Genomic DNA, 223,303 nt, shown 5'->3' with positions numbered 1-223,303 from the left:
TTAAACTTATAATAATTTTAGAGTAATGTTATACATTGGATTAGTCAATTCTCGTCCAATTGGTTAACCTATAGAGATGTAGGGGGATGATAGCTCAATTGTTTTAAGGTATAAGCAGTCTTGGTTCAAAACCGAACGTGAATAAATATTAATCTAACAACTAACTATTAACATTTATCATTTAAAATATAATTTAGAGAGGGATAAGTCGTCAAAAAAAATCGGGGAAAAATGTTTGGGGGTGGAAAAATTTTCACATTAGAAAATAAAAGAATCCAAGTACACTTGGGAACAATATGGGCCGTGCATTCCTCCATCAAAACCTTAAGGATCTGTTTGGATTAATGAAGCATATCAGAATGAAATAAAGTGGAATGAAACAAAAAGTCTATTCCATTATTTGGATATTATCGTTTGGAGAGCAGACAAAATGAAACCAATTATAAATTGTGTATTCCAATTTAACCCATAAAAAAAACTATTATGCAAATTAAAAACATATCATATTTTATTAAAATAATTAATTTAAGATAAAACTCACTTGGGTTGGCCTGGTGGTATGAGTTTTGATCTAGGTGGGAGTGTACTCCTCCTCAAGATCTCATGTTCGATTTTTCCCAATGCCAATTTGAGTGGACTATAAGTGATGTTTTGGATCATATGATGTTTTGTTCCATCATCATTTTGAAACACTAAACTATTCCATTTCATTCTACTTGATTTCGTCACTTTCCACCAATTATAAGTGAATCCCTCATCCCTCTATCCAACAATGCCCCCCTAAATTAATAAAACTTACAATGTCTTGATTGAAAAACTCTCATGGGATTTGTTGATATATAAATAAATAGTAAATAATTATATTTACGTTGTAAATATATGATAGCTTAGTCTTTAAGCTACTTTACTCATATATACTAAATTTTCCGTTGTGCTATACGGTTTTCATCATATGTCTCAATTTCTTTCTTATTCAACATGGTATCTAGAGTCTATTGAAACAAACCCTTTTGTTGTGCTAAAAATGTCACCCAACCATTTAAGGGACTTTAGGACATTTTAATGTATTTTTAACAGACGCGACTTTATGATGTTGGATATCATATAATTGTAGACTCTTTCTTGCAAGGAGAATCAGGAAGATCAGTTGCACCGATCAAGGCTCGTTTTGTTGCTCTTGTTGGCCATATGACTGATATGATTTTGTCGCTTTTTTTCTTCGTGTACAATTATTTTACTGATGAATGTATAGTTTTGCATCAAAAACAAGATAAGTATTTGTATCGTCTCCACAGGGATTAGTGCGACATCACGGATAGTTCAACGTCAATTATCATTCCAAGTAAAAAGGGGTGTTTGATTGTTTCATTTACAACTATGTTAACTAATTTGCAAAAGTAAAAAGATGAGATAAATAAGGTTTGAAACTTGTTAAGACTAGAGTTCCTTAACCAAGCATCACACATAACCTAATGATCCATACGAATTCTAGCTTTAGAACCAATATTATCACAATCACTTCGGTTATCGTTTAAACATTCGTGTCCAAATCCCTTAAACGATAACAAAGTCGATTGGATCACTCAGTCGACCGTGTCCAGCCTGACTAAATGTCCAAAAGCATTAAGTTCATGATTAATGGTGACTATCAAAGATCTACAAACTTGTCAAGAATGATATAACCTAAGATAGATTGTCATTCTAGCTCTACAATATCCTTCGTGTCCAAAGCGATATCATTATTTCTAAGTTACCGTTTAAACATTCGTGCCCAGATCATTCAAAAGATAACATAATCGATCGTGTCATAAAACGACATAGTTATTTCTAACGTATCTTTTAAGCATTCATGCACAAATCATTTAACAGATAACAAAGTCAATCGGATAACTTAATCGACCGTGTCCAGCCTGATTAAGTATCCTAAAGCATTAACAACAAGAATGACAACTATATTGAATATAAATTGCTAGAACCATATATTGCAAGATCAAAAGATTACATGTTAGCAAGTATCAAGTACCTCTCATCCCAACCAAGGGTATTTAGCTACACATCATCATGGAAGCCTTGCAAGGATGGATTGAAAAGGAAGGATTCATTCTCCTAGTGATGTCTCAACAAAGGAATAAGATCCAACTTCCAAAATCACTCTCACTCTATATTAACTACCTTATTTCTCTCTATGATATTATCTATGAAAGCTTAGAGAAAACTAAGAGAAAACTATATGATATTCCTAAGACTAATATGAACTATATATCTTCAACTCTCTCACTAATGAGCTTCCAATGACCTTATAAAGTCCCTGAGATATTAAGCCCAAAAAATCTAGAAAAATATCTTTAAAGAATAGCAAGTGGGCCACTTGAATTGAGCAAACCGTCCTAACTCGCAACTGCGAGTGAAAGAGCTCGCAATTGCGAGTTCACGCTAATAGCGCCAAAATCGCTAATAGCGAAATGTCTTTAAGGCTCCAGATACGCCAATAGCGTATCTCTCTGGACTCTGGCACTTCATTGATCACGCTAATAGCGTAGAACACGCTATTAGCGCCATTTCTTCAAGCTTGCTGGACAGCTTCTGCCATTTTGCACTTTTTCATGATAAATTGGTCTTTGATCAGTGTCTTGAGGCTAATTCCTGCACAAAAGGATAGAGTAATGATAAGTAAAGCGTAATAAGGCATTTAACGCTTATTTCTCGGCTTTTCCTTCAATTACTTGCAAAGCAAGCAACAAAAAGTGCTTAAAATATAACAAGAGATTAACACTTTTATGACACTTATCACACTCCCCAACTTAACTCTTTGTTTGTCCTCAAACAAAGGATTGAAAATCAAACAAGTTAATGACAAGACACAAGTACAAAAGGCTTTGAAGACTTTCTCAGATGAATGATTTAAAAGTGAATGCGCGGGCAAGTTTAAGTTTCCAACTAATCTACAATTCTACTACTAATATGAGATGAGTCCTAAGTACAAAGTTCATGTCAAATATTTCAAGACAATAATATATTTATTCACGAACCACACCTAACACACTTCTTTGCAAGTAGATAAACAATTAAAATCATATGAATGAGGGTTATGAACACACATCCAACAATCATGCTAACATCCTGATTAAGTTATGTGTCCATCCAAATATCATTTCAAAAAGCACAGAAGCACGGATCAAAAGGTCTTTCTAGGGTTATAACTTGGCCGGGCTACAAGAGAAATGTCATATGTGGGGCAATTGATCAAAAAGCCTATCAAAGAGGAACATTCCTTGTAACAACAATTGAAATTTAAAATTTTCCCTACCAACCATTACAAACCCTTGGTGATTAACAATATAACCAATAACCTTGACAACTTATTCTATTTTTTTTTTGATTTTTTTCTTTCTTTTTCTTCGTTTTTTTCTTTTCTTTTCTTTTCTTTTCTTTTTTCAAATGTACAAACTAAGTATATACACTTCAATGTTGTCAGGTTATTCAAACAATTTCACCAAGATACTTGACATAAGATTTACATCCACCTTCTCTCCCCAACTTGAATCAAAATACACCCTATTTGAATGTTCCTTTACTCTAAGGCAAAAGGGACAATTAAACGATGAAGGTTTAGGGTTCAACAATTAAGATCATACCAGAGTCCTAAAGTGTGTCAAGAATGAACTGGATTTCGAAAACTTCAAGGGCAAATTCATCAAGCATTGTGCTTATGAATTGACAGTTCATAATTGAGGACTCTGATTCATTTGGCTCAAGTGGGTTAGCAAATACTCGTTCTTCTCACAAGGTAGGCTTATTTGTGGTCAAGTATGTTTCGCTCAATAACAAAAATGTGCCTTGATCCTTTCCATGCTTTCATACAATTCAGAACAATTATTGGATTTAACATAACAAAAACAAGTTAGACGGTGATTATTGGTCTCCAGCATATAGTACAATTTGAAGATACCTCACATTTAGGTTAAGTACTAAGTGGTTCACAAATAAACACATTATTGCGGAAAACTAAATGAAATGAAATTTGCATAAAGTACTCGTTTCATATTCGAGTAAAAACCTAAAAAAAAACTGGAAACTTGTACCTTGGCTTTGCGCTTTTGAACACAACTATGAATCATTATCAATCATCTGAGAATTGAAATTAAAGCAAGAGTGATACAAAAGAAACTTCCACAATAAAATGAAGTACTAAATTAACCAAAAGTGCTAACACATAATTTTAACTACAAAAGACAACTATATACAATACTAATATGAATACTAACATCACGATACTAATTAAAAACAATAGTCATCACACACCATTATCCAAAAATTGATTAAAACGGGCCAAACTGCAGCTACTCGCAGTTGCGAGCAGCTTTACTCGCAGTTGCGAGTAAATGGCAGTCAAAATTGGTCAAAGACCAAATTGCTCGCAATTGCGAGCTATTTCACTCGCCATTGCGAGTTGAGACAGTTCAGAATTTTGCTCTCTGTTTGCTTTCTGTTTTGAATGTTTTGATGCATGCTCATGACTTCTAAACTTATTATGCATTAAAAACAGTAAATAAACTCACAAAATTGGGTTGCCTCCCAACAAGCGCTTGTTTAACGTCGTTAGCTCGACGCCTTTTTCGTTAGGGTGGCCAAAATGAGACGGACAAGACATCATCCTTTGTGTTCCTTCGCTTTGGGAGGAATTCCATGAACTTTAAGTACAGATGATGTGGAGTCCATAACCTCCCTATCTTGGTTTTGAACAAGGTACAAATTTTATCAATGACCCGGTCAATTTCAGCCTTGCTCACTTTCTTCCCCTTTTGTTCAAATGTTTCTTCCTTGCTAAGTAACCGTTCCTTTTTCTCTACCAGCTCTATGACTTCTCCACTATCAACAGTTTTGTCCTCTTCAGTAAATGACCTTTCTTGAGGAAGTTCGATTTCATGTGGTGTACCACATTCCTCTACTATTGCATCTTCCTCAAGTTCAACAACACCTTCTCCAACAATCTCTCCGTCATGAGTGGATTGAATGTTGACATGGTTATCCATGATTTTAGCTTGAATCATCTCCAACTGAATTGATAAATTCCTCAATCTTTGGTTGGTATTTTGCATGTTTATCATGGATTGTTGCATGAAGATATTCAAAGTATTTTCCACCTTGGTCATTCGTTCATCTTCAAAAGGATATTGCTGATGCTGTTGATATGGTTCATACTCGGGTGGAGTGTAGAAGTTGCTATAACCATGATCAGCCATGATTTTGTCTAGGTGATGATCCTGAAACGGAAATAACTAACAAGAAACTTTTCTTTGTTTATCAAAGAGGGGTTAGTACAAACAACTATAAAGTAAAGAAAAATATTTACGGATTATGTACGAAAGCTTAAAATGATAAATCAATCGTCCTATCTATGATATCTAAACACCAATCCCCGGCAACGGCGCCATTTTGATGAATGTATAGTTTTGCATCAAAAACAAGATAAGTATTTGTATCGTCTCCACAGGGATTAGTGCGACATCACGGATAGTTCAACGTCAATTATCATTCCAAGTAAAAAGGGGTGTTTGATTGTTTCATTTACAACTATGTTAACTAATTTGCAAAAGTAAAAAGATGAGATAAATAAGGTTTGAAACTTGTTAAGACTAGAGTTCCTTAACCAAGCATCACACATAACCTATTGATCCATACGAATTCTAGCTTTAGAACCAATATTATCACAATCACTTCGGTTATCGTTTAAACATTCGTGTCCAAATCCCTTAAACGATAACAAAGTCGATTGGATCACTCAGTCGACCGTGTCCAGCCTGACTAAATGTCCAAAAGCATTAAGTTCATGATTAATGGTGACTATCAAAGATCTACAAACTTGTCAAGAATGATATAACCTAAGATAGATTGTCATTCTAGCTCTACAATATCCTTCGTGTCCAAAGCGATATCATTATTTCTAAGTTACCGTTTAAACATTCGTGCCCAGATCATTCAAAAGATAACATAATCGATCGTGTCATAAAACGACATAGTTATTTCTAACGTATCTTTTAAGCATTCATGCACAAATCATTTAACAGATAACAAAGTCAATCGGATAACTTAATCGACTGTGTCCAACCTGATTAAGTATCCTAAAGCATTAACAACAAGAATGACAACTATATTGAATATAAATTGCTAGAACCATATATTGCAAGATCAAAAGATTACATGTTAGCAAGTATCAAGTACCTCTCATCCCAACCAAGGGTATTTAGCTACACATCATCATGGAAGCCTTGCAAGGATGGATTGAAAAGGAAGGATTCATTCTCCTAGTGATGTCTCAACAAAGGAATAAGATCCAACTTCCAAAATCACTCTCACTCTATATTAACTACCTTATTTCTCTCTATGATATTATCTATGAAAGCTTAGAGAAAACTAAGAGAAAACTATATGATATTCCTAAGACTAATATGAACTATATATCTTCAACTCTCCCACTAATGAGCTTCCAATGACCTTATAAAGTCCCTGAGATATTAAGCCCAAAAAATCTAGAAAAATATCTTTAAAGAATAGCAAGTGGGCCACTTAAATTGAGCAAACCGTCCTAACTCGCAACTGCGAGTGAAAGAGCTCGCAATTGCGAGTTCACGCTAATAGCGCCAAAATCGCTAATAGCGAAATGTCTTTAAGGCTCCAGATACGCCAATAGCGTATCTCTCTGGACTCTGGCACTTCATTGATCATGCTAATAGCGTAGAACACGCTATTAGCGCCATTTCTTCAAGCTTGCTGGACAACTTCTGCCATTTTGCACTTTTTCATGATAAATTGGTCTTTGATCAGTGTCTTGAGGCTAATTCCTGCACAAAAGGATAGAGTAATGATAAGTAAAGCGTAATAAGGCATTTAACGCTTATTTCTCGGCTTTTCCTTCAATTACTTGCAAAGCAAGCAACAAAAAGTGCTTAAAATATAACAAGAGATTAACACTTTTATGACACTTATCATTTACACAATGATATGTTGTCATATTTATTAGTTGATGCGTCAACACATTTATTGAATGAATCTATAAGTAATTCTACACTTTTTTTTTTGGACCAAAACAAAGTTAACTATTATCATTAATCAACTAATGTTCAATACAAGAAGGACAAGAATCAAAGATACGGTGACTAGCCCAAGAACAGGCCGCCCTAGCTAAAGTATGATCAACCATGTTCGCATGTCTCCTAACAAACTTCACCTCAAAGTTGGAATGTAAAGATAACTGGTAAATAATACTAGAAACAATAGCATAAAATTTTGAATCACCATGGCCCGGAGACGATAGAGCTTGCACTAGAGTAGCGGAGTCAAAATCAAAGACAACCTGATCTCATCTATTCACATCAGCAAAGTGAATGACATCGAGTAAGGCTACTACCTCCCCCTGGTCTAAAACTGTTTTATTTGCTCGCTGCCATTTCGTTTGAGCTCGAATAAATTGTCCACGGGAATCTCTAACACAACACGCAAAAGATGTAAGATGGTTACGATCATGGAACGCGGCATCCACGTTTCACTTCAACCACGTCTCGCTCGGTTTTGCCCAAACTGAGATGTTACCTTGCACTATATTCTGTCTGTGTTGCACAACCGGTGGAGAGGGATGTTTATGAACTTCTTGCCATTGTTGTCATACTTCTATTGCAGTCCTTCCAATGCTTGTTGAAGTATGATGAACATCATTCCAAATGACATCATTACGTGCAGCCCAAATTTGCCAAAGAAGTAAAGCCATCCGACCAGCAATGTCTCGGCTTTCTGAACAACATATGTCAAAAACAAAATTTATCAAACTGCTCTCAGTTCCAACTCGCGTTTGCAGCACAACCGAAAGTCCTGCCCAATACCAACTCTCATGCGCCACAGTACAACCCATAAAAGCATGTCAATCATCCTCAACAGATGTATTACAACAGGGACAGATCACCTCACATTGTACATGCTGAGATTGTAGTCGAAGGCGTGTCGGAACACACCCCCTGCAAATCCTCCATCACAAATTATGTGCTTTATGAGGGGAATTCACCTTTCAGATTCTATGCCACTCGCCTTCAACATGGAACCGATCAGTATGTAACAACTCCATCATAGCCAGTTTATAACTAGTCTTAACAATATACCTCCCGTTACGTTCCATCATCCATGATATTCTATCATTCTGAACTTCCGCAAACAATGGTGTGTCGAGAATAGCTTGCATCATATCATCTGAAAATAAAGATTCAATCTTATCGATGTCCTAAACTCGTTCCTCGTCAGCTATCAAATCAGACACACGCAAACTATGCACAACTTGACTTTGTGGGGATTGAATCCAACTACCGCGGACACCTCGAACTCATGGATCATTCATCACGTTGACCTGTTGTCCATGTCCAATTGTCCACCTAAACCATATAAAAGTAACTGACGTGAATTCCAAATACTCCGCCAAGCAAAGCTCAGGTTATAACCGAGGTTAGCACCCAAAAATGAACACCGGGAAAAGTACCTCGATTTAAAAACTCTAGCAACTAGGGATTCAGGTTTAGAAGTAATTGTACACTTAGAAAGTATATTAATTAAATTCTTTTAGTATTTCAAATGGTGTAAATAATAAACCTAATATGATTAGTTGTTTACTTTGTGGTGAGTTATTGTTGGAACATTGGTGTGATGTTGGAGGAAAAATTGAAAGATTAAACGCCAAGTAATTATACTTTGATCTAATGTTGTGTGAATTGAAAAATAGAGTGTGAGGGTCTCACATAAAATAGAACACGCATTAGTAGTGTTTAAATTGCGGTATTTAATTTTAAATACTTGATAATGATAAAAATAATAGTAATTATTATTTTTACTAGCGAAAAGACTTGCGCTAACGTTTGAAATTATTAACAGTGTTTTTTGTATGGAAAAATTCAGCTCAGAAGAGCTGAAAAGGGTAGTTTTCTTTATATATAGTATAGAAAATATAGATATAGATGACACCAACAGTATAACAAAAAAAATATAATATAAATTCTTTTTTTTAATGACACTGATAACATGCAAAATACACTGTCTAAATAGTTTGTTTTCCATTTATTTTAGAGTCAATTTTTTTATTTTGCACGATTACCGCTAGTACTTTGATGTGTTTCAGGACCATAAGGTGTATAAAGCAGAAGTGAAGAAAAATGAGGAAAAGAAAGAAATTATGTGTCACAAGTCCAACGACCTTTGGCAATTTTTTTGTTCAAGAATTAGACTATAAAAGCACATGAGACACTCATCTGCAAAGGACCCCTAGTTTTTTAGTTTCAATTTTATCTTGTTATTTCTTTAGAACCCTAGCCACCGTACAATTTTGAGCATTTAGAATTCATCATGATTCCAAACCTTTAGCTACCGTACAGTATTTTAATCTTACTTTGATCGATTTATTATTACCCTTGTTTTACTTTCATCGATTTACTACTATTCATATTGAATTGAATTAGTGTTTCATATCATTACTACTATCCAATTTCCATAGTTTCTTTCAAAAAAAAAAAAATTTCCATAGTTTCTTTGCTACTGTGTTGCGATTTCCTACTTGCTACCTATTTCACTTTAGATTTAAGCTTTATATTATATTCCAAAAATTAATTCCATTGCCACGGTTAGTCAAGTTGCTGCTACATGTATCTATTTTTCTCGTTTCTGTACATTGTGCCGTGCCAATTTCTTCAAGTTGCTGGGTAATTAATTTGCTGCGGTTGTTTTTCTTTATTTAAAAGTTGCCATCTCTTAACATGTTCGGTTCCTTTTATCTCTTTGCTTTTAACAACATGTATTCATCAAAATTATATTTAGAGGATAGTTTAATCATGTCTGAGTAGTTTATTTTGAGTCCAAACGAAAGGACCGTCGTACCGATGGAACTCATGTAAATTGCGCGCCCCTTTTATTGTAACGAGAATTTAAATGTTTGTTTTGAAAATTCTGTTTCGTAATTTAAAAAGTCTACTACGAAAGTAGAGACACCGAGATATCGTTTACACATCGAAAGAGCAAAAACGATATCCGACTTGGAAAAATTCAGATTTTTAATTGAAAAGGTTAAAGCGAAAGCACTTCTTTTCTTTTAATTAAGAATTTATTGAATTAAGAAAAGAGAATTTTTAAGCCTGTAATTATACGCTACGAAAGTAGGGAGTTACGCGTCTTAAAATTCTGACAACGTATTGCGAAAGCAAACGGTGCCTCTTGTTCAATATTTTCTACAAAAGTTTTATTTTTCTCGTTACTATTTAATTAGCGCAAAGTTACTCGAGTGTCGTAGGTTGATGGAAACCATCGTTTTGGTCTCTACCCATCATATATTTAATTAAAATCAATATTTATTTTACTCGCAATTCCAAACTATTTTGATTTCGCCTTAGATAAACACAGTAACAGCGAACTTTGGTAATTGTTAAATTGGTCTCTGTGGATACGATACTTTTTATACTAAAACCGACATAGTCGTACACTTGCGGCCCTGTCAGACACCAACAACAATCTTTATTATAGAAAAAAGTTGTTTAACTTGTCAAAAAAAGAAAAAAAGTTGTTTAAGAAAAAAGTTGTACAATTAGAGAGAGTATCTCTCCTTTCTCTCAAACATTTTCCCCCAATCTCTGCCAAGGCTAGGGTTTGTGGGAGATTTCTTGGTGCACAAGCCAACGATATGGATAGAACTTAAGACTGGAATATCTCTTACTCCCTTTTGTCATGAAACGTGTGTGGAATCTGATAGACTTTTAGCAAGTGTACTAAAACTAAATCGAAGTAATAAAATTTATAAGTTCGTATACACATAGACTGTTTCAATTTCTACTCAGCAAAGACGTTAAAATTAAGGATGTGTTAAAATTATGGTTGCCCTAGGCAGTTGGATTAACTGCTAAAAATAATAAATTGCAAGTAAATAAAATGGTTTGATAATTGGATTAAAACAGATTATCAAGCCTTTTGAATCCTCTATTGCTCACTGTGAATAATTTGGCTCTCTTCTCTCTCAAAGAAATTAACCTAGCTTTACGAAGGATTAACTAAGTGGTTTTGATCAATCTCTTGATTCAAAACCCTTTCCTAATTTATAACCTTTTAATCTCTTAAACCGGTTGAATAACTGCGGAAGCATGGTGAGACCGTTAATCCATAAGTCATAACTCTCAATTTCCTATCTCTAGGTTCTTATGTTGAATTAAACATAATTATTATTTCAGGATTAAAAGCTAGGGTTAGTAGTCATTCAATTCCTAAGATCAATTTATATGGTTGAAAGAAGCTAGGGTTAGTAGTCATACAAACAATCATAAGAAAAGCATTAAGCACAAATAATTCTGAATAAAGATTAGGTTTTCATTGATGTTAAAGAGAGTTCTTAACAAATTACACCATCACAGATCACAAAGATTCATCTCATGGCTTAATCAATCTAAGAGTTTAGCTACTCATAACTAAACGATCAAATACATAGAAAATAGTGAACATACATAAATCAGAACCAACTATGAGTTGGGTGAGATCCACTGCGTGTTCTGCGGTTTCCTGGTGTAGTCTATGCTCTGTTTAGGTCTCCAAAATCGCACCCCAAGCTTCTGGTTGCATCTGGCTTTTATAGACAAAGAATTAGGGTTTCAGAAAAGCCCACCATCGTGCCACGTTTCGTGACCATCGTGGCACGATTCCTTCATTAATCTGACATGGCAGCAAATTTACTGAACCATCGTGGCACGTTACATATCCATCGTGCCACGATTTTCCAGTATCTTCAGGTAAATTCCACGCTTCAAACGTGCCACGATTCAGGTCCATCGTGGCACGATCCAGTAGCTAAATTCTTGATTTTTCTCCAATTTGTGCAAAACTTCTCTTTTATAAATCTTGAGTTGATTTAACCATGTATACAAGCATTTGACTCTCAAAACATTACAAAAAGGACACAAATATGACTAAAAAACTAGTGTTGACGTACTGTCATCAGAATCTTCAGCATAATTTGGATGTCAAGATTTAGAGATGGGATTGACATTTCCCTCTTAGGTTTGTGTTGTGTTGGTCAAAATTTGTTTGGCCTGTGTTCAGCTTTAATTTGAATGAAGCACATTGTAGGCGAGGATTAAATTTTGTTCAAAGTATTATGACACCAAAAAAAAATAAAAAATTACAATGTAATAGGAAATTATAAGAAAGAAATTTATTACGTAAATAGGACCAAAAATTAATTGAAATTAGATGATTTAATAAAGGTTATAGTTAGCCGTGAGAATAATATCGACCGTTTGACGGAGTTTATATGGCTTAGTCTATGATAGTCCCATATTTGATCAACATTTTCTTGAATAGATTTTTTTACGAAAAAAACTATTTATGTGAAATATAAAAAAAAAAAAATTAAAAGTATATCTAATTAAAAAGATCATACTTCCTAATTAGCCTTTTATGTGATTAAAAAAAAAGTCATGTCTCTGTATATCTAATTAAAAAGATCATACTTCCTAGATGAAGATATTTACATGTCAATACGTTAAGGGTTTGAAGTGTCCCTGGTCAGCATGTTGAAGGCTAGTCAAGTACCTTTATGGCTTAAAGCAAGCTAGAAGGAAGTGGTATTGAAAGTTATCCTATTTTTTGCTTCTATTAGGTTTTGGACAAGCCTATTTTGAGCCCATTCCACTTATCAAGAGGATTGACTCTTCATTTACTATAGGGTCATGTTAAGCAGTGCCCAAGGAAACTAAAAAAGGAAAATTCAAAGTAAAAATAACACATTTTTAAATGGGTCATCTATTGCGGGACGGAGGGAGTATAAGAAGATAAAACAACAAAGGGTTTTGCTAACGAATGTTTTTAGAACACTCTAAATAAAGAGAGAAATGATAACAACACTCAGGGGAGGACCCACATTAGAGTGAGGGTGTGCACCTGCACACCCTGGATTTTTCTAATTTACCCCTGCTGTGTTGTTTTAAACTGAACTTGCACCCCTGAAATATTGAGTTTGCACCGAGTTTGCACATCACTTGATCTCTCACCTTTTGATTTCTGACGCGGAACAAAACATCTGCTTTAATGTGGAGTTGACCTTATTCATTGTCTTTTAACCAGTGTTTCCTTGTTTAGTTTTAAATCAATTTTTACTAACCTTATTCATTGCCTTTTAACCATTTTTTTCTTCATTTTTTTTATTATCATTAATTGTTTTTCCTAAAGGTTAAAATCCACAACAGCTCTTAAGGATGGAACGTGTGACTTGTCAAACATAATGCTTTAACATTAAGCTGTATTCATTTATTTTATTTTATTTTTGGAAGAAGTTGTATTCATTGTTATGAACAACTTTTTCTATCCTTTCTTAAAAAAAAACCACTTTTTCTATCCTTTTTTCATTTTAGTATTGATTTAGGGTGTGTTTGTTTCAAGTTATATTCGTAGATTTCCGGGAATAAATATGCATGCCTATGTTTGTTACAAGTTTACTAAATTTTATTCCTGGGTATAAAACGTTCCTGTGAATAGAAAATTTTTCCCAAAAAAATGGTGGGAATAAAGTTCCCATGAAGATGGGAATAATTTCATATGTAATTACATATTATAATCCCTATTTTTATGGTTCCCGGGAATATTATGAGGTTAAACAAACATCTTTTTTCTATATACCTTGGAATAAAATTATCATCTTTATGTTCCAAGGAATGTTATTCCTAAAAATAAATTTGGTAAACTTGAAACAAACACACGTTCAACACATATTCAAACAAAAACACACATGCAGATAGTGTGGTAATTCAAATACAAATACATGATTTTATAAAATATTTTCACAACTTTACCCACTAGATAGTCCCTTTAGATGAAGTCCGAACGAATAGTTAGAATTGTTACATTACCAATTGAAGATTATATGTAAATCTTTTGATACATAATACATTGAGTACAATGTAATATTTTGAGTATGTTACTACATGATTATAATTATATTTTTTTTTATTAAAGTGTTGTATTTTGCACCCCCTGACCTAGGGTCCTGGATCCGCCACTGACAATACTCACTTATCAACACTCTCTATCACTTACCTTTAAGAATACTAAATAAAAAGTTTATTCTTTAGACATCTAAACAAGTGTCTTAAGGGCACTTATTAGCATTTCTCAAATTAAATATCGAGAGTCTAGACACTTTATTTTTAAAAAGTTGAATATCTATTTTAAACAATTATTTCAAGGACAAAACTTAAGTGTATTTTCTTAGATACTTTTTGTATGTTTCATAATTTAAAATATACATTTGTTATGATTACTAACGTAGAGGTGCATTCCGTGTCTGTTTATCCGCTCTTTTTATTGCGTTAATAAATATAAATTACAAACAATACTTTTTATGAAATTTAATTTTGATTAAAATTATATGTATCAATATGTTGCATTTTCACATCATAACAATATTAACCACTATTACGACTGTTGCATCTATTCACAATTGAACTATCCAACAATTAGATGTGAATAATGAATTCATCATGGTCTTTAGGGACACCAACGGTATAATTCATCATGGTCTTCAGGGACTATCAAGTTTCTTCATTTTCATGATTTGTTTAAAAGGGTCTTATAATTAGGGACGATTGTAGTATATAATATAAATTTTTATCTTTTTGAATGATATCAATAATAAAGCATTCTTATTTGCAAATTTTATTAAGAATTTAATTGAAAGTAAAAAAGTCACTATAAAACCATGTATTTTCCTTATATATATGGTATAGATGATAAACTCAAAAAAATTATGTATTCAAAAAAATCATAGGTAATTAAGTTAAGAATAGCCAATGTATGGCAGCCATTCTTTGGAGTCTCTGAAAGCATCGAAACATCAAATTGGGGAAGAATGAAAATTAGTTATGTACAAATGTGGTAGATATAGCACATCAACTTATAGATGACTGGAAGTTTGCTAATACTCCTCAAAATGTGCACAATCACCAGCAAGCTCCTTCGATTTTGCACAACAGGAGCACATTGCAGTCGAGTTCCATCTCAGGTGTGGCTTCTGAAGTGCGATGGAAGCGCCCACAACAAGGTAGAGATAAATGCAACATAGATGCTTCTTTTCGCAGAATTTGAATCGTACAAGTATTGACATGTGTGTGCGAGATGATGATGGCGTCTTTGTTCTAGCAAAAACTGTGAGTTTTTCTTCGATTTCACTTGTCTTTGTCGTCAAAGCGCTTGTTTTATGCGCTAGAATGGTTAAGTGACATGTAGATGGATAATGTCGATTTTGTGGTGGATTCCAAAACAAACAATGATGCTTTTCATTCTAACAAGTTCGGTATCTCAAAATTCGGCCATATTATATGAGAGTGCAAATGACTTTTCACTTCCCACTTCACAAACTCTCGGGTGGAGTTCAATAGGCGACAAACAAATTAGGTAGTTCATGCTCTTGCAGGAGAAGCCACGTTATTAGTTGGTCTCGCCATTTATTTTAATATCCCCTGTTGTATTAACAATATCATTATCAATGAAATGTTATAAACACCTTTACTTATATTAAAAAAAAAAAGGTTAAGAATAGCCAAAAAGCACATAATTTTTTTCTTATTGTAATTGACTTACGGTCACAATATGAAAATAATTTATACTATCAATCAATTCTAACAATTGAATTATTAAAAATATTTAACACTAATCCTTTTTGTTTTTAGCGAATTTTCATTGTATCGATGTACTGTATCAATTTGAAAGAATGAATATAATTTATTTTTATAAAAAAAAATAAATAAATCACCCATCCTATACTAGCTGGTATCTCTCAAACAAACTTAAAATAATTTGAATAGGAGTTTTATTATTCATTGTCATTCTATCAAACTCGATGAATTAATTTCTACAATTAGATAGAGTATACTTCGATCATATCAAAAATCAATACTAGTTTGTTTCAGTATAATGGCTAGACTTAAAAGCTCAATTGGTCCCTTAATTTGATTTTATGGTTAATAGATCTTTACCCCCTGTAATATAGGTCATTTCCGGTTTTCCCCCCTGAATTTTTTTTTTGATTTACCCCCCTGTAAAAAAAAATTGTTTTGATTTACCCCCCTAATAGGCCAAACAAAAACCGATTTTATTATATTTTTTCAAGAAATTTTCGTTTTTGTTTGGCCTATTTGGAGGGTAAATCAAAACAATTTTTTTTTTACAGGGGGTAAATCAAAAAAAAAAAATTACAGGGGGAAAAATCGGAAATGACCTATATTACAGGGGGGTAAAGACCTATTAACCCTTGATTTTAAGTATCGGTTTGGTCCCATAAGTAATAAAGGGTATGTTTAGGTCCCTTAACTTTATTTAAAGTATCGGTTTGGTCCTTTCTGTTAATTTAATTCAAAAAAACGTTAAATTTTGGTGCTTAACGTATTTAATTAGTATTAGTTTGGTCCCTAAACTTATTTAATTAATATTCGTTTGGTCCCTAGACTTAACGTTTTTTTTAATTAAATTAACAGAAGGGACAAAACTGATACATTAAATAAAGTTAAGGGACCTAAACGGACCTTTTATTACTTATGAGACCAAACCGATACTTAAAATCAAGTTAAGGGACCAATTGAGTATTTAAGTCTAATAGCTATGCATAGACAGTGTAAAATATTTGAAAATTGCTGTTCACATATTTGATAGGGCTGAAAACACGAGTAAATTACTCAAATGCCCCTCGACAGTTAACTGCCGATTTTTGTCTGAAACGGGATGCAGTTAACTTTCGAGGAAAACCTCGACAGTTAACTGCCGATGTTTTGTTATAAGAACAAAAATGGCATAAGAGTTTCCAAACCTCCATTGTTACGTTTTTGGTTGTGCAAGGTGCGATTTTCAGCCTTTTGAAGCCATTCCAAGCCAATTTCAATCACAAAAACAAGTACGTGTTTTGAATCTTATTGCATTGTTGTTTTGTTGTTGAATTGTTTGTTTTTTTTTGTTAAATTTCGATTATATAGGTTTTATTGATTTTATGATATGTTAGATTTATGTTTAGGTTTTATTGTTTTGACGATTTGTTGTAGAATTGTTAAAATTGTTAGAATTGTTAGGTTTATGTTTTATGATTTTAGGATAGTTTAGGTTAGAATTGTTTAGGTTCAGGTGTAGGTTTTGATGATAGTTTAGGAATTGTTGTAGAATTGTTAGAATTGTTTAGGATTAGGTGTAGGTTTAGGTTTTGATTTTTTGATTTTATGATTTTATCTCACTGTTGTTTTGTTTAAGTTTTGATCGTCAATTTTTTTTTATGTCGACATGTCTCAGAATCAGAACCAGGGTAACGTTCAGGGTGATGAGAAGAAGAAAGAAAAATCGCCTATGACATGGCACAGAATCACATGTGATGGTTCCGTCAAAAAGAAGGATTCGAAGGTGCCGGTGTACAATCAGTCGAGGTTTAGGAGGAGCGGGAGGACATGCTACTTTGGTCCTCAACCAAAAGCAGGTGCCGCAGGGACTGTAGCGGGCAACCCGATTGACTTGTGTGATGATGAAGATGAATGAATGTAATGGTTTGTAATGCCTAGTTGTGTTAGTTCTTTTTTATGATTTTTTTAATATGTCGCGCACATTTTGCTACTTTTTCCTTGACATTGTGGTGCTTTTGAATAAAAATCGCATTTTGAATAATTTTAATTAAAGTCCCGTTTTGTATTTTGAATAATTGTGTATTCCAATAAAAACTAATTAAATCTAACGTGAATTCGAATAATTAAAATTGTGACAGCGTGAATTCGAGTAATTAAAATTGCGAGAGCGTGAATTCAAATAATTAAAATTGCGACAGCGTGAATTTGAATAATTAAAATTGCGACAGCGTAATTCGAATAAAAATTGCGTTGCATTACATCTTGAAATTCTAGCGTACTTGTTTTATTAGGTTCTGTCAGATGTTTAAACGTTTGCGATGTTCTGATTAATGTTTCAACATCATGCGATAAACAGAAAATAAAACAAGAAAATAAAGTGCAGAAAAATAAAGAACACAGGAAGTTTGTTGACCCAGTTCAGCACAACACGCTTACATCTGGGGGCTACTAAGCCAGGAAGGAAATCCACTAGTGTAGTCCTTATTCAATAGCTCTCAGCAAACTCCTCGTTTACACTATATGACCTAGGACCTACCCGTCTAGACTTCAACCTAGGAACTCCTAGATTTGAGATCCCATCTCACTATCCTAATGGTCAGTCACTGCCCCAGTGACCTATCAGACCTCAAACACAAAAGATAGAAGTTACCTTCCAACACAAACAATCAAACCTTGTTTCACAACTTCGGTTTGATGCACAAGAGTATCAATACTCACAAAACTAGTCCTAAACAAGTATCTAAACACGACACTAGCAAGAACACAGTAAAGATCCTAAACCTGCATCACAATCGATACAAGAGTAGAATACATGAAGACTCAAACCCTAAAAATCTAAACTTTTTAGCGTGACGGCTTGAATAAGCAATTAGGTCTTCAAGTCTTCCTTTTATACTGAAGCAGCTTGGGCTAAATAATCATTGGGCTTCAGTAAACTTGCAGATCGGTTCAGCAAACCTGCAAAACAGAATCAGAAATAATTCTAGAAAGTCCTAATATGTCGGAACCTATTAGGAAACATTCCAAATCGTAACAAATATTTTCCTAAAATAAATTATCTATTTTAGTAATATTCCACAGCTGATTCTAATAAGATATGCGCGTTACTTGGTCAGTAAGTAAAGGAAATATGGTTTCCTTAATGGATAAACTTCGCGCGTACAGATAAGGCAGAACCCAGGCACACTGAACCATGCCAGGATGTTGGAACATTGTATCCAACATTTCATAGAGCTGCCTAACCACATGCTGGAACATTGGTTCCAACTTACAGATCAAGGATATTTGTTTTAGCAATAATGTAGCCAATACAAATACCCAACACATCTAAGGTACATTACATTACCTTACATTCGGAAATTTGAATAAAAATTCGAATTAAAATGTAACGCGAATTCGAATAATTAAATCTAAGGTACATTACATTCGGGAATGCACCTTCCAACTACAACAATTGTCTTGCCTCTGAATGAGGCAAATTCAAACTTGCTAAGCAGCAGGACTCCGACATTCGTCCAGAAGTTCTATTGTTCCATTCAAAAGGTTAAATTCTTGCTGGTCTTGGTTTAAAATGATAGTATCCAAGTGCCAACAGAATGAGGTCCAGACCTTGACACCTCAATACCATCATTTAAACGAAGCCAACAAGAATTTAACCTTTTGAATGGAACAAAAGAACTTTCGGGCGAATGCTGGAGTCCTTCCGATTAACAAGTTTGAATTGCTCCATCCAGAGTAAGACAATTGTTGTAGTTGGAATGTGCATTCCAACTACAACAATTGTCTTACCTTTAAATGAGGCAATTTCAAACTTGCCAAACAGCAGAACTCCAACATCCGCCCGGCATTCCCATTGTTCCATTCAAAAGATTAAATTCATGTTAGGCTTTGTTTAAATGACGGTATTCAAGTGTCAAAAGAATAAGGTCCATTCCTTGACACTTCAATACCTTCATTTAAACAAGCCTAACAAAAATTTAATCTTTTGAAAGGAACAATGGGAATGCCGGACGGATGTTGGAGTCCCGCCGTTTGGTAAGTTTGAATTACCCCATTTAAAGGAAGACAATTGTTGAAGTTGGAAGGTGCATTTCCGACCTAATCACGATCTTCTGGCTGAATCAGATTCTTGATGACATCTTCAGTTGATCTCAGCAACATTACCCACATATCGATCCACTGGAACATGCTGTGCTCCCAAAACATGCTCGTCACGTTTTCGTCGTTCTTTAATTCCACCCAAGTGGATGATACTCTCCCCTCGTCGAGTGTTAGACGTTTATACCGAACGTTTTGCACCCTCCTCGTGTCTCTGGGGTTGACTCCTTGGTTGAATTCATCTGGTTCATCCTTGAGACTTCTTAACGTTACACCAAGGCACTGAACCTTCAACCTATGAGGTTCTCCGCCGTTGAATTGTGCATGAACGTCGATCCACTCGGCCATTGTTTCAAATCTACACAATAAGAAATTGAAAACAATCAGTGACTAATTCATTCAAACATTTTATCGAACACTTGAAGTGTAAATTTTACATATACCCTAAAAATCATAAAAATAGCCCTAAAATGTTTTACCCTAAAAAAAAAAATGTAAAATATAACAAAATTATTCAACTTATATCTAATCTTAAAATAAATCATATACTCTTACATGTAAATATACTTAAAAACTAAAATAAAAAAATAAATATAAAACACCAAAATAAAAAATAACCCTAAAATTCTAAATTATAACATAAACATCATGCAAACATTTTAACAATATTAATCAACTAACATCTACTCTAAAAATGAATTATAACATCTAAATCTACTCAAAAACTAAAATAAAATAAATCTACTCAAAAACTAAATAATAAAAACATTTATAACAACTAAAATGTAAGTTAATAGCATTATAGTTACTTACTTGTGATTTTGTTGAATTAATTTGGTTGGATTTGGTTGGGTTTTTTAGAGAGATTTGGAAAAAAAAAATTGTAAGATGAGATGAATAATGGATGAGAGAGCTTCTGTCAGATTTGTAGCAGAAGATCATCGGCAGTTAACTGCAGAGGTTTTCCTCGGTAGTTAACTGCAGCCGGTTTTGAAGAAACTCGGCCGAGGGGTATTTGGGTAAATTACTCGTGTTTATCAGCCTTTGCATATGGGTGAAGAGCAATTTTCAAAATATTTTTACATCGTCGTCCAATTAAAACTCATCATATTGCCATGTAGATAAAAAAAAAATACAAAGTATTTTGTATAAGATGCGAAACGCAACGTTTTGGAAAAGGGTTTTAGATTCCGTTCCAATAGCATCATCAGACACAGTGATAGATAACAGCAGCAAACACCAGATTTCTCTCGTTCCGCTCTCTCCTTCGATCGGTTAATTCGTATGTCTCATTTTTCTCTCAATCCCTAAAATCGATTTCTTTTTCTTTTCTCTTTAATTTGCCCCTTTTTGATTACCCAATTTGGTGTTTGTTTCGTTTAATTTTTATCCATTTTTTATTGTTCTAAATTCTGATTATGGGTTTTCATCAACTCCATGATTTTTAGGCTTATAAAGTTTGTATCTTGATTTGTTTTTGCTAATTAATCAATTGGGTTTTTTTAGGGTTTTTTAATTTGTAAAACTAGTTTTTTTTCTTAATTGTTATTGGGTTATCGATTAAGAGCATTTTTCTTGCTAAGAATCTCTTTGTTTTGGCTGTAAGGGATTTTTTTAATTATTTATATTATTTACGGCATTTCCTTGATTTTGATTATTGATTTAGGCTTTGTTTGGATAAAAAGCTTAATTTGCAGCTTATAGTATAAATGCTTACCATGATAAGTGTTTATGTTATGTATAAGCTATTTCTATGACAAAAGATAAATAAAGTTAAATTATTTTTTGTATAATCTATATGTTTTTTCGCTTTTCATAAGCTATCTTGGAGAGTTTTTGAAAATAAGCTGAAAACAATTTATGAACATGTCATAAGCTGCTTTCATAAGTTCTCCTAGACAGTCTGACAAGTGCTTGTGCCAATAAGTTCAAATAAGCCAATCCAAACAGGCCCTTAGTTTATTACTATCTGTGCTAATGTTCTTCATTCTTTCTATGCTTTTGGTTTTTTTTTATTTTTGATACTGTTAGAATATTATATAAGATAGAGTATCGTATTTTATTATCTAGGATCTGTTTATAATCTAAAGAGTGTCTTGATTTCTCTATTCAGGACTAGTGTTTAGTCTTTTGTATCAAGTCAGGTCATATTATTATCAATAGCATTCAAAGTTCTGATTATTTTCTGTTCTCCTTTCATCCAAAATTCCACATCTTCGACAAATATTATATCAGTACTCTGATTTTCTAGTTTTGTTTTGCTTAGGTTTCAGTAACCATGGCAGATGAAGCACAGATTGATGTGAAGGAAGAGGTTCCTGATGTAAGTTTGCACAATTGATTTTGGTAGTTTTATGCATTGGCTTTCCTATACATGTTTCATGTGACTGGTTATAACTTATAAGGCTTTTTTAAATTATATAATGCGAATTGCTATTTCTGAGCATGACTTTTTAGTGACTTGTATTCTTAGTTGGTGCTTCAAATCTCTTTGATTTGTTGGCGCTTTAGTTTGTTGAAATTGTACTACCTTCTAATGCCTGGATTTGTTAATTGCAGATTGCACCATTTGATCCTACTAAAAAGAAGAAGAAAAAGAAGCCCGCAGTGGTAGATCTTGATGATGATTCAGTAGACAAGTTGGCTGAGAAGACAGAAAATCTGTCGGGTATTGAAATTGAAATAGCATTTGTTTTATTTTATGCTATTAAGTTTTGGTCTTTAATGTTATTTTCTGAGGCATCTGTTATTGTGCCTGTCCTTGAACAATTCTAATTAGCCTTTTAACTGCAGTTTCTGAGGGGTTTGACAGTACTTTAGCTGGTTCGAAAAAGAAGAAGAAGAAGCCTGTAGGTCATTTGAATTATTGTGGTTACGTTAACAAATATTTTTTTCACTCTTGCAATGTCTTAAGCTGTTGAGCTTTTGATGTTGCTATTTCTTTTGTTTGAAACAGTTTCACAATATTTTTATTGTTGATTGTAGGTTGAAATCAGTAGCTTAATTGATGAGAGTGTTGATGCGAAAAATGACGATTTGGATGGTAAGCCAACTCTCAAACACAATTTATATCACGCCTTAATTCTTAAGGGAAATTAATTGGAAGCTGAAGATTTTGTATATTATCTCCTCAGATCACGCTGAAGAGAATGAAGGGGATGCTGTTTCCTTGCAACCTCGTTACCCTTGGGAAGGAAGTGATCGTGATTATCAATACGAGGAGGTATAAAATATTTTGCATGCTTTCTGTTGTGATATGCCTCTCCCTTGAAATGCGGTGTAAAATTATTCTCTAATGCTCATACCCTCACCTAGTTCCATAAATGTTTCTCAACTGAATTATCTTTTTATGCTACTTTTCATATTTGGATAGTGGTTCTTGTGGATCTCAACTTTTATGTCGCCATATTAGTTTTATAGGCTGTGTTTTGGGTGGGGTCTTTGCATATTTTGGAATTTTTAACATGGAACTTATTGTGTGACGATCTACATCTACCTCCTCAAATATGTGTTTATATGGATTCTGCTCTCAAGGGTGTGTTTGTGTGACTTTATAGTGTCAAGTTTATTGAGTCGTTGTTGTATTATTGGTGTGGGTTCTCCAACAATAGCTTCATGATATATTACTAAGTATGTTTACTTTCTCTACTTTTGCTCTTTGTTGGTTGAAATGTTTTGCATTTTCTTCTGTTATCATGGGTAGTATTTGTTTAGTTTTGGTTGTATTTTGTTTCATCTCTCTGCATTCTGATGTTTTTCTGTGCAGCTTTTGGGCAGGGTGTTTAACATTCTACGTGAGAATAATCCAGAACTTGCTGGAGACCGACGGAGAACTGTTATGAGGCCTCCACAAGTGCTTCGTGAGGGCACAAAGAAAACTGTTTTTGTGAATTTTATGGACCTTTGCAAAACGTATGTTGATTTGTTATTTATTATTCAGTTGTTGGCTACATGTATAATACACGTAGGCATGTTTTTATGGACAAAACCTAGACGCATTTTCTTAGGTGATTTTGGTGTTGTTCTTAACTTGAAATATATTCATGATTTCTTTAAATCCCTAATTTTCTCAAATAACCACAAAGTGTATTTTAATTTAAGAACAACATGAAAAGCACATCAGGAAAAACATCTAAGTTTTGTTTATTTTCCTTTCTATATTGCATTAAAATCCTACTTTTGTCTTCCATTATCATTTTGTTTATGTCTTGCTACCTTGTCTTTTAGGATGCATCGGCAGCCAGATCATGTCATGGCTTTCTTGCTTGCGGAACTGGGTACAAGTGGTTCTCTAGATGGACAGCAGAGATTGGTTGTGAAGGGAAGGTTTGCACCAAAGAACTTCGAAGGAATTTTGCGTCGATATATCAGTAAGTATCTCGTGGATCTTGAATTTCTGTATATGAAGTATAAAGCCTTCGAGTAAAAATTGACCTATATATTTTGTTCTTTTTAGATGAATATGTCATTTGCCTTGGATGCAAAAGTCCTGACACAATACTGTCAAAGGAGAACCGTTTGTTCTTTCTCCGGTGTGAAAAGGTGAAATTTCTATGCTCCTATTCCCTCTCTATGTATATCTCTGCAACCTACGGAAATTGTAGAGCGCCGGTGAATTGGTTCCTGAAATTAAGAAATTGATAACCAAGCCTTATCCCATTGAGTGGGGTTGGCTACATGAATCAAACAACGCCATAGTGTTCTATCAAAAAACATGTCTTCTCCAACTCATTAATCTCTAGGTCCTTTTTAATAGTTTCTCTTATAGTCTTTCTAGGTCTTCCTCTAGGTCTCCAACTCATATATCCTGTAGGAAAATGTTTCAAATTAGTTCATGCTTCCTTAAGTTGAATATTTCAAATCCAATTGATCCATGAAAAATTGCTTATGAAAGTTGAATTAGTTCTCATGTTAGCTTAACATGCCGCCCAAAGAGGTAACATGAGTACATAACTTATGAATGACTAAAATGACCGAACAATTTCAATGGTATTTTCCATAATTTGTTTTTAGAGACTGATCTAACATCACCCTACAATTTAAGGAAATAAAGCGGGGCTAAACTCAACAAATATCTTTTACTTTATGATGATGGGATATCTTATAATTGTAGTGTATTGCTTGCAGTGTGGATCAGGAAGATCAGTTGCACCTATCAAGGCTGGTTTTGTTGCTCGTGTTGGCCGTAGGACTGCGGGAGGGACATGATTTTATCATTTTTGTCCTTTCTTTTTTTAATTTACATGTGAAAACTAGGGGTAATGAACCATTTCCCAACTTTTGCTTGACCTACATGTTGTATACCGTACTTCAGCTGAGTTTATTGCAGTACATTTTTGGTTTGTTTTCTATTTACATGTTGATCTTTGAGTCGGTTAAATAAGATAACTGGTTATGCCATTTATTTTTAATCTGAGTTGAATCAGGATATAAAAAATTTTAGGAATTTTTTTACTAAACCCTTGTTGTGTAGACACCTTAGTAAAATAGAAAGTTCAATAAAATGGTAATAGATATACTGTAATGTCAAAGAAAGATATAATGGGTATAGGGCAGCTGTAAAAGAGCAGTGTATAATAGCTATAGTTGTGTATTACCCATACACTGACATCAAATAAATTAAGCTGCATTTTAATACGTCAGAAAAATGGAGGGCTTCTATTAAATGTTGATTTAAAACCAATTTACAGCAACAAATATGTTTATTTTTTATTTTTTTTGAAAGAAAAAAATATGTTTATTAAACTCGTAGCAGAAGTAAAATTGATTTAATGTCTCAATCATATTTTACTGATATTTCCCTTTGTTATGTTACAATAGACAAATATGATCAGAGAAATATGGTTAAAATCATGTACAACTTTTTTACACCAGGTGTATATTGATTAAAATCAAATGAAATATTTGAAAACATTATAAGATTATTTTGGTCCCAAACAATATCTTAAGATTAAACTGAATAAATTCCATAGTATTTTGTGTCAAAAATTCCATAGTATTTGATTCATGGCTCTGTTTTAAGAAAAGACAAGAACTGTTTTGTTTTGTACTGTTGCATCTCCGGTGTATAAAATATTATACTCATTCCATAATGTTTTATATCATTAGGTGCTTATTGATATATGATAGAAATTGTTATAAATAAGTGACATAGTAAAATATTATCGGATAACAATGTAAAACTTTAAACGATTATTAAATAATAATAATATAAGCAAATTTTACAAGTACTTTCTCGTGTTGGAACAACATGTTACCATAGTGTGTCTTGGTGTATCAAGATAGAAAAATATGACTGGACATCTTTATAAAACTATTCTAAATTGTGAGAACATACAAGATAAATTCGTTAATGTTACAAGTTTTTATTTATTTTGTACCACAAATAATAACTTTCCAACGAATAGTCCATAACTTCCTAAGGCAAAGTATTATTATGATAGCCATGAAAATTATATTTATCAGAAAACAAAACCAGAATATTCGGCACCATTTATTTCTCTGTTATTTTTATCAAATTCATCAACCATGCAACGTATATGAACATTATCCTTTATCTAGTTAATCAAATTAAAAAGATTATTTTCTTGTTATTTTTATCAAATTCATCAACCATGCAACGTATATGAACATTATCCTTTATCTAGTTAATCAAATTAAAAAGATTATTTTCTTGTTAATAAAAACCTATCTTCTTTTCTTGTAACTCCTCTTAACAAGGTTATTCTAAACAAAGAAAAGTTAAAACAAGCAAAAGTTAAAACAAGTATAAACAAAATAACATTGGTATCATATTAACAACATCTTGTTTCATTCTTCCTTCAATACTCATTGAAAAATACAAGATTAACCATTTTCCCAACTTTGCAACACATTAGGGAAGGTGGTTAATTTTTTTCTTCTCCTCTTTAATCTCAAACCAAACTTCTACATGCCATCATAAGCAATTTTAATCACAATGTCTTTCAAGAAATCAACAAAAAGATCTCTAACATCCACGATGGATCGTTACGTTCGACAAATGCTGAAACTAATTGAAGAGAATGGAGATTCATTTGCACAAAAAGCCGAAATGTATTACCAAAAGAGACCAGAATTGATTTCTGTTGTCGAAGAGTTTTACCGCGGCTATCGATCTTTAGCTGAACGTTATGAGCATGTAACGGGTGAATTGTGGAAAAACATACCTTCTGATCTTCAATCTCAAGCTTCAAATGTTTCTGATAACGGTTCCGAACCACATTCTTGGCCTCATTCTCCTAGAAAAATGGTACGTAAAATATCGAGTAACCGTGCTGCAGGGTTCGATTTCTTTCTCGGCTCCGGTGGAAATAATTATGGTTATGATTCACCATATCAAAAAGATGGAGATGGATCTTCTATTTTGACAGATTCCGATGATGAATCCGATGATGCTTCATCTATCAATAGTTATTCAGGTTTATTTGGGAATGCAAGTGATCATGGATTGAATAAAAGAGTAATTGAATTGGAAATCGAGTTGCGTGAGGCGAAAGAAAAGATTTCCATGTATGAACAACAAGAACAAGAACATTGTGAGGATTTTGGTGTCAAAATCAATGCATATGAACAAGAACTGAGGAATGTGAATGAAAAGTTGAGGCTTTCAGAAGAGGAAATTAATAAACTTAAGATTGAGGTTGAAAAATATAAGTCTAACGAATCATCGACACATTTTGATGATAGTAATTGTTCTGGACTGAGTCAGGGCCCATCCAAACAGAATCTCGGCGCTATCAGTACTAATGATTTACCATCAGCATTAGAAGAAGATATTAAGATGAAAAATGAAGAAATGGATCTTAAATTCTTTGAAGATGAGCTTAGAATGGCAAAAGAAAGAGTTGATAATTTTGAGATGCAAATTTCTACATTGAAAAATGAGGCAAGTAAGTCACATGAAACTATTCAACAATTGCAGGATCAACTTAACTTGTCTCACAAGGAAACTGCTACATGGAAAACTAAATTCAATTCTGAGACAAAAGATAACACTAAACTTCAAGAAAAAGTTGCAAGGTTGAAAATAAGTGTAGCAGATAGAGAACATGAGATCAAGGATTTAAAATCTGTTTTGTCCGATACAGAACAAAAGAGCTTCTTTGAAAAAGCACGGTTAAAGACGGAAGTATGTAAATTATTGGATCAACAGACTCAAATGGAAGAGACATTCAAAGATGAAATTGAGATATTAAAGGCAGAAATTAAGGACAAAAAGAATAATATAGAAGATCTTAATATGAGTCTTGATGGTTTAATATTAGAGAGTGATAATCTCAATGAAGAATTTGGTTTACTCAAAGAAGAGATGAATTTAAGAGGTAAACAAATTGAAGAGGCACATATACATGTGGTGGAGCTAGAATCAAGAGCTAAGGAACTAGAAGATGAGATTGAGAGGCAAAAGATTGAGATATTAGAAGGAGCTGAAGAGAAACGTGAGGCTATAAGGCAGTTATGTTTCTCAATTGAGCATTATAGAAATGGATATAATGTTCTTAGGAAGGCTTTCATAGATCATAAGAGGTATCCACTTTTGGCATCATAAAGTATCGGCATGGTTGCATTTTGCATGTGATCTTGTACAAAATGTTTTGAAATCCCAACTAGACATCGAACTAGTGAAATCTCCAAGTCATGGTTCTAATGCTTTAAACCACTCGAATCGCTCAGATGATTGAAGTAGACAGTGTTGGTTTATGGTTCATCCGGCTGAATCGGCCGGTTCTATTAGGATACTAGTATAATCTTTCTTACCTCTTTATTTTTTGTTTAACCTAATTTTTGTGTCTGAGAAGTATTTTCTTATGCTTTGGAGTGTAATAATGTAAATAACCAAAGGTCATGAGAATGTAGATCTTAGAAATTATTGACCACTTGGCTTGTTGGCATATGTTGATTCTATGTTTCATCTGAATTTAGTTAGGAAACTCTGAATGATCACCCTTTCTTAAGGAGATGGTCCATAAATTGAAAAAGTTGCTAGGTTTGTGGACTAGAAAATTTTACATATTTGTATTTCCAATCTTTCTGTTGAGTTGAAAGTTGGTTTTTCTGTTGCAAGTGTATGTCAATTTATTATCTTTCATACAATTTTGACATGTTTAATTATAGACTTTTCTATTTTCATAGTTTGATGCTTAAGGGATAATCTTCAAATTTGCTTCTTCAAGATCTCAAGATATCTCAATTATCTCTTAGGATTAGTCCCTGCATGTTGCATGCATTGAACCTGAGAATACTTGGTTCATAAAAAAAAAATGGCAATAAAATTGTACTTAAACCCTACTTAATTAACCACTTATAGCATAAACGCTTATCATATAATTATTTATGTAATAGGCTATTTCTATAACAAAAGATAAAATAAAGTCGGTTGTTTTCATTTAATCTATAAATTATTTTCACAAGTTATCTTAGAAAGCTTGTAAAACTAAGCTAAAACAAATATATCATAAATTATTTTCATAAACTCTCCATACGGTTTAATTAGTGCTTGTGTCAGTGGATATACTCAAATAAGTAAATCCAAACTGACCCCTAATAAAGCAAGAAATTGTTTAACCACAAATAAATTCATATGAATTACAACAAGTTTGAACCAAAATACATCATCAACACATAAACCTTATTCACTCACTTCAAAGTTTTAACCTTGCATATACTAGTTGACTTTTCCACAATAGGTTCTAATCTCTCCAAAGTTTCCAGTAAGAGGCTTTATATTACCCATCTTAATCATGGAAGCTTTAAAATCTCTTGCAAAAGCATCTGAGTCTCTACTATAAAGTTCCACCAACATATCACTTTCACTACCATCTCCCTTAAAGAGTTCTTGATCAGAATGAAAGAGACCTATTTTACTAACCAAATTTTTGTAGTAAGAATTGTCAAATACTTGAGGAGTAAGAAAATCCAATGCTTCAAAATTGTCATCACCACCATGTAAAGGACAATTATCTTGTAAGCATGTTGCAAAGTCAGGGTCTATATTGGTGTCATTGTAAATCCTTTCCCTAAAGGTAGAACACTTAGCCATTCCTATTGTGTGAGCACCAGAAAGTGCTACAAGATCTTTAAGGTTTAGTCCTTGAGACTCAAAGTTAGAAATAAGTTGTGAAAGATTGAAAAGTTGTGAAGGAAGATATGATTCTGCATCTTTCTTTGAAGCATTTCTTGCATCTCTTCTTCCTAATAGAACTTTGTACCAATAGCTTGGACCTCCTAACTATTAAAGAAAAAAAACAATGTTATGTGTACATCAATTTTTATGTCCAACTTGGTATTTTTATAAAAAGAAGTTTATTGTATGAGAAAAACTAGATAAAATTTGGCCCCTGAGAAAAATAAAAATAACTTTTTAATCTTTGAGAAAAAAAAATGGAGACAACTTAGACCCTACATAAACCACCATCATATGGCTTTTTTATCTTGTAAGAACCAATATGTCACTTTTATTTTTTTATAAATTCAGTATCCAATCTAAGAACCGATTAATCCGACTCGACCAATCCTACCACCCACTTACGGGAGGTCCCATTTAAAGACAGAGCATAGCTCCGTATGGACTTAGCCCACCAAAATTAGCATCAGGAGGAATTGAACCTAAGACATTGAGAGAAACACTCCAATATTTCAAGCCAACCACTAGACCAACCTCAAATGGGTTCCAATATGTCACTTTTAATTATTTACGGGGACAAAATTGTCGTATTTTAATTATTGTCAAGATTTAATTGTCTCTTTTGAAACAATGTCATCATAAAACGAACTCAACTTTATGACGGATAGTGGTTCAAATTGAATCTCAACTTTAAGACTCAAATTGAATCTCATAATTTTTTTCAGAGATTAAAATGAGTATTCATTATATGAACTATTGACATGTTTAAAAATTTAATTATAAATTATGTTAATCTAATGATCTATTTAAAAAATTCTAAATAGAGATCTGTATATAAATAACCATAAAGATTTTGAAGGAATAAAAAACCATAAAGATATAACTTAGATAAATGTATGATTCTTCTTACAATGGACACAGCATCACGAGCAACAACTGCTAAGATATCTGCACATGATACCACAGGACCTTTGCAAGCTTTGTCAAGCTCTGCTTTAATTATATCAACCAGCATAAAGCCTTTAAGTGAATCAATATTTCCTTTGGCAGTCTTTTCACCTATGAAGTTAGGGGTGTCATCCAGCAGAACTGATCCATCACACCCCTGTAAATTTAATTTTATTATTATAGCCATAGTCATTTAAGGGAATAATAATAATATATGAACAAATGAAAACTATAGGATATAGAACTAGAAGTGACATATAAAGATCACATGAAATATGCTAAGTTGTTTATTAGAAATTTATTTCTTGGTGCTCAATTAATTATGAATTTAATTTCGATGCACAGTCTTTCCTTCGAAAAAATAATAATTCAATACTCGAAAAAAAAAAAGCGGAAAGAATAACACAGAAGTGTCGGTCTGTCTGAACGCTGGTATATATAAAAAAAAATAAAAAATTGGTGCAATAGCTAGCATGACTATTTTTTAATGCATTCGAAGTGTGGTTTGGATTATATTATTGCAAATACATCTTTGTATATATGTGTAAGTGTTGTTGGGTATAATTAACTTACATTGACAAAACAGTCATGGAAATGCAACCTTAGTAAATGTGCTCCCATGCGTGGTTTAAAATCAAGTTTTTGGCGAACAATTGTGTTAATGATTGACAATGCTTGAGGGCAAACATCGTTGTAAAAATCAGGTGTAAGTTTTGCATTGGAATGAGTTGTAAGAAATGTGGCCATTAAGAGAACAATGAAATAATATTGGATATGATGAAAAGCCATTAGGTTTCTTTTGGCTCAATCTCGACAATAGAAAAGTATTTATTTGTGAATTACTCTATAATAGAATGTGGCAATACTTTTCTTGATTATATGTTGATATTTATATATAATTTGGAAAGAGATTTTTTTTTTAATATAACCATTTAATATTGGTATAAATTATCAACTGTTGTTTAAAAGTGATTAATCGATCTCCATCAAAGAATCTATTAGACATACAAAGTAGGTTGTCTCATGTTTTCCTTTACTCAAGAGTATTTGTTTTCCTTTATTTATAAGCAAAAAGATTATATTACGATAAAACAACTAAAATCTAACTCATAGAGTGCTCAAATTCTATTAGGCTCAATTTCTACGAAAAAGTCTTGTGTGATCACAAGACTTAGACACAACACACAAAAGAAAAAACGGGTAGAAGAAGAAATAATTAAATAATATGTATTTTTATAATAATTAAATAATTTTTTGGTATGCATTCAAATAATTTATGAACATTTCCTTAAATATAAATTTCGTTTCATTTTTTGTCAAGTAGTCTGGTAGTTATAAATTCACCTTTATAAGGTGAATAAGTAAGATGTTTGGGGTTCGAACCCCGACCACTGCATATATTATACATTATCTCTACCATCTGAGTTAAGTTTACGGGAACATAAATTTCATTTTCATGTTGTGATAAAAATAATTTGATGATGAAACATTATGACATGTAGGGTTGTTGTTAAAAATATACCAGTAAAAGAAATTAAAATCCAAATTCATAAACCTTTGCGATACAAGTTTTTTTTTCCTTGCAAGAAATGACTAAATACATATAGCAAAGGTTTATGAAATTTTTTTATGTATAAATTTCGTGTTCATGATAGAATAAAATTATGACAAAAACAGTGTATACAGAGAATCATCATCATAAGAGAAAAATAAACATCACTTTAAAATGGCTTACGTGGTTGTCCATGATGGTAATGGGATGTTCAATTAGTCAACAAACAATCGAAATATTTTTCTACAATTTTGTTCTTTCTTATATACAAAGAGTCGGGTAATAAACCAAATGATGAGAATTGCATATACAATTCACTTGTGTAATACCAATTGGGGAAAATATTTCATTTGAAATAACTTGTGATACACTTTTTACTGAGACATTGGATTTTTGTGGGGTGTGCCACATAATATCTTTCAGAACAAATAGCAATTTTGGCCCCTGAATGTATGACGAGTGGACACAGTAGTTCCTTAATGTATCAAAATTTCAAAATAGTTTTTGATTGTACATTATGTTAGTCAAAATAGTCTCTAACATTAAAATGCTCTGTTAATATTATCAAATCAATCTTCAATTATTTACTTGTAGTCATATCATACTCTATAAGTACTTTCATTTCAATCGTTATATGAAAAGAGTTAATGTCAGCATTGAAGAACTATTTTAACGTCAAAGACTATATTGAAAACAAAGTGCATAATTATAAACTACTTTGGAATTTTAATACTTGAATAACTATCATTTGTTACACATTCAGAGACAAAAATAACTATTTACCTCATCTCATCTTTTACAGTTTGTTTTGCTTCTTACGGATTGGTTGTTGTGATTTGTGATAGATTGGCCAAACAGGACTGAGGAGCAAAAATTAAAAGCGTGGTGGTGGAGGGGTAGTTGCCCCACACTGCAGTGCACAATACCGTCCCTGGCCCCTGCTTCCAAAGAGAATATTTATGCAAAGAGCATAATTGCATTGCCTTTAGGTGGTAGATTTTAAAAAGCAATATGAGTTTGTTGTGGAGGAGGAGGAAGCTGTCAAGGTTGAAAGGGGTTTGCAAGTTGACATTGATAGGTGGGGATGGGATGTGTTGGAAGAAGACAGTTTGCATACAAATTCCAATTACTAATAGATTTGCTTATATGTTGCACAAATAAGGACAGAAAAGAGGGGGAGGGTTATGAATATATAAATTAGGAGGTTATTCAGACAATTGAAAACATACTCGATCAATAGCTTGTCACATAATATGAAGATTCAAAAAGCTATAATATGGCAACAGTGAAACTTGCCCTTTAGCTTACTAGTGTATCTTTTTCTGGATGAAATAATGGATGTTATAAATTTTCTAATGATTGAAAAAACTAGTCATTTGATTGTTAGAAAAAAGATACAATTATGAATGGTTTAAACAAAGGATAAAATTGAATGAAATGAAACAATCGTTACACCAAAACTTGACAACTCTACAAATTTAACTAATAGATTTGACGCGACACAAATTTAATGAAACTTCTGTTTCTATGATTACACGAGATGCATTACCTACATGACGACTCTACAAATGGTGTCTAGGAAGCTACTCGTTCGTTACCAGTGTGCTAGCTACAACGTGAGAAACAGTACACAGACATGCAAACTTAACTCGTCCATCTCCAGTATCTGCCAAACAACAAACCTATAGATGACAGTTAGCAACTGTCATTAATCAAATGTATGGGAGGCATCGAAAACTTCATCAATCATCCCATGCACTATCAGCCGTGCCCTCTCCTTTACTGTTTGAGGCAGCAATCATGAATCTATACTTATCTTCTATGTTAATTGAAGCAGCTCCCGGTCCAAGGTGTTTTGATAAAGCAATGTTTGCCTCTTTGTGTGCAGCTGCTGCTTCTTTCTCCTTCCTTCTGGCAACCTAGAATGCAATAGTAAATAAAGTTAAATGCAAAGCACGCTGTTGATATAATAGTTTGAATTTGACAGTGTTTGGGAGAAATTAAGCACCTAGGACACAAATCTTAACACTTGCTTATAATACTAATCTAGGCCAAGTGCAAGTATAATCTAAATCAGTACAAGTATAATAAAGCTAATTATCCTTTACTAGTTTTCCATTGAAAAGTGGGTTAAAAGTTAAAACTAAAGAATCAGATTCCTGTAAAATTATAATGAAAGCTTATTCCTTATTTTTCACCCCATATTAAGGGTATACCAAATGGACCACAAATATCCCAGAAGAGCAGAAACAGTACCTTCCCAGTAGCAAATGCCACAGCGTTCCCAGATTCAGCATCAGCTATGGCTTTCCTTATATTTGACACAAGGAACTATAAAAGAACCATATTAATGTTTAAACCAAGAGAAAAATCGCAGTTCGGTTTTTTTATCCTTAAAGAAAAGAGGATAACACGTACCATGTCACGATCAGTGTAAAAGGAGGTGGCTATGCCAGTTGATCCTGCACGCCCTGTCCTTCCAATTCGGTGTATATAATCTTCTGTGGTCTATAATTGAGGCAGCCATAACTGAAGCTTCAGGTATTGCATTTATCGAGGAAATTAATTGACAGAAAACTGCTAGGCAAATGAGATGCCAACAAGCAGTAGCAGAATGGCAATCCACTGACTTGTGGAAAATCTCCACACATTTTCAGATAATCTATTCTTTGGGGAATACAGACAAAACTCTATAATCAAGTAGCTTTTGCTTGAAGTAGAATTGCAGATGTACCTTTGGAAGATCAAGATTGATGACGTGTGACACTCCTGTGACATCCAATCCCCGAGATGCAACATCGGTGGCAACCTGCATGATACAATACACTGATTAATATGGATGGAGGATAAAAAATCCCAAAACTTTATTTATTGCAGTTATGCAAAATTGCAGAGAATCCAAACTTTTAGCTAGAAATTCCTGAAGCAAAAAAGAATGGACAACATGAAGTATCAAAATTCATAGGTTCAAATTGTTACACATGCAGACAATGCAGAGCATGGTATGTCAGATGTCCGTAGTGTTATTTGTCTTGTCTGTTGCCAACTGTTAAGAGGGAAATAGTTAGTGGGGTTTGGATGGTTAGAAGAAATAAGGCATGTTGCATATATAAATAAAAGGACGGTTGAGAAAGACGGACATCTAGTCATATGAGAGATATTTGGTGCCTTCGGGCTTTTGGGGAAGGGGGGCAGACCATAGAAGTTCTGCATGTTAGTAGCTGTATTCAGGTGTAATTTCCCTTTTTAATTAGATGTACACGGTTTCTATCAACTAGTATCGGAGCCCAGATCATGGAGCTGTGGGATAAACTGTTTAGAGGACTCAGCAAGAAAGAAGACAGGCATTCTTGAATTGTTGAAGAACTTCCAGGGTCTGCTCCTGCGTAGCCCAAAGGCCCAAATCTCTCTCTGACTACTAGATGCTTCTTTCTCTCAACCCTTCCTCTTATTTACAGACCTCAATCTTTCCTCCTATCCTATCTACAAGCAACATGCCTTATTTCTTGTAACTATCCCAATCCAACAAACTCCATCACTAAAGACATAACATGGTACTTTAACAAGTTAAGTAAATTGATGAACAACATATAGAGAAAATGTTTAGATTGTAAGAAGAACCATTTGAACCGATATATTATATTTACTTATTTTCCCTATTTGATTCAACAAAGGAATTTCATTTAGCGAACAAAGGGAGTACAGCAAGCCAAGGCTGGCTTCACTATATTTTGACAAGTGATGCCTGGCTTAACTGCACTCTTCAAAAATATTTTCGTTATTGCTAAATATCCATCCAATTAGTTGTGATGATTCATGACAAAATATTGCAGAGAACTACAGAACTTTCAAGGGAAGAAAAGAAAAACTGAAGACAGTGATGTACTGATAAAGTCAAGAGTATAGTGCACTGGTAGAGTAGAGGAGATACCAAAATGCTTGTTGAGCTACTCCGAAAATCATGCAAGGCAGCCTCTCTTTCACTCTGACTGCGGCCGCCATGCAGAGAAACTGCAGATAATCCTTGAGCAATTAATGCTTCAGCAACTTCATCACACCTTGTCTACATGCACATAAAAAATTCAAGCATGAAAATATCAATTCTCCGACAGGCTACTCAAATACTTTTTTCATAAAAATTATAAGGTCTTCAACTTCGACCCTGGTGCGTTCAGAACACAAAAATAGCATAATAGGCTGGTATAATATGGATGGAAACAGAGAAACACGAAAAAAGAAAAGGTTATGCGTAACAAGTGTTAAGGAAACCAAAAGTAGTAGTTTTGCATTGGATTCAACAATATTTTATAACTTTTAAAAAATTAAATTCATCATTTTCCAATGCAATATTTCAATTTTTATCCTCTTAAACAATACCCTAAGGGCACTCTTTAGCATTTCCCTAAAAGAAAAGGTAACTCTGATAGAAAACTCTACCAACCAAGGCCTAAACGGTTTCCCTCAAAAATAATACCCTTGGTGTACCTCTCTCTAAAACAGAATACTATCATGATACACTCCCTTATAACTACCTAATGATATGCCATTCTGTCTCTCACCTGCCATCTCAGCACTTCTATTTGTTGTTGTTACGCCTGCTATGGTAAACCTTCCAAACCATGGCCCTGTTTCCCACATTTTGTATCAGCTGGCCTATATCTCGTTCTTTCTATCAGACTCCATATCAAACTACCCACTTTTGATTTCTTGCAAGTAAGCATATATATGACAAGCCTAAAGTAGATATGATACTATACATAGCATGGATACAGAATAAAGCTGACCTTTCTCTCAACAAACACAATTGTCAACGGAAATGGATGACCACACTTTTCAGCCTGTGATGCCTCCTCTACAAGCAAATCTAGAAGTCGATCAATCTACAAGAACATGACAAGATTTTAGAACAGAAACTAAAAGATTGAGAAAGACAAACTAAAAATAGAAAGAAAAAAGAATGAAGAGAAGAATGACACATTTTTTAAAAAACGAAGTGTAAACAATTGTAAATAAACTAAATAATATATCCATTTTCACTCATCATTACTCTCATTTTTCTCCATTATCTCAAAATTTTCTAATCCCATCTTGCTTTCTATCCACATCATTACTTTATGTGCACATGTTGTCACATGTCCAGTATTTAAAAATTTGCATGCAACTACATTCAGCAGAATACCAGTTGCTCTAGAAACAAGGGGAATGAAAACAAGAACTTCAGAAATTTAAAAAACAATATTTCAGAACTGGTGATAGCTGCAAACATTCAAGGAAACTTGAAACTAAATTGATAAATTTTAACCCAGCTCATAACAAAAATATTCAATTTCTGTTAGATTACTCTATGTACCTTCTCATTTTCAGAAACCTTCACAAGAGTTTGTGAAACATTAGTTGTTGGGCTGCTCATTTTTCCCACCTTAACTTGCACGGGGCTAGCTAAGTACTCCTGAAAATTCAAAAGATGACCAATGAACTTAGATAGAATCTTTCAACAACTGATTAAAACGAAAAATCTTGATGAAAAATAATTTTAAAAGGATATATTTTGGGATATCATCTTTTATCATATATGGGCAGAAAAGATATCTAAAAAGAAAGTGATTTCAAATATTAAACTTACATCTACAATTCAAGATGCTATTGTGCTACTATTTTTATGATCGAGCAGCAGAGCTGCTGATTTGTGGAAAGCAAATTATGATGCTGGAATTATTTTGCTATACTCACAAAAAGTCACTTCATATTATTAAAACATGGCTCAAAGGAGAATAATGACTTTGAAAAACTCAGGAGCCAAGCACAAAGGAAAACTGACCTTTGACAACGCTTCAATCTCCACAGGCATAGTTGCACTGAACAGTAGTGTTTGATGCTTCTCGGGAAGACTTCTCATTATCTGAGGATGATATTTGAAAATATATATATATTCTTCAATAATCAAGACTAAAATAAATAAAACTGATGAAAGCTTGAATCTTAGAATGAAAATGAATTTTCTATCAAGACGAGAGGCAAAAATTTATTGCTTGAATTTGCTTTGGGAACAGTAACCATAATTTGCTTATTTACAGAGATATTCACCAGAAATATTCTTAAAAAAATAAGACGCATTTAAGTCATGGGAACCCCTAATATGCACCTTAAAAAATGGGTACAGTGGTGGACCCTTTCACTTTTACCTGCTATAGCAGGTTATTCCACTATTTTCCTTCTGTTTTACATTTAAATATTTGGGAATCTGAGACTGACTCTGTTGATGGAAATGCCTTGCATCAAGCCAAATGGAACTTGTGTGAACTTGGGTGATTTTATGGATTTAATTGACAGCTCCTCTCTGATGAACTAACCTGGTTAACTTTCTGTACTCAAAATCTTAAAGATCACTATTACCTATATCTTAACAAACATAAATGTTGTCATTTTTAACCTGCTTCTCTTTTTACTTTCATTAACAAAACTAGTTAGAGGGCTGCAAATCTACTTTGCCATAACCAAATCGTTAAATAAGTTGCCACTTTAAAATGAGATGGAATGGGATCTGAACATTAGATGAAGTGAAAAGGAAAAGAGTTCAAGAATTTGAACATACGATGTTACACTACAATGAAGAAGTTGCACTATTTATATTAAATTAGGAATATAATTGTCTTCAAAATAAAGGAAAACCCCAACACAATAGAGAATAACTCCAACGCTAACCTCTCTTATCTGCGGTTCAAAACCCATATCAAGCATTCTATCTGCCTCGTCTAGAACAACATAAGAAATTCTAGAGAGGGAAGTGTTGCCTTGTTGTAAGTGGTCAATGAACCTTCCAGGGGTGGCAACTGCTATTTCAACTCCCGCTCTTAGTTCAGACCTCTGCCATAGAGACCAGAAAGAAACATACACATAATCATGTTGCTAGAAAGAAAGCATACACAAAAATCCTTGTATCCAAAACTTTTACTTGGTTGAAATAATATCAGCGTTCAGCATCTGTCTACAAACTAGGCTAGACATATAACACTATCAGCCTATTGGGAGAACTAGCTGTCTTTAAACTAAAAACACAAATTGATCCCATGTCCAAGGCAACAAAGAATTGACATCAAGGATTTACGATAGCTTAAACATATTTAACACACAAAGACTTATATCATGGATGCTCTTTGACCATATTTAACAGAATTTTGTAATGCCAACAAGTCAAAGAATAGACATCATTGTTTTTTGACCAAGCTATCACAAGAAAAAAAAAATATTGTGTTACATTTAATTACCTGCTTTTCGATGTTAGTTCCACCGACAACTATGGCAGTTTTAAATGACTCAAGAGATCTGCTAAAAGCTTGGACCTGCCAAAAGTCAAAACAACATAGATAAAAAGGGATGATTCATAGAAAGAAATGCATTGGTGTGAATCATAGTTTCAGGCATAAAAAGAAAATATGTTAATCACAAAATTAAACAGCAGATAATTCAAATAATATAGCAAGAATTTTGTACCCATTGCAAATTATTTATGTAAGAACTAAGAATCCAAATTCCAAATAGCAAGTGATAGAGAACGGACAAGCTCAGCATCACAAAAGATGGCAACAAATAACTTTGAAGATTTGTATCCGCAAAATAAAATAAAAAAATACTTCTCAGGGAAGAGCTGGGGGGGGGGGGGGGGGGGGGGGGGGGGGGGGGTGATATATATTACCTCTTTTTCTATTTGTTGAGCAAGTTCTCTAGTAGGAGCCAAAACTAATGCCAGGGGACCATCTCCACGCCGGATTGGAGGTTGGGCCAAGCAATGCTAAAACAGAAAGAAAAAAAATTAAATTACAAGGTAAAGGATAATCATTTACAGTTGGTTGTTTTTCACCACACAGTAATTAAAGATATCAAAATGTCCAATGAAGTCTGCATGAACAAAAAGTTCATACCTGTATCATAGGAATTGTGAAAGCTGCAGTCTTCCCACTACCAGTTTCAGCACAACCCAAAAGATCCCTTCCACTGAGAGCAATAGGCATGGCCTGTGCCTGGATAGAAGTTGGCCTGGTGTAATCATGATAAGCAATGTCCTTCATGATACTTGGATGCAAACACTGGTACAAAGAAAATCACAATTTTACACACATTTGCAATAGCAGCGCATGTTTTTTCTGTTACGCTAGTTCTAGCTCATCATTAGCTAGAATAAATATAAATATGATTAAATAATTGGAAAAATAAAATACCATATCATTAAATGATTCTATAGGTGCAGGTGCAGCAGGAGAATCAGACGAAACAGTAACGTCAAGATTTAGCCGATGGCGGACCTCTTCAATCTGGATGTAATAAACAAGCACTACAATTCAGCAACCATATTTTTTCACGTGATCATATAACGAGAGAGAACATGTACCCACTGAAATAACAGGATATCAATACAAGTATATAAAGGTAAAAGCTACCCTAAATCAAGAGAGAGACTATTCAGATGGGCAACGGTGAAGAGCAAGAGCGCCACCCCACCCCAACCCCCACCCCCGATTGGGAGATTGTTGGAACCAATTCAGCAAAATAAATTAGTAGAATTCATGATGTTTAAGAAAAACTGATAACATTCCTTGGTAAACCAGTGTTGGAGCCAATTTCACTTTTCATCCAAAGATAAATGGTAACTATAATCCTTTTTTTTGTCTTTGATTAGAATCCCTACAAAAAACAGTGGTAGGAATTTCCTTCCGGCCAGTGTATCGTAGTTCACTAAAACTCTAGTGTAGTAAGTGTTGTCAATAGTGGATAGCGGAAAATAGCGGATTGTTAAAATTCTACTATACAGTAGTGCTATAGCCGCAATATAACAACATTTTGTACTGGGTAGTGTATCACGACAATATAGCTGCTATATAACAACATTTTGTACTAAGTAGTGTATCACAAAGACAATAGCAGTTTGTCCAAATTCAGCTGCTATAGTAGTATAACGCCACTATAGCTTGCTATTCAACAACAGTTCTAGCCGTCTAAATGGAGTAACAGTCCATTTCCACGACAACCGAAAATCACCGTTAACAGTTTAACCTACTTATTCACTACAATTACAAAACCTACACCCAAAATAACAAACTCCCCAAGAATACAATACCATCCTACACTTCCACATCCAACAAAAAGCACCTTCAACCTCAATTTAGTTAAAATTACACCACTTGTCTAATTTTCATAGCTACACACATTACACTGCCAAATGCCAATAACCACAATGCCGTAATCATATTCTAATTCTAATTAAACCATAACTTCACAATCAACTTCCTAAACTAATATAGCACCGACACGACACTTCTGATCGAAGATGTGTCAAGTGTTTGACACCGACACATTACATTGAATTACGTCATTTTCTCAAATTATCGGTATCCATGTTTTACATAAATAGCAATTCACGTAATCATACTCTAGTGAATATCTGAAACACCACTTCAATTCAAATACAACTTCAATGAAAAAAAAATAAAAAATACACTGCGAATGCATCAAGATTAACACTAAGAACAAAAAACGAAATTAAAATCAGCTAAAAAACGTAAAACCCTAAAAACACGAATTTCAAAATGAAGTGTAACCTGGTCAGGGTTCATGCGAGAAACGCGTTCAGAAGGTTGCCATTTAGGGAAGACAGTATCAGGAACGGCGGCGATAGTCCTCGACGACGGAGGAGCGGCGGAGGTACGGCGAGAGGCATTGAAGAGAGAAGGAGTGTTGGAATGTGAGTTTGAGAATGCGAGGTTGTTGTTGTGATGGTGGTGGTGGTGGTGGTTGTCTAGGGTTCCGGTGGTGGTGGAGACGGTGGTTGAACTCGCCGCGTTTCTCAAGTGTGGAGGAACATACGACATCGTTTTGGTTAATCTAAATTCTCGAGAGGTTTTGTGATGATAACAGAAGATGAATGAATAGAATAAGTAGTGAAAGGTAGTGAGAGTGAAGAGGTCGGGTGGGGGGTGTGTTGATAAATGATAACGATGCTGATAACAATAACAATAACATGATGATGAATAAATCATACCAATTTTATTTTCGTAGCTTTTTTAGGATAAATGATATTAATTGTATACGTATCGTGTCAGTGAACTTAGCTCTAGTTGATATTAATATTGCATATTATATGCAGGAGTCGGAGATTCGAACCTTAGACACTCAACTTCTCCACATTCGAAATGTGTGATCTCTAGCTCCCAAGCTACTTGACAAAAAAAAAAAGTTAACTATGAATCATGCTAACTCGAACATAATTTGAGGTTTGATTAATAATTAACTTGTTGAATTTACTTTCTAAACCGAATGTGAGTTGAAAACAAAATGAAATTTGTTAATTAAATAATTTGAAGTTGAGTCGTGTATAAGTAGTTTTGTTCGATAATATACATGTGGGTATGAACTTGTATTGTGTTTATCCTTTAGTCCAATATTTGCCTTTTACTGTTTATTTAAAATATATTTTCTAAATTATATGCAGTATTTCAATATGGGTGGATAAAATTGCTCATATGTTGAGACCATAGTCGGTTTTAAGATTTTCAAAGCTTCAATCTTTCTATCGTTATGCGGTCAAAAAAGTTTATAATCTTTTGACAACTTGATGACAATTTTAATCATGTTTTGTAGCTTAAGCAAATTCCACTTAAGGTTAATATTTTTATTTGGTGTTTGTTCTTAATAGATTAACAACAAAAATGAATCTGTTTAGGAAAAATATTTTGGATTACAATGATTCTTTGTACACAGCTACTTGTGGCATTGTGAAGGATCAAGACCATTTGTTTTTTTACTTGTGCTTTCTACAGTCAACTTTGATTTTTGATATCGGGTTGGCTAGGTTTTTCTACGACTTTTCATGGTTTGTTAATTGAACATTTTACTCAATTTGAAGATCTTAGGGGTTTTGCAATAAGTCTCATTTGGCTTTTAACATAATTTGGATTTCAATTCTTTTTATTATTTAGAATGATCGCAATAGGAGACATTTTCATATGCATAACGATATTCGTTCATTCAAATTGATAGAATATATCAGATACAATAACATGATCAATATCGCTAAAAACGTTAAGGATGAAACTGCAAACAAACTCGTGTCACCCAAGTTAATAGCATGCAACGGAAAAATGCCTACAAATAATATGATAAAATTTAAATCACCATAATATCCATGTCTCCAGATCTGCAACATTGACTTTCAGATCATTGATTGAATTTGTGATTGCCTGAAGTTAATCTTTCAATAGGAATCAAACGAACACCACATCAAGACGCGAAATCAAACAACGCCGCACAAGACAACGAACAACAAAACGTCGCACTCATACAACGAAATCACAAAAGGAAAAACTTGATATATGTGAAAATCACTTATTTAGATGGAAAGAAATGGAAAAAAGATGCAGAGGAGTGATTTTATGTCAAAAAAATGACCTAAAATCACCCCTCCTTGATGAGTAAAAGAGAAAAACAACTTAGAGAGAAAGTGGAGTTTCTCTCAATAAAAAACTAGGGCCGGCTCCATAAAAATTATATTCCTTAAAAAAAAAAAAAACGAGGTTTCATTCCTTTGCTTATGAATGTCATTCTCAGGACTGGTGAATAAGTGTTGAAGAATTCTATATTTTTCTCTGTCAAAAACTTTTTTCTACAAGGTGAGTCGTTTATTTAACAAGTGAATCATTGGATTTTAGTTTCTTTTTACAAAATTCAAATACAATCGATTGCTTTGCAACCATGAGACAAGTTTACTAAGTGTCATGTTGAGTTAGACTCTTGAGAATCCATTTGACCTCTACTATAAATTATGGATCACATGAAATCCAACAATATTATATATCTTTTGTACTTGTCCCTTTTCCGTCATACGAAAGGTTGGAAAATAATTGAAACTTGGTGAAATAAAAATTAATTCTTATGAATGTTATGTTTTTTTTTTTTTTGACAGAAATGAATGTTATGTTTTTCATCCTAAAAAAAAAAGTTTTTCATGTGAGTGCACAATGTTGTTATATATTTTAAAGACATTTAATAACGATTCGAATTTTAGAAAGGATGAAAAAAGTTTAATAATTGTACTAAAGGAAAAACACAACAATTTGATGTACTTAAGAGACGTTTTCTTACAACTCCATAAACATTAAAATTTATTTAATGCATGTAAGGAGAAGATAAGTTCCGTAAACTATAAAGTGATAAAATCATATTCTATTTCTTACATGCACTTTGGAGAAAATATGGCTAAAACTGTCAAGTTTATATTTTTTCTTATTATTTTTATTTCCGTATTTCTCGTTGGAATGAACCGCCGAGGTAATCCATTTTTGGATGTTTTAAATTTCCTTAATTACTTTCTATATAATATTTTATCTCATTTGAGTAACACTCTTTTATTCTCTTTTTTCATTACAAGAGACCATGAATGTGAACAAGATTTTGATTGTCCGAAATCTACATGTATGTTTTCTTGGAAACCGACGTGTGTAAAGCCATATTTTCTTATGATCAATCAACATAGGTATAACTATTGTGCATGTACGTGAGCAATGTGCCCTCTAAGATTCTGCTGCAAAATTCAATAAGTTTTCATTTAGTTATTGTGTTGGCATGCAATAACAATAATATGAATTTTTTATTTTTATATTTTCACAGACCATGTAATTATGCCTTTGTACTCTAAGATAAGAGTAATGAAACGAAATAAGGAATAAAATAATATTATTTAGATTTTCTTTTTCGCGTACTCTCTTAATTTTGGAGATTTCAGCATATACTTCAATTCACACATATCACATTATCTTTTCAACCTTACCGCCTATCAAAATATCTTTACTAAATAAGTTCAAAAGTAGTTATTATATTACTTCTAAGCCTATAATTTTATTCATAATATTATTACACTTATGAGTTTTTCACATACTTCAATTTATAATTCTCTTACACACTTTAATTGTTCAAATTGACACTATAATATACGCAAAATGACACTTTAATTGTTCAATGTATAAGGCCATTCCCTAAATTTGCAAGCTTGTTTTTATAAGGTCATATAAGAACTTCACCATAAAATTTTAAATTTTTTAAATGAGTGCCAGATTATTTCTTCTTTCAATCTTCCAAGAAGCTATTATTTCTTGTTATAAAGATAGAGTGCATACTTTTTCCCTTTTGAATGCTGAATATTTGGCATTATATAGAGAAGGTAAGACCTTAAAAATTCGAGAACAAACCAAAATCCTTATTTATTAATTTTGTTACGTCTGCAGCAACTTAACCAAATTTTTCCCGCTCATTTGCTTTATTAGGTTTGCAATTATTTAACCTAACAAATTTCATCTAAAAAAATGCATTGCACACCAATTTCATTCCTATCCGTTTGCCTTTTTTTTTTTTTGAAGAAAATAGTTTTTACCATATCAATGATCTTACGGATTAAAGATTATTTATTGGTCTCAATTATAGTCGAGAAAACCCGTGCGACGCATGGGTCAAAAGTCTAGTATATTCTTAACTTTTCTTTCTTTTTGATGCGGATAAGTATGACTTGGATAACAAGCTAGTTTCAATGAGTACTTGATAATAAAAAAATGATGAAGAAAATTAGCAATGAGAGACAATGATGCGGATAAGTATGACTTGGATAACAAGCTAGTTTCAATGAGTACTTGATAATAAAAAAATGATGAAGAAAATTAGCAATGAGAGACAATAAAAAAAAAAAGGAAAATGCAGACACTTAATACATTTTCAACAACGTCATTTTTACGTTATTTCAACAACGTCATAAACCATCCTTTCAAAAAAAAAAAAAAACAACGTCATAAACCATGTTTTTTTTATAAAACTTCTAACTTTTATACCAAAAACGTCTTTTTTTTTTCCAATGAATTACATCTTTTTTCTAATTGCAAATTTCTACGGCACACCCGTAAATTAAAGTGTATCAGTACTCTTGTTTAAAAAATTTATAAATTAACTATCATTTTTTTATGAAAAATAGTTGTTTATTGACATTTATAGTTTATAAAATATCATTTCATAAACCGGTCCAATCTACTCATTGTAATATCATCACCGCGATACCAGGTAAATAAACGACCACAAATAGATAAATCAATCAACAAGCCATCTTCAATAAATTTATTGAACCTGTCTGCATCCGCCTGTCGAAAAACCGCATTTCTACCTCTTCTCTCATTACAGCTACGAACGGAATTAAAATCCCCACAAACGCACAGACAAGAATCATTCTTACTCAACACATAAGTTGTCAGCCTATCCCACAAAATATTTTTGGGCACAGCGTCGCACGGTGCATACACATTTACAATGAAAACATCTTCACCAGTTTGAATAATCGTGCCACTAATTACCAACACATGATCAAAGCTCATTGAAAACCAAACATTAAGTCGGGTAGTGTAACACCCACGACAGACGAGAGCAGGGGAGTGATCGCCGGTGCACAAGGCACGACAATGAGCGGCTCCCGACAGCTTCTAGAGGAACCGAATCACATCGGAATGAGAGGGATCCTGAGGCCGTGTAGGTATGGGACTACATGGTTGAAGGAAGGCTTATAAGAATTGTTTGGTACTACCTATATCAACAAGATGCATTTTGGAGTAGTCTTTGGATGGGTGACCTACCGGGAAGTTTCCCAGGAAGTACCGGGAAGTTTCCCAGTAAGCGTGTGAGTGAGGACAAAACACGCTGAAAAGACTCGTGTTGGTTTGTAGGGTCAGTCGACAATGTTTAAAGCAGTCTGGGATGTTACAGGTAGAATCCCACACTGTTATCAATCCTCCTAAAGCTCCCACCGAAGGTTTAAAAGAAGTAGCTCACCAACGGGGTCTCTCCGATCATGTGCCTCTTTTTTTACATGTTGATGAGTCTAATTGGGGACCTCGTCCTTTGCGGATGCTAAAGTGTTGGTCAGATTATCCAGGATATGCCGAATTTGTTTGTGACAAATGGGGTTCTTTCAGTATTCATGGTTGGGGAAGCTTTGTGTTGAAACAGAAGCTCAAATTGATAAAAGCTTGTTTAAAAGATTGGCATCAAAAGCATTCGCAGAATATGGAAGGTAAGATGTTAGAAGCTAAAAATCGCATTTCTTTTTTGGATTCTAAAGGGGAATCGATTGTGCTTCACGATGAGGAAGTGCAGGAACTGCATGAATTATCAGTCAGTTTGCATTCCATGGCGCGTACTCAAACTAGTATTAATCGGTAGAAGTCTCGGATGAATTGGTTACAAGAGGGGGATGCGAATTCAAAAAAATTTCATGGTATCATGTCTAACCGACGGCGTCGTAATACTGTTAATATGGTGAATGTAGATGAAAGAAACGTCGAAGGGGTCCAAAATATCAGAACAGCGGTCTATGATCATTTTTCTCAACACTTTAAAAATGTAGGGGCAGCTCGGCCTCAAGTAGATGTCCTTGCTTTTCGAAAATTGTCATGGGGTGAAGCAGGTAACTTAATCAAACCTTTCTCTTTAGAAGAAGTGAGGAGGGCAGTGTGGGATTGTGAAAGTTACAAGAGCCCAGGTCCGGATGGCATTACTTTTGGTTTTATAAAAGACTTTTGGGAGTTGATGAAAGATGATTTCATGAGATTTTTAGTGGAATTTCATCACAATGGTAAGCTGTCAAAGGGGGTGAACTCAACCTTTATTGCTTTGATTCCGAAGGTTAGTAGTCCACAACGGCTGCATGATTTTCGGCCTATCTCTTTGGTGGGGTGTATGTATAAGGTATTAGCGAAGGTTCTGGCAAATAGATTACGGGAAGTTATTGATAGTGTGGTGTCAGACTCTCAATCAGCTTTTGTTAAGGGGAAACAAATTTTAGATGGTATCCTTATTGCAAATGAAGTGGTTGATGAAGCAAAACGTACGAATAAGGAACTCCTTATGTTTAAGGTAGATTTTGAGAAAGCCTATGACTCGGTGAACTTAAATTGTCTTGATTCCATGATGGCTACTATGAATTTCCCTACGCTTTGGCGAAAGTGGATGTCAGAATGTGTAGGAACGGCTATGGCTTCCGTTCTTGTCAATGGTAGTTCGACAGAGGAGTTTCCAATCGAGCGGGGTCTTCGTCAATGGGACCTTTTATCCCCTTTTCTATTTCTTTTGGCAGCCGAAGGTTTTAACATTTTGATGAAGGGTATGGTTGAGGCAGATATGTTCACGGGGTACAGTGTTGGCTCTTTGGGTAAGGTTACTCTTACACACCTTCAGTTTGCTGACGACACATTGATTATAGGTGAGAAGAGTTGGCAGAATGCGCGCGGTTTTGCTATTGTTTGAGGAAATTTCGGGTTTGAAGGTGAACTTTAATAAAAGTATGTTAACTGGTATCAACATATCGGATTCGTGGTTGGCCGAGGCGGCTATGGTATTGAATTGTAAAATGGGATCCATCCCTTTTTTATACTTGGGTCTTCCTATTGGGGGGGATTCCAGGAAGTTGAGTTTTTGGAAACCAGTTATTGACCGTATAGTTGCTCGCTTGTCCTTGTGGAATAATAAGTTTCTCTCATTTGGTGGTCGCTTGATATTACTGAAATTTGTCCTGTCGTCTCTCACGGTTTACTTTCTTTCCTTTTTCAAGGCTCCCGCAGGTATAATCTCTTCTATTGAATCTATTTTTAAAAGATTTTTTTGGAGGGGTGGTGAGGATCATAGGAAAATAGCTTGGATAAAGTGGGACTCTGTTTGTGTCCCGAAGGAGGATGGAGGGTTGGGGGTTAGGAGATTATGAGAGTTTAATATGGCGTTGTTGGGGAAATGGTGTTGGAGGATGTTGACTGATAAGGAGGGATTGTGGTACCGTGTTTTGAAGGCCCGTTATGGGGAGGTAGGGGGCCGATTTGTGAAGAAGATTTCCTTCTTAGACTTGGCTGGGTTTTGATGATAACAAACACATATCACAAAAGAAGAAAAACCATGGAGGCTCAAGTTGAAGAATGAAGACAATGAGACTTAGGCTTCATAGTTATATTTTTGTAAGTATGGTCCTTATCTTTGATTTATCATTCTTAACTTTATGGAATAACTTAGAATGCTCAAAAAATAATTACAAACATTTTTTCTAAGTTCTCATGTGAAGCAATGCCTAAAAATCTTTTGAAAATAAATCACACACTCACAATGATTTTCATATAAATGTGATTTTGCATGAAATCTTTTTTTTTTTGAGGAAAATTCATAGTTTATTATGAAAATTGCATGATTACTTTTACCATTAAAAATATGGCTTACGTGAATCAAGTTAATTGTTTTTCATATAGTTGAAAATATTCAGACATGGGCCTTTTCACCTTGTATCAACGGCTATTTGGATAACTTTCTTTATATACTTTTTTCCGTTGATCAAAATTATTTACCTAATTAAATCAACTTGGTGGAACGGCTAGTTCTTGGTTTAAATCTTCCAACAGGTTATTCCTCAATTATTTTGCAAAACGACTAGTTTATTTTAAAATGCATTTCATACTACTTTTATGAATAGGTACAATTTTAAAGATATGTCTATTCATTTGTAACCATTTTTCAACAAATAGTATTGCTTCATAAACATCTTTTTAGCCTCTATAAATTCAATTGAGAATCAAAGCAATTTACACACAACAACTTTCATTATCTCAATTGACATTTTCAATATCACTTGCTTTTAAACTTTCATTCAAATTGTTTGGAAAACTTTGCATACACTTTAACATTTATTAAAAAGTTTTCTGAGCACTAAGTCCATTTGTTAGAGTGATATTGATAAAGATATACAGTCATACATTTGTTATTCTTCAATTACTTTGTTGTAAAGTTTCTTGCCATTGTTGGTGAGAATTATTGTTAAAGATAGTGGGGTGCTATCTTGTGATTGTTGTAAAAGGTTCTTTGATTCGGGAAGATTCAAAGTCCACAAAAAGTGTTTGGTGTTTGTGTTGTAATCAAGAGAGAGAGTTTCTTTCTTGGGTTTATGTTAGAAAGATTGTTAGGGGGTCTTGGGGTGAGATTGCTTGTAACAAAGATTCTAACATAGTGAATTCCTTCGCGGGGTGTGAAGGGAGTGGACTGACCCTAAGATTTAGAGGGGAACCACTATAAATTACTCTTTTATTTTTCCGCATTTATACCTTCATCATTATTTACCGGAAAAATTATCACGAACGCTAAACTCTGAAAAATTAACCAATATTCCTAGAAACCTAATTCACCCCCTCTTAGGTTACACGATTGAGGGAGGGGGAAGACATGATTCTATATGGTAGAGGTCTTTATGTCGAGTCAGAGGGGGAGTAGGTGAGGGAGTGGGAAGTTGGTTTGACAACAATGTCCGCCGGTTAGTGGGTGATGACAAGACAACCTTATTTTGGTTCGATCGTTGGGTCGGGGAAACGCCTTTGCGATTCAAATTTCCTAGGCTTTTTGATCTAGCCTTAAATAAGGATTGGTCAGTGGCGGAGATGAAGCGTTTAGGTTGGGAGATGAAGCGTTTAGGTTGTTAAAGAATAAAAATTGGAAGGGCTTGGAAGTGGAGGCGACGTTTATTAGCATGTGAGGAGGAAAGTGTGAGAGAGTGCTCAGAAGTGTTAAATAACATTGTTTTGCAGGTTGATGTTATTGATTCGTGGAGATGGCTCTTAGATCCCGTGCTTGGTTATACGTTGCGGGATTCCTATCGCTTTCTCACAAATTCAGGTGGATTGGAGTTTGGTTGATGATGTCTGGCATAGGAATATTCCTGTGAAAGTGTCTTTGTTCGTGTGGCGTCTCTTGCGTAACCGGCTGCCTACTAAAGATAATCTATTGCGGCGGAATATTATTCATGCAAATGACTTGGCTTGCGTAAATGGGTGTGGAATAGCCGAAACAGCTACTCATATCTTTCTAGACTGTGAATTGTCGTCTTCCTTGTGGCTTCTTGTCTGGAATTGGATAGGGATCTCGGTGGTTGCTCCGTGTCAGATTCGTGATCATTGCATTCAGGTTTCTTTCATGGCAGGGATGACGCATGGTACTCACTCGTTTTTCAAGGTCATCTGGTTTGCTTGTGTCTGGGTAATTTGGAAGGAGCGTAATAATCGAATTTTCAAAAATATGGTGTCCACTCCTTTGGTTCTTATTGAGAAAGTAAAGCTTCTCTCTTTTTTGTGGTTGAAAGTTAAACACGCATAATTTTGTTATTGTTATCAAGATTGGTGGAGACATCCGCTCCCTTGTATGAGTGTCCACTGATTTTGTCTGTTTTGCTGGTGCTTTTGTTTGACTCTTTGTGTCTGTAAACTTTGTTTGGTGGTCTTCTTTGCACTCCTTGTGCATGAAGCTTCCCCGTTGTTGATTTAATATATTTATAGCATTTTGATTTGTGCAAAAAAAAAAATATAATTTCATAAGAAAAAACATCATTTCATTTTTTATAAAAATCATACTTATTTTTTTTTTACATTTTATTGTAAAAAAATGATCAAAATTCTCTATTATGAGGAATAAAAATTCAGAAAAATTAAATTTTATTGCGTTGACGTTTTTGGTAAATAAGATTTAGTTACTATAATTATAGCTGATAGAAAATTATTTTTTCTACAAAAAATAACTCATTTAACTATTAATTTAAGGATTTGGTGTACTAATACACTCAAATTTTTTAGTGTACCATAGAATTTACCTTTTTTTTTACAACATAGAATTTACCTATATAATATTAAATCTGATATTTTTTACGAATTATCTGTAAATGTGATCATTATGTGCAAATTTTTAGATGCTCTAAAATAATTGCTATTGTCATCTTTATTAATAATAATAAGTCAATCGAATTGCATCGTTTCATTTATTTACATCATATTTTTTCATTTGCTCAAAGTATACTTTACTTAAACTATTTAAATAAGATATCTTTTACAATATTTCACAAATTTGTCAGCTTAATTTTTTCTAGTAGAGATTTTTTTTTTCATTTGTACATTTATACAGATAAGTAAACTAATCAAATTTTTGTAACCAAAAAAACTAATCAAATTTTATGACATCGACACCTTTTAATATGTAAACTAATTACATTGCAACACGTGTCATCTTTATATAAAAAGACAATCAAAATGCGTGGTTTTATTTATTCACATCATTTTTTTTTATTTTGATTAGGGAATAATCCTCATCTTACTTTAATTAGCAAATATTCCTCGATCAATGTTGGTTTTAGAATTTCAAACTGTTATTTTTGCATTTTGAAGGTCTATTTGAAAAACAATTTTCATTTATCAAATTTATTATTGGGTTGTGTTATGACCAGGTTGCTCTATCTAAAACGTTTTGTGACCTGCCTAAAATTGTGCAAAGCATACCATCCACCTCCAGAATAAAACAAGTTCATTGACAACTGTGTTATTAACTATTGCATTGTAGCTAACTGTTCGAGAATTACACCCTCAATTATGGCTATTAAGGCCACTCAAATTTAATACAAAAATCACTCTAATACGGTACTTTGACCACTCTATTATGGTATTGATACCACTCGAATATGGTGTTACTTATTACTCTTACTTTTAACTTCTCCGACTATGGTACTATGACCATTAAAATATGGTGCTACCACTATTCTACCCTCTAACTTCTCCAAGGGAAGAAAAATATCGAAAATAACTATTTTTAAGATCATTCTTAATTCTGAAGGAACATTATTGTTGAAAAGGGATTATAATCTTAAAAATTCTCTTTATTCTGAAGGAACATATATTATCAAATGGGCTATGCTATTAAGACCATTCTCAATTCCAAAGGGACAATTTATCTAAAGCAACTATGATCTTAAGAACACTTTTAATTTCGAAGGGACAAAAAAAAGAGGTGAGGAGAAGAATAGTTCGTTAACACAAGCTGGAGGGAGAAGAGAGAAAGAGTTCTCGACAACTTAATCAATACAAATCCTTGGTGTGATTTATGAACTAAGCAGAGTCCTCTATTTATATAGAGACTTTGTACTTGTATTTAGTTAAAATTGCGACAGCAGTAACTCTAGTGGATACGATATTAAAAAGGAAACTTGCCCACTAACTAGTTTAAAACTCTTATGGATAAGATGAAAAAGAAACAAACCCACAAAATTGGAGGAAACAAACTAATTGGATATGAATGAAGGAAAGATGAGAAAATCGGTTGGATTCTCAATCTTATCACAACTAACTTAATCTAAAATTATGAGAAATGATATCCATGAATAAAAGATAATGATTACTATTATTTTTATCGTTATCATAAATTTAAAAATTAAATTCCACAATTTAAACACTACTAATGTGTGTATTCTATTTTATGTGGGACCCCACACTTTTTTTTTCAATTCACAAAGCACTTAATCAAGGTCGAATTACTTGGTGTTTAATTTTTCAACCTTTCAATTTCATTCCAACTTCACACTAATGTACCAACAATCATCCACTTGAATTTAAAAAATGGTCCCAATTAACAAGAGTTGCTTTTAGCATTGAACTCAATCTTTGACACAGAACCCGCACACAATCTTTTTCTGAGGTGTATTCTAAAAGAGTGTGCTTTTATGCCCCTGCACATTTATCCCAGTTTGATGAACGCTCTAGGTATTTTGCATCAAAATTCCATAGGAACCGGCCTTAGTTCCATATTTGTATAAGTGCCATCAAGAGTAGTCATGTAGCTATGTACTCCACTCCACATATAAGTTATATTTCATTAAGAGTTTATATTATTTCATCCTTATGTTGAGACATGAATCATCCTTGCCTACTTTTATCATAGCATGTTCTTTAACTCTATGACTTGCTATTACCCGTTGAACCTATCTATTGGAATCTCCAGTCATTTAGGTCGGGTTACCATCACTCGTGATCTCTAGCATTAGTCATATCCTCTTTTATGTGTTTAGGACTTTATAGTTATTTCTTTCTTCATAGGATCAACTAAGTTTCTATCGTCTCTTACCATTGTAGTAAGGATTCTAAATTTTGTAATAGCTGCAATACTATCATAATTAATTAACACAGTTGGCAACGAGTTTTCCCACAAGGGGGTCTCAACTGACAAGCATCTTATCAACTTGTTTATTCACTAGTTTTCTCTAGTACTCTCATCTCAGATTCATTGCATAGTAGACTGAGTCAATATTGTTTGTTTCTTATTTTTCTAAGTAATAACTCCTCTAGTGATACTCAATTTGTAGCCATTGATAGCTTAGGAATTATTTTAATAAGGTGTTCCTATTTTCATTAGTGCACCATTTAAGTACATCATGATTCTTCTCATAATGTAATCCTAGAGTCATAATATTTTTAAGGCACCACGTGACTCTTTCAATAACATGTCAATGCTTCTCACTCGGTCTATTGGTAAACTTTCATAAGAGTCCCATGACATGTCGGATCTAGTACAGTCAGTGGCATACCTAAGTCGGCCAATGATGCTTGCTTACTTTGTTTGTCAAACACCTTTTTCAGTGTTCTTGAAGAGTTTTACACATGGATAATAAGGTGTGTTTGCAGGTTTATAGTCAAAATAATTATATTTCCTTGATTTTCTCAACATAGTGAGATTCATCCAAGAAAATTCTCTTTTCTGATCTAGTAGTAATCTTGATATCAAGAATTACATTAGCATTTCCTAAGTATTTCATATCAGAGTCATTGCTAACAATGATTTCACATAATTTAAAACATAAAAGTTTGATCCAAATATGACCAAGTCATCTACATAGATACATATGATCATGCAAATGTTATTTTTGTATTTGTAGTAAATACATTTTTCACTTCCATTCATTTTACACTCAATCAATATGTTTAGGTTGTCCAATTTTCCATTCCATTGCTTAGGAATTTTTTTTTTGGACGATACAAAGATTTATCTAACTTAAAGACATTGTTTTCCTTGTCCGTGAATCACAAAACCTTCAAGTTGCTCTATATAGATTTCTTATTTTAGTTCACCATTTAAAAAGGCATTTATCACATTCATTTGGTATACTATCGAGTTATGAACACCAGTTAGAGAAATTAGTAACCTTACGGATGTGATTCTCAGAACTGGTTAGTAAGTGTCGAAAAAATCTATATTTTTCTCTTTTCCTAAAACCTTGTGTTGAGTTAGACTATCGAGAATCCATTTCATCGTATATAACTTCTTGCCATAATTCAGCATTCAATGAGGATATAGCTTCTTGCCATACTCTTTAGCAATTTTTGTTTTATTACCTCTTCGATGTTCTATAACATCTCCTACTATGTTTTCATAACTATTTTTTATTACTGGAATGTGATTAGATGTTGTGCCTCCATCAACTCTTCATTAAAAAAGAGAACTTATTTCCCCCCACTAGTACCCCAACTATTCCTTGATTTACAGGGGTGTTTATTTTCATAGAAATCGGCATTGTTCGATTCTATGATCACTTTAGCATTTAGATCATAAAATCTATATGCTTTGCTATTTATAACATACTCAATGAGTACACATTCATAGATTATACTTGTGAGTTTAACTCTCATGGATCTGGAATCCAAATATAGACGAGATAACCCCATGTTAGAAAATAAAACAAATTGGGTAGTCTTTTCTATAAAACTTCATAAGTAGAAATTTTGTTTTTAAACTTGAGTACTCTATTTAACATAAATTTCAAGTTGTGTTACTAAAATTGAAAATGTCAAATGTATCAATTTTATTTTTCAAATTTTTTGTAGCAACTTTTATTCATGTTATTTTATGCTATGCAAAATCATATTTTTAATTACTATCTCTCGTAATTAGTATGTCTATTTGTAAAAAAAATAAAAAAAAATTGTGTCTTCATAAAAATAAGTTTAAAAAACAAACAGTAAGGTTTTGGAAAAATTATTTTAGAGGTATTTTATCTTGTTCATTTGTAACACTTGAGTCCTTTATCTTTTTTTTTTGGTCTCATTCAAGTCCTTTATCTCTTGGAATGTTTGACAGTTAGTCCTTTTTTTCATTTTAATCAACAAAAAAATGTTAATTTGGCTCAACACATATGATTATTATGGTTGGTGTTTTTCTAGGCATTGATTTGAGACACTGATGGTCGAATTAGGCAAGTGTACCAAATCGTTTACCAAGTAATAAAGTGATAAATAGAGTATCGTATCCACAGAGATGTCGTTTCAACCAAACAATTCACGTTACTTATTTGGGAACAAAATAAATTAAAAGAGATAAGGGTTTAGAATTTTGGAAAGTTAATATGTTTGCAACAAAGCAAGTTTACCTGTTTTGATTGCAGAATGTTAGCGGCGGTTAGGATTTTTTGAATCCCCTCTATTTAGTTGTTGGAATTACGTCACAGACAAGTTTTATTCATGTTATTAATCGTTATCTATCTAAGTGATGAGTTTATGAGGTTTTACTACCTATCAGCCGTCAAGTACTACCTGCTGATCACATGGTTATCCTTAATTGTGGGGCCTTACTCTTTCAGATATATGGGTTCATTCCCCTCCAGCTGTCGAGTTGCACCTGTTGATCACACGGACGTACGTGTGGGGTCTTACTCTCTCAGAGGTAATTGAAACATAAACTTAAATTGATTTTCCTAAATTCTGATCAGTGTAGTCCCAATGTTCTTAAAGGTCCATCCATCTATGAATCATAGAAGCACATAATACACTCTCCCTCTTGGTAGTTCTATAAAAGAGCAGCCCTATCAGCGTCTACCTTACCAAGGTGAAAGAAGAGTGGAGTTACTAGGCTGATTTAAGCCGTGAAGTCAACTGTTTCCATAATACTAATTAGTTACTTCATGATTCTAGAAGATATACATCAATATTAGGTATGTCACCTCCCTAAGTACCTTACTCACATGGTTCGCTCTTTTTCGACTTCTTTCTCTGGTTACTAATTAATTACTTCCCGATTAAACACACACACACACAGATATATATATATATATATATATATATATATATATATATATATCAATATTAGGTAATGTCACCTCCCTAAGTGTCTAAGTCAGGGTTATGCTTCAGAGGAGACAAATCTTACGTAACAGCAGTAAAACTTATAAATAGCATAAAAAGAAATAACTAAATAAAAACTTTAAATTAAATAAATTATCCAACAACCAGAATAGAGGTTCATAAAAACTTGGAGGAGAGAAACTCCTCCCTTGAAGCTCCTAGTGCTTGCCTTCCTATTGAACTGCTTTGCTCTGAATGAGATATAATGAATGACGAGAGTGGTATTTATAGGAAGAGTTTCCACCTGAACTTGGGCTAAAATACCAGGTTTTTTGCACCAAAACGTCACAAAACAACGCCTTTTCTCACAAGGAACATGCGCCAGGAGCCTAGAACAATGGGCTAGGAGCATGTGAGAGGAGTTTAAGGTGCCAGGCACCTAGAAGCATGTGTCAGGCTGCTTAGAATGTGCCTAGGCTCACAGAACTGTGTGTCAGGCGTATGTGAGTGTTGTATGGGTCCCGGAACACCTATTTCTTCGTCTTTTTGGGTGTTTGCTTCCATATAAGATGTCTTGGAACTTGGGAACATAATTCCTCCCTCTGTAACGTCTTCTGAGGCCTCTTGAATCTTCATTCTTTCATCTTCCCAAGGTCTTCGCAAATCTTCAAATGTCTTGCTTTGCCGATATGCATGATTTCTTCGTGAATTACAACAAAACACCCCAAAATTGCTATGTTTGAGGAAGAATAGAATTACAAACTCAAATATTAGAAATGTCCCAAAATCATAAGCAGTTGTTCTAATACTCCTCTATTCTGGATGTAAAACCTAGTGAAAATGACTGAAAAACATGTTAAGAATAACATAAGATGACATGTCATCAGACACTAAAACTTAGTGTTTTGATTTGAATTTTATGTGTTTGATAAAAAAGATGACGACGAACATTGAAGAAGAAAATGAATATTTGTTTTTTATGAGTTTTTTAAACGATAAAAATTATGTATAATTAAAATTATTACTAATAATCATACATGGCACGCTACCTCAAAACGTTTTTTTAATAACAAAATAAAGAAAGGATTAAGTTGTACACATTCAAAGAGATAAATGATTTGATAGGGACCAAAATAAAAAATATAGGACTCAACTATTACAAATAAATAAGATAAAGAACTTGAAAGAGACAAAAAAAGAAGATAAAGAACCCATATATTACAAATAAATAAGACAAAGGACTCCTGACGTAATTTTACGTAAACTTTTATTTTTTACTTTTAGGAGCAATACATTATTACATAATTCAAAAGTGTTATACAAAACTGTATATATATATATATATATAATCAACTTTGCCTTGCACAAATGTTATAGTACATAATGACATCTTTTATTGTTAAACATAATTAATAATTTTAAATACTTCATCCAACATGTGACACATATAAAAAATGTTACTTTTAATTGACACACACTTGTGATTTGAGCAAGACTTATGCAATTAGTGCATCATCACTAATGACAAAATAAATATATTTTAGTTTAGTAGCTAATCTTATGTTAGAAAAAAATTAATAAATTGTAGTAATAACATTGATATGGTATATAACATCGGATGTCCTTCCTCTCTCATCCTCTTTGTGGTTAGTGACGCTATAAACATGACACGTGGTAAAATCATTACAGGGTTTAGAAAATTGGGTTGCTAATGCACACTTTTCCATCAATCTAAACATACATCAATGTCAATATCATAAACTTAGATGCTTTGCATGCTATCTTGATTAATTATTGGTGAATTTGAAATCTAACTTATAAAGTAGCTATAGCACTGCTATAAACTATGGACCACATGAAATCCAACAATATTATACCTCTTTTGTACTTTTTCCTTTTCCGTCATGCGAAAGGTTGGAAAATTATTGAATCTTAGTAAAATAAAAATTAATTCTTATGAATGTTAAGTTTTTCATGTGACCTCTATATCAAATGTCTGAAAGGGATAAACAACAATGTTGTTATTTATTTTAGAGACATTTAATAATGATTATAATTTTAGAAATGAGTGGATGAGTTTGATAAGAGTGCTAAAGGAAAAACACAACTCTTTGATGTACTTACGAGACATTTTCTTACAACTCCATAAGCACTAAAATTTATTTAATGTATGTAAGGAGAAGATAAGCTCTGTAAACTATAAAGTGAACAAATCATATTCTAATTCTTACATGCACATTGAAGAAAATATGACTAGAATAGTCAAGTTTATTTTTATTTCCATATTTCTTGTTGCAACGAGCAACCCAAATTTTAACCCAGGTGATCCATATTTGGATGTTTTAAATTTCCTTAATTACTTCGTACATAATATTTTGTCTCATTTAAATAACACTCTTTTATTCTCTTTTTTCATTACAGGCCGTGTATGTAAAGAAAATTCTGATTGTCCAAATGAGATATGCCCTTCTCCTTGGAAGTCGACGTGTGTAGAGCCATATTTTTTTATGATCCTTATAAAAAGATATAAATATTGTACATGTACGTGAGCGATGTGCCTCCTAAGATTTTGCTACAAAATGCAATAATTTGAATTTGATCTTTTTTTTATTTTCACAGACCATGTAATTATGGCTTTGTATTCTAAGATGAGAGTAATGAAACGAAATAAGGAATACAATAATATTATTTAGATATTCTTTTTCTTGTTTTCTCTTAATTTTGGAGATATCATCATGTCCTTCAATTTAGGCATATCACATTATCTTTCCAACCTTACCGCCTATCGAAATATCTTTACTAAATAAGTTCAAAAGAAGTTATTATGTTACTTCTAAGCTTGTAATTTTATACTTTAAGTCATAATATTATTACACTCATGAGTTTTTCACATACTTCAATTTATAATTCTCTTACACACTTTATTTTTTTCGAATTGACCATATAATATAGGCAAAGTCTGGAAAAAAAAACGGCCATGTAAAACTCTTTTTTTTTTAAGGCAAAAAGGTTTATCCATTGAGGACAGTGACCCAAATATATTAAAAAGAAAATAGATACAAAGAGGGGGGCCCAAACCTGACCCTCAAAAACATTAACAAAATCTGAAATTAGGAAGACCTAATCTATTTCTAGTTAAGTCCCCCAAAATTTCTGCAGGAGCAAAATTCCACCAATTAAAATTGATCACACTTAAACCTAAAGTGGCTAGCTTATCAACACAATGGTTGCCCTCTCTAAAAATGTGAGTAATCAAGAAGTATATATTACTAATTAAAATCAAACAATTCTCCCATCTATTTTTCAATTGCCAAGGAACAATATGAGAAGACTTGAGAGCCAAGGTAACTAATATTGAGTCAATTTCAATCCACAAATTGGTCCAATTTCTTTGATGAGCACATTCTATAGCCAGGATGACACCAAGAATCTCAGCATAAACTGCATTAGCTACCCCAATGTTGTAAGCAAAGCAACCCAGACTATCACCTTTCCAATTTCTAAAAATCCCTCCACAAGCTGCTAGACCAGAAGATCCCAAAGATGCCCCATCAATATTACATTTAATCCAAGAATGAATAGGGGGATGTCATAACACTTCAATGATTCTAAGAGCTCTAGAAAGGGCCATGTAAAACTATTATTCTAACCTAACCTCTAACTTTATATTCTTCCACTTTTTGACCTTTAGGACATTAAAATATGATTTTCCACTGAAAATTAAAATTTTATGACAAGTGACATATTAATTATCAATTTTTAAAGCGGCGAAAACTCAAAAAACAAAACAACAGAAACCTCGGCTAGGAATCAAATTTTGAGCCGGTTTTTCATTGACATCTATAAATATACACAAAAAGGATATAATTGGAAGAAGCCTTGATTTATTTTCACGGGTTAAACTTCATTCCCTAGTTTTGCAAGCTTGTTTATAAGCTCATAAGAACTTCACCATAAAATTTTGAAGTTTTTAAACGAGATACGAATTATTTCTTCCGTCAATCTTCTGTGAAGCTATTATTTCTTGTTAAAGATATAGTGTAGTCTTTTAGCCTTTTGAATGTTGAATATTTGGCATTATACAGAGAAGGTAAGTCTCTTAACATTTTTTTCTTCTTTTTGATGCAGATAAGTATGACTTGGAGAACAAGCTAGTTTTAATGAGTACTTGATAATCAAAAAATGATGAAGAAAATTAGTAATAAGAGACGATCAAAAAAATTCAGGCACCTGATACATATTCAACAAATCTAATAGCACCACTCACAAAAAAAATCTAATAGCAAAAAATCAAGCAGGCCATTTTAAAGGAGTTCGCCATTTTCATCTCCAGATCACAAAAGAATGATGAAGATATTTAACTCAGCGAAGGGATAGAGAGAGGACCATGAAAATATTGAAAGACCATTCCATTAGTCCTTCTCCCTCTGCTCCTCCACTGAGTTAATTCAACTAAATCAACACATCCATGAGCGAACATATCCATATTAAACTTAACGATAATATAACAAAAAAATGTAACAGAAATCTAAGTAAAACTATTATGTTGTACGAACATAATAATGCATTGGAGTCACATAAATCTAAGGAAGTAAAACTATTATCTTCTTTGCTTAAGGTGCAGGTTGGATGCATTGGATTGTTCATTTATTTACAATCTTCAAGCTTGAACTTCTTCAGAAGCTCCTTTGTGTATTTGGATTGATGAAAATACACTCCATTTTTGCATTGGTTGATTTGAATTCCAAGAAAGAACTTCAATTCTCCCATCATGCTCATTTCAAACTCATCCTACGTTAACTTAGAAAATTCTTTGCAAAGAGATGCATTAGTAGAACTAAATATTATATCATCAACATAAATATGAACAATCAGAATGTCTTTCTCAAGTGTCCTTCTGAAGAGTGTTGTGTCAACCTGACCTCTTTTAAAATCGTTTTCAATTAAGAAATTACTTAGTCTATCATACCAAGCTCTGGTAGCTTGTTTCAGACCATATAGTGATTTCTTAAGTTTATAAACGTGATCAGGATGCCTCAGATCCTCATAACCTGGAGGTTGTTTGACATACACTTCTTATGAAATTACAACATTATGAAAAGCACTCTTAACATCCATTTGATGTAATATAATGCCATGATTAACTGCATAGGAAAGAAGTAACCTGATTGCTTCCAATCTTGCAACTGGAGCAAATGTTTCAGTATAATCAATTCCTTCTTATTGACTGTAACTGTGTGCAACAAGTCTGACTTTGTTTTTGATCACTTATCCTTGTTCATTAAGCTTGTTTCTAAACACCCATTTTGTTCCAATAATGTTCTTATGCTCAGGCTTAGAAACTAGATCCCACACATAATCGGTTCGATTGGTCGGTCCGAGCCAGTTTTTAAAACTATGTTCTTAATTTGGAAGGAACATTATTCTTGAAAATGGATTATAATCTTAAAAATTCCCTTTATTCCGAAGTAACATATATTACCGAATGAGTTATGCTGTTAAGACCATTTTCAATTTCAATGAGACAATTTATCTAAAGCAATAATGATCCTAATAAGGTGACGAGAAGAATAGTTCGTTAACACAAGCTGGAGGAAGAAGAGAGAAAGAGTTCTCCACAACTCAATACATCTCCTTGGTGTGATTTATGAACTGAGTAGAGTCCTCTATTTACATAGAGACTGTGTAACTGTATTTAGTTAAAATTGCGGCAGCTATTAGCTATAAGCTATCAGTCATCAGCTATAAGTTATCGGCTATTTTTACTAAACAGAGCCTATATCACTGCTATAAACCATGGACCATATGAAATCCAACAATATTATACCTCTTTTGTACTTTTCCCTTTTCAGTCATACGAAAGGTTGGAAAATTATTAAAACTTAGTAAAATAAAAATTAATTCTTATGAATGTTAAGTTTTTCATGTGACCCCTTATCAAATCTCTGAAAGGGACAAACACAACATTGTTAAATATTTTAGAGACATTTAATAATGATTCTAATTTTAGAAAGGAATGGATGAGTTTAATAAGTGTTTAGGAAAAACACAACTCTTTGATGTACTTATGAGACATTTTCTTACAACTCCATAAGCACTAAAATTTATTTAATGTATGTAAGGAGAAGATAAGCTCTATAAATTATAAAGTGATCAAATCATATTCTAATTTTTACATGCACATTGGAGAAAATATGATTAGAATAGTCAAGTTTATTTTTATTTCCGTATTTCTTGTTGCAATGAGGGAACCACGTTACAACCGAGGTGATCCATTTTTGGATGTTTTAAATTTCTTTAATTACTTCGTACATAATATTTTCTCTCATTTGAATAACACTTTTTTATTCTCTTTTTTCATTACAATAGTATGTGAATAAAATTCTGATTGTCCAATTTCTTTATGCTCGTTTCCTTGGAAACCGACGTGTGTAGAGCCATATTTTTTGAAGATCCCTACAAAAAGATTTAAATATTGTACATGTACGTGAACAATGTGATAAATAGATGAAGAAGCATATCAAGGTTGAAGGAATTCTCACAAATGATTCTGAAGTCTCTGGTCCATTGGTTCTAAATCCATGATTAATGAATCTTATTGCCATGTAGTCTTCATTGTTCTGAAGTATATTATGATGTTGACTCTAAGCTGCATAAATTGATTTATTTTATGACCCTACCGTCATGAATCTGATGTCCTTTTGAAGTGATTTTATAAGTCTCATTTCTTGTTTCTTTGAATAATTTTAATATGTACATTTGTAATATAATGTTCCTAAGAACGCTCAAAGAAATTAGAATATAAAATTAAAATACATCAAACTCATAAATGTTCTTTGTTCAATTAAGTTTGTTATCAATAAATCAACTATTAAAAGAGATTTTGTAATTTTCCTTATCGATTTCCCCCTTATGAAATGTTAATTGAGATAAAAACAATGCAACTGATTTTGAGCCAAGAACAATAATTTTTTTTTATTGATACTGAAAACATTACAGAATGGCCTTCACAAATGCTATTTATATTGATGGATGCATCAAGATGTAGTTTATAAAAATCCATTTTTTCATGGAATAATTGATGTTGTTTATTTTGATGTGAATCATTTTAGTTATCGTCGTTTTAGTTATTTTTGTTTTTGATGTAGACTATTTTGTGAGTTTTGGTTGACGAGGTTTCCTATGAGATACTTTTTTTCTACGAGATCTTGGTAAGTTGATTATTTATAAAAAAAAAAATGATGAGGTTCTAAAAATCAAGTCTCTCTTTATTTTTATGTTATTACAACTCATCTTAATTTTTTGTATCAATATCAGAAACGAATGAATGAATATTATCAAAGCAGCGAGTGACGTCATACTAAAAAACTAGATGTAAAAGTTTGGACAAATTTTATAAATATAGTGATTCAAAATATATCATGCACATTCAATAATATAGAGAATATTATCAATCATTTGGTAAAACCCAAATTTGATCTCTAGGTGAAATAATTTTTTTTTTAAACTTCATTTATCTCTTGGTCATACTCCAAAGTCCAATTATATATGCTGCGAACTAGAGAGTTAATACTAAAAAAAAGGAAGAAAAAAAATCAAATTTTTTCTACCAACTTTTACCAAATTTTTTTATGAGATGCAAAATTATATTGCTAATTATCAGCCTCATAATTATCATGTGTATTTGTAAAAAAAAAAAATATATATTGTGTTCCTATAAAAAATCAAACAATAAATTTTTAAAGCTGAATTGTCACATGACACTTCTATTTTTGCCTTTTGCGAGCAATACATATTAAATAATTTTTTTTTGAATAAGCATTATTATATAATTTTAAATTTGTTATAAAAATTGATCTATATCTATATTAATTATCAACTTTTACCTTGCACAAATATTACAGTGCACATGGTATATTCCTTTGTTAAACCTAATTAATGATTTTAAACACATCATTCTACATGCGACACATATCTTAAAGGTTACATGCAACATGCAATTGGTACATCATCATAGTTTACTAAAAGGTTTATAGTGACAAAATAAGTAAATTTTAGTTTAATACTTAATCATAGTATGTAAAAAAAATGAATAAATTGTAGTTATAGCACTGATATGGTATATAACGCAATTTCATCGTGGTTTACTAAAAGGAAACAATAAGCTTTGTGTTTAATTGGATGTGCTTCCTTTCTCATCCTTTTTGTGGTTAGTAATGCTATAAACATGACACGCGGTAGAATCATTATAGGGTTTAGAAATTTGGGTTGCTACTGCATTCATTTCTATCTGTAACACCCATACCAGACGTATCTAGAAAGTCTGGCACGTGCGTTAATATTAGTACTGGATACATTAAAATATACAACAATTAAAAACTTCGAATGAATAATAATTACATCAAGTTACGTTCGTATAAATCATAAAACAACACAACTCATCCATACATAAAAATACATCCTTGGTGTCCATAATGTCCTGTAGCTTTACGAACGAACCCTTGAAGTAATATCCATCCGGCTCCGAACATGCATAATCATCCTGCTTATCTGAAACAAATAAGGATTGGGATGAGACATAATGTCTCAGTGAGTTCCCCTAAATCCTAGGCTATAGGCAACCTCAAGGGGAAACCTACGGTCACCACGTCTCTACATTACAACCTGACGGTTGATTATACGTGTGTGGGGACTTGCATACTTAGACGGTAGTGCATACTAGGGCCGTCATAGTCATATCTCACGTGTTATAGGCTTCTCACCTATACGTGTCATGGCGGTCGAGGGTAACCTAGAACCGCATAGCCAAGAATACACTCTATGTATCGAGGCCTAAACATATCATAATCATGACACGATGCTAAACCGGACGATTAAGGGAACCTAAGATCGTCATCGGTATCATGTACATAGCTTGTTCTATACATATCTTGCTCTCGTCTAATAGCATTTTATGCTCTTATTCTTGTTCTTAAACATATCATACATGGGCTTGATCATGAGCATAAACATAACATAATCATAATCATAATAAACATAATCGTGTCTAAGTTCATTCATGGGTTAGCGTTGAACAAACAATTATTATCTTGATTCATTTTACGGATAGTCCCGGGTGGAGTAACCCCGAAATCAATCCCATACATGACCGATGTACGTACATCGGACTCCCTCGGTGTCGTGCGGGTCCCTTGCGGCTTAAATCGTTCCCCTTAGGTCGAGAACCTCCTGTATCCCCCTGGCGTGGATAACAAGAGACACGAGCACCTACGTCTTGTTACTCAGTGACATGCGGGTCCCTTGCGGCTTGAATCGTTCTCATAATGAGAACCCCTTGTATCCCCCTGATGTGGATATCAAGAGACATGTCACCTACACTTATTAGTCATGGTCTTGTCGTGCATAAGTTAAACATATACATACTTGAGTATTTACCTCGGAACCTTAATCGAACCGATTAGTGGTAAACTCTTACTTGTTCATAAACATACCTAATCATGGTGGATAGATCAACTAGTCAAACCACGGCTCACATACTTGTCATATCATTCTTATTCATATGCGAAGATAACATTCTTCGCGTCTTAACATCCTAGAAGTTCTTGTTAAACATGCTAGTTCTCGACTACTATGTCGAGGCTCTAATACATTCCCATTCTTAGTTCATTACTACCCCATCATACTTAAGCTCTCTTGAGCCATCCTCGTGTTACATGCTAAGATTGCCACGATTAATGATGCAAGGATCAATTGACGATGTGTGCAAATTTTCAATACTTTTTAAGGACCGAAAATGCCATAAACCCAAGTTTCGAGCCGTTTATAAATTTCATGATTTGATAAAGCCAAACTTGTTCCAGTAGAAAGATAAGTAAAAACAGTGAAAGAACACTCCGAAACGATCGCTACGGACCCCCACGCGACTGCCCCCAAGCACCCGAGCGCAGAACAACGCGAACGTTGTCCTGTCTGGGGCGCCTGGCGCCAGAGGGAGGGCGCCTAGCGCTGGCCTCTCTGTGTGTGGGTGTAATATCCCGTTCGTCAGCTAATGGAAATTTTATCTGTTAAATGTGTCAGAGGACTAAGATTCATGGAAAGTGAGTATGACGAAAATGTTAAGTACGAGGGAAGCTAATATTAGGTGATATCAGTCAAGTATGGACTTATGTATCAAAGCCAGGTAAACGCGACTAATGCGAAGGGTATTTTGGGTAATTGCTCGCAAGGGAGTATATAAGTGTTTTGGGGCCAAAATTATTCATTTTCCACTTTTCTTTCTCTCTCTAGGTTTTGAGAGAAAGAATTCTCTCCTCCTTCTCTCTAAGATGGCGCCACCCTTCCCTCTCCAATCAATCCTAGGCTTTCCAAATCATGCAAGAGGTGATCAAACAAGAATCATAGAAGCTTCAAGGACAAGAAACAACAAAGAGAAAGGATTGAACAAGGATTCTTGGCCTAGGGTTTGATCTTGGAAAAGCTTGGAACTTGAGGAATCACAAGGATTATGTTAGGTGAGTTCTTAGATAGAACCCTCCCTTGGGATTATGTGTTTATTTTGCAAGAAAACATGAATTATGTTAAGATTAGAAAATATGAGAATTTTATCCCCTTGCCTTGATCTTGCTTTGTACATGTCAATATGGCTATGAAAGATGTTTTAGAATGTATATATATGTTGCTGGATGTTTTGGTGCATTGCAGGAACCATTAGGATGAGTTTTGGGTCAAAAATAGCAAAATTTGTACCACAGACCCGAAGAACCACGCTATTAGCGAAATATACGCTAATAGCGAAATTCTTCAGCAAGGGCTACGCCCCAGCTGTGCTAATAGCGTGGCTCTCTGGATGGGCCAGCATGCTTTGGCCTGTTGGTCCATTCTAGGGTCCGTGATGCGTTCCGATGCTTTTCTTTCATCGTTTTATAACTTTGTAACCCCAAAACAACGTCTAATCAATGCACATAACATCAAGCAACCTCGAATCAAGAATCATGGTGATCTTAACATGTACATCAAGAAAGGCACAAGAGAGTTTAAGCCGATTTATTCGGGTAGTGAGCATTAAGGAAGGGAAGAACTAGAGCCTCGACATAGTAGTCGAGAACTAGCAAGTTTAGCCTGAATCCCTAATTATGTTAAGTATAGGAATGAACCTAAGTATGTGAGACGCGAAGTGTAATCTCTTCGCATATGATCATGTATGATTAGTTAGCACATTAAGCCATGGATTGATTAGTTCATCTCTCCACTAAGAATAAGAATGTATAAGTTTACCGCCAACCGGATCGACTCAAGGGTCCGAGGTAATAAGCAAGCAAGTATGAATATGTTTATGTATATGTACGACAAGACTATGAATTAATAAGTAGGTGGCATGTCTCTTGCTATCCACATCAGGGGGATACAAGAGGTTCTCGATCTAAGGGGAACGATTCAAGCCGTAAGGGACCCGCATGTCACTGAAATTAACAAGACGTAGGTGTTCGTGTCTCTTGCTATCCACGCTAGGGGGATACGGGAGGTTCTCGACCTAAGGGGAACGGTTCAAGCCGCAAGGGACCCGCACGACACCGAGGGAGTCCGATGTACGTACATCGGTCATGTATGGGATTGATCTCGGGGTTACTCCACCCGGGACTATCCGTAAAATGAACCAAGATAATAATTGTTGTTCAACGCTAACCTAATGAATGAACTTATGCACGATTATGTATGTTATGTTCATGAGTATGTAAGAGTGATTACAAGTATGATTAAGTTATGAGCAAGGGCATTAGATGCCATAAGACATGTGCAAGTTATGTAGAGAACAAGTAAAGTATGTTATGCCGATGACGATCTTAGGTTTCCCTATTCGTCCGGTTTAGAATCGTGCCATGATTATGTATGTTTAGGCCTTGATACGTAGAGCGTATCTTTGGCAATGCGGTTTTAGGTTCCCCTCGACCGCCATGACACGTATAGGAAGTGAAGCCTATAACAAGTTAAGATAAGACTATGACGGCTCTAGTATGCACGACCGTCTAGTATGCAAGTCCCCACACACGTATAATCAACCGTCAGGTTGTAATGTAGACACGTGGTGACCGTAGGTTTCCCCCTTGAGGTTGCCTATAGCCTAGGATTAGGTGGAACTCACTGAGACATTATGTCTCATCCCAATCCTTATTTGTTTCAGATAAGCAGGACGCTATGCAAGCTTGAAGTCGGATGAATGTTTCAGCAAGTGTGCGTTCGTGTCGCTGCAGGATGCTTTGGATATCGAAGGATGAAATTATATATGTATAGTCGTGATGTTTATGTGATTTATGTACGAACGCAATTTGTTGTATAAATATTCATTCGTGTGTAATTTATGTTGTAAATTTTAATGTATCCAGTACTAATATTAACACACGTGCTAGACTTTCTAGATACGTCTGGTATGGGTGTTACAATTGGTATCAGAGCAGGTCGATTCAGACCGTGCCTTGGGTCATTAAATTACAACTAACGTAGTGGGACCATTGGGTTCCGGGTAAATGTTCTATTTGTTGGTGTTAGTTGAGCTTGATCAACTCAATTTAGCATTCAACGATTAGAATGGATGCCTGAGAGCTGAATAGGACCCAGGAGGAACGAAGTATGTGATGGGGAAGGTTGATCATGCCAAAAGGTGGCCGGTGAACTAATCAAGTAGAAGTGTGAATCCTTCGGGAATGTAAGGTATGTTAAGAAGGAAGGTTCCGACAATGTCGGGTAAGATGATAGTGATACTCCATGTATCTGTAAGTGAAGAAGTTGAATATATATATATATATATATATATATATATATATATATATTTACGCATGACCGGAAGTATCGATAAGAGATACTGGAACGGATTTAAGATATTCTAGAATGTTAGTACAAAGTTACAGGATAGAGAGAAGTCGACATATGTTGACGGGTTTAGCAGGCTCTCAGGATTAGCAACATGTGAATGAAGTTAAGGACAAGTACGTTCGGAAAGTTGCGTAAGTGGCAACGTAATAAGTTAAGCTGTTCTTAGCGGAAGAAGTTAAGGTTTATGTGGAAGTTTTATGTTAAGAGACATGATGAACAAGACATTAGTTTCTAATGTGCCTTGAATTGACCCGAATGATGTTAATGCTTGCCATGCAAAGGTTATAAAATTGTTTTAAGATGGTTGGAAAGAATGATATGCATTGGGATACTTGAGGAAATAAGATGTTTATGTAAGACATGATTTTTGGAAAACAGAGCTGAAGAAAACACGCCAATAGCGAAAATTTCGCTAATAGCGAAATTACTCCAGAGGATTTCGCTAATAGCGAACCTGGAGCGAAATTTTCAGTTTTTCCAAAAAAAAAAAAAAAAAAAAAAAAACTGTCTTTTCGTCTCTAGGGTTGGTAGTAGCTATTGGGGGTTGTTTTCACAATCATTTTTATGTAACGAATACTCTCTTTAACATCAAGTATCGAATGCATATCACATCCTATGATTTATAAGGAAGAAAATGCATGGACAAGTATTAACGGAATCAATCCGGTTTAAGGTAGCCTTGAAGGTTAATGTGTCAAGAGTCAAGATCAAGAGTATGGAAGTACCAGAATTTAGAAGGAAAGTCACCGAAGTTTATGCATGAGGTATGAAGTAAGAAGTTGAAATGGTGTAAAGTTATAAGAAATCACAAGGTTCTCGGAATACGTGGAGTTATAACGTATCTCTCGAACCTATGTTTTGCTTAATTGACTTGCTAAGGCTCGATATGATGTTGAATCCTAAAATTTAAATAATTTTAGAAAGATTTACGTGTATGGGTTATTGAAGTTGGTATTTTGAAAATTCACGAGGTTTTCTAGGAACCGGTTGCTACGACACTTGTAGAGCGAGCTAGACTCATTAGAATCTAGATTTGATGACACGTGTGTGTTATCAACTCGTTCTATAATTTTAGAGTAACAACCGGGGCCTAAACTCAGTTTTTGTATATGGTAGAAAATCACCAACGTCAAAGACCCGTGCACTAGTTTACTAAGTTTTCTTTAAAAGAAAAATCAATGAGCAAGCATTGGTATGATTAAGCAAAATATAGTATGCGAAGATACGAAGGTACCAGGCTAGAGGTTCAAGAAAGATATGTTCAAGTGTTAGATGGGTTTGTTAACGGATGTTGCGTTACTCGAAAACAAGTTCAAATATGATGTGTATGGTAAATGCAGCCAGCAAGAACGTAAGGTTTACCCCCAAGGCAAGTATTATAAGCATAAGAAAAGTTATCATGAGTTTTGTTCTTACAAGGCAGTGGTAAGGACAAGTGTGAGGTGTGACGTTGTTGGCAACATGGATGATCCTGAGAATAGTTCAAGAAGTAAGTATTCAAGTGGTAAGCACGAATTGAAGTCTCAATTGCTCTAATGGGTTAGAGTAATAGGTTAAGCCAACCGGTGGGAATCAGAGTAGCGCCATGGAAGTTAATTGTTAAACACGAAACATGGGAGTTTTAGTATATATGAAGCATCATAAGACAAGTGAAGAGTTCTTGATGTGATAAGTAAGTATGGATGTTTATATAGTTAGCATTGGCTAAGGTAAAAGTTTTAAGTATGTACCTCCACCAAGGTAAGATGAAACAAGACAAGAGTTGCCCTATATGAATTAGTCAAGAATGCATGAATGATGGTATTGGAAAGTATGTAAGGTTCATAAGGTTACATTTCGTGACTCAAGTAAAGAATCAAAGCATCAAGAATGATGACCGGGTTCCGAAAAAGGTATTAACGCTCAAGCGATAACCAAATGAGATAATGTGGAGAATCAAGTTTAGTGTTCGGAAGAAGAGGAATAAGTTTATGTTAAGAGGTCCAAGGATTTCCTGTGGATATGTAAGCGGTATGGCAAGTATGTATATCGGTTAAACAAGAGAAGAATTTATCTTCGAAGTTAAGCATGTTATCATAAGAGAGAAGCAACTTTTGAGTGTTGTGTAAAGAGATTCATACTCATGTTTGCAATACTTGTTGAGTGAAAACGATACTTGTTAGGACACGTCAAGCCATGATTTTATAACCTTTAAGACTAAGATTGGTATTATGGAACTTGGGAACGATGTTTTTATTAAACTTATGAAATTATACATTTTTGAAACTGATGAGATACGTCGTAAGTGAACTCACTTAAGACGTACAAACTTCAGGACCAACTCGTCGTGGACAAGTTTTGGACGAGTTGTAAAATCTTTTTCCAAAATATCGAAACTCGTCCGGTGGTCCTGAGGTTCCTTATACAATCAGTTTTGGAAACGATAAAATCTTTTTAGTTATGTATAAATTTGTTCCAAGAACCCGAATACCAAAGTTTAAGAAAAAATTTCTTTAAGGAAGATTTTAGAACACGTATCGTTATCATTTAACAAGAGACGGCACTTGAAAGTATGTACATGTTATGGAAACGACAATGTTTATATGAAGCCAATATCATGTAGGATACACGGAAGTGTATTAAGAGTGTACGATGTATGTGCAAGTGGATGTGCTAATAAGTTTCAAGAGCATGTGAACCACGATGTTGGTTAATAGATTATCAGATGAAGTAGTGAGTTGATTTCACTTTTTCATGTCAAGTTATATGATTTACCCATTAGATTGGGTGTGATGAGATGCAATGGAATTGCAATGAAATCAGAAGATTTCCTAAGGCTCTGAAAAGAGATAAGAGATTCATGGAATCGTTTATATGAGTAATACAAGTAAAAAGCATGTGCCTCAAGGTACAGTAAGATTATGTATTCATGATAAGATGTAGGTATGAAATATGTTTTAAAGTTACAAGTAAGCGCTGCAGGGCAAACCTGGTTTCCGTAGGATTCCAGTTAAAAGGCAAATCCTGAGTGTTCATGTTTATGGTAAGATATTTTTACAAGAATGTTTATGTTAAGCGGGTAAGATATAATCTGAAACAATGAGTTTGTGTTAGCATGGAATGTCCCAAGTCATGGTGTACTAAGATAACATCAAAGTTTAAGTGATATTAGGGTCAAGAAAGCTATATGCTTACGTATAGGAATCAAGAAACAAGACGGAACACAAGCAATGATGAACTTCTTGGAAATGTTTGAATAGAATATGTATGGCTCAGACTAAAGATGCTAAGTTTTTATCATGATGATTGGTAGGCGATCTCTAAATTTCGAGGACGAAATTTTTTTTAAGGGGGGTAGAATGTAATATCCCGTTCGTCAGCTAATGGAAATTTTATCTGTTAAATGTGTCAGAGGACTAAGATTCATGGAAAGTGAGTATGACGAAAATGTTAAGTACGAGGGAAGCTAATATTAGGTGATATCAGTCAAGTATGGACTTATGTATCAAAGCCAGGTAAACGCGACTAATGCGAAGGGTATTTTGGGTAATTGCTCGCAAGGGAGTATATAAGTGTTTTGGGGCCAAAATTATTCATTTTCCACTTCTCTTTCTCTCTCTAGGTTTTGAGAGAAAGAATTCTCTCCTCCTTCTCTCTAAGATGGCGCCACCCTTCCCTCTCCAATCAATCCTAGGCTTTCCAAATCATGCAAGAGGTGATCAAACAAGAATCATAGAAGCTTCAAGGACAAGAAACAACAAAGAGAAAGGATTGAACAAGGATTCTTGGCCTAGGGTTTGATCTTGGAAAAGCTTGGAACTTGAGGAATCACAAGGATTATGTTAGGTGAGTTCTTAGATAGAACCCTCCCTTGGGATTATGTGTTTATTTTGCAAGAAAACATGAATTATGTTAAGATTAGAAAATATGAGAATTTTATCCCCTTGCCTTGATCTTGCTTTGTACATGTCAATATGGCTATGAAAGATGTTTTAGAATGTATATATATGTTGCTGGATGTTTTGGTGCATTGCAGGAACCATTAGGATGAGTTTTGGGTCAAAAATAGCAAAATTTGTACCACAGACCCGAAGAACCACGCTATTAGCGAAATATACGCTAATAGCGAAATTCTTCAGCAAGGGCTACGCCCCAGCTGCGCTAATAGCGTGGCTCTCTGGATGGGCCAGCATGCTTTGGCCTGTTGGTCCATTCTAGGGTCCGTGATGCGTTCCGATGCTTTTCTTTCATCGTTTTATAACTTTGTAACCCCAAAACAACGTCTAATCAATGCACATAACATCAAGCAACCTCGAATCAAGAATCATGGTGATCTTAACATGTACATCAAGAAAGGCACAAGAGAGTTTAAGCCGATTTATTCGGGTAGTGAGCATTAAGGAAGGGAAGAACTAGAGCCTCGACATAGTAGTCGAGAACTAGCAAGTTTAGCCTGAATCCCTAATTATGTTAAGTATAGGAATGAACCTAAGTATGTGAGACGCGAAGTGTAATCTCTTCGCATATGATCATGTATGATTAGTTAGCACATTAAGCCATGGATTGATTAGTTCATCTCTCCACTAAGAATAAGAATGTATAAGTTTACCGCCAACCGGATCGACTCAAGGGTCCGAGGTAATAAGCAAGCAAGTATGAATATGTTTATGTATATGTACGACAAGACTATGAATTAATAAGTAGGTGGCATGTCTCTTGCTATCCACATCAGGGGGATACAAGAGGTTCTCGATCTAAGGGGAACGATTCAAGCCGTAAGGGACCCGCATGTCACTGAAATTAACAAGACGTAGGTGTTCGTGTCTCTTGCTATCCACGCTAGGGGGATACGGGAGGTTCTCGACCTAAGGGGAACGGTTCAAGCCGCAAGGGACCCGCACGACACCGAGGGAGTCCGATGTACGTACATCGGTCATGTATGGGATTGATCTCGGGGTTACTCCACCCGGGACTATCCGTAAAATGAACCAAGATAATAATTGTTGTTCAACGCTAACCTAATGAATGAACTTATGCACGATTATGTATGTTATGTTCATGAGTATGTAAGAGTGATTACAAGTATGATTAAGTTATGAGCAAGGGCATTAGATGCCATAAGACATGTGCAAGTTATGTAGAGAACAAGTAATGTATGTTATGCCGATGACGATCTTAGGTTTCCCTATTCGTCCGGTTTAGAATCGTGCCATGATTATGTATGTTTAGGCCTTGATACGTAGAGCGTATCTTTGGCAATGCGGTTTTAGGTTCCCCTCGACCGCCATGACACGTATAGGAAGTGAAGCCTATAACAAGTTAAGATAAGACTATGACGGCTCTAGTATGCACGACCGTCTAGTATGCAAGTCCCCACACACGTATAATCAACCGTCAGGTTGTAATGTAGACACGTGGTGACCGTAGGTTTCCTCCTTGAGGTTGCCTATAGCCTAGGATTAGGTGGAACTCACTGAGACATTATGTCTCATCCCAATCCTTATTTGTTTCAGATAAGCAGGACGCTATGCAAGCTTGAAGTCGGATGAATGTTTCAGCAAGTGTGCGTTCGTGTCGCTGCAGGATGCTTTGGATATCGAAGGATGAAATTATATATGTATAGTCGTGATGTTTATGTGATTTATGTACGAACGCAATTTGTTGTATAAATATTCATTCGTGTGTAATTTATGTTGTAAATTTTAATGTATCCAGTACTAATATTAACACACGTGCTAGACTTTCTAGATACGTCTGGTATGGGTGTTACAGTGGGCGCCTAGCGCCCTTGTACAGGCGCAGCGCTGCGAATTCTGCGTTTTCGGTGATTTTGGCTGCGGGTTTTCGCCATTTTCGACCCAAAACTCGTCCAATTTGATCCTGTAATGCACCAAACACATCCAGCAACTTGTATAGACTTATTTAAACATATATCATGGCAATTTTAACCTATAATCACCTAGGATTGGCTTAGGGTACTAAAGTTACATAAAAACTAAACTTAGCATAAATCATGATTTTCTACAAGATTAATCAATCCCAAAGGTGGGTAATCTATCTATGGAACTCACCTAGCTTGTTTCTTGTGTTTGCTTCAAGCTTCAAGCTCCCCAAAGTTCAAACCCTAACTTGCTTTGATCTTGATCCAAGCACTAACTCCAAGCTTTCCTCTTTCTTAGACAACACCAACTCCTTAATGATCTTGCATAATCCTTGATTTGCCTTGCAAGCAAAATGATTTGGTGCCAAAGAGAGGAAGAGGGGCGATGATGATGTAGAGAGAAGGAGGATAAACTCTTTTTTCCAAACCTAGAGTGAGAGAGGAAAGGAGAAAGTGAGATATTTTGAGCCCAATTCAAATAAATATCTCTTAAACGTGCAATTACTAATTTGCCCTTGCTCCAAGCGTGTTTAACACGACACTGATACTTGAATCGTACTTAGCTGACATTACATAATAAATATTTTCCATACTTACTTTCCATGAATTAAATCCTCTGATACATTTGTTTAATAAAATTTTCCTTCAGCTGATGAGCGGGATGTTACACTCTACCCCCCTTAAAAAAAAATTTCGTCCTCGAAATTTAGAGATCAACTATCAATCATCATGATAAAACTTATCATCTATGGTCTGAGTCAAGCATTTTTCCATTCATACACATCCAAAGGGTTCGTCATATCATGTCCTCATCTTGTTTCTTAACCCTTAAGCAACTGAGCATAGCCTTCTTGGTCTTAATATCATGATTCAGAACTTACCTTGCTACACATAACTTATTGTCTCAAATTCGGATCTTACCCGCTTAACATCACCATTCCTAATGGTATCTTGTCATAACATGAACACTCAGGATTTGCCTTTTAACTGGAATCCTACCAGAAACCAGGTTTGCCCTGCAGTGCTTACTTGTAACTTTAAGACATCTTTTCATGCATACATAATCTTATCGGGTAACATATAATTCATACATCAGTTTACTTATTGTACCTTGAGACATGTGCCTCTGTCTTACTTTACTTATCTTAACGATTCTACGAATCTCTTATCTCTATTCAGAGCCTTAAGAAATCTTTCGATCTCATTACCTTTCTTATTGCACCCAAATTCACGGATGAATCATATAACTTGTCGTAGAGAGGTGAAATTAATTACGCCTATACTCATAACATTCATCAACCCATCTTGTAAATTACACGCTCTGAAAACTTCCGACTTAAACCTCTTGCGTTTGGTGTACTCTTAACATATACTTGTGCATCTGATAAGACTTCCCGTACAACTTTGTGGACTACATCAACACATTTTTAATCTCCATAACAATCGCATACTTTCAAATGTCGCTTCTTGTTAAATAATAACGATACTCGTTCTAACATATTACTTTAAAAAGTTTTCTAAACATGAGTATTTGGAACCTTGGAACGAATAGAGACATAATCTTTTAAAAGTATTTTGTGAAAAATTGTCATGTTTAAATAATTTCGTTTCCAAGTCCCTCAATACCCATTTTAAACTTAAGAGTTTTTTTTTTAAATCATAGTTCGAAATCTTCATAGCAAGTATCGTGATCATTTAACAAATTTGACATAAGAGGGTATGCACTTCATCGTGCATAACTCATGATTTATATCTTCATCCAGAATGAAATTCTTGAACTTTAAAGTAACTTCTTTCTTATACTTTCTTTCTTGACTTACATACATATCTTGGAGACTTGCATAATTGCATAACATAATTCATATAGGATCCTTGACCCTCGTAACATTATCCCATTTCCTCGTTCTAAGAACAATAAACTTGAATCTTCAAAATATCATATCCGGTTATGGTCACATATTACTACCTTATTCTGCATAACACTTCTTCTTTAATACCGGTTACATACTTTAATAATTCAATCTCTACTTCGAGTCACAAAAATGAATCCTTCCGCTCTTACATGTATTTCTCTTGTAATAGCACATATTCTTACATGCATCTTCCTTATCATAGTACATATCCGTCATTGGTTGTGTCTCTAGCCTTCCCTATCATACTTAGATGAAATCACATCCACATACCTTATCCCTTTCCATGACTAATTACATAAGTCTCCTTTCTTACTTAATATTTTGAGAACTTCTCACTTGTCTCTTAATGCTTCCAACGAAGACTCTTACTATCTCATTCCATGTTCCATAATTACTGTTAACAACTAAGCCAATTAACTTTCGTTGCGCCACTCTGATTCCCACCAGTTGGCCTTAACCAATACTCTAATCCATTGAGACGACTGAACTTCACATTCTTTTTCCCATATAAACATCATCTTCTTGAGCCTTTCTCAAAACTTTTCATGTGACAACCATTTCCATAAACATGCACCTCATATTACCTTGCAAGATTGAATCTCACGGTAGACTTGTCACATTACCATAATACTTTACTTGGGGATAGATTCTTATATTCTCACTGGATGAATTCTCCTCATGACATACACTTATCATACATAAACTTGTTTCTGAGAAATCTTGAATTCCCATGGTAGACTCATCATAAATTCATACATTCTTGTATTCTTGCGTACTATGATTTGCGTAATCAAACTAATGCTTGCTCGTTAATTTCTTTCTTTAAGAAAACCTCATAATTTTAACACACGGGTCATTGGCGTTGACGATTCCTCTTTATATAAAAACGTGATAAATTTGGCCCCAGTCGTTTCTCTAAAATCACGGAATAAGTTGACAACACAACTGTGTCATCCAACCTTAATTTCGGTGAGTTTAGCCCACTCTACGTGAGTCGTAACAACCGGTACTTGCAAAAATTTTCTTTTAAATCTATGAACGCCATGTCCAATCACCCATATGCATGTATTCATTTCCAAAATTTTGGCAAACTTTAGAATTCATCATCATAACGAGCCTTAGCAAGTCAATCAATCAAAACTTAGATCCGGGGGTACTCATGACTTCATAAAACCTGAAAAATCTCGTGACTTTGCATAATTCTTTACCACTTACCTTTCATCTCATGCATGAGCATCCACTTTATTCATTCATATGCCGGAACCTTAAACTTCTGACCCAAGCTCTTTGTCAGCTCTTGCCACATTAACTTCTAATGTTACCTTGAACCGGATTGATTCCGTTAATACTTGTCCATGCCTTTTCTTCCTTAGAAATCATAGGAGGTGATGTGCATTCGATACTTGATGTTATAGAGAGTGTTTGTTACATAAAAGATTGTGAAAACAACCTCCAATAGCTACTGCTAACACTAGAGACAAAATGACAGTTTTTGGAAAAACTGAAAATTTTCGCCCCAATTTCGCTATTAGTGAAATTTTCGCCATTGGAGTATTTTCTAAAAATTAGTTTTCCAGAAAAACATAATTTACATAAAAATCTCATTTTCTCAAGTAATCTAGTGCACATCATTCCCTCTAGTCGTCTTAAAACAATTTTATAACTTTTGCATGGCAAGCATTAACATCAATCGATTCAATTCACGACACATTAGAAACTAATATCTTGTTCATCTTAACACATAACATAAAACTTCCACATAATACTTCAACTTCGTTCTCCACGAACGACTTAACTTATTTCTCTGCTAATTCATTCACTGCTTAGAACCTTATTCTTACTGAACATATAAATCTTCTGTTCTCGTATCTCAATCCCTGAGAGCTTACTAACTCCATCATCACATATCGACTTATCCTTAACTTGTAGTCTTGTACTTACATCCCAGAATATATTCTCTTTGCATACAATAAACATGTTCCAACAACAACTCTTACTGAGACTTTCGGTCATGGTTAGATACATATATCCAATTTCTTCACTTACGGATACATGAAGTATCACTAACATCATACTCGAATTTGTCAGAACGTTCTTTCTTAACATGCCTTACATTACTGGAGGATTCACTCTGGTGCTTGATTAGTTCACCGGCCACCTTCTGGCACGATCAAACTTCTTCATCACATACTTCGTTCCTCCTGGGTCCTATTCAGTTCTCAGGCACCTATTCTAATCGTTGAATGCTTTTTTGAGTTGATCAGGCTCAACTAACAACAACAACTAGAACATTTACCCGGAACCCAATGGTCCCACTATGTTAGTTGTAATTTAATGACCCAAGGCACGGTCTGAATCGACCTGCTCTGATACCAATTGTAACACCCATACCAGACGTATCTAGAAAGTCTGGCACGTGCGTTAATATTAGTACTGGATACATTAAAATATACAACAATTAAAAACTTCGAATGAATAATAATTACATCAAGTTACGTTCGTATAAATCATAAAACAACACAACTCATCCATACATAAAAATACATCCTTGGTGTCCATAATGTCCTGTAGCTTTACGAACGAACCCTTGAAGTAATATCCATCCGGCTTCGAACATGCATAATCATCCTGCTTATCTGAAACAAATAAGGATTGGGATGAGACATAATGTCTCAGTGAGTTCCCCTAAATCCTAGGCTATAGGCAACCTCAAGGGGAAACCTACGGTCACCACGTCTCTACATTACAACCTGACGGTTGATTATACGTGTGTGGGGACTTGCATACTTAGACGGTAGTGCATACTAGGGCCGTCATAGTCATATCTCACGTGTTATAGGCTTCTCACCTATACGTGTCATGGCGGTCGAGGGGAACCTAGAACCGCATAGCCAAGAATACACTCTATGTATCGAGGCCTAAACATATCATAATCATGACACGATGCTAAACCGGACGATTAAGGGAACCTAAGATCGTCATCGGTATCATGTACATAGCTTGTTCTATACATATCTTGCTCTCGTCTAATAGCATTTTATGCTCTTATTCTTGTTCTTAAACATATCATACATGGGCTCAATCATGAGCATAAACATAACATAATCATAATCATAATAAACATAATCGTGTCTAAGTTCATTCATGGGTTAGCGTTGAACAAACAGTTATTATCTTGATTCATTTTACGGATAGTCCCGGGTGGAGTAACCCCGAAATCAATCCCATACATGACCGATGTACGTACATCGGACTCCCTCGGTGTCGTGCGGGTCCCTTGCGACTTAAACCATTCCCCTTAGGTCGAGAACCTCCTGTATCCCCCTGGCGTGGATAACAAGAGACACGAGCACCTACGTCTTGTTACTCAGTGACATGCGGGTCCCTTGCGGCTTGAATCGTTCTCATAATGAGAACCTCTTGTATCCCCCTGATGTGGATATCAAGAGACATGTCACCTACACTTATTAGTCATGGTCTTGTCGTGCATAAGTTAAACATATACATACTTGAGTATTTACCTCGGAACCTTAATCGAACCGATTAGTGGTAAACTCTTACTTGTTCATAAACATACCTAATCATGGTGGATAGATCAACTAGTCAAACCACGGCTCACATACTTGTCATATCATTCTTATTCATATGCGAAGATAACATTCTTCGCGCCTTAACATCCTAGAAGTTCTTGTTAAACATGCTAGTTCTCGACTACTATGTCGAGGCTCTAATACATTCCCATTCTTAGTTCATTACTACCCCATCATACTTAAGCTCTCTTGAGCCATCCTCGTGTTACATGCTAAGATTGCCACGATTAATGATGCAAGGATCAATTGACGATGTGTGCAAATTTTCAATACTTTTTAAGGACCGAAAATGCCATAAACCCAAGTTTCGAGCCGTTTATAAATTTCATGATTTGATAAAGCCAAACTTGTTCCAGTAGAAAGATAAGTAAAAACAGTGAAAGAACACTCCGAAACGATCGCTACGGACCCCCACGCGACTGCCCCCAAGCACCCGAGCGCAGAACAACGCGAACGTTGTCCTGTCTGGGGCGCCTGGCGCCAGAGGGAGGGCGCCTAGCGCTGGCCTCTCTGTGTGTGGGCGCCTAGCGCCCTTGTACAGGCGCAGCGCTGCGAATTCTACGTTTTCGGTGATTTTGGCTGCGGGTTTTCGCCATTTTCGACCCAAAACTCGTCCAATTTGATCCTGTAATGCACCAAACACATCCAACAACTTGTATAGACTTATTTAAACATATATCATGGCAATTTTAACCTATAATCACCTAGGATTGGCTTAGGGTACTAAAGTTACATAAAAACTAAACTTAGCATAAATCATGATTTTCTACAAGATTAATCAATCCCAAAGGTGGGTAATCTATCTATGGAACTCACCTAGCTTGTTTCTTGTGTTTGCTTCAAGCTTCAAGCTCCCCAAAGTTCAAACCCTAACTTGCTTTGATCTTGATCCAAGCACTAACTCCAAGCTTTCCTCTTTCTTAGACAACACCAACTCCTTAATGATCTTGCATAATCCTTGATTTGCCTTGCAAGCAAAATGATTTGGTGCCAAAGAGAGGAAGAGGGGCGATGATGATGTAGAGAGAAGGAGGATAAACTCTTTTTTCCAAACCTAGAGTGAGAGAGGAAAGGAGAAAGTGAGATATTTTGAGCCCAATTCAAATAAATATCTCTTAAACGTGCAATTACTAATTTGCCCTTGCTCCAAGCGTGTTTAACACGACACTGATACTTGAATCGTACTTAGCTGACATTACATAATAAATATTTTCCATACTTACTTTCCATGAATTAAATCCTCTGATACATTTGTTTAATAAAATTTTCCTTCAGCTGATGAGCGGGATGTTACACTATCAATCTAAACATACATCACTGTCAAACATAAACATGCATATGCTACCTTGATCAATTATCTGTGAATTTGAAATCCAACTTATACAATAGTTATAGCTCTACTATAAACTATGAGTCACTTGAAATCCAACAATATTATACCTCTTATGTAATTTTCCCTTTTCCGTCATGTGAAAGGATGGATAATAATTAAATGTTAAATTTTTCATGTGACCTCTTAACTAAGTGTGTGAAAGAAAAAAAACTAAGTGTGTGAAAGGGACAGACACGGTATTGTTATATATTTTAAAGATATTTAATAATGAGTCTAATTTTAGGAAAGAAGGGGTGAGTTTAATAAGTATGTTAAAGGTAAAATACAACTCTCTGATGTACATAGGAGACGTTTTCTTACAACTCTATAACCACTAAAGTCTATTTAATGTATGTAAGGAGAAGATAAGCTCTATAAATTATAAAGTGATAAAATCATATTTTATTTCTTACATGCACATGGGAGAAAATATGGCTGAAATTGTCAAGTTTATTTATGTTATGGTTATTTTTATTTCCGTATTTCTTGTTGCAATCAACATTGAAGGTAATCCATTTTTTGATGTGTTTTAAATTTCCTTAATTACCTGCTACATAATATTTTATCTCATTTTAGTAACACTCTTCTATTCTATTTTTTCATTAAAACGGGCCGTCAATGTGAACAAGATTCTGATTGTCCAGAATATATATATGCAAGTTTCCTTGGGAAACCGACATGTGTAGAACCATATTTTTTTGGTGATAAATAGACATAACTATTGTACATGTACGTGAGCGATGTGCCCCTAAGATTGTGCTACAAAATTCAACGAAATTTCATTTAGTTATTGTGTTGGCATACAATAATATAAATTTTTTCTTTTTATGTTTTCACAGACCATGTAATTATGGCGTTGTATTATAAGATGAGAGTAATGAAACAAAATAAGGAATAAAATATTATTGTTTAGATTGTCTTATTTTATCTTAAATTTGGAGATATCACATTGTCCTTCTAGATATATCAACTATTCAATGAATCTGAAAAGAGAATATTTGTTTATAATAGTGAACGGATATAGTAAGACACTAATGATAAAATTTGAAATTATTAATTTTATTAAACTTCAAGAACCAACCAATTTGGGTTGGTCTGTTTGTGTTAGTTTGAGATCTTAGAGTGTGCTACTCTCAAGGCCTTATGTTCGATTCACACTAATATCAATTTCAATGAATTAGTTTGGTTTCTTCAAAATATTAAACTTCAAGAACCTCAAAATATTCCTAGTATTTCGACATAATAATCATCTAAAGATATACACAGAACAATTACACAGTATATTAAACTTTCTAAATCCAGGACTCCAATTATGATTTAATTACTAATGACGCTCTACATTGGTTGGATGAAAAGCAACCCAAATATACTCTTTATGGTTCCAATGTCAAATTTCACATGGAAACATCGTCACAGACATAGCAAGTCATAAATCTCATTAACGTATAATATAAACTATAAACTAAAAGGGGTTTGAAACATGCTTACCGTTTTAGAAATATTTAAGAGTATGAAGTTAAAGTATAGTGAAAATAACATTTTAAAGTGAAGAAAGGTAACCAAGAATTTGGCCTCATGTGGTTAGTGAATTCTACCAAAGAACAAATCGTTTGGGAGAACCCACGTTCGATTCCTAGGTGAAGCGATTCTTGACTAGGCTATACTTACCACAGGTCTGAACTTCAAATTGTCAGGGGCACCTTTCCCTGAGAACCAGAGGGTTAACACACAAAAAAAGAGTAAAAATGAGAAGATGAATATACAAAGTTACATTTATAATAGTTCACAACAAACTATTGTTAAACGTGATCAGGATATAGTGATTTTTTAAGTTTATAAATGTGATCAGGATGCCTCAGATCCTCATAACCTGGAGGTTGTTTGACATACACTTCTTATGAAATTACAACATTATGAAAAGCACTCTTAACATCCATTTGATGTAATATAATGCCATGATTAACTGCATAGGAAAGAAGTTGTAACACCCATACCAGACGTATCTAGAAAGTCTAGCACGTGTGTTAATCTTAGTACTGGATACATTAAAATTTACAACATAAATTACACACGAATGAATATTTATACAACAAATTGCGTTCGTACATAAATCACATCAACATCACGACTATACATATATAATTTCATCCTTCAATATCCAAAGCATCCTGCAGCGACACGAACGCACACTTGCTGAAACATTCATCCGACTTCAAGCTTGCATAGCGTCCTGATTATCTGAAACAAATAAGGATTGGGATGAGACATAATGTCTCAGTGAGTTCCACCTAATCCTAGGCTATAGGCAACCTCAAGGGGAAAACCTACGGTCACCACGTGTCTACATTACAACCTGACGGTTGATTATACGTGTGTGGGGACTTACATGCTTAGACGGTAGTGCATACTAGAGCCGTCATATGCTTATCCTAACTTGTTATAGGCTTCACTTCCTATACGTGTCATGGCGGTCGAGGGGAACCTAAAACCGCATTGCCAATGATACGCTCTACGTATCAAGGCCTATCCATACATAATCATGGCACGATTCTAAACCGGACGAATAGGGGAAACCTAAGATCGTCATCGGCATAACATACTTTACTTGTTCTCTACATAACTTGCACATGTCTTATGGCATCTAATGCTCTTGCTCATAACTTAATCATACTTGTAATCACTCTTACATACTCATGAACATAATCATAAACATAACATACATAGTCGTGCATAAGTTCATTCATTAGGTTAGCGTTGAACAAACAATTATTATCTTGGTTCATTTTACGGATAGTCCCGGGTGGAGTAACCCCGAGATCAATCCCATACATGACCGATGTATGTACATCGGACTCCCTCGGTGTCGTGCGGGTCCCTTGCGGCTTGAACCGTTCCCCTTAGGTCGAGAACCTCCCGTATCCCCCTAGAGTGGATAACAAGAGACACGAACACCTACGTCTTGTTAATTTCAGTGACATGCGGGTCCCTTACGGCTTGAATCGTTCCCCTTAGATCGAGAACCTCTTGTATCCCCCTGATGTGGATAGCAAGAGACATGCCACCTACTTATTAATTCATAGTCTTGTCGTACGTATACATAAACATATTCATACTTGCTTGCTTATTACCTCGGACCCTTGAGTCGATCCGGTTGGCGGTAAACTTATACATTCTTATTCTTAGTGGAGAGATTAACTAATCAATCCATGGCTTAATGTGCTAACTAATCATACATGATCATATGCGAAGAGATTACACTTCGCGTCTCACCTACTTAGGTTCATTCCTATACTTAACATAATTAGGGATTCATGCTAAACTTGCTAGTTCTCGACTACTATGTCGAGGCTCTAGTTCTTCCCTTCCTTAATGCTCACTACCCGAATAAATCGGCTTAAACTCTCTTGTGCCTTTCTTGATGTACATGTTAAGATCACCATGATTCTTGATTCGAGGTTGCTTGAGGTTATGTGCATTGATTAGATGTTGTTTTGGGGTTACAAAGTTATAAAACGATGAAAGAAAAGCATCGGAACGCACCACGGACCCTAGAATGGACCAACAGGCCAAAGCATGCTGGCCCATCCAGAGAGCCACGCTATTAGCGCAGCTGGGGCGTAGCCCTTGCTGAAGAATTTCGCTATTAGCGTATATTTCGCTAATAGCGTGGTTCTTCGGGTCTGTGGTACAAATTTTGCTATTTTGACCCAAAACTCATCCTAATGGTTCCTGCAATGCACCAAAACATCCAGCAACATATATATACATTCTAAAACATCTTTCATAGCCATATTAACATGTACAAAGCAAGATCAAGGCAAGGGGATAAAATTCTCATATTTTCTAATCTTAACATAATTCATGTTTTCTTGCAAAATAAACACATAATCCCAAGGGAGGGTTCTATCTAAGAACTCACCTAACATAATCCTTGTGATTCCTCAAGTTCCAAGCTTTTCCAAGATCAAACCCTAGGCCAAGAATCCTTGTTCAATCCTTTCTCTTTGTTGTTTCTTGTCCTTGAAGCTTCTATGATTCTTGTTTGATCACCTCTTGCATGATTTGGAAAGCCTAGGATTGATTGGAGAGGGAAGGGTGGCGCCATCTTAGAGAGAAGGAGGAGAGAATTCTTTCTCTCAAAACCTAGAGAGAGAAAGAGAAGTGGAAAATGAATAATTTTGGCCCCAAAACACTTATATACTCCCTTACGAGCAATTACCCAAAATACCCTTCGCATTAGTCGCGTTTACCTGGCTCTGATACATAAGTCCATACTTCACTGATATCACCTAATATTAGCTTCCCTCGTACTTAACATTTTCGTCATACTCACTTTCCATGAATCTTATTCCTCTGACACATTTAACAGATAAAATTTCCATTAGCTGACGAACGGGATATTACATTCTACCCCCTTTAAAAAAAATTTCGTCCTCGAAATTTAGAGATCGCCTACCAATCATCATGATAAAAACTTAGCATCTTTAGTCTGAGCCATACATATTCTATTCAAACATTTCCAAGAAGTTCATCATTGCTTGTGTTCCGTCTTGTTTCTTGAGTCATATACGTAAGTATATAGCTTTCTTGATCTTAATATCACTTAAACTTTGATGTTATCTTAGTACACCATGACTTGGGACATTCTATGCTAACATAAACTCATTTTTCAGATTATATCTTACCCGCTTAACATAAACATTCTTGTAAAAATATATTACCATAAACATGAACACTCAGGATTTGCCTTTTAACTGGGATCCTACGGAAACCAGGTTTGCCCTGCAGCGCTTACTTGTAACTTTAAAACATATTTCATACCTACATCTTATCGTGAATACATAATCTTACTGTACCTTGAGGCACATGCTTTTTACTTGTATTACTCATATAAACGATTCCATGAATCTCTTATCTCTTTTCAGAGCCTTAGGAAATCTTCTGATTTCATTGCAATTCCATTGCATCTTATCACACCCAATCTAATGGGTAAATCATATAGCTTGACATGAAAAAGTGAAATCAACTCACTACTTCATCTGATAATCTATTAACCAACATCGTGGTTCACATGCTCTTGAAACTTATTAGCACATCCACTTGCACATACATCGTACACTCTTAATACACTTCCGTGTATCCTACATGATATTGGCTTCATATAAACATTGTCGTTTCCATAACATGTACATACTTTCAAGTGTCGTCTCTTGTTAAATGATAACGATACGTGTTCTAAAATCTTCCTTAAAGAAATTTTTTTTTTCTTAAACTTTGGTATTCGGGTTCTTGGAACGAATTTATACATAACTAAAAAGATTTTATCATTTCCAAAACTGATTGTATAAGGAACCTCAGAACCACCGGACGAGTTTCGATATTTTGGAAAAAGATTTTACAAATCGTCCAAAACTTGTCCACGACGAGTTGGTCCTGAAGTTTGTACGTCTTAAGTGAGTTCACTTACGACGTATCTCATCAGTTTCAAAAATGTATAATTTCATAAGTTTAAATAAAAACATCGTTCCCAAGTTCCATAATACCAATCTTAGTCTTAAAGGTTATAAAATCATGGCTTGACGTGTCCTAACAAGTATCGTTTTCACTCAACAAGTATTGCAAACATGAGTATGAATCTCTTTACACAACACTCAAAAGTTGCTTCTCTCTTATGATAACATGCTTAACTTCGAAGATAAATTCTTCCCTTGTTTAACCGATATACATACTTGCCATACCGCTTACATATCCACAGGAAATCCTTGGACCTCTAAACATAAACTTATTCCTCTTCTTCCGAACACTAAACTTGATTCTCCACATTATCTCATTTAGTTATCGCTTGAGCGTAAATACCTTTTCCGGAACCCGGTTATCATTCTTGATGCTTTGATTCTTTACTTGAGTCACGAAATGTAACCTTCTGAACCTTACATACTTCCCAATATCATCATTCATGCATTCTTAACTAATTCATATAGGGCAACTCTTGTCTGTTTCATCTTACCTTGGTGGAGGTACATACTTAAAACTTTTACCTTAGCCAATGCTAACTATATAAACATCCATACTTATCACATCAAGAACTCTTCACTTGTCTTATAATGCTTCATATATACTAAAACTCCCATGTTTTGTGTTTAACAATTAACTTCCATGGCGCTACTCTGATTCCCACCGGTTGGCTTAACCTATTACTCTAACCCATTAGAGCAATTGAGACTTCAATTCGTGCTTACCACTTGAATACTTACTTCTTGAACTATTCTCAGGATCATCCATGTTGCCAACAACGTCACACCTCACACTTGTCCTTACCACTGCCTTGTAAGAACAAAACTCATGATAACTTTTCTTATGCTTATAATACTTGACTTGGGGGTAAACCTTACGTTCTTGCTGGTTGCATTTACCATACACATCATATTTGAACTTGTTTTCGAGTAACGCAACATCCGTTAACAAACCCATCTAACACTTGAACATATCTTTCTTGAACCTCTAGCCTGGTACCTTCGTATCTTCGCATACTATATTTTGCTTAATCATACCAATGCTTGCTCATTGATTTTTCTTTTAAAGAAAACTTAGTAAACTAGTGCACGGGTCTTTGACGTTGGTGATTTTCTACCATATACAAAAACTGAGTTTAGGCCCCGGTTGTTACTCTAAAATTATAGAACGAGTTGATAACACATACGTGTCATCAAATCTAGATTCTAATGAGTCTAGCTCGCTCTACAAGTGTCGTAGCAACCGGTTCCTAGAAAACCTCGTGAATTTTCAAAATGCCAACTTCAATAACCCATACGCGTAAATCTTTCTAAAATTATTTAAACTTTAGGATTCAACATCATATCGAGCCTTAGCAAGTCAATTAAGCAAAACATAGGTTCGAGAGATACGTTATAACTCCACGTATTCCGAGAACCTTGTGGTTTCTTATAACTTTGCACCATTTCAACTTCTTACTTCATACCTCATGCATAAACTTCGGTGACTTTCCTTCTGAATTCTGGTACTTCCATACTCTTTTTCTTGGCTTGTTCTTGACTCTTGACACATTAACTTTCAAAACTACCTTAAACCGGATTGATTCCGTTAATACTTGTCCATGCATTTTCTTCCTTAGAAATCATATGATGTGATATGCATTCGATACTTGATGTTATAGAGAGTATTTGTTACATAAAAGATTGTGAAAACAACCCCCAATAGCTACTACTAACCCTAGAGACGAAATGACAGTTTGAAAAACTGAAAATTTTGCTCCAGGTTCGCTATTAGTGAAATCCTCTGGAGTAATTTCGCTATTAGCGAAATTTTCGCTATTGGCGTGTTTTCTTCAGCTCTGTTTTCCAAAAATCATATTTTACATAAACATCTTATTTCCTCAAGTATCCCAATGCATATCATTCTTTCCAAACATCTTAAAACAATTTTATAACCTTTGCATGGCAAGCATTAACATCATTCGGGTCAATTCAAGGCACATTAGAAACTAATGTCTTGTTCATCATGTCTCTTAACATAAAACTTCCACATAAACCTTAACTTCATTCACATATTGCTATTCCTGAGAGCCAGCTAAACCCGTCAACCTATGTCGACTTCTCTCTATCCTGTAACCTTGTACTAACATTCTAGAATATCTTAAATCTGTTCCAGTATCTCTTGCCGATACTTGCCGATACTATATATATATATATATATATATATATATATATATATATATATATATATATATTTAACTTCTTCACTTACAGATTCATGGAGTATCACTATCATCTTACCCGACATTGTCGGAACCTTCCTTCTTAACATACCTTACATTCCCGGAGGATTCACACTTCTACTTGATTAGTTCACCGGCCACCTTTTGGCACGATCAACCTTCCCCATCACATACTTCGTTCCTCCTGGGTCCTATTCAGCTCTCAGGCATCCATTCTAATCATTGAATGCTAAATTGAGTTGATCAGGCTCAACTAACACCAACAAATAGAACATTTACCCGGAACCCAATGGTCCCACTACGTTAGTTGTAATTTAATGACCCAAGGCACGGTCTGAATCGACCTGCTCTGATACCAATTGTAACACCCATACCAGACGTATCTAGAAAGTCTAGCACGTGTGTTAATCTTAGTACTGGATACATTAAAATTTACAACATAAATTACACACGAATGAATATTTATACAACAAATTGCGTTCGTACATAAATCACATCAACATCACGACTATACATATATAATTTCATCCTTCAATATCCAAAGCATCCTGCAGCGACACGAACGCACACATGCTGAAACATTCATCCGACTTCAAGCTTGCATAGCGTCCTGATTATCTGAAACAAATAAGGATTGGGATGAGACATAATGTCTCAGTGAGTTCCACCTAATCCTAGGCTATAGGCAACCTCAAGGGGAAAACCTACGGTCACCACGTGTCTACATTACAACCTGACGGTTGATTATACGTGTGTGGGGACTTACATGCTTAGACGGTAGTGCATACTAGAGCCGTCATATGCTTATCCTAACTTGTTATAGGCTTCACTTCCTATACGTGTCATGGCGGTCGAGGGGAACCTAAAACCGCATTGCCAATGATACGCTCTACGTATCAAGGCCTATCCATACATAATCATGGCACGATTCTAAACCGGACGAATAGGGGAAACCTAAGATCGTCATCGGCATAACATACTTTACTTGTTCTCTACATAACTTGCACATGTCTTATGGCATCTAATGCTCTTGCTCATAACTTAATCATACTTGTAATCACTCTTACATACTCATGAACATAATCATAAACATAACATACATAGTCGTGCATAAGTTCATTCATTAGGTTAGCGTTGAACAAACAATTATTATCTTGGTTCATTTTACGGATAGTCCCGGGTGGAGTAACCCCGAGATCAATCCCATACATGACCGATGTATGTACATCGGACTCCCTCGGTGTCGTGCGGGTCCCTTGCGGCTTGAACCGTTCCCCTTAGGTCGAGAACCTCCCGTATCCCCCTAGAGTGGATAACAAGAGACACGAACACCTACGTCTTGTTAATTTCAGTGACATGCGGGTCCCTTACGGCTTGAATCGTTCCCCTTAGATCGAGAACCTCTTGTATCCCCCTGATGTGGATAGCAAGAGACATGCCACCTACTTATTAATTCATAGTCTTGTCGTACGTATACATAAACATATTCATACTTACTTGCTTATTACCTCGGACCCTTGAGTCGATCCGGTTGGCGGTAAACTTATACATTCTTATTCTTAGTGGAGAGATTAACTAATCAATCCATGGCTTAATGTGCTAACTAATCATACATGATCATATGCGAAGAGATTACACTTCGCGTCTCACCTACTTAGGTTCATTCCTATACTTAACATAATTAGGGATTCATGCTAAACTTGCTAGTTCTCGACTACTATGTCGAGGCTCTAGTTCTTCCCTTCCTTAATGCTCACTACCCGAATAAATCGGCTTAAACTCTCTTGTGCCTTTCTTGATGTACATGTTAAGATCACCATGATTCTTGATTCGAGGTTGCTTGAGGTTATGTGCATTGATTAGATGTTGTTTTGGGGTTACAAAGTTATAAAACGATGAAAGAAAAGCATCGGAACGCACCACGGACCCTAGAATGGACCAACAGGCCAAAGCATGCTGGCCCATCCAGAGAGCCACGCTATTAGCGCAGCTGGGGCGTAGCCCTTGCTGAAGAATTTCGCTATTAGCGTATATTTCGCTAATAGCGTGGTTCTTCGGGTCTGTGGTACAAATTTTGCTATTTTGACCCAAAACTCATCCTAATGGTTCCTGCAATGCACCAAAACATCCAGCAACATATATATACATTCTAAAACATCTTTCATAGCCATATTAACATGTACAAAGCAAGATCAAGGCAAGGGGATAAAATTCTCATATTTTCTAATCTTAACATAATTCATGTTTTCTTGCAAAATAAACACATAATCCCAAGGGAGGGTTCTATCTAAGAACTCACCTAACATAATCCTTGTGATTCCTCAAGTTCCAAGCTTTTCCAAGATCAAACCCTAGGCCAAGAATCCTTGTTCAATCCTTTCTCTTTGTTGTTTCTTGTCCTTGAAGCTTCTATGATTCTTGTTTGATCACCTCTTGCATGATTTGGAAAGCCTAGGATTGATTGGAGAGGGAAGGGTGGCGCCATCTTAGAGAGAAGGAGGAGAGAATTCTTTCTCTCAAAACCTAGAGAGAGAAAGAGAAGTGGAAAATGAATAATTTTGGCCCCAAAACACTTATATACTCCCTTGCGAGCAATTACCCAAAATACCCTTCGCATTAGTCGCGTTTACCTGGCTCTGATACATAAGTCCATACTTCACTGATATCACCTAATATTAGCTTCCCTCGTACTTAACATTTTCGTCATACTCACTTTCCATGAATCTTATTCCTCTGACACATTTAACAGATAAAATTTCCATTAGCTGACGAACGGGATATTACAGAAGTAACCTGATTGCTTCCAATCTTGCAACTGGAGCAAATGTTTCAGTATAATCAATTCCTTCTTATTGACTGTAACTGTGTGCAACAAGTCTGACTTTGTTTCTGATCACTTATCCTTGTTCATTAAGCTTGTTTCTAAACACCCATTTTGTTCCAATAATGTTCTTATGCTCAGGCTTAGAAACTAGATCCCACACATAATCGGTTCGATTGGTCGGTCGGAGCCAGTTTTTAAAACTATGCTCTTAATTTGGAAGGAACATTATTCTTGAAAATGGATTATAATCTTAAAAATTCCCTTTATTCCGAAGTAACATATATTACCGAATGAGTTATGCTGTTAAGACCATTTTCAATTTCAATGAGACAATTTATCTAAAGCAATAACGATCCTAATAAGGTGACGAGAAGAATAGTTCGTTAACACAAGCTGGAGGAAGAAGAGAGAAAGAGTTCTCCACAACTCAATACATCTCCTTGGTGTGATTTATGAACTGAGTAGAGTCCTCTATTTACATAGAGATTGTGTAACTGTATTTAGTTAAAATTGCGGCAGCTATTAGCTATAAGCTATCAGTCATCAGCTATAAGTTATCGGCTATTTTTACTAAACAGAGCCTATATCACTGCTATAAACCATGGACCATATGAAATCCAACAATATTATACCTCTTTTGTACTTTTCCCTTTTCAGTCATACGAAAGGTTGGAAAATTATTAAAACTTAGTAAAATAAAAATTAATTCTTATGAATGTTAAGTTTTTCATGTGACCTTTTATCAAATCTCTGAAAGGGACAAACACAACATTGTTAAATATTTTAGAGACATTTAATAATGATTCTAATTTTAGAAAGGAATGGATGAGTTTAATAAGTGTTTAGGAAAAACACAACTCTTTGATGTACTTATGAGACATTTTCTTACAACTCCATAAGCACTAAAATTTATTTAATGTATGTAAGGAGAAGATAAGCTCTATAAATTATAAAGTGATCAAATCATATTCTAATTTTTACATGCACATTGGAGAAAATATGATTAGAATAGTCAAGTTTATTTTTATTTCCGTATTTCTTGTTGCAATGAGGGAACCACGTTACAACCGAGGTGATCCATTTTTGGATGTTTTAAATTTCTTTAATTACTTCGTACATAATATTTTCTCTCATTTGAATAACACTTTTTTATTCTCTTTTTTCATTACAATAGTATGTGAACAAAATTCTGATTGTCCAATTTCTTTATGCTCGTTTCCTTGGAAACCGACGTGTGTAGAGCCATATTTTTTGAAGATCCCTACAAAAAGATTTAAATATTGTACATGTACGTGAACAATGTGATAAATAGATGAAGAAGCATATCAAGGTTGAAGGAATTCTCACAAATGATTCTGAAGTCTCTGGTCCATTGGTTCTAAATCCATGATTAATGAATCTTATTGCCATGTAGTCTTCATTGTTCTGAAGTATATTATGATGTTGACTCTAAGCTGCATAAATTGATTTATTTTATGACCCTACCGTCATGAATCTGATGTCCTTTTGAAGTGATTTTATAAGTCTCATTTCTTGTTTCTTTGAATAATTTTAATATGTACATTTGTAATATAATGTTCCTAAGAACGCTCAAAGAAATTAGAATATAAAATTAAAATACATCAAAATCATAAATGTTCTTTGTTCAATTAAGTTTGTTATCAATAAATCAACTATTAAAAGAGATTTTGTAATTTTCCTTATCGATTTCCCCCTTATGAAATGTTAATTGAGATAAAAACAATGAGACTGATTTTGAGCCAAGAACAATAATTTTTTTTATTGATACTGAAAACATTACAGAATGGCCTTCACAAATGCTATTTATATTGATGGATGCATCAAGATGTAGTTTATAAAAATCCATTTTTTCATGGAATAATGGATGTTGTTTATTTTGATGTGAATCATTTTAGTTCTCGTCGTTTTAGTTATTTTTGTTTTTGATGTAGACTATTTTGTGAGTTTTGGTTGACGAGGTTTCCTATGAGATACTTTTTTTCTACGAGATCTTGGTAAGTTGATTATTTATAAAAAAAAAATGATGAGGTTCTAAAAATCAAGTCTCTCTTTATTTTTATGTTATTACAACTCATCTTAATTTTTTGTATCAATATCAGAAACGATTGAATGAATATTATCAAAGCAGCGAGTGACGTCATACTAAAAAACTAGATGTAAAAGTTTGGACAAATTTTATAAATATAGTGATTCAAAATATATCATGCACATTCAATAATATAGAGAATATTATCAATCATTTGGTAAAACCCAAATTTGATCTCTAGGTGAAATAATTTTTTTTTAAACTTCATTTATCTCTTGGTCATACTCCAAAGTCCAATTATATATGCTGCGAACTAGAGAGTTAATACTAAAAAAAAGGAAGAAAAAAAATCAAATTTTTTCTAGCAACTTTTACCAAAATTTTTTATGAGATGCAAAATTATATTGCTAATTATCAGCCTCATAATTATCATGTGTATTTGTAAAAAAAAAAAAATATATATTGTGTTCCTATAAAAAATCAAACAATAAATTTTTAAAGCTGAATTGTCACATGACACTTCTATTTTTGCCTTTTGCGAGCAATACATATTAAATAATTTTTTTTTGAATAAGCATTATTATATAATTTTAAATTTGTTATAAAAATTGATCTATATCTATATTAATTATCAACTTTTACCTTGCACAAATATTACAGTGCACATGGTATATTCCTTTGTTAAACCTAATTAATGATTTTAAACACATCATTCTACATGCGACACATATCTTAAAGGTTACATGCAACATGCAATTGGTACATCATCATAGTTTACTAAAAGGTTTATAGTGACAAAATAAGTAAATTTTAGTTTAATACTTAATCATAGTATGTAAAAAAAATGAATAAATTGTAGTTATAGCACTGATATGGTATATAACGCAATTTCATCGTGGTTTACTAAAAGGAAACAATAAGCTTTGTGTTTAATTGGATGTGCTTCCTTTCTCATCCTTTTTGTGGTTAGTAATGCTATAAACATGACACGCGGTAGAATCATTATAGGGTTTAGAAATTTGGGTTGCTACTGCATTCTTTTCTATCAATCTAAACATACATCACTGTCAAACATAAACATGCATATGCTACCTTGATCAATTATCTGTGAATTTGAAATCCAACTTATACAATAGTTATAGCTCTACTATAAACTATGAGTCACTTGAAATCCAACAATATTATACCTCTTATGTAATTTTCCCTTTTCCGTCATGTGAAAGGATGGATAATAATTAAATGTTAAATTTTTCATGTGACCTCTTAACTAAGTGTGTGAAAGAAAAAAAACTAAGTGTGTGAAAGGGACAGACACGGTATTGTTATATATTTTAAAGATATTTAATAATGAGTCTAATTTTAGGAAAGAGGGGGTGAGTTTAATAAGTATGTTAAAGGTAAAATACAACTCTCTGATGTACATAGGAGACATTTTCTTACAACTCTATAACCACTAAAGTCTATTTAATGTATGTAAGGAGAAGATAAGCTCTATAAATTATAAAGTGATAAAATCATATTTTATTTCTTACATGCACATGGGAGAAAATATGGCTGAAATTGTCAAGTTTATTTATGTTATGGTTATTTTTATTTCCGTATTTCTTGTTGCAATCAACATTGAAGGTAATCCATTTTTTGATGTGTTTTAAATTTCCTTAATTACCTGCTACATAATATTTTATCTCATTTTAGTAACACTCTTCTATTCTATTTTTTCATTAAAACGGGCCGTCAATGTGAACAAGATTCTGATTGTCCAGAATATATATATGCAAGTTTCCTTGGGAAACCGACATGTGTAGAACCATATTTTTTTGGTGATCAATAGACATAACTATTGTACATGTACGTGAGCGATGTGCCCCTAAGATTGTGCTACAAAATTCAACGAAATTTCATTTAGTTATTGTGTTGGCATACAATAATATAAATTTTTTCTTTTTATGTTTTCACAGACCATGTAATTATGGCGTTGTATTATAAGATGAGAGTAATGAAACAAAATAAGGAATAAAATATTATTGTTTAGATTGTCTTATTTTCTCTTAAATTTGGAGATATCACATTGTCCTTCTAGATATATCAACTATTCAATGAATCTGAAAAGAGAATATTTGTTTATAATAGTGAACGGATATAGTAAGACACTAATGATAAAATTTGAAATTATTAATTTTATTAAACTTCAAGAACCAACCAATTTGGGTTGGTCTGTTTGTGTTAGTTTGAGATCTTAGAGTGTGCTACTCTCAAGGCCTTATGTTCGATTCACACTAATATCAATTTCAATGAATTAGTTTGGTTTCTTCAAAATATTAAACTTCAAGAACCTCAAAATATTCCTAGTATTTCGACATAATAATCATCTAAAGATATACACAGAACAATTACACAGTATATTAAACTTTCTAAATCCAGGACTCTAATTATGATTTAATTACTAATGGCGCTCTACATTGGTTGGATGAAAAGCAACCCAAATATACTCTTTATGGTTCCAATGTCAAATTTCACATGGAAACATCGTCACAGACATAGCAAGTCATAAATCTCATTAACGTATAATATAAACTATAAACTAAAAGGGGTTTGAAACATGCTTACCGTTTTAGAAATATTTAAGAGTATGAAGTTAAAGTATAGTGAAAATAACATTTTAAAGTGAAGAAAGGTAACCAAGAATTTGGCCTCATGTGGTTAGTGAATTCTACCAAAGAACAAATCGTTTGGGAGAACCCACGTTCGATTCCTAGGTGAAGCGATTCTTGACTAGGCTATACTTACCACAGGTCTGAACTTCAAATTGTCAGGGGCACCTTTCCCTGAGAACCAGAGGGTTAACACACAAAAAAAGAGTAAAAATGAGAAGATGAATATACAAAGTTACATTTATAATAGTTCACAACAAACTATTGTTAAACGTGATCAGGATATAGTGATTTCTTAAGTTTATAAACGTGATCAGGATGCCTCAGATCCTCATAACCTGGAGGTTGTTTGACATACACTTCTTATGAAATTACAACATTATGAAAAGCACTCTTAACATCCATTTGATGTAATATAATGCCATGATTAACTGCATAGGAAAGAAGTAACCTGATTGCTTCCAAACTTGCAACTGGAGCAAATGTTTCAGTATAATCAATTCCTTCTTGTTGACTGTAACTGTGTGCAAATAGTCTGACTTTGTTTCTGATCACTTATCCTTGTTCATTAAGCTTGTTTCTAAACACCCATTTTGTTCCAATAATGTTCTTATGCTCAGGCTTAGAAACTAGATCCCACACATAATCGGTTCGATTGGTCGGTCCGAGCCAGTTTTTAAAACTATGTTCTTAATTTGGAAGGAACATTATTCTTGAAAATGGATTATAATCTTAAAAATTCCCTTTATTCCGAAGTAACATATATTACCGAATGAGTTATGCTGTTAAGACCATTTTCAATTTCAATGAGACAATTTATCTAAAGCAATAACGATCCTAATAAGGTGACGAGAAGAATAGTTCGTTAACACAAGCTGGAGGAAGAAGAGAGAAAGAGTTCTCCACAACTCAATACATCTCCTTGGTGTGATTTATGAACTGAGTAGAGTCCTCTATTTACATAGAGACTGTGTAACTGTATTTAGTTAAAATTGCGGCAGCTATTAGCTATAAGCTATCAGTCATCAGCTATAAGTTATCGGCTATTTTTACTAAACAGAGCCTATATCACTGCTATAAACCATGGACCATATGAAATCCAACAATATTATACCTCTTTTGTACTTTTCCCTTTTCAGTCATACGAAAGGTTGGAAAATTATTAAAACTTAGTAAAATAAAAATTAATTCTTATGAATGTTAAGTTTTTCATGTGACCTTTTATCAAATCTCTGAAAGGGACAAACACAACATTGTTAAATATTTTAGAGACATTTAATAATGATTCTAATTTTAGAAAGGAATGGATGAGTTTAATAAGTGTTTAGGAAAAACACAACTCTTTGATGTACTTATGAGACATTTTCTTACAACTCCATAAGCACTAAAATTTATTTAATGAATGTAAGGAGAAGATAAGCTCTATAAATTATAAAGTGATCAAATCATATTCTAATTTTTACATGCACATTGGAGAAAATATGATTAGAATAGTCAAGTTTATTTTTATTTCCGTATTTCTTGTTGCAATGAGGGAACCACGTTACAACCGAGGTGATCCATTTTTGGATGTTTTAAATTTCTTTAATTACTTCGTACATAATATTTTCTCTCATTTGAATAACACTTTTTTATTCTCTTTTTTCATTACAATAGTATGTGAACAAAATTCTGATTGTCCAATTTCTTTATGCTCGTTTCCTTGGAAACCGACGTGTGTAGAGCCATATTTTTTGAAGATCCCTACAAAAAGATTTAAATATTGTACATGTACGTGAACAATGTGATAAATAGATGAAGAAGCATATCAAGGTTGAAGGAATTCTCACAAATGATTCTGAAGTCTCTGGTCCATTGGTTCTAAATCCATGATTAATGAATCTTATTGCCATGTAGTCTTCATTGTTCTGAAGTATATTATGATGTTGACTCTAAGCTGCATAAATTGATTTATTTTATGACCCTACCGTCATGAATCTGATGTCCTTTTGAAGTGATTTTATAAGTCTCATTTCTTGTTTCTTTGAATAATTTTAATATGTACATTTGTAATATAATGTTCCTAAGAACGCTCAAAGAAATTAGAATATAAAATTAAAATACATCAAAATCATAAATGTTCTTTGTTCAATTAAGTTTGTTATCAATAAATCAACTATTAAAAGAGATTTTGTAATTTTCCTTATCGATTTCCCCCTTATGAAATGTTAATTGAGATAAAAACAATGCAACTGATTTTGAGCCAAGAACAATAATTTTTTTTTATTGATACTGAAAACATTACAGAATGGCCTTCACAAATGCTATTTATATTGATGGATGCATCAAGATGTAGTTTATAAAAATCCATTTTTTCATGGAATAATTGATGTTGTTTATTTTGATGTGAATCATTTTAGTTATCGTCGTTTTAGTTATTTTTGTTTTTGATGTAGACTATTTTGTGAGTTTTGGTTGACGAGGTTTCCTATGAGATACTTTTTTTCTACGAGATCTTGGTAAGTTGATTATTTATAAAAAAAAATGATGAGGTTCTAAAAATCAAGTCTCTCTTTATTTTTATGTTATTACAACTCATCTTAATTTTTTGTATCAATATCAGAAACGAATGAATGAATATTATCAAAGCAGCGAGTGACGTCATACTAAAAAACTAGATGTAAAAGTTTGGACAAATTTTATAAATATAGTGATTCAAAATATATCATGCACATTCAATAATATAGAGAATATTATCAATCATTTGGTAAAACCCAAATTTGATCTCTAGGTGAAATAATTTTTTTTTTAAACTTCATTTATCTCTTGGTCATACTCCAAAGTCCAATTATATATGCTGCGAACTAGAGAGTTAATACTAAAAAAAAAGGAAGAAAAAAAATCAAATTTTTTCTAGCAACTTTTACCAAAATTTTTTATGAGATGCAAAATTATATTGCTAATTATCAGCCTCATAATTATCATGTGTATTTGTAAAAAAAAAATATGTATATTGTGTTCCTATAAAAAATCAAACAATAAATTTTTAAAGCTGAATTGTCACATGAGACTTCTATTTTTGCCTTTTGCGAGCAATACATATTAAATAATTTTTTTTTTGAATAAGCATTATTATATAATTTTAAATTTGTTATAAAAATTGATCTATATCTATATTAATTATCAACTTTTACCTTGCACAAATATTACAGTGCACATGGTATATTCCTTTGTTAAACCTAATTAATGATTTTAAACACATCATTCTACATGCGACACATATCTTAAAGGTTACATGCAACATGCAATTGGTACATCATCATAGTTTACTAAAAGGTTTATAGTGACAAAATAAGTAAATTTTAGTTTAATACTTAATCATAGTATGTAAAAAAAATGAATAAATTGTAGTTATAGCACTGATATGGTATATAACGCAATTTCATCGTGGTTTACTAAAAGGAAACAATAAGCTTTGTGTTTAATTGGATGTGCTTCCTTTCTCATCCTTTTTGTGGTTAGTAATGCTATAAACATGACACGTGGTAGAATCATTATAGGGTTTAGAAATTTGGGTTGCTACTGCATTCATTTCTATCAATCTAAACATACATCACTGTCAAACATAAACATGCATATGCTACCTTGATCAATTATCTGTGAATTTGAAATCCAACTTATACAATAGTTATAGCTCTACTATAAACTATGAGTCACTTGAAATCCAACAATATTATACCTCTTATGTAATTTTCCCTTTTCCGTCATGTGAAAGGATGGATAATAATTAAATGTTAAATTTTTCATGTGACCTCTTAACTAAGTGTGTGAAAGAAAAAAAACTAAGTGTGTGAAAGGGACAAACACGGTATTGTTATATATTTTAAAGATATTTAATAATGAGTCTAATTTTAGGAAAGAGGGGGTGAGTTTAATAAGTATGTTAAAGGTAAAATACAACTCTCTGATGTACATAGGAGACGTTTTCTTACAACTCTATAACCACTAAAGTCTATTTAATGTATGTAAGGAGAAGATAAGCTCTATAAATTATAAAGTGATAAAATCATATTTTATTTCTTACATGCACATGGGAGAAAATATGGCTGAAATTGTCAAGTTTATTTATGTTATGGTTATTTTTATTTCCGTATTTCTTGTTGCAATCAACATTGAAGGTAATCCATTTTTTGATGTGTTTTAAATTTCCTTAATTACCTGCTACATAATATTTTATCTCATTTTAGTAACACTCTTCTATTCTATTTTTTCATTAAAACGGGCCGTCAATGTGAACAAGATTCTGATTGTCCAGAATATATATATGCAAGTTTCCTTGGGAAACCGACATGTGTAGAACCATATTTTTTTTGGTGATCAATAGACATAACTATTGTACATGTACGTGAGCGATGTGCCCCTAAGATTGTGCTACAAAATTCAACGAAATTTCATTTAGTTATTGTGTTGGCATACAATAATATAAATTTTTTCTTTTTATGTTTTCACAGACCATGTAATTATGGCGTTGTATTATAAGATGAGAGTAATGAAACAAAATAAGGAATAAAATATTATTGTTTAGATTGTCTTATTTTCTCTTAAATTTGGAGATATCACATTGTCCTTCTAGATATATCAACTATTCAATGAATCTGAAAAGAGAATATTTGTTTATAATAGTGAACGGATATAGTAAGACACTAATGATAAAATTTGAAATTATTAATTTTATTAAACTTCAAGAACCAACCAATTTGGGTTGGTCTGTTTGTGTTAGTTTGAGATCTTAGAGTGTGCTACTCTCAAGGCCTTATGTTCGATTCACACTAATATCAATTTCAATGAATTAGTTTGGTTTCTTCAAAATATTAAACTTCAAGAACCTCAAAATATTCCTAGTATTTCGACATAATAATCATCTAAAGATATACACAGAACAATTACACAGTATATTAAACTTTCTAAATCCAGGACTCCAATTATGATTTAATTACTAATGACGCTCTACATTGGTTGGATGAAAAGCAACCCAAATATACTCTTTATGGTTCCAATGTCAAATTTCACATGGAAACATCGTCACAGACATAGCAAGTCATAAATCTCATTAACGTATAATATAAACTATAAACTAAAAGGGGTTTGAAACATGCTTACCGTTTTAGAAATATTTAAGAGTATGAAGTTAAAGTATAGTGAAAATAACATTTTAAAGTGAAGAAAGGTAACCAAGAATTTGGCCTCATGTGGTTAGTGAATTCTACCAAAGAACAAATCGTTTGGGAGAACCCACGTTCGATTCCTAGGTGAAGCGATTCTTGACTAGGCTATACTTACCACAGGTCTGAACTTCAAATTGTCAGGGGCACCTTTCCCTGAGAACCAGAGGGTTAACACACAAAAAAAGAGTAAAAATGAGAAGATGAATATACAAAGTTACATTTATAATAGTTCACAACAAACTATTGTTAAATCTAGTTCTCTACTTACAAAGAGGTTTGCCTTAATACAATTGAGGAATTAACCACAGAGTATTGTATATATATACTCTACCTCTCCAGACCCTTGAATATTCATATTTTGCCTCTTCGCTCCTTCTTCCACTAGACACCTTCTAGCTAGATATTCAAATATTCGTTAAAGTCTTCAAATATTCATTGATTAAGACTTAACCAATCTTCATATAAATCATTTACAACTGTAATCGTTAACTTCATAAAATAAAATGAAGTTTCTTTTATATTGTTGGAGAAATGTACATTGAGAATATAGCTGTAAGGGTTAAATGATGTTTACCCCCTGTCATTTGAGTGAGTTTTGGTTTAGCCCCTATAAAAAACAAAGTTTGAGATTCCCCCTTGTAATTTGAATATTCTTTGATTTTAGACCCTCGAAACATCTTACTATGCACATAAGCTTATGTGGCTCGCTGAGTCGACATTTTTTTATTATGTGGCATGCTTAGTGGATATTATTTATTCTTTTAGCTTTATTTTGGTAGTAGAGAAGATGAAGGAGAGAAAAGGGAGAATAAAAAAGATTTTGTTTTGTTTTTATTTTGTATAAAATTTTAATTTATTTTCTATAAATTTTTTAATTTATTTAATAATAAAAAAGCCAAGTGGAATCTCAGGTAACACTAAAGATAACCCTAAGAATGAGTCTTGTAATGCTATTGAATTGAGGAGCAAAAAGGTTTTGACACCTTTAGTTCCAAAAGCTCCAAAGAAGGTTGATGATGTAGTTGAGGTAGAGGAGGATGTTGTAGTTGAAAAAAATGATGAGGGTGTAGTTGAAAAAGAAAATGATCATGGAGTAGTTGAAAACGAAAGGAAGAAAAAAATAGAGGGAGAAAAAAGTGAGAAGTTAATTGATGAAGATTCAATCTTGAGGAAGTCGAAGAGTCAAATTTTGAAAGATGGGGAGAAACCACAGGTTATTCCATCATATGTGAAGCTTCCATACCCTCACCTTTCAAAGAAGAAAGAAAAGGATGAAGGCCAATTCAAGAAGTTCATGCAACTTTTCTCACAACTTCAGGTGAATATTCCTTTCGGTGAAGCTCTTGATCAAATGCCGTTATATGCTAAGTTCATGAAAGACTTGTTGACTAAACGAAGGAAGCCTAAGGATGATGAGAATATTGCACTTTCTGAAAATTGTAGTGCTATTCTTCAAAAGAAGCTGCCACCTAAGCTGAAGGATCCTGGTGCTTTTACTATCCCTTGTTCAATTGGACCGGTAGACATTGGAAGAGCTTTATGTGATTTGGGAGCAAGTATAAATCTGATGCCTCTTTCAATGATGAAGAAGCTTAAGTGTGGGGAACCAAAACCAACAAGAATGACCATTACTTTAGCTGATCGGTCAATCTCTTATCCTTTCGGTATACTTGAAGATGTGCTAGTCAAGGTTAATGACTTGGTATTTCCAGCAGATTTTGTGGTCCTAGATATGGCTGAAGATGAGGATATGCCACTCATTCTAGGAAGACCTTTCCTTGCAACTGGTCGTGCTTTGATTGATGTTGAACGTGGAGAGCTAATGTTGAGGTTCCATAAGGAGCAGGTAGTCTTCAATATCTTTGAGGCAATGAAGCACCAAGATGAGAATCCCAAGTGTTACCGGATTGACGTTGTGGACGAAACAGACGAAGATAAATCCCTTGAATCTCAACCTATTCGATCTACGGAGGTGGAAAGTGTGGAATCTATAGACAGACAAGAAGTGATTGAAGATGTTGGAATGATAGAGGGTGTTAAGCAACTGGAAGTAAGCAAAGAACAGATGCAACAACAATCATCAGGAGACATCCGTGACAACAAGTATGGGGGATTGACAACTGGTAACAGTGAAATAAAGACTACTACCACTGGTCCAGGTGGTAAATTGGCTTATAAGAGGATTCCCTGTGGGATGCGTAATGGGCCGGCTGCTTTTCAATGGTGCATGCTTTCAACTCTCTCTGATACTTTAGAAAGAATTAGGAGGTACTGTGACGAAGGGTTGGCAAGAAACAAGCCTGTTGATGAAACTGTGGGCCTAAGGAAGTCTGGTGCACAAGGAACTTTCAAGGGTAAGGAACAAAAGCTGAAACGGTACCGTAAAGGAGGACTCCCAAACAATGAAGAGGGAGCCACATCAACTGATCCTTAGGGATAGACATCAGTCAAGCTAGTGACGGTAAAGAAGCGCTGAGTGGGAGGCAACCCACTATTTATTTTTCAGGTATGATTTTATTGCTTTCAAAAAATAAAAACACAAAAATATTTTTCTTTTCTTTTAATACAAGGCAGGAAAGTTTAAAAATTTGTTCAAAATATACCTCTTGCCAAGAAAATCATGCAAGGTACTGATGTCTTGCATGATTCTCTCCTCAAAAATTTTCAGAGCTTAAAGGAACTCAGGCGTTTTTCAAGAAAACAATTTTTTGGCCTGAGGAAGCAAAACGCCCTGCTTCTACGCTCCAGCTACGCTAATGGCGTGGCTCCCTGGAGCATTTACGCTAATAGCGTATATTACGCTAATAGCGTAGTTCTTCATAACTGACTTCTGCTTCTACGCTCCAGGTACGCTATTAGCGTACCTCTCTGGACTGAATACGCTAATAGCGTACCTCACGCTAATAGCGTGTATCTTCACATATGCCCAGAATCACGCCCCAGGTACGCTATTGGCGCATCTCTCTGGAGTTTGGCATCCCATGATCACGCTAATAGCGTAGGACACGCTAATGGCGTAGGACTTTGAACTTTGACGTTTCTTGCTCCTTGCTTGTATTTTCCTGCACAAAAAGGGTAGAATAAGGCTCAAAAGCATAAATGACATATTTGCATAATATTTGGAGTTTTCCATGGAGAATCTTGCAAAACAAGTCACTAAAATGCCTAAACTCCTATATGAAATATATCACTTTTAAACACTTATCAGGCGGGGATACCCGAACCCGTCGAGGACGAGGATGAAGTTCAATTTCTCATCCCCATTGGATATGGGTAGGGTAACATGTAAGTATATAAGAATCGGGTATGGGGATGAGAAATGTACAACCCGTCCCCGTCCCCCCCCCCCCCCCCCCCCCCAATGCCATGCCTAGAGCGACATGAGAGTGAGTGGGTGCAACTGCACCTTATGAGATTTATAAAACTTCATAGATATCATTGGTTTTTTCGACTTTAACCATTGTTATATACTGATGAACCCTCTGAAATTCTCAAATATCCAGCAGGTTAGGGTGTTGCACCATGCCATATTGCTGCCATATTAATAACACTTTCCACACACTACGATATGTTTGAATCAAAGTTACAGTATCCCTCTCTCACACACACACACACTTTTTCTAGTCCTTTTTTTTCTTTTCCGCTTAACCCAAATTTTCAATCCTTTTATTCTATGCTTAAATAAGCATTAGTCCTCATGAACATAACTTAGTTAACAAGAACAATGCATTGTTATATGTAGATGACAGAGTTCGAATGTTAAATACACTACTTATTTATATTAAAAGATGAATTCTAGTCATTGGACTACTTGACAAAGAAAATAAGTATTATTATTTTTTGATAAATAACATAAAACTTACATATATTTTCCTTAAAAAAACTCTTCTTTTTTTTTAAGGATCACCTATATTTGTTGTTGATACACAATTATTTTTCCTTTATTTCATTATCATAATATTCCATCGTGGGGTTTGCGTTAATTTATATGTGTGTAATTTTTGCCTTTTTTTCATTGTTATTGTTATTGCAATTGCATAGATGACAATTAAAGTATGTATGTCTTTCAAAAAAATATAATTAAAGTATGCATATCCCCTAAAAAAAACTGAAGCATGTATTTATATATTTTTGAGTAATTAATTTTCTGGTGTTGTATATGAAAAAGGGGATGAAGGTTTCTAGGTATGGAGTAATGGAGATGAAGAAAAGGTGTGTCCATGGAGATTGACCACGAATAGTGACGGTTGGTAGAAGAGGTGTCTTGTTGGAAGAGAATGAAGAGAAACGATGAATACAGGTGTGTTAAAAAAGGATGAAGATTGAAGAGTGACGAAGAAGAAGCTTTGAAGAGTCAAGAACATTCAAGCATTTTATTTTTTAAAATAAAAAATGTTCTAAAAAATGAATAATTAAATATTTTATTTTATTGAGTTGGACGGGTCACATCGGCATTTAACGACCACGTCATCACTGTGTTGGATGGAAAATGACCAAAAGTAGTATTTGACATTTCTCAGCAAAAAGTTATGATTTTTTTTTTTAAAAAAAAAAAAACTAATATCAATTGACAAAATTATTATAAAAAAATTGTAGTTTATACATTTATATTTTGAGTTGGAAAGAATAGAGAAAACAGTAAAATATATGTGACTAAAAAAATAGTAATTTATTGGTAACCTTTCTCAATTGAGATTCAACTTCTCGCATTTGATTTGACTCATTGTAAATTTGAGGACGATATCACCTCTGTTCATCGCTCCGACTATGAGTTTGAATCATATTTTCCAAAAGATCGGATTTTAACCACTTATTCTCGGAATGTGCCATTTCCCTTGCTTTACCAACAAAATGAAGGTTGTTTCTTAAGTTTAGGTTGTTCTCCTCTTCTTATCATGTTCACCTATCAATTATGTGACTTGGTTTACTTATATGTGTCCCAAGCCATTTGTCTTTGAGATGAACTTATGGACTTCTTGAGATAATAGCCGAGTCAATATTTAAAAAATAAAAAATATGTCGATATAATAATCATCCCATTTAACCTACAACATGTAGAGGATTTAGTACAACTAACAAATTATTGACCCACACTTACTAATTAAAAAAGCATGATGATTGATTCTTTTATGAAGAGATCACTCATAATAATAATAATAATAATAATAATATTAATAAAAAAAAAATTCCCCTAAGAAAAAGTATACTTGTTCAGTTGAGTTGGGACTTGGTAGTGTAACAAGTATTTGAAGATTGAGAATATGTAAAAATGGTGGTGCAAGTAACAATCCTTATTTCACATTGGGCCAAACTTCATAAATTCTAACCCGAAACAATTCAAGCCTAAGAAGCGGTCAAAACCCTAATATGCTCTCTGCCCTGTTATAAATACCCTAAACTCATTCCAGCATTCACAGCTGCGGCTATCACTCACTCTCACATTCCATTCCGTACTCCCTCACATCAATTTTTTCTTATACTTTTGAATTCATATTTGTTCTATTCTCCTATGTAAGATAGTTTAAATTATATTTGCTATAGTTTTTGTTTTTAGTTTTTTTCGGATTCTAAACGAATTCGTGCACAATAAGCCGATGCTCTGGATGAAAACAATGAAGGAAGCATTGCTGTGTGCACGAAAATTGAATGTTTAAGGTCCGCATGTCTGCTCTCTTTGATCTTTGACTTGATTTGAGGGCCTGGTAACGACCTATATTTTTTATCATATCATAATTATTTATTATTGGCCTGTGATGTATGAATATTGTCCGTACCATCTGAGATTCTCTTTTAGAGGTCTCTGATCGATATAATAATTCTTGAATCTGAGGCTTTTCTTAATATTGTTGTAGTTTCTGCTTTGAATCTTTGAATTTGGATTAGAATGAATAGGCAACAATTTAGAGTCTCTGATTCACTTATACTATAGTGATTTCAGTGCTGTACGTTGCCGATAATAATTGGAATCGATAACTTTTTTGCATCTGTCTCCTTTGGCTTATGCGTTATGACGTTCCTACAATGCTACAATACAACGTCAAATTTTTGGTTATTAAGAATTAGTATGTGCTGAACCTTACACCAATTTACCAACCCAGTTATATTATTTATTAAATTTAGCTAGTCGGGGTTCAATTGGGAAAGATTATGAAAATGATCTTTATATCTAATCACCATCTTCCTCCTTTTGAACCTTGTCGATCTAAATTTCATGTTCATTCCCCTTCTGGTCCGTGGATGTAGACGTGTGGGTTGCTCAGATTTTTGCTCCTAGATTCGTTGTAAATGTGTAGTGTCCGCATTTTATGATTTTCGCTTATTTTAAGTTCCATCTCACATAAGTTAGCTAATAAAGCAGTTGTAATCGCTTACAATAACATTTCATATTCTTAAATGTTTATGGCACTCAGAGATGGTGTTCCGTCAGACCCTTTGCTTTGCTGTGCTTGGGTCGACTGACCTTATTCTTGTATATACCTTGTATGAGTGTATTTCTTAAATCATACTCTTATGTGAGATTAAAATTTATGGAAGTGTATTTCTTAAATCATACTCTTATATGAGATTAGAATAACAATCAAACATCGAACGTATGTGTTCTATTGAATGAGTGTAGTCTAAACGAGCCTGTGATAATCGTGGGTAAGCCTGCCATGGCATAAAGAATACATTGTTGAAGAGATTGTAATCCACATGCAACCCGTTCCGAATTGATCCCCGTTATTGATAACAAACTTAGTTGAACAAAGAACATTTATGATTTTGATTTATTTTAAGTTTATATTCTAATTTCTTTGAGCATTCTTAGGAACATTATACTACAAAGAGTATGAGAGAGAGAGAGAGAAAAAAAGGAAGAGAGAGGATAAAAAGTTGTCAAATTGTGGTTATCAAAATATCACTACAAAAGAAACAAGAAATGAGACTTATAAGAATCACTTCAAAATGACATGACATCAGAAGAAGAAATAAATCAATTTATGCAATCAGAGTTAACATTAATGAAGACTACATGACAATAAGATTCGTTATTCATAGATTTAGAACCCATGAACTAGAGACTTCCGAATCATGTCAAAAATTTAAGAACGCAGTTAAAAATAAAATTTAGAATACTGGTTCTGAAAGTAGCTTGTTCTCCACGTCATACTTTATCCACCTCATAAAGGAAAACAAGTAACGAACATATTTTGGTTTGATCTCCGATTCTGCACTATAGTTTCAACAAGATGCTCACGTATACTAGAGCATAAACAAATTACTTATTAAATCAAAATATTAAGCATTACAAACTAGAAGAAATCATCAATATAAAGAAAACATGGTCGTGTATAACCATCTAAGATTTTACAATAGATTTGTAAATAACTACACTTAATCCTTCAACCTTGATGTGTTTATTTTCTAGACTCTAATCTGTGTGATGCATAGTAGAGTTTCATATAAAACTATTAAATTGGCATATTATTAAATGATAAATTGGCTATATTATTTAATGACAAATCAAAAGAAAAAAATATATGCAAAAGTCTGCACCAAGAAATTGGTCCAAACGGCAAAGGCTGTTAGATCTATAAATGAAAAGGAAAAGAAATTGTTATGTGGTAATCGAAAGAAAACAAAATGAGAAGGAACTGATATGTGGTAACGGAAAGAAAAATAATAATAAAAAGGAACCGGTATGAAAAAAGAAAAGAAAAAAGAAATGGGCCGTCAATGTAAACTAGATTCCGACGAAGAAAAGAAAAAAGAAATTGGTATCAAATTCATGAAAAAAGAAAAAAACAGTTTCATCTCTACAATTGATTAACGTAGATGGGCATATTCATCTCTTCGACAAAAAAAAATAATTCAAACTTAATCATGTGTTCATTCCAAACAAGCATCACCACACATCAAGGAAATATACAGATTGAAGTAACTTTTGAAGAGTGAAAAGAAAAGGGTTGATTATAAGTGGAAGGGAGTGCAAATTGCAAAAATAAGTAGAGAAACAAGTATGTGAAGCAAAAAATGAAAATGAAAATGATTTACACACTGAGTGCGCCACATAAGCATGCTTGCACAATCATATGTTCTTAGGGTCTAAAACCAAAGAATCTTTGAATTACAAGGAAAATCTAAAAAAAAAAATATTTTACAGAGGGTAAACCAAAATTTGCCTAAATGGCAGGGGTAAAATCCTATTAACCCTTAATTCTTTTATCTTTATTTTTATTCCATTTGGCTTATCATTATTAATTAATTGAAAAAAATTGAAAAAAATTATAAAAAAATAAAAACAAAACAAAATCCTTTTTTTTAGGGAAAACATAATCATTTTATTTTCCCTTTTCTCTCCTTCATCTTCTCTACCACCCTGATCTTCACCAAAAGAGCTGCCAAAATATATATTGATGACGATGTTAACTGAGAAAGGTGAAGATCATGGTAATAAAAAAGATTCCACCACCTGATATTGAAGACTACCTGCTCCTTATGGAACCTCAACATTAGCTCTCCACGTTCAACATCAATCAAAGCACGACCAGTTGCAAGGAAAGGTCTTCCTAGAATGAGTGGCATATCCTCATCTTCAGCCATATCTAGGACCACAAAATCTGCTGGAAATACCAAGTCATTAACCTTGACTAGCACATCTTCAAGTATACCGAAAGGATAAGAGATTGACCGATCAGCTAAAGTAATGGTCATTCTTGTTGGTTTTGGTTCCCCACACTTAAGCTTCTTCATCATTGAAAGAGGCATCAGATTTATACTTGCTCCCAAATCACATAAAGCTCTTCCAATGTCTACCGGTCCAATTGAACAAGGGATAGTAAAAGCACCAGGATCCTTCAGCTTAGGTGGCAGCTTCTTTTGAAGAATAGCACTACAATTTTCAGAAAGTGCAATATTCTCATCATCCTTAGGCTTCCTTCGTTTAGTCAACAAGTCTTTCATGAACTTAGCATATAACGGCATTTGATCAAGAGCTTCACCGAAAGGAATATTCACCTGAAGTTGTGAGAAAAGTTGCATGAACTTCTTGAATTGGCCTTCATCCTTTTCTTTCTTCTTTGAAAGGTGAGGGTATGGAAGCTTCACATATGATGGAATAACCTGTGGTTTGTCCCCATCTTTCAAAATTTGACTCTTCGACTTCCTCAAGATTGAATCTTCATCAATTAACTTCTCACTTTTTTCTCCCTCTATTTTTTTCTTCCTTTCGTTTTCAACTACTCCATGATCATTTTCTTTTTCAACTACACCCTCATCATTTTTTTCAACTACAACATCCTCCTCTACCTCAACTACATCATCAACCTTCTTTGGAGCTTTTGGAACTAAAGGTGTCAAAACCTTTTTGCTCCTCAATTCAATAGCATTACAAGACTCATTCTTAGGGTTATCTTTAGTGTTACCTGAGAATCCGCCTTTACTTTGTTCAGCCAATTGCTTAGCTAATTGCCCCAGTTGAGTTTCAAGCATCTTCCTAGAAGCTTCATTGTTCTTTCTTTCAGCTTCTTGACTCTTCTTCATCTCTTCAAAGTTTCCTTGAGTCATCTTCATGAAGTTCATCATAGTTTCCTCAAGAGCTGATGGCTTCCTTTGCTGTTGTTGAGGAGGAGTGAGCATCTGAGAGTTCAAAGCATTGTTATTTGAGTAGCTTAGATTTGGATGCTTGTTGATGCCTGAATTGTAGTATTGATTCTGCCTTTGATAACCTCCCATGAAGTTAGCTTCTTCATTTGACCCTTCTGGAACACATTCACCGTTGGGATGTTCTTCACCACATAAGTCACACTTGATTGCAGCTACTTGTTGTTGCTTATGAGCCAAAGTGAAGCCTTGAAACTCCTTAGTTAGAGCTTCGATCTGTTTGTTCATCGCTGCTTGGTTAGCAAGGATAGCAGTTTGTTCACTCACCCCAAACACTCCTCTTTCCTTCTTCTTAGCTTCAGCACGATACTCATTTCCAGCCATGTTTTCTATCAAAGCTTGGACTTCATGATCAGTTTTGCTCTTGAGACTACCTCCCGCGGAAGCATCTAAGAACATTCGAGTGTTTGGTGTTATCCCCTCAGTGAAGATTTGGAGGTATTGCTTTTCGGTGAACTCATGATTAGGGCATCTCTTGAGAAGCAAATTGAATCGCTCCCAAGCATCATACAATGATTCACCTTCTCCTTGCTTGAAGTTAGAGATCTCCATCTTCTTGTCCCAATACTTAGACATAGGGAAGTATTTCTGCAAGAACTTCAGCTCTAACTCTTCCCATGTTTGGACAGTCCCGTTTGGAATTGTTAGCAACCAATCTTTTGCTCTTCCCGTCAAGGTGAAAGGAAATAGCCTTAGCTTCTTTTGTGCTTCAGTCACGGTGGCTGGTTGCACACAAAACTCGCAGGTTTCAGCAAAACGGCTCAAGTGTTCATGAGGACTCATGGCTTCAGTCCCATCGAATTGCTTGTCCCTCAAACCGTTGAGGACAGTTGTCTTGATGTCGAATGCTACGGGGTTAGCTGGTTGAAAAGTGTGGGTCAGTTGACCGCGATGAGTGGCTAACCCGTAGTCTCCAAGCTTAGGTCTTGGTGGTACAACTCCTTCTCCTTCCATAGTTGCAGATTTAGGAGAAGAGATTGTTTCAGATTCACTTGAGAGTTGCTCCGGTACTTGTTCTCGAACACCCGGTGGAACGGATTGAGCTAACCTTTGCGATCGGACAGCTTTCCGAAGTGCTCTAGCAGTTCTTTCAATTTCCGGATCGTACTCTAAGTCGTCCGAGCTCTGTTTACCTCGCATAAACAGCAAAATACCTTAGTAGCACTGCACAACGCAAAGTAATCAAGTGAATATGAAAACAGAAAAATAAAAAAAAATAAAAAATTAAAAACAGAAAAATTAAATTGCAAAAACCCTAAATTATAACGTAATTGCCTTGTTGAAATAATTCAACAGTCCCCGGCAGCGGCGCCAAAAACTTGATAGACGATTGGCAAGTGTACCAATAACTATCGAAGTAGTAAAAATATCGTTCCCACAAGGACTGTTTTTAACTTCAATAATTCAATTGCGTTATAAAAGTAGGATGTATAAAAGTTATTTTTGGTTTGCCACTAGGCAGTAGATTTGGTTTGATTTTAAGAAATCAAATAAAAAAGGTAAAGATTTGATTAAGAAAATAGGAGAGAGATGAGATCAGGTCTTCGAATCCTCTATGTTTCCCCTAATTGGTTACTGCACCTATTATTACTAATGATTCTCTAGTTCCACGATAGTTAACAAATTAGCCCTAATCAATCCCTTGAGTTAGAACCCTCTTTTTAAACTACAACCCCTAATTCCTTAGGTGGTCTAATAATCATCAAAGGTTTAAGCACGTTAACCTAACATCACTAACAAACGATTATCCATTCCTAGACTAACCATGTTTATTAGAACAATTCAATTAGGTCTAAGTCGAAAGCTATGGTCAGTAGTCATTCGATCTCACAAAATCATGTTTATATTTGATCAGGATATAAAAAGCAGTAAGAACAATTGAATTGAATGAAAACTAGAATATCATTAATAAGTAATAGAGTTTCACAGCAACATATGATCAATTAGGGTTACATAGGTTCATCTCCGACCTAATCTCTAAGAGATTTAGCTACTCATAATTGAGTTTACAAATAGCATAATCAATGAAAGAATTAAAACATACATAAACTGGGTTAGAGATGATGAAATCCTCTCCGCTGCAGCCTTCTGGGTGTTAAAATCGCACTTTCGTTCTCCAAAATCGTAACCCTTGTTCTTCAGATTGAGTGCAGTATTTATAGAAGTCATGGGCCTGACCCATCAAAATCGCGCTGCGCCATGTATATAGGCGTGCCGCGATTTCCCTCAAACAGGGAGTATGTAATTTTGCTTCAAAAATCGCAGCACGGCTTGAAATTGGCGTGGCGCGATTTCCTTCGAACAGACTTCAACATTTAAGCTTTTTTGCACTCCAGAACAGTAGAAATTGCATAAGAACTCTATCAAAATGTCACAATAAGTCCCTAATATTACGTAATAACAGAATGTCATCACAGGGCAAGGCCAACGTGGCACAAGCCCATTGGCCAAATTATAGGCCGACATACCACGCTATTAGCGTAATCTGCGCTATTAGCGTAGGTACAAAAACACAGGCCCTTTAAATAGCATTTTTACCTCTCTTTTAGGTCATTCACTATTCCATTGATATTTTCATACATTCTAAGAGAGAGGTCAGAGCTATTTCCAAGAGAGAAACACAAAGCAAGGTGTTTAGGAGTAGATTCAACTCAAGATCACTTTGGATACGAAGGATCTTGACATAGAATCTTCATCTTTCCTTCATCTTTTGCATAGTATACATGTCTATGTGTAGCTATCATCTTCTTTGTAGTATTGAGGTAACAAACAAGCTATTATGTAATCTTTTGATCTTTTAATATATAAGGTTCTAGCTGAATGATTCAATATCGTTGTTATTCTTGCTTTTAATGCTTTCAAAGAGATTCAAGATGATTTGGACACAAACTCTTGAATCTAAAACTAGAATAACAATCTATCTTATGTTATATCACTCTTGACAAGTTTGTAAACCTTTGATAATTACTTTTAATCAAGATTTTAATGCTTTCGGATACTTAATCAGGCTGGACACGGTCGATTAAGTTATCCGATCGACTTTGTTATCGTTTAAGGGATTTGGACACGAATGTTTAAACGCTAACTTAGAAATAACGATGTCGCTTTGGACACGAAGGATGTTGTAGAAATGATTGTAATACTATTGGTTATAAAGCTAGAGTCTGTTAATCGATCGAGAGATTGCTGCTGTTATGCTTGCTCGTTATCTTATACCGCAAGCGAAATAGTTCGATCTCCTCTCGTTTTTACTTTTATGTCATCTATGGATATAGTGTTACAAACAAACATTTTATAAAGGATACCTTAATGTGAAAGATTGTGAAAACGCTTATGATTTAACGCAACTCCCTGTGGAAAACGATCCTATATATACTCACGTGTACATAGTTATATGACATGTAGAAAATCTACATCAAAATTGCCTCATCCCCGTCCCCACATTGAATAAATTTTTTTAATAAAAAATATGTTTTTTTTTGCAACCCCTAGAGAAATGTTGTAATGCATTATCCAACAATATGCTCAATTTAACATTTTTAAACCGATTTATTTAGTTGCTCCTTTAAATATCAATGGTTGTTTTTATAACACGACAATTATCAAACAAAATAACATGACATGTCTACATAAAGTAATTTTCTGTATTCGGGATGAGTTTGGGTGTGGGTTCGCGGTGGGTACCTATATACTCGTTACCCGCCCCATACCCGTCTTTTGAAATCGGAAAAAACCCAAATCCGGTCAAAACGGGAAAAACCCGACAAACTAGGTATGGTTCGGGTGGGTAACCACGAGTATGAGTTTTGTTGTCATGCCTATGTGGCTCTGCCGCTGAATATACACACAATTTTTAACCAATCTTAGAATTCACATTTTAAGATTTTAATTCCTGTTGTTTGACCAGTATTATGTGGATCACTTGGAAGTTTATAAACTATATTAAATTCAACAACTCAATGATTGGTTTGCTTAGTGCAATCAATATCAAATCTTGAGTCAACCACCTTACCTTTGGGGGTTTTCCAACCCTGAATTCATTGAATATTGGAACCTTGGAAGTAACTAGTCTACTGAATACTGATGTTGTATTTGTTGGTTTGAATCCTAAAGAAGATTCAGTTGAATTTACTTTAGGTTGTCAAACCCGCTTGACTACCTTCTTCCTTAGTCCAGCAGTTTTGAACCCACTTAACTCATAAACCGATACCATGACCATCTCCTTGTTGGGAAAATGTCGGTAAGAATGGACATTTCGGAAACCCTTTTGTTAGCTAACTTAAACGTTGCTTCAGGTAGCTTTGGGAAAACATCCCCTTTGCCTAGACTTTAGGCGACACTTACAAATAGTGTGCCCAAAAGTGCCAAAAATTGTCGCCCTAGACAATAGGCAACACTCGTATAGAGGACACCTGAAAAATGTCCCCTATACTTTTAGGCAACGTTTTTCACGGTTTTGGCAACAATTTTCAAGTGTTGCCATGAAATCATCCAAACTGCCCTGGATTTGTTCTGCAATAGCTCAGCTGCTCAGGACAAAAAAGTCAACAAAGACAAAATATGATTTTTTTTTCCTCTAAAAATGTCCAATGGTCTGTTAGAAAGTTCATCTCATATCAGCTCGACATTTTGAGTACGAAAGACCTTGGGAAATATTTGGTAGTCTTTCTTCTCCACTCCAGAAGTAATAGGGGAAAGTACCAGTTTATTCTTGACAAAGTCAATAAGCGGCTCAGTAATTGGAAAGCAATGAATCTATCCCCTGATAGGGCGGGTAACTCTAGCTAAATATGTTCTTCAAGCTCTCCCTTCTTATGTCATGCAAACTTTTATGATTCCTAAAGGTCTTTATGACGAAATTGACCGTAAATACAGGGGTTTCATCTGGGGCAATACTCCTAGCCAAAGGCAGGTTCACCTCGCCTCTTGGGGTTTCATTTGCGCCCCAAAGAGTTATGCATTCATATCGCAAGTAGTTCTGAGCCCACATAATTTTACCCACCAATCTCATTAGAAATTCCAGAGGTATGGCGCCAAATGATCTTTGCCCCATATGTAACACTGAACCGGAGTCCATTATTCACACAACATTGGAAAAAAAAAATATCGGTAACACAACTCCAAATTTTGTTTTTGCAGTTATGGTGTCAATCTTAATTACGGGAATCGAAAGTTGAAACCCTCCTTAGCCATTCGGTCAGCTGCAACATTAGCATCTATGCATATATGTAGAATGTTCAGGTTTTTAGTTTCATTCAAAAGATTGGAAATCTTGCACACAAGACTGAAACAAGTATGAGATCTAGACCAACCTTGTTGAATTAGTTGTTCCGCCACGAGGGAATCAGATTCAATGGTCTTTGCTATTTAAGACTTCTTAAAATTGCCCAAAGTTCAGAATGTACAACAAAAAATTATGCTTAAACCATAGTACTTTTAGCAAAGACCATCGTACATTCATCTACTATTTTTAGTAGATAGAGCCTTAAAGAGAAAGAGTTTTTAAATATTGCTCACAAGAAAATATAAAAACATCAAAATCAAACTTGTAATTTTTTGAATATTTTTACAAATATACCATCATAAAAATTTATGAAAAATTAAATATTATAAAGACAAAAAAAAAAGTTAAAAAAGTTTTTTAAACAATAAATACATCTTAAAAAAATAAATAATGAACGATAAGTAATGCTAACAACACGCTATTCAACATTTTTTTTATTTTCTTAAATCATAGTTTATAGTGAGTCTCACACTTTGAAAATTAATTCCAAAAATGGTGGGATGGATTATAAATTGATTTCATCCAATAAAACATGAGTGATGAGTGTTAAAAAATTAACTAGTGAGTATCACTAGCATTTCTTGCATTGTTATACACTTTTTTGAGCATGTATATAGCTTTACATTTGGTGGTAAGCTAGGTATTTCGATGAATTAAAATGAAACCCAAATTGCATACTTGGCCTATTAGAAATTATGATATAATCGGTTATGCATGGTACAAACGAGAACAGGATAATAAGAGCCCCCCTGAATGAATTAAAACACACATTTCAATGGTTATCGATCAAATATTTCAGTTCCTTGTCCACACGGCCAATGTGGGATCTTGAAAATATTATACTATAAATTAAGTAATAATTTAAGTAAGTATTTTTCAGAACCCCACACCGGCTGGGTGGACAAACAAATGTTATTTCTTGTAGTAGGCGGATAGCAGGGACGGTCAAGCAAGCAGGATCATGCACCGGATCTGATTGTTATATCTTACAAGTATATGAATAATTTTAAAATGAATAAAGATATCACACAAACAAGAGAAGAGAATTAGATACAATAAATGAGAAAAAGAAAAATATAGGTCGTTACCAGGCCCTAAAATCAAATCAAAGATCATAGAGGGCAGACATGCGGACCTAAAATTCAATTTTCGTGCACACAGCAATGATTCCTTCATTCTTAATTCCAGACCATCGGCTTATTGTGCACGAATTCGTTTAATACTTACTAACATAATAATAATTAAAATAACTATAACAATCTAAAATAAATATGAGAATGAAGTAAAAAAATAAACCAGAGAAAGAAGCTACAAAACTAATATGAATGTGAAAAAAATCAATCTAAGTGATTTATTAGAGAGGGTTTGTGAAACGGCGCACTATGACTATGAGTTTTGTTTTGAGCTGCTTGGGAGTTGGGACAGTGGTATTTATAAGAATTTTGCTCTTCACCCAACACTTTTCACTCGCGTCCTGCCGCCATCACGAAAATGCACATGCGTTACTTAAGTAACGCTGCGTGAGTTAACTCACGTCGCGTGAGTTAGCTCACGCTAGTTTTCAAATTGCAAAAGTGGATATATAATTGTGGATCACAACGTTTTAGTGTGCTGTGTGGGATCTTCCAAAAGTTCAAGGGTGGTTTGTTCATTAATGGCTTCACTGTTCATGGGAATCATGATTGAAGACTTGTGGTTGTGAATCATACCAACAAAATCATGACTGTGTGCAGCTCAAGACAATACTTTGACTTAGAATGTTGTCCGTCCGAACTTGGGTTCCATATTCACTGTGGATCCCACATCAATAACACACCAAATAGTTCATGCAGAATACATGCCCATAAAATACAAGAAAAAAAAATAGCACTACAGTCAAGCAAAACAAATCTAGCGTGAGTTAACTCACGTAGGGTGCGTGAGTTAACTCACGCAAGTGTAAAAGAGCGGTTTTTACATGTGCGTGACTTAAGTCACGCTGCGTTAGTTAAGTAACGCGTAATTTTACACTTGCGTTAGTTAACTAGCGCATGGGTATTTTCGGAATGGCTGCATGGCGCGAGTGAAAAGTGCAGGGCGGAGAGCAAAATTCTATTTATAATGTGGAGGAGTACTTTTTAGGGTTTGTGCTTTCTGGGCTTAGTTCTATCAAAATGCTTGGTTGGTTGGGAACGTGAGGAGGTAAAGGTAAAAATGTTACTTGTAACACCCTTTTTCATATTCTCACCTCCGATTTTGTTAACTATTTGTGGCCATTTTCAGTAGTTTGTTGCTTTTTATGAGCAATTGCGATGTGGCTAAAGAGCAATCCCTGTTAGCCCCACAATACTCAATTGTCTACAAACAAGGTGTGTGTAGGTCAAATGGGATGACCATGAACCCATGATTTTTCTAATAAAAAAAATTAGTTTTAAGTAACAATGTGTGTTTGGTTTTAGAGTGATACAAACTGAATTAGTATAATTTAGATTTGAATTTAATAAATTTTGTAAAATTGATTTGTAACTTTAATTTTAGTTTTTTTTTTACAGTTTAAGGTAAAATAATTTATATTTGTATATTCACATGAAAGTGAGTGAACAACAAATTTAAGTGTATAGGTTTAGAGTAAAAAAACTACAAATATCACTTTCATGTTATAATCAATTATAGAGTGCAAAAAAAAAAAAAACAACTCTAATCCATAATTATCAAACATACTTGACCAAAAAAATAGTAATTATCAAACATACTAAAATCCAGTTGATTCTTCAGAACCATTTTTGTGGTATCCAAACACACATTAAGATTGATTTTCATGCATTATAAATTAACCATTTTTTTTCCTTCCAATCCCAACCAATAATACATTTTTCATCTTTTAATTTAATCAAAAGAGGTGACAATACCGTCCTAGCTTATAATCAGATGACAACATAAGATTGGGAGGGACAATACATAATATATGTAAGGTTTGGGGTTCGAATCCCGGCCACCGAAAAAAGAATGACAACATAATCTTATTTTACATTAACAATAGATGCCAATTTCATTCATATTTTATGATACACAATTTCAATCTTATGCTTGATTATTCTTCATACTTTTCAATCTTATGCTTGATTATTCTTCATACAAAGTTCTTCTCAGGTTCCCATGCAATATCCAACGATCTCTATTCAAGTCCATGCTTCTGTTTATATTGCATTGCAAATCCATAGATTTTGTGAGGGTGAGGAAGTGACTTTGCCACACTCTCTTTTTCCATACACCTTTTGGCCCAAGCTACAAGCTTAGGACACTCTTTCTCAATGCTTAGTTTCCCATATATCTCGTAAGTGTAAAACCAGCTAGTGAAGGGAATAAGAGCCAAATCAACATACCCAAAGTCCTCTCCATCAAAATATGGCTTGTCTCCAAGCTCATCTTCTAGAGTCTTCAAGCCTTCTATAAACTTCTTTTTACCTTCCTCTTGTTCTTCAACCTTTCCTTTCCATAGCTTCCTTCGAATGCTGTATACCTACGTCAATTAGAATCCAACAAAATTAAGCCATAATATCCTATGAATAAAACTTTTTTTTTAAAAAAATTATATGTTTGGTGAACACACCAAAATTGACTTTATGGGCTATACTATATTTCTAGTATGTCCTTTCATGTGATTGCCACTTGGGCTTGAAGTATGGATAATAATGTAAAAGTGGGAGTAACAAAGATCAAATTATATACTAGTTCACAAAATATGGTTCAATATTTATGGCTGAACTCAAATTATGTGTTTGTTTGATTTCAATTTCGGTGGGGTCAAAATTGATTCTAGAGATATAGTATTGACTTTGAATGGTATAATGTGTTAAGGTATAATTGATTTTACATATAGAATTGATTTTACGTGAAGCTAATATTTGTAGTTTTTGACTTTTATAATTAATCGTAGCCTTGATTTTTTTTTTTTTGGTCAAGAGCCTTGAATTTATTATGCAATTCACTTTTACATGAATAAAAGGACGGTCCAATAATTTTTAACAATAAGTGAGACCTAGAACAAGGTTGAATATATGTCGTTTTTTTATTAGAATATGATGTCTTTTTGCTTGTAAAATTCAATGTTTTTTTTCCTTCTGTGAGCCTAAAACACCCTTGAGCCGACACTGCAAGAATATATTCAAACATAAATCATTGGGTTAAATATGTTTTTGGTCCCTATAAATATACCAACTTTTCATTTTAGTCCCTCTAAAATTTTCCTTCAACTTTTAGTCCCTATAAAATTTTCAATCACTACCTTTGGTCCCTATTTTAAAGTAAAATCACATGTAGAATTCATATTTTTGAATAAAATTTTGCAGAAAAATTCATAATATTATAAGAATTTCTCCCAAAAAAATTTAGAATTTTTTAACAAAACATGAATTTAATATGAATTTTTATATTTTTGATGGTTAAAAATTCATATTAAATTTATGTTTTGATAAAAAAATTTATTTTTTTTGGGAAAGATTTTTACAATATTCTATACATTTCTGCACAATTTCATTAAAAAAATACAAAAATTAATTTTAAAATAGGGACCAAAAGTAGTGACTGAAAATTTTATAGGGACTAAAAGTTGAAGGAAAATTTTAGAGGGACTAAAACGAAAAGTTTGTATATTTATAGGGACCAAAAACATATTTAACCCTAAATCATTTTACATTTAACCAACTTTTAATCATAATCGATTTTATAAAATGAATTCATTCAAAATCAATTTGTGTTATCACATAACCAAACACACACTTAGTGAAAATGTTTTTATTTTATTTTTATGAAAGAACTATATACTTTCTTTTTCAAATTCTTTCATTCATATGTATCTCTCTACTTAAGCATTATGAATTCAGTAGGTTAGATTTGGAGGCTGAACGATCCATTGATAAAAAACATACAAATACATCACTCTAAAATAGATAAAGCTAGCTATATAGTAACTTACATGTTTGTCAATGTAATCTCCCCAAAACTTGGCTTGTGATCGCTTGAAAGGGTCAGAGGACAAAAGAGAAGGTTTGTGATTCCAAGCTTCATCAATGTACTCAACGATATTAAGTGATTCACATATGGGTTTTCCATTATGAATCAAAACCGGGATCTTTTTGTAAACCGGGTTCATCTCTAAAAGCAAAGAGCTCTTATTTTGAAAATCTTCTTGTCTACACTCATATGAGACTCCCTTCCCTTCCAAAGCGATTTTCACTCTCATTGCATATACGCTTGGCCAAAAATCCAACAAAACCACACTCTCCTTAGTCATGTTTTGACTCATTGTTAGATGGTTTAGATCATTGTGGTGTTTGGGTTATTTATATATAGTTGTGCATTTTATTTTATTTTTGAAGAATATAGTTGTGCATTTGTTGTTTGACTAGAAATAAGACATGGAAAGTTGATAATAATTTGGAGTCATTGCTCAAGTCGGACTTTTCATCTATCTTTGACGTACTTTTAATTTGTATATTTTAGACTAAGACCATCCTCAATGGTGGTGTCTTTACCAATTAAGACACCGTACCTAATAGGTACCCCCATTGGGGAATTTTTTTTGGGGGTCTCTTAAGACCCGGGGTCTTATTTAAGACCCCCAACTTTAAACGGGACCCGCACGCTTTTAATATTAAAAAATTGAAATGTAGTGATATAAAGTTATTGATAGTTGATTAGTGGGTCCCATTTAAGAACTTTGTGTGAGATCTGGGTTGGAGGGATTGAGTGCTTATTAGGTACTACTGTTAAAAAATAATAAAAGAGTGATGTGTACGTGTGGGACCCATTTAAGTACCCAAAAATGGGTGTCTCCATTGTGGATGCTCTAAGTATCAACTTCAGTCGTCCATAAAAATATGGGTTAAATAAGTTTTCGCTTCTATAAATATAACGAATTTTGATTTTAATCTTTAAAAAATTAAACTGAATGTTTTCATCCTCACAATTAAAATTTATTTTATTTTTGTTCCTTAATGACCACTTTATATTTTTGTGAATGTCAAGATTATAACACCTTTATATTCAAATTGTATCCATATTATATTTGTTTATTATGTTCAACCTTTATTTTTTCATATTATGTTTAAAAAATATCAAAAACAAGTCTAAATTATGCCCATTAGAGACAAAATAAAACAAAATATTTTGTGAGGATGAAAACATCTTATTTTATTTTTGAGACTAAATTAAATTTTGATATATTTATAAGGACAAAAAACTTATTTAGCTCTAAATATCACATACAACCCCTCATATTTTTATATTTGAGAAAAATTAGTTACTCCCTCCGTCCCTTAATAACTGAGCCATTATATCAAAAAAAAAAGTGTCCCAAAATAACTGAGTCATTTCAATTTTCAATACAATATTAACTACTTTTTCCCCTTTATAACTCTAATTAATACTACTTTCATCATTCCCAATTCAATATATTCCACTTTGCACCAATACTTAACAAGAGCACTTAAAACCACTTTCAAAAAAAAAGGGGGAATTAGTCACTTTAGTCCCTGAATGGGAGAGGATTCGTCACTTTAGTCCCTGAATGAAGAAAAATTGCAAAACAGTCCCTGCATGATCAATTTCAGGGACTAAAGTGACTAACAGAGTCTACATTCAGGGACTAAATTGACTAACGAAGTTTGCATTCATGGACTAAATTGACTAATAAAGTCTACATTCAAGGACTATTTTGCAATTTATCTGCATTCAGGGACTAAAGTGACGAATCCCTTCCGATTCAGGGACTAAAGTGACTAATTCCCCAAAAAAAAGAGCACTTAAAACCACTTTTCTCTCTCCTTTATTTATACTTTTTTCTTAATACTCCCTCTGGTCCTATTTATAAGAGACATTTGAGTCAATAAAAGTGGATGTATCTGGACCAATTTTTTAACCAGATACATTAACTTTTGTTGACCAAAATTTCTCTTATAAATAGGACCGGAGGGAGTATATGTGAAATGAGCAAATGACTCAGTTAATTCGGGACGGAGGGACGGAGGGAGTATTCTCTTAGTTGAATTGAAGGGAATGAAACTACCAAGAAAATTGTGAAGGGCATGACTGACTCATGCCGCATGGGAAAATACTTGGATGGCATAATGTCACCGTGACATTAAATCTGGACCACACAAAGGTGTTGTGTTGTGTGGCCCAGATGTGTTATATGTGTTGTGTGGCCCAGATGTTGTGTGGCAATGTGTGTTGTGTGACCCAGATTTAATATCACAGTGACATTATGTCACCCAAGTGCTTCCCATGCCGCATGAGTCATTACTCCTTACACTTTTAAACTTTTTGTCTTTAGTCATAGACACATAATGCTTGTTTTGTAGTATCTCACAGTACACATGAGAATAACTACAAAACGTGAAAGGAATAAATTCTTATCCTGTAGCAGTGTTGACCGTTGAATAAATTACTATATGATTTGCTGTTTTTTCAAACTCCTTAATATCTATGGTAGATAATCCTTTGCATATTATATTACTCTACTAGGGTTAAAGTCATAGTCATGTTAATGTTTATAACATCTTCAAAGACTTGTTTCACGTGTAACTATCCAAGTCATACTAGTCGGCTGTTTTTACTAGCAAATGTGGATGGATTTGAGTGCCAATATGGGAAGTGAAGAATATTTCATGTTTGTAACTTTATTTTATTTCTAGAAAAGTTAAAATCATTTCTTTGTAGAAAACAATTCTAATATCTTTCCTTTTGGAGTACGTGTTTGGGATTTGATTTGCTCAATAACACTATCATACACGCCCGCTTGAGAAAGTTGACTTGATTCGTTTTAAACTTGGGTTGTTACTTTTTGCACCTCGACAGTTCAGATACACATCTTAAAAAACCACTAATTTTGTGTGGTTTGGAAGTACACAGAATTTGGGTAATTCAAAAGTTCATTTCCAAAAACATGAGGATCATCAAAAATGAAGGGCACAACTCACGCCGCATGAATCCTCAAGCTAGATCAAATGGGATTACCATGAACCCATGGTTTTGTGAAACAAAAATCACTTTTAACAACGGGTCTTTGGTTTTGTGGTGATACAAATTGATTTTTTAAAATTGATTATGACTAAAAATAAGTTGAAGATAATTTTATTTATGTTTGGATATACACGTATAAAGGTAAATTGGACATTAAATTTATGGTTACAATCAATTATAGAAATCAAAAGTTACAAATTATAGCTTCGATTTAGAGTGGATTCTTGACGCAAAATCAATTTTACTCTGGAACATCCAAGCATATCAAAATCAGCTATACACTTCTAGAATCAATTTCAACTTAGTAATACACATTGTTTTGTTCGCCGTCTTGATGCGGCATTATTTTAATTACATGTTTTGTTGTAGTGTTTGTTTGATTCAGATTGACATATTAGCTTTGATCAAGTGCATTAAACAATGACTTTGACATCTTCATGGTTTTTTTTTATTTTAACAAGTTGGCATCTTCAATGTTACAAATATGGTGACATGAGTATTTAATTTGAACACTTTAATTTCGTCATAGTTATCGGTTGTTGCATGTTTATAAGTATTTTGTGGTTGTACACTATTAATTTGAGTGTTATGAGTTTGCAAGTAATTTTATTTATGTTATTTTATTTTAACAATTTTTAATTTGTTTGCAATCAATGTATTATACTAATTTAAATGAGCGTCGTTATGTTATTTTAGTAGCAGAAAAACCAATGGTTTATTATAATATAATCAGTGGTGACAAGACCTTCTTTTTTTATCATAGCTTATTAGATGGCAACATAATCATATCTTAAATTTTTTATATAATAAAAAGCATAAACTTCCTTAAAAAAAAAAAAAAACATAAACTTATTTTACATTAACAATGGATGCAAATATAATTCATGTTTTATAACTGCACACGAAGTTCTTCTCAGGTTCCCATGCAATCCCCAACGATCTCTATTCAAGTCCATGCTTCTTTTTATATTGCATAGCAAAACCATAGATTTTGTGAGGGTGAGGAAGTGACTTCGCCACACTCTCTTTTTCCATACACCTTTTGGCCCAAGCTACAAGCTTAGGGCACTCTTTCTCGATGCTTAGTTTCCCATATGTCTCGTACGTGTAAAACCAACTAGTGAAGGGAATAAAAGCCACATCAACATACCCAAATTCATCTCCACCAAAATATGGTTTGTCTCCAAGCTCACCTTCTAAAGTCTTCAAGCATTCTATAAACTTCTTTTTACCTTCTTCTTGTTCTTCACCCTTTCCTGTCCATACCTTCTTTCCAATGTTGTATATCTACATCAATTAGAATCCAATAAATTAGATCATGATACCCTATGAATCAACTCTTTAAAAAAAATTATATGTTTGGTGAAAACACAAAAATTTACTCTCTTCTATATTTCTAGTATGTCCTCTCATGTAAATTGTTAGCCACTTGGGCTTGAATGGATATAATACAAAAATGGGAGTAACAAAGATCAAATTATATAGTGCTTGACTAAATATGATACAATATATATGGTTGAACTCAAATCTACTTATGAACTTGTTTTTCTTTTATTTTTATGAATGACCTTTTTTCTTTTTCAACGGACGTTATTTCTTTCATATGTATCTACTTAAGCATTAATATGGACGAAAAAAATGTAGTTGAGAATGTAAACCCACTAAAAGTGGCTAGCCATAATCTTCAGCCGAAATTAGTCTGACAAAGATGGTGGATACTTCACACCACCATGACCATCCAAAAAAATAATTAAGACTTGACTATTCATAAAGATTAGCTATGAATGTAGAGTTAAAAAATAAAAGTTGGGATGTTGAATGATCGATCGTTAAGAATGAGGTCTAAGTTTGATCTCTACTAACAAATTGTCTATCCCCTTATTAAACTACCAACATTTTCCTATAAAAAATCTAGTCATCGTTAGATAAATACGTATAAATAGATTGTTCTAAAATAGTGATGTCTATAAAGCTTTGGTCAAACATGTGCTTAAAGCCTTGAACATAATAACACACATAGCTATATAAGTAACTTACATGTTTGTCAATGTAATCTCCCCAAAACTTGGCTTGTGATCGCTTGTAAGGGTCAGAGGGCAAAAGAGAAGGTTTTTGGTTCCAAGCTTCATCAATGTACTCAACTATATTAAGTGATTCACATATAGGTTTTCCATTATGAATCAAAACGGGGATCATTTTGTAAACCGGGTTCATCTCTAAAAGCAGAGAGCTTTTATCTTGAAAATCTTCTTGTCTACAATCATATGAGACCCCCTTCTCTTCCAATGCAATTTTCACTCTCATTCCATATGAGCTTGGCCAAAAATCCAACAAAACCACATTGCCCTCAGCCATATATTGACTCATTGTTTAGCTTGCTTAATAGTTTTTCGTATTTGTAATTTGAGACTATGATGTTGTTAGATGATTTAGATCTTTGTGGGTGTTTGAGTTATTTATAGTTTGTCCATTTCTTGTTTGAGAAGAAATAAAACGTAGACATTTATAATAGATGGAGTCATTGCTCAAGTTGGATTTTTCATCTATCTTTGTAGTATCTATAACAAGCATTACGTGGACATTTTCTAAATGTGAAAGGAATATATTCTTATCCAATTGGACTATTTTTATGAAAACGTAGTTGACCCGGGATGTAGCAGTGTTGACCGTTGAATATTATGTTACAAGGCTATCAAGATAAAGGAAAATCTATGTACACCAAAACATATCCATCTACATATTGAGAGAGACAAAATAGAGTGGTAGAGAAAATTAGATGTTACGTGAGTGTTGAAAAATGAGAGGTGTATATAAATAAATATAGAAATTTTACGGTCAATTGCATTATGAAAAGGAAAATGATTGGTGGACATTCATAAAAGTGTATACACTTGACCTTGATAGAAAAAGAGATAAAAAGAGTGATGTTAGAAAGAGAGAGATAGATAAAGAGAAATGAATGAGTGTTTGAAAATAAAGAAGAATCGTACGATTATCATTATTGTTCAGGACACAACTAGCAAGGATACTAGTGAAGCACTCCAAGCACTAGGAGAACCAATGACAAGGGAACATGTTAGTCATACTAAGGAAGCCTTGGATCAAATGGTGACCACCGTCATGGATATAAGGCCTAACTTAGAAGTCATGGAGTTTAGACTAGTCAACTTCATAAGTCCAAATAGAGAGCACTTGGGCTCATGAGATGTTGTCTATAATAGAATGTGGGGAGTTACTTTTCCTACCATGTTGCCTTCTCACGCGCCCTGCAAAAATGCCGAAATTAACCTTGGTCCAAATTTTATTTTTCGAACAAAATTGTTAGTTAGTTCTGGATTTCAAAATTCGGACAACTTCGTTATGAAATTTTAGTGTCATTTTTTTATGTCATGGGTTTTTGTTGACCGTTATATAACCTCCACATAAGCTTCCATGCAATTGCATGGGTCATATGAACGGTCACACAATGACCATGACACCACAAACACTCCTACAAAACTTAAAAAATTTGAAGAAAATGAAAGAAAAGAGATGAAGTGAAGAATGAAGGAATTTGTTGAACATGCAAGCCTATTTATAGCCTAAACCAAGTCTTAGTTCATTTGGAAGTCAAGGAAAACGTGTTTGTCATTCAAAACCGTCCAAAAAACGCATTACAACTCCACTAACCGGCCAAACCTTTGGTGAAACGCACCGTCCAAATGAAATTGATGGAATCCGGATTATATATTCCGAAAATGACAACAACATTCTGGATTATATAATCCAAAGCACCAGAAAGCATATTTTGGAGGGCTTTGTACAGAGATTTCATGGAAAATAAGTAATAAATGCATAAAAAAATCAAATAAGGAGCATAAACCAAACATAAACATCAATATATTCTAGGATGGTGTTTCAAGAGGATTTCTCTGAGTTAGATCCTGCTGCCTTGCCAAATGACATATTCATCTGGCAGGCAGCAAGATCTAACTCTTAGAAACCTCTTGATATTCAAATATAGAGCAACGTCAGGCAGCAGGATTTCTCTGAGTTAGATCCTGCTGCCTTGCCTTTGGTTGTTTTAGAAACAAAAACATTTATATTTGAACAACATTGTTTTTTATATATCAATTCAACACTCCATTTTATCTTATTTCCTTTTACATCATCAACAACATATCCAATTTATCACATCATTAAAGATGGTTCGAGTGCTTGGATGGGTAAAAATAATAACATTAAAAACTTTTGACTTATCACTATATTTAACTTGGAACCGCCATGAGAGAGACCCCCGTTTGACAGAGCTATATGGAGACATGACACATTCTTTGCTACAACACGGTGCAATTTTTTTGATAGACCTGAGGTACAATGAAAAATACATCAACCTCATATTTCTCTCAACCATGGAGATTATTTTTTTTCGATATTCTTTAAGATGAAGATCAAGTTCAGCACCACTTCAAATTTCAATTATGTAAATTTTGATTGAGGAAGAACTTGAATATCGTCCAACGATACCTCATGCTCACGTTGAAGATGTGTTGAATCTCCATTATGCATTGAACATTGTTGAAGGACCAAAAAATCTTCAAAAACCTCTAGTTGCAATTCGTCAAACTCTAGATATGTTCAGTCAAACATTGTTGAACACAGTGCAAGTAAGTCATTTTTTTATTTCGATTCTTTTCCTTTTTTCTTTTCATTGATTTGGATTTTTTTATGTTTGCCTATTTTTCATACGTTGAAATTGAATTAATGGTTAGGTTGGACTTGGAACCTTAAATATGGAATGTTTACATTGTTAGTTAGGTTGTTACCATGGTAGGTCAAACTTAAAAGGGTATAAAAGGGGTTTGAATAATTTTGATCAAGATTGAAATTATGACATGATGTTTTTCATACATTTTTATTATAAAAACTCTATGTGATTTTTTTTGTTTTGTTCTATTAAACATTCAACTGTGTCTACCTTCTGTATGGGATAAGGGGTTTTCTATTAAGTTTTCTATTATGATATTATTATTTATTTTTTTCAACAATATGTTTGTGCAAGAATAAAGTTTGCTATTAAAATCGCAATGTTTAAATTAGTGTTGTTGCATTGAAAATTTATCTAGTAGCATTAATTTATATTGCAAAGATGATTTCAAAAATAGGGAGTCGAATATTTATAGATTGTGATATGTGAGTTTTGTTTAACCTAATTGAAAGTCTTCTTCTTTTAGTCTGAATTTTTTCACCCATGTTCGTTTGTTGTCTTTGCGTCATTTTGTTTGTTTGCTATATTTGTTCAGTGTTGTGGGTATTGTTTTAACCCCTTAATGAAATGTTGTATCTTATCTTATTTTAAGTTTCCTAATAAATTGTGAAATGAATTATACTATTATTATTGTTTTTTGCAAAAGGTGAAATGATTTTATTGTGGCTAAATTGGTTTCTTATACTTAACCTATTTGGTTAAAACTAGTTTTCTGATTCAATATTTATTGATATTGTAGTGTTGAAATTTTGTTACGTGTGGCTTTCAATCTTTTTATATACTTTTATTTAGGATATTTTTCATTGTTGAATGTTATGTGATTCTACGAGAATAAAGTTTGCTATCTAATCGTAGTGTTTAAGTTTATGTTGTGGTAGTTAATATTTATTAAGTAACATTAGCTTTGGTTGCAAATATGATTCCAATAATCTAGATTCAAAAATTTGAGGGATCACTGTGTTCATCTCTGTTGCGATATGTGGGTTATGTTTAACCTAATTAAAAGTCTTTTTGTTTTAGTGTAAAATTCTTCACCCGCTTCAATTTGTTGTTTTTGTGTCATTTTATTTGTTTGTGGTATTTGTTCAGTGTTGTGGTATTCTTTTGGCCCCTTAAAGAAATGTGGTAATTTTAAGTTTCTTAATACATTGTGAAATGAATTATACGATTATTGTTGTTTTTGTAAAAGGTGAAATAATTTTATTACTGATATTATTTCGAAATTTGTTGTTCCATGTCTTTCTGATGAACTTTCGGACATCAATCATCCTCGTTATTCCAAGTATTCTTATATTGAGCAGCAAATAGTCATACATAAGATTTACTTTTTTGTTTTAGGGATTGATTTTCCATTTTATTCAGCAAACAATTTTACATGAGATTTTTTTACTGACTTGCTAATATGATGTAGATGTAAGATTCTTGAAATGAACCATTTTGATTAAAAGAAGATGAAATGTTTGTTAGGAATGATACATTTTTGGAAATAATAAAAACAACTTTTATTGACATTTTTTTAACATATATCATCATTACTTGTTATATAGGTGGTGGCTGAAATGACTGCTATAGGATTTGGTCTTCCAGAAAATGCATTCACATCACTTATGCATATGGCAAACACACATCTCTTATTGTTACACATATTATTTATTTTAGTTTAGTTCCGGCATATGAATAATACAATTATTGTCTATCTACTAGGGGCCTTATGTGTTATTCCCAAGTGGGTGTGACCTTGACATATTTGGTCACCGGGGAACGGTTTTGGTCTGTATCACTATGACTTGAACTTCTTGACGATCAAGCCAGATGTAGATTTCTTGTATATAATGTTTGGATCAAAAACAGACGAAAGGTTGAAGTGACAATTCCTGCTGGATGTCTCTTTGTGCGATTATGATTGTATTTCCAATTTCCATTTATCATATATACAATAACTCATTTTCATCTTATATTGTGATCTATGCTCTATCACACACACTGGCACACCAATGCTATGAAGTAATTGTTTGTTTTAAAAATGAAGATTGAGTGGGTAACGTGAGACATTTGTAAAGAAGGAATGCATGAAGTGGTTGTTGATAAGTGATAACAGATCCCTTAATGCTATTAATGTAACGAATTGGCAAAATCTTAGTTTATGGGGAATCTCCTCAACGGTGAGTGATGATCTATTAAATTTAGCTGTTATGCTATCAATGTATTAATAACTCAATTATTTTTATTGTAATGTGCATCTCTATGTCTAAATAACTTTAGATGTTGTATTGAAGCCACTGAAGTGCTTAATTGATTCACCGCTATGTATTTATTACCCTTCTATACATGCAACAGAGTATGTTCAACAAAAACTTGCTGCCGACATCAATTGTGATATAGCTTAGCAGGATATCATGGATCAAATAACAAGTCAGAAAGTGCATTTGGATAGATGATGATAATGGTTCTTTTAATTGATTGTGAATTTTCCACTTACTGAGATTGATTGGTGGAATTATTTTGATTGATATTGTAGCTCAAATGGGACACATGATTGACAAAAGATAAATAGGATAAGTTATGTCCTGAAATGATGTAACTGAGGGCATATGTATCATTATATGTTTTTTGATTCCATGCATGCAGCAACAACAACAAATCTCCAACAACAGAAAACTATAATTTTACTACATTTTTTTTTTTACAGAAAAATACCAAAAGAAACAATAAACAAATTCTTGTTTTTCTTAACAAAGAGAGTACAAGAATAAAAAACAGATACACTATCAAAATATATTTCAAAATAAAATAAATACAAACATAAATAAATCAAATTAACATTATCATTATCATTTGTATCTTATAAAAACACTTATGTTTCAGATCTATCTTTTTTTCTTCTTTCAGTTATTGTTGTTGTTACAATATACAAAGTGATCCAAAACAAAACACTATATCTTATATTAACTTTTGATTGTTGTTGTTACATCTATGACAATATTGTTTGTATAAGAATTTACACTTCAAATAGTGACATCTAACTCACCAAATGGAAGAATATACAACAAGAAATCTGGCTAAAAAGAAACCAATTTCTGAGATGGTGGTCACTGCGAAATTAGACACAATTTTTTTTATCATTTTAGATTTTTCATAATAATAGTAATAATAATTTATAAGATGACTAGATAAATATTTATCACTAACACATTAAAAGAACACGAGACAATGAGAATGATAATTATCGCGGATAAAGATAAATAAAAAATACGGAAGATGTATTTATCATTGACACATAAAAAATACGAAATAAATATTAGTAAGTTAATTCTAGGTTTTTATGTGTCAATTTTTGCCCAACTAACATACATGTTTTCACTTACTATTAAAGTTGGCAATTAAAATAGACATTTTATATATTAGCAAAGGGAAAAAAAAAGTTAGATGTTTGACCAATAATATGTATCATTATATGTTTTTTGATTTCACGCATGCAACAACAACAAATCTCTAACAAAAAATAGTAGTATTTTTATTTTTATTTTGCAAATTTGACATATAGTTATGTTTTTATTTTTTGTCAAGTATAGTCATGCTTTTCTTGTAAGGTCTGATTGCTATTTGACCAAATTTGTCAAGAATAAAAAAGTGTGTAGTTTATGCATGCACATGTATTTTGTACACTAAACAAGTTTATTGTGGACTCGTGGGAACTGGGAAGAAATAACAGGTATCATAATTTGCAACTGCATGGACTAAAGTAGTAGAATGATAACTTGCTTTCAATGGAAAACAGGTAGTGTGATCTTAGTATGTGTGGTATCAACAGATATCATAATTTCATCACTAATGTCTTTCCAAAATTTTGTGGTATCCACTAGCTTGACTAATTGTCTAATTCGAACCAATTGCTAGCTAGCTATATATGACAATTGGGGTTTGGTTTCTTTTACACTAATTTGGATGTCAGGTAACCATAAAATTGATTTATATCGTTAAGCTCTTTTATCAACAATATTTGAGGAAAACTTTCAAAGTGAAGAAAGCTGAATGTCACATTTATTTGAATGGATATGTCGATTTCTGAGACATTTGGATATTTCCTTTTTTTAGGTTTAGGTGACTATTAGATATTGTCAATGTTAAACTTCATTTTTTTTTTATTTTTGAATTTAATTCATATATATTGTAAGTGTAAATATCTTATACAATGTTGATCAATCCATTAGATAGGGGATGAGTAACTCATTAATTAAACTATGAGATTAAAGGAGTTAAGAAGTTTTTATTTTTTTATTACAGAAAAGGAGTTAAGAAGTTAAACAAGAGATAAAATACTTTTTTTTTTTGGTAGTGCAATAAGAGATAAAATACTAATGTAACAATCAACATACATATACATACATATATACATATATATATATATATATATATGTATATATATATACATATATACATATATATATATATATATATATATATATATATATATATATATATATATATACGAGGAGAGATATATTGACTCCAAGAATAAGTCTTTTTACTTACTCCAAATCTTAACCATTAAATTTCCTTTGATCCTATGGTTTAAAATTAATTACCATTATAATAACGTGAAACCTCTTTACCATATTTGAAATGCTCACGCACAAATTTGTGGCCATGAACGCCGTTATGAAAGATTTCTAGCCTTTTTTTTCCGATAGATGAAAGATTTGTAGCTATCTATTTTATGATCCAAGTTTGTATGCCAGGTACCAAAAAAATAATAAAGAAATTAGATCAAACATTGCCGAATTTTCCTTTATTGATTCCGATGAGAATTGAATGAAATTCATCCGACCTAAAGTGTGTTGTTGGTTTCCATTGGCAACCACCATGAAAGAGAGAAAATAGAGAAGATGCATAATAACAATTAAGGTTAAGGGAACAATGATGTCAATCTAAATCTGGTTCACGTTATTATAATGGTAATTAATTTTAAACCATCAGATTAAAAGAAAATTAATGGTTAAGATTGGGAGTAAGTACAAAGACTTACTCTTGGAGTCAATATATCCCTTCTCTCTCTCTCTCTCTCTCTCTATATATATATATATATATATATATATATATATATATATATATATATATATATATATATACAGGAAGATGTATACTATGAGAATGACTATCTTCTATGGAAATGGTGAGAATGATTATCAACCCTTAGATTAAAATTGATTGACTGAGATTAAAAAGCCTCATTTAACAACACATATGTCTCTCTATACTCTGTCATTTCTTTTAAACCTTTCTTCCTTGTTTCATTTCATCAGCTCACGCCGTTCCAACAATTAACATCAACTTTCCTCTTGAATCAATGAATCTCATTTGACATACAAATATTTTATTTTTACATTCAATGCCTATTTTATGTTAACATGTTGTTGTTGACTGTTCATCTTCAACTTGGGACCAAGATCATTTTTCACGCATCTGTTCCCACTTCTTCATCGCCGTCGGAATCCGACCGCCGTGGAAACGCGCCGTGACCAACTACCAGATTGTTCAGTCGTGATTTTTATTTTCTTTCCCAACGTTGTTTTGGAGTTGTTGTTAGTTTTTCTTGAGATTAAATAATAATTAAATTAAACTGAAATAATACCCATATTCTATGAGATTAATTCGTTTTAGTAATTGCTAGAAAGCGTGAAATTGGATCTGGGATTGTTTTTGTTATGGGGTTTCCGACCGCAAACGGTACATATAGGTGGCGATGACGTAATTCTGATCACAAACTGGCAGTGGATGGTGGTGACGGCGTGCTATGCGCCGGGGAGGGTTGCGGTTGCCGGAATAGATCACAAGGAGAAGAAACATCAGCTATTGAAAGAAGAAGAAGAGTTAACGCAGGGAGGGAGAGAAGTACGTGAGAAGGAATTGAATAAGAATTGATATAATGAGGAGAGGTCCATGTATTTTTAAATGTGATATTTTAACCTTAACCATCTATTTTTAATCTAATGGTTGGTAATCATTCTCACCATTCTCATATAAGATATTCATTCTCATAGTATACATGCTATATATATATATATATATATATATATATATATATATATATATATATATATGGGATAGGATCAAATGACACCAAGGTGTCAAATTAAATTTGACACCAAATCCTAACCATTAATCCACTTTAATCCGACGTCTCTCATCAAGTCATTAAATGCTCACATGCTTGAACAAATTATCCAAATTTTAATTTTAGAAAGAATTTATTCTTTCTTTTCTTGGTTAATTACTTACCGCTTTCATTGTATTTTGCATCAATAGGTAGATGATTGCCATTTGATTTCTCCCTACTATTATTTTTTGGAGATTCTATTTTTTACTAATCTTTGTTCGATGATCTTTATATCCTAATTGTATTGGCTACTCTTTCATTTGTTGGATGATATCATTCTTGAGTTCAAGCTGCTAATATACTTGCATCGGGTGTTCTAGCATTTGTGTTTTGCTTTCGATTAATAGATATGTTCTTTTTAATTTTTTGGTGCAATCGTTCAATAATTATCCGCTCTTTATAAACCAATTTTCTTTGGGTTAATCTAAGAAAAATAAAAATAAAAAAGGTTTTTAAAAAAAAAAACAAGGATGATAGTGAATAGTGTAAAGAAACCATAATAATACCATCAGAGAATTTTTGGTAAATAATTAATTCAAGAGAAAAAAGAAAAATTGTTTCTAAAATTAAAATTTGAATCATTTGATCAAACATGTGAGCATTTAATGAATTGATGATAGACGTCGGATTAAAGTTGAATTAATGGTTATGATTTGGTGTCAAATTTAATTTGACACCATGGTGTCATTTGATCCTATCCCTATATATATATATATATATATATATATATATATATATATATATATATATATATATATATATATTAACAAATCAAAATGGGATATATTGCTCAAATGAAAAATGATTCACCCCGCACAAAGTGTGCTAAAAGTGATGAATCACCCAATGTGTGTTACAAAAACATGGCACCTAACAAAGGTTGCCACCACAAGAAAAATAAATACAAATTACATGACACCCATACATAGGAGTGAGTGTCTCCACCAATCATGAAAACCAAACGCAATTGAAACATAATTCTAAGATAACCATAAAAAAGAATTCAGCTTCACTTTTTCCACGTAATACTCCCTCCGTTCCTTTTTAAGTTTCTTTTTAGGGTGAATTTTTCGTTCTCATTTAACTGTCTTTTGGCATTTTAAAGATATGATTTGTCAATTATACCCTTTGTCAATTACTTTTATCTTTTTCAATAAAACTAATTAATGCTATCTATTTGGAAAGTTCAAGTTTGTTTCTTGTTATCTTAAAATTTAAACAAAATTTTGTTTCAACCAATGGTTTCAAGATGAGTTAAAATTCTATAAATAAGATGAGTAGTAATTGTTAAAAATTTCAAGTGTGACTTTAGCATTGGTTGAAGCCATAGTTGAAACCTTAACTTTAATTAAAGGAGTTGGAAGAAAGTTAATTTTTTCTTAACTTTTGATTAATGTGAAGTTGGAATAATTTTTATATTGACTTAAAATAATTAAAAAGATGTGCATAATATTTAAAAAATGGTTTAAATGTGTAATTGGTCCCTACACTTTCAACAGATTTTGGCATTGGTCCCTGCACTTTTTTTTGTTTGGCATTGGTCCCCGCACTTTGTAAAAATATTGGCATTGGTCCCTGCACTTTTTTTTGTTTGTCATTGGTCCCTGCACTTTGGAAAAATATTGGTATTGGTCCCTGCACTTTGGAAAAATATTGGTATTGGTGCCACGTGGCATGAAATGATTGGGACCAATACCAATATTTTTACAAAGTGCAGTGACCAATACCAATATTTTTACAAAGTGCAGGGACCAATGCCAAACAAAAAAAAGTGCAGGGACCAATGCCAATATTTTTACAAAGTGCAGGGACCAATGCCAAACAAAAAAAAGTGCAGGGACCAATGCCAAAATCTGTTGAAAGTGCAGGGACCAATTACATATTCAAACCTTAAAAAATTGACAATTGTTTGTTATGAGAGAGAGTGTGAAAAAAAATTGTTGGAGAAAAAGATAATAATTGACAATTGTTTGTTAGTAGGGAGATAACATATTAAATTTATTGGAAAGATAAAGTGTGTGCAAAAAAAATAGGAATTTATTGGTGGATTAAAATGAGGGTATAATAAGAAGAAAATGTGCAAAAATACACATCGCTATTTTAATGTTAAATTTCTAAAAAAACACTTAAAAAAGAACGGAGGGAGTAACAATTAACATAATAACATTTTTTTTTTAAATCGTAATTATCATCAGATGACTAAAAGTGTTGATTTTTTTTTTTATCATAACCGCACTTTTAATATCCCACACAGAATTAAGTGTGATGTTTTAACCATGTAAAACTTTTTACCTTGACAGCCCATGAAAATTAAACTAGGTATTTTTACACATAAATAGTTCAATACATAACTTTTAACACATAATTTTAAATAAATTTTAAAAAAAAGAAGTAATTTTTTTGTAAGTATTCGTTATTTTTAAAAATATCTTAAAGATTAATAGATTATATAATTGGTACCAAACTATTTAGCTTTAAACTTTAAAGCTTTAAAAAAAATTCAAAAACTTTAAAAACTTATTTTCATTCCATAAAAATTACATATGAGTTATAGTCGGGCCATATTTTGATAAGTATGTACATATTATAAATTAATTTGTTTTTTTGACAAAATATTATAAATTTAATTTCGAATTTTGTGTTTTAAATACTCCATCCGTCTCACAATAATTGTCTCTTTACCAATTTTTCTTTTTCTCAAAATAATTGTCACTTTAGAATACGAATGCAGCATTTATTATTATTTTCCATTATTATACCCTTATTTATTGAATTTCATCCAACTTAACTACTCCACTAACTACAATTAATAAGGGTGTTTTAGTAAATGACACTACTTTTACTATCAAAATCAACACAATTAATCATATCCTTAATAACCGTGCATAAACCTTAAACGACTATTATTTAGAGATGGAGGGAGTATTTTGGAGCACCATGCAGTATATAACTAGGTAGAAGGTTTTGCCTCTTCCCGCGGTGCCACTTAAGCTGAAAATCTCAGTTTTCACAAAACCATAGTAACGGCTTTTTCTTCAGCTTATCGATTATTTCCACATTTCAACGTTCATCTTCATCTTCTTCTTCACTACACTTCGATACACAATCTTCACAAATCTCAATTCGCCATTTCTGGTTTCATCCTCTTTCATCATTTCCTCGGTAATCGCAAATTCTCTCTCTAACATCATGATTATTCTACTTGTTTGTCGAATCACGCTTTTTCCAATCGAATTTTCAAATGCGGTTATTTGAACGTTGTGATTTTGATTTGTCGTGAATTAGGTTTTAGATCGTATTGTGCACGATGTTGCAATGGATGGGAGGATCAAGACGGAAAGTTACTGCTGTGAGTTTTTTCGTTCCTTTTTTCAGAAATTTGAATTATCTTTGATGTTTAGTTTAACATAATTTTAATCCTAATTAGAAGTATTGCTTAATTAGAGCAAAAAAGTCATAATCTGAATATTATTTGAAGGATTAACACTTTAACAGTGTTCTATAGTACATTCTGATTTTTTTTTTGTCTCATTGAAATGATGACCTATGAAGTATGACAAAGATACCGAACACGACACTGACATGTCAATACTAGTAATAATTTGAAAATATGACATAATTGAGTGTAATTACATGTGTCGGTGATGTGTTAGTGTGCGACACTGACACATGTTGGACACTGAACGACTTCTATTAGAAGTGTCGGTACTAAAGAGATGATGACATATAATGCTTGGATCAATCTAGACGATAACATGCTGAGATTGTTGATTATGCAGTTATAGAAATCATGATGTTTTCAGAAGGAAAAAAACTAGACATTTTATTTCCTTTGGCACAATTCTGAATGTGATTTTAGTGGTTTGCTATTTGTAGAAGAGATATTTGGTTTGTTATGTTTTTTTTTCCTTCCCGAATTGCAACATGTTCGAACCGAGAAACTGACATGATGTTTGTTTTGCTTCTGATATCCTATCGTTCTATATATCTGGTGTATGGTATCAATTGTGCTGAGATGAGAAATTTCAGTCCAGGATGTCTACACAGAAGAGGTAAAAAACATAGACGTTAATTATACATATACGAGTGGAATCCGGTTCGTTGAGATTTGTTGGTTTACATGCCGGCTTTGTAATGTGATCCTTATTTATAACAGGCAGAAGCAATATTTTGAACAAAGGAAGCGACAACAACAAAATATTCATATGATGGGGTCAGATAACCATGGTGAAAGCTCTGGCGGTGGACAAGTCCACAAAGAACACCAGTCTCTGGACATTCTTAATTTGCTAAACTTATCACAATATGCAAAGGAAGGCAATTCTGTCGGCCAGAAGGGTAAGATTCTAACATTCTTTCTGCATAGTAGTTTTGTTGCTGCAGTTATAGTCTTGAAAAGTGAGATTTGCTTGTTAGTTTGAACATACTACTATTTTTGTGTGGCATCTATTGATCAGTTAAGTAGTTTCCCAACTCCCAATCTTGTCTTGTTTGGGCTATACATGAAGCGTGGACTGACACTTGCAAGTGGAGGGTTGTTTATAGTTGGCAGCTGCGTTAAATATCGGCCGAACCTATTCAGGATCGGCTCTGTTTACTTACAAAAAAGAGAAGGTTTCTTATCATGAGATTTTCGAGAAAATAAATCATGCCTACATTATATTATCCGCTCACTTTCTTTCTTATGATTTTCATGTTTTACTAAATAACTAGAATGGAATTAGGATTGATTTTCATATACTAAAATGGATGGCAATTTTGGGTAATGAGTCATTAGGCTGAGAAATTTCAGGTTCTGATAGACTTCCCGAAGGATAGCCATGTGATATGGTGGGGAAAAGGATTTATTTGGATCTAGGAATCCTTTTCAAATTATATTCCTTATGGTGTAGCTTTTTGTTTCTTTTGTTTTGGTGGCTTCATGTTTCCTTTCTGGTTTGTTTATGTTCAGTTTACTAAAATTTTCTATTTCCCCTATATTAATGAAAGGGAGGGAAGATGGAGATGTCTTTGCTGCAATGCCAGGAAGTGTCTTGAAAAATCAGCCAAGAATATCTACGAAAGTGGAGACTACTGTAAATACTTGCGGATATGAAGAAGAAAGTATGAGCTCTAGTACATTTGCTCAATTGTGTATACTGTCGAGTCTAAATGGTTCCATTTAAATGCAATTTGGAACTGAGACGTGTAGCATATGGTGAATGTATACAGAAGCAGGAGCACCTTTATACTGCCAGATTGAAACATCACCAAAGAAGTGAGTGGACACTTTTATATATTGTTGTTATTGAGCCTTCAAATTTATATCTTAAATCAGCTTAGTAGATAGAAGGGGCTCTTGATGAGTTTGAGAGTGATCGCATTGCTTTCTTGTAAGCATTATTTTACTTATTTCTTCTAACTTATTGCTCCCATTAGCAAGACATCCATGGCAAACAAACAGATAGAAGGTGTTTTCACTTTTCAATAAATCTAGAAACAGTCTCAATGATATGTGTATCCACTGGTTGCTTGAATGCTTTTGATGACTGCAATATGCCTTTTTCCTTCCTTTTATGGGTGTGCGTTGGAAATTTTAATTCTTCATTAGTTGCCTTGGTTTCTTTGACTTGGTAAATTTTAGTACCAGTGTCTGGACCAAACTAATCAAATTAATTTAAATATAAACCAAATGATAGAAAATTTAAAACCGATCCAAACCTTTAATTTGGGTTGGGTAATGCTACAGAAATTACTAGGTGATTTATCTAAATGGACTGGCTTGGTTATTTTAGGCTAACCCCCAACCACCACGTATTGACAGGGTTTTACCAAGCGCTCCTGATCACCAGAGTACTGCTTTTGATGGACCTCCCAGCCATTGGAGGACAACTGATCAATGTAAGCAGCATATTATAGATCTTTAACAAGTGTATGCTGGTACTGTGTTTCTTGCATCAGCAAATTTTAGATTATCTCGCAGTTTTTTTGTTGAGGCCATAATACTAGAAATTATTTAACATCTAACTCTTTTTTATCACCCTATCCTTAAGCCTCCAAACTTCTTCCTCTCACCTATTGATATTTCTCTCTTCATAGACTCAGAGTTATCTGTCATTGACCTGCTTTGTGATGATGGGCTTAATCCCACTGAGGAAAAGCCTCCAACTTGTGAAGATCATGTTTCTTTTTCCCTTGAAGGTAATAGGTCATGCTTTTTACTCACATTGTATCCCCTCACATTTCATATCACATTATTTGTAGGATCACTGTGCTTATTGTTATACACTCATAAACTGCATATATGGACTGTTCCCTTTTAAACTTGGAAGAAAGCAAAGTTGTTGACTAAATTTTGTCTGTTACAATGAAGTTTTGATAATGATGATTAAGTTTGTGATGTTCAAATTTAGCAATGAAACCAGAAGTCGTATAAGTTTCTTATTCAAAAACTCGATATGATATTATCTTAAAACATTATATGTCAGCCTTTGCAGCTTAAATTAAATGTCGGTTTCACAATTTATATTTTCAATATATATCTGCTCTTACAGGTATTATTGCTTAGATGATTGCATAATGTGCTTTAACATTCAGATAAAGCAGAACTTTATTTATATCAATGTTTATCCAATTGTCTGCTACTCTGACATTTTTTTCCATGAAACATCAACAAAATCCTTCCAGGCTTGGGTAAAGTTGGAACAGAGACACCAACCCATTCACCACAACAACGGGCTAGGTAACTAAATTGATAGTATTTAAGATAGATCACTCGTTCATTCTTTCCTTTTGTAAGATTATTCTGTGAACAATATATATTTGTAACTTTCCCAGTGGGTGATTAGGGAAATTTAGTGCAAAATGTAATAGTTTGCGTAAGGTCACAGTATCATTGAAGTATGTAATTCACACTGATGAAAAATTTGGCTGATAAATAATCATCCATGTAGCATTTGTCATATACTACTTGTGAATGACTTAGACTATCGTTCCTTTAGGGTGTGTTTGGATGGAGGGTTTAGGAGGGGAAGGGAGGGGAGGACTTAGTTTTCTTTTTTAAATTACGGATATTATAAAATGATTTTTAGAAAATTGATTAATAACATGATAAATGATCATATAATACTTCAAAAACACTTGATTTATTTTGAAAAAACATTTTACATTTTTCGTAATTTAAAAAATAAAAGTGAGCCCTCCCTTCCCTTTCCCTCCTAAACCCTCAATCCAAACACACCCTTAGTTTCATGAAAATAACCCTAATCATTCATTCAAAATCCACTTTTAAGTTGTTGTTCTTGAATATAAAATTGAAATTCTATTGAGTTGACAACCGAAATAAACAATACAACAGAAGCAGGTCTGTAGCATTAATGGCAAATGCACAGGCTGCTAGCCAAGACAAATGGAGTCTTTTTTAACATGTTTTTAATGGGTGGTTTGCAGAACTACATACAGACACTCTCCTTTTCTAAAGGATGGACGGAAGACAAAGTTACAGAACCTTAGCCACGTGCTGGATGACATTGAACTTGAAGTGGTAAAGCAAATTTCTTTTTTTATATCCTTATATTTTACTTTTGTTTAATAATTTTATTTGCATTTGCTGAAGCTATATGTTAGTATTTGTGCCTTACCTAAACTATTATAAATATTCCTTCTGTAGTTTTGTGCCTTCAGAATTTACAAATTTTCTTTATTAAAGTGCTCTCATAATTGTTATATCAGAATCATATGACATATATCCTCTTCCATGGTATAAAATTATACTATGCTATTGATGACTTCAGACTGTTAAGATACAGTAATGTATATCATTGCGCTTGAAAAGTTGCCAAGCTTTGATGCAGGTTGATCCAAAAGTTAGTCCACTGTCATCAATTATGAAACCATATATATACACAATATTGTGAAGCATGTAGGGAGAATCTGCTTTAGAAATATTAGATTTGTTTACATAGGCAGAGATGGATGGACTTTGTATGTTCAGATACACAAAGTAGGATAAGAGAGGGAAGGTAATTTTTTAAAATAAGATTTGCATAGTATGATATATATATATATATATATATATATATATATATATATATATTATTGATTTATTTCTTTTATTTGAAGTTCTTTTTTTGGTTACATTTTAAGTTAAATTAAATAATATCTGCATAAATGAAATATTTATCTTGCTTTCACTTTTCCTTCTCTAGCCCCCATAAATTGAAATATAATCATGTTTTGTAAGGCAAAGTATCTGTCTCTTTTAAGCAGGATGCTGACCTAGTAATTACTGGTAGTTTCTCACCTTTTCACATAACCCCATTCACTGTATACCACCTTGCTCCCTTAATTGAAGTTGAAAATCATCAACTTTTAACATTGACATTGGTAAATTTTCTCGATTGCCCAGTAAAATTATGATTTATTTTACATATGGCTAAATTGAAAAGTATTATTTCCTGCTCGTAAAGGCAAGAGTTACAACACACCAGGAAGTTGCCTAAAGTTAATGTTTTCAGCTTAAACCAAAGTTGAGAAGGTTTAAGTAAGAAAAAGAGTTAGGGAGGTTTTTCTTTTAAAAAAATGGGTGAGATCTGATCAGGCACGGATCTAGTGTGGGGGCAATGGGGTCAAGCGACCCCACTTGCCTCCACACGTGTATTGTATTTTTAACCTAAATTTAAATATATACCTAGTTTGACCTATCTTTATATAATATTATTGTCTTTACGTACTCTATTTATTACATATAAAATATTACAAAACTAAGAAGGATCCTAACGAGTGTTCTAAAAGCACTAGTTAATAAATCAGAATAAATAGTTTTTTATAAAAAGTTATTATAATTATTATATCAATACAAATAATGCTTATTTTTAAGATAAAATTTTCTTTTATGAAATCTTTAACCAATTATCTCATAGCATATCGTTAGCAAGACCATACAACTATTATTATAATATAAACTATTCTTATATTTGTTGAAAAACGTTGTAACTGACGCTACGTTGGTGGTGAAAAAATAATTAATTATGGTTATATTATTTATACTCTGCTAGAAATGGACAAATATTTTAAAAAAAATCAACATTTTAGGGCAATTATAAATATAACTTGTATAATTTTCTCACGCTTACGCGTTTATAAATTTTTTATGATATAACTTGACCCCACTTATTAAAATTTCTGGATCCGTCACTGGATCTGATTACATGGAACAAAGAGTAATTCCCTCAAGACACTCCCGTGCATGCTGAACTCTACTTCTCAAACCTTGTATCTCGTTCTTTTATTCTTCTCCACTTCAGTCCTCTGATTACATCACAGTTAGACCTATATTTCCTTAGTTGGTAGAATTGCAGCATTATATTCCACCTTTTTAATATTGAAATTGTGCAATGTGACTCACTACTTATAGGATACAATGATGCAAGATATCGGGGTTTCGCCTATCAGTTCAACTTTCCCATCTAACAAATCAAAGCAAAGCTCACCAATTATTGAAGGCCACAAACATTTTTATGACCACATGGACAAAAATGGCCCCTCCATTAGTGAAGGGTTCTTCCGCAAGTCCAAAGATAATGAAAACAATGAAGACACGTGGAATGGTAATCTAAAGCTTCCTATTTTCCATTATACTATGCTACATTTGTATCACGTAGCAATAACCTTTATGCAATTGCTGCTTCAAATATTTAATTTTAACTAACTTATTGGGAATACAGTAACTATTTTTTGTTCTACAACTTTTATCAAATACATATGAAATGTAATAATGTCTCTCTTCAAAAAGAAGGACAGAAGGAAAAGTAGCATTCCTGTATAACTTGTATCAGTTTAATTTCATGTATTAATGATTCGGTTAAAACCTGCACAAGTCGTCCATATGTCTAACTTTTAAGTATACTTAATTTGTTTAAAGACCATGGTTGCCCTAGTTTCATGGTACATATTCAGTCTTTCCAGTACATGAAATAGCAATTTTTATGGATATTTGAAAAATATTTTATCCCTCAGTGTTTTGTGTATAGCAGGGTTTATCTTCCCTGATGAGAAATTTGACAAAGGGATAGGATACGATACCTCATATGAGAATACTTTTCAAATGGATCGTAGATCTCCTGAATTATTGAAAAGAGGGGCCTTCAAAATGGAAAGTTTTGGTTTTGAAGACCTCCTTCCGGCGAAATGGTATTTATTGGCTGTATTTGAGCACACATCATACCTTCCCTTGTTTCTTACAATGATATTTTTTTCCTTAAAGATAGTTGTTGTGTATGATTCTGTAGGCCTTCATCAACAGCTAGGAAAGATATCAACATGGGCGGTACAGCTTGCTTCCATAGACCATCATTTTTTATTTAATTCACTGTTTTTAGAAGTATTCATAGAACACCAATGACACTAATAGCAACTTATTTAATTTCTACCCGCTCTAGTTAGTTCACTTCACAACCATAAGTTTTCACTCTTCTGTTTTGTCACGCACCTATTATTTAAAGAATTCCCTGATCGCCTTCATTAACATGTGAACCTTTTGTCATATTTTATTAAGAATAACGTTACCCACACAATTGTTGGTTATGCTCAGATGGTGCTATAATTTTTCGCATTTATGACCGTACACATGGTTATTTTCTACTTCAATATTTGTGGTTTTTAACTTCTCATTAAAATTTCATCTACTAGATTGATAGTCAATGTGATCCTAGAAATGATGCCATGTAAATGAACATGTAACATGTTTGTGAGCCCTTAATGTATTGGCATAAGTAATGATTTATATACCATTCTATGCTGCTGTTTACTGTTACACTCTTTTTCTTTATTTTCAGAGCCATTGGCTTCATTTTCTATGGACGAATTAGAGGATGATTTTAATTTCTGTGGTGCCAGTAGGACAAGGTATGAGCATTATTCTTAGATGCATGCTCTGTTTTGGGATGAGCATTAGCTTATGTTTTTGTGTGGCCGTAAATGTTTTAGATCATATGGGAACTTCAATGCAAAAAATTTAATTCCTGAAGATGTAAGAGACAGTTCGAGCTTGTTGAGGTAAAATTGGAATAATCCTGGGTTCGATGTGATTCATTTGTTTCTCTATACTGTTACTTGTGTCTGACTATTATTTATGTATGAAATATCAGCGAAGAGTCAAGCTCAGCCACTGCTGGTATCTCTCTCTCTCTCTCTCTCTCTCTCTCTCTCACACACACACACATGGATGGACATATATGATAAATAGTTCTATCATAAGGCATTGGTACCACTACCAATCTTAATTGGAATGTCTATATTTTATGTCAGGGAGGGGTGAGTACGTCGTGCATTCACCATCAATAGTGACAGGCGAGAACAGAAGAAAACATAAAAAGGTTTTTGCAAGCCCCAGGCATAAGTACAGTACTAACGAAGATAAGAACAGAAGTCAGTCAAATCCATCAAAGCGAAAACCTTCTCATTACTCAAACTCTATTCTCCAAGAAGAGATTGGTGCACAAAACAGCTGGCAGTTTGAGGAAATATATGCTTCTGTTGATAGAAATTCTGTTACCACTTCATTCTATCAAGATTTAGAGGCAAATTTTTCAGTCTTCGGCTGCAAGACTAGATCTGAAGATCCTTTTAGCGTCTTTACTACCTCTGGATACAAGGCTAGTCCTTCCTTTGGTGGATCTAAAAATTCTGCCAGTATGGCAGATTCACCTCCTCGCAGTTTTACCTCGGAAAAGTTTGCATTTGATTGTTCGACTCCACTCCCGAGTTTCCCGTCCTCGCCGACCGGCCCAAGTTTATCTCCAGATTTTCAGTTCAAAGAAGGGCCTCAAGACAATAGTGGTTTTCATTGTGAGACTTCATCTAATGATATGTCAGTACAGGGAAGTGCGACCAAAGGGGAGAAACAAGTGAAATTGAAGAAAGACAGACACAATTTTTTTGAGCAAGAAGATACTTTCATGGGAGATAACGAATTATCCTCGGAAAAGAAAATGGAAGTAGATGCTCCATCTTCCGATAATCTTGCACAAGAAAGTGAAGGCACAGCAGACACAAATCCTAAGACAGCAGAGTGTAACGAAACGTCTAACTCTCCTGTTCATGTGGAAGAGATATCCTCCTCTCTGAAGATACCTGACAAACATGAAGAAAGCCAGGAAGATAACAGAAAGTATGACTACTTTTAATTTCTATATTTTTATCTCTTGGCTTAGACGCTGGTGTCAATACTCAATCTCATCATACATATTACGAGATATATGATAAGGAAATTGAAAATTTCAACAGGAGCAATTGTGATGCTGAAACAGAAACTCCCCTTAAATGTAGTAAAATTACAAATGAAGGTATGCAATTCATTAGCTCGATCAATCTAATTTCTCCTATATTTTGCTCTTTGATTGTTTTGAAAATGCAAATCAGTTTTGGTTTCCTTATGCCTGCTATTCTTTTTTCTTTATACAGAAATGAAAATTAGTCTGCCTGAAGGAAGAAACAGGGTGAATGGGAAACATATTAACGATCAAATTTTCGTGTCGTCGGGTAAGGTGATGTTTGAAAGCTACATCTTTCATCTGCGTGTTCAGAAGGTATTGAATGGAGCTTGTACAACATCCAGAAGGAATAACACTTTCATCGGACCTGGTAGTAGCCATAGAATTTCTCATCATATTTAGAGAAAAGAAGGAACAATAAACATGTCCCACCCCGCGCCCGCAATGTACGCACCGATGTGTTTCAGTTTAGTACATTCTTGCAACTATGCGTATTGATTAAGGTAAATTTTGCATAAAAAAATGTAAATAAATAAGAGATTTATGGAAGGTGAGTTTAATTTTCATGCGAGTGTTACATTATCACAGATCACAGCCAATCAATAACTTTAAAATGGTTAATAATTAGTATAATTAGGGATATGGGTAGTACTTAAAGAATTTATTCAAAAAATATTCACTTGGAATTTAAGATGATATTAAGTAGTATATTTTTACAATTGTACTACCACGTCACTCTCAATGCAATTCCCCTTTATGCACATATTTCGATCTCTTAATTTTGATCAAGGTTTGATCATTGGATGTTTCCGCTTAAAATACATTACTTTACCAAAACAAATTGAAGACACTCACACCATTGTATGCCAACATGATACGAATGTTTGGTAGGTAACTTGATTCCTCCTAATGAATATCGCGATTTAAATTTGTCAGCAGAGTTTTACCCCTACAACTAATAGTTTTTTTTTTCTTTGTCAGCTGAGTTTTACCCCTACAACTAATAGTTTTTTTTTTCTTCTTCCAAATATATATGTCATCAAATTGACTTGATAATATTATTTTTTTTCCGTCCTTTGCTTATCATCACATTCCTTGTAGCACAATGCAACCAAAATAGATTTTTCAAAAAAATAAAATATGCAACCAAGCAAGCAGATAACTTTTGACTATGCAAATTGATAATATAAATATAATGTTGACTTTTTCATATGATGTAAACTCTAGCACATCAGCATGATGGTATATGGTGGGGGTGGGTACCGTTGTGGGGGGGTCTTTGGACTTTCTTTTAACAAAAAATTGAATTCATTAAATTTTGGAATTAATTTAATAATAAATCATATATGACATTTTTTTTAGATACTATATTTAAACTTAATAGTAAAATAAACCAAACAATTAAGCACAATGGGTTAATGAGCTCCACCAAGGACGAATTGTTGAGGAGCAATTAAGTTCGATTCTTGGATGATATAATTATTGGTCAAACTTCCTTCAAAAAAAAAAATAATTATTGGTCAAACTATACTTACCTCCATGCCAAAGTCTGGATTACCAGGGCTCCTTTCTCCTAAGAACCGGATGGTTAAAACCAAAAAACTTAATAGTAAAACAAACATTCTATAAATACCAATAACAACCATATAAGTACCACTTGGTTAGTAGTTGTATAGACGTTTCATGTGTTGGGACGTGGATTTGCGATTATTCTCGCCACTAAGATATTTGAAAGAAATATAAAGTATAAATTTAAAATCTTGATTATGATCACCCTTAACTAGGACTCCTTATGTTCTGGACACTCTTCGAATGAAAAGAAGAAGCAACATGTGTTATACATTTTTTCTTTTTCTTGAAAGAAGTGATATGTCTTGTATGGTTGATTAATTAGTTAAGTATACGAGTCTTCGTTGCATATTGGAATTATTGGCCGATGGATTAACGATATCATATAAAAAAGGATATCGTTAAAAGGAAATTTTTATTGCAAAGGTGTTTGACTGGTACATGAAATTTAAAAATGAAGGTTTGTCTTTAGTGGTCTTTTACCGATATACTTTAGAATCAAATATAAGTAAGAGTATAACTCATGTTCTTTAAATAAAATATACGTAAAAATGAGAACATCTCTCGTATCTAATGATATTATCTCGTCCTTAAGGTCTAGTTCAACTGAAAATATCAATATTATTAGATTGAACATATTATTCTAAGATCTTGCAATTGTATGTGTTCGACTATCAAATGATACCTACCACCTTTGTCTACAAACAACAAAGGAATGGTATTATCTCTAAATTAATAAACTTATCCTCATTTAATTTAATTTTTGTATTTTCAATTATCAAATTTATGAGTCATGAAGAATGATTTAGGAAAATATTTTACTGAGATTGCACATACTGAATATGACCACCTTTCTTTCTTGTTATGGATAGTTTGATTCCTTTTGTTTATAATGTATTATTGAGGGTAAGAGCTTAGGTAGTTGTAAATGAGTTGGTTTGATTTGGTTCGTTCAATCGAATTGATATTTTTAAAAATTAAGACACATATTTTATAAAATCACAAAAAAATATTATTTTTTCTTTTACCATAGATTTTTTATAACACATAATATCTGATGAGAAAAATAATATTTAATAGTTCACATTATCAACTCTGATAACACTTATTGGTTTTTTTTTGCCAACACAAAAAAAGCCAATAAGTGAGTGATATCAGAGTTGGTGATGTGAACGTCATATTAAGTGCCTAAATTTCACTTCTCTGGTCGTACTCTCCTTTAAACGAGGGGAGTGTATGAGTATAAACATTATAATTCCAAAATAAGGCACAACGAGTAAATAATCAGTAAGTAAGTGGAGTAATGAATGATGATACTTTAGGGGTGAACCCCAATCTACAAAATAAGTTGATTTGAATACCCTCAAATCCTTTGATATTTTCACTGAGGTGATCATTGCAATCATTCTTGGTTAAGTGGTGCGAACCATCCTAACTGAATCGTTAGATATGTGAAAGATTATATCAAATTTGAATGAGCTATTTGGTGTGCAAAATAATAGAAACACATGTGTTTCTCAAAATGACGTCAAAAATAGCTTCTATGCCACATCATCCTTTTCTGTTAGGGGTAATAGTCACTTTAGTCCCTGAATATGTAATGATTAGTCAGTTTAGTCCTTCATTGTATCAAAATTTCAAAATAGTCCCTGATTGTGCATTCTGTTAGTCAAAATAGTCCTTGACACTAAAATAACCTTTCAATGTTCACAATAACTCTTTTAATATAGGGACTAAAATGACAATAAACATGTACTTATAAGGACTAATATGACAATAAGTAAGTATATTGGAGGACTAATCTGACAATATTAATGAAATATTTTAACATTAATGACTATTTTGACTAACAAAATGCACAATCAGAGACTACTTTGAAGTTTTGATACATTGAAGGACTATTTTGACTACTCATTACAATTTTAGAGACCAATACCAAAGTGACTATTATCCCTTTTTTGTTAACATGGACAAGTTGGTTGGGTTGTCCAATTTGGTTTGTTTGCTCTTTCTAGACCATACTTCTTCAATACTTGATCTTTAATATATTCAGGTTAAGTCTTACAGACACATACAATTACACCAACCTGATCCAAATTATACTTACTCAAATTAAGTTTTTTCGACAAAACAATGCAAACTGAACCAAATCACATACAATTTGCTTCTTAAGGTGACAACATTTTTCTTACATACATAACCTTTTAGACTATTTTTAAAATACATACAAATATAAATAGTAAGGCGGTAGATGAGAGGAATAGAGACATAACATCAACTATATGATATTCATTTCACAACCAAAACCTTTTTACTCCATTGCCCATCATTAATAATCCCCTTATATATATCCCAAACAAAACAACCCAAATTTATTAGACCAATATAAAAATCAGAAACCCTTTATTTTTTAAGTTTTAAAATGCCACCTCACCTACATGTAACATGTGCAATGAAACCACAAACACATGTTTCACCTAATAATCCCAATGAACTCAAGGATGAGACAACTACAACTAGTCCCCCAAGTCACATTCACAAGTACACACACACCTAAAAAAACCAGCATGTAACATTATCAATCTCCTCAAACTAAAAAAAAAACAGTTTAAAAACCAAAACAAAAATTTGTTACTTGAGTGAATGAGTTAATTAAGGTTATAGCGGTGGGGTGTGTATGTAAGTGTCTTGTGTCGTGCATGCATTTTATGCATCTGTTACTTTGCATGCACTCACACACAAACACTCTCTCTCATCTTTCTCTCTCTACAGACTCAACCTCATCAAATCCCATACCCACTTCACGTTTTCTCTCTCTAAAAACCCAGGTCAATTTCTTCTTCAACACCTCATTGCTCTTGTCTTAGATTAGTCTTTTGATTGCATAGATTTGAGCATATTAAGAAAAAAAACACAAATTTATGTTTTTTTAGTTCATGTTAACGACCCATTATCCTAAATCCTAGGTTTCCTTTTGTGGGTGAACCAAGTCAAAGGTTGTCTTGGTTAATGTTTTTTTTTTGGATTTTGATTTTTTAGTTGACCCTTTATTGTTTTTGATGTAAATTTTGAAACTTTATGCATGGATGTGAGTTATTAATGAGTTTGAGGATTATGGGTCAAAGTGATTTTGATTTGATTTTGACTTTGGTTTTGGGTATTTTTCAGCTGAAATTTGGAATTTTGATTGATGGGTTCTGACATTGGTATGGTAAATGGTTCGTGTGTTCATGAATGGAAGAAAGGGTGGGGTTTACGATCTGGTGGATTTGCTCAACTTTGCTTCAAGTGCGGGTAAATTTCAATCCTTTTTCTTTGATTTTGCTATGATTAGATTCTAATTTTAGTTTTGGGGAATAATGGGGATAATGATTTTGTTTCATGTGTTAATTGATTTTGTTTATGATTCTTGATTTTTTTGGATTTTGATAATTTAATTGGATAAGTAATGTTCAACTATATCCTTTCTTACCATTCCGGGATTTTCTGGTTGTGTTTGTGTGTGCTTATTATAACCAAACAGCTCACATTTTAGTCACTAACATTATTATGATTTTTTTTTTTATATGTAAGTACATTTTTGTCAATAACTTTAAGTGCATAATTCAAAGAACAATATCTATACTATAATTTGATAAGAATATGTTGTGATTGTGTATTGTGGAAGTAGGAGTAGGAATGGGAAATATTTTACTTATTGTTGTTTGATGACGAGGATCAATGTATCTAATTTGGGAAATATTCCTAATGACTAAATTAGATGATAGGATATTAATGTTTGTAGTAAATTGAGAAATAAGTATTTGTATATCCCCTAAAAAAAAGTAATTTTATTTGTTTGTAGTATATTTTAATTTATGTATTTCATTTTTTATTTCACATATCATATATTCTGTTGATTGATTTTTCGGCTTTTTCTTGTCATACTAGATTTATGGAGGAATGGAAGAGTGGCAACCTTGACACATTGTAAGTATAACAATATATGGTAATTTTAGATGCCAATATGACAAATATATTTCCTTTTTTAGATTATATTAATTGTATTAAATGCTTAACTGTATAGGTGTTAATAGCAAAAGATCTAGACCCCTTGTGTGTGATATGTGATGTGATCCAGTCAACTTAATTAAGAGGGATGTGTGTATTTATAAATCTTTTATACACTTTGATTTTATTTTTTTCTTTTAGATACTTCCATCAAATGGTTTATTTATGATAGGATATTAATTAGATTTATGATAAATAAATTTAATGTTTGTATTTTTGCTAAAAACAAACACTAAATTACATGTAATGTAACTGTTGATCAACTCCACACTACCTAACCAAGTGATTGAGCTCAATTAGTTAATGAGCTACACCTAAAGTCGACCCGTTCGCGAGAACCTGAGTTCAATTCTTGGTTAGACTTAACGTACCTCATAACCGTAGATTACTAGGGTACCCTTCCTCTACGAATCGGAGGGTTAGCACAACAAAAAATTCCACACTGCCCTGTAATGTGTACCCTGTATTTGCAAATTTGCAAGCATATTCTTACTATAAGTTTTTCCATTAATCCAAATAGAACTTAAGTATATTCTTCCCCTGCTCACATCTTCCTTCTCTTATACTTTTGGTTTTCTTAGTATGCGTTTTGTTGAGTACTAATTGATTTATTAATTCTTTATTTTCACTTCATGTGTTCTAGATCTCCCTTTGAGAGTTCAGTTTTTTGTAATAAATTCCATCGTCAACAAACTGGTTGGCGAGAGTGTAACATTTGCAACAAGGTAAAGTGATGTTTTTTTTTCTCTTTGAATTCTAGTTTGACTTTCTCTTTCTCTCCTCACTCATTGAAATCTGTTTGACTTGGTTCTGCAGCCTATCCACAGTGGATGCGTAGTATCTAAATCTTTGTTCGAGTATCTTGACTTCGGCGGTATAGGTTGTGTTAGCTGTGTAAATACTTCCCAACTAAATATGGTAAGTTTAATCTAGATATTGCCCTGTTGATTTTTTTTTCTTCCCATTTGTAACCTATGGTTAATTTTTGTTTAATGCAACACAGTTTTGTTCTGTTTGTTTGTAGCTAAATCTTGTTCTGCTTCTATTTTTTACGCTCATGTCTAAATTATTAAATTTTTATCACACTATTGCATACGATATTGGCCACCAGGATTATCCTTCGTGATTATTTTAGTGATATGGATCAGCATTTTGTGAGTTGTATCAAAATTTGGTTTATGATAGAACATTATGGCGTAATTTGATCTATGTACCCGACCCCACTTATTAGGACAAGTCGTGGTGGTTGTTGTAGTTTCGAAGATTTTTTTTAATGGTTTCCAGCAATTTTTGTGTTATTACGTTTACTTGGCTTTTGAATGTGTGGGCTGGGGTATCAATATTTAAGTAGTTCATGCATAAAAAATAATGATTTTCATCACATTCTTTTGTAATGTTTTTCTATTTTTGTATGATAATTATGTAAAAATGACAATTTCAAGGACTTGAAGCTTTTGCTTTAGAACTTGGCCCATTTTGGATAAAGAACTTATTTAAGCGCTTACATAATAAGAGCTTTATGTATAGGGAGAGGGGGGATAGCTCAACTGGGTTGAGCTAAGGGTTAAAGGAGTTGGAGGTCCTGGTTCAAGCCCGAACATAACAACTAATTACTAATATTGGCCGTTGCAAAAAAAAAGTGTTTATGTATAACCTATTGATATATATAATAAAAATCAAATAAAGTCAAACTGTTCTCATAGCTGTCCTAGAGATCTTACGAAAAAAGCTGAATACAGACTATGGACAATTGGACATGTCATAAGTTGTTTCCTTAAGCTCTCTTTAACAGTTTCACAAGTGCTTATGCCAGTAGATAAGCTCAAATAAGCTAATCTAGCCTTATTTTTCTAATTATGTTCAACAAATTATTGCTGCTTGCTCGTTGGTTTTCTTTAGTTGCTCATAACCTATGGTTAATTATGTTCAACACAGTTTCATGTTTCTTTTATTTAATTTTTTTTTTTTTTGCAGATTCGTAATACTGAAAATCCTAAATGGCCCGTTTCATCGACCCAAAATAATGCAAGGGATATTCATTCCGCTCATTTTGACAGCGGACTGTTTATGAGTAATGTTGATGAAGGAAAGCTTATGCAATTATGCAGAGTTGTTGAAGCTAGTGAATCTATCCATATGAGTCATGCTCCGATAAACAACATGATTACATCTAATGGGAAAAACAATCAAGAAGTTAGGCCGTCATTCAGGGAAGGGGATACTGGATTTTCAAATGTGATTAAACCGCCTGTTCAGTCATTAACTTTTGCCACGTTAGAAAATAATAGACCAGCATGGGAGATTAAAAGCATGCATGAATCAAATGCGAGGCCGTCTTTGAATATGTGTTTGGGAAACCCGTCAGGGAACAACTCTTTCCCACCATCTGGTGGAGAGACTACAGACGGAAGACTTGAGGGAAAAGTATCTCCTCCCTTTCATCAAGGGCCGAGATCTCGTCCTATACTTCCCAAACTGTTAAAGACCGGCCTTACCATGAATATAGAAACTGAAAAAGGGACACTTTCTCAACCACGTATTGCTCGGCCTCCTGGTGATGGGAGGGGTAAGAATCAGTTACTTCCTAGATATTGGCCTAGGATTACGGACCAGGAGCTGGAGCGTTTGTCTGGAGAGTATCCTTTATACTGAAATTTATAATTTTAGAGGGCAAGATCAAGATACTCTAGGAGTAACTCTGAGCAGAGTTAGTCCACTTGCTCATTATAAACACTGAGTTTCACTAGTTAAACCGTTGATTATTATCATATTAATGCTCAACCATCCAAAGTTTCATATAAATCAGAAATTTGTAGCTATGTAATATGACAACTGGTATTTAAATTTTTAAAAACCTTATTATGCATCAATTTGACGTTACTTTATGAAGTATCGGGTAGTTTTAAAATTTATGAAGTTTGTGGAGCTGACCTACTCAATAAGAGCATTTAATTTGATGGTTGGATTGATAAAATTCAATGTTTAAAACGAGTTATTAAATAGGGTAACTAAGCTCAGAGTTAACCTTGGAGTAACTTGATCCCTGCTCATAATTTATAGTTCTTTGAACATCTATAGTAATAAATATATAACGTTGATTTGTCAAAAGTTTCCCTTGATGTAACGATAACAGTTTGAAGTCCACAGTAGTGCCATTGTTTGAGAAGGTGCTGAGTGCCAGTGATGCAGGTCGGATTGGTCGTCTTGTTCTCCCAAAAGCTTGTGCTGAGGTTTGTTTTTAGTTTTATTTTCTTTAATTCCTTGTTTTCCGTGTTTCCTTTTTTATCTTTATCTGAATGAGTATGGAACCAATTTCTGTAGTTGTTTTTCGTTCTTTTTTCAAGTGAATAAGACGTGTCTTCAAGCTATAATTTGGACTTCTTACAAAATTGCAGGCATATTTTCCTCATATTACACACTCTGAAGGTCTTCCTTTGCGGGTCCAAGATGTGAAGGGTAATGAATGGACTTTTCAATTCAGATTTTGGCCTAATAACAACAGCAGGATGTACGTATTGGAGGGTGTGACTCCTTGTATACAGGCCATGGATTTACGTGCTGGTGATACTGGTATGCATCAATCTAGGGAACTCTACTTTGCACACTTGTTCTATTAAAATTTTGCATTTGAATTATTACTCATGTCAAATTTTAAAAGAAATTAAAGAATTCAAGCCCTTATAGAATTGATCTGTTACATATTATTTGTCGATTACTATGTAGATTCAAACCTCATTCGTTCTTACTTGAGAGGCTAAATTTTCTAGCAAATTCGATGTAACGATTCTTTTGAATGATAATCTCTTTTGCAGTTACGTTTAGTCGGATAGATCCTGGGGGAAAACTTGTTATGGGTTTCAGAAAGTCATCAAATTCCGTAGACACACAGGTTGGTTACACGACAAAACCATTTTACTGTCCATGGCATTTTCTTTGAATTATACATCTTTAGTTTTTGTTTTTGGTGAATATGATTAATGGTTATTGTTTAAATAAATAGGATGCTTCTACATCTGCACATTCTAATGGCGGTTCTGCAAAGGGAGACGCCTTTTCTGGTGGAAATGAGAATCTTCCATCGGGAAGTAATTGTGCCGATCTTCTCCGTTCACCAAATGGTAACGGGGAACTTCGCTCAAATGGACATCCTGAACCTTCACATTTGGTTACTGGAGCTGCTGGTTTGCTTAAAGCCGAAAATGGCGAGATGATGAGCAATAATTCACTGGACCAAAAAAATTCAGCTTTAGAGAAGAAGAGGACTCGAAATATTGGCCTTAAAAGTAAGAGATTGCTTATTGGTAATGATGATTCTATGGAGTTGAGACTTACATGGGAAGAAGCACAAGATTTGCTTCGTCCACCGCCCAGTGTCAAGCCAAGCATTGTCACAATCGAGGATCAAGTATTTGAAGAATATGATGTAAGTGTTACAACTTACACTGTCAAATCAATCCATATTTTTATTTTCTATATTAGCTATTGTAGAAAATATTTTTATAACACATGGCTAATTTATGTGTCAATTGTGCCACATTCCATATAGGAACCCCCAGTTTTTGGAAAGAGAACAATATTCAGCGCCTCTTCATCTGGGTAAGAGTCCAAACATTTTGCATATTTGGATTGGTTTATTTGAGTTTATCTATTGACATAAACACTTACGAGACTGTTTGATAGAGTTTATGGAAATAGCTTTTGGCAAATTTATAAGTTGTTTTCAGCTTATTTCTATAAGCGCTATATGATAGTTTATGAAAACAACTAGTAGCTTATATGAAAATAGTTTGACTTTATTTTATATTTTGTTACTGAAATAGCTTATACATAAGCACTTGTATGATAAGCTCTTAATTAAGCTGTTTATACAAACAGGGCAGTCTTGCCTATAAATTTCTTCGAACAGCTGACGACTGTTTGATATTTTCCTGGATCCATGTTAGTTGTATCTAGAATATAAAATAAGCATTTATCGTATAAGTGCTTATGTATGATTGGTTTCTACAGTTGAAGAAAAAATGAGGAGAAATTCTGCATGAATATATGGAAGCTATTATATTTATAGCGAACTTCCTATAATAATCCGAAAACAGTTTATGAGTAAGCCGTTTTCACGGGTTTTTCAAAACATTGAGCCACATGATGTTGTGTGATAAGTTGAAATAAGCTCTTTCAGACATTCCTTTGATCCTATTTATGGTTCATGAAAGCATTTGGAATTGTCATCATGATGTGGTGAGTAAATTTTAAACTTGTGTTCTGAGTATGTTGACCATTTCATCCAGGGCGAAGGAACAATGGGCTCAATGTGATGATTGCTCTAAATGGAGAAAGTTACCGGTTGATGCTCTTCTTCCTCCCAAGTGGACATGTTCCGAAAATATCTGGGATTCAAGCAGGTGCTCCATTATTATCATTATTACTACTTTTTTGGAATTTGGACCAGTCTTCATATGAGATAGTGATATACTCCATCCGTTTCAAAATGAGTGTCGCTTTAGCAAAAAAAATTTGTTTCAAAATGAGTGTCGCTTTACATTTCCAATACAACTTTAATTTTTTTTTTCCAACTTTACCCTCTCCAACTTTTCTCTCACACAATTTTCAATGCAACTTTAATTTTGTCTTTTTCTTATAAAGTAAGGGCAGTTTAGTAAAAGCGTTATATCCAATGATTATTTCATTCTATTTCTTAATCTGTGTGCCAAAGCCTAAAGCGACACTCATTTTGAAACGGAGGGAGTAATATTTTACAATTTTTTTTGTGGACATGTTCTTTCAGATCTTCATGTTCCGCACCGGACGAGCTGAGCTCAAGGGAATTAGAAAATCTTTTGAAATCCAGCAAAGGTATGATCTTTCTGTCCGTGTTTTTGATAAGATCTTTGTAATGTGTGATGCAGTCATGCAAGTTTTGCATTCATATTATTATATGGACACGCCGATAATAATAATAATAATTCCTGAATCCTTCTGGTTACATTTGGTGTTCACAGATTTTAAGAAGCGACGGATTGTAGAAAACAGCAAGTTGATCCAAGAACACGAGCCTTCTGGCTTAGACGCTCTCGCCAGTTTAGCCGTTTTAGGAGAAAATCTCTTGGGCCCTGCTGATTCCGCAGCTGGAGCCACCACTAAACATCCTAGACACCGTCCCGGCTGCTCTTGTATTGTGTGTATTCAGCCACCAAGCGGAAAAGGTAGACACAAGCCAACATGTACTTGCAACGTGTGTACTACTGTGAAGCGTCGGTTCAAAACCCTTATGTTACGCAAGAAGAAACGCCAATCGGAGCGTGAAGCAGATGCTGCCGCCAAAAAAGAACACATTCACAACAGAGTTGACGAGTTAGACACCAATGGTGGAGCATCAAGAGAAGTTGCGAATCCTTTGGAAAACGAAGGAGGACTAAATAGAGGTCAAGTCGAGGTTGGCGAGTCCAGCGCTGGAAAGATAGATCTTAATTGTCATCCAAATCGCGATGACTCGCAAGTGGATAATGTCGCAAAACTTAGTGATCATATATGGGAACATATTAATATGAACCAAAATGGCGGTCCAAGAACCGTTAATACTGAAATGCAGGAAGGTCAACATTCTTCTTTGGCCACTCAATCTAATGGTGAGGATACGAGACACTTGTCCGATGAAAGATGCATTGCATCCAATGTTGGGAACAAAGAAAGAAGAGATGAGGTATTAAATCATTCAAATGAAAGTGAAAAGAATCTGTCTTGAGGAAATTTTTTTATCCCTTGTTTGAGCTAGAATTTTTATACTTTTTCCTTGTATTCATATATCATATAGTATATATAGTTTGCTTTATTTTTCAAAAGGGTTGTCAAAGATAGTTCTTGTCAAAAGAATGTAATTTTGTTTTCTTTATCTTCAGATTATTTTTTGTCATTTTTATTCAAGAGTGAAAAAGGGGGAAAACACATACTTAATCAATATTTTACCTGTCGTTACCACTATCCATTTTATTTTTGCTTGGTGAAGATCTCAAGGAATATTGTATGGTACTGTCACAGTGACATTTACTCGTGTGATAATTATAAGAAAGAAATGATATATATTTTTACATTTTAACACCTGAAAATTGTGGTGAATGATTTTCAAATTTGTAGTCAAGGAAATTATGCTAATAGCTAGTAGAAAGTGATTACCTAATTTTGCCTAATTTTTTTTTTACATTTAAGCCTAACTTTTTATGAGATTTCAAGTACTGTTGGGGAAAATGGGAAAGTGATTACCTAACTAAACAAAACGCTGATCCTCTAAAAGCAATACAAAAGGAATAACATTCAATCTAAATCAGCTATGAAGAATGGTGTATAAATACAACGAAGGAGCTCCAAAAATACAACTCAGAAAAATCAAACTCTCTTAAACAAAAATCAAACTCAGAAATATAAATATCTATTAAAAAGAGAAAAAAATAGTAAATAATAAATGTAAAATCAGGAGAAAAATCAGGAGAAGTGAAAGCCAGCTTTGTTAAATAGAGAAAGCAAGTCCAAGAACTCCAGCAAAGTGAGTTTGGATGACCTCTTCTCTTCAAAATTCCCCTCTTTCAGAACACCTAAAACCTTGTCTTTGAATTCATTTTGCACCTCATCTATGCCACCATCCTCAACATCCATTTCATCATCATCTACTCCGTCATCGTCCACCTCCATACCTTGATCGTCGTCAAAATCACCAAAATCAGAAAAGTCCACTTTAGCGTCTGTTTCATTAAGGGAGCCACCTTCTTGGGAGAGTTTCAATGCTTGCACAGTCTTGTAGTTTTTTTCAAGCATAGATAACACATTCTTTTGTCTAAACAATGAACCAAGAGTTTTGTTCTTTCTGTTAAAACAAATCCTTAAAAATCCATCCCACTCCTTCTGCTTAACTTCAAAACGCGGTTTTATCGGCTCAATTCTTACCACAGAGGAATCAACTTTAGGTGGTGGTCTGAAATTGTTTCTTCCAACTTTGAGGAGGTGGGAGATTCGGGCATGGAGTTGCGTGTTCACTGTAAGACGACAATAGAGCTTATCACCTGGCTGAGCGACCAATCTCATGGCGAATTCTCTCTGAAACATTATGATTGCACACCTAAATGCAGGTTGGTGGTTAAGTAACTTGAATGTGAGAGGAGAAGATATTTGATAGGGAATATTCGCTACACATATGTCGAAATAGGGAAGTTCAGTCTTCAACACATCGCCTTGGATAACCTGTAATCATCGACAAAAGGTAAAACTAAAAAAACACGCCTATGATACAAATTGTCAAAAGTCCCTTGATGCAAAGTAAAATGGATTATTTAAAAGCACAATACAAGAGAATTGCCTCAGTCATATACCTAACTTTTTGCATACATGTATTCAAAACCAAAATAACCACAATTCTTTCCAAATGACTTCAAAAAGAAACAAAAACTCAAGATTAATGTTTTCTTTTCTAACTAGGTAAATGCAAAACATGCAATTTCAGATAGATAATCATACTGAAATTTCAGACACTTATTCAATCAGGCTATGAACATCTTCAACAATACACCAATGATTTTCACACAACGTACTATTTCTGCAGTCAAACTGAACTAGCCTATACGCCACCCGAAACAAAAACATTCCACCACGAAACATCCCCATCCATTTCAAAATTTGTGTTCAGGTTGGAAAAGGAAACTGATATAAGGTTCCCATAAGTAAGGAAAAAGGAGCTAGCTGAAAGATATGGTCAGATAGGTATGTGAAGTGGACATACCACACCATACCAGACCATGTTGGTAGATGCTAGAAGACACAACATAATCCTCAACATTTAGTTAATTACATGATATAAAGGATATAATATAAATCCCTTTTCTTCACTCAAATACCAATTACTCCCAAGTTGTTCACAATATTGCAAGAACCAGATTCTAGAACAAAAGTAAAAGCAGGAAGTTGCTGATTGGGAACTCTGACAGGAAGATGGTAGATGGTACCGACCAATCGGTGCGACTAAGGCAACTCGATCGGGATGACCGCACTCACTAAAAATAGATAAAAACATGGGATTCTAGGGTAAAAAAAAAGGCTTTTTCAAACACACTGTAGAATCAAAGTAAACCACTGAATCGAAGGAAATAAAAAACCAAAGTCTGAACATTCGGCCAAAGAGAAAAGTAACAAACCAAGAGGTTCTGCAGATTAAACTGAATCCTAGGAGCTATTTTCACACACGAAAAAAGTTCTTTTTTCAGTGAGTTAAACCCAAATTATACTGTAAAGGTTTTAATTCCTACTATTCAAGCAAAATATTAAACTAGAATCAAACACATATAGAATAAATTGTCGAAGTCCGTTGATTGAAAACGAATGTAGAACATTGAATCAATGTTGTCAGATAGCGGAACCAAAGCGTAGCATGATTTTAACAAATAGCTACATCTCTGCCATATGATATTTAGTACAACATATTGTCAAATAGCAGCTATAGTGGCGCTATAACATTGTTAGTTGGCGGCATTTGAACAAACCACGATTTTCTGCAATCAATGATTGACGAAACACAAGACAGTTGCCTCAGTCATACCTAACATTTTGCATAGATATATTTCAAAACTAAAATGCAAATTCTTACCAAATGACATTAAAAAAAACCGCTATGAAGGTTTAAAATTTCTAGCATTGAACCAAAATACTAAACTAAAATCAAACACATACACAAATAACTGTCATCTACCAAACATGAAAATTCAAAAGACAAAACAAAATATATCATGCATACCGTGAGACGGTGACAATAAGAGCCCCCTTGAAACCGTTTATTCAGTTCAAGAACCATCCGCGGGTCAATTTCAACAGCAATAACTTTCTTCCCAGCTTCCAATAACTTCTTAGTCAAGTTACCAGTACCAGGACCAATCTCAAGGATGACATCAGTGGTTTTGATACCAGATTTTTGAACAATGGTATCAACAAGTAAAGGGTTTTTGAGAATGTGTTGTCCCTTTGATTTGTGGAAAGATATTCCACCTTGGTATGGTGTGTGTTGTGAGGGTTTTCCCTTTTCTTTCTTGATTTTGCCTCCTGCCATTGAATTTGAAGGCTTGGGTGAATACTCCTTCAGCCAAGGATAAACTCCGGCGGCTTTTTCCGGCAAGTTTTTGTTTTTCCGACGAGTTGAGTTGAGTTCAGTGTGAATTCAACCCAACTTGTTTACGACAGAATAAGACAAAGGCGCAGCCTTTTGTTTTTTCGGTGGAGAGAAGCCGAGGTTTTGTTTTTTCTAGGGTTTTAATTATATTGTTCAAATACAGTTTGTTGTCTTTAGTGAATTATTATGGACCTCTTCAAAGAGATGCGCTTGGATTAGATTACAAAATTCTGGTCTGCTCCCAACGCGTTTTGCTCATTCCCAACCAAACTGACGAAAATGTCCCTGACGTGAGTTAAGTCACGCATGTTGTAACGCCCTCATTTTTATTTAATTATTTTTATTAAGTTAGAATCTATTTATGTGATTTATTTTAAATATGTGAGGTGCTAGTATTTTATTAAGTGACATTATTCTATTATTTATTAGAATATGAGAATTATTAGTGTAAGTAGAATTGGAGGTTAGAATAGAAAGAAGAATAAGTTATTGGGCCTAAATAGATTTAGGAAGAGTGAGTAGTATTATAAATAAGGAAGCTTAGGTTAGAAAAAGTTTTTACGTTAAACCGCTTTTTGGAGAAAGATGAGAAAGAGGAGAACTCAGAGAGAGAGAGAACCTTAGGAACGAAGAACGCTGCTTTTGATTTCAGAAAAACAATCTAAGGTAAGGGTGAGACTATCTTTCACTAATATTAGGTATGTGAATCATTAGATTGCATCTAACATGCTTTAGGATGAGTTTGTAAGGGGGGAGTCTCTATTCACCGTAAGGGTGGTATAAACATATGGGTAGTGAAGGATTTTTGTTTTGTTTGTTTTCATAATCTTTTGACGATTTCTTTTAAATTGTGATTTTTTGGGATTGATTGTTTTATGCATACTTTTGCGATCGATGTGCTTCGGTTCATCAGTTAAATCCAAATTGAGAAAATTGTTTGCTTTATGTCGTTCGATTTTTGGCATGTATATGTTTTTCGTAAATTGTCGTTCAATATTTTGGCATTTTTATATTTATATGCTGTTTGTTCCTATGCATGTATTCTTCATCAATTCATTGAGTATTTTATCAATGATCACTATTTAGTTAATATATGACTATGTGTTGCAATTTTCAATTAAAATAAAATAGATTCCTCAAAATTTTATTAATTTATTTGGTTAAGTTGCTTGATCAAAGTTTCATAAAATTTTGCACGACATAACTCAATTTCGGATTCGTTCACTTCGGCTCTTCGATATTTCTATACATGTATACCTTTTTTATTCTTATCATACCTATGGGGTTTGCTAAATATATATCAATATTGGTGTGAATTTTACTTCTTCTCTTTTCACTATATTATTTTTGGTCGCTACTGTTGTCTTCCTTGCTAATGGACTTTGAAGCATTCTTAAATATTTATGTGAATACTATGATTTTAATTATTTGGATTTGATCACATTTGAATTATAAAATCCACGTGATATTTAAAGATGTGTTATTTGAAGATGTGTGATTTAAAGACGGGTTATATAAAGATGTGATATTGTTATTTATGCACTATATGTGTTAATTATGATGCTTATGTTGATGCGATGTTTAAGATGTTGTTGATTATCATTTGATGTTGTTGTACTATGATGCTGATATGAGATGAATTATTTATATGTTGCATATACTGTTGAGTCTTATTTAAGATGTAAGTGTCGGTCTAAGTCAAAGAGTTGTAAGATGTTCATGAAGTTTCTAAGACGTAAGATGTTGAGTCCATGCATACTCATTTAAAGATGAGGGCTTATGCCCTGGAGCTTTTGCTCAAACACGACGATGGAGCTTTTGCTCAACCACGACGATGGAGCTTTTGCTCAACCACGACGATGGAGCTTTTGCTCAACCACGACGATGGAGCTTTTGCTCAACCACGACGATGGAGCTTTTGCTCAACCATGACGATGAGGGCTTATGCCCTAAAATGGTACCACATGCATTTGCATTTCATGATGATTCAAGATGGTTTAAGACGTTAAGAGTTGCATAGTCGAGTTTAGATGCATTGTCAAGTCAAGTTGTTAAGTTGTGATGTTTTAACGAATTACTTTGTGATGTTTTAACGAATTACTTTGTGATGTCTTTTAGTATGATGATATGTGACGATGACTGTGACTGCTATTTGATGATATTTTGCTAAGATAAATGATGATGTTTATGTATTTAATTATAGTTGTTAAATTATAAGATGTTTATGTTGTTAAATGTAATTTATGATTTATAAGCTTAATATTATTGTTTGAGAAATCTCACCCCTTCTGCGTATATGTTGCCTCGACCGTGGGTAATGTGCAGGTAATAAAGACTAGCTGTGTTCGTGAGTAGACTCCTCACATCGTGTCTAGGATGCTCTGATACGTAACGGGATGGGGATTTTAATACTATTTTTTTGTTCCTTTACGTATTGCTTTTGAAGTTTAAGAATTATTATTGAACTAAGATTTATGAGACTTTTATGATGAGGCCTGCGTGCCAAAGACTTTTATGATGTTGAACTAATTCCGCTGCGTAGTTTTAAAGATTAAGTTGAATAATTTTGAAGGATAAATTGTTATCTATTCTATTTTACGATTTTAAGAAGTGTAGCATTCCGTTTATGATTGAAAAATACTCTGATTTATTATGAAATTAATATGTTGGGAAAACAGGGTGTTACAATTGGTATCAGAGCAGGTCGGTCTGTCCGGCCAAGTAGATGAGTCGTTGTGTCGTGCCGTCATGTTTTCTAGTTAGTAGTTATGTTTTTTTTATGTGATCATGTTTAACTGACTAACCTTGATGTGGTTTTCTGTTTTGTTTGAAAAAGCGATAACTAAATTTATTTTCTCGCGTGCTTTGAATTTCGAGGACGAAATTCTTTTAAGTTGGGGAGAGTTGTAACGCCCTCATTTTTATTTAATTATTTTTATTAAGTTAGAATCTATTTATGTGATTTATTTTAAATATGTGAGGTGCTAGTATTTTATTAAGTGACATTATTCTATTATTTATTAGAATATGAGAATTATTAGTGTAAGTAGAATTGGAGGTTAGAATAGAAAGAAGAATAAGTTATTGGGCCTAAATAGATTTAGGAAGAGTGAGTAGTATTATAAATAAGGAAGCTTAGGTTAGAAAAAGTTTTTACGTTAAACCGCTTTTTGGAGAAAGATGAGAAAGAGGAGAACTCAGAGAGAGAGAACCTTAGGAACGAAGAACGCTGCTTTTGATTTCAGAAAAACAATCTAAGGTAAGGGTGAGACTATCTTTCACTAATATTAGGTATGTGAATCATTAGATTGCATCTAACATGCTTTAGGATGAGTTTGTAAGGGGGGAGTCTCTATTCACCGTAAGGGTGGTATAAACATATGGGTAGTGAAGGATTTTTGTTTTGTTTGTTTTCATAATCTTTTGACGATTTCTTTTAAATTGTGATTTTTTGGGATTGATTGTTTTATGCATACTTTTGCGATCGATGTGCTTCGGTTCATCAGTTAAATCCAAATTGAGAAAATTGTTTGCTTTATGTCGTTCGATTTTTGGCATGTATATGTTTTTCGTAAATTGTCGTTCAATATTTTGGCATTTTTATATTTATATGCTGTTTGTTCCTATGCATGTATTCTTCATCAATTCATTGAGTATTTTATCAATGATCACTATTTAGTTAATATATGACTATGTGTTGCAATTTTCAATTAAAATAAAATAGATTCCTCAAAATTTTATTAATTTATTTGGTTAAGTTGCTTGATCAAAGTTTCATAAAATTTTGCACGACATAACTCAATTTCGGATTCGTTCACTTCGGCTCTTCGATATTTCTATACATGTATACCTTTTTTATTCTTATCATACCTATGGGGTTTGCTAAATATATATCAATATTGGTGTGAATTTTACTTCTTCTCTTTTCACTATATTATTTTTGGTCGCTACTGTTGTCTTCCTTGCTAATGGACTTTGAAGCATTCTTAAATATTTATGTGAATACTATGATTTTAATTATTTGGATTTGATCACATTTGAATTATAAAATCCACGTGATATTTAAAGATGTGTTATTTGAAGATGTGTGATTTAAAGACGGGTTATATAAAGATGTGATATTGTTATTTATGCACTATATGTGTTAATTATGATGCTTATGTTGATGCGATGTTTAAGATGTTGTTGATTATCATTTGATGTTGTTGTACTATGATGCTGATATGAGATGAATTATTTATATGTTGCATATACTGTTGAGTCTTATTTAAGATGTAAGTGTCGGTCTAAGTCAAAGAGTTGTAAGATGTTCATGAAGTTTCTAAGACGTAAGATGTTGAGTCCATGCATACTCATTTAAAGATGAGGGCTTATGCCCTGGAGCTTTTGCTCAAACACGACGATGGAGCTTTTGCTCAACCACGACGATGGAGCTTTTGCTCAACCACGACGACGATTGAGCTTTTGCTCAACCACGACGATGGAGCTTTTGCTCAACCACGACGATGGAGCTTTTGCTCAACCATGACGATGAGGGCTTATGCCCTAAAATGGTACCACATGCATTTGCATTTCATGATGATTCAAGATGGTTTAAGACGTTAAGAGTTGCATAGTCGAGTTTAGATGCATTGTCAAGTCAAGTTGTTAAGTTGTGATGTTTTAACGAATTACTTTGTGATGTTTTAACGAATTACTTTGTGATGTCTTTTAGTATGATGATATGTGACGATGACTGTGACTGCTATTTGATGATATTTTGCTAAGATAAATGATGATGTTTATGTATTTAATTATAGTTGTTAAATTATAAGATGTTTATGTTGTTAAATGTAATTTATGATTTATAAGCTTAATATTATTGTTTGAGAAATCTCACCCCTTCTGCGTATATGTTGCCTCGACCGTGGGTAATGTGCAGGTAATAAAGACTAGCTGTGTTCGTGAGTAGACTCCTCACATCGTGTCTAGGATGCTCTGATACGTAACGGGATGGGGATTTTAATACTATTTTTTTGTTCCTTTACGTATTGCTTTTGAAGTTTAAGAATTATTATTGAACTAAGATTTATGAGACTTTTATGATGAGGCTTGCGTGCCAAAGACTTTTATGATGTTGAACTAATTCCGCTGCGTAGTTTTAAAGATTAAGTTGAATAATTTTGAAGGATAAATTGTTATCTATTCTATTTTACGATTTTAAGAAGTGTAGCATTCCGTTTATGATTGAAAAATACTCTGATTTATTATGAAATTAATATGTTGGGAAAACGGGGTGTTACACATGTGTTAAAGCTGCGTGAGTTAAGTCACGCAGAGGCATTATGGACTTTTCAGTTGGGAACGAACAAAACTTGTTGGGAGAAGACCAGGATTCTAGATTACAATCCCATGGGTTTGGGACGGTTGTTCAATAGGTCCTTCAAAGTTCAAATAGCTCAACCGATTAGGTGATAACTTTCAATCGACTTTATTTTATATAAATTTTGATCGGATGGTAACTTCCATAAATATTTTTGGCTAAATTATATCGGGAGTTCATTAGGTTTGAGGTTTGTAATAAATTAATCTTTAAGTTATTTTGGTCACGTGTAAGGACCAATTTAACTAAAATAACTAAAAGGACCAATTTGTTACAAACCTCAAATTTGAGGGCTTATGTGTGACCAAAATAACTTAAATGACTAATCTACTACAAACCTAAAACTTAAAGAACCGCGTGTGTAATTTAGCCTTTTTCTTCTTCTTCGGAACTATGAACAATTGTGAAATGTCTATTCAGAATCGACCATGAGTTAGTTACCTGTTCATCCATTCCTTAAAAAACAAGTTTTTGACAAGCAATAGTCCATTTTGACATATTTAGACATAACAGTAAAAATGAACAATTATTTCTTTGTCTCAAAATATAATAAATTTGTAATTATGTTATTTTTTATAGACCACTCGCTAAATAGATTCTTATGTTAATAGAAAAAATATATTTGTAAAAACATTCAAAAAATTACAACAATTAGTGATTGCTCTCAAAAAAAACAATTAGTGATTGTCTTGATTTTGATGATTTTAGATTTCTTTTCGTATAAAATGGACATGAGGGGAGTATTACTATCTTGTCAACAATTACATTAGATTTTCCATTTCAATATTTAAAGTGTACGAATTAAGCTTATCTGATGTTGTGAAACACATCTTTTTGGGTCGTAATAAATAAATAAAGCACAAAGACTTGTACAGTATTGCGTTGACTTGACTCCACTTCACGTCTTCTTCTAATAACAACACCCTTCCTTCTTTCTTTGCAATCCCTTCATTCTCATCAATTCATCTTTGTATGATCAAAATTTCATCCATTCTCTTCAATTAACCATATCATCTCAATCATTTCATTTCCAACCAAGTTCACTATGACACAATCTAAACTGTATGTGATTATATATATATATGATAGAACCATGCCATGCATGACTTTTTCATTTCTTTCTATTTTAGCTTTTTATTTATTTATTTACCTCATATATAAATGACACTAACTTATGAATAAAACTTTTTGTTGCAGATTTAGCAGTGGAATTGAGCTTGCATCTTTTGTAACAAGTTCCACCATCCTTTGCAAATCATGGACTACTATTTCATCTGATAATTATGAAGATGGTGTTGGACTTTCTTGGAAATTTGATAAAGAAACTGGTTCAGATTTTACCATTCTAGCTTTTAAGGCTTCTTCCAGTGTTCAAGCTGATTTGGTTTCTTCTGCTGAACTTAAGGAGGATAATTTTCTTGACTTTGAGTTTCTGTGTTCAAAGAAAATTCCAATTTTCTCATTTAATAAAACTGCAGTTTCACTCTTTCGCGAAAATCACCAGGAGCTTGATAGGTTGAAAACTGAGGTACATCTCATCCTTGACCTTTTTGATTATTTTTCTGATTTATGATTGTAATTGAATTTTGAACTGAATTATTTAACCTTTCTATTTGGCTAAAAAAAAACTAAAGTTTTATGTGTAGATTTGGTAAAGCTTACCGAGCTATTAAGTATGTATTAGGGAAACTTATTCACATAAGCACTTGTTAGACTTTTTAGGGAGCTTATGAAAACGGTTTATGACATGTTCATAAGCTGTTTTCAGCTTAATTTCATTAGTTCTCCTAGATAGCATATGAAAACAACTTATGGCTTATACATAACCTGCAAAATAAGCTGTTTATCCAAATATGGTATGACATCAGACTCTGTCCACACACTAAGGCCCTGTTTGGATAAACAACATATTCTCTGGCAAAAGGAGTTTGACTCTTTATAAACGCTTTTCAGGCCTTATCTCTTTTTGACGCGAGCCTTGAGCTTGTTTAACCTCACAACTTGTTTTAATCCTTAGCTTTATAATTTCATTTAAAAAATAAAATCAAGTAAATGGGACAATGACCTTGAAAAAAGATTCCTTTTGTGGTATCTTGCTGTTTTAATTTTGTAAACCTAAACAACGACCTTGAAGAAAAGTGCCAACTTGGATCGATAGTTTGGGATGTAACATTGATTAGTTCTTGTTGTTTTGTTGACATGATTATTAGACCATTAGATGTGTTTATAAGTGATTTGAAACATTTTATGCCTTATATTTTAAGAATGGTGTTTGTGATGGAAATCCTCATTTCTGGGGCCATTTTTACTTTGCCTGCTTGTGTATCCTTTGTTGATGAGTTGCTGTTGTATTTGGAGCATTTGTTTCATTAGTCTGGTTGGCACATTTTATGCATTTCCGCGTTCCTAATTTGCCACCCAAGCTCATATCTAGCTCGTATTTTATGCTCCTGAATTCTGTGCATCTGCTTCATTGCTTTGGTTTGATTAGTTTCAGAGTTCTCGTGTTTTTATTTTGCTGCCCTAATCTCCTTTCTTGCTCTAGTCTTCTGCACATCTCTTTTCAAATGTCTGGCATTATGTAATACATGTTTAGATTTATTATAATTTTTTATAATGTATCTAGACCGTACTTTACCGTGATTATTTTAAAAATTCTTGCATCCCTGTATTCTACCATACTCGTTCTATGCATCTAGACTTATCTTTCTAGCCGTATTTCATTTTCCCTTCAATCACTTATGTAGCAATCTTAATGCAGATTAATAGTTCTAATCCACAGACTCCATTGATTGTTACTGGACATGGCCTCGGAGGATCAATTGCTTCTCTCTTTGTTATATCACTATTACATAGCATTGGTTCAAAAAAGAATCGCCCGCTCTGCATTACCTTTGGTTCACCCCTTGTTGGTGACAGGAAATTGCAACAAGCCATATCACGTAGTTCTATTTGGAATTCTTGTTTCATACACATTGTGTCACACAAAGACCCACTTCCAAGGCTCTTCATTACAGATCGAACCAGTACCTACATGCCTTTTGGAACATTCATCCTGTGTTCTGATGCAACTTCTTTTGAGAATCCAGATTCTATCTTTGAAATTTTCGTGGCATTGGCCTCAGTCCATGATAAAAATCAAGAACTCGAATCTGTTGATTATGGAAATATAGTAAAAAATCTCCATGGTAAAGCAACATGGATAGATTTTCCGGCTCAAGCTGAAAACTTGACTAATCCAGATTCACTAGCAACTGATATTAGTTTGCAGTTAGGGGCACTAAGTTTGACACCATATATGAAGGTAGGTGAATATCTTTTACTTCTTGAATAACTAGAATCATAATCATCTAATACTGAACAGGTGTGGCCCTCCATTGACAACAGACACCGAACTTGTAAGTGGAACGGTTAAGGTTCAATCCTCACAGAACAACCCTTTTGATAAGGGTGAAGAACTTTAAACATGACTAAGTTCTGAAATGAGGATTAGAGAACTAAATGTTCTTATTACAGTGTATTATAAAAAAAGAGAGGCTAAATTTGTCAAGTTAAGTTTTGTTTTTATTATGTGTAATTGCACTATACTACCTGTAAACTCCAATTTTTCATGACCTTATTTCTAACATTTACTTGTCTTGCAGAAGACGATATCATTTGATCCATCCAAGAAATTGAATGACATGAAGGTACATATGGCCCAACTTGAATGGTACAAAAAGAAAACTAAGAATGAAAATGCAGGGTACTATGACAGCTACAAAAACATGAACCAACCAATTGACCATGATGCTGTTGGGTTCCATAAAAAACTCACGATTTACTGGGAAAAGATGGTTGAAGAAGCTGAGATGAAGCCACAAAGAGAAGGTTCAGCTTTTCGTACCCGTTGGTTATATGGAGGGACTACTTACAGAAGAATGGTTGAACCACTAGCTATTGCCAAATACTATAGTGAAGGTGGTAAAGACTATGTTAATAACAAATGGTCCGATCATTTCAAACAGTTGGAGGAGTGGTTATTGGAAGATTCACAAAATCGCACAAGTGATATAGTAAATAGTACACATAGCAAGAATGTGGAAGCTATTTTGACTATAGATTCTTGCTTTTGGGCACATGTTGAGGAGGCTCTTCTTTTATGTGGAGAGTTGAAGGGTGTCAAAGAGAAAGACGAAGCACTAAAGAAATTGTTAGAATTTGAGGAGTATGTTTATGGGTTGCTCAAGGATTATGCAGTGTCCCCTGAGATATTTCTTGCACGAAGCAGCTACATTCGTTGGTGGAATGAGTATAAAAAAATTAAGGGATCTTCATACACTTCAGCACTCGCGAACTTCATGAACGATGATACAAAGATTAAACAGTATGCTATAGGAGCTTATGATTTCCCCTGAAGTGTAATTACTATGTAATAAAGAGCGTGTATATGTTATTTTTCTCTTCCTTAAAAAAAACTTGTGAATTTGGGAGGAGTGGCAGCTACCCTTCCAAATATTTCTGATTTTGTAATATTGCATGGTTGGGATTGTTAAGTCTTGTGGATATTCAGTTGGTTATTGGTTGGTTATAGTTTATATGTTTCTGCATGGTTGTAGATACTGTTTCTATCTGTTAGGTTAGTTAGCATTGAGTTTGTTGCATCAAACTGTGCAACTAACTAATTAGGAGCATAGACCTTATAAGTCTTGTCCTAGTGCAGAAGTGAGTATTGACTTTAATCATTTTGTAGAGCTAATAGGCATAATGACTGTGTCTGATTGAGCCATCTCTTGATCTAGTCCTTGAAAAATTCCCAGAAATTCTCTGATCCTAACCTCAGAAATTCCTACTCTTAAAGAGCGAGTTTGCGAGTTACATTTTGGAAGAGAAGACTTTGAAACGCTAAATCTATATTTTAATATATATTTGATATTTTTAAATAAACTGAGAACAATATGATACAACCACCTAGATTTTTTTATATAAAAAAAAGACCACCTAGATTTATTAAATCGGCTTAAATATGAAAATAGTCCTTGCAAATATCTGACATTTTGGTTTTAGTCCCTGTAAAAATATTTTTTTTTGTTTTAGTCCCTACAAATATAAAAAATTTGGTTTTGGTCCTTGGTATTTTGTTTTAGTCCTTGTAAAATTGATTCATATTGGATTTGGTCCTTGTAATATGTAGAATATTTGATTTTAGTACCTCAAAATGAGGACTAAAATGAATATTATAGGGACCAATTTCAATATGAAATGATTTTACAAGGGTTAAAACAAAATACCAAGGACCAAAACCAAATATCCTATATTTGCAGGGACTAAAACCAAAAAAATATTTTTATAGAGACTAAAACCAAAACGCCAGATATTTGCAGGGACCATTTCCATATTTAAGTCTATTAAATCTACAAGAAAGTATATAAAATAAAATTAAAACAAAGTAGACTAGTACAGTGTGTTGACTTGACTCCACTTTGGGCCTTCCCTTAGAGGGCAAAAACATGTGCTTAGTTTTTACTCCATTGGAGGAGAGTGACATGGCAAGCCAAAGTGGAGAACAGTTCCATAGTTCCATAGGAAGAACATGTTCTAGCAGGTTTGCGTCAGGAAAAGTAGAGGGAGAGAGAAAATAAAAGGAAAAATGTGTGATATAAGAAAATAAATAGAAATATGTGGGGTCTATTGTGGGACCCTAAAAAGTAATATAAGAACACAAATATGATTCTTGCATTGGAGTAAAAATGAGTGAAGTGTCATCTATAGACCCACAAAAAGTGATTGAAGAACAAAATTTTGGTTCTAGCATTGGAGATGCTCTTAGTACCCTTCTTTGCAATGCCTTCAACTATTTAAAGACCACTTTCCTAACCATATAATCTTCAATCATTTTCCAAGAACTTCAGCATGACACAGTCTAAACTGTAAGTGATGATGATAAGTATAACCATGCATTACTTCTTCATTTGTTTCTATTTTAGCTTTTTATTTACCTGAAAACTTGAAGTTATAAATGAAACTAACTTTGTAACTATTGCTGATTCTTTTTCATGCAGATTTGGCAGTGGAATTGAACTTGCATCTTTTGTAACAAGTTCTAGTATCCTTTGTAAATCTTGGGCTGCTATCTCATCTGATAATGAAGACATCGTTTGGAACGATGGTATTGATCTTTCTTGGAAAGTTGATGAAGAATCTAGTTCAGATTTTACAATTATAGCGTTTAAGGCCACTTCTTCCAATGTTCAAGCCGATTTAGTTTCTTCAACTGAACTTAAGGAAGATAATTTTCTTGACTTTGAGTTTATGTGTTCAAAGAAAATTCCAAATTTCTCTGTTAACAGGACTGCAGTTTCACTCTTTCGTGATAATCATCAGGAACTAGAGAAGTTGAAAATTGAGGTACATCTCATCTTTGACCCTTTTTCTTTATTGTAATAGAATTTTGAACTGAACTATTAGGTAGAATTTCTGGTTGGGTCTAACACAAGCCCACAAAACCTTGTGAGGTGAGGATTGTCCCCACTATCAACCGATGAGGGACACTTTAACGCACCTCCTCACACCCAACACTACTGGGCTTGGTGCTTGGATATAAATCGTGGGTGGTCCGATAACGGAAACCTGATAGCAGATGGCCCAACGGATCTTGGTGGAGACTTTGATACCATCTTAAAAATCGTGGTTGGGTCTAACACAACCCGTCAAAACTGACTTAGTGAAGATTTCCCCCACTTATCACACTTCAATATGTTTTTCTCGGTACACCCTATCACAATTTATACTATTTATATTAGGCTTGGTGCGTGAACACATTATGTTTTTATATCGTGACATTCTATATAAACTCTTATTAGGCATTGTTTAACCTTGCAACTTGTTTTGATCCTAACCTTTATAATTTCATCAGAAAATGAAAAAAAAAAAAACAAAAAATTAAAGGACAATGACGTTGAAAAGAAGTTCCCTTTTCTTTGTGTGTTGCTGTTTTCATTTTGCATATCTAGCTCCTTCTAGCATGAACAATGACCTTAAAGAAAAGTGACAACTTGGATTGATAGTTTGGGAAGTAACATGGATTAGTGCCTGTTGCTTTGTTCACATGATTTGTAAACCAATGATCGATGAAGCAATTCATGTACCAGACTATCAGATGTGTTTAGAAGTGATTTTGCAAACCTCACTTGTGATTTGAAATATTTATATGCCTTATATTTTAACGATGGTGTTTGAGATAGTCATGAGAGGTTTTTTGTTGTTGTAAACATATGAGGATAGTTGAATAAATTTCATTTTAAAAACAGTGCACATCATCTTCTTGTTATCGCTCTAGTTGTGGAGTTGCGTAGCTCTTTCTCATTATTTGTTCTTGCTACTGAGTTGTTGTGCATCTGCTCCATTTCTTTGGTTTGCATAGTTTCCGAGTTCATGATTTCTTATTTTGCTCCCTGACCTTCTTGCTATAGTCTTCTGCACATATCTTAACAAATCTTTTTTCAGTATGAAATACATGTTTATATTTATTATTTTTGATAACATACCTAGATTGTATTGTACCATAATTATTTAAAAAATTCTTGCATCCTCGTATTATACCATATTCATGGCTTCTCTTTCTAGGCGTATCGACTTTTCCCTGCAATCCCTTATGTAACAATGTTAATGCAGATTAATAGTTTCACCAATCTATCGACTCCGTTGATTTTTACTGGAAATGGTCTCGGAGGATCAATTGCTTCTCTCTTTGTTATATCACTATTACAAAATGTTGGTTCAGGAAATAATCGTCCACTCTGCATCACATTTGGTTCACCCCTTGTTGGTGATAGGAGATTGCAACAAGCCATATCACGTAGTTCTATTTGGGATTCTTGTTTCATACACGTTGTGTCACACAAAACCCACTTCCAAGGCTCTTCATTACAGATCGAACCAGTAATTACATGCCTTTTGGAACATTTATTATCATGTGTTCTGATGCAACTTCTCTTGAGAACACAGATTCTATCTTGGAAATTCTCGTGGCGTTGGCCTCAGTCCATGATAAAAATGAAGAACTTGAATCTGTTGATTATGGAAATATAGTAAAAACTCTCTATCTTGAAGCAGAATATTTAGGTTTTTCCACTCAGGCTGAAAACATGACTAATAAGGACTCACTGGCAACTGGTATTAGTTTGCAGTTGCGGGAACTAGGGTTGACGCCACATATGCAGGTAAGTGAATATCTTCTAGTATTTCTTTTTGAATAACTAGAAATATCTAATACTCAATAGGTGTGGCTATCAGTTGACAACACAGTGCATGATCTTTAAATTTGACTAAGTTCTGGACTGACGATTAGTTCCATAGCTGCCACACAATGTCGAAGCTTGTAGGATAATTGGGGTTCACTAGAGAGCTACATGTTATAATTATAGTGAATTAAGAAAAAAGCCTAAGATTGTCTAATTGCGCTTATTTATTTAGACTCATTATGTGTAGCTACGCTACTACCTGTAAACTCCAAATTTTCATGACCTTATTTCTAACATTGACTTGGCAGCAGCAACAGGAGAACATTGATATCAATAATCTAGAAACAAAGTTAAAAAAACTCGAAGAAATATTCATCCACCAGAAGAAGATATCATTTTATCCATCCAAGAAATTGAATGACGTGAAGGTACATATGGCCCAACTTGAATGGTTCAAAAAGGCAACTAAGAATCAACAGATAGGGTACTATGACAGCTACAAAAACATGAGCTCACTGGTTGACCGTGATGTTGCTGAGTTCCATAAAAAGCTCACCATTTACTGGGAGAAAATGGTTGAAGAAGTTCAGATGAAACCTCAAAAAGAAGGTGCAGCTTTTCGTACCCGTTGGTTATATGGCGGGACTACTTACAGGAGAATGGTTGAACCTCTAGCTATTGCTGAATACTATAGAAAAGGCGGTAAAGACTATGTTCATAATAAAAGGTCTAAACACTTCAAACAGTTGGAGGAATGGTTGATGGGAACAAATCCAACAAGTGATACAAACAATACACGTAGAAAGAATGTGGAGGCTATTTTGACTACAGATTCTTGCTTTTGGGCACATGTTGAAGAGGCTCTACTTTTATGCAGAGAGTTAAAGGTTGTCGAAGAGAAAGAAGAGACACTAAAGAAATTATTTGAATTTGAGGTGTATGTTTATAAGTTGCTCAAGGATTATGAAGTGTCGCCAGATATTTTTCTAGCGCAAAGCAGCTATATTCGTTGGTGGAACGAGTATAAAGCAATTAAGGGATCATCGTACACTTCAGCACTCGCGAACTTCATGAATGATGATACTAAGATTGAGCAATATGCTATAGGAGCTTATGATTTCCCCTGAAGTGTATTCTCTATGTAATAAAGAGCGTGTGTATCGTATGTTTTATTTCCTTAAAATACTTGTGTATTTGGGAGGAGTGACAGCTAAACCTCCGAACAATTATGATTCTGTCATATTGTACGGTTTGTAGAAACTTATTGGTAAATGATGATTTGCTTCAAGGTTGGTATGTTTAACATGAATAGGCACTATAAATTAAAGATGCATCATCTATCTATCAAAAAGAGAAAGTATCAAAAGATAAATGAAAAATGTGAGAGGGTTACCAATGCAATTAAGATTTGAGAAGTCCTGTTGATAATCAGAGACCAATGAGATTTTTGTACATGTGATACTCCTCAATTTCTTACTGTAATAACATATATAGTCCATTTGTATTTGTACCTTGGAAACATCTTTGGAAGATGATCCTTTCACAGGAAAAGGGAAGGTAAGATGACGTTAATGAAAAATACCGATGAAATTTGGCCGTTTGTTGAGATGCTTTCCGTTTAACAGTTTGACATCTTGGTACTGGCCAAATATGTATTTGCAGTTGTGACATATATGTTGGTAGTTTCTAGTTCAGAAAAGTCTTGAATAGATCAGAGTAATGGAAGTATAGATTTTTAATATGATACCTTCGCAATGAAGGTAAGGTTATTTCTTAAAAAAATTGTTGAAACTTGTGTATAAGTACTTTTATGTTTTGATATGAAAATAGTTTGACTTTCTTTTGTGTTTTGTAATAGAATATCTTGTACATAAGCATTTATATGATAAATTCTAAATTAAGTTGTTTATACCAACAACTCTTAGCTATAAGTTTCTTTGAACAGCTGACAACCGTTTGATATTTTCCTCTATCCATGTTTGTTGTCACTAGAATATCAAATAAGCATTTATCGTGTTTGTGCTTATGTATGAGTTGTTTCTACCGTTCAAGAGAAAACGGGGAGAAACTTTGCATAAGTTCTGTATATGTATAGATTGTTTGTGTAAGCTATTATACTAATAGGGAGCATCCAAAAAGAATCTGAAAACAGTTTATGGGTAAGCTATTTTTTTTACGTATTTAAACTTGTGTTTGGAGTATGTAGTAAACTATTTCATACGTGGAGGGCTCAATGTGATGATTGCTTTAAATGGAGAAAGTTGCCGGTTGATGCTCTTCTTCCTCCCAAGTGGACATGTTCTGATGTCTGGGATTCAAGCAGGTGTTCCATTATTATCATTATTACTACTTTTGGAATTTAGACCTGTCTTCATATGAGATTGTGGTAAAATATTTTACAATTTTTTTTTTTTGTGGACATGTTTCTTCAGATCTTCATGTTCTGCACCAGATGAACTGAGCTTAAGGGAATGGTCCTTCTGTCTGTGTTTTTGATAAGATCTTCGTCTGTCATGTTTAGGATTCAGTTGAAGTTAATGTTGCTTTGTTTTTCTGTACAATTGATTGAATCTTTGCAATGCATGATGCATCCGTGCAAGTTCTGCATTCATAATATTATCTGGACATGTCGAATTGTGCCTATTCTGTTTGTCCTCTCCAGTGAGTATAGTAATAATAATTCCTGAATCCTTCTAGTTACAATGTCGAATTGTGCCTATTCTGTTTGTCCTCTCCAGTGAGTATAGTAATAATAATTCCTGAATCCTTCTAGTTACATTTGGTAGAGAATCAAAAGACGATGCATTTCCTTTGGAAATAGGAGGACTAAATAGAGGTCAAGTCGAGGTTGGCGTGTCCAGCGCTAGACGGATAGATCCGAATTGTGATAATGTTGTGAAACTTCGTCACCATCTATGTGAACATACTAATATGAAGAACCATTAATACTGAAGTGCAGGAAGGTCAGCATTCTTTAGTCACTCAATCTAATAGTGAAGATAAGAGATACTTGTGTGATGAAATATCCATTGCATCCATTGTTGGGAACAAAGAAAGAAGAGATGAGGTATTAACTCATTCAAATGAAAGTCAAAAGAATCTGTCTTAAACAAATAAAGCTATTATAATTCTTTCATGTCTATAATTTTTGCACATGGTTTTTTAAAACAAAATCAGGAAGAGGCAACAGATGGAGGAATATGGTGTCGACCGAATGGGGCGACTAAGGCAACTCAAACGGGAAGAAAATTCTCACCCAAAATAGATATATTCTTGAACTTTTTGATATATTCAGGCATTCATGAGTATCTGACATCTGTATAAGGGAGGCGCATGTGAACTTCTTGCTGTCCCATTAGATGATCGACATTTAAGCTGTGTATGTTATGGGAAAACATGCATGTGTAGACTTGACTGGGTTTCACCACTTGTGGAATTAGGGACCGAGACTTTTACGGTGGTATTACACAATAAGGATTCAACTGATAAGAAGAATGAGAATGCAGAAGCTTGCAGTACAAGAAACTAGCTAGTATAGTACAATTAGATCATTTCTTGTAGTACACTTCACATTAGTTAGTACATTTTGGATTTGTATAAATACCTTGATGTAACAACTTTACAATATAATGAATCGTTTCTCATTTTCACACTTTCTTAATATGGTATCAGTTTTTCTTTCTCTCTCTTCTTCATGAGAAAGTTAGTTACGATCCATTTTTTATCGCTTCCGCCATTGATGCTTGTTCATCAAGCTTTCTCTTTTTCTTCTTTTTCCTTGCTTGAAGAATTCTTCGTGATTCTTCTCTATTTCTTCTTGAATTTTCATTGCATACTCTATTTTTCACTTCATCTTCTTCGTTGATTCTTTCTCCTTTTTCACCATGCCACCTCGTGTTGCGCCGATTATTCTTCAACAACCTAACACTGATTCCATTCACTATGTTCATCCTAGTGAAGGACCAAATTCCGTTATGGTTACACCACTTCTTATCGGTTCTAATTATATCGCATGGAGTCGCTCTATGAAACATGCTCTTGGAACGAGGTACAAATTCTCTTTTGTTGATGGATCTGTTCCAATTCCTCCTATGGATGATTTGAATAGAAATGCATGGGAACGATGCAATCACCTTATTCACTCTTGGAGTTTGAATTATGTTTCACCTCAAATTGCTCAAACTACTGTGTTCCATGAGTACGCCATTAACGTTTGGATTGAGTTGCAAGAACGATTCTCTAAGGTTGATCGTATCCGTGTTGCTACTCTTCGTTCTGAAATCAACAATTTGAAACAAGGTGATAAATCTGGGCTTGATTACTTCACATAGATGAAGTCTCTTTGGGAGGAGCTCAATTCTCATTATTCCATGCCTATGTGTACCTGTCCTTATCCATGTCGTAGTGAATCAATGCATGTTGCTCGAAATTTCAGGATGGAGGATCAAGTGATTCAATTCCTCACTGGTTTGAATGATAGTTTTTCAGTCGTGAAAACTCAAGTTCTTCTTATGGATCCTCTTCCTTCCATAAACAAAGTGAAGGGATTTTAAGAGGGTTTTTCAAAATTTTAATCCTCTTTGCGGAAGAAATCCCATTGAAACGGATCTTGATTAAATCATTAATCACAAATCAAACAGAAACTTAAACACTTTAAGATTCACGTGTTTACCTCTTGAAGAGCAGAACCTTTGTAGCAGAAATCCTTCTGATCACGAGCAAAGCAAAGCAGCGATGCCTCTACTCAGTCCACACAAACAGAACTTCTCCGATGACCGGTGCTAGCCAATTCCAACTGAGATTCAGAGAGAACAAAGTTTAGAGAGCGGTGGCTAGGGTTTCACAACTTTTGTGAATTAGGTTAAGCATTCAAAAAGGTCTGTAATGCTTCAGCACAAGGGTTCTATTTATAGAATCACATGTGTGGTCAGCAAAACAAACACTTAAGTACATTGTACCTTACGGTGGACCGCGTTTCTCTATTTTTCATAAATTAAATAATAAATCATATTTAATTATTTAATTACTAATAAGTCCTACTTATTATTTTATAAATAAGTCTCACTTATTATTTTATAAATAAGTTTTACTTATTTATTTCTCTCATCTATCTGTCCTTTGTGTGTGACCCTATAGGTTCCCGTAACGTTGACAATAATATTAAATCACATATTTAATATTATAAATAGTGAGCGGTATCTAGCAACACATCACTGCTACCCAAGTGACGAGAATGTCATGTGATCTGACGAAACCTTTTCCATGAGAATGTTTGTGTGTATAATACCCTTTTGCCCTCATGTCTATATTGAACACAAGGCATAGTATGTCATCCTTGTCCAGTTCAATACTGGGCCCGTAGACATTTCTCCTGTTATGTAGGAGGGGAAAATTCCATCTAGGTCACTCATGTCCCTCAGCATGATTCGTGGAGTACCCATCAACCAACTTTATAGTCATCTTGTTACAAACAATGTTTGAATGGTGACAAAGCACTCGACTCCAACATCTAGGGTACATAGTGGTTTCAGGTCAAAGGGTGGAATACACCACTATCACTATGAGAATATCTTATGACATTTTTCATAACTTTTACTATGTAGTATTCTCATGGTGGGTCAATCCAATATAAATATTACTCCTAATATTTATATCTATGTGTAGACTTGATAACTCTTTATCCATGATCTGTGAGATGTGATCATCAGTCTATCCACATAATAGTCTCTATGCTTTAATGATATCCCACTTCTCAATAAAGCTTGACTACAGATACTTTAATAATAGTTTCCTTATGTTTAATGGGGTCTCACAATTAAGTTATACTTAATGTTCCATTAAACAGACTAACTATTCTAGGGACTTTATTATTTTGAAGCAAAACAAAATCAATAAAAAAATGCCTTATTATTTATATATTCACAATATATATTTATATCAATATCATGATACAAAGCCAAACACAATCAATATAGATTGGATATTAGGGCTTACTCCAACACAAAGTGTATTCTATGGTGATTCAAGAAGAAAGCAATAATGCTGCACCTACTCCTCATGTTTCCACTGAAGATTAAAGTATTTTGGTTAATGCTTCAGATGCAAGAAAGCTTTTTGCACGTGGTAAATCTTCTTTTGGTGCTTCTCAATTCAAGAACAATTCTAGGTACTGCACCTTTTGTAATAGAAACAATCACACTGTGGAGTATTGTTATCTAATGCATGGTTATCCCAATGCTAATAATCCTATTGCTTCTTCCAACGCTGTTGCTTCTGAGCATGTTGTGGATTCCCATACCTCTAGTGAAGGGTCTTTTTCTATTTCCCAGACTGGTTTGATGCAAGAGCAATATGTTCACCTTGTATCTTTGCTTCAACATTCTTTTTTGGTGCCTCCAACATCTGTCTCCAACCCTGCTAGCACCAATCATATTTCTTCCTCTTTCCCTTCCTCCATTGATTTGACTTCAGGTATAAACATTGTTCTATCTTGCTCTTTGCATGTTCAAACCAATCACTGGCTCATTGATTCTGGAGCAAATGAACACATTTGCTCCTCATTGCATTTACTTCATTCATATTATAAGATTAAGCCTATTAATGTTAATTTACAAAATGGCTCATCTGTGCTTGTTCATTATGCTGGTACTGTTGTCTTTTCACCTCATTTTCATATTAATCATCTTTTGTATCCACCATCTTTCAAGATCAATCTCATATAAGTTTCCAAAATTTGTCAGTCTCTATCCTATCATGTTAATTTTTTGACTGATAAATGTGTAATACAGGATGTGAAAACACAAAATATGATTGGTTTGGGTAATCTCTATGATGGTCTTTATAGATTTCATTCCTCTACTCCTGCTTCACCTCTACAGGCTCATTCCATTTCTCCTGTTGTTGATCCCTACAATATAGTTTCATTTCACTCTTGTAATTCAATTTCTTCCAATGTTGCTATTTCTACTATTCCTTCTAATGCAATCTGACACTATAGATTAGGGCATGTGTCTAATGAAAGATTGTCCATGATGCATAATTTGTACTCTTCTATTTCAGGTGATAATTAAGCCATTTGTGGCATTTGTCATTTTGCAAAACAAAGAAAATTACCTTATAATTTGAGTACTTCTGTTGCTTCCTCTAAGTTTGAATTGTTGCATTTTGATATTTGGGGTCCCCTTTCCCATACTTTGTCCATGGCCATAAGTATTTCCTCACCATTCTTGATGATTTTAGTAGATTCTTATGGGTCATTTTGCTCAAAACAAAGCCAGAAGTTTCATGTCAAGTCAAAAATTTTATTGCATTGATTAACACTCATTATCACATCACTCCTAAATTCATAAGATCTGATAATGTCCCTGAATTTCTCCTCCCTGATTTTTATGCTTCTAAGGGTATTATCCACCAAAGATCTTTTGTTGAGACTCTGTTGGATATTTGTATGTTGGCTTCACTTTTGCCTAAAACAAATATTCAATTCAGATGTGGAACACAATGTTCCAACATCCAGAACTGGTCTGTACGTTCTGTGCTTCGCCTATGATTACGCACGCGCTTGCTAAATTGAAGGAATCCACACCAGCATGTGTTGGTCTGAACCGTGTGCAATTATGAGGAGATCAGAACATATGTGATTTCTTAAGGAATTGTTAAAATGACTTAGGAAAGTATTTTTAAGGTGACTTTTAATGAGCCTACTTTCTAGGAGTTTCCATATCCGTCCATGTTGCTTAATCAATAAGTCACTGATCCGATCTGAAGCATGATTGAAGGAATGACACGCCTTGCTTCAGTATATAAAGAAGGATGCAAGACCTGAAGAATTATTCAAGACATTGTTTTACAAAATAGAGTTTTGTTTAGGTTTTGAGTCTTATATCTTGTGAGCCTTTCGTGTATCATCTTGATACATGTTTAGGACTGTGCTTTGAGTTGTAATATTGTACAGTACTCCGAAGCTTTTAAGCAAGGAGCTAGGTAGATTGTGAACTGCATCTAAGCTTTTAAGCAAGGTTGCAAGTTGTTATTTTTGAGGGTAACCTCATTTGATTTGAGTCTGTAATTTGGGAATCATAGGGGTTTGTGATCTGTTGTAAGGGAGTGAGATGGGATCTCAGATCTAGGAGTTCCTAGGTTGAAGTCTAGTTGGGGTAGGTCCTAGGTCATAAGTGCAAACGTGGTTTGCTGAGAGCTTTTGAATACGGACTGCACTAGTGGATTTCCTTCCTGGCTTGGTAGCCCCCAGAGTAGGTGATGTTGCACCGAACTGGGTTAACAATTTCTCTCTCTCTTTTCTTTCCTGTCTGTTATATTGTTTTATTATGAGTATGTTTGTTAGCTTAATGTTCTAAACATCATATACAACATCTCTTTACTGTGTTCTGTGTTGGAACATCGTTTAGAACATCTTAAGTCTAACGTGCCAGAATAACAATTGGCATCAGAGCAGGCACCCTGCCTATTATTGGGTGAGATCCAGAGGAGATCTATTCTGGCAATATGGAGAAAGAAGGAGGTTTCGTTAACAGACCACCGTTACTAGATGGAACAAACTATGACTACTGGAAGTCACGTATGAATGCCTATCTCAAGTCTATTGACAGCAAGACTTGGAAGGCTGTGATGAAAGGTTGGGAACATCCAGTTGTTCTTGACAAAGATGGAAACAAAACCACGGTTTTGAAGCCAGAAGATGAGTGGACACTGCCTGAAGATGAACTGTCTCTTGCAAACTCCAAGGCCCTAAATGCCCTTTTCAATGGAGTGGACAAAAATATGTTCAGACTTATCAAAAAATGTGATGTTGCCAAAGATGCTTGGGACATCCTGAAGACAGCTCATGAAGGTACCTCCAAGGTGAAGAGCTCAAGGATTCAACTCCTGACGACCAAGTTTGAAAGTCTAAGAATGCAAGAGGATGAAACTATACATGATTACTACATGAATGTCATTGACATTGCCAATTCCTTTGACTCTCTTGGAGAAAAACTGTCAGATGAAAAATTGGTGAGAAAAATTCTCAGATCTCTGCCAAAGAGATTTGACATGAAGGTCACAGCCATTGAGGAAACCCAAGACGTATCCAACATGCAGGTGGAAGAGCTCAGAGGTTCTCTTCAAAACTTTGAGCTTGTTGTTGATAACAGATCTGAGAAGAAGGGAAAAGGCATAGCCTTCACAACAAACACAGCTGATAATGAAGGATTGGAAGAGTACATAGAGGATGAGAATCTGTCAGAGGACTTTGTAATGCTAGGGAGACAGTTTAACAAGATTCTCAAACAAGTAAGTAGCAGATCCAGAGGTAATGGGCGGAACATCAGATGGAACACTGACAGGCAACAAGGTAATCAAAGGTATGATAAAAATGAAGAGAAAAACAGCCGATACAAAGGTGTGCAATGTCATGAGTGTGAAGGTTATGGTCACATCAGAACTGAATGTGCAACTTTTCTCAAAAAGCAAAAGAAAGGGATGGTTGTGTCCTGGTCTGATGATGAAGGAACGGATGGAGATGTTGATAGTGATGCTGCTAAACGTGTCAGTGCTATGACTGGAAGAGTGGAACCTGAGTCTGAAAATGAAGATTCTGACTACGAGAAAGTAATTGTGCCTCGTGGTTATCAAGACATTCATAATGATAGCACTTGCAGGCATGTGATGGAGCAGAAATAAATCATTAATCATCTTCAGGAAGAAAGGATTGGTCATCTGGCTAAAATCTCTGATCTAAACAAAGAGGTAATGTTACTCAATTCTCAACTTGATAATGTTCTTAAACAAGTTAGAATGATGACCACTGGAACTGATGTTCTATATAGGATGTTAGAAGGTCAAGTGATAGGTAAACCAAATGGCATAGGCTTTACACATGAACACCTGAAACAGGAACAACAAAACAGTAGCTATAGTCAGGCTTTAGAACACTATCATAAGGCCAAGAAGGGAAAGCCAGTAAAGAAAATTAAGTTTGTCCCCTCATTTATAGCAGATAATGTCACTGATAGAGGCCCAATGTTGGAACATTCTGTACAACATCCTAAAACTGACTCAGTAAAAGAGAATCTCCCTTGGAAGTGTCGTTTTTGCCACAGACAGGGTCATAAAACATCTGTTTGTTTTGATCTGTATGGTGTACCTAGATAACATCAACCTAGTTCAAACTTGAGAGGGGCCAATAAGGAATGGAAACCAAAATGCTTAGGTCTAATAGCCCATACCTCCTTAAGAGCATCCTCCAGTGAAGATTGGTACTTTGATAGTGGGTGTTCTCGTCACATGACAAGGATGGACAATTTTCTAAGAAATGTCAGACCTTATGCCAAAAGTTATGTCACATTTGGGGATGGTGCTAAAGGAAAGATTGTGGGGATTGGAGACTTAGTTAGTGAAGGATCACCAAGACTGAATAATGTCTTTTTGGTCAAAGGGCTGGCTGCCAACCTGATTAGTATTAGTCAATTATGTGATCAGGGGCTAAGTGTAAGTTTCAGCAAAATTGAGTGTCAGATCATAGATGAGAAGGGTAAGGTGAGTATGAAGGGTACTAGGTCTAAGGACAACTGCTACTTATGGATTTCTCAAGAACAGGCTCTCATATCCTCATGCATGCTGAGCAAAGCTGAAGAGGTAAAACTGTGGCATCAAAAACTAGGTCACTTGAATATGCAAGGAATAGAGAAAGCTATCTCTCTAGAAGCAATCAGAGGTTTACCCAAACTAGAAATCACTGATAGCAATATTTGTGGTGAATATCAATTTGGTAAACAGACTCGGATGTCCCATCCTAGGTTGGAACATCATGGAACCACAAAAACTCTTGAACTTCTTCATATTGATTTAATGGGACCCTTGCAAGTTGCTAGCATTGGTGGAAAGAAGTATGTTCTGGTGGTTGTTGATGACTTTTCAAGATTTACATGGGTGAACTTCATCAGAGAGAAATCTGATACCTTTGAATCACTCAAGGAACTTTGCATCCAACTACAAAGAGAGAAAAATAGAGGTATTGTCAGGATAAAAAGTGATCATGGAACAGAGTTTGAAAACTCCAGATTTCATGAATTTTGTGCAGATGAAGGAATCAGGCATGAATTCTCATCTCCCATAACACCTTAACAGAATGGAGTGGTGGAAAGGAAGAATAGGACTCTACAAGAATCTGCCAGAGTCATGCTACATGCTAAACACCTACCTCTTTATTTCTGGGCTGAAGCTATGAATACAATTTGTCATGTTCATAACAGAGTCACTCTGAGAACAGGTACTACAACTACCTTGGATGAGCTATGGAAGGAAAGAAAGCCTACTGTAAGTTACTTTCATGTCTTTGGTAGCAAGTGTTACATTCTAGCAGATAGAGATTACAAAATAAAAATGGACCCAAAGAGTGATGAAGGAGTTTTTCTTGGTTACTCTACTAACAGCAGAGCCTATAGAGTGTTTAACAACAGAACTCAAGTTGTTATGGAATCCATCAATGTAGTGGTAGATGATATGGTTAAAGAACCAATGCTTGAAGTTGTACCAGGTGTTGAAGCATATCCTGAAACATCTGCTCAAGAGAAAGTAAGGCCTGAAGCTGATGAAGAACCTGAGACTAACTCTGAAGATATTGAACTGGAGAATGCAGAATCAAGCAAAGGACCTTCAATCAGAGTTCAGAAGAATCATCCCCAAGAGCTCATTATTGGAGGTCCAGATCAAGGAATCAGAACCAGGAGATCTAATGATGCTGTCACCAATCCAAATTTGAACCTAAAAATGTAAAGGAAGCTCTCACTGATGATTTCTGGATTGAAGCTATGCAAGAAGAACTCAACCAGTTCAAAAGAAGTGAAGTATGGGATCTGGTGCCAAGACCAAATGACATAAATATCATTGGAACAAAATGGATCTACAAAAACAAGTCAGATGAAAATGGCACTGTTACCAGAAACAAGGCAAGACTGGTAGCACAAGGTTATACACAAGTAGAGGGATTAGACTTTGATGAAACATTTGCACCTGTAGCCAGACTGGAATCTATCAGGTTACTTTTGGGAGTGGCTTGTATCCTGAAGTTCAAATTGTTTCAGATGGATGTGAAGAGTGCCTTTCTAAATGGGTATCTCCATGAAGAAGTCTATGTTGAACAACCAAAGGGATTTGTTGATCCAAATTTTCCTGATCATGTGTACAAGCTGAAGAAGGCACTGTATGGGTTAAAGCAAGCACCTAGGGCTTGGAATGAAAGACTCACAGAATTTCTGACCCATCAAGGATACAAGAAGGGAGGTACAGACAAGACCTTGTTTGTTAAGAAGGACAAAGGACGACTCATGATTGCACAGATCTATGTTGATGACATTGTGTTTGGAGGAATGTCGAATCAAATGGTTCAACATTTTGTTCATCAGATTCAGTCTGAATTTGAGATGAGTCTTGTGGGAGAACTGACTTACTTTCTTGGTCTGCAAGTCAGGCAGATGGAAGACACAACTTTCATCTCTCAGAGCAAGTATGCCAAGAATATCGTGAAGAAGTTCGGGCTAGACAATGCCAGTCATAAAAGAACACCAGCAACCACTCACGTAAAGCTATCCAAAGATGAAAATGGTGTAGCTGTTGATCAAAGCCTGTACAGAAGCATGATTGGAAGTCTCCTATATCTTACAGCAAGCAGACCTGACATAACTTTTGTTGTAGGGGTTTGTGCTAGATATCAAGCAGATCCTAAAATGAGTCATCTTGTTCAAGTTAAGAGGATTCTGAAGTACATAAATGGCACCACAGACTATGAAATTCTCTATTCTCACAGTGGAAGTTGCAGGTTAATTGGCTATTGTGATGCAGATTGGGCAGGTAGTGCAGATGACAGAAAAAGTACTTCAGGAGGCTGTTTCTTCCTTGGAAACAATCTTGTATCTTGGTTCAGCAAGAAACAAAATTCTGTGTCTCTATCAACAGCAGAGGCAGAATATATTGCTGCAGGTAGTAGCTGCTCTTGTAACGCCCTCCTTTTTATTTAATTATTTTACTTAGTTTTAGAATATATTTATGTATTTATATGATTTATATGAGGGTATATGATTTATTGAGATTAGATGTCTTTTTATAATTTAGTTAATATATTTTGTTGAGTGATATTTTGTTATGTTATATGTTGGTATTTACTAGCATAATATATATGTTATTTGGTGTAGAAATATATTTGTTATTTTGTGTAGAAATATATATGTTATTTGGTGCAGAAATATAGTTATTTTATGTGGAAATATATATGTTATTTGGTGTATTAATATTATCAAGTGGGAGAGATATATATTTAGTAGAGAAATATTATTCATTAAAATATGAGGATTATTAGTGTGAGTGGAATTGAGGGTTAGAATAGAAAGAAGAATAAATTGTTGGGACTAAATAGATTTGGGAAGAATATTTTAGTATTATAGATAGAGAAGCTTAGGTTAGAAAGAGTTTACCGGAAACCGCTTTTTGGAAAAGAGGAGAACAAGAAAGAAGAGAAGAGGAGAGAAAAGTCAAGAGAAGAGGAGAAGACCTTAGGAAAGAAGAACGCTGCCGCTGATTCAGGAATTAATCTAAGGTAAGGGTGAGACTATCTTGCATTAATATTAAGTTGTTAAATTATTAGATTACATCTAACAAGTTGGGGAGAGTTTGTGAGAATTTGAGAATTAGGGTTTTGAGAGAGATTTGATGATTAGATGATGAAAACTTGTTGAATTGATGTAGAAATTGTGTACAGACCTTAGATAATCCATAGGATGATTATTGGAAGTAGTTTTGAGGTTAGCACCATGAGATTAGGTGAAACTTGAAGAAAATCTGCATTCTGCCCGAATTTTGATATTAAAACTGGTATTGATCGGTGCGGAATTTGTCTTAGGTGTAAACACGAAAGTTGTAGGTATGGATGTTAGCTTTCTAATGTCGTTGGTCTCACGTCAAAAAGATTTATAGAACTTGAGTTATGGTCAAATTACTGCACGTAGGTCACAGTGAATTTTTATGGACTTTTAGCACAAGCTTTCCGAATTTAAAATGAAAACTGGTATTGATCGGTACAGAATTGGTCTTAGGCGTAAACATGAAAGTTTTAGATAATTTTGTTAGCTTTCTAGTGGCTTTGGTTTGACGTGAAAATGATGTTAGGTCTGTGAGTTATGATGAAAATACTACAGGGAGGTCTTAGCAAAATTGTACGGTGACAACATTCTCTGTTTCATGTTTTTGCGTTTTGTTCATATGTTTCTGTTTTGAATTGATCTTTGTTGTAAATATGAAAGTTGTTGATATTTATGATATATTTCCAGTATCTTTGGTTTGACATGAAAATAGGTTGTGGATAATTTATTATGTTTTTACAAAGATACATAGTGAATTATTGTCGATGTTTAAATACGATGTTATATGAAGTTGTTTATGATTGATGAATATGATGTTTTAAGATGTTGTTTATTATCATTTGATATTGTTATATTATGTGATTCTTTTTGATGATTAAGTTGATATGATACATTTCTTTAATGATGATATGATATTCAAGCACTGTTATATGCTGTATTTGCCGCAGTTTGTTGCTGTTGAACCTTGATTTAATGTTATAAGTAAAGTGACGTTGTTATAAATACATTAAGTAAATACTTGTGATGCTTAAAGTTAGTGTAATGCGTTCAATGATGATAATATGTTGTGAGCTGTCCATACGCTGTCTTTGTTGCTGTTGAGTTTTAGTGAAGATGTATAAGTCGGTCTAAGTTGTCATGATTTAAGAAGTTGTCCATTTTAATGGAATTGTATAAGATGTTCACGTTGTTGTCCAAGTTGTAGGAAGATTGTGTCGTTGCATAGTTAGCGATGGGGGCTTAATGCCCGACAGGTTCTTTATGACCTTAGCGATGGGGGCTTATGCCCGACAGGTTCTTTATGACCTTAGCGATGGGGGCTTAATGCCCGACAGGTCCAAATATGACCTTAGCGAAGGGGGCTTAATGCCCTGGTGGTACCACATGCATGTTGAAGTTGTCTAAGTTGTTGTTGAAGTTGTTGTTGCATTGTAGAGTCGTCATAACTTATATTTAATGATGATTTAATGATGATATTCGATGATGGTATTTGATTGTGATTATGATTTAATGATGATGTTGTTTATGAAGTTGATTATTGAACTTGGTTATGAAGTTGTTTCCAATAAATGCTATGTTTTGATAATGCTATCAAGTGAATTACATGGTGATGCCTATTATTATTGATGTTAGATGTTGATGGTTATTATTATTATTGATGTTAGATATTGATGCTTATTATTATTGTTGATGTTAGATGTTATGTGATTTATGATAAGATGTTATATGATTATGATAATGTGTTGCGACTATTATTTGATGATGTTTTATTATTAATAATTGAAGTTATTTGATGAAGTATATGCCTAATGTAGGTGATTAATGATGCTAGTTAATAGAGTTTAAGATATGTTATTGATGTTTAAGTTCTTGAATGTACTTTATATGATTTATATGTTTAATATTATTGTTTGAGAAATTTCACCCCTTCTGTTGTAATGTTGCCCTTACGTTGGTAACGCGCAGGTAACCAGGACTAGCTGTGTTCGTGAGTAGACTCTTCACATTGTGTCTAGGTGCTCTGATACGTAACGGGATGGGAACCTGTTTTTACTTCTATTCCTTACGTGTCCTTGATGAACCTTTTTATGATTAAGTATTGAATTAAAATTATGAGATTTTCTAATAAGGCCTGCGTGCCAAGACTTTGATCATGTTGAACTATTTTCCGCTGCAAGATTTTAGATTTTGATGTTGAGTTTTGAGAGATAATTATTATTATCTATTTTATGATTATCATGAAGTATGTGACATTCCGTTATGATTTAAGAAAAACTCTGATTTATGATGAAATTTTTTATGTTGGGAAAACGAGGTGTTACAATTGGTATCAGAGCAGGTCGGTCCGTCCGGTCAAGTAGATGAGTCGTTGTGTCGTGTCGTCATGTTTTCTAGTTAGTAGTTATGTTTTGTTGTGTGATCATGTTTAACTGACTAACTATGATGTGGTTTTGTGTCTTGTTTGAAGGAGCAATGACTAAATTTATTTTCTATTGTGCTTGAATTTCGAGGACGAAATTCTTTTAAGTTGGGGAGAGTTGTAACGCCCTCCTTTTTATTTAATTATTTTACTTAGTTTTAGAATATATTTATGTATTTATATGATTTATATGAGGGTATATGATTTATTGAGATTAGATGTCTTTTTATAATTTAGTTAATATATTTTGTTGAGTGATATTTTGTTATGTTATATGTTGGTATTTACTAGCATAATATATATGTTATTTGGTGTAGAAATATATTTGTTATTTTGTGTAGAAATATATATGTTATTTGGTGCAGAAATATATTTGTTATTTTATGTGGAAATATATATGTTATTTGGTGTATTAATATTATCAAGTGGGAGAGATATATATTTAGTAGAGAAATATTATTCATTAGAATATGAGGATTATCAGTGTGAGTGGAATTGGGGGTTAGAATAGAAAGAAGAATAAATTGTTGGGACTAAATAGATTTGGGAAGAATATTTTAGTATTATAGATAGAGAAGCTTAGGTTAGAAAGAGTTTACCGGAAACCGCTTTTTGGAAAAGAGGAGAACAAGAAAGAAGAGAAGAGGAGAGAAAAGTCAAGAGAAGAGGAGAAGACCTTAGGAAAGAAGAACGCTGCCGCTGATTCAGGAATTAATCTAAGGTAGGGGTGAGACTATCTTGCATTAATATTAAGTTGTTAAATTATTAGATTACATCTAACAAGTTGGGGAGAGTTTGTGAGAATTTGAGAATTAGGGTTTTGAGAGAGATTTGATGATTAGATGATGAAAACTTGTTGAATTGATGTAGAAATTGTGTACAGACCTTAGATAATCCATAGGATGATTATTGGAAGTAGTTTTGAGGTTAGCACCATGAGATTAGGTGAAACTTGAAGAAAATCTGCATTCTGCCCGAATTTTGATATTAAAACTGGTATTGATCGGTGCGGAATTTGTCTTAGGTGTAAACACGAAAGTTGTAGGTATGGATGTTAGCTTTCTAATGTCGTTGGTCTCACGTCAAAAATATTTATAGAACTTGAGTTATGGTCAAATTACTGCACGTAGGTCACAGTGAATTTTTATGGACTTTTAGCACAAGCTTTCCGAATTTAAAATGAAAACTGATATTGATCGGTACAGAATTGGTCTTAGGCGTAAACATGAAATATTTAGATAATTTTGTTAGCTTTCTAGTGGCTTTGGTTTGACGTGAAAATGATGTTAGGTCTGTGAGTTATGATGAAAAGACTACAGGGAGGTCTTAGCAAAATTGTACGGTGACATCATTCTCTGTTTCATGTTTTTGCGTTTTGTTCATATGTTTCTGTTTTGAATTGATCTTTGTTGTAAACATGAAAGTTGTTGATATTTATGATATATTTCCAGTATCTTTGGTTTGACATGAAAATAGGTTGTGGATAATTTATTATGTTTTTACAAAGATACATAGTGAATTATTGTCGATGTTTAAATACGATGTTATATGAAGTTGTTTATGATTGATGAATATGATGTTTTAAGATGTTGTTTATTATCATTTGATATTGTTATATTATGTGATTCTTTTTGATGATTAAGTTGATATGATACATTTCTTTAATGATGATATGATATTCAAGCACTGTTATATGCTGTATTTGCCGCAGTTTGTTGCTGTTGAACCTTGATTTAATGTTATAAGTAAAGTGACGTTGTTATAAATACATTAAGTAAATACTTGTGATGCTTAAAGTTAGTGTAATGCGTTCAATGATGATAATATGTTGTGAGCTGTCCATACGCTGTCTTTGTTGCTGTTGAGTTTTAGTGAAGATGTATAAGTCGGTCTAAGTTGTCATGATTTAAGAAGTTGTCCATTTTAATGGAATTGTATAAGATGTTCACGTTGTTGTCCAAGTTGTAGGAAGATTGTGTCGTTGCATAGTTAGCGATGGGGGCTTAATGCCCGACAGGTTCTTTATGACCTTAGCGATGGGGGCTTAATGCCCGACAGGTCCAAATATGACCTTAGCGAAGGGGGCTTAATGCCCTGGTGGTACCACATGCATGTTGAAGTTGTCTAAGTTGTTGTTGAAGTTGTTGTTGCATTGTAGAGTCGTCATAACTTATATTTAATGATGATTTAATGATGATATTCGATGATGGTATTTGATTGTGATTATGATTTAATGATGATGTTGTTTATGAAGTTGATTATTGAACTTGGTTATGAAGTTGTTTCCAATAAATGCTATGTTTTGATAATGCTATCAAGTGAATTATGTTGGAACAAAATGTGTTTAACAATAAACCTTAAAGAGTTTTGATGATAACAAGGTATTAAAAATTGTAAATTGGACTAGCTAATATTTGTTCAAGTGTACAGGACCATAATTACAAAGTTACATCATCATTAGTTCTGAATGAGCAAATAAAGAGCTAAGGAATCAACAAAAATTTGAAGCTTGGACGCTCCTGAAGGCAACTTGCTACTGAAGAGAAAAAGCGCTCCTGAAGTTAAGTTGCTTCTGAAGTAAGGATAGTGCTTCTGAAGTTAAGTCGCTTCTGAAGTTGGAATAGTGCTCCTGAAGACAAGAAGTTCAGAAGTCATATCATCAGAAGCTGCATCATCAGAAGCTGCAGAAGTCATCCATCAGAAGCTGCATCATCAGAAGCTGCAGAAGTCATCCATCAGAAGCTGCATCATCAGAAGCTGCCTCATCAGAAGCCATTTCACCAGAAGCTGAATTTCAACTGGATTTGCAAAGAATCAAGAATTGAAGTTTTATCAATGCAAAAGCTGTCTATTGGATTCGAAAACACAAACAAAAGATTAGTGGAACTTGCAACGGTCATTTCAAAGGTGTTTGAAGGCGTGTGCTTGCAATTTGGACGAAAGCGTTGACATTGTACTTTGTACGAATTGTACAACCACGTTCTCCACTACTTTGTTTTGTGTCCACGCTACAGGACAAGAAAACAGCTCCAGAATACGGTTTCGCCTGCATAGATGTTCCTTTGGATAAGGAATGGATTTCAAATTTGTTCTTCATAGGACAACAACCAAATCAGGCAAAAGATCATTGGTGAAAGATCAAGCTTCAACAACGACTCTTTGGTGTGCTGGCAATTTCACAACGTCTCTTTCACACCTCTATATAAAGGAGTGAAGACCTAGAGAATTGGTAATGCAAGAACGCTGAACGAAAGACTCACAAGATTTTTCACAAGTACCAAACCTCTGCTGAAATTGTTCTGCATTCACTTAGAATTTCTGTGTCTCAAAGTCATATCTTAGAAATTCTTAAGTCCATTGAGTCTGTATCTGATTTGTATTGTGAGCACCTCTGATTGTATATCAAGTGTTCAAACTTAAACAATTTTCTGTGTAATTTTGTTTAGTTAGGAAGTCTCTTGCTTTTGTGCTTGAGCAGGAAGTCTCTTGATTGTGTTCTTGAGCAAAGGAAGTCTCTTGCTTGTGTGCTTGAGCATTGGAAGTCTCTTGCTTGTGTGCTTGAGCATTTGTAATCAGATATTACTCATAGTGAAATCTCCTTGGAAGTGCAAGGGGGACTGAACTACTTCCGGATTGTGGAAGGAACCAGTATAATTGCTTTGTGTCGTTCTTCTTCAACCCCCCCTTCTTGTGTTTTTCTCACCTTCAATTGGTATCTAGAGCCTTGGTCTGTTGTGTATCACTTAACCGTGCAACAGTCAAAGATCTGAGAAAAACATGACTACTCCTCCTCCTAATGGTTCTGGTTCTAGTGATACTAGCTATAAAAATGTCTCACATGATTATAGTGATAGTAAGAAAACCAGTGTTGGAAAAGTTCCAAAGTTCAATGGAGATGCTGAAGAGTTCTCTTGGTGGAAGACCAATTTTTACAGTTACATCATGAGCCTAGATGAAGAATTATGGGATATTCTGGAAGATGGTGTTGGTGATTTAGTCCTTGATGAAGAAGGAGCTGCTGTGGATAGAAAGAAACATACTCCAGAACTGAGGAAACTCTACAAGAAGCATCATATTATCAGAGGAGCTCTTGTCACTGCCATACCTAAAGCAGAGTACATGAAGATGAGTGACAAATCCACTGCTAAAGCTATGTTTGCTTCTCTCTGTTCAAATTATGAAGGGAGCAAGAAGGTCAAAGAAGCAAAGGCTCTCCTGCTTGTACATCAGTATGAGTTATTCAAGATGAAGGATGATGAAACTATTGAGGAGATGTACTCAAGGTTTCAAACGTTAGTTTCTGGGCTACAGATTCTAAAGAAGAGCTATGTTGCTTCTGATCATGTAAGCAAGATACTCAGAAGCTTACCTGCCAGATGGAGACCAAAGGTGACTGCCATTGAGGAAGCTAAAGATTTAAACACTTTAAGTGTTGAAGATCTTGTTAGTTCTCTCAAAGTTCATGAGTTAAGTCTTAATGAACACGAGTCTACTAAGAAGAGTAAATCAATAGCTCTTCCATCCAAAGGCAAGTCATCAAAAGCTCTCAAAGTGGTTGAATCTGAAGAGGAAGAACAGTCAAGTTCAGATTCTGAACCAGATGCTGCTGAAATGGCCATGCTCTCAAACAGACTTCAATATCTGGCCAAGAAGAACAGAAAGTTTCTCTCCAAAAGGGGTAACTCCAGAAGCTCAAGGAAAGAAGATCAGAAGGGATGCTTCAACTGTAAGAAGCCTGGTCACTTCATTGCTGAATGCCCTGATCTTCAAAGAGAAAAGTCAAAGGACAAATCAAAGAGGTCTACCTTCAAACCAAGCAAATTCAAGAAGCAGATTAAGCAGAGTTTAATGGCAACCTGGGATGATTTGGGTAGTGAATCTGGATCTGATAAAGAGGAAGCTGATGAAGATGCAAAGGTAGCTGTTGGGTTGGTAGCAACAGCAACTTCAGAAGCTGGATCAGATTCAGACTCAGAAGATGAAAACGAGGTATATTCCAAAATTCCCAGAGATGAACTTGTTGAGTCACTTAAAGAACTTCTTACACACTTTGAAGTAAGAACCAATGAGTTGAAGGATTTAAAAGAAAAATATGCTGATTTGGTACAACAGCAAAAATCAACTCTATTGGATCTGAAAGCTTCTGAACAAGGACTTAGGGGCTTTGACTTCATGTGTAAAACATATGAAGATCAGCTCAGGTTCTTATGTCAGAAGCTACAAGAAAAGTGTAATGAAAAACCTTTAAGTAATCATGAAATTGCTCTTGAAGATTTCATTATATCTGGCATTGACAGAAGCAGAGTAGCTTCTATGATTTATAGCATTTACAAGAACAATGGCAGAGGAATTGGTTTTCCAGAAGTGAAACTTGATAAAACCAATCTAAAGTCTTGTTGTGAATGCATCAAGGAAGATCTGAAAACATTCTTTGTACCAGAAGGGGCTGAGTTGGAAACTGTTGTTCAATCAGAACCTGAAGCTTCTAGTTCTAAGGCTAAGATTACTTCAAAGCCAAAGAACTCTAAGTCAAAGGCTATGATCAAATCTGATTCCAAGACTTCAAAGGTTAGGATCCTGAAAAGATCAGAACCTATTCCTCAGAGTCTGGTGAAACCAAAATCTGGGGTTCTGAAGTCTAAGTGTCAGAAGAAGACAGTTACTGCTTCTGAAGTACCAAAACCTAAGGTGATGGTTAATCAGAAGCAACCCAACTCACAGCACAAGGTACAAGAAGTGAAAAGTAAAGCCTTAAGTACTAACCTTCCAGGACCCATAGAACAATGGGTACCTAAATCTAAAAATGTCAATGATGCAGGTATGTCTAAGAGCAGTGCCAAAGCAAAGATCATGGTACCTAGACAGCGGTTGCTCAAGACACATGACAGGAGACAAGTCCATGTTCCTCAGCCTAACAATGAAAGAGGGAGGAAATGTGAAATTTGGAGGCAACCAGTCAGGCAAGATCATAGGTACAGGAACTATTGGTAATTCCTCTACCTCAATTAATAATGTATGGTTGGTAGATGGTCTTGAACATAACCTTTTGAGCATTAGTCAATTTTGTGATAATGGTTATGATGTGCTTTTTGAAAAACCCAACTGTACAGTAATCAACAAGGAAGACAAATCCATTGTGTTCAAGGGAAAGAGAGTTGACAATGTCTATAAAATCAATTTTTCTGAACTGGCTGATCAGAAGGTGATTTGCCTACTATCAGTGAATGATAAGAAATGGATGTGGCACAGAAGGTTGGGACATGCTAACTGGAGGTTAATCTCTAAGCTTAGTAAGTTACAACTTGTGAAAGGGCTACCAGACATTGACTATCATTCAGATGCACTCTGTGGTGCATGTCAGAGAGGGAAAATTGTGAAATCATCTTTTAAAACCAAAGACATTGTTTCAACCTCAAGACCTTTAGAATTACTCCATATTGATTTATTTGGACCAGTGAGTACTGCATCCTTATATGGAAGTAGATATGGATTAGTCATTGTTGATGATTACAGCAGATGGACTTGGGTGAAATTCATAAAGAGTAAAGATGTTGCGTGTGATGTATTCAGTAGCTTCTGCACTCAAATTCAATCTGAAAAAGAATCAAAAATTTTGAAAGTCAGAAGTGATCATGGTGGAGAATTTGAAAATGAGCCATTTGAAGCTTTTTGTGAAAAACATGGAATTTTCCATGAATTCTCTTCTCCTAGAACACCACAACAAAATGGGGTTGTTGAGAGAAAGAATAGAACTTTACAAGAAATGGCCAGAACCATGATTCATGAAAACAATTTACCAAAACATTTTTGGGCAGAAGCAGTGAATACAGCATGCTATGTTCAAAACAGGATCTATATTAGACCTATTTTGGAGAAAACAGCATATGAACTCTTTAAAGGAAGAAAACCCAATATCTCTTACTTTCATCAATTTGGATGTACATGTTACATTCTGAACAACAAGCTCTACCTAAAGAAATTTGATGCCAAGGCCCAAAGAGGAATCTTTTTAGGTTACTCTGAAAGGTCAAAGGCATACAGAGTGTATAATTCAGAAACACTTTGTGTTGAAGAATCTATGCACGTTAAATTTGATGACAAGGAGCTTGAAGATAAACCTTCAAAGCAAGGTGAAAGTTTTGCAGAGATACAGGTTCCTGAAGCTACTCCAGAACCTGATCAGATAGCTGAGTCTGAAGATAGTCCAAAAGCTGAACCCACATCAGAAGCGCAAGATGAAACTGCTTCTGATGAAGCACAAGATGGCTCACATCAAGAAGATCCTCCCAGAAACACATTCAAACACAAGTCTTCACATCCTGAGGAGCTAATCATTGGAAACAAAGATAGTCCAAGAAGAACAAGATCACATTTCAGACAAGAAGAGTCAATGATTGGACTAATCTCAATGATTGAACCTACAACAGTTGATGAAGCACTTTCAGATGATGGATGGATCCTAGCTATGCAAGAAGAGTTGAATCAATTTCAAAGAAATGATGTGTGGGATCTGGTACCCAAACCTCAGCACAAGAACATTATTGGAACAAAATGGGTATTCAGAAACAAGCTGAATGAGCAAGGTGAAGTAACAAGAAACAAAGCCAGGCTTGTTGCACAAGGGTATAGTCAACAAGAAGGCATTGATTACACTGAAACGTTTGCTCCAGTTGCAAGATTGGAAGCAATCAGGTTACTTCTTTCCTATGCAGTTAATCATGGCATAATATTATATCAGATGGATGTCAAGAGTGCATTTCTCAATGGTGTCATAGAAGAAGAAGTGTATGTCAAGCAACCTCCTGGATTTGAGGATATTAAATATCCTGACCATGTTTTTAAACTGAAGAAATCACTATATGGCTTGAAACAAGCTCCCAGAGCTTGGTATGATAGACTAAGTAATTTCTTAATCAAAAATGATTTTAAAAGAGGACAGGTTGATACTACACTCTTCAGAAGGACCCTTGGGAAAGATATTCTTGTTGTGCAAATATATGTTGATGATATAATATTTGGTTCTACTAATGCATCTCTTTGCAAGGAATTTTCTGAGTTAATGCAGGATGAATTTGAAATGAGCATGATGGGAGAGCTGAAGTTCTTCCTTGGCATTCAAATCAATCAATGCAAAGATGGAGTCTATGTTCATCAATCAAAGTACACAAAGGAGCTTCTGAAGAAGTTTAAACTTGAAGATTGTAAAGTGATGAACACTCCAATGCACCCCACGTGCAACTTAAGCAAAGAAGATGAAGGAGCTAAAGTAGATCAGAAGCTATATAGAGGTATGATTGGTTCTTTGTTATACCTCACTGCATCTAGGCCAGATATTTTATTCAGTGTATGCTTGTGTGCAAGATTCCAATCAGATCCTAGAGAATCTCATATGACAGCTGTCAAGAGAATCTTCAGGTATTTGAAGGGAACAACTAATCTTGGACTCCTTTATAGGAAATCCTTAGATTATAAGCTAATTGGATTCTGTGATGCTGATTATGCTGGTGATAGGATTGAAAGAAAGTCAACCAGTGGCAATTGTCAATTTCTGGGTGATAATCTTATATCCTGGGCTAGCAAAAGACAAACAACTATTGCTATGTCTACAGCAGAAGCAGAATACATTTCAGCTGCAAGTTGTTGTACACAACTACTTTGGATGAAACATCAGTTGGAAGATTATCAGATAACTGCTAACAGTATTCCCATTTATTGTGATAATACTGCTGCTATTTGTTTGTCTAAAAATCCAATTTTGCATTCAAGAGCTAAGCACATTGAAATCAAACACCATTTTATCAGAGATTATGTTCAAAAAGGAATTTTAGATATACAATTCATTGATACTGAAAATCAATGGGCTGATATATTTACTAAGCCTTTAACTGTTGAAAGATTTGATTTTATAAAGAAAAATTTGAACATGCACTTCGTGTCTGATTAAATGTTTGTTTGCTCCTGAATAGGATTTTAGGTTCTGAAGTTAGTTCAGAAGCGGTAGTCCATCAGAAGCTCTTTATTGAGGTTCTGAGGAAAACTCGCTTCTGATGATGACGTCAGCATCTGAAGTCCAGAAGCTGGATTTGTTGCTTCTGAATAGTTGAATTAGTGGAAACGTTGGGAGTTACTTTTTAAAGTAACTTCTGGCCCACTAACTTGGTAGTTACTCTGTGAACTTCTTACGTGGCCTGTATGTGTTGGTGTATAACTAAAAAGGGCAATGATGATTTATAGCTTTGAAAGTACTTTTCACGCGCCCCCAATTTTGTCATTAATGTTATGTTTGTTTGTCTCTTTTGAATTGCAATCGTTTTACTTTTAACACTTTGACAATTCACACACTACTCACTCACAACAAACACATTTGCTCTCAAACCTCCTGCGAAGTAAGCGCATTCTCTCAACCTTAGAACCCTAAAATCTTCATCTTCTTCAAATCTTCTTCAATCATCAAATGGCATCATCAAGCTCAAGAGTTTCAGAATCTACATCAAACATGCAAAGCGTACCAGAATCCGGGTCCGTCTACAAAGAGAAGACTATGGATATTCCATGGGAATCCTTAATAGTTCAAATAGAGTCACCGGTGGATTTTACTTCACTCAAGAAGTACGAAGTAAACATGGAAGGATTGATAGAGACACAAGAGCTGTCTGAGTATTTCAGGATGCTAAATGGGCCAACAGATGTGAACTTGGTCAAGGACTTTTGGTTAAAAGCTGAAGTGTACAATGAAAAGCCTGCAAAAGTTGTAAGCAAACAAGCTGGGTCAAAGAAAGGGAAAATGGCCATGGATATGAATCCTACATCATTTGACAGCTTAGAAATAAGGTCTGAAGTGATGGGCATTCCTATAACCATCACTGAGGAAGTTATAGCTAAAGCTTGTAGAAGGCATGCAGAGGGAAGATTCCAAGAAATAGTCAGGAAGGAAGATGTCCTGCTAAAAGGTTACTACAACTCTCTTCTGGGTGGGAAGAAAGATGCCAAGCCTTCAGAAATGGAGATTCACAACAGAATGTTGGTGAAATTCAGTAATGATTGCTTCTTTCAAAGAGCAGGAGGGTCTGACCAACCCAACAACCAACAGAAGCTAGCAATTTATTTCATGACCAATCTGGAAAAGATAAACTTCCCCAGATATGTAATGGATCACCTCTGCTGGGCCATAAACGAAAGCACTACAAGAGGAAAAAAACAAGTACCCTATGGAAGATTGCTGTCTGAAATCTTTCATCAAGGAAGGGTGCTGGAGTTCTTAAAAAGGACAAGGAGTGCTTCTGATAAATGTTTCGAAGTCTCTACTGCTGAAAGGTCTATCAGTAGCAGGAGCTTATGCTCTATGAAGTTCATTAAGGAAGTCTCCAAAGATGAAAAGTGGTTGGAGATGACCACAGAAGAATCCGAGATTATCAGGGACTTTCCTTCCATAATTAAGGAAAGTAATCCTGAACACTTAGCATCTGTTAAAGTGAAGAAAGTTAAGAGTGTTACTGCATCTGGAGCTGCTGCTGACAAGGGCAAGCAACTGAAAGTTGTTAAGAGAAAGAGAGGAAAGACTGAAACTGTCTACCATAAAGAGAAGTTGGATGAAGCTCTGGACGAGTTAGAGAAAGAAGAAGCTGAGCCCAAGCTGAAGAAGAAGAAAGCTCCACTTGAGTTGAAAAACTCCATGTTTGAAGTAACTCCAGCCATGGAAAGAATGGCTAAGGAATACGCTGCTGATAAGTTAGCAGATAGAATGGAGAAGAAGAAAATTAGGGCTGCTTCTATTCCCATAAAAAGAAGTAAGGGCAGATCAGAGTCCGTCATCACAGAAGAGCATCTGAATAAAGTTCTTGATGGGATAAAGGCAAATGAGCACAAGAAGAAGGCATCTGAACTAACCTTCACTCCAATGGTTGAAGTAACTTCTGATATGGAGAAAGAAGCTGATGGGCAAGCTGTTCAGATGCTAGCTGAGTTAAAAAGGAAAGAAGCTCAATACAATTTGGAGAGGGATCAAAGACTCAAGGCTTCAGGACTGGAGAATTGTGATGAATTTTTCAAGAAGAAGTCTGAAGAAGTCAAGGAAGTGGCTGTTAAAGCTTCAGAAGCGGTTCTGAAAGCACCTAGTACTATCACTTCTGAAGCTGGCCCTGCAGATCAGGTAATCCAGATTCCAGTCACCCCTATCCCCATTTCACCCTCTTCACCATCTGTACCTGAACCAATAGAAGACACTTCTGTCTTAGACAATCTTATTCTACACTATTCAGGTGACTTACCCATAGACATAACCTCAGAAAAAGCCTCTGAAACAACTCCAGAAGCAGCTGCTTCTGAAAACGTTGTTTCAGAAAACCCCCATCAACAAACACCTGAACCACATAAACCCACAACACCCCCACAATCACCAACAGCTACCATTGACCCCCAGCCAAACACTCAAACATCAACTTCACCACAACAACCACCAACTGAAACTGAAACTGAAACTGACTTTCAACCTTTACCTGAACACTCTCCAGAACCAACTCCCATGGATGTTGACATCTCTCTAGTCAATGTTCAAACCTCAACCTCCACCACACACATTATTTCTGACCAGCCTTCATCTTCAAACACTCAAACACACATTACCATTCCAGTTCCTAACCCTGTTCAAGATTTGGAAATCAGTGATTCTGATCTTGAAATCCTTGAACATCCACCCACAAACATCCTGGAATCTGGTTATATTAATGCTGAGCTTCTGACAATTCTGAGTCAAATGCATAATCTTGTGGATCAAAGGAGGACAATTGATCTCACAAGTACATATGAAGACTCCTGGGCATCACTTCAGAACCGGGCAGCTGAGCTTATCGAAGAAATCAAGGCTAAATGCATCAGAGTCAAGCAAGCCTCAGTCAGAAGGCTAATGGAGCATGTGAATCAGAGTCTTAGAGTAAGAAGTTCTACACTGCTCCTGGCAAACCAGCCTTTCTTCTTTGAAACGGATTACTTGACCAGAGAAGCAAGGTTGTGTAAGCTTCTGAAGAAACAGATGGCACAGCAACAACAAGAAGCTAGAGAAAGGGAACAAGCTCTTCTCCAGAGGCAACAACAACTTGAAGAACTGTTGCAGAAGAAAATTGAAGAGATGGAGGAGATGAAGAAACAACAACAAACCAACCCTTAGTTGCACACCCTTGTGTTTTTCTTTTTGTTTGTTGTTTGTTTTAAATTCCTAGTCCTTGCTTCTGAAACCATCGTGTTTTATTTCTCTTTGCTTCTGAATGCTTACTGATTCTGACTGTTTAGCTGCTTCTGATATTTTAAATATACATGTTCATATATTTTGCTCTGATTTATTTAGTTCATTGCTTAGTATACTCTCTCTTGTTTGAGTTTTTCTCATATCTTTTTGTCTTTTATGCTTATATATATTTCAATTTTTTTTGATAATGACAAAAGGGGGAGTATATGTGACAAGTATTTAAAGGCTCTGAGCCCCATTAATGGCATTTGAAATTTTTGAAAAACTTCTATCATTCTTACCTTATTGGTATAAGCTATGAACGAACGAAGGAGTATCAAAATTCAAGTAAAATTAATTGAACCATTCTTCTTATCTATAAGTTAATTCTTTCAATGATTCAATTTTGTTTTAAAGCTCTGATAATTTTATTGCGCGAAAAATGAATTTAATTAACCTGGATAGAACTTAGGGGGAGCTTACAAACCTCACCTTAAAGACTATCAGACTCAGGGGGAGTTTGAGCTTACAAACCTCAGATTCTGAGCTTACAAACCTCAGAACCCCAAAGTCAACTTGTTAATTAGATTAACAACAATTGATCAATTTTAAATACTTTTGTTTGTCATCATCAAAAAGGGGGAGATTGTTGGAACAAAATGTGTTTAACAATAAACCTTAAAGAGTTTTGATGATAACAAGGTATTAAAAATTGTAAATTGGACTAGCTAATATTTGTTCAAGTGTACAGGACCATAATTACAAAGTTACATCATCATTGGTTCTGAATGAGCAAATAAAGAGCTAAGGAATCAACAAAAATTTGAAGCTTGGACGCTCCTGAAGGCAACTTGCTACTGAAGAGAAAAAGCGCTCCTGAAGTTAAGTTGCTTCTGAAGTAAGGATAGTGCTTCTGAAGTTAAGTCGCTTCTGAAGTTGGAATAGTGCTCCTGAAGACAAGAAGTTCAGAAGTCATATCATCAGAAGCTGCATCATCAGAAGCTGCAGAAGTCATCCATCAGAAGCTGCATCATCAGAAGCTGCAGAAGTCATCCATCAGAAGCTGCATCATCAGAAGCTGCCTCATCAGAAGCCATTTCACCAGAAGCTGAATTTCAACTGGATTTGCAAAGAATCAAGAATTGAAGTTTTATCAATGCAAAAGCTGTCTATTGGATTCGAAAACACAAACAAAAGATTAGTGGAACTTGCAACGGTCATTTCAAAGGTGTTTGAAGGCGTGTGCTTGCAATTTGGACGAAAGCGTTGACATTGTACTTTGTACGAATTGTACAACCACGTTCTCCACTACTCTGTTTTGTGTCCACGCTACAGGACAAGAAAACAGCTCCAGAATACGGTTTCGCCTGCATAGATGTTCCTTTGGATAAGGAATGGATTTCAAATTTGTTCTTCATAGGACAACAACCAAATCAGGCAAAAGATCATTGGTGAAAGATCAAGCTTCAACAACGACTCTTTGGTGTGCTGGCAATTTCACAACGTCTCTTTCACACCTCTATATAAAGGAGTGAAGACCTAGAGAATTGGTAATGCAAGAACGCTGAACGAAAGACTCACAAGATTTTTCACAAGTACCAAACCTCTGCTGAAATTGTTCTGCATTCACTTAGAATTTCTGTGTCTCAAAGTCATATCTTAGAAATTCTTAAGTCCATTGAGTCTGTATCTGATTTGTATTGTGAGCACCTCTGATTGTATATCAAGTGTTCAAACTTAAACAATTTTCTGTGTAATTTTGTTTAGTTAGGAAGTCTCTTGCTTTTGTGCTTGAGCAGGAAGTCTCTTGATTGTGTTCTTGAGCAAAGGAAGTCTCTTGCTTGTGTGCTTGAGCATTGGAAGTCTCTTGCTTGTGTGCTTGAGCATTTGTAATCAGATATTACTCATAGTGAAATCTCCTTGGAAGTGCAAGGGGGACTGGACTACTTCCGGATTGTGGAAGGAACCAGTATAATTGCTTTGTGTCGTTCTTCTTCTCTCTCTCTGTTTATTCCGCTGCATTTAGATTCTGATTATCACTTCAGAAGCTGTCTCACTTAGCTTCTGATCAGTGTGTTCAGTTTTTAGGAGAAACGAAGAATTTTCCAAAAACACAATTCAACCCCCCCTTCTTGTGTTTTTCTCACCTTCAAATTACATGGTGATGCCTATTATTATTGATGTTAGATGTTGATGGTTATTATTATTATTTATGTTAGATATTGATGCTTATTATTATTGTTGATGTTAGATGTTATGTGATTTATGATAAGATGTTATATGATTATGATAATGTGTTGCGACTATTATTTGATGATGTTTTATTATTAATAATTGAAGTTATTTGATGAAGTATATGGCTAATGTAGGTGATTAATGATGCTAGTTAATAGAGTTTAAGATATGTTATTGATGTTTAAGTTCTTGAATGTACTTTATATGATTTATATGTTTAATATTATTGTTTGAGAAATTTCACCCCTTCTGTTGTAATGTTGCCCTTACGTTGGTAACGCGCAGGTAACCAGGACTAGCTGTGTTCGTGAGTAGACTCTTCACATTGTGTCTAGGTGCTCTGATACGTAACGGGATGGGAACCTGTTTTTACTTCTATTCCTTACGTGTCCTTGATGAACCTTTTTATGATTAAGTATTGAATTAAAATTATGAGATTTTCTAATAAGGCCTGCGTGCCAAGACTTTGATCATGTTGAACTATTTTCCGCTGCAAGATTTTAGATTTTGATGTTGAGTTTTGAGAGATAATTATTATTATCTATTTTATGATTATCATGAAGTATGTGACATTCCGTTATGATTTAAGAAAAACTCTGATTTATGATGAAATTTTTTATGTTGGGAAAACGAGGTGTTACAATTGGTATCAGAGCAGGTCGGTCCGTCCGGCCAAGTAGATGAGTCGTTGTGTCGTGTCGTCATGTTTTCTAGTTAGTAGTTATGTTTTGTTGTGTGATCATGTTTAACTGACTAACTATGATGTGGTTTTGTGTCTTGTTTGAAGGAGCAATGACTAAATTTATTTTCTATTGTGCTTGAATTTCGAGGACGAAATTCTTTTAAGTTGGGGAGAGTTGTAACGCCCTCCTTTTTATTTAATTATTTTACTTAGTTTTAGAATATATTTATGTATTTATATGATTTATATGAGGGTATATGATTTATTGAGATTAGATGTCTTTTTATAATTTAGTTAATATATTTTGTTGAGTGATATTTTGTTATGTTATATGTTGGTATTTACTAGCATAATATATATGTTATTTGGTGTAGAAATATATTTGTTATTTTGTGTAGAAATATATATGTTATTTGGTGCAGAAATATATTTGTTATTTTATGTGGAAATATATATGTTATTTGGTGTATTAATATTATCAAGTGGGAGAGATATATATTTAGTAGAGAAATATTATTCATTAGAATATGAGGATTATTAGTGTGAGTGGAATTGGGGGTTAGAATAGAAAGAAGAATAAATTGTTGGGCCTAAATAGATTTGGGAAGAATATTTTAGTATTATAGATAGAGAAGCTTAGGTTAGAAAGAGTTTACCGGAAACCGCTTTTTGGAAAAGAGGAGAACAAGAAAGAAGAGAAGAGGAGAGAAAAGTCAAGAGAAGAGGAGAAGACCTTAGGAAAGAAGAACGCTGCCGCTGATTCAGGAATTAATCTAAGGTAAGGGTGAGACTATCTTGCATTAATATTAAGTTGTTAAATTATTAGATTACATCTAACAAGTTGGGGAGAGTTTGTGAGAATTTGAGAATTAGGGTTTTGAGAGAGATTTGATGATTAGATGATGAAAACTTGTTGAATTGATGTAGAAATTGTGTACAGACCTTAGATAATCCATAGGATGATTATTGGAAGTAGTTTTGAGGTTAGCACCATGAGATTAGGTGAAACTTGAAGAAAATCTGCATTCTGCCCGAATTTTGATATTAAAACTGGTATTGATCGGTGCGGAATTTGTCTTAGGTGTAAACACGAAAGTTGTAGGTATGGATGTTAGCTTTCTAATGCCGTTGGTCTCACGTCAAAAAGATTTATAGAACTTGAGTTATGGTCAAATTACTGCACGTAGGTCACAGTGAATTTTTATGGACTTTTAGCACAAGCTTTCCGAATTTAAAATGAAAACTGGTATTGATCGGTACAGAATTGGTCTTAGCCGTAAACATGAAAGTTTTAGATAATTTTGTTAGCTTTCTAGTGGCTTTGGTTTGACGTGAAAATGATGTTAGGTCTGTGAGTTATGATGAAAATACTATAGGGAGGTCTTAGCAAAATTGTACGGTGACAGCATTCTCTGTTTCATGTTTTTGCGTTTTGTTCATATGTTTCTGTTTTGAATTGATCTTTGTTGTAAACATGAAAGTTGTTGATATTTATGATATATTTCCAGTATCTTTGGTTTGACATGAAAATAGGTTGTGGATAATTTATTATGTTTTTACAAAGATACATAGTGAATTATTGTCGATGTTTAAATACGATGTTATATAAAGTTGTTTATGATTGATGAATATGATGTTTTAAGATGTTGTTTATTATCATTTGATATTGTTATATTATGTGATTCTTTTTGATGATTAAGTTGATATGATACATTTCTTTAATGATGATATGATATTCAAGCACTGTTATATGCTGTATTTGCCGCAGTTTGTTGCTGTTGAACCTTGATTTAATGTTATAAGTAAAGTGACGTTGTTATAAATACATTAAGTAAATACTTGTGATGCTTAAAGTTAGTGTAATGCGTTCAATGATGATAATATGTTGTGAGCTGTCCATACGCTGTCTTTGTTGCTGTTGAGTTTTAGTGAAGATGTATAAGTCGGTCTAAGTTGTCATGATTTAAGAAGTTGTCCATTTTAATGGAATTGTATAAGATGTTCACGTTGTTGTCCAAGTTGTAGGAAGATTGTGTCGTTGCATAGTTAGCGATGGGGGCTTAATGCCCGACAGGTTCTTTATGACCTTAGCGATGGGGGCTTAATGCCCGACAGGTCCAAATATGACCTTAGCGAAGGGGGCTTAATGCCCTGGTGGTACCACATGCATGTTGAAGTTGTCTAAGTTGTTGTTGAAGTTGTTGTTGCATTGTAGAGTCGTCATAACTTATATTTAATGATGATTTAATGATGATATTCGATGATGGTATTTGATTGTGATTATGATTTAATGATGATGTTGTTTATGAAGTTGATTATTGAACTTGGTTATGAAGTTGTTTCCAATAAATGCTATGTTTTGATAATGCTATCAAGTGAATTACATGGTGATGCCTATTATTATTGATGTTAGATGTTGATGGTTATTATTATTATTTATGTTAGATATTGATGCTTATTATTATTGTTGATGTTAGATGTTTTGTGATTTATGATAAGATGTTATATGATTATGATAATGTGTTGCGACTATTATTTGATGATGTTTTATTATTAATAATTGAAGTTATTTGATGAAGTATATGCCTAATGTAGGTGATTAATGATGCTAGTTAATAGAGTTTAAGATATGTTATTGATGTTTAAGTTCTTGAATGTACTTTATATGATTTATATGTTTAATATTATTGTTTGAGAAATTTCACCCCTTCTGTTGTAATGTTGCCCTTACGTTGGTAACGCGCAGGTAACCAGGACTAGCTGTGTTCGTGAGTAGACTCTTCACATTGTGTCTAGGTGCTCTGATACGTAACGGGATGGGAACCTGTTTTTACTTCTATTCCTTACGTGTCCTTGATGAACCTTTTTATGATTAAGTATTGAATTAAAATTATGAGATTTTCTAATAAGGCCTGCGTGCCAAGACTTTGATCATGTTGAACTATTTTCCGCTGCAAGATTATAGATTTTGATGTTGAGTTTTGAGAGATAATTATTATTATCTATTTTATGATTATCATGAAGTATGTGACATTCCGTTATGATTTAAGAAAAACTCTGATTTATGATGAAATTTTTTATGTTGGGAAAACGAGGTGTTACAATTGGTATCAGAGCAGGTCGGTCCGTCCGGCCAAGTAGATGAGTCGTTGTGTCGTATCGTCATGTTTTCTAGTTAGTAGTTATGTTTTGTTGTGTGATCATGTTTAACTGACTAACTATGATGTGGTTTTGTGTCTTGTTTGAAGGAGCAATGACTAAATTTATTTTCTATTGTGCTTGAATTTCGAGGACGAAATTCTTTTAAGTTGGGGAGAGTTGTAACGCCCTCCTTTTTATTTAATTATTTTACTTAGTTTTAGAATATATTTATGTATTTATATGATTTATATGAGGGTATATGATTTATTGAGATTAGATGTCTTTTTATAATTTAGTTAATATATTTTGTTGAGTGATATTTTGTTATGTTATATGTTGGTATTTACTAGCATAATATATATGTTATTTGGTGTAGAAATATATTTGTTATTTTGTGTAGAAATATATATGTTATTTGGTGCAGAAATATATTTGTTATTTTATGTGGAAATATATATGTTATTTGGTGTATTAATATTATCAAGTGGGAGAGATATATATTTAGTAGAGAAATATTATTCATTAGAATATGAGGATTATTAGTGTGAGTGGAATTGGGGGTTAGAATAGAAAGAAGAATAAATTGTTGGGCCTAAATAGATTTGGGAAGAATATTTTAGTATTATAGATAGAGAAGCTTAGGTTAGAAAGAGTTTACCGGAAACCGCTTTTTGGAAAAGAGGAGAACAAGAAAGAAGAGAAGAGGAGAGAAAAGTCAAGAGAAGAGGAGAAGACCTTAGGAAAGAAGAACGCTGCCGCTGATTCAGGAATTAATCTAAGGTAAGGGTGAGACTATCTTGCATTAATATTAAGTTGTTAAATTATTAGATTACATCTAACAAGTTGGGGAGAGTTTGTGAGAATTTGAGAATTAGGGTTTTGAGAGAGATTTGATGATTAGATGATGAAAACTTGTTGAATTGATGTAGAAATTGTGTACAGACCTTAGATAATCCATAGGATGATTATTGGAAGTAGTTTTGAGGTTAGCACCATGAGATTAGGTGAAACTTGAAGAAAATCTGCATTCTGCCCGAATTTTGATATTAAAACTGGTATTGATCGGTGCGGAATTTGTCTTAGGTGTAAACACGAAAGTTGTAGGTATGGATGTTAGCTTTCTAATGCCGTTGGTCTCACGTCAAAAAGATTTATAGAACTTGAGTTATGGTCAAATTACTGCACGTAGGTCACAGTGAATTTTTATGGACTTTTAGCACAAGCTTTCCGAATTTAAAATGAAAACTGGTATTGATCGGTACAGAATTGGTCTTAGGCGTAAACATGAAAGTTTTAGATAATTTTGTTAGCTTTCTAGTGGCTTTGGTTTGACGTGAAAATGATGTTAGGTCTGTGAGTTATGATGAAAATACTACAGGGAGGTCTTAGCAAAATTGTACGGTGACAGCATTCTCTGTTTCATGTTTTTGCGTTTTGTTCATATGTTTCTGTTTTGAATTGATCTTTGTTGTAAACATGAAAGTTGTTGATATTTATGATATATTTCCAGTATCTTTGGTTTGACATGAAAATAGGTTGTGGATAATTTATTATGTTTTTACAAAGATACATAGTGAATTATTGTCGATGTTTAAATACGATGTTATATGAAGTTGTTTATGATTGATGAATATGATGTTTTAAGATGTTGTTTATTATCATTTGATATTGTTATATTATGTGATTCTTTTTGATGATTAAGTTGATATGATACATTTCTTTAATGATGATATGATATTCAAGCACTGTTATATGCTGTATTTGCCGCAGTTTGTTGCTGTTGAACCTTGATTTAATGTTATAAGTAAAGTGACGTTGTTATAAATACATTAAGTAAATACTTGTGATGCTTAAAGTTAGTGTAATGCGTTCAATGATGATAATATGTTGTGAGCTGTCCATACGCTGTCTTTGTTGCTGTTGAGTTTTAGTGAAGATGTATAAGTCGGTCTAAGTTGTCATGATTTAAGAAGTTGTCCATTTTAATGGAATTGTATAAGATGTTCACGTTGTTGTCCAAGTTGTAGGAAGATTGTGTCGTTGCATAGTTAGCGATGGGGGCTTAATGCCCGACAGGTTCTTTATGACCTTAGCGATGGGGGCTTATGCCCGACAGGTTCTTTATGACCTTAGCGATGGGGGCTTAATGTCCGAGAGGTCCAAATATGACCTTAGCGAAGGGGGCTTAATGCCCTAGTGGTACCACATGCATGTTGAAGTTGTCTAAGTTGTTGTTGAAGTTGTTGTTGCATTGTAGAGTCGTCATAACTTATATTTAATGATGATTTAATGATGATATTCGATGATGGTATTTGATTGTGATTATGATTTAATGATGATGTTGTTTATGAAGTTGATTATTGAACTTGGTTATGAAGTTGTTTCCAATAAATGCTATGTTTTGATAATGCTATCAAGTGAATTACATGGTGATGCCTATTATTATTGATGTTAGATGTTGATGGTTATTATTATTATTGATGTTAGATATTGATGCTTATTATTATTGTTGATGTTAGATGTTATGTGATTTATGATAAGATGTTATATGATTATGATAATGTGTTGCGACTATTATTTGATGATGTTTTATTATTAATAATTGAAGTTATTTGATGAAGTATATGCCTAATGTAGGTGATTAATGATGCTAGTTAATGGAGTTTAAGATATGTTATTGATGTTTAAGTTCTTGAATGTACTTTATATGATTTATATGTTTAATATTATTGTTTGAGAAATTTCACCCCTTCTGTTGTAATGTTGCCCTTACGTTGGTAACGCGCAGGTAACCAGGACTAGCTGTGTTCGTGAGTAGACTCTTCACATTGTGTCTAGGTGCTCTGATACGTAACGGGATGGAAACCTGTTTTTACTTCTATTCCTTACGTGTCCTTGATGAACCTTTTTATGATTAAGTATTGAATTAAAATTATGAGATTTTCTAATAAGGCCTGCGTGCCAAGACTTTGATCATGTTGAACTATTTTCCGCTGCAAGATTTTAGATTTTGATGTTGAGTTTTGAGAGATAATTATTATTATCTATTTTATGATTATCATGAAGTATGTGACATTCCGTTATGATTTAAGAAAAACTCTGATTTATGATGAAATTTTTTATGTTGGGAAAACGAGGTGTTACAGCTCTCAGTTAGTCTGGATGAAGCAAATGCTGGAAGAGTATGATGTTCAACAAAATGTTCTAACATTGTACTGTGACAATTTAAGTGCTATCAACATCTCCAAGAATCCTATACAACATAGCAGAACAAAGCACATTGACATCCGGCATCACTTCATTAGGGTCCTTGTTGAAGACAAGGTAGTAACTCTGGAGCATGTAACAACTGAAGAACAACTGGCTGACATCTTCACAAAAGCCTTAGATGTCAAGCAATTTGAGAAACTACTGAGCAAGCTGGGTGTTTGCATCCATGAGGAATAGCAACCACTGTTCAAAGTGTCAGGTACTTTTAGCTGTAATTCATGCTTTTTATCAAATCTCAATTTGGCATATTTTATGGCTAAAAAGGGGGAGTAGATATATCCTTGCTGTATGTTTCCTGACTATGTGCTTGCGGATGTTGAGACATCCGATTCTGGCTTTCTGGTGATTTTGGTTTTTCTGGTATTCTTGTTTGTTTGTAAAAAAAAAAAAAATTATATATAGTGCATGTATTCAGGGGGAGTAAAAGATATCTGTTTGTGCTCCTTGAGGGGGAGTAAACTTTTGTGTCCCTGAATGTTCCTGTGGATGTTGGAACATCCTGATGGTTTGAGCTACTGATTATTGTTTTTCCTATGTTTCTCTAAGTAGCGTGTTGTGCCAGTGGACTGTCTGTTTAGGATGTACAGGAATTTATTTTTCCTTATACGTCCTCTGCTGCAAGACTCTGATTTTCTCTCTGATACCTTTTAGTTTCTCTTGTCTGCTTGATTCCATATGTTAATTGTTGTGTGAAAATAATGGAAGCAGAATCTGAGACCTGTAATATAATTCTTCTAGTCCTGAAGATTATGTGTGATGACTGAAGAACTATATTTTGGTATCTTTTAGAAGTCTGAGAATGTGAACCTTTCTTCAAGGAAGATTTTAATTGTGAAGATTGAAGGAAATGTTGCGTGTGCTATCTTTCTGCTTTAACATGTGTGGGCTGAATTTGTTTTAGCCAAAAATTTGCCAAAGGGGGAGATTGTTGGATATTTGTATGTTGGCTTCACTTTTGCCTAAAACAAATATTCAATTCAGATGTGGAACACAATGTTCCAACAACCAGACCTGGTCTGTACGTTCTGTGCTTCGCCTATGATTACGCACGTGCTTGCTAAATTGAAGGAATCCACACCAGCATGTGTTGGTCTGAACCGTGTGCAATTATGAGGAGATCAGAACATATGTGATTTCTTAAGGAATTGTTAAAATGACTTAGGAAAGTATTTTTAAGGTGACTTTTAATGAGCCTACTTTCTAGGAGTTTCCATATCCGTCCATGTTGCTTAATCAATAAGTCACTGATCCGATCTGAAGCATGATTGAAGGAATGACACGCCTTGCTTCAGTATATAAAGAAGGCTGCAAGACCTGAAGAATTATTCAAGACATTGTTTTACAAAATAGAGTTTTGTTTAGGTTTTGAGTCTTATATCTTGTGAGCCTTTCGTGTATCATCTTGATACATGTTTAGGACTGTGCTTTGAGTTGTAATACTGTACACTACTCCGAAGCTTTTAAGCAAGGAGATAGGTAGATTGTGAACTGCATCTAAGCTTTTAAGCAAGGTTGCAAGTTGTTATTTTTGAGGGTAACCTCATTTGATTTGAGTCTGTAATTTGGGAATCACAGAGGTTTGTGATCTGTTGTAAGGGAGTGAGATGGGATCTCAGATCTAGGAGTTCCTAGGTTGAAGTCTAGTTGGGGTAGGTCCTAGGTCATAAGTGCAAAAGTGGTTTGCTGAGAGCTTTTGAATACGGACTGCACTAGTGAATTTCCTTCCTGGCTTGGTAGCCCCCAGAGTAGGTGACGTTGCACCGAACTGGGTTAACAATTTCTCTGTGTCTCTTTTCTTTCCTGTCTGTTATATTGTTTTATTATGAGTATGTTTGTTAGCTTAATGTTCTAAACATCATATACAACATCTCTTTACCGTGTTCTGTGTTGGAACATCGTTTAGAACATCTTAAGTCTAACGTGCCAGAATAATAGACTCCTCAACAAAATGGTAGAGTTGAAAGAAAGCATCAACATATCCTTATTGTTGCTAGAGCTTTGCTTTTTCAATCTGAGCTTCCTAAACTGTTCTGGTCTTATGTTGTACTACATGTAGTTTTTCTCATCAATAGAGTCCCCACTCCTCTTCTTAAACAAAAATCTCCTTATCAAAGTCTTTGGTTGTCTATGTTTTGCTTCTACTCTTCTTGCTCATAGATCAAAATTACAATCTAGAGCAAGAAAGTTTGTTTTCTTGGGTACAAGTCAGGTTCTAAGGGATATGTTCTCTTTGATCTTGATTCTAGAGAGATTTTTCTTTCTAGAAATGTTATTTTCCATGAACTAATATTACCATATACTTCATCCACTTCCTCTTCCACCTCAAATTGGCAATATCATTCATCATCTCAGTCATTTGTCATTGATGTTTATGATTCCATTCCCAATTCTACTACACTTGTTATCTCACCTATTCCCAATCTTGATCAGTCCATACACACTTCACATCCAACCACTCCATCCTCACTTCCTCCTCTTAGGGTCTCATATAGAACTAAGAAACTTCCATCTTATCTACAAGACTATATTTGTCCCTCTTCTAATAATCCTGCTTCTCATGTTAATAAAATTCATAGTCAATATCCATTATCCAATTTTATTTCCCGTACACATTTATCTAACTCCCAACATGTTTTTGCTATGTCTCTTGTTTCTCAAATTGAACCAAAATATTATGCTGAGGCTATCAAATCTAACTGCTGGAGACAAGTTATGCAACTTGAACTTAATGCTCTTGATCAAACTGGTACTTGGACAATAATGGATCTTCCTTCACAACTTAAACCTATAGGGTGCAGATGGGTTTACATGATCAAGTATGATGCTGATGGATCTATTGAGAGGTATAAAGCACGTTTGGTAGCAAAAGGGTACAACCAAATTGAAGGCTTAGACTATTTTGACACTTTCTCACTAGTTGCAAAAGTCACTACTTTTAGACTCTTAATTGCTTTGGCTTCCATCAATCATTGGTTCTTGCACCAAATAGATGTAAATAATGCATTTTTGCATGGTGATCTTCAAGAGGATGTGTGTACATGAAGCTTCCACCAGGTTTAACTATTTCTAAGCCAAATAAAGTCTGCAAGTTGTCTAAATCCTTGTATGGTCTCAAACAGGCAAGTAGAAAATGGTATGAGAAGCTCACCAATCTTCTCATCACCAATGGTTTTAAACAAGCTGCATCTGATGCTTATTTGTTTATTAAATCCACTTTTGAAACTTTTACTGTGCTTTTGGTTTATGTTGATGATATCATTCTAGTTGGGAATTCTCTTTCTAAATTCAATATCATCAAGAATGTTTTGCATCAGGCATTCAAAATCAAGGATCTTGGCACCTTAAAATACTTTTTAGGTCTTAAAGTAGCTCATTCACATAGTGGGATTTCCCTTTGTCAAAGGAATATTGTTTTGATCTTCTGCATGATTCATGTCTTCTTGGTTATAAGCCTGTATCTACCCCTTTTGATCCCTTTATCAAACTTCACAATGACACTTCTCCTCTATTGATTGACATTTCAGTTTATAGAAGACTTATTGGAAGATTGATTTATTTGAACACAACCAGACCTGATATCACTTTCATAACCCAACAACTGAGTCAATTCTTAAGTAAACCTACTCAAACTCACTATAATGTTGCTCTTAGGGTTCTCAAGTATCTTAAAGGTTCCCCAGGTCGTGGTATATTCTTTCCTAGATCTTCAGGCTTGCATATTCAAGGTTACACTGATGCAGACTGGGTATGGTGCAAGGATACTAGGCGCTCAATTTTAGGCCATTGCTTTTTTCTTGGTCAATCCCTTATATGTTGGAGAAATAAAATGCAAGCTACAGTTTCCAGATCTTCATCTAAAGCTGAGTATAGAGCTATGGCCTCTGCCATATGTGAATTGCAGTGGTTATTATATCTGCTTAGGGATTTACAAGTTCAATGTGTTAAGCTTCTTGTGCTTTATTGTGATAATCAAAGTGCTATGCACATTGCAGCTAACCCAGTTTTTCATGAAAGAACAAAACACGTTGAAATTGATTGCCATATTGTGAGGGAAAAGTTGTAAGTTGGGCTCTTCAAGTTACTTTTAGTCACCACTCATGATCAAATTGCAGATTTCTTTACCAAAACTTTGTTTCCACAACCATTCAATCTCTTGCTTTCCAAGTTGGGGATGTTAGATATTTACCACCCTCCAACTTATGGGGGGATATGACACAATAATTATTCAACTGATAAGAAGAATGAAAATGCAGTACAAGAAACTAGCTAGTATAGTAGAATTAGATCATTTCATGTAGTACACTTCACATTAGTTAGTACATTTTGGATTTGTATACATACATTGATGTAACAACTTTACAATCTAATGAATCATTTCTCATTTTCACACTTTCACTTTCTTAATAGGTGGGACAAATAACTCTCAAAGCCGTGTCAAGCAAAGTGGCCAAACACGAGAAATTGTGTTATGACAATCAACGCGTTTTAATACAATTTTCATTTGACACTTTTGGCTTCCTAGCACCAGAGACTGTTGACCTTCTACATAGAGTTTAAAAGGTCATGCATATCAATGTAATGTTTCCTAGGTCCATGAATACTGTATTCACGAGGATAGATTTTGCCATTTAAAAAAGTTTAGCGACACAACTTATTGTCCTCTTATATATCAGGTGTAATTTTCATGTTTATATATATATATATATATATATATATATATATATATATATATATATATATATTTATATTTATATAGACACACACACACACAAGTTTAAGATAAATATATATATATATAAAAAACGGAATGGAAAAACAGATAAAAAAACATGGGATTCTAGGGTAAAACCTGGATCTCAGAAATAAACTTAACAAAAATTCAATCAAGAGATAGTGTTTATATTCTCAATCAAGGGAAGCAAATAATCTCAAAAATAACATGTGAAACACACTCTTAAGTATCACTTCTAGCATTAAAGCAAATCACAACATCAAAGAAATAAACCAAATCTGAACTTTTAGCCAAACAGACAACTAACAAACCGAAGAAGTTCTACATAGTAATCATTAACCTGAATCCTAGGAGTTTTTTCATACAAAAAACACTGTTGTTTCTAGTGACTTAGTGCATGTATGGAATCAAGGTAAATTTAACATTGTCAATCCAATCATGCACTTAAATCCAAAATTCTAAATTATACTGTGAAGGTAAAAATCTATGAAGTACCGACACGACACAAACATTGGACCCAACACCAAAACTCACACATAGACACGGGTAATAATTTGATGTCGGACACCGAACACACCTTTCAATCTGAAATGTATCTTCTACATTGTTTACAATTTCTACCATTGAACCAAAACACTAAATTAGAATCAAACACACCTACACAAAAGATTCGTTTATGAAGTTCAAGAACCATACGCGGGTCAATTTCAACAACAATAACCTTTTTCCTAGCATCCAATAGCTTCTTAGTTAAGTTATCAGTACCAGGACCAATCTCAAGAATAACATCAGTGGTTTTAATATCAGATTTTTGAACCATGGTTTCAACAAGTAATTGGTTTTTGAGCAAATGTTGACCTTTTGATTTGTGGAAAGCTTGGTATGGGGTTTGTTTTACGAGTTTTCCCTTTTCTTTCTTGATTTTGCCTCCTGCCATTGAAGGTATGCAACTATAATACGCTTGTCTTGACTATGTTGACAGTCGGTAGATCAACTCATATGGCATTTTCTGGCAAGCTTTTGTTTTTCCAGGAAGTTGAGTTCAATGCGAATGCAACTCTAGTGATATACAACTACGGTTGGGCAACCTATAGCATCAGTAAAACTAAATGTTTTCTCTGTAATGTATGAGTTTTCATATATTAAGAGTTGTAAAATATGGTTAAATTATGTGAAATCATATATCAAAGCTACCAATCTTGAAGTAGTTGCTGGGGAGAATATAATTGTACACGCTCTGCTAAATCAAGACTGGATACAATTGCAAAGTCAGTAAATATAAGAACACATGTTGTGCTATACTCGCAATCATAGAACCTATCCACAATATAGAACTTCGAACATTTAGCACACGATAAGCAACGGTCCAAACATTGGCTTTTCTTATCATCATTATATACAAAATATTTTACTAGAACAACAGAAAAGAAGAATTGAATGCTTTAAGATGAGTGGGGGCAAATAGTTGGAATAAAAAATATGAAACATCAAGTATCAACCTTAAAATTTGAAAGCATAGAGACTGAAATATGAATTCACTCAAAGAGACATAAACAAACACACAAATCCAGAGCTGAGACACTGAAACAGAGACTGAAATTTGAAATCTCATGTTGAGAGGGGAATAAACGAAAACGTTCCTCTTCAACTTATTATAGGACCCACAATTCTAAGATAAAATTCACTCGGAGTTTTTATCAAACCAAAGAAAGGAAACATAAGAAGTTAATCATAAGCTCTTGTAGCATACTTCTCAATCATCGTATCATCGTTCATGAAGTTCACAAGTGGTGAAGTGTATGTAGATCCCTTAATCTTTTTATACTCATTCCACCAACGAATATAGCTGCTTTTTGCCAAGAAAATATCCGGGGACACTGCATATTCCTTGAGCAACCCATAAACATACTCCTCAAATTCAAACATTTTTTTCAGTGTCTCGTCACTCTCATTGGCAACATTCAACTCTTTGCATAAAAGGATAGCCTCTTCAACATGTGCCCAAAAGCAAGAATCTATAGTCAAAATAACATCCACATTCTTTTTACTTGTACTGCTTAAATCACTTGAGGTTTCTTTTGACTCTTCCAATAACCACTCCTCCAACTGCTTGAAGTGTCT

The 223,303-nt window shown here is 34.1% G+C and overlaps 15 protein-coding genes, 10 long non-coding RNA genes, 4 other non-coding genes and 1 pseudogene across 39 annotated transcripts; 19 read left to right on the top strand and 11 right to left on the bottom strand.

Annotated features, from left to right (window-relative positions):
- Positions 1-3,373: 3,373 nt before the first annotated feature.
- Positions 3,374-5,430, bottom strand: LOC146939328 (uncharacterized). Its single transcript, XM_085757927.1, has one exon. It carries the CDS (start codon positions 5,241-5,243, stop codon positions 4,620-4,622), a length of 624 nt encoding a protein of 207 aa, XP_085614053.1. The 5' UTR covers positions 5,244-5,430; the 3' UTR covers positions 3,374-4,619.
- A 15,537-nt stretch (positions 5,431-20,967) lies between these two features.
- Positions 20,968-25,109, top strand: LOC146939327 (eukaryotic translation initiation factor 2 subunit beta-like). The gene is made up of 10 exons (XM_085757392.1): positions 20,968-21,036; positions 22,021-22,077; positions 22,314-22,422; positions 22,548-22,603; positions 22,740-22,797; positions 22,889-22,977; positions 23,521-23,666; positions 23,982-24,124; positions 24,211-24,296; positions 24,882-25,109. Exons 2-10 carry the CDS (start codon positions 22,033-22,035, stop codon positions 24,960-24,962), a joined length of 813 nt encoding a protein of 270 aa, XP_085613518.1. The 5' UTR covers positions 20,968-21,036; positions 22,021-22,032; the 3' UTR covers positions 24,963-25,109.
- Positions 25,110-26,560: 1,451 nt separating this feature from the next.
- LOC146939326 (protein NETWORKED 4A-like) lies at positions 26,561-28,868 on the top strand. The gene has a single exon (XM_085753055.1). The coding sequence runs from the start codon at positions 26,713-26,715 to the stop codon at positions 28,321-28,323; it is 1,611 nt and encodes a 536-aa protein (XP_085609181.1). The 5' UTR covers positions 26,561-26,712; the 3' UTR covers positions 28,324-28,868.
- A 430-nt stretch (positions 28,869-29,298) lies between these two features.
- LOC146939325 (peroxidase RIP1-like) lies at positions 29,299-31,722 on the bottom strand. Its single transcript, XM_085753054.1, has 3 exons — positions 31,420-31,722; positions 30,809-31,003; positions 29,299-30,003 (listed from the first exon to the last, which is right to left on the bottom strand). Exons 1-3 carry the CDS (start codon positions 31,633-31,635, stop codon positions 29,440-29,442), a joined length of 975 nt encoding a protein of 324 aa, XP_085609180.1. The 5' UTR covers positions 31,636-31,722; the 3' UTR covers positions 29,299-29,439.
- A 2,024-nt stretch (positions 31,723-33,746) lies between these two features.
- Positions 33,747-42,395, bottom strand: LOC146939324 (DEAD-box ATP-dependent RNA helicase 20-like). Its single transcript, XM_085757391.1, has 14 exons — positions 41,992-42,395; positions 40,615-40,707; positions 40,318-40,482; positions 40,092-40,187; positions 39,664-39,738; positions 39,101-39,262; positions 38,217-38,297; positions 37,749-37,847; positions 37,183-37,278; positions 36,330-36,461; positions 35,133-35,207; positions 34,817-34,906; positions 34,655-34,729; positions 33,747-34,317 (listed from the first exon to the last, which is right to left on the bottom strand). Exons 1-14 carry the CDS (start codon positions 42,259-42,261, stop codon positions 34,141-34,143), a joined length of 1,686 nt encoding a protein of 561 aa, XP_085613517.1. The 5' UTR covers positions 42,262-42,395; the 3' UTR covers positions 33,747-34,140.
- Positions 42,396-44,576: 2,181 nt separating this feature from the next.
- LOC146939323 (uncharacterized) lies at positions 44,577-45,134 on the top strand. Its single transcript, XR_015031622.1, has 2 exons — positions 44,577-44,716; positions 44,817-45,134. It is a non-coding gene; the product is annotated as an uncharacterized LOC146939323 (long non-coding RNA).
- A 4,050-nt stretch (positions 45,135-49,184) lies between these two features.
- Positions 49,185-51,592, top strand: LOC146939322 (uncharacterized). The gene is made up of 2 exons (XM_085749763.1): positions 49,185-49,271; positions 51,116-51,592. Exons 1-2 carry the CDS (start codon positions 49,185-49,187, stop codon positions 51,590-51,592), a joined length of 564 nt encoding a protein of 187 aa, XP_085605889.1.
- Positions 51,593-59,021: 7,429 nt separating this feature from the next.
- Positions 59,022-60,057, top strand: LOC146939321 (uncharacterized). Its single transcript, XR_015031620.1, has 2 exons — positions 59,022-59,685; positions 59,785-60,057. It is a non-coding gene; the product is annotated as an uncharacterized LOC146939321 (long non-coding RNA).
- Positions 60,058-61,145: 1,088 nt separating this feature from the next.
- LOC146939320 (uncharacterized) lies at positions 61,146-64,073 on the top strand. 2 transcript variants are annotated; one of them, XR_015031619.1, is made up of 3 exons: positions 61,242-61,453; positions 61,982-63,630; positions 63,799-64,073. It is a non-coding gene; the product is annotated as an uncharacterized LOC146939320 (long non-coding RNA). The 2 variants fall into 2 exon arrangements; XR_015031618.1 differs by having other exon boundaries at positions 61,146-63,630.
- Positions 64,074-65,711: 1,638 nt separating this feature from the next.
- On the bottom strand, positions 65,712-79,747 carry LOC146939319 (uncharacterized). Its single transcript, XR_015031621.1, has 2 exons — positions 76,281-79,747; positions 65,712-65,913 (listed from the first exon to the last, which is right to left on the bottom strand). It is a non-coding gene; the product is annotated as an uncharacterized LOC146939319 (long non-coding RNA).
- Positions 79,748-80,437: 690 nt separating this feature from the next.
- Positions 80,438-82,968, bottom strand: LOC146939318 (uncharacterized). The gene is made up of 3 exons (XR_015031616.1): positions 82,817-82,968; positions 82,410-82,647; positions 80,438-80,639 (listed from the first exon to the last, which is right to left on the bottom strand). It is a non-coding gene; the product is annotated as an uncharacterized LOC146939318 (long non-coding RNA).
- A 239-nt stretch (positions 82,969-83,207) lies between these two features.
- LOC146939317 (uncharacterized) lies at positions 83,208-83,887 on the top strand. The gene is made up of 2 exons (XR_015031615.1): positions 83,208-83,472; positions 83,595-83,887. It is a non-coding gene; the product is annotated as an uncharacterized LOC146939317 (long non-coding RNA).
- Positions 83,888-84,164: 277 nt separating this feature from the next.
- Positions 84,165-87,113, bottom strand: LOC146939316 (uncharacterized). The gene is made up of 2 exons (XR_015031617.1): positions 86,885-87,113; positions 84,165-85,203 (listed from the first exon to the last, which is right to left on the bottom strand). It is a non-coding gene; the product is annotated as an uncharacterized LOC146939316 (long non-coding RNA).
- Positions 87,114-93,745: 6,632 nt separating this feature from the next.
- On the top strand, positions 93,746-95,039 carry LOC146939315 (uncharacterized). Its single transcript, XR_015031613.1, has 2 exons — positions 93,746-94,596; positions 94,699-95,039. It is a non-coding gene; the product is annotated as an uncharacterized LOC146939315 (long non-coding RNA).
- Positions 95,040-96,886: 1,847 nt separating this feature from the next.
- Positions 96,887-102,795, top strand: LOC146939314 (uncharacterized). Of its 2 annotated transcripts, none has more exons than XR_015031612.1 (3): positions 96,887-97,197; positions 97,320-99,776; positions 99,879-100,219. It is a non-coding gene; the product is annotated as an uncharacterized LOC146939314 (long non-coding RNA). The 2 variants fall into 2 exon arrangements; XR_015031611.1 differs by lacking the exon at positions 96,887-97,197 and adding an exon at positions 102,502-102,795 and having other exon boundaries at positions 99,503-99,776; positions 99,879-102,379.
- A 594-nt stretch (positions 102,796-103,389) lies between these two features.
- On the bottom strand, positions 103,390-104,053 carry LOC146939313 (uncharacterized). The gene is made up of 2 exons (XR_015031614.1): positions 103,695-104,053; positions 103,390-103,579 (listed from the first exon to the last, which is right to left on the bottom strand). It is a non-coding gene; the product is annotated as an uncharacterized LOC146939313 (long non-coding RNA).
- Positions 104,054-109,036: 4,983 nt separating this feature from the next.
- LOC146939312 (small nucleolar RNA snoR100) lies at positions 109,037-109,144 on the top strand. Its single transcript, XR_015033869.1, has one exon. It is a non-coding gene; the product is annotated as a small nucleolar RNA snoR100 (small nucleolar RNA).
- Positions 109,145-109,171: 27 nt separating this feature from the next.
- On the top strand, positions 109,172-109,260 carry LOC146939311 (small nucleolar RNA snoR117). Its single transcript, XR_015033867.1, has one exon. It is a non-coding gene; the product is annotated as a small nucleolar RNA snoR117 (small nucleolar RNA).
- A 4,262-nt stretch (positions 109,261-113,522) lies between these two features.
- LOC146939310 (small nucleolar RNA R71) lies at positions 113,523-113,629 on the top strand. Its single transcript, XR_015033773.1, has one exon. It is a non-coding gene; the product is annotated as a small nucleolar RNA R71 (small nucleolar RNA).
- A 5,795-nt stretch (positions 113,630-119,424) lies between these two features.
- LOC146939309 (small nucleolar RNA snoR100) lies at positions 119,425-119,530 on the bottom strand. The gene has a single exon (XR_015033870.1). It is a non-coding gene; the product is annotated as a small nucleolar RNA snoR100 (small nucleolar RNA).
- Positions 119,531-121,144: 1,614 nt separating this feature from the next.
- Positions 121,145-123,714, bottom strand: LOC146939308 (putative glutathione S-transferase parA). The gene is made up of 2 exons (XM_085753053.1): positions 123,307-123,714; positions 121,145-121,851 (listed from the first exon to the last, which is right to left on the bottom strand). Exons 1-2 carry the CDS (start codon positions 123,634-123,636, stop codon positions 121,507-121,509), a joined length of 675 nt encoding a protein of 224 aa, XP_085609179.1. The 5' UTR covers positions 123,637-123,714; the 3' UTR covers positions 121,145-121,506.
- Positions 123,715-127,043: 3,329 nt separating this feature from the next.
- LOC146939307 (putative glutathione S-transferase parA) lies at positions 127,044-128,876 on the bottom strand. The gene is made up of 2 exons (XM_085753052.1): positions 128,391-128,876; positions 127,044-127,640 (listed from the first exon to the last, which is right to left on the bottom strand). Exons 1-2 carry the CDS (start codon positions 128,718-128,720, stop codon positions 127,296-127,298), a joined length of 675 nt encoding a protein of 224 aa, XP_085609178.1. The 5' UTR covers positions 128,721-128,876; the 3' UTR covers positions 127,044-127,295.
- An 11,357-nt stretch (positions 128,877-140,233) lies between these two features.
- Positions 140,234-150,074, top strand: LOC146939306 (uncharacterized). Of its 7 annotated transcripts, none has more exons than XM_085753046.1 (19): positions 140,234-140,392; positions 140,543-140,606; positions 141,287-141,309; positions 141,414-141,595; positions 142,247-142,360; positions 142,469-142,514; positions 143,061-143,137; positions 143,336-143,437; positions 143,924-143,978; positions 144,686-144,779; positions 146,652-146,844; positions 147,271-147,427; positions 147,526-147,563; positions 148,072-148,141; positions 148,223-148,291; positions 148,384-148,409; positions 148,544-149,405; positions 149,522-149,580; positions 149,699-150,074. In XM_085753046.1, exons 2-19 carry the CDS (start codon positions 140,565-140,567, stop codon positions 149,908-149,910), a joined length of 2,421 nt encoding a protein of 806 aa, XP_085609172.1. In that variant the 5' UTR covers positions 140,234-140,392; positions 140,543-140,564; the 3' UTR covers positions 149,911-150,074. The 7 variants fall into 7 exon arrangements, with proteins under 7 accessions (XP_085609172.1, XP_085609170.1, XP_085609171.1 ...); XM_085753044.1 differs by having other exon boundaries at positions 147,268-147,427; XM_085753045.1 differs by having other exon boundaries at positions 140,234-140,419.
- A 3,711-nt stretch (positions 150,075-153,785) lies between these two features.
- On the top strand, positions 153,786-162,079 carry LOC146939305 (B3 domain-containing transcription repressor VAL1-like). Of its 2 annotated transcripts, none has more exons than XM_085753041.1 (14): positions 153,786-153,905; positions 154,246-154,371; positions 155,008-155,046; positions 155,771-155,852; positions 155,944-156,045; positions 157,102-157,763; positions 158,261-158,357; positions 158,523-158,697; positions 158,940-159,016; positions 159,128-159,550; positions 159,674-159,723; positions 160,413-160,526; positions 160,910-160,977; positions 161,124-162,079. In XM_085753041.1, the coding sequence occupies exons 2-14, from the start codon at positions 154,268-154,270 to the stop codon at positions 161,864-161,866; spliced, it is 2,736 nt and encodes a 911-aa protein (XP_085609167.1). In that variant the 5' UTR covers positions 153,786-153,905; positions 154,246-154,267; the 3' UTR covers positions 161,867-162,079. The 2 variants fall into 2 exon arrangements, with proteins under 2 accessions (XP_085609167.1, XP_085609168.1); XM_085753042.1 differs by having other exon boundaries at positions 153,786-154,073.
- A 327-nt stretch (positions 162,080-162,406) lies between these two features.
- On the bottom strand, positions 162,407-165,367 carry LOC146939304 (ribosomal RNA small subunit methyltransferase-like). The gene is made up of 2 exons (XM_085753050.1): positions 164,897-165,367; positions 162,407-163,353 (listed from the first exon to the last, which is right to left on the bottom strand). The coding sequence occupies exons 1-2, from the start codon at positions 165,203-165,205 to the stop codon at positions 162,601-162,603; spliced, it is 1,062 nt and encodes a 353-aa protein (XP_085609176.1). The 5' UTR covers positions 165,206-165,367; the 3' UTR covers positions 162,407-162,600.
- A 6,200-nt stretch (positions 165,368-171,567) lies between these two features.
- On the top strand, positions 171,568-175,224 carry LOC146939303 (senescence-associated carboxylesterase 101-like). Its single transcript, XM_085753040.1, has 4 exons — positions 171,568-171,689; positions 171,825-172,155; positions 173,389-173,931; positions 174,272-175,224. The coding sequence occupies exons 1-4, from the start codon at positions 171,673-171,675 to the stop codon at positions 175,022-175,024; spliced, it is 1,644 nt and encodes a 547-aa protein (XP_085609166.1). The 5' UTR covers positions 171,568-171,672; the 3' UTR covers positions 175,025-175,224.
- Positions 175,225-176,496: 1,272 nt separating this feature from the next.
- LOC146939302 (senescence-associated carboxylesterase 101-like) lies at positions 176,497-180,152 on the top strand. Of its 2 annotated transcripts, none has more exons than XM_085753039.1 (4): positions 176,497-176,536; positions 176,669-177,014; positions 178,281-178,828; positions 179,161-180,152. In XM_085753039.1, exons 3-4 carry the CDS (start codon positions 178,556-178,558, stop codon positions 179,974-179,976), a joined length of 1,089 nt encoding a protein of 362 aa, XP_085609165.1. In that variant the 5' UTR covers positions 176,497-176,536; positions 176,669-177,014; positions 178,281-178,555; the 3' UTR covers positions 179,977-180,152. The 2 variants fall into 2 exon arrangements, with proteins under 2 accessions (XP_085609165.1, XP_085609164.1); XM_085753038.1 differs by having other exon boundaries at positions 179,158-180,152.
- A 2,581-nt stretch (positions 180,153-182,733) lies between these two features.
- On the top strand, positions 182,734-185,838 carry LOC146939301 (uncharacterized). The gene is made up of 3 exons (XM_085749762.1): positions 182,734-183,148; positions 184,949-185,499; positions 185,638-185,838. The coding sequence occupies exons 1-3, from the start codon at positions 182,734-182,736 to the stop codon at positions 185,836-185,838; spliced, it is 1,167 nt and encodes a 388-aa protein (XP_085605888.1).
- A 1,516-nt stretch (positions 185,839-187,354) lies between these two features.
- Positions 187,355-188,530, top strand: LOC146939300 (uncharacterized). Its single transcript, XM_085749761.1, has one exon. It carries the CDS (start codon positions 187,355-187,357, stop codon positions 188,528-188,530), a length of 1,176 nt encoding a protein of 391 aa, XP_085605887.1.
- A 2,129-nt stretch (positions 188,531-190,659) lies between these two features.
- LOC146939299 (uncharacterized) lies at positions 190,660-220,720 on the top strand (annotated as a pseudogene).
- Positions 220,721-223,303: the final 2,583 nt, after the last annotated feature.

This window comes from Medicago sativa, chromosome 3, assembly GCF_051527215.1.
Source record: "Medicago sativa cultivar Bolivia chromosome 3, Bolivia_mono, whole genome shotgun sequence".
NCBI classification, from domain to species: domain Eukaryota; kingdom Viridiplantae; phylum Streptophyta; class Magnoliopsida; order Fabales; family Fabaceae; genus Medicago; species Medicago sativa.
This window is presented reverse-complemented; position numbering and strand designations above follow the sequence as displayed.

Bases quoted from the DNA above. Each gene is read 5' to 3' on its own strand.
- LOC146939328 (XM_085757927.1), bottom strand. From the start codon at position 5,243: ATGGCTGATCATGGTTATAGCAACTTCTACACTCCACCCGAGTATGAA.
- LOC146939327 (XM_085757392.1), top strand. From the start codon at position 22,033: ATGGCAGATGAAGCACAGATTGATGTGAAGGAAGAGGTTCCTGAT. The intron at 22,798-22,888 runs GTAAGCCAACTC...TTATCTCCTCAG, and splicing joins GAAAAATGACGATTTGGATG to ATCACGCTGAAGAGAATGAA. The intron at 23,667-23,981 runs GTATGTTGATTT...CTTGTCTTTTAG, and splicing joins TTTATGGACCTTTGCAAAAC to GATGCATCGGCAGCCAGATC.
- LOC146939326 (XM_085753055.1), top strand. From the start codon at position 26,713: ATGTCTTTCAAGAAATCAACAAAAAGATCTCTAACATCCACGATGGAT.
- LOC146939325 (XM_085753054.1), bottom strand. From the start codon at position 31,635: ATGGCTTTTCATCATATCCAATATTATTTCATTGTTCTCTTAATGGCC. The intron at 31,004-31,419 runs GTAAGTTAATTA...TTAAATTTACAG, and splicing joins TCCATGACTGTTTTGTCAAT to GGGTGTGATGGATCAGTTCT. The intron at 30,004-30,808 runs GTAAGAAGAATC...TTTCTTTAATAG, and splicing joins CTCGTGATGCTGTGTCCATT to TTAGGAGGTCCAAGCTATTG.
- LOC146939324 (XM_085757391.1), bottom strand. From the start codon at position 42,261: ATGTCGTATGTTCCTCCACACTTGAGAAACGCGGCGAGTTCAACCACC. The intron at 40,483-40,614 runs GTATTTTATTTT...TCTTTGTACCAG, and splicing joins TAGAATCATTTAATGATATG to TGTTTGCATCCAAGTATCAT. The intron at 35,208-36,329 runs GTATCTCCTCTA...TGTATCATGCAG, and splicing joins GTAGCTCAACAAGCATTTTG to GTTGCCACCGATGTTGCATC.
- LOC146939322 (XM_085749763.1), top strand. From the start codon at position 49,185: ATGGCGTTGTTGGGGAAATGGTGTTGGAGGATGTTGACTGATAAGGAG. The intron at 49,272-51,115 runs GTAGGGGGCCGA...TCACAAATTCAG, and splicing joins TGAAGGCCCGTTATGGGGAG to GTGGATTGGAGTTTGGTTGA.
- LOC146939308 (XM_085753053.1), bottom strand. From the start codon at position 123,636: ATGAGTCAAAACATGACTAAGGAGAGTGTGGTTTTGTTGGATTTTTGG. The intron at 121,852-123,306 runs GTAAGTTACTAT...TAATTGACGTAG, and splicing joins GAGATTACATTGACAAACAT to GTATACAGCATTCGAAGGAA.
- LOC146939307 (XM_085753052.1), bottom strand. From the start codon at position 128,720: ATGAGTCAATATATGGCTGAGGGCAATGTGGTTTTGTTGGATTTTTGG. The intron at 127,641-128,390 runs GTAAGTTACTTA...TAATTGATGTAG, and splicing joins GAGATTACATTGACAAACAT to ATATACAACATTGGAAAGAA.
- LOC146939306 (XM_085753044.1), top strand. From the start codon at position 140,565: ATGTTGCAATGGATGGGAGGATCAAGACGGAAAGTTACTGCT. The intron at 143,138-143,335 runs GTAAGCAGCATA...CTCTCTTCATAG, and splicing joins TTGGAGGACAACTGATCAAT to ACTCAGAGTTATCTGTCATT. The intron at 148,142-148,222 runs GTATGAGCATTA...TAAATGTTTTAG, and splicing joins TGTGGTGCCAGTAGGACAAG to ATCATATGGGAACTTCAATG.
- LOC146939305 (XM_085753041.1), top strand. From the start codon at position 154,268: ATGGGTTCTGACATTGGTATGGTAAATGGTTCGTGTGTTCATGAATGG. The intron at 154,372-155,007 runs GTAAATTTCAAT...TTGTCATACTAG, and splicing joins CAACTTTGCTTCAAGTGCGG to ATTTATGGAGGAATGGAAGA. The intron at 158,358-158,522 runs GTTTGTTTTTAG...ACAAAATTGCAG, and splicing joins TCCCAAAAGCTTGTGCTGAG to GCATATTTTCCTCATATTAC.
- LOC146939304 (XM_085753050.1), bottom strand. From the start codon at position 165,205: ATGGCAGGAGGCAAAATCAAGAAAGAAAAGGGAAAACCCTCACAACAC. The intron at 163,354-164,896 runs GTATGCATGATA...CGATGATTACAG, and splicing joins CTTATTGTCACCGTCTCACG to GTTATCCAAGGCGATGTGTT.
- LOC146939303 (XM_085753040.1), top strand. The intron at 172,156-173,388 runs GTACATCTCATC...ATCTTAATGCAG, and splicing joins TTGATAGGTTGAAAACTGAG to ATTAATAGTTCTAATCCACA. The intron at 173,932-174,271 runs GTAGGTGAATAT...CTTGTCTTGCAG, and splicing joins GTTTGACACCATATATGAAG to AAGACGATATCATTTGATCC.
- LOC146939302 (XM_085753038.1), top strand. From the start codon at position 178,556: ATGCCTTTTGGAACATTTATTATCATGTGTTCTGATGCAACTTCTCTT. The intron at 178,829-179,157 runs GTAAGTGAATAT...TTGACTTGGCAG, and splicing joins GGTTGACGCCACATATGCAG to CAGCAACAGGAGAACATTGA.
- LOC146939301 (XM_085749762.1), top strand. From the start codon at position 182,734: ATGCCACCTCGTGTTGCGCCGATTATTCTTCAACAACCTAACACTGAT. The intron at 183,149-184,948 runs GTGATAAATCTG...TTAATGCTTCAG, and splicing joins AATCAACAATTTGAAACAAG to ATGCAAGAAAGCTTTTTGCA. The intron at 185,500-185,637 runs GTTGTCTTTTCA...TGTGTAATACAG, and splicing joins TTGTTCATTATGCTGGTACT to GATGTGAAAACACAAAATAT.
- LOC146939300 (XM_085749761.1), top strand. From the start codon at position 187,355: ATGGAGAAAGAAGGAGGTTTCGTTAACAGACCACCGTTACTAGATGGA.